We start from the raw sequence: 277,920 nt of genomic DNA on the forward strand, positions 1-277,920 counted from the left end.
GAGCCAGGGCTGGCAGTGGCATTTGCCTCCCTGCAGGCCAGCAGCTGGCAGTGCCCTAGGGACCTGGGAAAAGGAGACAGGGGCAAAATGGTGGCTGTGATAAAGCAAAAGAACGAGGAAGAGAGAAAAAAAGGGAAGAAAGCCAAGGGAAAGGAAGAGAAATGTGTGGAAGGCAGCTCCCTCCAGCTGAAATCCCCCCTAGTAATACTGATCCCACCCCAGTAATCTTAGTCTCCCACTGAAAGCTGGTGAGGGTGTGCAGAGAGATGGACGTAAAAAGAAAGGGGGGAACAATTTATGATGCCACAAGCATTTCTTGCTTAGCTAAAGTTCTATCTGCTACCCCTGAGAAACCTTTTCACCACCCAGAACCTCCTCTCCCAACACCAACAGCTGTGATCCTCCCTTCAGCTGACTCCTTTCCACCTTAAATTTCATGTACAGATTCCTGACATCCATAACTTGTTTCTGTACTGTACTGCAGCAAACAGCCCCACTCACACACATTTTAGTCAGCAGTTCCTTCAAAATTTACTTTAAATCTCTGCAGGATTACGCTCAGACCAATGGCCCTGTGGTTGCTTCTTATTTAGATATACTTCTGTACTTACATATTCTCCAAATGTATTTTCAAAGTATACCGCCCATTTAGAGAGCTGCTAAAGAGCATTGCTATTTGATGAGTAAGCAAATGTGGTATTTTCTATTGTGACTGTAGGAAAGAAACTATTGCATTTTCCTGGAATAAGTGCATTAAACGCAGAATTTGCTTCTGTCTCAATTCCTGTAGTTCTTGTTTCCATATCCTAAATCTCATTCTTGGCTCTCCTTCCACAGTCCTTTAGCCAACACATCTACTTTAAATCTCTCCCTTGTCCTCATTGCATCATTTCCCACTTATTTATACCTTGCCCTTTCTATTCAAGTGTCTGGAAAAGGTTTCTGCTGCTTTTTGACCATGATCAGCAAAGACAACTCAGCTGGACTCGTGCTGATTTTCAGTGTATTCCTACACTTTACTGGCCATCCCCGACTTATCTGGCCGACAGGTCATTTTTCCATTCCTTGTTAGCTTTTTATTTTTCTCTGTTCGTTTAACCATTACCTGGTTAGCTTGCAAGCCCTGCCTTACAAGTTTAGTTGAGATTTGAGGTCCTCATAATTCCTGCCCTTTTATCCCGTAGAGAGCCCAGGTGTTGGCTAGTCATCCCAGCTGACTTTGTGGCAACTCCCTTGTATCAGGTCCAAACCCCTTAGTTACAGGCATCCTTGCCTTTAAGATGAACTGATTCAACTCTTCAGCATGCAGTACAGCAATCCTGCAATCTCTGCTATTGCTTCTGCCAGGACTGTGAGCCTCAGCCTGCTCTTTATCACAGGTCTGCCCTCCAAAACTTTATTTCCCATGCTGTTCCCTACTCTCCTTTTATGCATGACTGCCTTCAGGTCACAGCCTGAACTCTACCATCATCTTTAAGTGCACATCTAGTCTAAGGTGAATTTTATCAGCCTAAATAGTTTCTGTCATTGCCTACCCAAAGGCAAAGTACATCATACAGCTTCTGTATCTTCTCATCTCAGCCTTGCAGCATAGAGCGCTCAGGTCTCTTCCAGCACTGCCACCACCACCTCTTCTGCTATCTACCTTGAGAAAGGAATGAAATAAATATGCCAAGCTGCTCTGCCAGCCCCAGTCCTCATTCCTTTCCTTTCTCTGGCGCCCTGGTCCATGGCTGCAGGGCTTCCTCAGTCTTTTGCCTAAACATCAGATCTGCAGCCTTGTTTAAGCTCGGCCACAGCGTCATATTCCCTTCAGAGTGCACTTTCTTCTCGTTCTAGAAAAATGCAGTTCAAGTGCAAATCTTATTAAATATGTACTGAAAACAATAAACCACCAAGTGACAGATAAACAAATTAGCTTCTCCTCAGGCAACCTCCTTGGAAGGTTACTTCTCCCTCCCCATGGAGGCAGAAGATCTCTCATTTATGTGATGTCCTGATAACACGTGCAGATCTGCACTACCGTAATGACTGTATACAAATCACATGCTTCAGGGCTTCAGCCACTTGCCTGCTGAATCCAGGAAGGGACTATTTCCCTCAGTACAAGATTTGCCAGAATTTTTTGATGACTTCTTTGCCTTCTTCTGAAGCACTGAGGATCAGCATTAGGTGGGACACAGTACAGGACAGACAGTGAAGGTCCTCCCTCTTGCAATTGATACCCACCTTGATAATTTGTTGATCAAATTTATTACCAAATTTAGCAATAAATATTATCCCAGTCTTTCACTGTCCTCTCAGACTGGTGAGGCATTCATTTTCTCTTACCTTCATGGATCTGTATCTTAGTACATCTCAGCTCTGTGACTGCAACGTACCTCTGCTTCTTCCGTTTTCTGAGGTATGGCTCCCATCTCTTTGACTAACAAGGCCAGAAATGTCTTCACTTGTCTTAAATATTATTGTCATCAATATATGTTGTAGAAATGTAATGGCATATACAGGTAATTCAACTTCCCCCCAAGCAGCACTGGTGAGACACACCTGGAATACTGTGTCCAGGTCTGGGCTCCCCAGCACAAGACAGACATGGACTTAATGGAGTGAGTTCAGCACAGGACCACGAGGGTGATAAGGGACTGGAACATCTGACCTATGAGGAGAGACGGAGAGAGCTAAGACTGCTCAACCTGGAGAAAAGGTGTATAAATACTTGATTTATAACATGAAGTCAGTCTCTTCTCAGTGAGGCCTGGTGACAGGACAAAAGGCAGTGGGCACAAACTGAAATACAGGAAATTTTTAAATGTAAAAAAAAAAAATAATCTTTTTTTACTGTAAGAGCTGCCAAGCACAGGCACAGATTGCCCAGAGAGGTTGCAGAGTTTCCATCCTTGCAGATACTCAAAACCTGACTGGACACATTCCCGAGCAACGTGTTCCAGGTGACCCTGCGTGAGCAGTTGGGTTGGAGGACCCGGTCTCAGCAGTGCCTGCTGGCCTCAGTGAGTCTCGATTCTGTAACCTAACAGGCTCCTCTGGCCTAAAATGCTGTGAAATTAGTCCAAGTCAGTGTTCAACAGCTCATTTAAAGCAAAAGAGATTAATAAACACCCAGATGGTGAGTGAAATGGGCTTGCTCGATTGCACTGTGGCTGTCTACATCAACTGACTCAGGGATGTAACAGCTAAAGTATGAAAAAAACACCTCTTGCTCAAGTCCTGCTGCTGTAAGAATCGCCTAACTGGGCACCCAGACCGAAACCTCCAGCAAACAACCATGCAAGGCTCCATCCAAAAGGGAGAGGGGGCATTGGTGAACCCCAGAGCAACTAGCGATGGTCACTAGTGGACTCCACAAGCGAGCAGACACTGTCATGTCTGCCACCATGCCTGCAGACTTCCCACTGGCAGCAAAATCAGCCCTTTAGCACATTCTTTGCCAAGTTACTTCACCTAAAACAAGCTTTTGACAGGGACGACGGAGCCAAGGCAGTCCTTCCCTTTGCAATTGAGTGCCATGGCAGAACACTGCCCAAAGCGCACGGCTATCTGTCAGCTAGATGAAATATGGTGTCACATGTAAAACTGAAACTGCCCTCAAGTTATATAAAAAATAAAAAAAAAAAAAATCAAAGCCTCCTAAAACACACATTTTATAATGTTCACCAGGCTTGATACCGCAAAATCAACTCAGCAAGACAAAAAAAAAATCTGCTACATCTAGCTCCATCAACTCCTCCTTTTTGTGACCCGCATGGAGCTGGCTGCAAGTCCTCTGTGTTTTCACATACATATGAACATCTACACATGAACGCATGTGAACTTGGATATACTTTTTCCTAAATCACTGAAGAATCAGAAAGTTCATCCTTTTGCATGCCAAAAATGGCCATATTTAGCAGAATTGAACATTCTCCCAAAAGCAACTAAGAAAGTGATCTGCAAACTATTTTCCAAATGGTTGCTTTGGTGCCTGTGGTTTTTTAACATTTGAAATAGCTGATTCTCACATCCCTCTCTTTTTGAAAGAAGTGGGAAGAATCATGGATCTGACTAATCTGAGCAACAGTACCTTGAAAAAGGAAGGGAAACTGATTTCTAAGGACTAAAATTGTAAATAGTTTGAACCTAGAAAGTGTCCCTACATTTTCATTTTTTACACTCTGAACTCCACTCTTTCACTAAAAACCAAAGCTAAAGTGAGAGGAGACAGAGATCAGGTCTGTGCTAACAAGAAGCATCTTTCGGTGCCTGCTTTCTGACCTCAATTTCACTGGCCACACTCTCAGGAGAAAGCCAACTTATAGCCAAACTCCTCTAGAGGCTCCAGACGATGCTCCTCTGGCAACAAAAAAAGGGTGTCAAGGAAAATGCTGAAAGAATTTCCATCTGAGCCTGACAGTTGGCAATTCTGGCACAAGCTTAAGCAGGATTAAACCTACCAGACTTCTGGGGGAAACCCTGGACAAAATTTGAATGTTGTCGTCTTCAGAAATGTATGCTAAGAGCTAATACGCTTCATGTTTAATAGCTGTTGAAAAGGAAAATTATGACAGTGCAGAAAATAGAATACATGTGACCCAATATAGTATCTCACATAGTGGGAATAAAGTGGTTAAAAAAAATACAGTAAATCCTGATGTAGGCATGAATGGTTATTTTTGTTATTAAAATAGCATCTTTGGTAAGAAGGAAGAAACCTGTACTGGGAGACATACTCCAGTGTATGGCATGTCACTGAGTGAGGCCACGAAATCCAAAACTCAGCCTTCAGTGGCACCAGGATTTTTCTTCAAATTCATCTACAGCTCCTTCTGCAGCAGGAAAAAGGAAGGACATCTGGAAGAGATGCGATGCCCTGGAAAGAGATAACCTTTGGAAAACTTTTTTTGTCCTTATAGGAACATTTGAGTATAGCCTAGACTATCCCTCAGAGCCAGCCCAGGAACCTGCCCCGTGGTAGGACAGCAGGACTTGCTCCAGAAAAGAGCCAGGCCATCTTACCTGGACACAAGGGACACTGCTATTTTGCATGCTCAGGACATCTTTCATTCTTCTAAGATATAAAAAGTTCAAAAATCTTCCTACTGACCAGACAGACTTTGTACATTTCCTAATGTATTACCCTGGACTACCTTGCTTACCCATAAGCTCTTTGGCAATTACAGCTGGCATTTGCCAACTCACTACTGACTTGTAGCATGGATCTTTTGGGTTAAGTCTACCAACTGAGAGGTCTATGCTACACTGTCACTGCTGAGAAGAAAAACCCCTTTCTTGCTGTTAAATTGGTTTGGGCAATTGCCAGGACCCAGGTCAAATGAAACCAGACAGCACATGTTGCACTGCCCAACAGCACCGCTCTATGTTGCACAAAGTGCCTGCTGAGCGCTAGTTCAGGCGTCTCTACGGAAAAACTTACCTGAAGTAATCTACAGTTGTTCAGCTAGCACAAACTGGCAAGAAAAGTGGTCACTCAAACTTTCACCATTACTTTTTGCAGAGACCACGCTCATTAACAGCTTCACTGATCAGATGAATAGCTTAGACTCTGCGCATCTCTCCCTTGTGCTGTATTTCTATACAATCCGAAATAAAAATTTAAATCTAAAATTGATCCATCTTCCTAGTCCCGTATATTATGAATTCTCTTTTTTTTTTGCCACCTGTCATATTTTGCGAAAATTAACAAGAGCTAAGGTGGGAAAAACACATAAGAAAGCAGGTACCAAGTCAACATTTAATAATGCTACTTGAAAGGAGCACTAAAACAATACCCAAAACATTGCACTGTGTGGCACCGTCCATCAGTTCTTCACAGGATGACAGACTGGGGAAGGATGCTGATCACAGTTAGGGAGAAAATGAGAACAAGGCAGAGCGTTGACAGTTCACCTCTGACTAAAAGAGAGAGCATTTGAAATCTGAAATTGTTGAATTTTTTTTTTCTTAAAGGAACATTGTAAATTATACTAATTGACCTTTTCAAATACTCCAGATGAGGGGGGAGAAAGCACACAGAGGGTACGTGTTTTCTTCTGCACCCTACTTGTGGGATACATCCTACTCTTTTTAGTGAAACCCCAGCTTTCTAACCAGAACCTGGGGAAAGTCTGCAGATGTTCAGTAGCCTAAAACAGCTGGGCAATAAAGGAACTTTTTTCTTGGTAAAGAACTGACCTTGAATCATGAAACAAGTAATTCTTCTCTTACACCATCGGTCTTCTCCTGTCCAAAGTAAAAGAGAGCAACAAGCGCACACACGTGTGTGCCTGCGTGCACTTCTGCAACTGAATCAGCAAGAAAGAGAAGAGTGCTTAAGTTCATGCACATTTTTATTGAGTAGTAATATAAAATGCTTCTTTCATTGTTACAAGTGCATGCTTTGATTGCCAACATTTCGAAGTCAAATTACAAAGGCAAGGCTGTAGGCTGTAGTGAATTACTTGGGCACTTATACAATTGTTAAAAAATATCAATGGACTGTTTTGTTTCTTTTTCTTTTTTAGAATGAACCAGTTGAAACCCGTAACTGATATACAAAGGGAAAAAAGTGAAAAAATTACACATTTTGTGGCACATGACAGAACAGAACAAAATGACTAAACCATTATGACATTAACAGTTATCATGCATTTAGAATTTCACATGTAACTACAAACTTATTTAAATTTCACAAGGTTTGCTAAACATGCTACCCATCTATATGTGCACTGACAAGCTTATGTTAAAAACTTTAAGAATACTCTCCCCTTAGATTTTTCAAAGCTTTTTTTTGATTACAAAATTTCAAAGGCATTAAGCATTTTTTTAGAGAATATAAAGTACGCCAGTATACATACATTTCCAGTATAAGTCAGACCACTAAGCGCATTACAGTCCCATACAGGCCTATACAGCCATTTTTTCTTAAAAAACATGCATAGGCAGATTTTTACAGAATATAGATGCTTTTCACTGCACTTAATATGGTGTCTTGTTCACTATACTTAAAAATGCACCACTCATAAATATTTAAATTCAGCAAGCCACAACCAAGACTTGATTTACCAAAAAAACCCAGAAAACCCCCCAAACCAAACCCCCCTAAATATAAACAGCAAAAAAAGATAAATGTTATAATTATTCCAGTTTTTTTTTAAAACAAAGAAAAGGATAATTGCTGCCAAATTAGTAAGATAAGTGTTATATTTAAAGAAGGGCATTGAAGCACACTAAAGAAACCTGAGGTAAGCATAATCTGTACAAAATTAAACTGTCTCTCTCTCTCTCTCTCTCTCTCACTCTCTCTTTCTCTTTTATTTTTTTTGGCATTTTAAACAAATTTCCAACATTCTTTTTTTTTTCTTTTTTTCTCTATATTTTTAAAGACTGCCTAATTTATTTCATAGCCATTGTCTGACAAGAGTAGCAAAACATTATCAATAAATAGTCCTTATTTAGTTTGTACATTTTGTTAAAAATGTTTCGATGTTGTCCATGTTTAGTGCTGCAACTGTAAACGTACAATAGTTAGTAAGAAATTAAACAAAGTTTTCATGTCCAGTAACATAATAAAAGGCCTTTCAGTAACATATCTAGACGTTCCCAAAGCAGTAGGAAAACATGTTCATTCCCCTAACTTTGCAATATATACCAGCACGAGCTTTCAATTTTCTACAAGCATTTTAAAGGCATATCCAAAGGAGGTGTCTCTCCCCCACCCCCCCTCCCACCAAATTAAAGTTGATGATCTCTTCGTAGATGATTTTTGTAAACTGAATCCAACACCTGGCCCCCAGAGCAAGTAAGCTATTATCAGAGGCAAGAACATCCCACTGCTGATGTGCAGCAACCCCATCGCGCCCTGCAGCTCAACCCCCCTCCCAGACAGTGGTCACTGAATATTGCTGCTATTACTGCCGTTGCTGTCCGTGCCATTAGTCTCTGTGGAGATTGCCTTGTTGATGGAGTTAAGGTTGGCATCGGATGGCACGTCTCTGCGCGGAGGCATTCGCTCATTAATTCGATCTAAGCCTTTGGCCTCTTCGAAGCTAGTGATCTTATGCTGGGGTGAAAATCCTTTGATAGCTAAATAAAGGATTATTAAAAAGTAAAATTAGCAAGGTAAACTCTTGGCAGCTTTTCCCCCAACTTAGCAACGAGTGAGAAAGTCCTTCTTTGCAAAGGTGGCAATGAGAAGATCTGACAACACAACTGACTCCTTACCGTTCTCAGAAAGAGCTGTGGTTAACCCACCTCTTGAAACACAAGTATTTTTTTCAACAAGATCAACTTCCAATATTTTGTTGTCCACTGGGGTTCAGCTTAAAATGCTAAGAAGCTGATGTGAAACTATAGTTTGCAATTAGGAACCATGCTTAGGGCACAGCCGTGAGCCAGCGAATTAGCATTTATCATTATCACTTACAGCCTTAAAGACATCGTGCCTCGCCGTAACATCCTTGATCAGGCAAAACTCCCATTTGACTTTCAAAGACCAGGGGGAAAAAGCACTGGCCAGTTACAGATGGTGATGACACGGTGAGGCCAGTTTGCAGGATATACATTAAAGCTATGGAAGATCTGAGGTGACCCTACGGCAGGTTGCCTTATGTTCTCAACACAAGCGAAGCTGCTTGTTGATCGCTTGGGGCAGTTACCCTCCCCGACACATCCCTGGACTTCTAGAAAGCAGCTTGAGTCAACCAGCAGTAACGCTGTGCAACATGGACCAGGGATATCATCATTTCGGCACATTTGTACAATTTAATTTTGGAAATGCACTGACAAAGGACCAAAGTTCCAACTGAACCTGAGGACTTTTGATCTGCCCTTCAGCAGTGACACTGATGAGGCCACACTGACCTCAGAAGGCAGCCACAGGCTGGGGAATGTATTTGCAGAGTGTGATTTTTCACTACTTTTTTTCTCTCTTTAATTGAAGAGTTGAAGATCTTTAGATTTAAAGCAAAAGAGAAAAAAGCACTGTAGGCAAACAGCAGGTCACAGCTCCATAGATAACTGGTCATAGCCTTCTGTGTGTTTTTCTCTTATCTGCACCAAATCAATGCACTGCAATTCCAGAACTGGCACTTTTGCTATGCCTCTATCTTAACATGCCATAGAGCAGAAATGGTGTGTTAGTACCAGGAAACTGCAAACTCCCTGGGGAGAAAATGGTAGGGGAGTTTCAAAGATCAAATTCAGTATTCCTTCCCTCCCTTTATCTTCTCTTTACCCCAGAGTACTCCTGCTCTCCTTCCAATATGCAGTCCCGATTCTGGACAAGCTGGTAACTTCTGTTAAAAAAACAAAGCGAACAAACCCCAAACACCAGAACATCCCTGGTACCAATCTACCACTCCTTGCACTTTGGGGGGAGCGAGAAAAGCGTTTTCATGCTGATATTTTTGCCAACCATTCCTGTGAAAATGGGTAGATCCTGTTTGCCTCAGGATTTTAGTTCCTTAGCCAGTTTCACAAATGTTATATTGGAACTTTGTGAAGTGCATGGGTTTTAACATGTATTATACTTCAACTCAGAAAAACAACAACAACATAATGGTGATTAGTCGAGTGAGCAGGGATGGAGCAGTGAAAACAGAACAGACCCTACGGTGAATTTTTTCAAGGTTTTTTTTTGGGGGGGGTGGTGGTGGTGTGGTGTTTTTGTTTTTTTTTTTTTTTTTTTTTTTTTACCTTATCTTCTACCACAAAAATGAAGATGTCTAACAAGCACCCAGGCCAATCCCTTAAAGCAACAGTTTAATGGATGGCCGTGTTGAAGCTGAAACACTTGCTGTGTCCTGGAGCTTGCCAGTAGCACAGCCCGGATGGTGTCATCAGGCCCTGAATCAAACTGCAGAGGGACAATTGGTAAAGAGTGAAACATTTTCTCCATTGTTACCTTTGTCTACGTAGACTAGTCGTAACGACTATGGTTATGGTGTCTAACTAGCAAGGATGGCAAATCAAGAATTAACTTGAAGGGTGCATATTGCTGGAATGGGGGCAGGTTCAATCGATTGTATTTCAAGCAGACACATTATTGTCTGTAATACTGAGGAAGGTGCTCTGCTGTAGTTGCTGGTCAGACAACGAGTATTAGCAGTTTACATTGAGAGTTTACTAAAACACAACACATAGTCACAGAAAATCACAGAAAACAGCCAAACTGTCAACGAGTATGCACACTGCAGATTAGAGATTGCCGATAGGAATAGAGAATTCCAACATAAATAGCAGCTTACTCACTGCTATTTAGAAAGCAGTTGTATTTTCTCTTACTTGTTTGTTCTGTAATTTTATTCACTGCTTAACAAAAATCAAAACCAGATTCAACTGGCCAAAAGGGCACATCTTATCAACGGACAGCAATCATCAGATATTTTTTTTTAATTAACTAAAAAAAAAAAAAATATCCACAGAAAATTTGAGAGGGGCAAGAACAAAATACAACTGAAGAATTTTGTTTTAAAGGGGAATTCTGAAAATTCTTCTTCCAAAACTTTATAATGCTGAATGAATATTGTGCATCTACATCGCAATATGTGATTACTTAGGTTTTAACCATAGTGTTAAAAATTGCTTAAGGGTTAAGTTAGAGGTCTGTCAATAAAGCACCACAGTTTTCAATACTAAACATTCAGAAATCTTCCGAGGCAGCCAGTCACTTTATATTTGTAACTAAAATGGTGCTGGTGTTAATGGTTGCTCTAATGTAAATATCCAGTGTGTAAACTGCCACTACCAGGGGAAGCAGACATCTTGCAGACAAATGTCTCATGTTGTTTTACTTTTAAAGAGAAACAGAAACATGCTGAACTGTAACAAAAGACCAAAATAAAAATTTTTTATTAGTGACCTAAAAGAAAGGAAACGAACTGAAGCAAAAAAGAAAAAGAGAAAAAAAAAAACAAACACAAAGAGAGAATACTTATAAAAAGCTGTGTGTTTTCCTCGACCAGAGATTGCTGAGGATGGTTTGAGGCAGAGACAAGACCCAGCCTCCAGCACACAGATTTTGAGCTATGTGTCACAGAACATTTACGAGCTGCTGCCGAGTTATGTCCCATGAAATCCAAGTCCCCTGATCTCCTCCTGTGGCATTACTCAATGCTTAGTTCAACATACAGCAATTCCAACGTGATTGTAACTTTCAGAAAGAAAAAAAACACAACAGCAGCAATGGAAAAAAAAACCAAAACACAACCAAAAAACATTTTCCCCTTTAAAGCAATTACATTTTGGTTAATACCGAGCCACAATTGTTAGCCCAACACCCACACAATCTGTACAAGCTACAGCAAAATGAATACACCCAGCAGAGCCCTTATCTGTTGTGGCACCAACAGAAAGGGGACTGGCCAATTTACCTTCATCAGCCTCAATAGCCTCAACAGTAGCTGAAGAGAAGAAAGGGGTAGCAAAACGAATGAGAAAAATGAGCAGAGGATTTTAACTCTAAGAACAAGTCAGTGAATAGCAAAGGAGCTACAACACTAATGTTACTGTAAGTGCTGGATTTTGGCAAAACAGACACACACAGAAATGCTTACACAAAAACAATAATTTGCAGATTGAATTAAGCTATAGTTTGTTTTGAAGCAGAAGTTTCACAAACTAAAAGTGTTTAAAGACACATTTGAGTAGTTTTCTTTTGACTCAAAAGAACTACAAAATGAAAATGTCTTCCATATTGCACATCTGACCCGAAAAGATTGTATAATTCTCCCAGCTTTGAATAAAAGCAGTTTGATTTGCCCTGTCAAAAGAGAACGAAAAATGGCATAAAGCCATCACACAGAATTTGTACCACTTATGATGTCATCTTGAAAGGTATTAGCTGCCAGTACAAGGCAGAAGAGCCACATATACAACTTCTCAGAACGATTTTTTTCTCTCTGCTGACTAGAAGAAACCTCCCCACAGCATGGGACAGAGTTTGCTCAGACAGCTTTGGCTTCGTCTGCAATCTCGCCCAGCCTGCTCCATCTGTAAGCTTCCTTTTTGTCAACCCAGTCTCTGAAAACAGCATTCTTCTAATATTTTATTTAAATCAACAGACATAGATACAAGATTGAAAGCTGTTGGACCTCCAAAATTGCAAAGCCTGGTCAGAGAGAGAAAAGTTGTAATCAGGAGGTTGCTGCAGTGTTATGAATACCACGTTACCACTGTTTTGAAACCATTCATTGTTCCTAAAGACATAATTTCATTTTAATTCTACCCATCAGCTTTGACACGAATTTGTTTCTACAGTCAGAGATTTAGAAGCTGATGCAAATCAGCAAATGCTATCCAATATAGCAATGGTATAGCTCAAATATTTAAAAAGAAATTTTGATTTTCAAGAACTTCTCTGGTTTAGAGAATAGCTCAAGAAGTCAAGTTTTTAGGAATGCCTCTCTTCTTCTTTGTCTTATTTTCTTCTATGTAAAAACTTTTTTCATCCTCCATAAAACCCAAACAATTTTTTTTTTTTGTAGTTAGGATGTTAAATATGGATTGAGATCAATACTAAAATATGTACACTATTGTCTTGCTGCATGGGGAAATGAGAGGAGCTAACCTGCATGCACCAAGGTAAGCCTATGCCTCTCAAACTACAGAGCAAGAGAGATGGCAAAAAACAAGGAATGAAACCAATACAAACTTAAATGAAAAGGAAACATAACTAGGATGAGAAATTAAAATAACCAGATCCAAACCAGCACTGACACATTAGAAAAAAAATTACAACTAAAATGTATACTTCCACAACAGAACGTACTACTCATATTTTCTGTTAATACATATGGTAATATGAATGTGTGCTTAACAGAAACTATGTAAACTTCAGATTGTTTGGTGAATGGGGTACTATGTGTTAACTAATGCAGAAGCTTGTGTATAGTAATGTTTTACTAAGCCAGAATACTGCAGTATGAGGAGATTTTCCTTTTAGCCATTGTAACAAGAACTCTAGGCAATTTTCTCAAATTCAATTCAATTGCTAATATTTTGCCAGGGCAACAGTAGCAGTTTCCTTGGACCAAATTTTCTGACAAATGTAAAGCAACTATACAGAGAAAAGCCTAGGTAAAGACCACAATCCCATTAAGAAAGGCATCCTGTGGAATCATATTGCAGCATTTTCAAAGCAGAACGTTACTATGTCTGTAACACACAAGTCATCAATAAGAAAAAGGGAAAGGAAAAAACGGGAAAAGGTTTACCACCGTATACCTGAATCTTCTAGGTAAAAGAGACAGTAAAGGGAAAAATACAGAGAAAGAAAGCTCCAGGAAGGAAACAGGAAAACAAGAGGCTGAGACCGTGTTAAGGTTATAAAGTATTTCTATTTCTTACATCTACTGCCAACAGAACCTCAATAAGCAAGAGACATTCTTGTGTGCCTACAATATACTCTACAGCAATACACACACATAAAAAGGAAAGCTTACAGTAGTAAATTAAATACTTTGCAGCACCTTATTCCAAAAGGAGTATTTCATCAAAGGCAGCCCTACTAGAGACTTACAGATTTCCTGTAACAAGAACCACTTGGTATAAAACTGAACTGACAATCTGTATTGTGTTTGTGTACAAGACAAACGTGGTGTTTGTAAGAGCCTCCCTTCACTTGGGCTTAAATCAGAGTGAAATTGTTCCTATGCTGTCACCTAGAATTGCTAGGAGAGAAAATCTAATTCCAGAGCTATTTTCCATTGGTGATTCTCTATGAGGAAGAACAAATCAGATAAAATAAGAGTTTGAGTGTTATTATCTAAAGCTGAACCTTCAGTACTCCATGTATCAAAGGCTGCTCTTAAAAAAAAACCCCAAAAAATGTTGTAAACTGTGGAAAGAGCACACTTCACATGCAATGCTGATCCACTGTTCTGAACAGTTGATTTTCAGGGACTTTCTTCCCCCCCTCTTTCTTTGAAAATCAGTGGTATGTAGTAAGCCTTGAGAAGTGGCCTTACATGAACTGCTCACAAATGCTCCAGTACAAACTACCTGATTTATTCTGTTCTTTATTTTTTTCTGAGAAGACTGGGGTTACTTTTCTTAGGTTCTGCAGTTGAAAACCAACTATTTTTTTTACACATAATGACACACACAGGTAAACATGCTTACCGCTTTGCAGTGTTTGTTTTCCTCCAGAGAGCACACCACTGGGCAGCATTCCTGTTGGAGTCAAACCCTTCAGCGTCAGCACACTTTCACTCTCTTCTCTGCAAAAGGAAAAAAACAAAACAAAAACAATTGTCTGGTTTTTAAACACGGAACACATTTTAGACACCTTAAGCTACACCTGTCCTGCAATGATTTGGTTATCTCCAATCTCCTTACCAGGATAGACTGAATCCAGTGATAACATCAGCACCAGTGCAGTTCCCCTCACTGCTGTGTGAGTGGTTCACCTTTGCACAACCTTATACACAGATTCGCACTATAGTTAACACTATAACCTGCATCTATGAAACAACATACAACATACATTTGAATATATATACACAAAACCACAAACTTGATAGGAGGAGGATCAAAGGAGCAGTTATTGCCAACAATACATTTAAGCGTCTTACACTGTGTGGTCCAAAAATCAACTTAAATTGTTGTTTTTCTTTTGTCTACACCAGCAGTTGGGTGCATTATTTATTAATGATCATCAGCCACTTAAAAAAAAGCAGCTAAAAACTCATTAAAATTAATAAGCACTTCCACCCTTACTAGCCCTGTTCTTAACAGTTTTGTATGCTAAAAATGATACTGGATTAAAGAAAAATGTTTTAGGAAACCTAAGTATGTTTTGCCAGTCTTCAAACACATACAGTTTTTAATATATGGCAAGAGGAACACAACAGCTCTATCCAGACAAGATGTTAAATGCAGCTTTCTACCAGCACTGTAAAGCTGACTGTGATGACATACTTTCTCAGCAGCAAAATTGACCCAAATTCTTTAAGAGAAACATATTTTGAAGTGCTTTACTTTGAAATATATAATGACATTAAGATAGAAGAAGCAAAGACAGAACTTAGTTCACTTGAGGATAATGTGGTTTTGTCTATCAAAACTGTCTCTCAGCAATTCTACTACTTACAATTTTCTAGACCTACGTGTCCTGAATTACTCATGTATTTTACACAACTCTTGTTTACCTACTAGATATAGTCTTCAAGTTCTATTTTTAGTTTGAAAATGATTCTCCTTGTACATGCTTTTCTTTGTGTAGTAGTCAAAATCAAATTGTGACTGTTTTCCTTGCACGTTTCCTAAGCGATTAGAACTAATGCAACAGCCAAATACTTCCAGAACTAACACAGTATTTTCATCATGAATTACACACCAAAGTTTTTGCTTTCTGTTGATTATTTGGCTCTGTAAACAAATGCATAATTGGCATTTTCAATTCAGTCCACTTCATCTCTTTTTTTTTTTTTTTTAAATTAAACTGAAATGGCACTTCTAGCTTCACCTTCATAGGTTAAGTTTATTCACTTTATCTTTAAACAGCATATTGCCAAGAAACCTCTGTATCACAAATTTTGAGATTGTTTAGCCTTCAGTGTTCCTTATTTTCTACTTGACACCCTTTAATTCCATTTTTTAAAAAGGGAAATAAACTGATTAAATATTTTATTTACCTCCCTCCTGTCTAAATATAGCCAAAGAAAAGTCAGACTTGAGAAACAAAGTTGCAGAGAGGCAATGACAAGGAATTGTGAGGTCTTCCACAGAGCTTAAGCCAATCTTTCTATGATGGCTAATCTTGACAAAGCTCATTTCTAACTTCTGAAACGCAATACAACACCATTTTGATATCTACTTTTGAGACTATTGTGGCTGAAATTATCTCAGTTTTACATTCAGGTTACATCCTCCAGGAAGGTGACCACTCCAGCTCAAAGAAGAGATGTTCAACTGAGTCCTTTGAAGTTCGTTACATCAAATACTGATCATACAGAAACTCTTTTCAAGAATTAGTGAAATAAATTTCATAAACCAGCAATGATTCAAACAGGAACTTCAAAGGTTTCTGAAATACGCTGGTTTAGGTGATGGTGCCACCGCAGCCTTTGTGGGGTTACACAGAATTATCAGACACTCATGTGTTACATGTAGATTGCACTGACAAGACAGAAAAAATAACCCAGGCTTTTCTATAGGAACAGTATTTGCAAGAATAACCCCATGTAATTTTTGCTGTCTACAAGGCTGGCACCTAGCTGAGGAGAATCAACCTTTCCCAGCAAAAGAGAAAAGGTACTCCCAGGGGGGCAATGGTGGCTGGGATGAAACATCACTCATCCCCCTCAAGACTGGTGAGCAAAACTGCCCATTGGAGGTACCTGTTTATTTGCTGACTAGACCTCTGACCACAGCAAGGATGTGATGTATTTGCTGGTTAAAGCTAAGGGAGAACAAAAATGCTCTTCATCTTCAGTCCTTCCTGCAAAGTTTTAAGGTCCATCAGTAACCAAGAACTGTAAAAGCTTCAGCAGCTTCAGTGAGTGAACCGCTGGCTTTCCCCTCTATGAGATAAAGTCCATTCTGGTCTTCTGGAAATGTTGGGATGCATGTGGTAGGGGCAAAAAAAATGTCTCATGAACAGCTCTGAGATGAACTTGACTGCTTTTCAGGGAAAGATCAAGACTGAGTCCCATCAGTGTCTTAAAATGTCGATTTTTGTGAAATAATTTAAAAGGGCTCAAAGTTTCAAATGGTGCTTAGGCCCTAAGCTATGAAACTTGTGCATATCACTTTAGACAGGACACATGAAAGAATTAACCTGTACCCTTGTTCCATCCCGGAAACCATTGAAAAGCTTCTGCCCCATAGTTCTCTTTGAAAAAGTCTTTGACATATAGGTGATATCAATCATCTGCAAGTTATCAAAACCCAAATATATCAGCTGAGCATCCAATTTCAGGCCCTTGAACATATGAAAGTCCACGTTTCTGTTGAATTCATCCTGTACTTCAAAAGAAGCTCCACAACAAAATACAGCGGATCCAGAAGCTGCAGTTCAAGGTTATGGTAGAAAGCCAGGCTTCCCAAACTTTGTTTGCTCAACTATCATCAGAGAAAAATAATCGTGCTGTTTTATGAAGGTGGTGGCAATGTCAGCTCCAGGCTCTCTGCCAGACTTGGTACAGAGGAGCAGGTGGAAACAGTTGATTGCTCCCCCATCTTGTTTAGGGAAGAGGCATGATGCCAACTTTTCATTTTTTTATGGGTACCACTTTGAAGTAGCTTGTGCATCACTAGCAATCCACATATAACACTTTGGAAACCCCAGGTACAAAGTCCTCCATCTCAGTACGCTATTTAAAGTTGTGCTGCTGCAACCTGCAACGCGTGGGCAAACTGCTGTGTCCGTGCGAAGCACCACTGACAACCTGCCCACTGCTTGCATGCTGCAGAAGAGTCTCAAATCAAGCAAATTTGAGTGTTTCATCTGAAATTATGAGTGTATTCTTCAGGTAACTATTTTTATTTTCTCTTTTTATATCAATCATACAATTGTACCAATACACTTTTAAAAAATGCCTTGATTTTGCAACTAATGGTAATAGCCACAAACTGACTACAGCAGAGCAACATACAATTTCCTGAGAAAAAAAATCCCCTTTGCTGAAAGCGAGGGAGAACTGTATTTTCTATATTTAGACGTCAGCACAGCACAGTACAGCATGTTTTCTCTTTTGCTCAGAGACATCAAATGGAGAGTTCTAAACATTGGGTTGCAATTAGTTACTTATGTTGATGTGTTTGGGGGAGTGCAGCCCAAGGTAACAAGTTGCTGTCCTCTGCACAATGATTTCCTGGATTTTTAGTTATATGACCCTAATGCTTTCATCTTTAATCACCTTTGCTCATGGCTGTAGCAACAACTGTGGGTGACAAAGCAGGACAGTTGGCTTCCTTTTTAATGAGAGATGATGTGGAACATACCCTTTTCTCCACATCTAACTCTTGCCTCACAGTGGCTGTTAATTAGTACATCTTGTGAGCAAAAGTCTTTAAAAAAAAAAAAAGGGTAACTGCAATTTTCTTTGCTGATGTCTTTTGTTTGTTTGCCTGTTTTACATTCAGCAAAAGCCCTGAGGTAGAAGAATATTCAGAGCTATAATAAACAGCAGTATTGTATAAACAAAACAATCTTTAAAGGGTTCCAGTAAAACTCAGTTGGGTGGTGTACTAAAATATAAAATTTGCTGTTTGATTAACAGTAGAGTGCTCTAAGTAATCATTCAAAGATGTCCTTTAACATTAAAAAAATATGAAACAGCACAAAACCTTACCTTAACACTGAGAAAACTCTAGCCATTTTTCCTATTGCTCTTATCTTGTTCCTTATAACCTCCTTTCGCGCAGCAGCTGTTGCTCCTATGGAAAACACATTAAAAACAGTTATAGGAATTTGTAAACAATACATCACTACTCTGAACTCTAAATAGAACAAACATCATATTAATGCCATGGTTTACCAAACTAAGCTATATCTGTAGTCAAAACTAAAAATACTATTTTTTTGTTATTTACAGCTCAAGACTGATCACTTTTGAATTATCTAGTTATTAGTACCTTTAGAGATGTGATCCTTTTCCTGCTGCACATTAGAGCTGCATGTTTTTTTATCAATGTAAGCTAATTTTCCATTTCAAAAACATTTTCAGAGACCATACTCTTTTGAAAACAAGTTTCTTAGAAAATGCCAAAAAGATAGTCAACATGAACAGTACCCAAACCATAAAAAGAATTAAAAGTTAAACAACAATGGAGGTGTTAAACTTTTAAAAGTCTGTTTCACAATCTTATCATTTTAAGTGAAAAACAATCACATTTCACTTAGTTTTCTAAAAAAAGTGATTGGGTTAAGCTTAAGGCCAAGAGGATCCACAGTTAGTCCTATTCCTAGTTAAAAACATATATAAATGGTTATAAAACCTGAAGGCAGAGTCCTGAAAACCAACATGAAATGGTAGGGATTGCATTGGCTGGCAGTGGTTAAGAGAGTTCCACAGAGAAACTTCCTTGTCATTACTGCTATGGCCTGCTCAAAATTGTAATTACTTTGAAATTTGTGAATTCATACAATAATCTACCTTTAAAAAAAAAGTATGCTGGAAGAGAGACTACAGTTCAGCTAAGTTTGCATGTGTAATTGTTACTTGGATATCATCAAAACCTAGAATATTATCTGTACATCCAAGAGAACCACCTGAATGGGAAAAGCAAATAGTCCTAAATTATCAGAATGAGGAATTTCTTTTAATAAGGACCCCCCACATCCCCAAGAAAATGCCATGTTATACTAAGTAAACCAGTTTCATTTAATTATCACAATCATAATCACATACATCATGAAGATATCTCCCAAAGGTTTCTGAATGACAGGTAACCCCAGCTCTTATAGATGCTGCCTGACAACTCCTGCCTCAGAGGTTCAAGAACGCAACCTGAAAGCCACTACACATCACAATAACACTTCTTTCTTCGCTGCTCCAGAATTCAAGGACAAAAATGAAATTTCTATTTTTCAGTTCCTAGCAAATTGATCCATTTTATAAAGTGGAGTCCATCATAGAAACTAAAATAGCAGAAAGGGCCAAAGATGAGGGAGGTGGTTATGGCAGCAGAGGGGACAGCCCCAGGGAGCCGAGGCAGCAGCAGAGACAGCTGCCTGCAGGGACCAGGCAGGGGAGCAAGGCACTGCTGAACGTGGGTGAGAAAACCTGCAGCCACGAGGCCTTGCCGTGCAGACCTTCCTTTGCTGTATTATGAGTGCAAAGTGACTTTAGCCCAACGGGCTCATAATGAAACACAGGCTCTGCTGAACTCAATGGCAAACGTCCCGTCTGCTTCGGTGGCGCCAGTGTTTCACACACTGCACCTCCGCAGTGCGGTCCCAACTGCTCTGGACAGTACTGGAGCGGTCCAACGCTGCCACAGAGGACATTTGCTGGGTGGCTTCTGTGAGTTGACTGTGCAATAATTCTCACAGTTCCAGTTTTCTCCATGCAGCTCTGCTGATGGCAGCCCCAAGGCTCTTCTATCAGGCCCTGTCACTTTTCCTACTGCAGATTTCTCAATTAGATAAACTCGTAACAGTTTGAGACTACTGCTGGAAATGCAGCATTGCTTCATGACATTTACTAGATGACTAGGTGGCCTGGCATTTTAGAAGAGGTGAAAAGGAGGTACGCTTTTTTTCCTGTGCTTGAATTTCAAAACAAATGGCCATCCCTTGCAAAAAACTTTCAAAATTGAAAATAAACTCAACTCAAATTCTAGAGCTGTTCAAAAGGAAGCCAAGTAACCACAGGAGCAAATATCACAGATAATGACATAAAAACTCAGGATGAATCTCACTGCAACTATTAACATTGTGGTCAAGATCAAGCTTAACCCCAAACAGTGCAAAAGTTTGAAAAAGTGGGAGCTTGATAGCCATGCACAGGGAATCCTGCAGAGCTGCTTGCGGGGTTGTGTGTCCCTGACCAGCCTGTGTACAAAGGGATCCACAGGAGCCACCTCATATGTCCGCACAGCTACCACAGTCTGAATGCTCAAATGTTGATAACTGTATGCTTACGTACTGGGATATGCTCATACGTCTGCTGAGGAGCGTGAACTAGATGTCGTACAATCATGCATGCTACTTTTGCATGCATCCATCTTTTGAGGCACGTATTAATGCATTATTTCCAGGTATTTCTAATTGTCCTCCTAGACTGTCAAAATCATGAGCCTGTATCTTGAAGTTCAAACTGGAAGAAACTATGCTCAGAATGACAGCTTTCAAATCTCCCACATATAAAGGTAAAAATATTAAGAAAAGATATAAAAAACATAAAGATAAAAAAGATATAAAGTCTTAGGCATAAATGTCTAATTCTAGACAATAAAGAGTGGGAGAAACAGATGTAATTCAGTTGTAACTGAATTAAATATATTTGTAACAGCTTAATGAAAAATTTAAATTAAACAGCAATGATTCAGCTGGGTTCGTCAGGAAATAGAGAGAGTACGTTCCTGCCTCAGTTATTATGATGTCACTGAATTGTACTCTCAAGATACACCAGACATGGTTTTCAGCCTTTTTTACCCTGAAAGCACTTAAACACAATTTGTCTTTTTCTTTTTTCCCCCAAGTGTCACTATCCCTACTTGTTTCATACAAACCCACACTATTCTAGTTGATCATATAATTGACCTTTTTCAGTCACTGTTTAACTTCCAGAAGACTTGAGAACTGAAAATTGGAAATGTAATTTATGACCAAAGTGAAATACAATGCCCTACATTTAAATATAAAATAAGAATGGAAAAAACACAACAGGTTCAAATGGAGTATTTTGTTTCTCATTAATACACATAAAAGATTACCAAAAAATACACTGAAAAGATTTTGATCTCCACTGAATTTCATAATTTGTAACAGATCTGTGAAAATGACTTAAAATAGTCTATGTTTACTAAATGTCAGTAATGATTTTCTTTATCCTATTTCTTTTTTAAAAAATATTATTTGCTAAATAATGCACCTGATATTCACAATGTTTTATTGCCCTATTAGTTTTAACTGAATACCACTCACCTGATACACTATTTGGACTTCCTAAATATTTATACATAAATCTTACTCACATTTCAAGTGTGAATACTACAGTTTAGTATTCTGAAATTCACTATTAATGCGAATCCTTATAAATTACTCAAGCTACATTTAAGCATACATTGATGTGAGAGTAAATGGATCATAACCTGAGAACTGGCTATGGGTAAAAGGGTTAATTTTAGCCTTTGCAAACATTGCCTGATACCTCTTAAGTTTTCACTTTTCTTCAATATCTAAACAAACCCTATTAACATGAAGGAACTTAAAAAAAAAATCATGTACACAGTCAAATTTAAAGTTGGAGTGGAAATATTATTTGGGAAGTAGAATTAAAACTCTGAATCTTACTTCAGTAATTCAACATGTTCTGTTGGATTTCATACTTTGTAGCATCCAAACAAAGCTCTTGCAAGCTGGATATGTAGGACTTACATGAAAAGTAATTTAGACCTTCAGATTAAGAAGCAGAACAATGGGGAAAAAAAGGACTATAAACTCTTATATGTAGATGTAGGATTGAACAGATAGAAAACAATACTGAGTAAAAAAGCCAGACCCAAATCTCTCACTGTTATCCTTATATTATATATTATCTAATTAAGCATTAGGAAAATTAATGAAACTTAAGCCTTCCAACTTATTGAATACCTTTCTTCTGTGCATAAATGGGATCTTCTTATGAATTCCAAAGGGGGGGGGAAAGAAAAATATCAGTGATGTTTGTAGAATGAAAATAAAAAATAATACAGAACATTTGACAACATCAATGGAAACGCAATGTTTAAGTAAAGTCTGAAAAACAGAAAAGAAACAAATTAGGCAGGGAACATCCAGAAGGAAAGAAACAGATTGAGAATGATGGGGAAAAAAAAGAAAACACCTTTCCAACTTAACGCTTTGTTAGTAGGTTTTGCAGGAAACCAACATGCAGGCAGAAGATCAGCAGCAAAACTTAGCGTCAGTGTTACCACCTCTTGAACGCATACTTTCTCCTACATCACTGCAGCCGTTTCAATAAGGCTTAATTACCCCCCAGTTTAGGTGGCGTGTGCCTGCCTGATGACACCTCTTTTCTTAGAGGAATCAAGCTAATTCTTCCAGTTTATTCACATCTGATAGCTGAAAGAATAGTTTACTATCATAGACATGGCTGCTGCTTCTGTCAAAATCTGTGCTATCTACTACACCCATGCATTTGTTCAAATGGTCCAGCAGATTACAATTATCAAACCCAAACACCACCATGGTACAAGGTATTGCATTTTAAAATCAACTATTTTTGAGAGCAAGACAAGTGCAGCACTTGGTGCCCAGGCACAGCTGCTCCATGAGACATATTTTGGGGGCACTGGTTATCTAGTGCACACTGCTAGGTTGGTCTAGAGGCAGAGGACACCAATGTGCTGTATTATAGCTCACACGAAAAACGCTTTGGTCATGGAAACAACCATACCTGGCCAAATAAATGAATGAATAAATAAAAGTTCATATTAAAATGCCTCTCTGCCACCAACTCACAGAGAGTAGGTATACATTGCAACCTTGATGGTTTAGAGGAAGAACAACATAAACCAGTGGGAAAAGCTCTCAATTTATTTCTCAGTTAAAAATGAAGTCATTGAAAAGCTAAGACTCTCTCATTTGTCCAGGTAGTATCATGAACACCCTTACCAAGGCACTGGTAAGTAACTGAGACCTGATGACAAGGACTTTGGTTTTGCTCAATCAGTCTCTGTGTAAGTTGGTGCAGAGTTTGCCCCAGGTGCAGTTTATTGCACTGAAGAGCTGTGGCAAATTTCATATGGCACTGTTCACAGCAGAACCAAGTTTTGATCGGCAAGAGACATTTAACTTTGTAATTCTCTTTAGGCTCGGACTACAGCACTGTACTGGGGAAGCTGTATTCCAACTGAGGAATAAATGCTGCAGCTAGCACTGTGACAGAGGGTTTTCTGTGAGAAGGCTGTGAGCCACAATGCTGAAGGCAATACAAAAATTAATGCGGGTAATTTAGGACTGTCTATGCCAAATCATGATAGCGATGCATACAAAGCAAGACTGTGCATTTGTGTCATCTATTACATTATTGCATCCTTTTAATTAGCAGCTTAGTTTTTTCAATCAAATGCATGAGGCCAGAGATGTTGCTACTTAAAATAAAACAGGACTCCAACTATATGCTGGCTAGGTAAGATGTATTTGCAGCTCCTATTGCTAAGCAATATGTTCGATGCACAAACCATAGAGCACACGAGCTAATGTTCACCCAAGACATTCTTTGCTGGATCAGATTATATTGCAACCACCATAGCAAATAGGACAGAAAGTTCAGCAAGAGTAAACTATCAGAGATAAGAAAACTTGACCTATCATATCCTCTCATTTTTAAAGCAAGTGAAACCGAAAGGCCAATACAGGCCAGCAGGGAGATATGGGATAAAAGGCACTATGATTGCTATTTAGGCTTTCTCTCACTAAACGTATACAGAAACTGCCTACAACAAATTGATCAGATCCCCATGATGTGTCTCCTTAAGCAAAAAAAAAAAAAAAAAAAAAGGAGAAAAAAAACAGGGAATACATGCTGTTGAGCATCCTGCTCATGGCTAGATGCAACATGCATGACTCAGAACCAAAAATAATAATAATAAAAAAAAAAAGGGCTCACAAGAACACCATGCAGTGAGGTCAGGCAATACTGATGGGGTTTTGTTTTGAAGGGGGAAGTGAGAGGGGAAGACAGGGCAAGAAAGTGTAAGAAAAGATAACAAATGAATGAAATGACTGATCAGTGCAAACCATACTGATGGATCATTCTCATTACATGTGGGAACCCAGGTCAGGGCATGTTCAAACTGCAAGGAGAGAAAGGAAATCAGCAGCGAGCCCTGAAATCTACTGATGATGTAAAAATAAGTGATGATTTTAAAGAATCATTCCATCAAACAAAATGCATCTGCTGTTGCAGATTAGCAGTATTTCCCATAGAAGGAAACGCCTGTTAAGAAAAATGTCAGTGGGTGAATAGGATTGCAGTCCTCCAAGGAAGCTGGACAGAAATTATTGAAAAAGAATAATGGAATGTTGAGCCACTACAAGACTGTCAATGCACAGCCCATACAGCAACAGTTTTATGCTGATAATCATTCCAGTCTGTTTCACCAAGAACACAAATGAAATACATTTCTCCCCAAAAATGCAAGGCTCTAAGGAAAAAAAAAAAAAAAAAAAAAAGAGAGAGAACTCAACTATCTCTGAGAGAAAGAGGATTTTTGTTTGGTGTACAGATAATAAATCAGAACCCACCAGGAAATCATTAAAGATATCAGCCTCTATTTAAATTTAAATCAACTCTCAAATTTACTTTTATGCCCTAATCCTTCAGTCTCCTCCATGTGTATGATCCCCATGAGTCCACTGCTTCCAAGCGTGCGCCCACAGCAAGCTGCAGCACCAGCACCACAGATCCCATTTTACAGCTCTAAGGGGATTATCTGGGAAAGCAGACATGAACATATGCCAGCTCTGGTTTTAGCTATACATGCTAAAGACAACAACATTTCTAATATCTTCCTTAACATAATGTTTTACACAGAGGAATCATTCATACAGAAAAAACTGAAAGCAGATTTAGACAACAGTATTAGCATTACAGTACCAGAAACAGTTTAATTATTCCTCATCTGGAAACTTTTAACGCTGTTAGATATCGTTATGCAGTACACACACATGCAAGCCCAGAGGATTTCAGCGTGTCTCCCTGCTTAGACACCTGCAATGCTGCAAACTCCACGTCTGGATGTGGTAAAACAACCAGGGAGACGGCAGGGGGGAGGTTCACCCTCCTCCCAGAAACACCGCAGTAGATGCAGAGACCTCTTGCAGCTGGAGAGTGCTGCTGTCCCCAAAGGCCCCTAACACCTCATCATTTCTGACTCTGCTTTTGAAAATGTGCTCCTGAACTGTAACTTAGGCATAGGAGTGCTGACACACTAAAATTTTAGAAAAGGACTACAGGCATTGGCCTATCTATCCTCAATGGAATGTTATAGTACAGCTTTTAAAAAAGTATCAGGCCAATGCTGAATTAATTTAAAAATCCTTCCCATAAAGCTTTTGCTTTGGCATTGCATTCAGTGGAATTTCAGCCTGAGCTTAAGTGCTTTCTTGAGCCAAGGATTTTAAGCACGTGGTTTTGTTGCTACTGTATTTAATTTGACACAGTTTTTACTCATTGTATGCCTCAATACTGTTTCACATGCTGCTTTAATTATACAGTAGCTACTTATTTAAATTTCATGAGAAAAAAATTGGGCACAATATTCAAACAGGTGTTTTCTTCTCTCCACTGATTACTGGTTTCAATACATTCAGTCTTTGTCCCAAGTCCTGCAAGATAATTGTTCACGTCCACACTCCGTGGAGGCTGCAGAACAGGGAATTCCATCTGGCTTTTCAGAGTGAAATCAAAGCACTATCATCCATACAGTTCCTCTCCATCGCAAAGGAAACATTTGTCAAAACCCGTGATCTGGCTTTCTCTTCCAAAGATTAAAAATAAAGACTGAGAGAGAGAAGTTTAATTATTAATTACAACTCATTAAATATTTGTCTTACTTGGAAGTTCTTCATTCTCCCTGTTCATTCATTCTACCTACAAACATCCTGAGAATATTTGGTAGTGCTAGATTTTTCCAGGTTATTTTTAAATTTTTTAATATTTCTGTTCTTCTCATAGATTTTTTTTTTAAAAACACTGAAAGCATTCATAGTAAGATCATTGGTGATGAATGGGATTTTTTTCAGTTTTGCTCAACTGAGAAGGGACATTCCACAGAGCTGCAATTTACTCTTACACAGCCTAACAGGAAATAATGTCTAATAAAGTAAATTGACTTATAAGAATCCCCAAATTGCAAGATATAAAGTATCATTTACAGTCAAACAGGTACAAGGCAACTTACATTCTTATGAACTCCAACCCAAATGACAACAGAAGTGACCGTTCGTTCCTCTCTTCTTAGCAGAAATATCAGGTCAGAACATTGTCTGTGTTTGCACATTTATTTTTGTTGATTCTAATGCTTCTTAAAGCCTTTTAGATACACAACTGCATTAAAAGAGGTGACGAATGAAATATTTCAAGCACAATCTTCCAAAATTGCAGTACCAATGTTTTGGAAGAAGCTCTTCAGGAAGTTTATTTCATTGTAGAAAGATAATTTCACTGACATAATTAAACTTTCTACAGGAATCCCTGGGATCTTATGCATGAAATCAACATCTGACCTCTTTGTGACAACACAACACAGACTTCAGGGAGCGAAATACATTTTTTTAAACAAAAGAGTGAGACCAAGGAAAGGGTTAAAGCAGGGCAGAAGGTCCATTAATTCTTTCCAAAGCATGCAGTACAGCAAACCCACTGGAGTCTAGCACAACAGTTACTTTCAGTGGCACAGAACTTGAACAGGGCTCAGAAAATCATCCCAGGGTTAGTAAATAAACTTCTAAAGTAGTTTCAAGGCAAACGATCTCAACCAAGGGCAGGAGGCTCTTACCATCAAACCCATCTTCCTCTGTCCCTAATTCATCATCTGAGCAGATGTTCAGCACGTTTACCAGCATCTCTGTCACTAAAATGGAAAACAAATGCAAAATTTTGATATTAAGCTTCCCATGGTCTGTCAAAAAGCAAACTCTAGCTAGTAGTGTTAATGAAAATTCAGTACAGAAATGACACCCACTTTTTAAACATGACCTTGTTTTATGTATGTAGTAATATAAGTTTGAAGTGTTTTGTGTAGTTAATAAAAAGTACATGTTCCCATAAAAATTGTTACAAATATAATGAACACCACAACAAATAGACCTTAAAAAAAAAGTGTTTACAGCCTCTCTTTTTGCAATTGCCAATGAACTAGGTAACTTTTGTTTTCTCCCCCTCAATACATTTTTGCCTTTATTCAGCTTGGACAACAGCACTGATTGCTCTCCTCTTGCTGCTACATTGCAATAGCATTTGATTTCCTCACTCAGTAAATGGAAAGCCATTCCAATTGAAAAAGTTACAGCAAGAGGGATCACAGAATATTTATTTATTTATCCAGGTTTTTGGCACTGTACTTTCAGTTCAAGAAAACATTAACCCTTGTAAGATGTCCACAAAGGGGCAGTGTCCCTTGAAATCCAGGACAAATAGACTAGATGATCATTGTAGGTCCCTTCTAGCAGGAACTACTGTATATTCAATAGAAACATCATTATCGGTGAATTCAGAATATATTCAACTCTGCAACTTGGGCACAGAAGGGTCAGCCTCAGGCTACCCCTAATCTGGTCCCAGCTCCTTCTAGAAAAGCAACAGTGAGACACTAACCAGAGAGCACACAGAGTGAGAACAACCAAAAAAAAAAAACCCAGCAAAAAATCACAACCAAGGAAATGTAATTTAGAGATCAAAAAAGCCAAAGGTACAAGGTAGAATATGAAATCATTAGCAGATTGAGAAAAACTCCACTACATCTACATGTAGTAAGCATCATTAAAAGGGTTACCAGGCATGTCTAGGCTTGCACTAGCTACACAGGTTGAAACTTTAAATTTTTTAATCAAGTGGTTATTAAAATCCTCTTCTATGACAACTATGATGGCTTGGAACATTAGAAGGGTGGGATAAAGCTATATTTTTCCTACATTAGTGAAGGATTTAATACTTCTCTTTGACAGGATTAGTGGAAAGACTTTCCACATTAAGAAGGACCAGTGAAACTAACAACTTCCTACCTTTGTTGGCCTTTGAGGAAAAAAAAAGCTATAAAAAAAAGGAAACAAATAAAAGCTGTGTAGAACATCAACTCTTACATCCATGAGTTTTGTTTTGCAGAGAAAGGGAAAACACTGATTTCACTTCTCAGGGCTCTAAGGTTTCCAAGCAACTGGTAAGAGTGACCACTGGGAAGACATGAAGGAGAAAAAAAATTCCAAGAAAAAAGAAGGAGGAGTGTCCATGGTCTCAGAACATCAACAAATCTGACCATGCATCCTGCAGCCCCACCTGAGGAGGCCACCAGTGGGAAGCCTCTGAAAAAACGACCTCACAGAACATTTTACAGGACCTGCAATATGTATGAAGAACAGGCCTATCCTAAAAACAGCCTGGCTGAGTTTATGGCTGAAGAAAATGAAAGCATTTTATCTGCTTCACAAGAGTCTGCAACACGTGTCAGTGTGGATTATGTAATGCCTCCATTAGTGGAAACAGCTGTCTATTCTTTGTTAATCCCTACTTCATTGTCTATCTGCTTTGTTCACAGAGACCTCAGGCATCTAACCAGCAGCTTTCCTTGTACAAAAGAGTAGCTGAAAACAAAGCTGGTCATGACTGCAGGTAAGAGCCACAGCTGGTAGTACTTCCAGTTGCCTATTAAGAGAGAACTGTTATTCCAAGCAGCTTTTAAGAGTTTATTACAGTTTTCTGGCAGTAATTGCTGTTGCAGCAATATACTATAATGGATGGATCAAAGCAAGCTTCATCTCAGGTCCTGAATAAAATGACTTGGGGTTTAAGCAGTTTGCATTATGTATTCATTTAATATGTTAGACCAAAGTGTTTTCATGCCTTTTGTGTGCTTGCCATTCATAGCATGAAGTTGTCTTCAGGCAACGTCAAGAGCATCATGTTTCAGTAAAACATGATTTATGTTATTTACAGTCTTCTTGACAGTGATGAGGCACTATATGCCCTGGGCAAAGAAGGGGCTGAGGAGCAGGTTTTCCTTCTTCCTGCCATCTCTCTACTCTCTCCAGGAACAGTTAACTAGACTGTGTCTTAGCATCACCAGCTCCATGTTTGCTGGTGAAAAAGCAACCCATCATCATCTTATCAGAAAGGTCAGTTGGGTAAGGATGTAACCGTAGTAGTGAAGTCTATTGTGATGTCCCTCAAGCAGTAAGCAATAGCCAAGGGAATGCCCAAGACCTTATAAAGGAACAAATAATAAGAATTTTATTCAGTGAATGCACCTCTGGCCTGCAATGCCATAAAATCTATTTCTACAGCAGAAACATAATGGCATCAGAGCTTGGCAAGAGTGGAAATTACAGGAACATATGAGAAGTGTGATTAACCATTAGTATTTGCTTGCCCCTCTAAGGCCTTTTTCTACAAATTTGTCCTCAAAAGCAAGTTATCTGTCTTCAAATTATTCTTGCCATTTCAAATAAATGAGGCCACATGCAGTGACTAAGAAACCATTTTGCAGATTCTATGAACACAGCCAATTTACATACCTTTCTCACCCACAAACGGCAAGGACCAGGTAAACACATCCATGAAGTTTGGAAGCCAGTACGGATGAGGGGAGCAGTTGAACTGTCTGATATTCATAACGTTGTTCTCATATTTCAATACTGCAGCTAGAAGGCAGAAAGGAAAGAAACAAGAGAGATGTCAGCCACACACGTGTGACTGGCTACCAGACCAGTAACGCTCACAGCATGCACAGCCTGCAGAGCTGCACCAGCTTTCAACCACTTGACCCAGTGGCAGCACCTGACTGCTATCTATAATAGGATACAGCCTCAAAGAAGTTGCAAGCCATTTCCAGTCTGAAAGTGGTGTCATCAGCTTTCCCTGGCACTAAGATGGGTTGGTAAGTGAATTAGTAACTCTGAGTAGACATGAACATCGGCTCTGGGATCTGCCACCAGCGAGGAACGATGCAGAGTATCCACAAGCATCCATTTCACACAGTTATCTGAGCTCCTCACAACCATACATTGGAGATAACAGAGAACAGATTTCATCACTCAAGAGTTTGAATGCTGCTCTGCCAATGAACATTTTCAATATATTTAATTCATAGTATTGTGCAACAGATGATACTTTCTTCTCATATTATTCAAACTCTAGGCACAAGAGACAGTATAGTATATATAGTGTGAATAAATACTAATATGATTTGTCTTGCACCATTTAAAATTTGTATCATTCTTGTCACACACACACAAGGACTACTTTTGCAGATATATATTTATGCCATAGACACTTTTTAAAGCAGTATGACAAGTTCAGTGTTAAACTTGTGTTAATGGACTTCAGGTATCTGAAACAGGATCTGATTAACTTTAACCTGGTTTTGCAATATCAACAGAACAAAGTAAATCAAAATATTACAAAGCATATTGGTAAGAAACAGCTATTTATTTCTAGAAGAGACCAGAGCTGTACCCAGGCCCAGTGCAGTCAAAAGTCAGATGAAAAAGGGAAAGGCTGAATGTGGCTTGGGTATAACTGTGAGGGCAGAGAGTGCAAGCAGGAGAGAAAGGGACAACGTCAATTTGGTTAGGGAGGAGCAAAGTAACCATGCTGAAAATGCAGCAGATGAAATAAAATGAACTCAACAATAAACCTAGGTAACTGCCCTTATCAAAACATATTGTCCAAAGCATGAAGTTTGCCCAACACTATGCTAATACTATGTTCCATGCCAAATCTAGACTTTCACGCACTTCTAAAATTTTTATAGCTATATGTGGTTATTAGGATGCTGTAGATTACTCAAACCTCAGGCCATTCATTGAGACCACCTGGAAGAACACAGAATGGGGATGGGTTGAGCAGCTGTTTGTATCGCAGGTCTGTTTGCTGGCTTTAAAAGAATGTATTGAGGGGAAGCTTTAAATAATATGGACTTTCAATGAAAATCATCCAGTGCTGGATTTCTATTGTTCACTTTATGGGCCAACTGCTTCAGCTTGGGAAACAGTAAAACTAAATCTCATCCCTTCCTTCTCCTTTTTTTCTTTTTTTTTTTTTTTCTTTCCGTCTTCTTGCAAAGACACATGTAATGTAAAATCTTAATACAGTTACTCAACCTGGTGACAGTATCTCTAACTTAATTAGGGTATATTTTAATTTACAGAATCTGTTTCCTGAAATTCAGTAATTTCTAAATTGCACAACCACAGAATGCATGTGATCTTGGATGTGAGCAGAACCATTTATGAAACAGAAGAGCAAGTATTTCTTTGCTTATGGAGAAAAAGGTAATTTTGAGATAAGCACCTAAAACCAAAGGGATTTATAACTATCCTGAACACAAAGACATAAAAGTTTTTAAACAATACAGTTACAGGAGCTGCAGGCAGGATCTTTAATCAACATGGGACTGAAACAGTCAACAGAAGCTGAAGCTTCCATCGACTGTAAAAGGTGCTGGCACCTTACATTTTTATTACTGGAAAAATAAGGGTGGGGTTTCACATTTTAAAAGACAGTTCAGTGAACTTCACATGACGTTTGCTGGTCATCTCACTACTAGCATTTACATATAGTTCTGAACGCAATCACTGCTCAGATGCTTACTCTCATGTATACAGTGCTGACTTCACTATGTCCTGCTGGTCATCATCTGATCTTGTAGCAGTTCTAGTTCTGTAGCTGTAGATGAGCTGTCATCAAATACTTTTGAGACATCAAATACACTAGAGACAATATACTGCACATACTGGAGGACATGTATGTAACTACATAAATCATCCTCAATCTGCCTTTTTAAGCCAGGAATTAAACCATCCTGATGAGATCTAGTAACCTGTGACCTTCATAATGGTACCCCTCAGCTTTAGTCAAAGAAAAATGAATCAAAGAAGCAACACAGAGTAACACCTTCATAAATGATGAAACAGCATGAATCAAAATTATGTCAGAAATACAACACACCAAAGACACATAGAGAAAGAGGTATATCATACTTTGTTCTCCCCTTTCCTCCAGCCTTCCCACCTCTGGCTCCCCAGGGAGGAACACAGTTCCAGGGGCTGGCTATCACTTAACAGCCAGCAATAAAGTTATGTGACTGCAATATGGCACAGCACTGTAGGAAATGCAGTGTATTGCAACATTGGCTGAAGGGGGTAAACAATTTCTTCTGATTATTCATCTCCTTCCATTGACTAAAGTGTGTGGCAATCACAGAAGAATTTTTTTTCATGCACTAGACTATTGCTTCCCACAAAAATTTAATAGGTTGCTAAATGTCTTCCATTTTGTGGCTGATGACAGAGTGCAGAGTCACCTGGGAGTTTCTGAAGTCTACTCACTGATAGACATACAATACGGCTCCCTAACATTTACAGGAACTTTGGCCAGGCAGACGCCCTCCATTTAAATAAACCACATTTGACTCTTGCCCATCCTAGTCTGACAGTTGGCAGCCATTCTGCTGCTCAGTAGAATAAAAATGGCTTAATACTGCTATTAGCAAAAATGAGAAAACTAGTGTCAATGCTCTTCATATTTCCATTACTTTTTGGCTGACATTACATATGGCAGATCGAAATTCATTCTCCTTCTATTACAGTGACACAATTGCATAATAAAAATAAATAGTTTGTGGCTTTACAGCAAAAATGAGTCAAAACCACACAAAAAGGGCCACTTAATGGTTGTGAAGATTCATTTAGAAGGACTAAAACTTCAAATTCATCATCTTAGAGAGCTGAGGTAGGTCCCCTTCCCATTATTTCTGCAATTTATCCATTAAGTCTATTTCTAAATTCTGTGAAAGTTGAATAAATCTTTTTTACAAGGAACTTTTAAAACTGCCCTCTAAAAAAGCTTGAACCATAAGCAAACAGTTGGAAAACATCAAATTAAATATAAATAGCTTAAGTTGGGTGTGTTTTTCTTTTAAAGGAAGGTAAGTTGTTTTGAGACTACTGTAAAAATTTTTCACACCACCTTATTAATTTATGTACTTGAAATCTTCCAAAAGCAATTTTCTATAACAGTATGTTAAAAACTATTGTCCTCTGTAAATGACATGTATAGCTCCCCAAAAATGACTTCAAAAGCCACTTGAAGAAGAACACTATACAACAGAGCCAGGTAATAACAGAGACAGAAGTCTTCTAAAATAACCCTACTCTTAAAATAAATCAGGGTAGTTACCAGTATCACAAAGATTTTTCTGAATTTTTAATTTAAAATCTTTCACTTATAAGCACAATGTAAACAAAATACTTTTATTAGGTGACTAATGAAGATAATTAACATTAAACAAAGTGGCTCTTGTCATGATTGTGCAGTTCTGACTACTGTTTAGTAGTCAGAAGACGAAAACTTCACCTTGATCAAGTAGAAAACGCTTCTCAGCTAACAGTAGGAGTTTCTCTGAGCTATTCTGGCCCCTTGCTTGCTTTCGGTCATAGCTCTTCTCTTCTTCTCTGTTGGCTCAGAAAAGGTTTGGGGGGTTTCACCTCTGCTTCATTTCTTAGTCCACGTTAACTTGATGTCTAAGTAGCTATTGGAGACCTCAGCTACGCTGAAAGAGCAGGAATCTTTTGAAGGCTATATGACTACAGACCACATGGTCGCTGATGGAGGAGAGAGAAGAAAGTGGAATGGGTTCCTTTGGTTATGAAACCTGTAACTGAGGAAAACCTGACTCTTTCCAACACTTGCTTATTATTCCAGGCTGCAACCTCTATACTTTTCTTTCCAAATGTATACTCAGACAGATGCTAGCAGACCAAGCCACCAGCCACAGTTTTATCGTGTATAATCTTATTTTATTATTCTCAACAGCCACACACATTTTAACCTAATTTTGGTACTTGCTGTTGTAAATGAGTTTTAGAAGCTAATGTTTTGTAAAGTGAAGATGTGCAGATATCCCAAATGACATTATACTTCTTTCCAATGCTAGTAAACCAAGATACGGGATGCTGAAATCACATTAGATTGAAATGAAACACTAACGCAGCAAGCAAAGGGCATTCATACTGTTTAGCTTTAAGCATTTAACATAGGTGCCTAAGGCTGGAAATACGGGTGGTGAAAAATGTGCAGGTAAGAAACCCCTTTCCTTCAGCTAGAAATGGAGACAGCTCTTCTAACCTTCTCAGGGTCAAATATAAGCACCAAATGCCATCTGAGCCCCCCTGCGACATCTCCTTGGTCTCCCTCAGTTAAAGATGAACCTGGATTGCTCCTGTCTCCTGTGTCATACCTCTCAGGTCCAAGTGGATGTGTCAGACCCCTCCGGCATCTCAAATGGCTCTATAAAAGCCTAAAGGTTGGGCAGTGGATTAAGGCCTTAAGCAACGTAAACAACATTAAACTGTCTGACCAATAGTTCAGAAACACCCAAAGACATTACACATCCTGCTTCAAGATCTGCTGAATCAATAAATTCATTTATAACGTTTCCATCAGAGGAGAAAAATAATGAGCATGGCAGAAATACTAGCTCAGAATGAACAACATGTTTATAGACAAACAACCTCAAAATAATTTTAGCAAACAAGTTAACTAATTTTCCCATAATTTTTTTCAGAAAACTCATCCTGCATTTAGAGAATAAATGCAGTGAAAGGTTTCTCAAATTCTCCATACCTAAGAAAGAATTTCAATTTCTGATTTAATGCCAAATTAACTTCAGCATCAACTGGGAACACTGCCTTCTCCTCCAGCAGAGTTGCTAAGTAACCACAGCATTTTCTGCCCAAGACGGGTCAGGGATAAGGGTTAGTAAAATTCTTAAGCAGTTTAAACATTATCAAAGGAAAAAATTATTTACTATACAAGGTAATGATGTAAATAATCTAGTAGAGAAGTGGGGCTAATTGCAGTTGGGAAAATTTTCACTTACAGAATTCTGAAGATGTTTATTTTAAATGTGCAATTGCGTCTTCCAAAGAAACAGTGCAATAACATTCAAGATTTTATCAACAGACTGCAAAAATCACTTCTGGCAACTTCTCTGTATCAGCAATGAGATGGCCTAGATACCCTGACAGCTCCTCTTTAAAAGCTTTTGTTTCCATGACAAGGCCTCATCACAACAGCAGAGATAAAGCATTAAAGAAAACTGATAGGGCAAACAGAAGGTTACACTGCTTTTCTTTCTCCCAAACTGCTATTATTTCTCAAAGACCTTCCTTGTCTTCCAGGTATATTACTCTGCCTTTTTTTAATATGAAAAAAGCTTTCCTGTTAGATATGTTTGGATTGGGTACACTTCTTACCGTGTATCTATGGTATACCACATGCTGATACTTTATACACGCTTCATTGATGTATTACTTATCTGATACGTTAGCAAGCATACTGATGTACAGCTGGTTTTGATTTTCTAATATCCCAAACTCCCCTGCATACTTTCTTTGTTTCTTTCCTTCATCATCTGCTTTTCCTTTCAGCAACACCATGTGTACATTGCAGCATGTTGGAAGAGACATCATGTTATTTTTTTTTATAGCTTTGGATACTCTGGTGGTTATCTTGCCACCACGAAACCTAATCTTTTAAGTGTTCAAAAGGTAATAGTCTGTCTTTAGACAGCTAAAGTTGTTCACTCAGCCAAAAAGCGTGCACTTACTAAAGTGACAGACAGACACTAAAGTATGAAGTATTGCCAATGATTTACAAATAAACTGCTTGCATCTGTAGAACTTCTGTAAAATGTTGCATTTTATTTTTTTTTTTTGTTGTTGGGGCATAAACAGCATTACAGCAAGCCCTAATTAAGGCATTAAGAAATATTAAATGCGGGAATGAAAGTTTAGACATGGTAGAAGGCCAGCAGGTAACACAATGCAGTAATTTTCGGCACCCTCTTATTCTGTTGCTATAGAGAATTTCTCCTGGTGATGGGCACCCTTGAATCCAGGGGTAAACCTGTACTTACACAACACAAGAGTTTCTTGATCAGTACAGCCTTCTCCAAGGCCCTGAAGTCACAGGTAACAATCACAATCCAATTAACATTTATCTTCTTGCATGAGGAGTTTTGATCCTCTCCAGAAGGAGCAGTCTTAGAAAATCATCAATGCACCAGTATTTCTTATAACAAGTTTTAATAATAATCTTAAAGTATCTTTTTCTTCATGCTTTTTAATAATATGAGAGCAGAAATGTTTGTGAAAGCTATGAAGACACTGAACAGAAGCTCAGAAGTTGCCTAAAAATGTATGTATAAATTTCTTCCCTTTGCCAGTGCTCTCCATTATAATATGGAAGGCATAAATGACAATAATGGAGAAGGATAGTCTTGGAACTTGGACACTAGGCCCCCCATATCTAGGCAGTTTCTGAATCACCCCCTGGAAGTGTATCTCTGTCTCCATCACCTACACAGGGAATCCCTGACAGGAGCCTCCTAATTGAAAAACCTAACTTGGCACCTGAAGTTGTGCATGTGTGTGGGCTGGGGTTGCAACAGGATCAGCAGACACATGACGGATGAATTACACACACAGCCTTCATGAGGCAATGGCCAGTAACCAAAAGGATACAAAAAACTCCCTTTGGTGTCAGAATCCAGCAGAGCAAAGCCAAAAGAGATTCCCATGGTGGGTCAGTACCTTGAGATAGCCCATGCAGAGGGTCTGCAGCAGCATTATTAACAGCAGATAGTCTGAACATGGTCTCGCTTGGGTAGCTTGTCTTCAGCTACTCCTGCCAAACCTCCTTTTGCTCCAGGAATGCTGCCTCCCTACTGCTCTTTGAGGACATATCTGATCCCAGGGGCTGCTCTACAGTAGGGACTGAATAAGCCCTTGGATAAAGTTGGCAACTAAGCCCACTCCTTCTGAAGTGCTTTGAAGCAAGTACAAGAAAGTACATCTGCTTTAATGGGCATGAGAACTATCAACCTGGGGTAGAAAATGAGTGCCCCTAGCCCCTTGCCGCTTTTAAAAAAAATGTATTTATTTTAGATGGAGCCTCTCAGGAAATTATTTAGGGTGACTTTATTAGCTAAGTGACAACCAGAAGCATACTAAGAACGCGTACTAAAAAGGAAGACACTTATTAGTAGGAGAGTAACTCCTTTTCCAAGGGCTGATAGTAACCAAACCCCTAAATGATTGGTAAAAATCAATCAGGTTCTGCACCAGTACACAATGAGTCAGCTAGAGCAACTGCCCTGTAACACCTCCGGATGGAAAAGCCTTCCTTCACATCCTGAAATCAGTCAGTCAGTCAGAAGCTCGGTGTTCTTAGTTAACTCATTTGCTGCAAATCAAGGAAGCCAACAAGTAGCCATGTTTTGGACTGATTGAGGATGATGGTGTTTTTCTTTCTTGAAGAGGGAAGCAAGCACCCAAACGCTATGCAGATGAAGATGCATGAGCAATGCAGCATGAAAAACTATGCATGATGTACTTTAAATGCCAAGAGCCAGTGCAATCAGTCACATGAAATAATGCGTCAAAACTTCTAATGAGAGAAAAGGAGGCAGTTAAACCCAACAGAAATTCATTACAAAGCTGCTAAAGGTCAGCCTCTAAATTTACAACAAGTCATACATTAAAGAGTGGCACACTGGTGCTGATCTTGGACCCACTGCTGATCTGTCTGCGCTCACTCAGAGCAAACATTGAGCAGACATCACCTGCACTGCACGCAAACTTCAGCTGTGACTGCAGATAACCAGCACCCCTCAGCAGCTGGCCTACAGCCCTTCACCAGAAAAGGCTTTCCACCAGTTTTAAGACCTGCCTACCACAGCACAGTATCCTGGAACAAGGGAAATGACCCTATCTTCTGAAACAGAGATAATAGAGAGGCACTTCTCTTCACCACCCAAACTGTGTTTTCAAATTCCAGATTTTGAATATTATAAATCACTGCTTTACATTTAACATTTGCCTTCATGACAAAAGACTCACATTGTTCACCCGTTGCCTTCATGTGCACAGAAATGTCACCATGCATTAAGAAACAAAAGGTGAACACTTTCTGCCACCTCGCTTCTACAGACCTGTCATCGGTTTGCCTTCTACCCAAAGCAGCCAACCCAGAGAGCAAACGCACTTTTCCCACCACCAGCAATAATGCTGCCAAGAAAATTAACACATTCCTTGTTTCATCCTGTGCTTTTTGGGTTGTTAGCAGAGTCCCTGTATTATTTACTTTTAGAGAAGTAGCTACTGACAGTTCTGCTTGCACATTTTTTGCAGAATGCTTTTATTATTTTCTCCACAAGTTAACATGCACATTGAGAACACCAAAGTGTACAAACCCCATTACCTAACAGTGAAGTGTTTCCTCCCCTTGCACACAGTTCATGGCATAACAGCTTTTAGATTATAACTTTTATAATACAAAATAATGCCTGAAGAAGCCTTCTTTTGCAAGTTTAAAAAAAAAATTAAAAGTGCTTACTTCCTTTGCAGGCAAGCATCCAAATTAAAAATATTTTTTCTCAAGAAAGATTGATCTCTTTGCAATGGAGCTACCTTTCAAGAACATCACTGAGAAAAATATTATTTTGTTTTGCTCACAGAGGAACACAAATAACTTTAGCTTTACAGGGAACAGGAGAAAGCAAACATTACTGCTCCTTTCAAGATATAGGAGGACAGGTTTATTAGAATGCTTTATTTTTAGAAACATGATTTTTTTTTCCCAGTTCATTAGAGGAGATTTCAGGGCATGTAATAAGCTAAGAAACTCAGAGAAGCTGCAAACACTTGTATTCAGTGGAATCTTTACAGAGTGACCACTGACTGCTTATTTGTGCAGAAACCTTTTTTTTTTTTTCGCTGATGATATTTCCTACTTAATGGTTTTCAAGTGATTGAAAAAACAAAAACATAGAGGAACTCGGGTCAATATCTATCCCATGCTTTATCCGCTGATGATCTGCCAAAGTTTGTTAGCTGGCTAGAGTGTTTGCATATACACTCTCCATTAATTTTATTGGAAAGGAGCAAAGGGACAAATAATTAATTATAAGGAACACTGGGCTCTGAACATCTCACCCACAGCATTTCTTAATATACTACTTTTAGTTAAATAGAGCTGTTCTCAGTTTTGCTTCCTGTGTAACACTTAATAACTTGTAGTCAAAATACAAAATATCCTAAGGCATATTAGAATCTACAGTTATGTTCACTAGCATACATCTGCCTGTAATAAATTTAATTAGATTTGTATTATGCAATAAACGGAATGGGCATGAACTAATAAATAGAGGGAAAAAATGGGCATGAACTGATATATAGAGAAAAGAGTGAAAAAAACCCAATAATATATTTGAGTAAAGAGAAGTACAGTCTACTGTATATTAACAGGAATTAAATTCTTACCTTTGTTATTGTATACATCTAGATAGTTTGGTGCTGAAAAAATTGTGATTAGTGAAGGGAAGCCTGTTGTTTGGCTTTTCCTGTACATACGATACCTAGAAGGAAAGACAAGATACTAATTGTTGTCCAGTGTTGTATGTATATTTGTCACTGACCAAATATAGCGCAAAAATACCTACTACATTACTGCACTGACTGTTTACAAATGTCAAGACAGAAAAACGTGCATATGGGCTTTTTAAAGCCATGGAAAAAAAGATCTCCTGCAAGCTTAGGCTTATTCATTATATCAATTTGGGATGGCCAGGGATCCACACCATGTTTGAAAGCTCTTTGCCTGAAATTTAGTAAGCCAGAGGTGGTTTTTATTACGAATTTGCTCAGTACCCATCCCTGGAGCCAGGTGGCCTCTATGCGTGTGCACCCCAGGACATTCCCAGACTTTCCCTCTGTGGGACTGTGGGTGAAGGTGAGCACCACCATCTGCCTTGGAGGGGCACGGTACTGCCTTCAGAAGAGGAGTGCATATCCTCCATGACCCTGCAGCTGCCTGCCCTCTCTGGGCATGCAAGTGACAGCAAGGCCAGGGGAGACGGAAAGTATACGAAGGGGATGGGAAACAAAGGGTCCAATATTTTCAGTGCTGTGTCTAATCTCATCCAGTCTATTAGCCAGTTTAATGCTTGCAAGTTTTCATTACCTTATGAAAAATAAAAGGCTTATTGGACCAACATATAATCAATCAAGCATTAAACCTGTAAGTGATTGGAAGCAAACCAGCCACACTGTACTTTTGTCTTACTAAAACATAAGTAACACCAAATACTGCTCTTCAGTCTTCAGCTACAAGAAACTGGCAATCATCCACAATGGTTGCACTGAAATAATTGTATAGTTTCAATACAATGCCTTCTACAAAATTTTATTTTTCACCGTTTATTAGAAAGCAATACTACAAAAATGAAATTTTCTTACCCTTGGGTATTGCATGCCAGTTATTTTTGGCAGAGTAATAGCTTGCTTTTAATTGCATTGACGTTTTTAAGTATGTGATAATTCAAACATGCAGAATAGCTTTTTATATGCATAGCAAATATCGACCTCATTCCTACAATCTTGCTACTTTATCTTTTATTACTATTCAGGTTGGATAAAGTTTCTACCTCCAAATAAACACATTAATAATTTATGCAAGATATGCAAAGTTATTTATTCAGATACCAATCCTTCATTAAAATCTCACAAGTATGGTACATTTCAATGAATAGATAATTTTTAATAATTTTTTGAAGTGACATAAAAAAAATTCTATCTTTACAATGGCAATAGTTTCATGAGGGAACCATCAACACCACTTGGTGCTTGGTCTGGATTGTTTTTGCACACTGTCTTAATAAACTCTTTGAATTCATTAATAATACTCCTGAATGAAATAATTTTTGGCTATTGAGTTCCATAAGTTTATTCTTCTTGATAAACGAGTAGGCCCAGAAGTTTCAGATAGGTGTGAAAGACTTAAAAGGTGACAGTTCTGGCCTTCATGAGCCAAATCACTTCCCAAGTATTATGGCAATCAGTGTGTCAGAAGTCTCAGGCACATTTGCAAAACTTCTTTTTCTGACCTGAATTTGTTTTCCAACCCAAGTTTGGCATTCAAATAACTTTTAGCCATTTTATGCCACTTAAAATCACAAAGGCTAAGTAAGTGGGATATAATGAGGATTCATTAAGTCCTGTAATTCAGTAATAATCTTGTAAAAGACTTTCTAATGCCAGTGTATGTATTTATAGCATTAATAAAAAGTGATAGCTCTTGCAACTTAATTTTCAGTTTTTCAGTTCATTTTTACCCAGTTGTTCTTTCTTTCCTTGCTCTGTTTGACAATGGTAAGCCATTATTCATTATTAGTGCCCCCTCTTCACAGATACTTACCCAGCATCCTGGGCTTCATGAGCTCGGAGTATAGATAACAAGTTATTGTGCTGTAGGAATTCACATACAGCAGGGTAACTGTTGGAAGAAAATAATAACACCTGTTATGACATTATCAGAAGCACCACATTTAGCTTTTCAAAAAATGTTTCATCCAACATGCATCATTCATGAAATCAGCCCCTGCTCTGCAGGCAGATTTCAGTAGAGACAACACTAGCAGCAGCACTTTTTTTAATCCCACCCATAACTGCGTGGAGAGGAACTCTGGAAAGTTGCAATTCATTACATAACAATCTCCCTATTGCTTGTCAGAAAGAAAGTAATTTATTTGATTATACTTTAAGATTCAATGTACTCTGAAAAAGAAAAATGGGATACAATGGTTGCTTGCAACAGAAAACCTCCTCGCCCACTAACTACAGTATGCACAGGCTGCTTATGGACACCAGATAATAAGGTGATGTGCAGAAAGAGAGGGAGAAAGACAGAACGAAGAAAGTCAAATCAATCTCCAAACTGGAGACGTTTCATCATCTGAACTTCATCTCCTTGATAAACAAGAATTATCTTTCCCCTTGGCAATTTAAAATAAGTTCTATGACTTCTGAAACCCCAAAAATGTGCCCATTGAATACATCCTTCCAAGACATGTTCTGCTGTATGAGTGAAAACAGAATCATTAGGTGAAAATGGCAATAAAGGAATCTCTATCATATTTTTCACTGCACGTGGACGATGTTGCTTTCATGGAGAATGGAGGAGCCCTTTCTTACAACCTCAGCACCATGAAAACCATGCTTGCTGTTTAAAGACACTAAACACATGGAAATCACATACAAGAAAAACAAAACAGCATAACCTGAATGCAGTTTTGACAGCACATGTGTGAAATATTAAGTTTTCAGAGAAAAGCTACTTAAAATGATACTTAAATAAGTGTTATAGAACTTAAAATTACTCCATTTTGTTTCTTTCAAAAATAACTTTTGTTTTTCCTGTAATGACTGTTTTCTTCTTGCTTTTAAACCACTGATGACTCTCCATGCCTGTACTGAAGGATAACAAGCATGATGGCCACCTATCACTTCAAGACAGGAAGCAAACCCTCTCCTCTCGTGTCATTAGTAATTTAATACAGAACCCAAGAAAGCCAAAACTTCCTGGCTTCCCCTGTCAAAGGTCAACTGTAGCAAGAGCAAAACAGAACAAAGAACATGCATGCAAGAGAGTAAAGGAGAAGTGGTGTTGGAATAAAAAAGACTTCACAGATTTGGCAAAACCTTACCAGGCCACTTAAAAATATCTAAGGGGTGGGAAAGAGTCTTTATTCAGATGACACTGAGAGCTCTCCCCTTTTCTCCCTCTTCAGGCCAGTTGTGTACAATTTGTTTTGCCTCATCCAGATTTATTTCCCACCCTTGAAACCAAGCAATCATTCAGCTGACTGCTTTGTATTTCATGACCTTTCATCAGGGTAGGAAGTGGGCGCCCCTGCAAGGTAGCAGGTGGCCTCACCCACCCCTGGAGTTCCGTGACTGTCTGAAAGGCACTTCTGAATTTAACGTTGCTCACTGGCAAGGATGCAGCATGGTATTGGCTCCGTTCTCGCTAGCAGCTTAAAGGAGGTGCATTTAAAACATTAAACCTGGGGAGAAACCAAGTGTTACTACCTCCTGTCACTATCTGAATTTAGTTGAGGTTGCCTGCACATCAGCAGCAAGACAAGCTGGCCAGGCACCCGCGTTTGAGTTGTTACTCTCCTGCGCCCCTTTGTCTGACTGAGTCTGACCAGCTCCAAAGCCGATGCGGTGGAGAGGCAGGCTGGCATGGGTGGAGATTTGGGCAACCTTCCAAGTGCAGCCTGCCCCTGAGCAACATCTGACCTGAGACCGGGACCGGGACACAGATTTTCCTGGATTTGAGGCCCAGGATGTGACATGCAGATGTTATAATTCCCTGTTCTCATTGCTGGACAAGTTGGAGAGCAACAATCAAAAAAAATCAGAACTGGTAGCAAAAGGTGTAAACCTCACATAGCAGCTCTGAAATGTCACCTGATGGCTGTAGAAAAAGAAAAATAGACCCTGCATTAACATCCATTCACCATGTTTATTTTCCACTAGCAATTCAACTCTCCCACAGTTCAAGTAATACAACAGCCAAAAAGGCTTAAAGAAGGAAATACAAGGTGTTGGGGAAGACACTAAGGCATCTCCATGATCACTTCTGTGCTGGTTCTGCAGTACGATGGGCTCGCAGTGTGCCTGTAAATAACACAAACAAGACTACAGAGTCTCTGAATCTCCAAGCATAACTCACATACAGGTATTATGTTACAGGACTGTACATATTCTCAAAGACACTGGCAAGAGCAGACTGTTCTGCAATACCTTAGGGGCAAGATGCAGTTATACAGTAACACTGTTATGCAAAATGCTTAAGTAAAAGCTGTTGCTAAACACACCGAGGCAAGTAAAAGAAAAAAAAAAAAAATCTCAATTAAACATTATACAAAAGACCTGCTGTCCCAGCCATGATTTCAGGGACCACCTTCAGGGCGCCCTTGTAATCACTTAACAGCCCCATCAGTTTCTAACTTCATGCATGAAAGAGATGAAAATTTATGAAAAAAAAATAATGCAAAAGCTAATGCATCAGCTTCCTTCAGTTTATTCAAGAGAATCACTAGTTCTGGCTTCCAACATTCCTGGATATTTTGAAGCTGAAATGTCATTTGCAGCTAGAGGCTACAAACCCAGTAGAATGGTATATTTGGATTTAACCCATCTAGCATATATTCTCAGTTGCAGGTTTGGTATTTGGAATTGTCTAAAAAGATTGCCATTATAAAATAATTTCAATTCCCAAATTACGTGGGGTATCGTTTTGGCAACTGCAGTGATCTCAAATGCTGACAGGCTGCCATTCAAACCACTGGCAAATGAGAACTAATTTGCATACATTTCTTTTCATAATTAATTGTGACTAAATGTAGACTTATGGTACATTTTGTTTAGAAATTTTTACATTAACTTCTGAAAACTGGGGTCTATAATGAAAAATCTGATAGACAGTTGATTATGTTCATTATCAGTGCAGCTGCTCAAAATGTCTAGCCTATTACTTTTTTTTTCCATAGTATTCTTTTCACCCAGTGTTAAGTACTGCTTTTAAAGAAGATATAATGAGGTGGTAAAAAATGCTCCTAAATAGACATGATAGGTGGTTCTTTCCATTTCAAAGTACAGAAGTGGGGTTTTTTTTATTCTTAATTATCTTATTCTTCATAAATCCATGGAAAATAGACTTCTACTAGCAGAATTTGGCTGATTCTACAGGGCACACACCTAGAAAGGCAGAAATGCCACATACTGCTCTGTGCACACACACACAAAATCTGGCTGACATCTTTTCTCCTAAGTGAATAGCACTGCATCTGTAACGAGCAAGCACTCATATTACCTAGACCACTACAACCCATGAGCAGGCTAACTAGATATTTTATTTCAAAAAAGGCAAAGCAACTCTCAGGCATTTTTCTTCAGCTACTTGTTGAACCGGGGGCTGGGGAGAAGCAAAGTTTTCAATGTACGCAGCTATTACATACACTATACCAGTTGTGACAATAAATACAGGGCTTTAATTCACAGCACTTTCATAACATCAGTTTGCTCCTGTCCAAATGTAGTTTCATATTAAACAATATTCTTCAACACAAAAATACATCCCCTCCAGGTAAACAGCAGTAAATCCTGCAAAATGCCAATAAAACAGAGATTATGGCAAAGGTTATCAGAAACAAGCTTTTACAGAAAAGGCCTCTGCTTGGAAATTTTTTTCTAATCTTTCTAATGAAAATTATCATCTTGTAATCAAATTCCTTACTAGCTACCCTTCCAGAAACACTCTCCTCCTTGCCCTGTTTTGCAGAACCCAGACTGTAATTCAGTGGAGCCAGAAATAAAGCAGTTGGCCAAGAGGGAAAACAAACAAACAGAAACCCCCCCACACAGCAGGCTTTTCCAGAATGACCCAGCCTTCTGCCTGCGCTTCATGTGTCATGCTGAATCACGGAAGAGCCATGACTCACGGAGAAAACAAAATACCCCACTGCTAAGCTACAGAGATGTTATTCTCCATGGAGTATGTGATATTCCCTACTTCGGCATCCTTTTTTCAATTAAAATGCCTCATGCAGTTTACCACTTCTGAGGTCTCTTTTGCCTGATCACTGATTACATCTACACAGTTCTGGAAGAGAAGCAATACTTTGCTAACATGAACCAAAATGGCAGATGTTTTCTAATTGCTCTTCCACCAATAACTGGAAAAACTGGATGGTTTAATCTAATTTTTTCATATCCTTCATCATACCATTAAAGCAGAGGCATGAATGCTTCTTTAAAAGAGGACATTTAAATTTAGCCCAACAGCATCTCTAAGATTACATGCACATATAAAAACAGATTTTCAGCAAAGCATATTGGCCTCACACAACAGTCTCCAAAGGGCAAAGGCAAATGCTTTTGCTGTTCTGCTGTCCTAGGCAGCTCCCAGCACATCTCTTTCCACCTGCTTTTTCTTGCCCTAAGCTGTGCTGTCTGCAGAGCTGCACTGCGAAGAGAAGCAGGGAACTGCATGGTATTAGAACGAATAAACACATATCTTTTTTGCAGAGTCATTCTTTTAAAATTGGATGTGTTCCCAGGTCTGATGGAGCACACAAGCAATTCTACCAGTACAGCTGGGCAGATAATGTGAGGGCAGCAAAAAAGCTTCTGGCCTGGGGGAAGGAAGAGTGGAAAAGTGGGCAAAAGAATCTGTTTAAAATGCTGCTACTGAAAAAGAAAAAAATAAAATTCATACAACTGTGCCTCACACCCTGAGGTGGAACACGCTACAGTCTTCAAAATCTTTTAGCAGACACTTCTCTAGTCCTTGCATACTCACAAACTTAACATGCATGTAAAGTAAACCACTGAAATGATGTGCTGGCAGGGCCAAAATTATTATTCTAGCCCAGAATATCTGTAAGGCCGAATCATTTCACTGCTATCCAAGGCTAGCAAATGAAGTTCTTCGAGCAGTCTGCAATGCTAGTCACTCCTGCCACTGCTAACCAATTCTGCCTTTGTTTTTTTGTTGGTTTTGAAAAATATAACAATGTAGTCAACAGCCAAACAGCTTTATAAAGCCCAACATGCCTTAAGAACTGATATTAAACTCACTAAGAAACCCCAAGAGGCTGGTGCACCATGCCTGTAGAAAACTTCCAAGTATCTGCTCTACTTCTGAGGCCATCCATTGACTTTGGCGAGGCTCATGACACACTCATGCTCTTGTTAACAGTCAGTAATTATCCAAGTCTCACAAATAAATGATCCCAGAAAGTGAGTGTTAAGCTTGCACATGTGCTTACCCCTGATAGGAAGCCCTGGATATACTTTATATAGGCTAAGACACTGCTACTTAACTCAGCGGTGGAACCAAACTCCTGATGTTATTTACCCTAGCTTTGACACAAAGGAAATGAAACTAACTGGGTGCGGATCCAAGTGCAATTTTTCACAGTTAGGACCATGCATGCTCATAGTAACTTTGTGTCAATGCGATGAAAGAACATTTTAATTCTTCACCCACCCAGTAAATCTTATGGGAATGATGACATTCCCCATCCTAGTGTGGCTTAGAAAGGAGAGAGTTTTCCCCACACCTCAACAATTGCCTAAACCTGCTTAGTATTAACTTACAGAGAGACAGCCATTATTTTCAGAGAGGAATAAAAGTCCATATGACTTTTTCGAGCTTTGCGATGACTGAAAGAAGTAATTTTCAAGATGGTAAGTAGCAGTATATCTTGCCAAGTCAGATACATTTCTTACAGAAATCTCTGAGAGTTACTGTACCACTAGTCCATGAAATAAATGCAGTAGGTCATTGGCAAGATCAGTACAACTAGCTAAGTGCAAATAAATATTCACTAAATAAATTCAAGGCAAACCCGGATAATCTGATAAAAAAAAGAGGAAAACTTCTTTACTAGCTGGATCAGCTGAAACATTGGGGGGGGGGGGGGCAGGGGGGAGATCACTCAGGGACAAATTCATTCCTCTTGTTGATAACTTTCCCTGAATATGACGTTATTTTGGGTAAGGATGAGAGAAAAGCTTCACTCAACTCATAATTAAACAACAATTTACACAACTAGTACTCCATTAATTATTTCTACTTTTTCATTAAATTGCATCAAACATGACCATGACCGCGAAGGACATACAACATTAAATTTCAGAAAGGAGAAATGAAATCTCATCACTCTTGCTCTTTGTTCACTTTAAGGTAGAGAACTTTATTAAAGTTCCAAGAATTACTTAAATTTCAGTTACTCTGCACTGTAGCATTGTACTATTGCTATTTCCAAGGATCCATAAATTTTGACAATCCACGCTGTGAAATGCTGATGAATGCAAAAGGCATACATTAAGCACTGACTCTTAGCACCCTTGAAAATTAAGCTGACTATTCTTTACATCTCTAAATGACAGGTTAGGCCTGTGGCTTCAAGATCTGACATTTTACAGTGCTAGCCATAACAGTGTCAAAAACTCTTACAAAAAAGGAATTTCTTGAAGATTTTTTATACTACTGAGCTGGAAAGTCCTGTTAACATGTTGCATGTACACAGTTAGAAAGCCACATTACTATTATTTTCCTCATAGCATTTTGTTACAGGAAATAACTTTAAATCAGAGAAAAGTGACTTGAAACTTGCCATTATAATAAACATGTCTGATAAAATGAAAGTTATTACACTTATTTTCTGCTATTAAGAGATCTTAATCACCTAGAAATCACTTTCCTGGCTCATGTGTGTGCCTGAAATGCTCCTGACCTTCCATTAAAATGCCCACTGCTACCTTTCTGGAAATGACTGAAGAAACTGAGAAGTTTTATTCACTGAAGAATAAACAAAGTCCATCCTATCAACAGACATTCTTGAAGGAGGACTGCATAATTCAGTCCTTCCTTTACCAGATGAGCTGGCTGTTTAGGGAAATTAGGACCTTTTCTCAGGCAGTAACTAGAAAAGGCAAGCAAAATTAGACATTGCACACCAATGGATACTTTTTTTGCCAGGGGTTATCATTAGGTAAGTAATTAGTGACCATACAGAGCAACTAGGTGCTTCTTTTAAGAGTAACACTTGCCCTTATGTAATCTCAGATAATGTGACTCCAACCTAGTCATCTGCTCGTGTTATTAAGCAGTTACATGTCCTTCACACGACCTGACAATTAGGTATCCTCCAAATATTTCCATTTTTCCTGAAATACACATTTTTCTGAATATGAATCAGGACACAGACTAGATCTGATATATTTTCAAGAGGAAACATATATATTTTAGGGAAATTTTATGGTAAAACAGTGACCTGGGAAAAAGAAAGCCTAAAATCTAGTTGTTCCAGTATATAATAAGCCCTGTATCTGAGTACATTGCATGTTTGCAAGGCTTTTCACTTTTATAAGAGAGGTTCATGAGGGGAAACTGCTATTACTCACTGTTTGCAGTGCCTGGGACTCCCAGGCATGCTGCAGCGTTTGGTGCTGTTGAGAGGAAGAGGAATGATTTTAGCCCTCCATCATAAGCCCATTTCTGCACAGATCAATTGTTTGCAACAGTTTGACACCTTCATTCATAATGAGACCAAACATATTTATTGAGCACCTTCCAGATGTTATCGATCTGAAGGCAGCGGTATTACTTGCCCATGAAAGGTGTGTGCCGGCAGCCCAGGCTGCAGTGCAAACCGCTTTGTCCTCAGCCCATCCCCACACTGCAGCAATTACAGCTCAAACAAAGGACTAGGAAAACTAAAGTCAAACCATCTGTTACCTTCCTGCTAATATTACCAACAAGGAGGTTGATTCTAGTGGCTGTGTCTCCTGATTACTGGTGGATTTGATTTGATTGATTTAGAATCATAGAATCATTCAGGTTGGAAAAGACCCTTGGGATCATCGAGTCCAACCATCAGCCCTACTCTACAAAGTTCTCCTCTACACCATATCCCCCAACATCTCATCTAAACAACCCTTAAACACATCCAGGGATGGTGACTCCACCACCTCCCTGGGCAGCCTATTCCACTGTCTGACCACTCTTTCTGTGAAAAATTTTTTCCTAATGTCCAGTCTGAACCTCCCCTGTTGCAGTTTAAAGCCATTCCCTCTTGTTCTGTCACTAATTACCTGTGAGAAGAGACCAGCACCAACCTCTCTACAATGTCCTTTCAGGTAGGTGTAGAGAGTGATGAGGTCTCCCCTCAGCCTTCTCCTCCTCAAACTAAACAGTCCCAGCTCCTTCAATTGCTCCTCACAGGATTTATTCTCCAGGCCCTTCACCAGCTTTGTTGCCCTCCTCTTCACTCGCTCCAGCACCTCGATATCTCTCTCATATTGAGGTGCCCAAAACTGGACACAATACTCAAGGTGTGGCCTCACCAGTGCAGAGTACAGGGGGACTATCGCCTCCCTACTTCTGCTGGTCACGCTATTTCTAATACAAGCCAGGATGCCGTTGGCTTTCTTGGCCACCTGGGCACACTGCCGGCTCATGTTCAGCTGCTGGTCGGTTAGAAACCCCAGATCCTTCTCTTCCAGACAGCTCTCCAGCCACACCTCCCCAAGCCTGTAGCGATGCATGGGGTGGTTGTGGCCCAAGTGCAGGACCTGGCACTTGGCCTTGTTGAAGCTCATCCCTTTGACGTTGGCCCACCGATCCAATCTATCCAAGTCTTTCTGTAGAGCCTCCTTATCTTCATGCAGATCGACATTCCTGCTTAACTTGGTGTCATCTGCGAACTTACTGATGATACACTCTATGTCCTTATCAAGATCATCAATAAAGATGTTGAACAGAAATGGTCCCAACACTGAGCCCTTTACTTTCGACATGTTACTGAACAGCTACAGGTCATCTATGTTCAAGGTGAGATTTTTAAGATAACTAGAAGAGCTGGATTACTCACTTTGCTGAGCTTGTTGGGAAAACTTAGACTTGTGTGTTGCTAGCATGGGCTGAAGTAGAACTGCTCCCTCCAGAAGGTTCAACAACATCTTAACATTTCAATCACACCTTCACATTCCTCTTAATTAAGATTTCACTGGATAAATTGCTCGTTTTGCCACTTAACCTCCTCCCCTGTCAGTTTTATTACTCTGGTGTCCTTGTAAGTTGTTCTTAACTACCGTAACCAAAAAAAAAAAGCAAGCCCAAATCGCCACACTGTCAGAGGAAGGTACAATGTAATCATCACTGCTGTTCATGAGGTAACACAGGCCCGTCCTATGATGAAGAGAGAATGGAAGTAGTGCTTGAGAGGTTCTTCATCACAAGCAAACCTAACAGGCTATCTTCTGCCTGGTGACCACAGGACTTGGTCTACAAACCAAGTCACCTACCACTGGAAACGGCAAAAGGCAGAACTGAGAAAAGGGAACCGTTCATTGCTTGCTTTGGTCTCCCTGTGCACTGCCAAAGAGGGGACAGTGGGTCATCCCCCAGCACCCAAGGAAATCCATTCCTTTAATGTACAAGGGAGAGAGACACAGAGAGAGAGAGAGAGAGAGAGAGAGAGAGAGAGAGAACACCCTATGGTTAAAGGACAATTACCACTTAGCAGAAAAGAAACAGAGAAGAAAGTTTTCTTTAAATAGTCACAAACCCACAGATTTGCTTTAGATGTCCTTCTATCCCCATTAATATTACTTTTTTCAGGAATACTCTCACAGTTATGTTTTACTAACAAACATCAATAGAAAGAAATAATTTCAAAGATTAATTACAACTTTATGTCTTTGCATTTAAGTCCATACATGTTTCTGCAAGCATGTTACAGGCACTTGTCTGCATTTCAGCTCTCAGCAAGTCCCATTTAACCAATGCTGTTCAAATCTTGAATTTCTTTGGAAGAACTATTCCCAAACATAAGAGTTTTATCAAACTGAGAGGAAAAAAAAGGTACCTGTGTGGGGGAAATCACAATTTTTATTTACCCTGCAGCGCAATCGGTAGTATGTTTTCCAATGCTGGCATCTTTCATTCAAAATTAAGTTCTAATTTTCAAACTAGAAATGTAGTTACCTACCCCTTTTTAAAAGTGATACATTCATTTCCTAACTTACAAGAACAGAAATAAGCAAAATACACAGGCTTTAGTGAATAAAACTAAGTCATTTAAGGGTTTCCCAGTTGTGGGTAAAAGCTAGATACAAATAAGCCAAACATGAATTTACCTGAAAACAAGGTAAGCCTGAAGAAAAAAGGGCCTAGTTATCTAAAGTAGTGCCACAAACTTCAAGCAAACATTTATACTGCAAAACGAGAACAAGATCACATACAGAAACCCATTCAAAGTAGTAAGAGTCACCTGTAGAAGTACGAGCACCCCCTGACTGTGTTGTGTGTAAAGTGTTCCTGAGTCTTCTCGTTTCCAAAGTCCTCCAATGGGTCTGACCACAGGATGTCGCACATAGGTCCATATGCAGGTGGTTCCTTGAATCGATCTAACTAAGAAAAATAGGAGACAAAGAAATACTAACTTCTTTCAACTATGTATCACAGAAACACTGAAGCAAAGTTATTATTTTTCATTCCATGGGTTGGCAAAGACCCAAAGCAATCTATTTTTCAGCTGTGGGTTGCTCTCAGCTTTAAAGCACTGGATTTTGAATAACAGTAGAACACTCCTCGCTGACACTGACAAAGAGAAGGAAGTGATATAACCAAAAATTAAGTGGATTCCCATTCTATGTGAATTTTTGTGTGCATTTTTTTTCCTTTTTCTACTGTTTTTTGAAAGCATTTCAGCTGACAAGAGATGATGGTATTTCTGTATTTCATGATTTTTCAAACATCATGGCACTTGATTTATATGAGGCACCTCAAGAAAAAAATACAATAGTTATTTCAAAGCAAGTTCCCATTTTGATTTAAATACATTTTCACAAAAAATTGTATTTAAATACCAAGACAACATCTCTGCATTACAGCATCTTGCCATGACATTCTTGTTGCTCTCTCAACCTTAACCCTAATTAAGATGCTAAAAACTTCTCTCTCTGCCTATTGGTATTAAAAAATTCAAATTATATAGAATCATACTGCAAATAAGACAAAGTACAGCAAAATAGGGAAATATAAAAAAATCAGTATTCCTCTTCAAGAATGCTTTAATATAAAAACACTCCTTGTTAAGATGGGCATATGAATCAGGCTTGCAGTCCGAAACATTCTCTAATCTGACCAGAAAGATCAAGTAATGTTTTAGTAGCATACCTAACATACCTTTTTTCGATCAAGTAATGTTTTAGTAGCATACCTAACATACCTTTTTTCGATCAAGTAATGTTTTAGTAGCATAACTAACATACCTTTTTTCCCTCCCAAAAAAAGAATTGGGTTTATATGTTTAACTGAGTGTTGGAAAAAGTTTTAATAAGAGACCTCTACAATTTTACCTTTGCGTCCTTGTCATGAAATATTCATAGCATACATACACTTCTAACTTATTGCAGCCCTCTACCAATTCTTGCTTTTGTAACTATAATTCATTTGAATTAAATAACAATTCATAAATATGCAAAGCCAATTCCTGCTGATTGCCAAAGATGAATAAACCTGCTAGTGGGAGGGGGGAAAAGTGAAGATGTTAATGACCCTAATCTAGAATCTGAGAACTAAACAGCTTTACTCTGCCATTATATTGTTGCAAAGCCAGCTAATTTTCAGGCAGAGAATATTTTTGCTTAATGAGACAGTGAACCTTTACCTTAGAAACAAAACTTTACATTCAGTGATTTTTAGAAGTGCAGTTAATATCTTAATCTAATTGCTTTTAAACCAAAACATGTAATTACTGGCTCAAGTTTGGGGTTTTTTTTTGTTTTTTTTTTTAAACCATATTAATTTCTTAGTAGGCTACAAATTAACCTCAGAATATAATTTATCTTTTAGTAACTTTAAAGCTCAGAAGTACATATCCATGTTTGCAAGTCTCAAACTGCAAGCAAGAAGAAAATCTTTTCTGCTGGATACACTAAGAATGAACAGATTAAATATCTCCTTTTAGAAATACCAACTGAGATCTCTCTTATAAAACACCCGAAAAAAAGTAATCCTTGGTAACATGCAAAAACACTGGATTACGTGAAGAAACTGTTTGACACTGTTCTCTGAACTTTCCTGAGATTTACAAGGAACTTCTCAAAACTCAAGAGTACCACACAAGCATCAATTTACTAAGCCTCGCTTAGACAATTTGCTAGGCACTCAAGTGCAGTACTATTAAAAATGTGGCAGGACCTACTGAGAATGAAGCTTTTGACTCTTTTTAAAATAATAATGTTGTTTTGACTATATTCATTGCAATCATACTACACTTTTCTATTATATGTTTTAAATATTGTGAGGTTTTTCTAGAGCTATTTTTATCCCTTCTCCAAGAAAGTGCAGAATGCCTAAGAAGGCGCAAGCAGTCATCAGATGGTGTGCTTACATTGTGCTAGTAGATAATACTTAAATCAACGCCATGGATTCATTTGCACCTAAATACTTACATACCTAACATTTTTTTAAGAACACAAAAATTATAAATTTTTTGCTATACTGGATGCAGGTGATTTTCTCACTTCAATAAAATACGACTAATTGCAGCAATTCCTTTTATGTTCTATTCAGAAAGACCTTTAAAAGGTAATAATGTCAACATGAATGTCAAAATGACATACAGGCACCTTACACAAATGAATGACAGCAAGAAAGGATTCAAGTTTTAGTTGCTGGCAATTAACTGTTCACTTATTAGACCTGAGCATTAATCAGACTTACTTTTCTGATGTCATCTAAAGTGTTGATCTCTGGAGACAAGCCACCATGTACACACAGGAATTGTTGGTTCATCAGAGCAGCCAAGGGAAGGCAGTCGAAGGCATCCATGCAGGCATCATATACGCGTTCTGAATATTTGATTTTACCTTTTAAAGATTAATATGGTATCAGAAAATGCCATCAATATTTAAGAGAAAAAAAGGAATTAGGGTGCTGCTCTCAATTTTGCTCTCACTGCTCTCTCTTGCACTGAGGACTATACCAAAGCTTGCCTCATGCGAAAAATTCTTTAGGATTATTGTTATTTGCTGCTGGAAAAATTCTTCAGATTCTGAGGTGAAACTAATAAAAGTTCTGCCAAGTTTATTATTTTTTTCTAAAAATCTGTAAACAAACAATTTAATATAGCATTTTAGTCTGCCATGAAGTCGATATAGCAAACCTCAAAAAGTCTGCTGAATGGTTATCATTTATTACGTTATGACTCAAGATACTGTCTATGAAGTAATCAGAACTTTAGCCCAGTCCCTTATAATTAATTATCTACAGAAATGCCATTATGAAATGAACGACATGATACAATGAAGCCGAAATGTTAATTTACCAATATGCATATTAAACTCAGTAAACCATGAAGCCTTTGAGCCAATTAACATTTCCTTTATCCCCGATGCTAAAAAGGGGACACAGACTTATGGCAATAGCTTCAGCTTACAGTGCCACAGAAAAAAAAAGCTTCATTGTGAAGGTGAAGGTCTACATCTAATGAGTTTTCATGTGTCATTGTATCCTTTCTTGCAACACAGAAAGGAATTCCTATAAAAAGAGCATACCAAAAAGTTTAAGCCTACTTACAAGGTAAATGTGAAAATGCTATACTTAAAGGAAAAAAACCCCAACATAAAAATTCCTTGCATTTTTCTCCTGCTGCAGATGAGACCCAGTGAGATGCCACCTCCTCCACTAGCTATCAGGGACCTGTCGCAGAGGTGCCAGAGCTGACATGCTGGCAGGTTTTCAGTGCCAGGCTGCTGCGTGGGGCAGCAAACAGGCTGCAAAAATCAGCAGCAGCATGGATTTACCAAGAGCATCCAGGCCTAGATGGCCCCACCGTAGCCCTGGGCTGCTTCCCAGGCCAGGCTGGCAAGCTGAAGTGTCTGGATACCTGCAGCACCAAGTGACAACACCCCTGGGTTTGTATGTATAGTGGGTCACTACCCACTGCAGAGGGTAACTAACCCCTTCCTTTCTCCACCACTGAGACAGCCTCTCCAGCCCCTGCAGGGCAACTGCCCTCTCAGGGAACAGTAATTACAATGTAAAATTAATGATAGCCAACATGAAAAGTACATTTAAAATTACTGATGGCAAACCAGTTCAAATACTCACAAAATAATAAATCAAGTTGTTGAAAAGGAAGTTAAGAGGAGAAAGGTTAAGGTAGACTTACATTCTTGCTTAAATGTGAAATACTCTGTTAAATGTCTACATTCATGGTTCCCACGAAGTAAAAACAGTGTTTTGGGGTAAAGGATTTTCAAGGCCCACAAGTACAGCACACACTGTGAATCAGAAATAAAAAAGAAAAATATAATTCATAATTAATGATGTAATTCAACCACTTATGTTCCCCTCCACCCAAAAAAACCTAACAGAACAAAAAGTATTCTGTGTGAAACATTTATTTTCAACAGGCTAACTTCACTCTTCATACATTACATGCAAGCATTTCTTGGCACTTCAAGCTGGACTGCCTGAAACTAGTATCAGTATATTCTGATAAAGTTTTACACTTTTGCTAAGTGGCATCTCCCTGCTCAGCCATGCATTGCCTTCAGTGGCCCCAGCTATCAAGAAGTAATTGCTGTACATCCCCAAAATTAAGCACGTACTCTCTACCCGGCAGATTATGCAGAAACCTGCTGTGGAAGCAATTTCACCAGAAGATCCACATTTCCTGGCTTAAGAAAAAGTTGCCCTAGAACAATTTAATCCACACTTCAGGAAATACCTCAGCTTCCAGTATTACACAGTTTTTACATGAACGCTTGTTCATTTTTCACTTAACATTGCTCTGTACAAACAACTGAGAAAAAAACCCCACAAAGCTCTTCCATTAAATGAAGTTACTACAAAGCTTTTTTAAAGCCTTTTATCTTTCCAGAAGATTTCTATTTGAGATTACATTTTTTCTAGACACGTTTTTAAAGATAAAAAACCAAGAGTTGGGGAGGCTAATCTCTGCTCAGATCTCTCAAAACCATCCAATTAAAATAGTTGTTTTGAAAACAAAACTGACACAGCAATGATACCAAAGCATTATGAGACTCTTGAAAAATGAGTAAACTTGCAATCTTTATGGAAGATTTGTGCAGGATGACCCTGCTCAGGTATCTGGCTGACAAACTCACAGCTCCAAGGAAGCTGATGAAAATAAGACACATTGATCCCAGGAGATGAGCCCACCATCTGCAAGAATGCTGTACAGACCACAACAGCCTCTCAAAACACATGAGCTAGAAAATGGTCTGAACAATTTCTCCTCCAACCCCTCCTTCCTTAAATATCCATGAACCGCAGAACTGTTGCACGAGAAACCAAAGGTGTCAAACCTCCCCCCACCTTCATTTGCAACTACCTCTTAACACTCCCCTTCATTCTGTTGACAAAAATTTATTTATCTTGATAATCAATAGATTGGAAATGCAGAATGTACTCCTAACCACAGTTTCTGCTTAGAGGAAAATCAGCATGTTTTCAATGTAATGTCTCTAAATTTGTACAGTATGAACTCCCTTCTACAATTAAGAATGTCATCATAAACAGAAAGATATTAATTATGGCTCAACATTTTGATTTCTGCTCATTTGCTACACAGTCCTCATCTTAAAAAAAAAAAAAAAAGGAAAAAGGATGCAACATTTTCATGTTTGTGTTAAACTTCATGCTGTCCATAGATAATTACATAGCAGCAGGGGTTTTATACTACTACTCTTTGTCTTGAATTTATTACATGTAAACATCTGATGCTCTGCCTGCACTCCATAATTTTTGTTCTTCTACTCAGAGGGTTTAGAGCCAGGTAAAAAGAGCAGAAAGTACAGGCAGCATCCTCCAGGACTTGCAAAATTAATTCTCCCCCTTGGAAACACATGGAAGGCCTCCCAGCTCACACCACCTCTTCCGCCTCCCACGTGCTATTGCCACTGCAGGAAGCCAGAAGAGATGTCAAAACACCAGGTAGATTGTGCTGACGTAATCTAGCATCCAATTACGGTGTTAGGTCACAGGAATTATCTGCTGTGGCCCAAAACAACCACAAAGGGTGTGCCTGGGGAAGGTCTTCTCCCTCTGTGCAAACTCCAGCAGACTTGGGTTTGAGGATTTCACTTCGATGGGGAAGGAAGCCTGCACTTCTCTGCATCACCAGCACTATTCTCAGTCTCTTTGATGACGGCTTCTTCATTCCTCCAAGAATTCCCAGAACCTTCCACTTCTTTGACCTTACTGGCTAACGCAAAAATTTGATGTAAATTTTCTGAGACAGGAAGTTTAAAGTGACACCTCCATCTACGCAAGAAAGGTTCCTGCTTTTAAAGTTGTATCGAAGTTACCTGAGAGCTTCTAATCTTGCCAAAGCACCTTATAATTTAGAAAAGCACAATGATTAGTGCTTAGATGAAGTGCTTTATTAAAAAAAAAATTTAAAAAATAAAAAAGAATGGTTTACATTTCCCTGATGAAGTTTTTCATTTTCATAAAGCCTTGGCAAGATTGAAATGATCACTAGGTACTTAAAATATCATCCAAGGAAGATAAGGAAAGCTGAAAGTTTTATCTTTTTGGCATTTGGTACTTGCTTACGGGTAGATCTCTCTACATTTGCTTATCACAGATTTATTTTTTCTTTTTTCTATGCTTCCTTTGAAGCACTCATGAGAACCAGACCGAGAAGATAACATAGAATCAATGCAGTCCAGAAAGTTCTGTTTCCCTGCCACCATTTAAATAATGTAAGCCCACCATTCACATTTTGTGTTTTTTCAGTGGTGCCATATCAAAGGCTTATTTTGTTCAGATAATTCCTTTAATTTTCTCCCCTTTCTGCTCAGTAGTCCAGTGATTTAAAATCATAACAGTAAACAAGAACTAATTAGCAGATTTTTTTTTCCCCATGCAAACTAAACAACAAATATGAGGGTGACAATTTTTCATGGCTTTTCAACTTACACAGTCACTTACATACAAAAACTTATGTCCAAACAACATATTATGAGCAAACATTCTGTTTTTATTTTTTTCTAACTCTTTGCATATCGTAATTCTTACTGAAGTCAAACAATTTATCATAATTTGCCCTTGTTGAAAATCTGAGTGTACAATCTTCAATCATCATTTGGTAATATTGCTTCCCAATAGCAAAATTTTAAAATCACTTTTTTTTTCCTCCAACTTTGTCATCAAGAATATACTACACATCAGCTCTGCTGTAAATCTGTGTCAAAGGTACAGCAACAACCTTGTGATCTAGACATCTCTTAATGTATTTTTGGCCTGTCTCATTTCATACTATCAAAAAAAAAAAAAAGAAGTTACATCTCCTAAATGCTAGTCCTCCAAGGGCATCCCTGCTTATTTGCTTACTGTCTTTCAGCTGTTGAAATCGCAGATACGTTAAGTTCAAAACAAAGAGGTAATCTGCCTACCTCCCAGCTCCTATAGTCAAGCTATTTTCCTACTGAGGCTCTGGCAGCCTCAGCATTAGGAAAGAAAAGGTCTGTGCAGTTAAGCCCTGTGTAAGCCAAAGGCACATATTTTCAAAATGGACTGGGGATTTAACTCCACTGTTTCATGCTGAATTTGAGCCTTTGCACAATTCGACATCTTAGCACCTCCTGAAAAGGAAAATCAAAAGCCCCAGACTTCTTGCATGCACCTCAAGTTATGTGCTCAAAACAAGGAACTTTGAAAAATCATTACTCTCTTGCCCCTAGATTGCAACCACAGCAACACCTGTAACTCAGCACACTCACTTCTGGATGTTCTTGCACTGATCATGCCAGGAAGAAAGAGATGCTGCTCGCTCTGTTGGCTGCATGGCTTTGTATGGGTAACAAAAGATGAACCTCTCCCTCTAAATGACTGATGGCATTGGGTACTCCCCCAGCAGATGAAATTAAATGTGAATAAATGCAAGGTAATTCATACTCAAACGGGTAAGTTGAGCCACGTATTGCTAATCAGTCTCCACTGATGCTCTGTGAGCTGTGGAACAGTATACTGGCATAGCTCCTTCACTTTGTAACTAACACATACCTCACTTAAATACAAAAATTGCATCGAAATAATTATAACATCATAGTATCTAGTACAGGTACAGCTTTCTGAAATGGAATAACTATCCCAATGGAAACCATGTACCTTTTTACACACATAGCTGCATTCACACTACTGATATGACTATTTATTAGGGCTCTATTTCAGAGACAAATAAAGATACATTGCATCTGTAACCAAAATACTCACAATACTCACTGCACTACCATCCCTTGAACACAGCGAAAGAAAACTCTGAACACTACTGAAAATAAAGAAAAAAATTGTATTGTCTTCACTACAACCAGGGTTTATTTCTTTTTTTTCCCAACATTCAGGGCATAAAAGATGATCTCTTCTCTTAAGGCTCTGCTGCAGAATGGGGACAACAAGGTAGAGATACTTGCATCAACCACATCTTCAGTGACAACTTACAGTCTTTGCCACAATTTTTTTTGCCAGTGTTCTCTTATTTCACCTGGGTTTTGTGTTTCTAAAAACCACTGCTCATGTACATATAGCTTGTGTATTTAAAAATTAGAAAAGCTACTGCTGTGGAAATAGACTTCTTGTGGAGTAAAAGTGAATTCATTCCTCATGGTCAGGGTCTCAGTTGTTTCTAAATGTTCAGTAATCTCATTCTGCTCATTCAACTTCTGTTTATTTTTTAAATTGAAAATCTGTTGAATATTCCCAAGCTGCTTTGGGATCTTGTTTTGACACTTGCATGGTACTTTAGCACCTCTAGACTTCAATTATTGCAAGATCCTCTTATAGCTAGACTCCCAGATGATTTTATTAAAAGTGACCACCTGCAAAATGTTGCTACTTGCCTTATACTACTCCCATTTCAGCCCTTGGAAGGACCTCAAAATGTCCAAAAAGGAAGGACCTCTTTTTCCATCAAAAAGTGACTAGACAATTCTTTTTCTTACATGTTCCTCTAATTCTTATACCTAGTACTTTCTAAACAGGTATCCAAGTGCTGGCTCCTAGCTCTTCTCATTGGACCTTGTGTCTTGGCCCCAGCTGTTTTCTGTGGAGATGTGTCCCACAGAGAGATGGAAGCAGTGCAGGGAAAATGGTACGAGCAACCTCCAGAGTACCGTCCCATGTTCTTTCCCTGCAGCCAAAAGGGTTTTTGGTATGTTGGGGACTGGCACAGGACCAGACAAGCTGTGAGGATGGCCCTGACACAAACAGCTGTTCCAGTCTGGGAATCTAATATATACAAAAATAATCTGAATTTGCTGAATTACTGAATATTCACGGCTCTGAGGAGCACTGCCCAGCAAAAATGAGATCTTACAGGATGCAAATTCCTGCTACAGAGAAACATATTTGCTACTGTTACACAGAAGAAAAAGGGAAGGAAATTTAGGATAATTAAGGTATTAGGATTTTCTTTGCTCTGAAAGAAGTGAGAAAACCAATTGATTTCACTGGTAAACTATTCCTGACCAGTCAAAACTATTTTAAATCAAGCTGTTCATTGGGAAACATTAACACAGTAGAGCAATGGAGTAAACTGAAAGGCATTTATTCTTCCAATAAAGTCCTCTCAAGACTGCGTGCACTTTCTAGACGACAAACACATCGCTTCACCAACATTCACTTCACGCACAGTTTACTAACACTAATTTATTTATATGCAATTCTTTTCTTGGAAGAGACCAGTTAATAATTTCAAACAGTTCACCGAGTTCAGAAGCATCTCAAGTGCCAGATGCTTTTTTAATCAATGCAAGGTCCGATGGTCAAATTCCAGACTCACTCCAAACACCTCACTTTGTTCTTCCAGTTCCTCCTTCTAGAATTTTAGCCTCTGTGTTCAGGAAATGAAGATGTATGAATGTTTTGAACCTTAAAACACAACTCTGGTTTTGTTCATTTTGAATGTTGATGAAATGCTCTATATCTTAACTATCTGCTCTGTCAAAAATGATCAGTTTGTACCTTATGATATTCAACTGACATTTAAGCCTGTATGTTTTATGTGGGATAGAGCAGGAAAATAATTCCAACAGTTCATTTACATAATATTATTAATGCATTATAGTTGGTATTTACTCTGATTGTAATTTTTCCAAGACTGTGATGAAAAGCAGTCTGTATGTATACTTGCCCCTACACTGCATGGCATTTATGTCTGCCTTTCAAAAGAGTTTTCAGATTCAAGTAGAGATTAGTCATTCATCCTTACAGACCATTTCTGCAGAACCACTTATGGTCTAACTATTATTTCAATTTAAAAATAGCCCTCTGTTTTGATCATTTGGGTTTCTTTTCCCCATGACCATAAACTTGTTTGAAAGTGAGAATTGAGGGGTTTTCTACTCTGGAGTCAAACCCCTGGAACAGTGCACAAGCACAACAGGGAAATGTTATTAGTTATGGAGCCGAGGAAACAAGTGCACCATATCAGATACTGCAACTTGCAGAAATTTGTTATTCTAAGTGAAGAAATGCTCAGGCTCTGCCAAGAAATCAAATGGAGAAGAGTGCATCTACAGGATAAAGATTTTGTCTGTGCCAAGAAACTTCGTCTCATCCTACCTACAATTTTGACATTTTTTGATTTACCTGTTATAATTCCTTTATTAGTCTCTCATCCTGTGACGCCTTGTTTAGAAATACTTTTAAAGACACAAACCATCCCCTGTTCAAACAGCGGAGCTAACTCTGGTAAAAATGGGAGCACACACGTGAAGGATTGAGCCCCTAGATCAAAAGCTCTGTGGGGCAAGGACTGTTATTTCTGCTGAATGCCTTATACAAATACTTTTCTCTTTTACCCTCTGCGTTATCAAATGCCTTCCACCTACCTTATGTAATTTCTTCCTCTGTTCTTAATGATAATAGCTCACATTATATAGTACCTTTCATCCAGAAGAATCCCAAATGCTTTGCAGCCCACAGACAAGGATTATCTCGCCCACTACCAGAACTCAGCTAGGTCTAGGCTCAATGGTGTCACTTTTACGCTAGATATCACAGCAATTGAAGGGATTTTTTTTAAAGCTTACATTACTTGTGATTAGTACCTTGGACCAGTTACTTAATTCTTCTGGAAAGGCCCCAGAACTGCAATAGTCTCATGCCTACATAGCAGAAATGGGAACCAACAGATCAATGGAATAAAGATCACAGTGTGACTGGCGCAGTAGGAATATGCATTGAGATCAGGCTAGGACTCTTTACCACCATGACTTCTCCCGCACAAAGTACTGGCAAGAGCTGGTGCCTGCTAAACGTGCTCAGGGCCCCTTCCAAAAGCATCCCCCCCCCCCCCCCACCCCCCCAAATGCCAAGTTGCATTCTTCACCATTTTCCTTTCCATGTCACTATTTATTGTTCTGAGTTCATGCCTGAATGCATAGCTCTACATCCAAATACACATACAAAAGAGAAACCTGACTTTCCCTTCAAAGGCATTCTTTAATCAAGGTGGCAGGTGGGGAGAATCAGTTATGTGACCAAGAAAGTAGTAATGTGAGAACCTTACATACAAAAAGGAATAGTATAAATGACATCTCAGATATTTCCTTGGCACTGGCAGAAGTCAGTACTGCTTCTAGTGAAAAAGCAGTGTTTCAGAATGGAAAAACTAAATTCAGAATATAATTTGCTAAATATGTATGTGCAGATTGCTAAATGAGTAATTTTAAGGGGCTTATTCCCCACCCGTAAGCTATTTTGCTTTGTGTTATACAGCTTGCTATTCTCTTTAATAGATAATAGCCCTGGAGTAAATTTTGGCAAACTGTCAGACAAGCACTTGAAAGCTGAAGGAAACCCACTTGTTCTATTTCTTATATTAAAAACATATATAGAAATGAAGACAAAACTCTCCTCTTCCAGATACAACTCGGCTTGGTTGAAGTCTACAGGAGATATGAACCAGGTTATCACAACTGAAAAATGGTAGTTCAGGATTGAGTTGCACAATAGTTTAAGCCTGTGAAGCCACTACCCACACTCCCAATCCTCCCCAAGTGATCCATCATGGTAAACCACACAGTGATGATTTAGCTCACAGCTCACTGTGGATTAGAGAAGGACGGAAGCAGGCACATGTGGCTCAAAAAAAATCATGATCAAAGTGTTGACTTTAGTATGAGACTAAATCCTAATTATATTGATTTTTGGCAGGTGGGTGAAAGAACCTTGCAATTCTTAAGTTTTTAGAGCATTTGCACTTGGAACAGCTTATTTCTGTTTGTAAAATGTGCCACCTCCCAAAGATTCTGTTAACATTTTAAATTAAGTTTTAAAGTGAACTAATAAAACAAAAGTAGTTTTACAGAATTTTATTTTAAAGAAACTTCTCTTCATACTATAAATATAAAACTGGCAAGATGATCCATTTTACAATCACATAAGTAACTCGGCTGTTTGGGATTACATATTTTTATATCAATATGGCAACAGTGTACTAAGATGCGGTATGTAGAATGAAACAGCAATATGTGTTCTTGCATGCTGCCATCTTATCTAGTCACAGACACACAGCCACATAATACAGGACCTGTATTGCTTCTAACAGAGAATGGGTATTCTCTCTTGATTCAGAGGGGGTTAAAGTCTAAATGTTTCAAAGAAAGGAGTCCAGTTGTAGTTCAAAAGCTGCTGCAAGGGTTTCTGACTGACCGTTCAGTGACTAGATCAACTAAGACCTGGATGAACAAATCCAGATTAGATTTTAGTTGATAATTGTGCACCTGATCTGTCAGTTTGCATAATCAAGCAGCAACACGGAAGAAAAAATCCCATTTGTTTTTTGAGCACTGGAACAAAGGATTTGTTCTTGGTATTTGACTTGCTTCTAGTCAAATGTGGGCAGTTGGATAGGATGCCGTTTCCTTTGCAAGCCAGCTAAAGATGCTATCATTTGACCTTCGCATACTACAACCTGATACTGGAGTCTGCACCATGTCTCAGCACCTTCAACAGGGAACATGTGCATCACTTCTCTGCGGATTCAAGTGCTGCATCAAAAGCCAGAGATCACGCACTCCTGCATGCCATATCTAAACAGAACTCATTCATTTTCTCCAGCACAGCATGATATCTGCTGGCTTTTTGACTCAATTACCCCCTATCTAGTCCTTCCACTTTCATGAAACTTTGCATCCAAAAGACTGAGATCAAATAAACCTAAAAGTCAAACTAAACTATGAGCTGTTAATTTAGTTTTTCTGTTATGTCTCTTTTCTAATACCTCATGTCTATTCATCCTATTTAGCTTGTGCAAGCTGCAGAGCAGACTGCCTTCGGTGCTATATTTGGATGGCCACTAGTTAGCACCAAGGTCTGTTCTCTGTCAGCTTTCCGGCACAGATGTAGTGGGGCTTGGCTGGATACCAAGCAACCTCTATGAAAACACCAACAGTGACATTAACACGGATTTCTTTTGCTCACAAGTTGTATCTGCGAAGCGTTTCAGTATTCCTGAACTGGTTAAATTACAATGCTAAATATACACAATAGGCTGCAAGCAGTTTCACAGCCAAAAACAGAAATAAGAAACTTACTTCAATGCTGAAGTACCCTCTGTCCACGTAGTCCCCCAGGAAGAGATACCGTGTGTTGGCAGGAGAACCTCCCACTTCAAACAGTTTCATCAAGTCAAAGAACTGACCATGGATGTCTCCACAAACTAGAAGAGAAAAAGAACAATATTCAGATTCACCGTGTGAAGATCATCTTAGGCACATGCGTTCTGAAGTCACTGTCCTATAAGAAATGGGTTACAACAACTTTGTACATCATCCTCTAGTTAAGCGACCAGCGGGAGCTGGCAACTGCTCAGCAGAAGTTGCTTTTCTATGACAATGTATCCATATACGTGTGTGCAAAAGGCTACCAACTAATTAATAGGAGCCATCAGGCAAATCTGATCTATAATTATTTTCATAAGTATCTGTCCATTCCTCCTACTGCCCAGCAGAGCATACAATACTGACAATAGTAGTAAGACAAACCAAAGTCGTCCTGAAAAAGAGAACATGTTCAAGCAATGTTAATCTTTCTTTTGATATCACTCCTCTGTTTCTCCTAGTCTTAAACCCAGACAAACACCAACAGGCTTTCTACAAAATGCAAAGCATGCCTGTCCTGTGTATGCCACTGGTTAAACTGACAAGTTCCTGACTTCTGCTTTCTGTATAGAAAAATGGCCTGCTTGCTTTCCCAAAGTATGTCTTTCATGAGAGGACACTGATTTTTCATGCTTTAACCTCTACCACTTTATTTAACCTCATATAATTATGATTTGTTTCACTTCATTGCAATGAAGTAAATCTAACAAGCGGCTTCTCTAAAAAGAGCAGCTCCCAAGAAACATGACAGAGCACAAGTGATGTGAAGTCGGGGCTAATAAGTAAGGATGCCTCTTTTTGTACCTTAGAGCTAAGAGATTGGCTTGGCTATGTTGTGAAATTGTAAACTCTGTGGTGGGTGATTTTAAGCACCTGCAGGAAGGCAGGCAATGCTTTACTTTTGGAGGCCTCTATGGAAGTTCAACTAACAGTGCTGTGCCAAAACCTGCTTCCCTTTGCCTGGCTTTGTTTCCTCTACCTAAGGGAGGGCGAGAAGCCCCCAGTTTAGGGCCAAACCCAGACAAAGAAAATGTTAATGGCCTTGACTGTTACTGAGGTCAGTTTAGACTGGTTCTACCTTCAGTAACCCCAAAAAAATGTGATTTGCAAACTGGAAAGGTGATTATGAAGAAACTGAATAAACTAATGGTCCAAAGTAGACCTTATCTTGCAACAGCAGCACAGCTTCTTATTTATTGCTAACACTAAATTCAGAAGACTTCAGATGCTCTCTCTGATGTAATGGTTCAAGCTTTTGTATTCAAGCAGTGCTCTCATTTGAGCTTTTATCTGGAAGTTGATTCAGAGGTCTTGTTCTATCACAGATAAACAAACCTCACATTTATCGCATGCCATGGAGAAGCTGAAGTCACATCTCCACGAGGATACAAAAGGACTATATAGAACAGCTTGTAACACCAAATCCAACAAACTCGCAGTGCAAACAGTGTTCATACATTATTGTCTTTCATCTCAGCCTAGTGTCACATTATATTTTTTACTTACATCACTTTTCTCTGAATGCATACACTAACAATAGGATCACTATAACATCGTCATTCTGTCTAAAAACAAACAAAAAAATTCCCACCCAAACCAAAACCAAACAACCCCCCCTCAGGTACAGAAAAAAACTCTGATGTCCCAGTCACTGCTTTCATGAATATTTATATGGAATTGGTGACACAATTCACTAGTGCTGGCTAGCTGAGCATTCTTCTATCATAGTAACAAGGTATTTTCCCCATAAAATAGCATATAGTACTCTTATCACTGCTGTGTTACGTTGTATAATCTCTTTTCCCTAGTTGATTTCCCCCCCAAGAGTTTTAGATGACAACCTTAATGTTGAAAGCCATCAACAGTTATCATTTCTATCTAAGAATAATATCTGCCATTAATTATGCAAAATAAATACTATTTAAATCCTCAAGTGGTATAACACCACCCCTCTTTCTCTAAAATAAAAGTACCCCAAAGGAAATTTTTTGATAGCATTTTTATTTGAACACATTAATCTACCAAACCAATACACACTGCTTGACTGTACTCCTCTGCATGGACACTGTGGGAAGATTAAGAACACGTGTCGCATATTGATGGCCAAGCAATCTGCTCTCCTAACTTCCAGCAGAAAAGCTTTTAGTTATATAACTGTACAGCTCTACCAATTATCGCCCGCCCCCATTTGCTCCAACTGCAAAAAACTGAAGTTGAACAAGACTGAAAGATTTTTAAATGGATTTAACTTTTGCTCTTTCACTAAAGCAGGAAGAAACAAGATATTTTTGTTGTTGTTGTTGTTATGCGGACATGTGTGATCAGGTAAATACAGAGGCCATTACAGAGAAACCAAGAATGTTAGAGAGCTTTCTCCAAGTAGCTATATGCCCATGAATTTGTCACAAGTCAGAAAAGCAGAGCAAACTAGTGATGAGGACAGAATAGGAAGTGCAGAGCCCTGCAATCCCATGACTTGCAAAATTCTGAACTTGAGAAATCTTGACTTGAAAAATCAATATTCAATGGATATTCCAGGCACTCTTCATGCAGCAGCCTACTCTTTTTATACTTGACAACAGATGCAGAAACGTATCCAGGAAAAAAAAGATGGAAAGCTAAAAAGCCCTCAGACCCAACCTTGCCAAGCAATTAAAGTAGTTCCAAAGGAGAAGCTTAAAATCTGCAGGTAGGAGGAAGACAAAATGCTCAAAAGTAAGAGTTAACATTGAGATTTAATTTATCATGGTCAGATCCCAGAATTCCTACTGAAAGACCACAATGTTATGTACAGTTAATCCAATTAGTATTTCACTGGAATGGCATGGAATAGTTTAAGGATCTTATACTTTTCAGGTAATCTCAAAACTGGAAGATTTCCCAGGCAGCCAGATCAATGTTTTATCTTCCAATAGGTGGGGGCAAAAGAGATCCAGCATCATATTTCCATTCATAAAGGCAGAAACATCCATCAGCCAGTAACCCTGCCATACCCTTCATGTCTTGTCTTGCAGCTTCCCATCACTAACAAAGAGCCTTGCAGCACTGTCCCACCAAGACCCCACAGGAGCGGTCCCACATCCACTCCACACTGCCTCTACAAAGCTCCTTTAAGTTCACTACCATCCCCCTTCATGTTACAGAAAAAAAATTTGAAAGCACACTAATTATTATATATTCACATTTACTTTTGTACAAGCATTACCACTGGATCTTTTAACTGTGTCAAAAATGTCCTTTTTAGACTTGTGCAGGCCCTTTTTTAGTACTAGAACACTTGCTATCGAACAACGCATTCAACAAGATATGAACATTTTCCCATCAAATAACAACAAAATAAAACCCAGCACAGTGAAGCAGGAAATTCAATTCTTAACAATGATCTCCACGTACTTATGAATTTAAAGTATGAACACAGGGAACATAAAACACAGTTTGTATGTGTATGTAATTAACATTAAAAGCAGTTGTGTTCACATAAAACAAATTTATCAAAAGGAGGAACACCAGGTGGTATGTCTTCTGTTAGAAATACACATATTTTCCTACATCACTGGTCATGACTTGATGGCACTTTTGGGAAACCATTTCCAGGGATCAGTTCAGGCACCAAACTTGTTCCCTGTGAATTTGTCTATCCAAGTCTCTCAATAGTGTCTATCTACCTAACCTCTCAGGGCAGTAAGCTCCAGAACCGCACAACACACTATGTGAAGAAGTTTTTTAAGCTGTTTTCAACTGATCTCCTACTGAATTCATTGGTGCAATCAGAAGGTTTAAGAAACACTGGCTGTTTGTGGACTCCTTAGAAATTTGTCTCTGTCAAGGAAGTTTTAAGGTAAGACACAGGCCCCCCTCCAAAAGATTCAAGTTCACAGGACTGCCCATTATATTATTATATTTTTCCTTCAGATAACTAAATGCTCTTCACGACATACAAACTCAGTCCAGAGATTATTCTGTGTGGTTTCCCACTCTCGATGGATATTAAGAACAAAATTTATATTCATAGTACATTAAACACTGTCAAGTCAAAAATCTTCTATCTGCAACAGTTTGGATATGCTGCACTTATTTTCTCATTTATCATGTATATACTTAATTGGTTTAACATTATAGTCTGATAGTAAAATACTATTAATGTTTCAAGTGAATTTACATTCCATGTATCAAAAAATTATATCTCCATCTTCAAATGTCATCAGGGATTAGGAGCAGATATGCAACACTCCATCATCAGCTTCAGAAGCAACATCTGCAAACTCATACATGTATGACAATTAACAATAATGAAGTAGACACCTTTTAAAGGAGAAACTAACACTGTGTAGGGAATATTATCCATCACTTGACAACTTGTTCTTTACATTCACTGAACTAGGGATGTCTTTGCACTGAGCTCCAAGAGGCTGTGCTTCAGCAAAGCAGCAAGCAATGCTGCAAAACCTACTGCAAAACACCCTCTTGAGTTACACTGCAGAATGCAGACTGCAAATCGCAAATGGGTTCTGCTTTGTTTAGGAAGTGTTTAGCTGCTTACCATTCCACTAGTTAGCACATGCTTCCAAGAGCTTACCGTTTTCCACAGACACCAGGTACTTGCAAAGACTTACTGAAAAAGGGACAAGTGCACCATGTAAACCTGCACGTGTCTGAGCTGACTCGTGGACGCTCATTTGTCCAGGTTCACAGGATAAGATGGTAAAGAGGCTGCATACCCCAGTGTATATAGAAGTATATCCCAACTATTTCTCCAGGGAAGCAGTTTGACACAATGAAAAGTTACCAGTGGCTGAATGAAGAAGCCAAGTGAGGAAGGAATAATTACAAGCCATAGTGGATACACAAAAGCAAAGCAAGAACAAGTAGATGAGCTTCTATAGCTGAGGAGTCAAAGACTGGGTTTCCTTAGCCAACTGATAAATATGAGGGAAGACACCTCCAAGAGCTATATGCATGAAATTCTCAGGTGCTTTGAGAAAAACTACTACATTGCTCCTGAAGGGCTCAACTATTAACCAGAAGGCTCTCGTTTTCCCTGAGATTTAAGAACAAAGTCACATATAAAAGTCAAATGTCTTTGATTACACAATCTTTGAGCTTGAACGAGCTTTGCTTCCAAGCGCACATGTTTCTGAGGAACACTATATATTGCCACAGCAGTATGAAATGTTTGAAATACCAGTTTTGTTCCATGCATTTTTATTTTATTTTAATTGTGGAAGATTGAGCAATTTTCTTCCTTACTTTTTGGAGAACAAGGAGGAAGAAGTAGTACAAAATAAAAGAAGAAACTCCAGAAGTTTTTATTCATAGCTGCCCACTAAAGCATTGCTCAAGACACAAACTCAGGGTTAAGTTACATACATTGTTTTATAGTCATGTGGTTCTGTTTCTGTTTATAAGAAAGACATTTAAAGAACTTGCAGACTTCATTACTTACTCAAATTAAAGTCAGAATCATTTAGACAGCTCACTAAGTAACTTATCGTCCTAAGAAAACATCTACTAGGCTCAACATAATGGTTTTTCTTATGAATGTTTGTTATACTAAGTGTATTGAACAACACAGCTCTGTATTTCCAAAAGAGGCATGATCTCATTCATATTCATATCTGGTTATCTAACACGATTATAATAGGCTTTCATCTATCTTCTTCCTTCGATCACTGCATGCAAATTGATGAGTTTATACTACCAGATTGGCATTAACAAAAAAACTGCAATTACGTATTTTCATAAAGAGCCTGCTTCACCAAAGATAAAACCAGAAACCATTAGCCATACAGGTATAGCAAAGAAAACCTCAAGTGGACCATCAATGTCACATTTGACAATGTTTGGTTGCCAACTTTCCTTCTTTGTAGTGAGGAAAAAAAAAGTAGTATCTTGGGAAAAAAACTGTTTTCTGTGCAACACACGAGGACACTATACTGTGTTCTGCTCTGCCAACACTTGAAAAGCTAGTGTCTGCAAAGATCAACCCACGCTCAGTCCTTGTAATAGGAGTTAGTTTTCTCCCACCATCCCCTGAAAGCTAGAACAAATTAATGACACAATTTGAAGAGGTAGAGTGAAAGAGAGAGGAAGGAAAACATCACAACAGAAAAGACCTTCAGGACAACAGTCATCAATATTCTCTGGTGAAGGAGGAAGCAAAAAAACCCTAAACCACGTGGCAGCAAGCCCTTCAAGATGTTAAGGCTACAAAAATATCTTCAGCACAAAGTTTTTAAAAATAGCTCCACAAAATTACTTTTTGTATCACAAAATTATTTGCAGTGTCTCAAAACAAAATAAAAACCATGTACATAAACCTGGCCTTTGTATATATGAGATACCAGAACCAACAGAGTCTCAGGAAACAGACTCTACCTAGTACTGTAAAGCCTACACTGGCAGAGAAAACACTTCCCTCCATGCTCCTACCCTAGCTGAGTTTTTCAGAACAGTAAGTGGGTATCACAGCAGTGGGGTGCCAAATGAAAACTTTCAATTCCTGGTCAAAGCAACATAGCAGAGTCATAGTAGAAAGCGGATGGTGATCTAATGAATATTTTGCAGAATTTTTGCAAGATCAACAGGGAAATGTGCTCTCATCCCATGCACCAGACGATGCTCAATCAGGTCACGAGGAGAGCAACAAAACAGGAGAGGAATAAAACAGCATTCACTCCCAGACACATGAAAGAAACAACCAGCTCTTCACCTGCCACCCTCCAAGGTCAGCACCACCCCTAAGCATCCTCTGCAGCAAATGGAAGAGCAAATGTGCTGTCATTACCCCCTGTTAATGCACCCTCAGTATCTGGGAGCAATGCTTATTCCACAGATAATGCCATCAGAAGGACTACTTGCAAGGAAAGTGCTTCATTGGTGTATGGGTCAGGATTTTCAGCTCATATCCTTAGATCAATGTTACTTATACCAATAGGGAAATTCTCTTATCCTCAGTTTTACAGACATAAAACACAAAGGCCTGGGGAAGTTTAATAATTTATAAGGTCACAAGTTCGGTCAGTGGGAGAGCAGGGATAGCCAGAGAGGGAACAACACATCCTCATATTGCTCCATCCAATTCAATGCACCTGAAGAAGAGAGCCCTTTCAATGAGAAAGGAACACCCTGCACAAGAAGCAGGCACAGCCTGGCTTTACACACAATGCTCCAAATTAAATTTAGGAAAGGTGAAACAAGGCAAAATGAGAAAGGGCTTTTGAAGAGAAGTTCAAACACGCTCAGCTCTGTAGAAAACAGAAGCATAAAATTCAATGTTGTTTTATTCTGGGAATAGCTTTTATTTGCATAGATTGGACCATAATATTGTCCATCCATAACATAGAATTTGTGATTAGAATTACTCAGTGTTACATCTTTCTCACTAATCTTGTTGAAGAGGCCTCCACTAGTTTTTTGCTATACAATATTTATCCAGAGTCAGCAATTTGCCGTTAGAAGTAGTTTGTAGCTGGTCCTTCGTGATTTAATGTGCTTTTTTTTTTTTTTTCCTGATTTAATTCAACTCTTAGGATCATTTTTTCTTTACAGTAAGTATTTCTCTCAGCAGCACAAATCCCAACCCCAGTAAAGTTAAAACAAAGGCACTGGTATTATATGGATACAGCGACAGTTATATAAAGCTCAAAGAAGCCCTCGGTATTTACAGGGGCTTGATGGATAAGTATCCTTGTTTGCTCTTCTTACTGTAGAATATTAGAGCAGTATTGCCCTAACAGACTGCAATCCAATTACCTTCCAAGCACCCAACAATATACAAGATTTTATGGTTAGCAGCATTAGCATGCCGAGCTTCAGTATATTAATGCCTAGAATCTAAAAACCTAACCACAAAAACTGGACGTTCATGTTGGCTTGTAATATATATTTTTCATTTTCACCAGAGGGTAACATTTGTTATCACAGTTTCCTCATTCTGTGCCATTACAGACCTGCTTTATGCACAAGCCCACCCCCACTTGGTGTTTTATTAAGAATCAGAAGCATTACTCTATGACAAAAACAATTCTCCTTCCTTCAGCACAACAATTTGTCTTATTGGCAGAAAACAAACATTTGCTCGACACAGACAAATGCATTTGTTCATTACCTTTGGATCTATTGCACTCTGCCTGTATTTCCCAGAAACAGATGTTGAAGGAAAATAAAAATGCTATTTCTCAAACTCCTGGGCTCTTAATAAGCAACTGGCAGTATCCACATGGATACCTGCATGGACCCTGAGTGGAAGGAGCCAGCATAATCAGCTTCCAACAAATTCTATGAAGTTCAGCATTTGGGCTTAATGGTCTATATTCAGAGCCATGAGCAAAAAGAACCAGCAGTGAAGACCTACTGAGCTTTAACCTCAACTTTTGCACCCATGTCTTTAATGGGCTTGAGCTATTACTCACAGGCTAGTGTATGGGTATAGGATTAAGGAAAGCAAATAACATGCAGGTTTCCCAATTCTAGCTCAAGCCACGTAAGATGACTTTTTAAAATTATAGAATCTAAATTCTATAACTAAAATCTTACACAAATCTAATTCTTGGTGAAAAATGATTAACGTTTGAGGAAAGTGCTTTTAAGAGAAAGCTCTCCATAGTTATTTAAGTCCTGGTAAAAGCTGATATGACAATTAGTTAGGGAAGCCAGTGCAAGAAGGAGTTGACCACATTAATTTCCTCTTGCTGAAAACATATACCTAAACATGATCTTGAATAGGTGGTTAAATTCATATGCTGATCCTAAGTCAACATGAATCATAGAATGGTTTGGGTTGGAAGGGACCTTAAAGACCATCTAGTTTCAGGAAAAAAACCTGCTGTCACTTAATGACAATTATGAAAATGAACACAAAGAAGTCACACTGATGAAGAGCCTTAATTATGTTTCTTTGCACAACCTTGCTACTATTAGGCACATAAGAAGTGCACACAATTTAGAGGTCTCTGGGTAGCGTTAGGGGTAGCGCCCAGGCAGATATGGGCTAACTCCTGCACCATGTTCCTCAAGCAAACTAAACAGACTCTCCCACTGTAATGAGATTTGTTTTCCCAATGGCTGGCTGAGGAGGGAAAAACCCAAAAAACAAAGTCAGAGGAGGGGAGAGACAGCCATACCACATGCAGTAAGTTGTTCTGGGAGGTAACAGAGTACTGCTGTTCAGAAACAGAGGTAAGAAGAAAAGGTCACCATCAAAAAATAGCTTGCAAAGAGAATATCAGGTGAAAAAAGTGGAAAAAAATCTATTATACCGAATTAGCATTTTATGGCCCTCTTCTAGTCTGTAGTCTATCAGTAATCTCAAATATGACATCCTTTTAGGTTTCCAATATAAACTTATCAGATACATTTTTATTAACTACAGACCACACATTCCAAGGGGAGCTAAATAAATGTTTAATATCTTACCAATCAGCCAAACAGGATTTCACTGGCATTTGATTAGGTTAAATTTGTTATGGGAATTAAATATATGTGAATTCAGTACCTCCATCCATGGATTTCTACCACCTTACTTCTTGCACTTGCAGGATAGAGGCCTCCACTATTTGAATTAGCCTCAGCTGAACAAACCATACAAATGCAAATCATGCAATCAGAATATAGACTGCCTGAAAACACCCCCAGCTACAGTTCCAGATGAGAAAAATAATCTCACAGATTTCAGTTTTTAATTAAAAGTTATATATACAGATCTAAAATAAACATCTGAGTCAGCTTTTTATATTGCAAGGACAAGATTTTCAGGAAGTTCAGAGGATCTAGCTACAGAGTTCATTAATTCTGATGGGAACTATGTCATTACTTCTTTCACAGCACTTTCCAGATTATCTGGTTTCAAAGAATATGGAATACCATAATCCTGGACATACACATAATCTAAATATGAAACAGTGTTTATGTGACCTTATGAAATTTTGTTTTAAAATATAAATGTACATCCATTTAAATGCAGCATGTATAGTAAAAGAAGTATACAATGCATTTCCTCTTAAAGCAACAACATTAATAAGGATGTGTTTTTAACAGAAAATACAAGAGGTCAGACCAGCAACTGATTCCCTCAAACACCAGATCTTTTTTGAGAGAGCAATTCCAACCCTAAACATAAAAGCAGCAAATCCCATTATCAGGAAGCAACGGTGCCACACACCAGAAGAAACAATTACCATGCAAAGTGTCTGACAAAAGAATTGCATAAAACCCCTCAAATATAGGTTTGTTCAAAATACAATACTGCAGCTGTAGGTGTGCATTACTGATGGCAGGGTAGCCATACCTGTATGGCTGTATCAAGAGACTGCCGTAACAAGTATGAAATAAAGCTTTGTACCTGATGTGACTTCAAAGATAAGGACCTGGCTTTGCATGCTACTGCTCTGCTGACTGCTGTAATACTCAAACGAGAATATGTTTGGGCCAACTTACTGCTACACAATGTCCATTTTCCTCCTGTTTACTTAGTCCTTGACTTCAAAGATCTGAAGATACACAGCTTCACTGGGTAACTACTAGCATTGACTTCAATCAGTTGCTTAGGCCAAATTTGGTTCTGCTCCACTCAGTTCACACAACCTTGTCTCCTGTTGTCACAGACCTTCTCTTATAGGGATTTCCAAACTGCTATGAAGTAGAAAAACAAGCTACTTCCTAAATTTGCATTTTGTGAAGTCATACTGACCAAGAAAAAGCTATTTGATAAGTAAATCGGTATTTCATCTGGCTTGCAAGCAAAGTTTCTTGGCTATTCTCAAAACACTGGGAAATACCTACTGAACTCTTTTTCTCCAGATTTACCTGTCTGTATTAATGCCATAGCTCATACTCTTCTCTCATCATTGGGACAGTATAAACAGTCTAATATTCAAGTCCTCCTAGTTCAGGGAGGAAATCCAATCTCACACATCTGTTAGTTTCAATAATGAGGTGGCAGAAAAATAAAAAATATGACAGACAAGAAAAAAACCATTTCTTTTTTCTTCTCTCATTTTTGAATAACTGAAGTCACTTCTGAAACAATGTCCCTTGTGCTTGCTCTTCTTGGGAGGTTGGTGTGTGAACTACTACTAGATACAAGCATAATACTCGAGCTCTGTAAGACATTATGCATTTAAGGAGCAGAATACTGCTAAATGACTATTACTTCCAGTGCAAAAAGGCAAATCTGTATTTTAGCAGGAGACGCCTATTGTTCAGAGCCTTAGTGGGCTAATATGAGCTGTACTTCCACAATGTATTGGAATAACCAGAACTGTGATCATTATTTTAGACCACAATGTACATACTCCTTCGAATATTAGAAGTAACACTATCCTGCCAGAGCATACAGCAAAACAATGTTTTAATGGGACACTAAAAGATGACCATTTCCCTGTTTCTATTCCATGCAAGTTGGGTACTAGCGATATTTTTTTCAACACAACACTATGTTCATGCGGTGACTGAAGAAGTTAAGCCCTTCTTTCAGAATTACTTTCTTCTTTAACTCTCTTGCTCTGCAGAATGACTAATTTTTCTGAAAGAAGATTGTCTGCTTTTGGCTAAGACCAAATACATTATCAGTTTAATTCACTGAAGAAAATGTTCTTTCCAACTACAACTATTACAATACTAACCCAAAATGCAGCTATCGTTTACTTTACCTTTGTCCTGCACAAAAACAAGTATAATCCTTTTCATGATATTAAAACAATTGCATTTTTCTCACCTCTCAATTTCTTTAGCATGCACTTCCTGCACTCTGAATTAATCTCGCAGCTGTAGAAAACAAGGACCACGAAAACATTTATGGTGAAAAGTTATTTGGCAAAAGGAAACATGTGGAAATGCTCACAGCTACAGAGTATTTCTTTTACTTGAAACTATCTAGAGTGTTATTAATTCGTGGGGTGTTTGTGACTCCTCATTAACGCTAAATTTCAGAGGGAAATGCCACTTTCTACCACCTCTTACAGACTGAGGTTCCATCCCATGCAGGTTAGTGACAAGCTGGCATTCACAGCACATGCTTCTGCTCAGCAAAGCTCTGCAACCTCTGGTCAAAGTCAAGCAAAAATGCAAGAAAGCACTCAAAACCACATGCCCTTATCAAGGCAACTACGGGAGTCACTCTGACCATAATCCTTCACCAGAACAATGAAATAATTGACTAAAGAGTGAATCATCAGGGGAAGCTGAACATTCATTAAAATAAAACAAAAACTAGTACTACAAAAAGAAAACCAAACCCAAAAAACAAATGCCAAATGAAGAGTCAACTTTCTCACACATTCAGGACAAATGCACTAAATCCAGCGTTGTTCTAAATTTTCTTGCAATAAAATTGCTGTCATTGTTAAGGAAAACAGTCAACACACAAGATTCCATTGTCTTTTTCAAGCAACAATGTTTTTGTATGCATCTACCCTGGGTTTATAAGCCTTTATGGGTCAAGTGATACTTCCAGATACTTAAATTTTACATTGTTGCTAATTTAAAAAAAACAAACAAACAAACATTAAGAGACATTTTCAGGAGAGTTAAAATTGGTAGGTATTGACGGAGAGCTGATGCTACCACCATTCACTTGGTGTCAAGCCAGAAAGTTTGGACCCCAGCACCTGGTAAGAAATCGTAACTCCAGCCTCAATTCAATAGACCTTCACTACAAAAAGTGGGTCCACTCAGCTTTCCTTTATTTACCATATTTACTATTTATTTCATTCATTCCTTTATTAATGTCTAATTCTGTTTATTTTCTAGAATGTGTAGGTAGCTTAACTAACTAGCTCCTCTACAAGAGAAGAATAGCTGACCTGCAATTTTCTACACTGAAGTCACATTTTCATGATGGAATTTATATTATTTCTTCTATGCATATTTCTGGCTATTCTATTCCTTGCAAACTGTAAGAAGTCTTATTCCCAAGAACATGCTGCTTTGATTTTATGAAATGAAATCTTTTGCCCTTGTTATAGATTCCTTTATGAAGCACAGATTGCTGCTGCTGCTTCTCCCTTGTATTGGTAGTACAACTGATCAGTTAAATTTGGCTCTCAGCAGTCCAGCAATTCAAGGGAAACAGTTCTCTCATGAATTTGTTACTGTCAAGTGAAAGAAAAAAAATTCACTATTTGCACTTCAGTGACTTTTCAGGCTTCTTGCTACTCCCTCTGGTTTGCAATAGCATGATTATTTGAAGTGATTGCAAGGCAGAAACCCTTCAGGAACATAAAAATAATAAAATTCTAATGTATTCATATGTTTGTTAAAGCTTGCCTTTGCTTAACTGAAACTGTAGAAATCGCTTGGCAGTCATTTTTCTAGCTTCTTGTATGTGGCCAAGTAATAAAAAAAAAAAATCATAAACCTGTATTTACTAATCCCAGAAGTTTTCATGTAGTCTAGAAGTTTTATAACCTATATTTTGATTGAAAACTTTATATTATTTTCTTGTGTATATATATATTTCAAATTAAAATATTTATGCTACTGAACTTTGTTGAGAAAATTCATTAAAGACCTCCAACCGACAACGGTCTATCTACCATGAATAGCCTGCTAGAAAGCTGAAAAGCATGTGACTAAAAGAAAAAAATCAACAGAAGCTTCTTATAAAAAAAGAAGGCACATCATGATGACAAAAAATATGAGTCAGTGCAGATAGGATCTTATCTTCAAAAAACATACAAGTAAGATAATCAGGTTTCAGAAGATCATCACCCATAAAGAAAGTAATTGTGGGTCTGTCTTTTCGGTGTCCAAGAGCAGCAGGGATATCTATACATCACAGGAAGCAGCGCTGATGAATCTGCTATGAAAAAACACAAGTCAAAAAGAATATGCTTTCAACCCATTTTTCTCCTTTTTCATGCAGTCTCGGACAACACACAATTCTAAAATACAATCCAAAAAATATTAATTTTCTTAAAAAAATGCATGTAGAGCTAGGAAATATTTGAGGTTTTCCACCAAAGAAAGTTAAAAAGCTATATAACAAAAAGCCAGTTCGGTATGAAAATACTGATGTGGAGGATAAGTACACATTCTCTGGAATAGCCTCTTATTGAGACCTCAAAAGATGAAATTAATCTCTACAACTGTTCCTAAGAAGAACAGTGTCACCTTTCATAAATGTTAGTACTTTGTTTAAGAATTATTAAAGCCTAAAAGGCTATTTTAAGACTAACTACATGAAAAAAAAAAAAGTCATCTTGGTTCATTTCAAACACCTGTTCAGCTTTGATTGAAGTCTTATTTAAAGGACTTACTGAAACTGGACCACATAAAAAAAGATATAAAATGCTGGAGCTGTTTCGACAATTTCTTATAGAGGACTGAGGATTAGAAACTCACCATGGACAAAACTACTGTCATCTATTCCATCAAGGACTGACAAACCAAGTACACAGCTACAAGGGATCCCAGGATCTGGGCAGGGTCTAGAAGATCCTCCTCCAATGTAGGGAGAATCTGAACTGTCCCTCCCAAGATGAGAAACGAGCAGCTGCCAGTCCTGAGCTTCAGCAGGGAAGGACTCAGGACTTTCTCTGAGCCCCTCTCGTTGACCTACCCTTACGAACAGCAGCAATTAGGCAATCAAAAGAACAAAGCCGCAACAGACTTCTGCAGTCTAGCAGTTTTCATTTTCTTCCCTGTAAAGATTGTTATAATAAAGTTCTACTACAGGTATTCATATCTCTGCTAAAAACAATCTAAATCGCCATTCTTAGTGAGCCATCAGTAGCATGGGTAAATGATGAGGATCAGGTGTGATTTCCATTGGATCAATGATTCTTAATATTCACTGTCCTCCTTGTCTCATCTCAAGATTGTTCCTTGGCTGGCTTGTTGGATATAACTGAATACAAATAACTACCTTATATAAAATTATCTCAACTAAAGAACATATTTTTTGCCATTTAAAGAAATTGGTGGGCAGTTTATACCCAAGAAACTTATTAGCATTCAGCAGTCCCTTCGCAATAAAATCTTTATCCACTTACAAACTGAGTCACACAGATCTCATTTACAGACTATTGTCTCTCTTCAGAAAACACACCTCCAGAAATATTTGCAAAAGAGAAAAAAATACCCAAATAAACACTTACTGCTTGTTTTCTGGGTGGGTCTGGTACTCAAAGATAGTAAATATGATTATCTTTCTTGCCTTTAATTAATTATGGTGTCCTTTCAGGCACAGATGATGATGTTGTGAAATGTCAAGAGAGTCTCACACCCCTGAAGAGGCATTACAAGATATAGTCATGAAGAACTGGACTAACCCTGTCTTCTTTCTGTAGATTATTCATATTAATGATTTGTGGGATTATTTCACAACTGAAATAGCCAACATACTTTTTCAGATTGAGGTTTTGTCTCTACCAGAGGTTTTTATTTGCCACCTACAAGAACAGTATTTCTGGGAAGTTCCTTTTTAAGTAAAAGAGTAAAGAACCATCTCTTGAGATAAATTTTCAGTGGACTGCAGGACTGCTGTGCTTTTCACGGCAGCCCTTGAACAGGGATTCGCTAATGATCTAGGCTCATTAACTAGAAAGATATAAATCATTACAGCAGGAAACAGACTGCAACATTTAAAACTCAATTAGTGACCATGCAAGCAAGTGGTAGGCTGCAAAATTTGGCTTTTCTGTTGAATCAAAAATTTAGTAGAAGAATCAGCACCAGCTTTTATTGTTACTTTAGTTTGCTGGGAAATCAGGAAATATTTCTTTGTTGTAAACTGCAACAGTAAAAGAGTTTATAACTTAAAAGGCCATTTCTAGTCTCAGCACCCTCATGTAGTTTTTCATCATTCTTATGTACAGTATTCTAATATTCATTATTGGCTGATGCAGTTCTTAAGTTGCTAAGCAGAACAAAGTAATTTTCTTAGCATTTGTAGAAAACAGAAAGCTATTTCATACAACAGTGCATCTTGGTTTTTAAAATACATTTTAATTCAGTAAACCTCTAGAAAATAAAAATTCACATTTTGGAATTGCTGAAGGATACATTCCTCAAACCAGAGAAATGGTGTAAGTGGTGGGAGAAGAAAGGTACAACAGGAGCACCTTATGACCTGGAGGATGTCACTTTACCTGTCCCCCAAACTTCTGGCACAGAGTGATCATTCTGCACACAGAATGGTAATTTTCTGCATTCAGTAGAAGAAAAAGACTATATTTTTCTTCCAGGGCCATGTGTATCCTGAGCAAAATACATATAATGCAAGCAAAAAGGTTTTCTTCTGCTACTTAGGTAATCATTACAGGAGGAAAAGGGCTGCCTGAATACAGTGAAGGGAAAATATATCTATTTAATCGCAGTTTAGTTGTCTGTTCTTGACCTGACTGTTCAGGACTGGAGACAGTGAGGGGTTCAGCATGGCAAACTTTGTGAGAAATTACAGAAAAAGCAACACCAAGGAAAAAAAATATGATCATACAAAAGTATTGATAGACTTCTGAAATTAAGTACAGACACATTGTTAAAATTGCTCTAATTACGTGCTTTACAATGTTTTAATTCCTACTTTTAGTTTGCTCTTTCCCTTGTGCTTCATTTCAACACATCAGGACAAAGATGGCAGAGCTACAGCAGGAGGGAACAAAGGGAGCATGGCTTTCAAGGCACCTGCTTGTCCTGAAACTTGAACTACATCAAAACCTGGGACACCCAGAATCAATCCTCAGTCTCAAGTCAGGAACAGGTCCATACTTAAGTGACAGGCCAAGAATAAATGAAGTACGGATGTGAAAAAAATTAATTCCTGAAGAGAATTCTGAGACAACAGCCATCATCTAATAATCCACTACTGTGCTTTCTTTTTTAAATGATGTAAGCCAGAAAAAAAATCTGCCATTCTGAAAGGAATGAGTAAACACACCCAGTGTATATTCAAAGTTAGAATCAAGTTTCACGCTTAGTTTAATGCATTTTTCACAGAAAATACATCCTCTGTAATCATCAGTCTAATGTTACCCCTAAGCATGAGTCATGCAGAGATTTTGCATCCCAGATAAAAAATTCTTCCTCATCACTTTCTTCATATTATTAGAGAGAAGTTTATTTCAACAGAAAACAAAAGAGAAGCATGTAATTGTTTCCATTGAAAACCATCAGGAAAATGAAGTGGAAAATAGCAGCTTCACAACACAAAAAAATGCATATAAGGCTGCAAAACACCATTAAAGTTTAATCATCTCTCCAAACCTTTAAACTCTGCTGGGGTCCTCCAATTTTTGTACTTATCAAGAAGAGCTGCATCAGCTCGGACTCTGATTTGGTACGAATCACGTGTCCTGTGTAAGAGTCAGCATGAAAGCCTTATCACCATGAAGGTGTCATTCCCACTTTCACTGGACTTACACTGCAGCCTGCTTCTGCAACGGTAGCATCACAGGCAACACACTGATGATGGCACTGCACCAACTGGTGTGGAGCCAAGTCATCCTGCCTTGTGTTGCTGGGCTGAGCAAGGACCAGAACAGACCATCAGTAGGTTCAGGTAGCGCTGAAGAATGGCTGAGAGCTTACAGTAGGTGGTATTCCTTCCCAGGAACTATCTGCACCTCCTTCATTTTTTGTTTTAAAAAATAAAATCTCCCTGATGTGCTGTTAGTTTCTCAATGCACAGTACTCACAACGCAGAACAGCTGTCAAACATTAGGTGGATATTCTGCAATAAAGTAAGGTAATATCTGCTGGCAGCACTTCAAATTAGTTTTTAAGGACTGTAAGGGACAGTGTCAACAGAGTGCAGGGATAGGCACCATGCTATGCCAAGTAGCCACAGTTACATTAGTCACTATTAAAGCAGTTTTACAGCCTACAATACAATATGCTCAACCCTCACCTCAAATTTATGCCGGTTCTTTCTACCTCCTTTTCAATTCAGTTTTACTTGATTTGTCCATTCAAACCTAATTCTGTTCCTCTGCACCTTTGGGGGAAACAGTTCCTGCTGTATTAGGTGTAGAGAGGGTGTGCCTGACATTAATACTAGAGGCTTGGGAACAGATCTGATAGTCAGATGCCCTATTTGAAAAGGATTTATGGCATTCCCAGTTGAAACAATGTACACCAGAAATCACAAAATCTAAACAAAACCTGTTTTCAAGCTCCCTGGGCATGAACAAGAATTAAGGAAGACATCCAGAGTATAACCTATTTTTACAACTAATTTCCAACCAGTGTCATTGGATCTTTATGCTTCACCTCACCTGTTCATCTCAAGGGTTTGTCAGGGTGACAGCAAAGGAGAACAAAACAAAGAGAAAAAAGTCCACCAAATCCAAGCCTGTAGTCACTTAAATCAACTTTTGTTTAGAGAGCAGACATTCACAGCTCAAAATAAAATCTATGGCATAGCATTATAAACTAACTTTAGAACAGCAATATTACTAAAACTCCCAGAAGGATCTGAGATGCTGTAAGAAACAACATCTATAGATCTGAAATAAAGGAAATGAAAAAACCATAAGGTAAGACTTTATTTTCATAAAGTAAAGCCTTAACACCGTCAGTGGCATAATCCACATAGGATTAAGTACTAACCAAGATGAGCTGTTACAAACCAAAGATGGACCAGGAGACTTTACGACTAAATGGAGAGTTTATAGGAAGTAACTTACTTCTCCTCCTTAAATCTCCTTTGTCTGGCCATTGTGCTTCAGACACCTAGTCCACTGATGGACATCCAAGTGATATTAGAGATTAACAGCAGTTGACCTGATGGAATAGAGAAACTCCCTGGAAAACAAGGCAAATTAGCCCACATGAAGCTCTAGGCTCTGCAGTCAAGCTAATGCAGGTGTCCATGCTAATCTGTTTAGCAAATGACTTCACTGTAACTGCAGGTAGGAAGAAAAAGGTTTCCAGGTGCGAGCTTTCACTCAACAGGTGAGGAGGTTCATGCTGACAGAGGCATCTAGCTGGAGTGTTCAGTGAGGGGGGATGTTTTGGTTTCATTCCAACCCATACTTTGGCTTTTAAAGAACAAACACAAGTTTAAGCACATGGTCCAGAGCAGACTGTCAGCAAACTGGCAAGCACCAAACAAGCATATAAGTGATGCCTGGAGAAGAATCCTTTCCCCTGTCTTATGAAATACTACACCAGTAACACCATCTTTATGGAAACCTGGACAGTGTTACTGAATGGTACATAGCCCTTTGCAGCTCACGTTGCTCTCGCACAAAAATCTCTTATCGCACATTCTGTAAAATGAAGAAGAATCACATTAGCATCTCTATTAAAAGGGTTTTGAAACTAAATCCTGGAGTTAACAAGCGTGAAACATCAACCACAAAACACATCTAAAAAGCTTTTGGTTTCCCAGGAGGGTTTTGGCTTTTTTTTTCTTCCTATTTTCCTCAACAGCAAATGAAATAATAACAAATGGTTCTGATAATTAAATGCCTCCACATGTTTCTGGAGGCATTCATTTCTTTGCCCTTACATACCAGTAAAATAACCGTTTGGTATGCTGCAGCAGAGTTTTTTCTTATGTACCTTATGTACCTCCTCAGGAAAGAAAATTATTAAGTCACCAGATGCAACAGATAATGACATTTCTCCATCATCAGGATCATGCCAAAACATAAAGACATTCACACAACAGAAATTATACTCCTACATTAAAGAAAAAGAGCTGCAAATACAAAGAGCTATTCCTCACTTGAAGGAGGAATCCCCAGAAGTGTAAAGAAATCTCAGCAATTCCTTGTTCACTTCTATGACTTAACCCATGTCTTCATGTAACAAATCACTTCTGGATTGACTTGTAAAGAGGGCTGGGTAGGCTATGATGACTTTCCAGAACAAAAGCCAGAAGATTCAACAAGAAGTCACAAGAGACAGCATGTTGCCCCATGACACCAAACAGATGACTAGGAAGGCCACCATTAAGTAACAAAAAAGGTTTAAGTACCAAAGAAAACATTTCTTCTTCACTAATATGAGTGTAAAAAAAAGTCCCTGTGACCTTATGATGCTGAGCATCACAAGAGGATAAAGTAACTTAAATCTGTTTTCATTAAGTTCCAGAGTCTAGAAACATGCATTGACTTTGGAAACCTTATAAAACTAATGAAAATGTTTCAGAAATATCAGTGTCCATCTTCTTACTACTCTTAATTAAAAGTAATTACTGTTAATTAAAAGTAAGCAATCTTATAATGGAATTTGTCCTCTATTTTCCATCTTACCAAACTCACTTAACCAAATTAGCTACCGGAACTGTAATTTACTCTGTACATATTACTTCACGGGTAGCAGAAAGCTGACTACCTTTCTAGCTATGACAACTCTGCATCTTTCTGGTTCATGACAAACATGTGGTGCTAAAAAAAAAGAGCACATCACACTTTTGCAGAAATGAATCTCTACCTCCCTCAGATCAGCTCCCTGCAATTCAGTCCTCCAACACGTAATAGCAAGGTTTATATCCTCAGCAGGAGGTTATGTTAATAGCACTGCATTTCCCACATGGGAAGAGTAGCTTTAAGAACAAGTGCATTATCAGATCCAAAACATGCAATTATTGGTTTGAATAAGATACCAAAGTGTTAAAAGATCTGAATGGGAAAAAGCAAAAATCGTTTCACACAGATGTTGAGTGACCCACAGGAAAGACATCTTTTTTCTTTTTTTTTTTTTTTATAACTCCCAAATTGACAGCATTCTCTTCTAGCACAAGTTGTTGTTATTAGTCACAGAAGCTTTTTATTTTTTTGTTTATAATTCACTCAAGTTTCTCCGGCCAAGAAATTACAGGCATGTAACCTCAGCAGCAGGGAGAACAGATGGACATTTCCAACAGAGTCTCCTGTCGCCCCAGTCCGGCCTCTTCTTCCCAGCATACTCGATATTCTTAAGTGATGGGATAGAGGTTTAGCTGCCAGCACTACCCATGTGCTCAATTTGCAGAGTGCCCACTTCAGCTATTTGGCCTGCTCAGCCATGTCACAGGTGCCAAATATCGGTGAATTACGATGTACAGGCTGCTCTCCTTTTCTGCTGACAATGCATTACTATTCCTTCACTGGATATGTATCACCAAAAGATACAACAGTAAATAAAAATAATGAAATTGACCTCATCTTTTAATATTAGCTTTTCCCCCTCCTTTTGAAGTGAAAGTGTAGAACTTAATGATTTTTTTTACCTCATTAAAATAAAAAAAAATAATCTATACTTGTCTACATGAACCCAAACAATAGTACTAAATTGTAGGCATGGTAAAAGAGTTAAATGACATTTTGCAACCTTGAAGTCCAGTATTCAGTACCAGAATTCAGCCTTCTTTCCATATGCGTTATCATCATCTTCAATTAGAGACCAAAGTATCATCATCTCCTTTCTCCCCAGGAACCTTGCCACATGCAGTGCAAAGGATGGACTGTAGAGATTTTCAAAGAGCAATGTTCTGGTTTTCTGCTGCTTCATCATATGGTTCCATGCTGAAGCCTTGCACTCTTTCTTTCTCACACCAAGATTCAAACACAGAGCCTCTTACTTTCCCTGGGGGTTCTTCCAAGGCATGCAGCACCAGGCACAGGGGGGCTTCAAGTGGGACATCATAACAATCTTTTCACAGGAGCTGGATTCCTGTTAAATACCTATCAACTCTGCATATCAATCTGAGATACACAAGGCTAATGAAAATTCTCAAGGAAAAAACCAAACAAAACAACATTCAGCATGTGATGAATTCAAGCACAGTCCCCAGCAACTTCATGTGACGATCTATGTAATCAGCAATTCATCAAAATCACAATCCAGGGGCTCAACTCAGGAGCTCATATAATGAGACAAACCTAATGAAAAGCCAGCTGTAAAATGTCTGGGTTGCACTGACAAGCAGGCTACACTGCTGGCTCTGCCAGGGGGAAAGACCTGGACAGGCAGCAAGATTTCAGGAACAGCAGAGGAACCCTAAATTCACACCTAGTTTGTGCACTTGTGTCCTTTTTTGGGGTTATCTGACTTTAAATTGCAGTTCTTACAATTACAAGCTCAGTCACAGATGTGTACCTTGTCTACACCATAATTTTAACAGCATTAATGAGGGCTTCCTAGTTCATACTACACAAGTGAAATTGGAATGAGATAATGAAGACTAAAGATGACTCTACAGCTAAAGTTACCCCAGATGCCATAAGTTAATGTCCCTGTCACTTGTACCAGTGCTGTACTGCAGAGTAAATGTAGCAGGAGATATCTGGTCTGATCTTTACAGCCTCCATACTGCAAAACCTGACAGAATTCCTTTTGGACTTGTGCTGTAACAACTCCAATGGCTTAAACTACAATTTACAATACAATAAAATTTCAAACTTCTAAGTATGCCAGCAGTGTTTTGAAAAGGAAATACTATTTAATGACATAGATAGCTCTTTGACCCTTCTGTTTTTCTTAATTCTGCTCCATGTCTAGTGAAGCCCTGTAAATCAGGCAGAAGCACCAACTCCCACCAGCACCTACAACTGGAAGCGTTTACAAGAACACTTGTGCTTCTAAATTTTCAAGATACTGAAGCAAATTTTCTTTGCTTTCAAGATTTGCTGTTGTTCTTCAATAGGTCCTTTCCTCACCCTACTCTAAAGCTATTTTAGAGCTACTTTAAAGATGGGCTTTTGAATTTATTTTTCATGATCTTCATACACTTCCATTTTTACACTGCAATATGAAATCTCAAAAGAAACCACCAACTGGAATTCTGGCTCATGCATTAATTAAACAAATCATGTGGATACTTCTGCCTTAAGATTGCTTTCTGAAGCCCTCAGAGGAAAAAAAAAACAAATGTAAAGACCTTCTAGTGATACCCTACTATGGGAAGAATTCATTCATGCACTGAGAACAACAGTTCAGTCAATGATCTATGCATCTCGTCAGAATTCAGATGCTTTTTACTACAGCAGTACCAGTTCAAGCCACAAGGACGTATACAGATTAAATGTTTTAAAACAAAAAAAATCCCCAACCTTTAGTCAGTGAAAACATCATGTTAAACACACAAACACCCAATTACGATTTCTAGAGGCACTGCAATATAGGATTGAAGGGGATCAAAGCCCACAGTCCTCAAATCTCAATAATTCTGCTCATGAATCCTTAAAAAAAACAAAAAACACAGAAAACCCCAGTCCAATTTTAAGCAAATTCATTCTTTGTCCTTACTAATTCTAGTGGAACCCTTCCAGAACATTTTTGCTCTGAAGATTATGAACTTTTTTTTTCCTAACTCTCAGGTGACTTATCTTTATTAATAGGTAACCATCCGTTCTTGTACCAACACTGACTTTTTTAAAAAATAGGTAATTTTCCCTCTAGCTTTTTCCCCTCAACCTTCTGTTTTTAGTCTGCCCTGTTCCCCCACTTGTGCACTCTTCATCCTTGGAGCATTTTCTCTATACCTTCTTCTGTTTAATTTCATCTTGAATACAAACAATCAGAAATACACCGGTTTTCCAGGCAAGTTTCACCAGGGCTTTGAACCACACACTGATGAAAAACAGCTCAACACTTCTCTGTGTTTGTTAGAAATGCCTTCTCAGACAGGACGGAACTTGTCTTTTCTACACTTAAAGACATTTTGCAATTAACTATCGAAGCCAGGACTTTCTCCTCCACAGACAAGCTGATAAGCAACCTGCTCACAACAGAAACTCCGAGGTTCACATACAAAACTAAGGATGTCATCCCATTTCTACTACTGTGACCTTTAATACATTCCAGTTTTTCCCTCATTTCCAGTCCTTCTCTATTTGACAGTCCCTCCCACAGTGCATTAGTAATATTTATTAACATATGTCCACTCTCTTATACCAAGATAATTAATGAAAATATTATACACAATTTGTCTCCTGATCAACCTCCAAGCCTTCTGGAAAGACACACTTTCTTCCTTCCGGCCACCTCATCTTAGCATTATAAGGCTGACAGTTTTGGTGAGAATTGCAAGCCCGGTGACCTCAATGATGACCAGATTACCTAGATGCCCCATCCTAAACCTAAAATCTCATGCAGCCAGTCAGCCCTAGAACAAACTGACTGCAATATTAGAAAGAGATTATCTTTATCCTAAGTTATGGTACCTTGTAATATTCTCCTGGAATTAATTGGTATCCCCAGTGTTAAGTTCCAGCTTGGAAGGATGTGACCTAGCAGCTTTTTCTATTGCTGTTGCCTTTCCTCAGAGCTTCTCCCATCTCCAGCATCTGCACACTCAGACTGGCAGCTGCACTTGCATCTGGAGAGAACGGAGTGGACGATTTTGCAAAATGTAACCTATCAGTCACTACACCTGCTCACTTTTCTTGCCTGGCTCCCCTCTTATTTCTGATCAACCTCCTTGTATATCTCCCTCACTACATGTTGAAAGGGCAATCATTTCATGTTTAGCAGGAATGCTGCAGCCAGCTTTGTAACAGACCAACCCAACAGCCAAACTCCTACTTATACACCTTTCTTCTCTAACTCTGCAATCTGTGACCACAATTCCCCTGAGCATTCTGTTCTTGGTTGAGATGCCAACTGTGTCCAAACAACAAAAGAAAAATCAGATCACACAAATGTGTTCACTGAAAGCAGACAATACAATCAAGTAGTCAGTGTAAAATTGCCAGGTTATCCTCCCCTCAATACATGCCTTAACAAGGACTTACTATTGGGATAAAGCCTGTAAGAGGTAGCATTGCATCAATTCTGAAACTCTAGGTAAGAAACCTGTAATTCACACAGCTATTTACAAGCCACGAAGGTGGTTAACCTCCAGTACCTAATGTCATCATGAAAAAACATCTATGTGCAGCAAGCTTTAATCACACTGTAGAGAACAGAAGATGGAATTGCAGATGCATAAATTGCTTTTACAGGGCATTACGAGACAGGTTTGCCTTCTCCCTCATTCCTTTTAGGTGCCAAGGCTCTCCTAGTCACACAACACAATGCAGCCAACTGTGCCCATGGCTATGTGGCTGTGCATAACTTGGCTTCATTTAGCTTTCTTCCACACACGCTATTTGGTCCCGCAGGTCAGGACTGCAGGAGTCAATATCGCACAGCCTGCAGAACTGCCAATACATTTACTAATCAAACATCATGCCTTAGGTTACAGCCTTGGATCCACAAATGTGAATAGAACCACAAAGAACAACTACATACCATGACACAAACTAAAACGACAAATAAACAGTTTCTAAAATAGTAGACGATTCAATCACTCTCACAGAGGCTGTCATAAGCAGCAACGTGCCCTTGCTGCAACAAAGGCTAATGGTTTGCTGGTCAAGGGAGGTGATCCTTCCCCTCTACTCAGCACTGGTGAGGACATACCTGGAGTCCTGTGTCCAGTTCTGGCTCCCCAGCAGAAGATAGACATGGACATACCAGAAACAGTCCAACAAAGGGCTGCAAAGGTCATTTAGGGGCTGAGCATTTCTCCTATGAGGAAAGGCTGAAAGAGCTGGGACTCTTCAGCCTGGAGAACAGAAGGCTTTTTTCAGAGGTACCCAATGACAGGACAAAGGCAATGGACACAAGCTGAAATACAGGAGGTTCCCTCTGAACTGAACATCAGGGAACACATTTTCCCTGTCAAAGTGACTGAGCACTGGCACAGGTTGCCCAGGGAGGCTGTGGAGTCTCCAGTCTTGGAGACTCAAAAGTTGTCCAGACATGGCCCTGGGCAACTGGCTCCAGGTGACCCTGCTTGAGCAGGGGGGTTGGACCAGAAAACCTTCAGAGGTCCCTTCCAACCAAGACCATTCTGACATAACATGTCCTTGGTGAGTGTCATTTAAGAGAAAGCATTTTTCACAGGATGCTCTAAACATCTTGGAAATCCCTAAAATTTTACCTCTCGAGTCCTTAGAAAAGCTCTCCTCCCATTTGCTCTAGAAACATCGTACAGCTGTAATATCTCAGGTGCATAACAACTGGCAGCCACAAGCCTTCTAATTACTGACCATCCATTCCCTTTGTCTCTGAAAACAGCATGCTACTGTCATCACAGCTTTGGCTCAATAAAAAGCTTTACTAGCTACGGTACTATAGTCTAAGTACCATACATTCAAGAAAAAAAGAAAAATAAAAAACAAAGCAAGCCCCAGGAGAACTTTAGCAGCATGTATTAATTCTGGTGAACCACAGCAGCTACACTGAAGCACAATAAAGAAGTTCCTCTTTCTTCTTATATCCCTGGCATGAATTATACGTATACATGCTCCCAGAAAATACTAACGGCTTGCTTTATTTCAGTTTCACTGTTAGAAACCACAGGCAAAATCACTGATTGTACCTTGAAGACTGGCAAGGTCTCAAAGGTACATTGACAGCACCCTCTTAGCAGTAGGGCAAAGCTCCTACCCGAAGACTCAATATGCCTGTTGGTTGCTAATGGTTCATCAGCTAATGCTTCATTAGGATGGCCAAAGCTCAGCTGGCAAAAGTCCAGATGGAAAGCAAAAGCCACATACTTCTTCCAAACACCCTGCAAGGTGGTCTCCTGTTTGCATGCTACTGCAACATCTCAGGGCAGGTTCTTTTAATATCTGCAGAGAAAAGTCCCTGGTGGTCCCAAATGTTTGTAACCCATGTGCTCCTGATCATCCCAGGTTTGATGCATACTCTGATCCTGCCAATCAGCACTTATCACAGGGGAGAGGCTTTGTTCGGGAAGATGACTAAAATTCTCGACAGCTGGTTGTCCTTTTTAACCTTACTTTCTTTTTGGTGCAACTTCAGACAAGAGACACTGCTGCAGACATTACTGTCAAAGCTGAAGATCAAGTTCCTTAGCGGCACATCAGCTGTCTGGCATGACATGGCCACCACACAGAAACAGGGCAAACATCTGCACAACAGCCAAGTACTACCCATGATTAGCCTGGCAAGGGAAAGTACCATTTGCCAGCAACGATCCCTTAGCTATTTGACAAAAGCACTAGATACACAACATGAGTCAGACACCTCCATAGGTGACTCAAGAGAGGAATTATGGGTTGGTTTGTTTTTCTTGACATCAACACCCAGGCAAGGAATTGCAGACTCCCTCTTCACCTCCACTCCACAGCAAGCATCACCCCACAGTGCACACAATCTCTCAGCAGTGGTAAGCAGCATGGGCCATCCACCCACATCGCTGAGCTTACGCCTTAAAAGAAGTTTAAGCCTTCTAGAAATAAGTTTGCTCTGAAATACAGAACTTGAGAGATGCACTTGCTCCATACCATTTAGTACAAAGGCACTGCAATATTCTTGTCAAGAAACCAGAACACTTACTGTAGGTAACACAATGCTATTTTAAACCCCATTGTTTGGTTAGACTTGCTGGGGAATGTGCAATTAGGCACAGTGGCCCTTTACCACAGGTAAAGTCGTGGACAAGGGATTCTTTTGCTAGCATTTCAGTTACTGTTTTCAGTAATTATCATGCCTGTCTCTCAAAAAACCCTCACCTACAGCTGTATCAGCTAAAGGGGCATCCTGCCCTAGCGACAAGCTACTGATAATATTCTGGGGCATCCCTGCAATCTCAACCAGACATCTAGGATCTAAATCATACTCCTCAAAGCATGTGTTAGCAATGGCCAATAAACTATCTGTATGCTCCTTAGATAGTTTTCCAAGAACAGCAGGTTTTATTGTTTCAGTTTCAAGAGACAAATCATAAATATTTGGCATACATATCCTAAGGCAGTAACAGTGTGCACTAGCAATTAGGATGAAAACACGATGTAAACCAATACTCTAAGAAGAGCAAGCCTATTTTTCCATCACATTCAGAAATCCTTCAAGTCAATTTTAAATACATGCATTTTGTTGAGATCGTTGTTAGATTTCCCACTCCCCCTTTCTTTAAAAAAAATAATTAAAAGAACACTCTTAGTTCATAACAAGAATCCCATTTTAGATAATGAAAACCTGAATTTAAAAAAACCACCATATCCTCATCCCTTTTTCTTCACATACACTTAATTTTATATTACATTACATTTTATAAGAAATAAAACTAAACTTGCTCTATTCTTTTGTTTCTCTCAACCTAATTTGCAGATGCTCATTTTCCCTACAGAAATGTAACCTATTTAGATGCAAGTAAAAACCACCATCTTCACTAACGGCCTCTAAAATGCTTGTTTGAAGATACACATTAAAACTGGGAGGCTCAAATATGCACTGTCAGTCATTCCAGTAGCTTCCTTCTACAGTATGTGTCTGGAGATAAAAAGCTGGAACTAATTTCTCCTTTAATTCCATTTTTAAGACTTCTATAATCTCCGTATGTAGCTCTTTGACCTCACTGTTCTGTCTGAACATCTGAACATTAACATCCCAACTCAGGTAGAAACTCGAAGTTCAGAGGACTCAGCTGACACATAAGGGACGCTCTTTCAGAGGGGGTGGGAGGCAGGGTCAAGGGTCTTCCTGAGACTGGACTCATTAAGTGACACATTGACTTTATGCAGCATCACCAACAGCTGTTATTTAACACAAATGAAAGAGAAAACAGGAAGGCTTGAACCCCCTTTTCTTGTCCTTTGTGACTTTCAAAGCACAATTTCTGTTGCTTCTCAAGAAATGTTGACAGACTGCGTATAAGTACATGTGCTACCTCTTCCTGTCTTCCACTCTCCTCCTCTCTCCCTCTTTTTATACCCTGAGAAAAGATGTCAAGTCATATGAAATGACACTTACTGTCCTTTGGAACGAGCAAATCCAGACCATACAACATTACTTCCCCAATGCCCACACAATCATAAGTTCAAAGCAAAGGCCAAAGTCACTTTAAAAACACATTCAAGAGCAAGAGCAACACAAAGTAAAAGAGAAGACATTATAATCCTTTATTTAGAAGGATCGAACACTGTTCGGATTAAAAAATTGGTATCTTCACTCCAGGCTGGTAACAAAACCTGCAATATATAAACACCATAATTTCCTTTTATCCAATGCACCTGCACCAAAATTTGATGGGTAATGTAGTACAAAAAGAATTTTGCCCCAAATGCTGTTTAGCTCAAATTCTTACATTAGTTATTTAGCATCAGTTATTACACATAAGCAAAAAAAAACCCACCACCACCAAAAACCTACACCAAAAAAAGGGGACAATAACTAGTGGGACAGACTGATTTGCGAAGTAAAAACTCTTTTACTAGATAACTGCAGAGAGCTTGGCGTAACAGTACTGCAACCTGATTAGCATGGCTCACTGCTTCTTTTATTAAATAATAATTTACAATAACAAACCCTCAGATGATAGAGATTAAAATAATGCAGTATTACAGTAAATTCAGGTGGTACTAAATGCATGTCCAAATTTAATTCTTAGAAGAGATTCCAGCATATATGTTAACTGATCATCAGGACTCTCCTCCAAATTAACTGCTCCGTGTCAGCTGTGTGTATACATCACATCAGGGACACTAACCCCTATCACTTCATCTCCTTTTCTGCTGTCTCACTGACATAGTGACGCATCCAAAAACATAGCAACAACCTTCCTCTGCAGTGGATATACAGATAAAATGAAGCCCACTCATCAGCCCAAGCCCTCCTCTCTTTCACATGCAGCCAGAGAGGCTGTGAAATGTGGAGCACCACTCCAGTGCAGAAGTTAAAGGTCTTTTCAAAAGGAGAAACCGGTCATCTCAGTGCATACACAAAACCTCCCAAGGAAGAGGCTTGTGTTCCAGCATTGTGTTTAGCCCCGCAACCACCTGCCTTTTGCCAGAGTCATCTACAGTCAGATGAACAGGACACCATCAGCGAAGCTTTGACGAGAGTCCCACATAACATTGACACATAGTGGAGAGAGCCCCAAGTTCAACCCTGGAAGAAAATATAAGAGTACCTGCTCTCTTAGACATTTCAGCATAGGAGCAAGGGAAAAGTCTTATTCTAAACAAGACAATAATAACTTGGATTTCTCTTTGACAGTCTCACACGTACACAAGCAAAAGGAACCATAAAAGCAAAACATGAAAAAATGCCCCAAGTAGAAGGTAACACGTGCTTACTATATACTTTCAACCATCGGCTGCTTGAAAAGGACAACTGCACATATCAAAGCACTCTGTTACACACCAGAATTTTTATTGCTGCAAACAGAATTAATTCAAAAGAAAAACCACGCCACTCAAATTTAGGATGGAACAAAAGCCATTAATCATGTAAAGAACTGATGTGATACACCCCTTCAAGAATCCTCTCCAGCCAGGGATGCTGCAAGACACATTGCTTCTTGCTTTCATTCCCAGTTGAGTTTCCATCTGCTGCTAGACTTTCAGCAAACCTAGCTACTTGCTACAGACATATTAAATTAACACTTGCCTGCCTTTGTAGCCTATTCTCTGAGATGCAAACGCATCCTTCCTCTTGGACAGGACATCGAAGCCTCCCAAGGGTAAGCAAGATGCAGATGTGCTAAAGGAGATGAAAGAAGCAGCTCATGCAAGCAAGTCCATATTTCTTATGTAGAGGCCTTGAAGTTGTGCTTGTATGTCTGCTAAAGAGACAGGAAATTTCCTTGAAGGCCAAAGAAAAAGATGCTTTCATGTTGAGAAGGGAACCACCACCATTTTGATATAAGGTACAGCTACGTTATCTGCAGGAAATTCTACAGTTTAAAGAGCACAACAGAAAAGAGAGGAAAGAAATCCCTCAAATACAAACATGTATGACTATAAAAATGACTGGATGCTGCCTTCAGAGAAGGGGACAAACTGGAGAACACCAAATTTACAGGGCTTGCTGTAAGCCAGGAACAGAAGCATTCCTTCTACATCTATTCACATGCCAGGTACTCAACAAACTACGTATTTATGGGTTTATCACAAGAAATGGGCCATGGCTTTTAAAAGTGGTTGTCTTTCCTCACTGACTGTTTAGCAACTCCATAGGTAAAAGGGAACTAAACTTCAAGCACAATTATGTATCTAAAATCTATTCTCACCTGCTGCTTGCTATTCAAGTATTTCTTTGTGTTCCCCAAGAAATAATCCAGTGAATTACATTCTGCCCCACTTTGACCTGTGACTATTTTTCATTTGTGAATTCTGGGTTGTTGCTGTTCTGCTTTTAAGGCAAGCTCAGGCAGCAGATTGTCCTGCATGGTCTGGCGCCATTAGATTGCACTCTGCAATTCTGCATTTCACTCTCCTGGAGAGAACCATCTGCTCTACAGGTTTTAGAAGCTGACCACCTGGGTGGAAGCAACTTCATTAAAAATAAAAAAAAAATAAATTTAAAAAGTGCTTTTGCAGAGTACTTCCACTTACATAGGATGTACATGTATAACAAAAATACTCTCTGTGTTTTTAAAAATACATTACATATATACTTTCTAGGTATTACTGTATCTAGCAATCAAGAAGTTCTTGGTTTTATTATTTTGTTTCAATTTAGCATATTTTTTCTGCAGTGCCTTAAACTTCTGCAGAAATCTGATGGTTCCTTTCACATGAACACCACTGACTTCTTATTGGAGCAGATACCTAGAAAATATATATGAAGGCTCTAAATTCAGTTAAAATTCATAAGGAATAGCCAATAGTGAAGTTTGAACAGGTAAACAAAATAGTTATATCAAAGAGGAGGAATTAAAAAGGGAACATGGGTTTTTTCAGTTGAAAAACATAAAGAACATATAAAAATTATGCTCTAAGCTAGGAAGTGCCTCATTAATCCAGTCAGCATGTATGAACGGGGAGCTTTTCAAAACCTTTTAACATCTGCCTGATTCTGTCCCTTGGAAATCCTTTTCCATTTCAGTAGGATGAAACAAAGACCTAGGCAGAGTACTTTCTAAAAGCCTTTGGCTACAGACAGTCCACTGCATACATCATTATACACAAATCCTCGGGAGTGGGGGGTATACAAGGAAATTAACTCAGTCTTCAAATCCTACCATTTGCTTGGGTGTTGTTTCCTGGGAGTTCATAATCCATTCCAATTTACCTTTTTAACCCCTGAAATACTCTGTTTTCTGGAACATTACCATTATTATTTGTATCACTTGTTTGACACTGTGCTCCTCTGAACAGTAAATAAGCAAACTACACGTTTCGTCCGTGTCCTGTTCCCATTACACCTTTACAGAGTACTCCATGTGAGCCAGCTACTGCCAAAACCTTTCTGACAAATATCAAATTAATATACCTTTCCAAAGAATAAAGCATCAAACTACCACATGCTCCAAGAGAATACAAAAGGCCACACCATGCAATCTTCAAGGTTTTTTAAAATACAGAGGTTTTTAAGTCTTCGGCACAAAGATTAGCCACTCTATAGAGCAAATATGTCCTGCTGTTCCCAGAAGTCTGTGTTCCTTCCAAATTCATTTCCATCGCAGGTCATTCTTTAGCTCTTCCTCAGCTCTGCTGGTAAGAAACAGCAGCCCAAACGAACAGAACTAATAAAATATATCTATCTATTTATATATATATATATATGTATCTCTTTATCTCCATACATACTATAACAAACACAATAAAAAATAGTGGTTAAATACCACTGAGGGCTCATCTGTTCTTAAGTGACTATACTGAACACAGTAAAATAGCATTTGCAATTTCTGACTGTGCTTGACCCCAATGTTAAGGAAGGATAATAGCAACACGTCAAAAAGCAATATGACTAGGCATGTTTAGACTAAAGAATAACCACATTGACTCATGGTCTTCCTAGGTCAACTGCACAAATAAAAGAATGTTTTGCTCTTCAGTTTTCCTTAAGTTTCCCAGTGATAACTATGTACCCACACTTTCACCCTTCCCCAGAAACTATTGTGTGAAGACACAGTGTCACAGGCACAACCACAACAGTGATTACCCATCATACCCCCTACAACCTCTGGAGCTCATGGCTAACAGCTGAATCAAGCTACCACAACTCAACCTAGCAGAAATAACTGTTTTCTTCACTTCCTGGAGACAATACAGTGACAAATATAATTACAAGCAAGATGTTCAGTACTACAGAACTACAGCCACCCTGAATTGTGTTATGGACCAATACAAGTGGTCACTTCCATAGTCGATATTGTTGCAAAGCAAAAAAAAAGTGGCTGTCTAAGAGCTGCTTATGCTAAGAACAGCAAACAGCTGCCAAGAGCAATAGGTCTGCCCAAGCTGTATATAATGAGCTAACAAATAAAATAAGGAATTGGAAAGGCACATTAGATTCCAGAAAAAGTTGCTATTAATGTAGGAACCAAAACAGTGTTAATGCCTAGTTCTCTGTGATATTTATTGCTACATACTGTAGCTACTTCATGGAATAAAAGATTAAACAGAACTCTGTATAACTTTGACTTCTAGAAACCAAAGCAGGAAGGCTGTACGGTAACTTGGGACAAGTAACCTAAAGAATACCTACTTCGACCTTACTTACACATACGCTGTTACGAAATTAGGAGACACCTGAAAGGTGCTTACAGGAGAAAACATCTGGAACAAAACGTTAATAAACAAATAAAAGCACAGCTGAAAGCTCTGCAAACGTGAGCAGTGACACAGAGGAGAGAAGATTACTGCTCCACTCTGTCAGAGCACACATGGGTACAGAGCCCTTAAACTGTTCCTTAGACCAGAGCTCACCATATTAAAAAGTTCCTTCAGCAAACACTCTGGCTAGTTATGAAATATTAACTACAGTGAGAATCATCACTCAGGATTAGCAGCAGTCACCCGTTAAGCAGAGAGCCAAGCTTTATGATTCCTTTGAGAACTGCAGCAAACAGTGCTCACTGCCATTCTTCTTTCAAAAGCCATCCTCAGTAAATGAATTAGAAGTTGATTCTTCCTGAGTCAGGAGCAGAGAACACACATGCCCAATTCTAGAGCAAAAGAAGGTCTTTTAATATCCAATTCCAGAGGAAAAAAAAAGGCCATTTAATATCCCTTTAAATGAGAGATTATACTAGATACTTCAGCAGTGTCATCTCCGTTACTGCAGTCTACCCTGGATGTAGTGTCTAAAATCACTACATAGCAGTATTCCAGCACTTGCTGTAGTATTACTACTAGCATTACACCAAATGCAGACAAACTGTATTTCATACTATGGGATATGAGAAGCAAAACCTAAAACTTAAGTCCAACCAGGGGCTCATGTAGTTTATCTGTTTAAATTGCAAAGCTACACAACTCATAAGAAAAGTCTAAGATGAGAACTGTAATAATTTTAAGCTCCTTTGTGAACAGGAGTATTTTTAATGATTTTTTTTAAAAAAAAGAACCAGTCACCCCCAACTCAGAGACATCTAAAGCAGACCCTGTTTTTCTTGAGGGATGAGACAGATGTTCTTCCTTACATTAGGATTTTTTCTTGTCTTTTTTTTTTTTTATTAAAGCAATGCTGCATCTTTCTCCAGAAGTTATTAAAACCTTTTAACAAACATACTTGAGACTAACTAATGCATCTTCACATTTCCTCACACCCCCAGAAGTCAGTTTAAACAGCTTGTTTCAAACTGAAACTTTGTGTTTCCTTCATGCAGATGGATGTTCAACAGGTGCTAAGGCAACTCTGTGAGATTCACTGTAAATCAGCCTATTGAAGTGACCTGGAGTAAAGACAGAACTAAAATGGGTTTTCTTCTTTCTTTTTAAAATGCAAGTAATTTCAACTCTGTTTATAATGGACCTTTGCAAAACTTAAAGAAAAAAAATAATAATTTGCACTGCTGCAGATATACCTAGCTGCCTTGCAAAAGAAGGGCCAAGTCATAGGTTGTGGCAGGAACTTTTTTCCAGCAGTCAGAAGGGTATCGTACACCTTGAGGCTTCACAAGACACTGCCTACATCCAGAGAATGGGGTTTCAGCCATCTGGTCTCCACCCTGCCTCCAAGACATTCCCCAGACTTCCAAAGGAAACTGAAGGGGAAATCTGACTTTCAGGGGATGAGCAGGGGTTACTGCCTTGATCCTGACTTTAGATTTCTGAGCTTACTCTGTAGGTGAAAGATCTCACACTTTTATACCGGGACCCTGATGTTTTAAATCTCATATATGAACCACGACAGCCAATAAAGAACTGGCACACTGGTATCAAAAATCTGCAGCTCGGTTTCACCAATCTAAAAAAAATTTCAGAGGAAGTTCTGCATTATCCATATGTCAGCCCTTAGACACAGCATTTAAAGGACAGCCAAGATAAAGCAAAAACTCACACTGATTCCATGTGTTTCTGAGGAAAGAAAGGACCAAGAGAGGAAGGGAGCTCCAGATAGATCAAAGAGAAACAACAGGAGGAGACAAGGCCAGTTGTGTTGAGAAAGAAGAGAGAGGAGTAAACAGAAGATCATGGATAGCTTTGAAAGCTGATGCGGGAGAGAGATGTGGAGGAAGATGACTGAACAAGAACTTGCACAGGGCTTTTGACAAGGCAAAGGTGCTGCTGTGCTTTCAGTATGAGGTGACTCAGCACAATACAAACTGCTCCAAAAACATTGCATGATGCTTTAAGAAACAGAAATTTCTGAGTGATTTTGATTTCTTTGTTTGAGAGTGACTGTTTTCTAATCTAAGAAGAGAACACCTGAGAGAATGTGCTAAATTCTCCCCAGAATGACTTTAACTTCCCTCCCTCCACCTTACTTTCAGCAAGAGGTTCTGGTGGTAAAAAAGGGATTTAAAAAAAAAAAAAAAAAAATTAAGCAGACTTAAGCGGTTCTCAGCCCCAGTATTCAAGCAGTCTTCTCCCAAACATGAAATAGAAACAGATGTTGGGTGCCTGTCCCAGGAAGGCTGGAAACACCACATTATCCACTTAAGATTCTGCAAAAAGAAAATGCAGAGGGAGAAGACAATCAAAAAAATCACCACTTCAGGTGTCCACAGCCTAGATACAGCTAAAAGCTTCCCGTCAGAACTAAATACAAAGTTAAATACACGCTGGCATTCCTTACATGAGGTTAGCTGGCTTCTTTAAGGATGGCATAAAGAGAATACAACCAAGAGCAAGAGAAGATCGTTTATCACCAAAAACAAACAAATTAAAAAAAAATCTATAAGCAGAGTTACTGAGTGAAAAGGAGAAAAAGTAGCAAATGCATGCTAAGGCATCAGAAAACACTTTTAAACTGATACATCCTGGAGTATAACAAAATGAAACTTGCAAAGATAGAATTCAAAACCCTGGGAAGACTGCAGCAAAACAGAGTATGGGCATCCCTCATAAAGCGATACATCTACTATACAATCGGATAGTATTCAGTATACAAGAAACGTGATTGCAAACCAAGCCATAATTTTGAGCACTGGCACAAGCAATGTTGTTACTTTGAAGAAGAATGTTAGCTCATTTACTGTAAACACCTCAAATATCTTTAAAAACCATGTCAAATGTATACCCTGTCTGATGCTTCACCAGGATAGAGTGCAGTATGTGCGCACATATACATACAAGTGCATGAAACCCAACTCAAAATAAGTGTAAACTTTATCTCATGTGTTCATACACACATACCGATTTCAGACTTTTTTTAAGTCTACAAGTGAACGGTTGACCTTCCTTACCCTGGTTCCACAGAGAATTATTTCAATGAAAACAAATACAACCTTTTCATCTTTTAAGCACATTTCACAAGTATAATTTAGGCATATTTACCAAATAGAAATCACAGTGAAGAAGCATCATGCTATACTGAATTTCTTGATGACAAAAGCATCACAGCTCATTTGACAAAGGATGACTCAAATACGGAGTCTAGGATTACTCTGCAACACTCAGAAAAATATCAGCAGATTTTCCATATAGTAGCAATATAAGGACTATAGCAGATTACCTTTCAAGAAATGTTGCATTTCTCCTATAGTTTAAGTATCATACTGTAAGAAAATGAAAAAAGCATTACATGCTTTGGCTATGCATATTAAACATGCCCAGATTACACATTTGACTTTACCAGGTACTGGTATTTATTCTTTCCCAAGCATTCAGGAAAATACTTTATTTCAAAGAAATGACAGAGTACCTTCAGCTTCCCTAATACGCAAATGTAATTTCAGCCTGAGGGTTCATGGCAGTCTCAGCTAATCATGCTCCTGGCCACTGCAGTCCCCCTCGCTGCCTTGCTCCGGCTCCTGGTCTCAGACACCCTCAAGCAAAATGAACTGCTTCAGCACATTAAACCAGCAAAAAGCCAAGCACTATATTTGATTACCCAGTTTTTGCCAGGTTAGATTTCAGTGGGCTTAGCACACTGGAACAGCTGAACACAGGTCCAGGGGAGCTCCAGAGCCCAGGGGGACAGGACAGCCAGTGGGCGGGTCAGGCTGCTGCCACTTAACAGCCCCCAGCCAGCCAAGCTGACCACAAATACAGCTCAAGAGATCAACTGGAGGAAAGGATCACTTATGCTGGGTCAGCATTTCAGGAGGTGAAAGGGAAATGGAGGACCTAGATGCCCAGCTCTGCTCACCTGAGGAAACATCTTCTGCAGGACCTGTTTGCTCTCTTCAATCAACAATATGTATAATGGTATTATTATAATAATTTGGTGATTGTGTCAGGCCAAAAAGGATTATTTCGCAGTTATGTGGCTGGCAAACTAACAGAAGTGACAGTACAAGAACATGCTCTAAATTCCTTATGTGATGAGCCAAATTCACTATTACAGCCAATTTTACAAAACTGTCTCAGCATTTTAACTTTAAACCCAAAAAAGCAATAGCTCATATTAAAAAAAAAAAATAAAATGAAGAGCAATCTCTTCATATATCTCAAAAAAGGAAGCAATTAAGATCTGTACTTTTTCCAATATCATCAAGGACACTGGAAAATTGCAGAGAAAATAAGAAGATTGTCAGGAATTACACTATTTTTGTAGATGAAAGGATGGGGAAGAAGTAGGAGGAGACTGAGTCAACTTCCATATTGTGTAGTTAATTTTCCAATTGAATTGTCATCACAATGCTTTTACTTCAAAGTTTACCACACAATTGCAGAGACATAAACCACTATCAAATCTTCCAAATGCAGCTCAGACTTTCAGTCCAGAACTACATTATCATCTTCATACTAAACTTCACAAAATATGCCATTCTGAAAACTCACAGAAAAGTGACGTTGCTCCAAACCCCAATGTAATAAGCATGGATTAATCAGTTAGTTTCTCCAACTCTCTGCTTTTTCTATCCAAAAACTGGGTTACATTAAAATTTCTTACTTTTCTGTATCTTAATTTAAGACACTCAGTATATCAGCCATAACCTTCGAAATCCTACTTGTCAGGCTGCAGATCACATGTTATTTTTGGAGGATGGAGTTCTCTCTCCTGCAAGAAGTATCAAACACTACTGAATTTGGACTCAAAGATACATTATAGAAATGGCTTCAAATGTGTATTTATGCAATGCAGAAGAAGAAAGCAAGGAGGGATAACCATGAAAGACCACCAGGCACTGGCACTGTCAAAAGCTTCCTCCACTAAACACGCTCACACAGCTTGACTGCATCTGCAGAATAAGAAACTACTGAAAAATATAAACCTGCGTGATATTTTAAAAATATAGCTGCTCCCTTTTGTTTGATCCAAGAATCTTCCTCAGACCACATCCCCCTCACAGTTTGATTAGCGTATTGAAGTAATGTATGCAGCAGATACCATGGAGACGCAGATTAAGGAGCCACTGAAATTAAAACTTTCCACACATGGAAAGCAGTGATATTAATATACTAATTATATGTTTCTTCACAACTATGTTTAAACCATTTTAAACAGCCACAGTACTTAAGGAAAGGACAGGAGACAGTATTTTTTCCTGCAGTGTAGCGTAAGTTTTTCTGCATGATTAAGCTAAAAGGAGAGCCATCATTTGTCATAATGTCTATCAAAAGATTTAAAAGTCACTGGAAGTGTATGATAACACAGAATTAGGAATTTCTCATCTCTCAATCTTTGTCACACCACCTTACCCATCATTTTATCCTCAGGAGGAGGATAAAAGCCTCCTATCCTTGACAACATTTACTAAGTAGCTTGCTGGTTTCCCTTACATAGTTCATTAATTAAGAATGCAAATATAATCTTCTTTTAAACTTCATCATAGTCCAAAAGACTATACTTTTCCTTTTTTGTGTGATTTTCACTATGTGGTTTTTCTTTTCATTTCTCATTGATACTTTCAAAACCAAACAACAGTTTTATTTGTGACATGAAACACATGGTGTTTCAGCAAATATAGTAATAAAAAACCCTATCCTTCCACGTAACTGCATCATAATGAAGGGTCATCTTCTCTTCTTTGTTTTACAAGTCCTATGCCACAGCAGTGCAGGAAAGGATGCACTCTTGGAACATCTGATGGATCAAAATGGGAAGGTGTTGGGCAGAAAGTGTCATGTATTACTTCTTCCTTAAGATAAAGGTTTTTTTAAACAAATGTATAAAACTATAAAACTTTACTCTTCAGTCAAAGTGTCAAAGCACAACATACAGTTTAACTAAAGACATCTCTAGTGCCCAAAATCTTGTGAGGAGGCTTCTCCCCACCCCGTTACACAACCTGTATTAGAAATTTCTCATTGGAGTGTAACTGAGCAATACAAAGAATCAGCTTTTGAATTCCTGTTGGTTAGTATTGCTAAACTATTCTCCTCTGCTTTCTCCTTTCTAATATTTACCTTTACACCAGGCTTTCCATGTCTGTTTCTAAATGACATAGCTATCGTGTGAGTAATCTCTTCTGGTTGAAAATGTAATTTATTTTAATTGGAACTGAAAACTTGTTTGAGGGGTGGCAGGAGGAAACTGTTCCTATTTCCTGCTACAGTTCTCTCAGCATCTAATTACACCCATAAAGAGAAACAATGGGGAGGCTGTGTTATTCAGTTTAATGTGGTTAATTACATGATTCCCTGTATGCATGCAAATACACCAGAGCCTCACAACTGATAGAGCACCCACACAGCACATTTATCAGCTGTAACAATTGTGCTTTGAGATCACATACTGTATACCCTGTGGATATAAATACTTATTTACTGGAAAACGTTTCTCGTTCACAAGAAAAAAAATGGAAAATGGAACAGAACAAGACACCAAATCAACAGTTCTAACCATCTGCATTTTCCACAAAATTCTTGTCAAGGTGAATTAATTTCTTGCAACTAAAAACATACCCGTCTTACTGAAATACCTTCCTCCATGCTTTCCCTGTAGATAGATACTTTTGGGAGGTCCTTTTTTATACTCCCATACCCCAAAACAGTAACAGGATTTGAACCAGACACTTCACTTCCAATAGCTTGAAGAGATCTGGGCCACCTCAGAATGAAATAAAGGTACCAGTCAAAATTTTTGCAAGTCAGATGCTGTGCTCAGGTACTCCTGAGGACACAAAAATCGTGTTTTATATATTATCTATTCCTGAGACCAAGGTTTCAGTTGGGACAATGACACATCAGGTGGATGGATCCTCTTCATTATTACTCTTTCTTCAAAGTCTTGCATAAGCAATATTTTGCAAGTCCAAAGGCAGAGAGGGTAGATGGTCAATGAGGGTACAGATGAGACAGATGCAGGCATTCAGTACATGCTCTCCTCCATATACTTCGGTAAGCTTAATGGGGAGCAATCATCAGTTGGGCATTGCAGAGTAATAGCTCTTAATGATAACTTAAATGTCAACACTGCCTGTCCCCAAAAGCAAATGTGAAAGGACTTGGTCTTGAGAAAAGTCAGACAACTCAGTGCTCAAAGAATAACTTTCAAGGACAGATTTTTCAAGAATAAAGTCACCAAGGGAAAAAAAAAAAAATGTGAAAAAGAACTGCATATGGTCCTGCTATGAAGAGTCAAAGAAATGTTTCAGATGCTTAGCATGAAACCGTCTAAGCTCAGATAAGTCACTGGGGTTCTTGAAGCAAAACAACGTGGATAATTGATAAAATAGAGGCAGACATTAAGAGGGACAGTCTTGACACTTGAAGAATATGATGGCTTTTGTGAGAAGTGAACCTCCCTCTCTCACTACACCACTGGAACAGTAGGAGGTCTGTTCAGAAACACGGTGTTAAGAGGGAAGGAGGAATGTGTGCAAATTGGAAGGAGAAAGATGGATTAGTTGAGAAAAAAAGTGGCAGAATTTAGCCCTGATCGATCTTTGAAGTTGGTCCTGCTTGAACAAGGGGTAGGACCATGTGACTTCCAAAGGTACTGCCCAACCTAAATTACTCTGTGGTTTTAAGGAAAGGTCTTAATGTAGGAAGAACATAACAAAAATAACATTATCGTCATTACTGAATGAAACCCTATGCTGAAAAAAGAAAGCTCTAGTTTGGAGAGTAAGTCACTGATGCCTAGGGAAAGCACATGATGAAATAAGAGCAGAAGAACCTGCAAAAGAGAAGATAGATGTCTTTTGGCAGACTAATGCTTTGCTGTTGTTTAAACTAGCTGAAGTGAGTAATTTAGCTTCAATAGCACAGTGAGTAACTGCTATTGCTACAAAGTTTTAACCTTTACCCATTCCATTAACGTTAGGCCTTAAAAGCTCTTCTCAAAGAAAAAAGCTTTACATAAAAACTAGGAAGGATGATATTCATATTCCTGATATTCTTCCAGATTAAAAAAAGAAATACAGCCATTGAGGTTCTAGAACATACACAGAATAAGGTTTGATCAACTAATGTAAAAACTTACAATTTTTGCTTACGCAATTGAAACGCATTTTGTTCTGCCATAAAAATCTGCACCAAGAAAAGTGGCAGATCTTCACCATTTCATTGCCACCTCAATCCAACACAAACCCAGTTTATTTTTCACTGCCTACCCAAGTAAGATAACCTGGTTTGTTTTTTTTCTTTCCCCCAAATGCTTATTTAGAAAATCAGACTTAAAAATGAAAGGCTGACCTGCATTAATTTCTTAGGCTTATCTTCTCTCCCACACCAGTGGTAGTCTTCCAGCCTGTGCCTATAGCAACAACTAGAGACCTCTGCATTCATTCTGGTCTTACCATAACGGTTATTCTTTCTCTCTTGCACACATTAAAGAACACAGGGCCTTGATGGCAGATACCTCAAGAGGCAGCCAGACATACCAAATGCATACCACCAGATGGCATCTTCAACTAGTTACATTTTAAACAGCTCATGCCTTCAGAAGGAGATCTTACATTTGATATAGATAGTCTTTGTATACAAAAAGCAGAAGCACTTTTGAACACCTACATTGGCACCAGTGATTGGGAAGTCGTTTTGTATTGCTGAAATAATCAGTTTACTGAGGATACATTTGTTCCCTCAACAAAGATTCAGGGAGCCACAGAAGTATTCTGTACCATGTTTGGTGTCCTCTCCTCACAGATCTCCTTAATGATTCTTCTACTAATTTTACAATAAAATCTAGGTGCAATGCCATTGGATTTCCACAGAGGGTGTACTAATTTATACAGGATTTAATTACATTCAGTGATGGCCCTCTATATTAAGAGATGGTTTTGGCTATAAATAACCTCTACATGTGTTTGGAAATTAAGTTTTTCCACTATAATGAGCCAGTCTATTTGCAGTAGCAGATCATTTATTAAAAACAAAACAAAAAACCCCCCAAACCAAACACCTCCAAACCCCAAGTAATTTTAAGAGAATCAGTAGTTACAAACCTATCTTTAATCTGCTGCAATCAATCATTAAAATAATAAGTATAGCATACAACCACCCTCAAATCCTTAGCAATGACTGCTTTATTGTACTTGGAGAGCAACCTAGTCTCACTTCAACACTGGCTTACCATGTAATCTCATTTCAAGTACAATTTTGATGAAATGGCTATCACCTGTCATAAACTCTAATAATTAACTGCAGTTTAGAGATACATATTTTCTTATTTGTTTAGAATCTAAAGATGACTTTCTTCTCAAAGGAGTTTTACCCTTTCAACTAGAGTTTTTGAGATTGTTGTGGGAAAAAATATAACCAAGTTTTAAGTATTTAGGCTGATCTCAGAAACAGCTCTTAGGTCTACTTCTCTTTACTTTTAATTGTGTATCTGAACTGAGGCTAGCTTTTACCCCTCTTGAAGTCTAATAAGAGCCAAAATAAATGAAGTAGAACAAAGAAGCAACATTAACTTTCATAATTTATTGTTCTAGACAACTCCAATTATTGCCCATCACAGAAAGCAAGTCAGGCAGAAAGAAAATGGAAGTGTTCTTGCACTGCCACTTTGTCAAAGGCTGAAGTCACAGGATTGATTTCTATGGCCACCGGCAATGCCCCCAACCCATGTTGACACCCTGCAGCTCTTGGGCTGTATGTACAGAGGGCACTGAACACAGAAAAGAACATGCATGAAAGATGAGTTGAAATGTGTTGTGGGTTGGTTTCTTTGTTTTTTAAGGTTATAGATTAAAAATGACATTTTAAAGTGTTCTGTATTAGTACAAGTTCATAAAGAATAAATCTGACATCATTCACTCAATTTTATCTCCTTGATTGTTCAGAAAAAGGTATTTTAGGTCTGGCTGGATAAACTCCTGCAGTGAACTGTAACAACAAATTCATTTTGATTTCTGAATTCAACCTATTTTGATTGAAGCGAAAATTCTGTGGTGTTTTCCACTTGTAAAGGTAGAATCTCTTGTGGAGGTACATTTGGAGCAAGAAGCAGGGAGTAAAAGTGTCAAATACTCAACATGGCAACTGTCAGAAGTAACATCTGAAAGCAATGATGCTGATACACCTAAGGAGCCAGAAGGATTCTTCACAGCGCCTTCCCTTGTCCTGAGCACTGAAAGGCTGGTTTTGATTCTTAGCCACAAGCTCTTAAATTGAAGCTTAATCCATTGCCATTGTGTCCTTGGGTTGCCTACTTGAAAGATGATGATGTCAGTGGATCCAAAAAAACACACAAAAAGGAACAACACTGACTTAAACCAAGCAATCCACAAGGTTCAACACAACTGCTGAGCTCAAGGGATTTGTTTACACAATAAAGGCAGGCAATGACAAAATGGCATAGGACTTAGATTCCTCTTGAAAATTTAATTCATGCTGAATCTTCATCAGAAGATGAGGTGCAAGATCCTCCTCACTTATCAAGAATATTTTCTGCAGGAAATAATTAGCACCCCAAGAGGCATCAATACACTAATTTCAACTAGATTTAGATGTCCAAACCTAAGAGAAGAGAGAAGCAGAAGCCAGCACAGCCATTCTGGAAACAGCACCAAGGAACAACTTGAAACTCAGCATTTACAGAATCACAGAATTGTCTAGGTTGGGAAAGACCTTGAAGATCATCCAGTCCAACCATCAACCCAACATCAACAGTTGCCAACTACACCATATTCTTCAGCGCTAAGTCGACCCTGCTCTTAAACACCTCCAGGGATGGGGACTCCACCACCCCCCTGGGCAGCCCATTCCAATGCCTAACAACCCGTTCTGTAAAGAAATGCTTCCTAATATCCAGTCTAAACCTTCCCTGGTGCAACTTGAGGCCATTCCCTCTTGTCCTATCGCTTGTTACTTGGGAAAAGAGACTCATGCCCAGTTCCCTGCAACCTCCTTTCAGGTAGATGTAGAGGGCGATGAGGTCTCCCCTCAGCCTCCTCTTCTCCAGACTAAACAACCCCAGTTCCCTCAGCCGCTCCTCGTACGACATGTACTCCAGACCCTTCACCAGCTTCGTTGCCCTTCTCTGGACACGCTCAAGTAATTCAATGTCCTTTTTGTAGTGAGGGGCCCAAAACTGAACACAGGAATCAAGGTGCGGCCTCACCAGTGCCGAGTACAGGGGTAAGATCACTTCCCTGTCCCTGCTGGCCACACTATTTCTGATGCAAATGATTTAATGATTTGATGCCCTAAAAAAGGCACATAATGAACCCTGGGTCAGAAGAAAATGTTATTGCTTGACACACTACTGGTACAAATCACATGCACTACTGCCACATTTCCCTGTGACACTGCCCAAGACTTTCCAAAATCAACTGCAGATTGAAAACATGATCCTGTTCAGCACAGTTAATCTTCACAACTGGTGCATTTATTTAGAAAGCATGGATTTTATAGAGTTTAAAGAAAATTTAAAAATACAACTTTTTAAACTAATTAAAATGTTTTGAACTGTAGCAGATTTTTTTTTTTTCATTTAAAAAGGCAGTATCTTCACAGAGGATATTATATACACTTGCAAATTATTCTATAAATGTTTTATCTAGACAAACTGCAGAAAACCAAATAGAGAAAGTATGTGTCTCAGCTCCGGTAGTATTTTTTTAGAATTATTAAAATGCTAATGAAAAAGCATCTAAAGTCAGGAAGAAGTAGAACCACCACCCATCCCAGCATAACATCCTTCTATAAGCATCATTTCCAACTTCTAATGCTCTCTGAGTTATGCTCTTCCTAAGTGATGACAGGTAATGTTTATAATATCTCTTAAGAACAAACCTGCTAGTTATCTCCTTTACACTTGCCAGTGCTTCACAGTCAGATTGTGGTGAAAGGTTAGACACACAAATGTAAAGCACAGAAGAAGGCAGGAGATGGCTGGTGTTGGCTCTGAAAGCATAAATGGACTCTAAAAGGTGCATGCGTCTGTACAGCAATTCTCAAATCAGGTGAACACTGTGGTACCTCCAAGTGGCAACGATCGTCTGACACAAAACACTGTTTGTCTTTGTCTTGCTATTAGTCTGCTCCCTTGCACTCCTCCAGTCCCTTTTCTTCTCTCCCATAGCTGTTCCCAGCTTGATCTCTACACTACAGCTGCTCTACAGCTGTTGTAGGTTTGGTGTGATTAAGACAGAATCAATCCCCCTTCCAGCCTCACGCACATATACATCACGATCCTCTATTATTTCACACACACACATAAAGTGGGGAACACCAGTTCATGCATGACTGGTAGATTTTTCTTTTGCTGGGGGAAAGGCAAACATAGGCTGGAATGCCCCCTTCTAGGTCTTACTCATTTCAGTAGCTCCTCCTTCCAAAACGGGGGAGGAACAAACATGGGCAGATGCAATTTCAGCAGTGATCCCACTGCATTCCCACACCCCTTGCCAATACAAACTACAACCTAAGATTGAGTTAAATTAACCTGAGGCGAGAATCAAAAGGAAGAATAACTAGGCAAAGCTAAGAGAACACGAAAGGCAAGAACAAAGGATCTCTTTCTTTCTAATGAGGATTATACAGTGCAAACATCATGGTTATTTTCAAAAAAAGAATCCAAATGTCAAAGACCCAGAACTACCCAGTTCTAACTCAAGTTGTGCCACTGACTACATAATTGCAACGCAAATAAAAAACCTGATTTACAAGTTTCAGAAAAATCTTTGAGAAGCTACAATACACACCACTACTAAGATGTACTATGTCTTCTTGGAATAGCCCTAGAAGAAATGCTAACATGCTATACTGTGCCATCAGTATTTACATGTTGAAGCAGCACCCAAATGCTAAATAAAAGATGTTAAGAACAAAGTCCTAAAGGCTTAGGTATTTGCAAACAGTTGTTTTTGTATTTTTGCTGGTGGCTATTTTTTAAATCAATGCAATTTCTGTTCTGACTTGAAGCCTGATATGTATTTGATCCTCCATTTCACAGCATCAAATTAAGCATCATATCTGAAAGGCATCTCAAATTCCACAATTTCACTTTGGCTTATTTGACTACGATTTTTGCACCAAAGCAAGTTAACTATAGATGGATTATTTATAAGAACAAGTGAGGCAGTTGTAAAGAATACTGTCTGTAGTATCCACTGCCTTGGCAATAATGATAGATTTAAGCAGCTGCTACTAGAAAACATCAGCTCTGCCAAAATGTCAGATGCTAATGTCTGAAGCAGCTCAATTAAGCTACAAGACACAATCACTTTGTTCTACCAGGGATGCAGGCAGGCATATTTCAATCTATATCTGGAACCGACAGAAGCATTTAGGGAAAGAACAGATCAAAAAAAAAAATTTGAATACATACAGCCTTACATCTTCACCTTCTTTCAGAAGTCCCAGTTTTTAAGCCACAAGTGATTTGATGTATTATGAGTTCTCAATAAAGCCTGCAAAATAGCTGGAGCAGTGTCAGTTTTAATCAGCAATCCAATTAAAGGATCCTATCAAGTTCACTTTAGCTGTTCAATAGTATGTTTATATAATAAATTATTTTTAACAGCAGTTTAACATGCAGGTTCTCTGTACTTTAATAACATATTCAACAGTGATATGTAAAGTGAAATCATTGTTGCAACAGCAAACTGTGCTCGCGCGTACACTGAGAAGAGTATATCTAACATATTTAAAAATGATGGCAAATATTTCTTCATAAGGTCTAATTTATTAAGTCAGAGAACACACCTGCCTTACACAGGCATGTAAAAAGAATTGGACTATCATTTGTTTTCAACAGGATGCAAGAGTAGATGGTGCTGTTGATACTTTCCCCTTCCTCCTCTTCCATGGTTTCAATCTGTTCTGTTGAAATGTCATTATTTATGCAAATGAGATCATGAATTGATACTAAGAAAGAAACAAGTCAAAGTTTATTTCAAACTAACATTTACCTCACTGCAGACAAAGTTAATTCTCCTGTGATGAAGGAGAATTAACTGCAGGCAATTTATTCTGAAAGTGAGAATAATCTGCTGAAATGTGTCCGGTTCTCAGGCGTTACTGTTCCACACAGGGAATGTATACCAGTATAATGCAGAAAAAACTGATGTAGTTATACCAGGAACACTTGGGACTCTCACACATTTTAAGGCTAGAATGAACAAAATACCAGCACGTTTTCAGAATGACTAGCAATACAATTAAAGCAGCTGAAGAAGTTACTCACAATTGAAAGATACCAGATACAGGAAAAAAAGTGTTCTGCTGTAAGCAGCACCCTGTTTGGAGGGCAGACCCCATCACTCACTCACTCTTAGCATCACAAACAATAATAAAGATGCTTTTTAAAGATAACTTTAATGAATACATTATAACAAAGAAGGGAAAAGAATAATTCTTCTGTTTAACAGTTACCCTCAGAAGCTGCAGTCATCTAGACCTCAAACCAGCAGTAAAGCTTTTATACTTGGGAATCTGAAGACACCAGCCACCCAGGATGAAGTTTTACAATTTGATCATACAAATGCTTTTTTCACAACATGTAAGTAAATATTTGTGATGGTTTAGCCCCTGCCGGGGTCTGAGACCACGCGGCCGCTGCCCCTCCCCCACAAAGGGAGTGAAATACAAAGCCCCAAGACTGAAATAAGGAAAGGTTTAATACAACAATGCAATAGCAACACAACAAACAACAGCAATAACAATAACAGTAATAGTGATAGCAATGAACAGAGCAAAATAGCTACCAAATACAGCAGTTTGAAGCACGATGTACAAAACCACGAGTGCACCGCGCTCCCGCGCCAGGAAAAATGTGACCTGCCAGGATGTGACGTCCGCATGGTATCTGAATAACCCGGCTAGAGCTCCCCCCTCTGCTGGGGAAACTTAACCCTATCCTGGTTAAACCAGGACAATATTTTAGTTATAACAGTGTCCTGGAAATTCAATAGTCTCCTCAACAGTAATCATGGTACACTGGGTTTCGAGTATAAATCAAATTACTTAAGTGTGAAATAGAGAAGTTTTAACTAAAATTGCTTTTACTGAAATGTTAGTTTCAGACAAACTTTGATGTTGTGCTAACATGGATAGATCTTACAGTAATTGTAGGCCCCTAATAAGCAACCTTGTTTACTTTCCATGCTGGAATTCTATCTTAAACTGCTTCAAAAGTAAAAATCAGAAAGAACTGTTTTAGTTCGACTCTCCTCTTGCATCAGATAATTTACATGTGTGCTACAGTTCAATGCAATTTTAAACATTAGTGCCTTTTTACTATAATGTGGACATAAATACTTTTATCAGCTTGGTTTCGCACTGATTATTTTAGCTAGAAATTCTCGATGTTTACAAAGTTTTAACTTGCACAGCACTAGCAACCTACTAATATTATTTTATGCTACCAAATGAGGGAAACTGGGCAAGGGAAAAATGTATGTGGAATATGAAGAAACGTTCAGGCGCAGGAAACCCTACCACCCCATGGGATAATGTACCCAGAGAATATCTGGAAGCCTCAAAGATCATAAAGGCACATGCTGGCAGGAAAGGGCTTTCCCTCTATAGTTTTTATGAACCTATAATGCACCAAAGGTTTCCAAAGGTCACCAGAGTTGCCACAGTTATTCCCACATAGGCTATCCCCAGATACTTACCACCTCTCCCCTCCCATCAATTTAGAGTTCAAATTGCAAAAACTCTCAGTGCTCACTACAATACAAACATTACAAGCAATTCAAGTATTTAATTTGTATTTCCATAGCACTGCAACATTCAACCAAGCCAATGGAATTTTTAACCCAAAGACACTACAATGAAACTGCAAGTGGGTGTATTCCCTCTTCACATGCACAAGGTTAGCATCTATATATGTATTGGAATACGCACCCTACCTTACATTATGCGATGCAAAGGGAATAGCAAGGAAGATTCTGCAAGCAACAGTGGTTTCCTTGCATCTATCACATCCGTAAACGCGGGAGCTGCAAAAAACACAACTAGTAGAGGAAAACAATATGGCCAAGGAAAAGACCTGCTGAGACTGAGACACTTTCTACACTGCAGCAATAAGCTTTTATTCTGTCTTCATCCAGTGCTCTGCTATCTTCACATACCAAGCTGCATGCACCGGGCGTTTCAGAAAGCTTTGAACACAGGATTGCACAAAGTCAGGGCTTTCTCAGTGAAGCATGTGAAGGTTCACAACAAGAATATACGCTTGTTTTACTTATTTTCCATTTTTTTTCTCAATGAGGGACTGACAGATGCTGCCCCTTGTGCCTGCAAATGGCCTGGCTATCGTCATCAGGCCAGAAACCATTGTCATTGCCACTGCTGGTGGTGGCACCCACACAAAAAGAATTGAGAGCCTGTACACAGGCAGCTGCGTAGGTAACGTTCATATGTTACTCGTAAGTACCATTTGCAAAAAAAGCACAGGTTTACAAAGATGCATATGACTTAAGCTTTTGTGTTCTTAGTTTACTAGAGAAAACTCTTGTTAGTAACGATTCTCAGACTAACCAAAAGGAGTACACAAAGTACACACTGAGTACACAAAAAGAGAGATGTCAAATGTTACAAGAAACAGAGCACATGTTAATTATTTTTAAAATAGACAGCAACAGGGAAGAAAGGCTTACCTTAAAAACACCAACGCACATCTCTTACAAGCTTATTCACTTGTGCAGTCATACGTTCAAGAGATATCACACTATTTTCATTCAGTATCTGTAAATCTAACAATATCCTCAAGAAAAATAATCCAAAAGGCACAAGAAAAGACACACAATGATAGCTACTAGACAAACATCCCACTTAGAGTTCTAGGTCTACCCTGTAGTTAAGTATGTCATTTAAGGAGGTATAAATTAAAATCACAGAAAAGTTAAGGTGGGACAGTCATCTAGCACAACCTGCTCCACTCAAAACAGGGCCAACTTCAAAATTAGATCTAGCTTTGAAGTTGGAACTGGCTGTTGTCATCAGCTACTTTGCTGTTGAAATCAAATTCTGCAATATGACCTTTGGGTTCTTGTATTTTAGTTCCAGACCCTCCTGATTAGTAACACTTTTTAACCTCTTGTAGCTGGAAATTTTTGCAGATGTTGGAAAACAACAATTTATCACATTCCAAAAGTGCAGGTTTGCTTGCTTTGAAAAGGACCACTGAACTGAGGCCCGTTAATGTCAATAAATCATATACCTAGTAATTAAAGTGAACACCACAGATGTTGGCAAAAATGCCCCAAACAACAGAACAAACTCCATATTTAAGATGTGACAGAATTAAGGTTTCAAGTACAACCTCTCTTGCATATGCATTACGCTACAAATTCCTTAATTATATAGTCACTTTCTGCTCTTCTCCATGCAGTGGACGGAATGAACCATACTCATGCAGCGAGCAACTTTCAAGTTGTGTTCTCTTCACTTGTGTGAAATATGCTTTAGTTACAAAACTTCTATGAACCTTACTCTGAAGACAACATGATCAGCTTGCTTACATGCTTTTAACACCATTCATATTAACAGTATCTCATCACTTCAAAAGACATGTGTGAATTGATGTCTTCGAAACCCAGGTGAGCTAAAGGGTCCGCTCTACAGACTGGGAGCCAAGCAAGGCAACATCACCATCAAAGCTTTTACCTAAATTTGTTTTTCTGACATAACACATTCAAAAACCCAAAAAAACTTATAATTGTATGGATCATTCTATAATATACAGAGGTATACATGTATATTCACGCACAAAGTTATCCATGCACTGAAGTCAAAGGGACACATGCTTGGCATGCAGTTAAGAGTGTTGAACACTTAAGAACAGCAGATTTTAGATCTGGAAGTGAGGGCCCATAAAAACAAGCAGGTAATTAATAAGTCATCATGTGAAGGGTAGTGTATATCACTTGCCCAGAATTGGTCTGTATAGTAATGAGCCTATCTACTAAGGCCACATAAAACAACTCCAGCAATTCAAAATCTGGCATTTCCAACCGTTCTTTGGAGTGTGACTTCAGTAAATATTGCCATCAGGGAGGTTCAGAGATATACTTCCTTAACCTTCTAGAAAAAAACAATTACGTATGAGTCAATTTCTCCATGTGTCATTATACTGTTATGAACATAAAACAGGACTGGAAATTCTAAGGCTGCCACAGAGACATTTTTCCTCTGAACACTGAACAGCTGTGGTCTAGTGGTAGATCAATCTCGTAAAACTCAGGCTTAAGACAAAGATCACATGCCTCCAAGAGAAGAGGGTACAGATGAAGAAGAGGGCAACAATCCATCTGTTGAAGGTGACTCCCTCTCCCCTTGCTGTCTGCTCATTCCCTGGTGAGTGAAGGTTGGCATGGACGTTCCCCATGGTGCTGCAGGGTGCCTGGCTCGCTTCTTCCCCACACTGGAAGCACAGAAAACCCCACAACCCTTGTGCCACTCCCTCGCTGCTGCCAGTCATGAGACAGGTCCGTACTGCTGTAACTGCTTCTACCACAGCTGTCACTCTGCAGCCATGCCCACTTCACCATGTGGCCCTTCACCCCCCACACCGGATACCTTGCCCAGCTAGTCCCAATACTCTGTCAATCTCTTGCTCATCTTTCTAATTTGCCTGACCAGACATCCTCTGTCAACCTCCAACTCAGCCTCTCGACCATTTCCTTGTCTCCCAAGCTTTTCACCTCTACCACATTCTTGTCTTCAAGTGGCTAGTCTCAACCACCTCCTTGTCGTCTGTCACCACTTTTCATGCCTACTTTCAGCCTTCTCCTCAATACACTCACTTTTTTTGACCCAATTCTCTCCATCCTTCCCAACTCACATTCACCAGACAAAGCTGCCTCAACACTTCCCAGGTGCAAGGAGAGTCCATATAGCAGAGAACTTGGAGTCTCATAGTTCAAGCTCTGTTCAGATTCATACCCACTGAACAGCAGCCCTGTGTAACAACTGCAGGAATAGTTCACCTTGGTTGTAACCCAAAACTGTAGCAAACTATGCATGCATGTAGGTATGTATGTAGCAAACAATGGGAATTTGAGCTAAGGTTGCAAATGAATTCATCAGCAATACTTCAAAACACTCGCTAAATTTGAAAACAAAATGTATTAACCCAAAATGACAATCACATTGGTGCTCCCAGCTAACCACAGAGTCAGTTTTATAAATAAATGCAAAATAATGGATTGTGCATTCCATATTAAGGCTCTTTGGATGCCTCTCCCCATCTTCTCCCTCAAATCCAGGTCTTGTATATAACCACTTCGTTTCACATGACTTTGCTTATAAACAGAAATCTGGTATTTTTTCTGAGGACAATTATATCACCCCTTAAAATAAAAAAAAGTGAAATTTCAAACTGAGGGATGGCTGCACAAGGCTTTCAAACTTTATGTTCTTTAACATAACATTTATCAAGTATATCACTGTACTAATCCACAGTTCTCTTACTTCAACAGTTACGCTTTTCTATCTCTTCTTTTTGAAGATCACCATCTCACTATCCAGCTACAGGGATAATTTCTAAAAGATGAATGCATCTCCCACAAAGGATCCCATATTAATGATTTATGACTGTCACTCTTCAACAAGACTGCTTGCCATGTCTAAAAATCTAAAATTTATTTTCCTCTCCACTCTATCAGTAGTTTGTTTGTTTTTCCTTATGCTTGAAAAAAGCTTTCCTCTACTCCATAGTTATTTCTTGGTTGCCTTTATACCTTGCACTTTCACCACATCATCAGTCAATTGATATTCTCTTTATCCTGCTGCCATACTACTCATATAAAGAAAATTGTCAGGCCCAGAACAACATGCTTCACAAGCTTTCCCAACCTCCCCCTCACAATTTATTTTTTTCCTTCTTTTGATGATCACTTTCATAACTCCAACTTTCATGTTTGTTCATACAGAACATTAGCACTTCTCAGCTACCCTGCTAACAAGCATTAAGAGCCCAGCTTTCCTACACTAGCTTAAAAGAGAGTAGCTACCAGTCACCCTGAAGAATGCTGCAGTATCACAATCACTGCGTGAGAATAATTTCAAAAGCAGGAACAAAGCAAGATGTAGGTTCAACTGAAAAAAGAATCAAAGACTTAAATTATACCAGTGTTATACAATGGGGTAACCTTTAGGAGATTAATCTCCAAACTATAATTCAGAACAATTCTGATACCTTCAAAAGCATTTAAGAAAAATTTTTGAGAAAAATTTAAGAGTTTAAAAGAGAGAACATTAAACATGTACTCATGGAAATCAGTTGGGACACGACACATCCTACAGTCCACATCTCTCAATAGATTAAAAAAAAAATTCACGCTCCCAAAAAAGAGAACATCCACAGAAAGGTAGAATTTCCGCATGTCTGCCCCTCAGTTATGGACAAAGGTATTGCACCTCTACAACTTCTTCCATTTACCCTGAAGTGTCAGTGAAAATGCCTGTAGAACTTTACTCTCGGTCTACTTGGGGGATCCTTTAATTTGTCCTATTTCCTTTATTCATCCATGATCTGCAACATGGTTGACATCTTTTCAATCAGAATTGTATGGCAGCATGACAAGCTAATTATTACGTAAAAGGTGATACACATTACATCTCCAGGTCAAGATACAAACCCGTATTTGGATGTCATTTTTAAAGTTACAAGCTTTAATAACTTGTGCATCATTCTAGTCCAGACACTGTGCTCTTCAGTTTCAGAGGAGGTTTCCAGAAAATGAAGGCTCTGCTACTTCTATGTAGTTTTTGGTGAATGCTACTAGTACTGATAATAAAGACTGGTAACTCTACTTCTGCAGCAGGTAAACTTCTTTCTTTTACATTTGTCAGGGCTCTCCAGAAACAAAAGTGACAGAAGGACCTGCTTTCCTAAACCAAGTTTTATAGTTTGGTTTCATAGTTTAAGATGGCTGGAATTAGTTATCTTTTGCCCCACAGCTAACTTTCTATGCCACAGATTAATTTCTGGCCAAAAATGCATTCATATTCAATAACAACAACAAAACAGGGGAGGAGGCACTTTAAAGCAAGCAAATGCATTCACACATTCAGAATGCAGTCAGAGGCAGGAGACAATTAGAGAAGGAAATTCAAATATAAGGCATTTCCTGAAGATTAATGAGTGGGTGGTAGTGTTTGATAGTCAAGGGCAGGATGGGTTCTGCAACCAGCACAATTCATTAATTCCCCAGGCAACACAAACTGGGATTCTGCTATTTTTTTTTTCCTTTTTTCTGTACTCATTATTTTCCTTAGCATTAATTAAAATTTCCATTTACTCTGACACTATTGTTCCTTCAGAGCCCAATACTGTCTGTATGTCTGAACGGCGCTACTATGGTAAATGACATCCATAAAATTATGGAATTAATACCTGGTGCAAAAGGCCAGAAAACTTTTCAAGTTTAAGAAAGTTCTTCTAATCTTCTTCTAAACACTAAAAATGTTCTCTACCTTAGAAACAGAATGGGTTCAGCAGACAAGATCCTTTCCTCTAATTTACAAGCTCTTGATGGCCTCCATTATCCTAGTGGTAACAGACAAATTGAGCATCAAGTATTGGAGAGAACAAATGATTTTCAAGCTGCCTTTCAGCTCTTTAGAAAGTCACATACACTAATGAGTTACTTAACATGTCCCAAACCAGCAACCACCACCTCCATCATCACAACTCCATACTAACCTGTGACTGGTGCGTCTATGTCCAGCAAATTTTTTTCCTGGCGGAGAATTGAAGCTCCCTCTGTTATTATTCTCAAAGCAACGCTCTCTTCCAGTCTCCCTTCTTTCATAAGGTGTGCCTTTAAGATATCCACACGAGGTTTTCCATCATTATCAAACACTTCCTTCGCTGTGAGCCGGTGACTTGGAGGAAATGGGACAGCTGAATGGAAAAAACACAAAAATATCTGGTCACTTTTTACAGCAAAGCCTCTATTACTGATAATGACACATTTCAAAAGACATCTCTGCTGGAAAACACCGTTAACGTGAATTTTCAACTGCCTCTTACAATTTGTGGTTTAAATTGCACATAGATTATCAAAGATATCATTAAAGCACATGCATCCTGCAGGCTACATTATTCACACACGCAAGAAGAACTAATTCATGCTGATAAAAAAATTGAGAGTAAGATTTAGGCCATGTTTACAGGTAGACACATTCAAACAAGCCCCCCAAAATGCATGGGAATATCAGGGAAAGAAGGGAATGGAGCTTAAACTGCTCTAGTAGTACTAGAGAACATTGATATAATGTTCCCTTCCATTAAGAGCATAAAATGCACAAACAAGTGCAATATTTTATTTCTGTGCATGGACACACATAGATACACTCCAATTAAAATGCTAAAATCCGAGACAGACACCTCTCTAATGACTCAGGGTAGGGGGTGGGCAATGTCTTCCCTGTATAAGTAATAGTTAGCTACGCGAGATACATTTAAAGCCCATCAAAGTGCGCCTGAGTGCCAAACAGACCATTCCAGGAAAGGCAGGGCAAAGGATGTATCAGACTGAAGTTGGAAATAAACGGATAAATAGGCGGGTTGCCCTAGCAACATGGCAGCGACTAGTGAGCTACGTACTGCCATCACATAAGGTCTGAGGCATACAGCAAACTTCAGATGCTCCTGCTCTCGCTCTTGTGGAGCCAGCTGGAGCGAGAAGGCTCAGAGGTGATGCTGTCAGCTGCCAGGATGAGGCTGGAGCATTATCCCAGCTTAACTCCCTTTCCCTTGCAGTTCAATCGGAGTGGCATTAGGCACCGCCTGCCTCGCCAGCCACAGGGTAATTATACTGATCCCTACCACAGCTGCGGGAGGGTCAGGTTATTCAAGAGCTCTGAGCAGGGCAAGGAGGTGGCTGCAGGGCTGGTCTCAGCTGGCCGCATCTGCAGCTCAACCCCATCACTGCCAAAGGGACTTGTCTCCTGCAGAGTGTCTTACTGGCAACTTTGCAACATGTGGTGGTTTAGCCCCTGCTGGGGTCTGAGACCACGCGGCCGCTGTCCCTCCCCCACAAAGGGAGTGAAATACAAAGCCCCAAGACTGAAATAAGGAAAGGTTTAATACAACAATGCAATAGCAACACAACCAACAACAACAATAACAATAACAGTAATAGTGATAGCAATGAACAGAGCAAAATAGCTACCAAATACAGCAGTTTGAAGCACGATGTACAAAACCACGAGTGCACCGCGCTCCGCGCCAGGAAAATGTGACCTGCCAGGATGTGACGTCGGCATGGTATCTGAATAACCCGGCTAGAGCTCCCCCCTCTGCTGGGGAAACTTAACCCTATCCTGGTTAAACCAGGACACCACATCGTGAGAAACAAAACCCTAATGCAGCGGATCAATATATCCGTTAGCTTCAATTTTCTTCTCATTTCATAATCAGTATACTTCAGGAACAGGCCACAAATCATACACATCCTTTAAAGCCCAACCCAAGAACTCTTCACTTACACTACCAGAAGTAACAGAGCAGGTAACAAACAATTTCACCTTGTGCAGTTATTTTCCACTGAGACTTTAAACACAAACATCTACAGAAAATGCTTTTTTTGGGGGCTCAATTTTGGTTTTTTTTTTTTCCTTTTTGCTGCCCCAGCTTCAGCAATCCATTCACTAAAGTAGTCTGGTGGGGACTAACAAATATCTTTGCAATACACTGACACCCAACCGCTCCCAGATCTGTCTCAGGATCTGTCTCAGATTTGTCTCAGGACAAAAAGGAGAGAAGGTGAAAGTTTATGACGTCCCTGACACCACCAGGATCCTCCTGAAGCAATGACACCTACAACCAACAGTGAAGTTAAAATACAGTCCTTGGCCCTGGAAAGCCCTGCCACAGATCTGTGATGATCTCTCTCAATCGATGAGAACTCCTCGACTGCTTTAAATCAGTTTATGTTTCGAATGGTACTTCTATGATAAGAAGTAGGCTGTTAAAGACCAAAACCTCACCCTATTTTTTGCAGCTACTGCAGTTAAGCCTATCCCATGACACTCACAAAAATGAGGTTACGTGCTTTGTCAATCTTTCATATGTATCTGCAGCAGACCATCAAAAGCAAGACGGCTACATACATGAGCTATAAACAACCTTCTTTATGCAACAGAAAAAAAATAATCATTGCAAGAAAAAAGAAGGTGAATGACAACTCAGCAGTGCTCCAAGCTTCCATTCTCCTTCTGGAAAAACAAACAAACAAACAAAACCAAAACCAACCATCCAGACAGCTAGCTAGTCCTAATGGTCCTGTATTTCCTGCATGGAGGAAGGAGGAGAGCGAAAAGTTCTTATCTCCAATCAGTTTGGCTGGAAGAACCATGTACTATTAGCTTGCATTACTTTGCAAGACAACTGCCTCTGTTCTTCCGCAAAGGTGTCATGGTGTATGCAGCATACTATTATTTTGAGGTAACTACCATATATGCATGTATGCTGAAAGGAAATTTTTACTTTTATAAAGATAGAGCAAACCAGACAAATAATCAAGAAAACAAACGCTATTAAGTGTTACCTACTGATTAAGAGAAAAATATGGTATACACTGCTGCATGGTAAAAGCTCTGCAGGCAGATTTCCAACAAACACGTACCAGTGACTAATTAAAGAAAAAAGATACTGTTCCAATAGCAGATGATTAATGATTAATTAGCAAAAACATGAGTGACTGAGTAGACCACAAACTGCATCTTCCATTATGAGAATATTAATTTTGTATGTACACATACACAGAGCTTCCACAGAAGAACAACATAAGAAATGGTCATGTTCATGTGGAGGTCAGTTAAGCATTATTTTTTACTGGTCTCACCCACAAATACCTGGATCAACCAAAATCCTTTTATAAATATAACAAACATTTAATTTCCATTGCTTTACATATATAGCAATATTACTATCTGAATACACAGGTATCCATCAGCGTCCCCATACCTGCTTCTTTTTCCACTTTTTTTAAACCCATGCTATTAGCACTTTCAGGAAGTAACTCTCTCACTGGTTTTGCCTTCATCAGAAATAAAACCAAGAGCCTCATCATCAGACAGCAACTGTGCACACAGCACACACAACACGGAATAGCATAAAGCTGGGAGAAGAGCCCACCAGGGAGAAGCAGGAGGAGGAAGGACTGGCAGGTTGAACTGCCAGCAGCAAGCTCCTCACCACTGCCCAGGCTCAGGGGATGTTTTTTTTGTTTTTTTAAAGACGTGGGAATCTGTATTAAGCAAAGGACATAAAAAAAGGGAGAGGCAATAAAATTTGCGTGTACATACCACATGTATTTTTAGGAAGTTTAGTGACAAATCCCACTACAAGACCACCACACAAGAAAGTCATGCACAGTTAACCATATTCTGTAAAACTTAAAACCTGGACTGGTCTCCACCTCCATTTACATTTATTTCTTGTACTGGCATTAAAAAAAAACCACCACAAAAAACCCCAACCAACTATTTACCATATGAAATACTACCGTGGTGGTTTGGTAATAAAACACAAAAATCAAAGAAACAAAGTTTTTAACCCTTTACCTCTGTCAGTAGCATCCTCCTGAGATCTGAAAACACAAAAAAATATTCTTTAACCACTTACTGTTGTTTTTTTTTTCTTGTGCTTTCAGGTCTCTTGAGCATGTTCCAGCAAATGGAAAAAAAGATCAACCTGCTATTTTACTGCTCTTGCAGGCTCTAGCAAAACCCATCTTGCCGTTAACACGGCCACTGCAAAGGTCAGACACATCATTACTGTTTCTCTCAAATATTAAGCAGCCTCTCTAGAACAAATAAATAAACCATAAAGAGCTGTGCTTAATTAGAGTGGACCATGCGTGCTCATATAAATAAAATACAAGCATGCAACAAAGCAAGCATTATTTTGTTTATATATTATTCATTTTAAAATGAAGCTGTACACTAAATTAATACTCTCAGAGGAAGCTACCCATAAGAAAAAAACTATCATCAACATTCAAGTTCCTTGCAAATTATCTCACTCCTAATGCTTGTCCTGTAATTTCATACAACTTCTGCTATATGTCTGTATGTAACTGTTTATAGCACACCATACTTTTATGAAAAACAAATGCTTTCCTCTTCATTTGTAGGGAAAACACACCAATAATTACCACTATCTCAATAACCCAATGCATTGCATTTGTCCAATGGCAATTTGCAATTCTGCATTTTCAGAAACATTTGCACTATAGCAGTGGTTAGAGCACAAGTTATTAAATGGGTCGACATTTACTCTATGTGTGCAAAAAAAGTCAGGTCACACTGCAGCTTTATTCTTTTACATCTACTTATTCATAACCTTCAGACTTGGTATACATAAAATTTTCTCATCATCTCAGAAACTCCAACAAAACTGTATTTTTGAAGCCAGGAACATTTTTAATAGTTAACTAACGCTTTCTGCAGGCTGACTTTGAAAATCTACCCCCATTTTACAATGTGGTTCAACACATGGCATATTCTTGGGCATTCCTTCTGAACAACATCCGTACCAGAGTATTTACTATTTAATCAGAGTTCCACATTTCTGTACCATGCCATGTCTGACCAAAGCTATGCTCCAGGCTATAAAGAAGCAGCCAGAAATCAACTTTTTCACCTAATGGCAATAGTTTAACACCTCATAATTCTGAGCATGTTCCTGTACAGTTGCCTACAAATTTCTGGCTTACAGGGTTCCTATGAATCAAAAGGGAAGGAACGATGAATTTTTTTTTCAAGAACACTACTTCCTTCAAGTGCCAGACAGGAACAAGAGTCACTGCCATCCACAGCTGCTAAGGGGAACAAAACAAAGGGAGATTAACAAGAAGAGTTTAATATCTTTATTAATGATCTAGACGAGGGGATCGAGTGCACCCTCAGTAAGTTTGCAGATGATACCAAGTTGGGTGGGAGTGTTGATCTGCTCAAGGGTAGGGAGGCTCTGCAGAGAGACCTGGACAGGCTGGAGCGATGGGCTAAGGCCAACTGTAGAAGTTTCAATAAGGCCAAATGCCGGGTGCTGCACTTGGGCCACAACAACCCCCAGCAGCGCTACAGGCTTGGGGAGGAGTGGCTGGAGAGCTGCCAGTCAGAGAGGGACCTGGGGGTGTTGATTGACAGCCGGCTGAACATGAGCCAGCAGTGTGCCCAGGTGGCCAAGAAGGCCAATGGTATCCTGGCTTTTGTCAGAAATAGCGTGGCCAGCAGGGACAGGGAAGTGATCTTACCCCTGTATTCAGCACTGGTGAGGCCACACCATATGACATCTGCTCAAGTATAAATCTGGGAAAAGGAAGAAGGGGGTGGGGTCACCCTTGGTCCTCTATTACTCCATTACTCCAATATACTACGTGTATTGGAGCCCTGCTTCCTGAGAAGGCCCAACATCGCCTGTTAATGGGAAGTAGAGAATAAATCTGTTTTCTTTTTTTGCTTCCACACGCAGACCTTTGCTTCACTTTGCTTACATTAAAACTGCTTTTGTTTTACCCACAAGGGTTGGTTTGTTTTTTTTTTTCCTATCTTATTTTCTTTCCCCTCTTTGCCCTGTTGAGAAAAAAGGGGGAAGGGGTGGGAAGTGATAGAGCGACTTGGTGGGTACCTGGCATTTAGCCAAGGTCAAACCACCACACTGTGTTCAGTTTTGGGCCCCTCACTACAAAAAGGACATTGAATTACTCGAGCGTGTCCAGAGAAGGGCAGCGAAGCTGGTGAAGGGTCTGGAGCACATGTCGTATGAGGAGCGGCTGAGGGAACTGGGGTTGTTTAGTCTGGAGAAGAGGAGGCTGAGGGGAGACCTCATCACCTTCTACATCTACCTGAAAGGAGGCTGCAGAGAACTGGGGATGAGTCTCTTTAACCAAGTATCAAGTGATAGGACAAGAGGGAATGGCCTCAAGTTGCACCAGGGAAGGTTTAGACTGGATATTAGGAAGCATTTCTTTACAGAAAGGGTTGTTAGGCATTGGAATGGGCTGCCCAGGGAGGTGGTGGAGTCCCCATCCCTGGAGTTGTTTAAGAGTAGAGTCGACATAGCGCTTACAGATGTGGTGGAGTTGAGAACTGTCAATGTTAGGTTAATGGTTGGACTGGATGATCTTCAAGGTCTTTTCCAACCTAGATGATTCTGTGATTCTGTGAGCACAGGGCTGAAAGTGGTAGGCAAGGGAAAGGGCGCTGCCAGAAACACTCAGCCACACAAGACACCAAATGCTCATGTGACAAACATCCCCCTCCACAGATTTCCTCAGGCGACACGTGGACAATGCTTTCACCTCCATGAACAAGTTTTCTGGTGACAGATTCACCACTCAAACACGTTGGATGCCTGGGATCTTTTTTTAACCTACACATTTTTTTCTTAGCAGGTATTTTTTAGGAGTAGCATACAGATGGGTGAGTTATCTAGGAAACAAAATTTCTTTTCAATATAAAAATTTGTACTATAGCATTCATAACATGTCCAAGTTCTTATTAGTTTTTTGTCTTGAATTTTAGACAGGAAAACATGTTTCTACCTGGTAAAAAAAAAAATAATCAACCCACAACTATTTATATGACAGCATAAGACTCAAACCAAAATTGTCTCAGTGGAACTGAAAGTGGAACTCACGTTCTAATGTTTTCTAACAAAAACTATCAGGTTTCATTTTATGTTAGCTACTGTCATTAGAGTAGGCACATGCGATGTAAAGCCTGCCTGGAAGCTACTCCTGACTCTAAAACATCACTAGAATTAGCAACCCCTTTCTAAAAGATCAAGCTTTCTTCTACCATTTTAAGACATGATGTATTTGAGGACTGTTTTTTACTAAATCTGCTCACCGAACAGTGAAAGTGTTGGAAAATAAAATCTGAAAAATAAATTATAACATAACAAGAAACTATGACGATTCCTATAGAAATTTAGCATTAATTTTTACCCATGGCCAAGAAGCTCTTGCAGTTTAATGAGAAGTGCTCACAGCTGTATTTGTTTAAAGACATAATTAAATCAATGTCGCTCAAGAGCAAGGTATGCTGCTTCACAGAAAGCTGAGGGTTCCACTGGGCGATCTAGTCAATACTACATAAAGAAACAGTCTATCAAAAAGGTGCTGTTGCATGAAGTCACCTTAGTGTAACAGCATGTAAACCAAATCAGGAGCAGACAAGAGGGTCAATCCTCAACGAAGCCCACATATACCAAATTTAGAGAGAAAATATAAAGGAGTTCCTCTGACAGATATCTCAGCTGACAGCATGGAAAACAGGTCACTTAAGAAGAGGCAGTAACACCTGTGATACAGAAATAACCATTATCAATAGACCTGGCAGTCACTTGTAAAAATGGTCAGTATTTACCCAAGATCACAGACATGTAACATGCGAAGGGGGCGGGGAGGGGGGCATCTTTCTCAAAGAACAGTTGGGGGCAATAAAACCCACCATAACAGAGCTGCTTAATAGCTGTTGAAGCCATTAACCAATTCTAGTCCTTGGTGTCATCATCACAAGGTACTACAGGCTGGCAAGGAAACTGCTTCACAGAAGACTGAGATGAGCCTTGCTAGTATAATTTCTTGATGTATGAAGACTCAAAATAAAAAAAAAATGAAAAAAAATAACAAAGCCATTTCATCAAATATCCCAGCTCTATTACTATTTTTAATATCTTCTGACATTTCAGTCCCAAATGGAGAACACAACAAAGGCAGAATTGCCTCAGAGAGGCTCACCTAACTTTGGACAGAAGCTATGCTAGGAAAGCGTTTGTAAAGGGAAGGGCTATGTCAATGGTGTAGCGTCCCCAACATATTGCCAAGTCATTTCCAGAAGCTAAGGCACCTGACATGGCCTTCTAATCAGTACACTTCACCCCTCCACTCCTCATGTGACATTCCCCACCCTAAGCCAATTCATTCGAGCATACTGCAAGCAGTCCTCATGTAGCATAACTCTGTCATATCTAAGGGAAGCAAATTCTTCACACAAAACACTTTTGAAGGATCTGAGCCTCAAACTTGTGAAGGGAAGATTAAGTCTCATCCCCTGTAGCACCTTGCTACTTCACAGGAGAAGGCTGCATCCAACTGGCTGCGAAGCTGGGACTGCACATTGTGCCAGAACCTATTTCATTACCTCTCAATGATGCGGTTAAGTTTTTGACAGAATGATCTTGTCTGAACTACCTCCACCATTTCAGTGAGCATACAAGGATCTTTTTGCAAACAGATGAGGCACAGCAGACAAGAATGGCACCAAAAGTCACCATTAACTTGGAACCACAGAACAGGGCTGAAATCCTGTAATTTCTGTTGAATTACCCATCTAATGTGTGGTGGGTTGACCCTGGCTGGATGCCAGGTGCCCACCAAATCTGCTCTATCACTCCCCATCCTCAGCTGGACAGGGGAGAGAAAATATAATGGAAGGCTCATGGGTGAAGATAAGGACAGGGAGATCACTCGGCGATTACTGTCACAGGCAAAACAAACTCAACTTGGAGAAATTAGTTGAATTTATTACCAATCAAAATCAAAGGAGGATAATGAGAAGTAAAACGAAATCTTAAAACACCTTCCCCCCACCCCTCCCTTCTTTCTGGGCTAAACTTTACTCCCGAATTTTCTACCTCCTCCCCTCGAGTAGCACAGGGGGATGGGGAATGGGGGTTGTGGTCAGTTCATCATGTGTTGTTTCTGCTGCTCCTTCCTCCTCGGGGGAAGGACTCCTCACACACTTCCCCTGCTCCAATGTGGGGTCCCTCCCACCAGAGACAGTCCTCCATGAAATTTTGCAACATGAGTCCTTCACAGACTGCTCCAGTGTGGGTCTCTTCCACAGGGTGCAGTCCTCCAGGAACAGATTGCTCCAGCATGGGTCCCCCACAGGGTCCACAGGTCCTGCCAGCAAACCTGCTCCAGCGTGGACTCCTCGCTCTACAGGGCCGCAGGTCCTGCCAAGAGATCCTTCCCATGGGGTCACAGCCTCCTTCAGGCACATACCCCTGCTCCTGTGTGGGGTCCTCCACAGGCTGCAGGTGGGCATCTGGTCCACCACTAACCTCCATGGACTGCAGGGGGACAGCCTGCCTCACCGTGGGCGTCACCATGGGCTGCAGGGGAATCTCTTCTCTACTAATTCAAAGAAATGGGTCTGTTTGAAATATCAAATTGTAGGGTATGTGGTTATTTACTAACAGCATTCCCAGAGGATCTTTTGGCCCACTACTGGAATAAGCAAACAAATCCTACCAGTCTTATAGAGCACAAAGCAACACATGCCCCTATAAAATATTACAAAAATATATCCCTTCCCCATGTTTGAGATCATATGCAAGTATCTTTGACATTTATTATCCCCTCCTGTCCACAGTTTATGCATAAAAAAACAACTATGAAATAAAATAGAAAGGAAAAATTCCGTTTAACAGGAAACATTCCCAGTTAGGACCAACACATACAGTTAAAACTGGAAAATGTGATCGTAGCTTCCTGGCCTCATCAGCAAAGTTTGTTTTTCTACTTTGTGTGTTACACCCACGTTTTTCCATAGGCCTCCAACTACATACTGTTGAGCTTTGTTTTTATTAGCTTTTGGAACAGAGAACAATAATTATCCAGAGTTTAAATTCCTTTATAGGAACAATTCATTTGGAGAAAACAAAGTCAGGGAAAAAACCCTGTAACAATGGAAAATACCAAAGGTCTTCCAAGGCTTAGATAAGGAATCAGGCACACTCCTCCATCCCCCAAATCACTTGAGTGATGGATAATTTCTTTTCTATGGTAAGATTTCACTATTGTTCTTAATTGAAAGCAAGTAGGAAGCGACCGCATGTGAAATTAGTTCAATCTATTGGAAAAAAATAATCTATTCTAGGACCTGAATAACCTTCAGGTGTCAATCCAGATTTATGTCACCATTTTCTTCTGACTTTCTGGTTCAACCTACTTGACACTACCAAATTTCAGTCTCTTATCCAGCAGTGTAGCTAAAGGGGGCACTGCAGACAATTCCTCACCTAGAAACTGAAGTCTTAGTTAAGACCCACTCACATCTTTTGAGCATAACGGGGTACCATTACCAAGTTTGGTCAGAAATCAGCTTAGTTTTGAGGTCTACCTTTCCTTTGCTTTCCAAAGCTGCTCCATCAGGACAAGGTTTAAATACAAGACTTAACTTCTAAAAACTGACCACTATGCAGAGTCCGGCATTAGTCACACAAATTTGTTAAAACCAGTCCTAGAAGGAGAGATGAGGAAGCACAAGTAAAGCAACCTCTATTTGCAGATACTCTGTTTTTTAACACTGCTTAAATGTTACATTACAGAAGCTGCTCTGCTTAAATGACAGCCTGCAGAAGTTGCTTCCCTGAATGAGAAGCACCAGCTCACCTCTTGCTGTTACCAGAAAGTCAGCAAGCTATTCACCAGGCAGAGAAAATTGAAATTTCTGCCAGCGTTACAAAGTAATCCTTAAAAAATAATCTTACATCTCAAATTTAGGACATTTTGGCATCTAGCGAGCCATACCTTGCCCAAAGAGCCTGCAGCCTACAGGGCAAAGACAAGGAGATAGGGACGCTAACAGAGCATTGTACTTTCACCGTATGTGTCTTCCAGGCTCTAAGCTGCTAACACTTGACCAAAGGACTTGCAAGTAGCATCTCTGAATTGTTTAATTTTTAGTTTATTTTTTTTAAAAAAGCAAACCTTGGGGAAAATAAACAAAAATTCAAACACCTTACCTAAGCCAATAAATATCAGGATGTGAAGATCATTTAAAACATTAGTTTGAACTATTCCATGTGAACTAAATCAAAAAATCACACTGATTGTAAATGTTCACATGGTTTATTATTTTGCTGATGATGAGACATGCAGTAAGTAGCAGATCTACACCAGCACTTCATAAATCAATCAGACAAGGCCAAACCTGTATAAATTAAAGCCTTACAAATATAAATATGTGTATGGACTAAGTGCATCAGGAGCCAAATTAACTTTTACATGTAGTTGGAAACAGCAGTTGATCAGGTTTTTTTGGTGTTTGGGTTTTGTTTGGGGTTTTATTTCATACTTCCAAGCAGCTTTGCTTGTTTTAGTAGAATTTTTGCCTTTGACAGAAGGTTTAAATCAGCATACTTCTGCACAAGTAAATCTATACTGACTCATACTAGGTTTATGCTGTATGACTGGCCAAGCCCCACACATACTAGTGTGAAAAACATCATTTCAGAATTATACTAAAACTGAATTCTGCTTGTTTAGCCATAACCAGTAGACAGGAAACACAGGAGAGGCATGAAAAAATGCACCTGATTATATAAGAAAACTAATTTGTGCCAAATTATACCTAATACTAATCCAGTAACAGCCCTTTCTTGTTTAGGGGTCAGGTCTGGAAAAACACCAGTATAAAAAGGTACTAGTCATTTTTTATATTTTTTTTTTATCTGCAGTTTAACAGCTAGATACCAACAGTCTTCACAGCATAGTTTGGCTTTGTCTAGATTAGGATTTAGGGACATACACATCATGTTACATAGAGTCATATTAAAAAAACCCAAACCACCAGAGTCTTTTCTAAATACCCAGTTTAAATAACTGGCTTGGAACTGAACTTTTAATCAACTCAGCACATGCTCAGCACAATTAAGTTTTGTCTTGCCTGGTATCAGAGATACTGCTTGCCTGTTCAGACTAGAACTTTTAATAGGGAAATTCAGCCCTTCATTTTCAGAAAGGTCACAAGCAGAAGGCAAAGGATATGCAAGTCCTCCATGGGCCCTGTAAGCAACAGTGCCTTTCACTCCCAATGAAAAGAATTGAAACTCTTCCAATACATTGTATGAACCAATTTCCAATAACTACTTGCTCTTCCCTCCAACAAACTCGAAGAACTAATTTTCTTGTGACATTATTACAGTTCACATAGATCAAAACTAGAGATTATGGACCACATTCACCACCACGCTATGCTGCTGTAATGCCATTAAACACATGTTCTTTCTCATCCAGCATTAACGGATCACACTGAGCTCTGAAACTGGGTTCAGCCTGCTCATGATCTCTAAATAAAACTTACCAAACCAAACCCAGTGACATTGGCATTAATCTGAAGTAATGTGGCTGTGAATCAGCCCTGGTATTTTTGTTTGGTTTTCATGGCTCAAGTCTACCAGTGAGTACACCACAGAGCATCCACATGGAAATTCTGCCTTCAACTCATCTCTAAAGCATGTTTATTTCCATCAACTAACCTGGACTGCTGCAGAAAGTTGTTTTTATTTTAAAAAAAACCACATGCAGGATCGTAAAAAAAAAGTTTTAAAAGGCAAGTTTTTGTTGCTTGCACCATTACATACTTTAATAGACTTGCCTTTTTTTTTTTTTTTAAACTGTTTTTCTGGGTTTTATCTCGGTATACGTGGCAGCAATAGAGTTTCAAAGCCCTCGGTATAAGCTTCTAGTCCTGTATTTAAAAAGATATTTAATAAATAAAAGGAGGATTTGGATTAAAGGTGCTTTTACATTTTTTGTAAACCATATCTTCTCTCAAATCTCAATTGCTGCGTAATAAACGTGTTGGATAAAAATAAATCTGTCTAAATTTACCATTTTGCTGATACTCTCTTAAAACATCCTGTTCTTAAGCAGAATATTGGAGTTTTAAAAAGCAGCTTTATGAGGCTATGAGAGAATCAAGACACTTGTGCTTTATTCCCAGATCTGTTGTGTGCAAGCAATTTAATCTTCACTTGCTGATAACTACACCCACAGAGGGAACTCAGCACTGGAGCTCTCAGTTCTATCATCCACTGGCATGTGTTGGGTATGGTGGCTCTGTGAAGGATGCCAGCGTGGAGATCAGCATGGCACAACAGGACTTCCAGCATCCTTTCCAAAAAAGCCAGCGAACACAGCTACCAGAGAGAAACCAAGAACTCTCTCATCTGCTAATTGCAAGGTGGAGGGAGGTCCTTTCGGTCACATCTCAGGTCTCAAAATCCCTTAGTACAGAACAGGTCACTTACTTCAATTCAAGATCAAGAGACTTCAATCACCCAGTGAAGTGCTGTGGCTGAAAGACCTTAGCTCAATACCACCTCCTCTTCTTGGTTAATGTCTCAGCTATAGAAATGTCCGAGCTGAGGTTTCTCCCTGACCCTGACCAAGCCTGAAACGCTTTTCCAAAGATGACTCAAAAGCCCTAGATCAAACAGGAGGAGAGGAAATGTGATGCTGCAACCTAGGTAGATGCAGGCACCACGCAGCAGGGAAACTAAACTCATGCCTTCTGCTCCAAAGACCGCTTCCACATTTGACAAATGCGACACATGACGAATTTGGCAAAACCACAAGACATGAAGGCAGAAGCCCAAGGAAGACAGAGAGCCTCAACTCGCCTCCCCCTTGAGCGGGAAGAGTGAGCTGCGAATGAGGGCAGCAGTGACTCGGAGTGGATGGAGACCGGACTAACGGCACCAAACGCCCCTCACGTACAAGAGCAGCACCCAGGGAGTGCGAGCGACCAGGGCGTGCAAACAGGGCCTGGCGCGTCAGAAGGTTGTGGCGCATCAGTTGGCGCGGACAGGGCGAGCGGACAGGGCGAGCGGACAGGGCGCAGCAGTCCATCTCCTGGGTCTAGAACTTATCTGAGCTAGTTTCATCTTACCGTCCTCCACGAGTAGACTGAGCTATAGTCTCCACTCGCATCAAAACCACCACCAGAAAGAACATGGCAACCCAGACGGAGCTGACACACAAACATACAGCTGTCCAGGTCCCAGGCTGCAGGGAGTGCCTGAGCCTGTCAATCCTGCCGGAGGGCAGCAGTAACAGCACCTGTCTGTGCTGCGATCAGCCGGATGACCTGCTCAGCTGGTGGTGGAACTCAAAGAAGAGGTCACAAGATTAAGAAGTATTAGGGAGTGTGAAAGGGAAATTGATTGGTGGAGTAGCACCTTGGCACCCATGAAGCAACAGGAGCAAATGGAGGCTGCAAACGAGGCAGGCGATCCCTCACCCTCTTGCTACCAGGCAGAAGGAGGGGACCTAAGAGATGGGGGAGGCTGGAAACAGGTCCCTGCTCATGGAGGCAGGAAAATCCTCTCCCAACCTCCCTCACCCTCCATGGTGTCCCTTCACAATAGATTCGGGGCCCTGGAACTTTTGAATGAAGAAGACAAGGAGGAAGAAAATGAGACAAACAAGGAGGAAGACCAAGGTCCACCAAGGCTGGGTCGTTCTGGACCAGGTATTAAAACCAGTTCTAAAAAGAACCCCAGAAGAGTCATTGTAGAGGGTAACTCCATTCTGAGGGGTGTCGAAGGCCCAATATGCAGACTAGACCTGCTTCATAGGGAAGTCTGCTGCCTCCCTGGGGCCCACATCAAGGACCTCATGGCAAAACTCCCTGCTCTAGTGACACCCAAGGACTACTACCCTCTCTTGGGTTTCAGGTAGGTAGCGACAACATTACCAGGAGAAGTCCTAAAGCGATGAAGAGAGATTTCAGGTCCTTGAGGATACTGGTTAAGGGGTCGGGGGCACAAATTGTGTTCTCCTCCATCCCTTAAGTTGGGCAGATGGATGAAGAAGAATACTGGAGAACTCAACAGATGAACTTGTGGCTCCAAGACTGATGCTACCGTCAGGGCTTCGGATTTTTCAATCATGGATTGGTATACAGGACACCAGACCTTTTGGCATTAGATGGGATGCACCTGTCCCAGAGGGGGAAGAGGATCTTGGGGCAGGAGTTAGCTGGGCTCATTGAGAGAGCTTTAAACTAGATTTGAAGGGGGAAGGGGGCAAAACACCAGCCCATCTGAAGTGCATCTATACCAATGCACACAGCATGGGTAACAAACAGGAGGAGCTTGAAGCCATGATGAAGCAGGAAAATTATGATCTAGTGGCTATAACAGAAACATGGTGGCATGTCTCCCATGACTGGAGTGCGCCAATTGATGGCTACAAGCTCTTTAGGAGGGATAGACAAGGAAGGAGAGGTGGTGGGGTGGTGCTGTATGTCAGGGACTGTTACGATTGCTTTGAGTACAAGTGTAGTGAAGACAGGGTGGAGTGGCTTTGTGTTAGAATCAGGGGGAAGGCCAACAGGGCAGATGTTGTAGTGGGAGTCTACTATAGGCCACCCACCCAGGACAGAGAGGTGGATGAAATATTCTATAGGCATTGAGGTGAAATCTCATGATCGCTTGCCCTTGTTCTTGTGGGAGACTTTAACTTCCCAGACATCTGCTGGAAATACAACACAGCAGAGCAGGACCAGTCCCGGAGATTCCTGGAATGTGTGGCAGATAACTTCCTGACGCAGCTGGTGAGTGAACCGACCAGAGAAGGTGCCCTGCTGGATCTCCTCTTTGTGAACAGAGGAGGACTGGTGGATGATGTGGTGGTTGGAGGCCGACTAGGGCACAGCGATCATGAAATAATAGAGTTCTCTATTCTTAGGGAGGCCAGGAGAGGGGGAAGCAGAATGGCCATCCTGGACTTCCAAAGGGCTGACTTTGTCTTGTTTGGGCACCTGCTTGACAGAATCCCTTGGGAGATGGTCCTGAAGGGTATAGGGGTCCAGGAAGGCTGGACACTCTTTAAGAAGGAAGTCTTAATGGCACAGGATCAGGCTGTCCTCAGGTGCTGTAAGAGAAGCCGGTGACAGAGAAGACCACCCTGGCTAAACAGGGAGCTTTGGCTGCAACTCAGGGAGAAAAGGAGAGTTTGCAGCTTTTGGAAGAAGGGGCTAGCCACTCACAATGATTACAAAGATGCTGTGAGGCTATGCAGGGTGGAAATCAGGAGGTCCAAAGCCCAGCTGGAAATTACTCTGGCTTCAGCAATCAAGGACAACAAGAAACGTTTCTATAAGTATGTGAGCAGCAAAAGAAAGACCAGGGAGAGCCTCCATCCCCTGCTAGACGCAGGAGGAAACATGGTAACAAGTGATGAGGAAAAGGCTGAGGTGCTTAATGCCTTCTTTGCCTCAGTCTTTAATAACAAGACTAGTTGTACTGAGGGAATCCAGCCTCCTCAGCCAGAAGACAGAGACTGGGAGAACGACCCCCCCCGCAATCCAGAAGGAGATAGTCAGTGACCTACTGCATCACATAGACACACACAAGCCTATGGGACCGGATGGGATACACCCGAGGGTGCTGAAGGAGCTGGCTGGGGTGCTCGCCAAGCTGCTTTCCATCACTTACCAGCAGTCCTGGCTGACCGGGGAGGTCCCGACAGATTGGAAATTGGCCAATGTGATGCCCATATATAAGAAGGGTTGGAAGGATGATCCGGGAAATTACAGGCCTGTCAGCTTGACTTCAGTGCCCGGGAAACTGATGGAGCAGCTCATGCTAAGTACCATCACACAACACATGTGGGACAACCAGATGATCAGGCCCAGGCAGCATGGGTTTATGAAAGGCAGGTCCTGCTTGACAAACCTGATCTCCTTCTATGACCTGCTTATTGGATGAGGGAAAGGCTGTGGATGTTGTTTACCTTGACTTCAGTAAGGCCTTTGACACCATTTCCCACAGCATTCTCCTGGTGAAACTGGTTGCTCGAGGCTTGGATGGGCACACGCTTTGCTGGGTAAAAAACTGGCTGGATGGCCGGGCCCAAAGAGTTGTGGTGAACAGAGTTAAATTCAGTTGGCGGCCGGTCATGAGTGGTGTCCCCCAGGGCTCAGTTTTGGGGCCACTCCTGTTTAACATCTTTATTGATGACCTAGACGAGGGGATAGAATGCACCCTCAGTAAATTTGCAGATGATACCAAGTTGGGTGGGAGCATTGATCTGCTCGAGGGTAGGGAGGCTCTGCAGAGAGACCTGGACAGGCTGGAGCGATGGGCTAAGGCCAACTGTAGGAGTTTCAATAAGGCCAAATGCCGGGTGCTGCACCTCGGCCGCAACATCCCCCAGCAGCGCTACAGGCTTGGGGAGGAGTGGCTGGAGAGCTGCCAGTCAGAGAGGGACCTGGGGGTGTTGATTGACAGCCGGCTGAACATGAGCCAGCAGTGTGCCCAGGTGGCCAAGAAGGCCAATGGCATCCTGGCTTGTATCAGAAATAGCATGGCCAGCAGGGACAGGGAAGTGATCTTACCCCTGTACTCGGCACTGGTGAGGCCGCACCTCGATGACTGTGTTCAGTTTTGGGCCCCTCACTACAAAAAGGACATTGAATTACTCGAGCGTGTCCAGAGAAGGGCAATGAAGCTGGTGAAGGGTCTGGAGCACATGTTGTACGAGGAGCGGCTGAGGGAACTGGGGTTGTTTAGTCTGGAGAAGAGGAGGCTGAGGGGAGACCTCATCGCCCTCTACAACTACCTGAAAGAAGGTTGCAGGGAACTGGGGATGAGTCTCTTTAACCAAGTAACAAGCGATAGGACAAGAGGGAATAGCCTCAAGTTGCACCAGGGAAGGTTTAGGCTGGATATTAGGAAGCATTTCTTTACAGAAAGGGTTGTTAGGCATTGGAATGGGCTGCCCAGGGGGGTGGTGGAGTCCCCATCCCTGGAGGTGTTTAAGAGTAGAGTCAACATAGCGCTGAGAGATATGGTGTAGTTGTCAACTGTCAGGTTAATGGTTGGACTGGATGATCTTCAAGGTCTTTCCAACCTAGATGAATCTGTGATTCTGTGACATTCGGTGGTCGCTGGGCATAAAAAAATGGCCTCATCTGTCCGAAGGTCAGGAACAACTTTGATGGTGGCAATCCACTCCTGCATGAGCAACCTTCTTCTGGTCCTTCGGAGTCTGAAAAACTTCTTTATGCTAAGCAGTTAAATTTTCAAGAGAAGATGAGGAAATTGTCTTTTCCTCCAGGAAGAAGTAATAGAGTGTCAGTGCACCTTCCCAGAGGTGAGAAATTCTACTCCTCCTTGAACTGAAAAGTTTTATTAGCCTGGGATGCAGGTATGGTTACAAAATTAAGGGTGGAGAAGAATGGAGGGACAACTGTGCAAGTTATTACTGCAGCATGGCAGGATTGCAGTGTGAATACATTTATTGAAGTTATTATTAGTAATCAATGTTAGGAAAAATAAAATCAAGATGTTTTCCACATAAGGAACAGTAAAAACCAAAAGTGGAAAAGAGGACTCGAGTGCTCTAACAAAGATCTCAAGTCAGGTTTTCTGTAAGATTTCTGCTTATATATGGAAGTAAGTACCATTAGCCAGAGAAGCCACAGATACTATTTCTCACGGAAATATAAAACCGGATCCATTTACCAATGGATTGCAAATGATAAAACTAGCCTACACATTTTCACCGGTTCTTAATCTCTCAAGACCATTCACTCACTGTATTACAAAGAGATGAGCTTATCTGTAAGGTTCACCAGAATTTTTTGATTAAATGACCTTAGCAACAAACAGGAATTTATCCATCTGAAATATCATTATACTGACATTACTGATATCACTAATATAGCTGGCCTATTACATTATTACCCTAATGAAGCAAAGCAGCATCAGCCAAAGCAGGACGTAAAGAAGCAAGCCATAACAACAACCTATACCACGAAGCCATCCAGCATATACAATCCATGAACATGCCACTCGATTTTTATCTCCAAGTGCTGCGCCGTTTGTTAAATGCATTACTTTGTTTCTGCGTATCATCTTGATTCAAGGAAAACAACTCTGACTTAAGTCGAACATGGCAGTGTTAGTGCTTTTGTTCAAATATCAAGGGGCTAGTTCCTGCTACTTGTAAATGAAAGAAGCACCTTTCCAAGGCTGAGTTGCTTCTCATACTGAACAATGGGTTTGCATTAAGCGTATAATAAAGACCCAGAGATAAAAGGCATACTTCACAACTCAAATGAGGGAGCACAAGGCGGCACGAGGCCAGAGAATTCACTGGTTCTTGCTTCATGCAGATCTTCCCAGCAATGCAAGGGAGGCAGCAGGAAGGTCAGAGAAGCTCAGGTGGAAAGGAAATTTCACAGCCTGAGCAAGCAGTGGGAAAACAAGCAGGAAAAAAAAATAAAAAAGCAGGGAAAAGAGTTTGGGTGCTCAGCACCTCCTGAAACAGATCTGTAACTACACACAGAAGAAACACCTCTTTGATTCAACTTTCACATTTGTATTTACTCCTACAGTTTTAATAAAGCCTTAGGAAACTATAATCAACAAAATTACCCCTTACACACTTTTTATTTCTCCTACACAAAACAATCTCCAAGACCTCTGGTGTAAAGCTGGCCTCTAAAATCAAATGGAGTAAAAATACGACACATAAAACCTGGTAATTCCCAAGGCATCCAAAATTTAGAAATATTTAGGTTTTGGAATTGTCCCTTCTTTCACTCTGTTTTAAAGGCAAACTTCTGATGTACCCCTGACATGGCCTCACTGCGTTGTCAGCTCAACCTGTGATTTGATAATACACGGCAACAAAATCTCTGATCAATGCTGCGTGCTAACGCCCTGATGCAACACCAACTAGGCTGGGTGAAGACATCACAGAAGAAGCAAAATATTTGCTATATCTCTCAGCTGAGACTCCAGCAGGAACCCTGCAGATGCCTGGTATTTACTCGCAAGACCAGCACTTCAAACTATCTCTGTCAAGGCTTGCTATGGTTCTCTCCTTGGTAAGAGGATGAACATCTTTGCAAAGTGGTTTGTTGTTCAAAGGAAGGGCAAAGCTCACCTAGTTTTGACCATACCTGAGAATGACATTAAAAAAGGGTACATAATATCATTAACTGGAAGAGGGAGTTGGAAATATATGCCTTGCTGACCTGAAAGGTACATGAAGATTTGCATAGCCAGTACCTCATCACCACTTCTCTGGATATGCTGTGACCAAGGTAACAGTTACTCCAGGGAGCAGTGTAACAAAAGAAAGCCCCTTTAGAATGTACACGGATATCCCAAACTGAGCAATTTGCTCTACACATTTTCAAAAACAAGATGCGTTGTGGTTTCATTTTTGGTTGTTTTTGTTTGTTTGTTTGTTTTTAAATACCTTCAGCTTTGCGCAGTTAAAAATAATTGAAAATATTACAATGATTATGCTTCTTGAAGTGATTTTTAACTTCTGTTACCCTGCACCATCTGCAGGAAATGCAGAAGTACCTGTAAGGTAGACAGAGATTGCACATGGACATGAAGTATTTATAATATCTATCTGTGCATAATTATTCTAAACAAAACACTGCAATGTATCTGGTATTTAATAGACAATCTACTGAGGAAATAAGAGACACTGTAGTGGTATCAAGACATACTGCTGACTCCCTTGTTACACACTCTTACATGTTTAATAATAAAGGAGTGAATTACAATTACAGATATTGTAATGAACTTATATATCCGTGTGCCTGTGTTTGCATGCATGTTCATGTACGTAAGTAAAACCTATACAGATTATGATTTTATCTACTAAAGCTATACAAAACTAGAAAGAAATACCAAAGGCTTGTACTGACCTCTATTTCCTTCTCTCACAAAAAACCCCCACATCACACACAGCTGAGAAATTAAAAATGTTTCTCTAGGTTTGCTGACAGGTAACGTTACATTGTACAGATGTGAACAATCGGCCACTTCTAAAGTGCCGCCCTAAGAAATCAAACCAATTTCATAAAAGTTTGGAGGAAGTATACGTCAAAGTCTCACCACCTCAAATGAGAGACTCCAGCTGAATTCAAAGGATAATGGACACTAATACACATGCTCCCAAAAGTCTCAAAGATCGTATCTAGCAAACACACCAAACAGCCGCAAGGCTTCTAAACTATACTAACTCTCGATCAATACAGATTCAAGCACAAACCTCCAAAAGCACATTACCACCAGAAATATCTATTCCATTTGAACAAGTTTTTGAGGGAATAGGTAAAAAGAAATGCATCTTGGGGCTGTAAGTAACCTCAGGCAATTTGGATCCTTCAGATCCTTCTAAAATGATGTGAGTTATACCCAAAGCGCATATCGAAAGAAACTCCTCAGTACAGGCTATCTTCATTTTGACCCAAATCATTACAGCATCCTTGCCTCTGTTCAAAGAGTGTCTTCAGCAAAGCCATTATCTCCAGAAGCAATATTGCTCTGAGAGAACACAAAAGACTCTCTCATGTTCTGTGGGCAGCCAGTGGGTAGCTCCAGGTTTGAAGTACTGAAGTACCCTCTTTTATCACCAGAAAACCCGAGGGAGAGGTGAGCCTTTCAAAAGCCCTCCCCATTTCACAAAAAGTGCCTGTACAAACAAATTAAACCCAGGCAGACATTGCAGGCAAGTGCTCAACTGAGGGACAGATGCTTGTCTCCTTCTTACCCTAAGGAGTACTTTTTGATCAGGTAGAAAATGTTTGCTCTGTTATGAAGGTCTCCAAAACACAATCAGAAAGGTACAGAACACCTTGGTTTCCAATTTAATAATCCATTTTTTTAAAATAAATTTTCCAGCACAGAACAATTAGAAAGATGATAGCAGGTCCCAGTCCTCCTATTCTGCTAACTTCCTCTGGAAAACCACTGGAGAGGTGAAACAATATTTAAACTTGCTTCCACACTTTTTTATAGTCTTTTCATATTTGTAACGCAACAGACACTAAGCAGAGTGGCATGACTGCTTTTTCTGACTTCACTACAGCCTTCTAGAATGGCCTACAGTATTCCTTGTAAATGCAGTTGAGAGTTGCATTTTTAATACATTGTATACTCATCACCAAAAAGAGAAAACATTCCAGTATAAAAAGAACATAGCTTAAAGATAAATAAATTTATAAATAGAGACAATAGAGATCAATAACCGCCTTTGCATTAGGAATAACTTTGTTTTTTCCCCTAGAACACGTTATGACTGGATAAAAAGCATTTTTCTATACTTGTTAAAACCAGCTCCTTGTAGACTACGTTGTAGATGTCAGAACAAAAAAAAGACAATTTCAGAACAGAATGCTCCCAGTCCATTAATCTGGTTCCAGTTCTGACATGGAGGAAAGCATATCTCTTATCATTCACTTGACAGTTTTCCAGCAGCATGTGTCCAAAAAGACTGCAGAATCTGCCTCTCTTACCCTGCTTTTCCCCCACTCTGTCTCATACACTAGAACATACTAAAAATATGATTAACCATCTCAATTGTACTTTACCGTAAAACAGCGCTGTATTTTTTACAATCTTATACTGTATTGCATAAGACTTCCTTCAGAGAACTAATTCTTGTCATCCAACATGTACAAAATCTCAACGGGAGCTGCAAAGGCCTAAGTGATTTTCAGCTAATTTGGTTTTGAAAACATGTCACTGTGTATCTTCTGAACACTGAAGTCTAATTTACATCTGTTTATTAGAATGCAATAAACTACTGTGGCTCAGGGAGGGGATGGGGAGTTATTACACTCCAAAATCCAGCTAGCACTGTAACTAGTTCTATGCTTTCTGACTACCATCCATTCATTGGTGGCCACCTAATCTGTTGAAGTCTATGAAAAAAAGTTGGTGGTGGGGTTTTGGTTGGGTTTTTTCCCCTGTTTGGAGAAGCATATCCAAGAATTAATCCATCTTTGAGTACATGAGTATTGTAATTCAGTTCAATGTATATTCAAGCTCCAGAGCATCAGGATTTTTGCTCTTCATTTCAGCACAGCTGATTTCCTTCTATCACAGCCTGCAGAACCAGTAAGGATGTCTCCATCGATGCAAACAAGGCACAGCACACTGTTCTTCAGCTCAAAGAAGCTCATTTAACCATGAATGCCTCACATCACACACACAGAGTCTTTGTTTATATTACCTCCCTGCTAGGAAAGGTTACTATGCTAAAAATAAGATATTTTGGTACTACAAATTGTGGCAAAAGCTTGGTCAACACTCTTCCTCCAACATAACCATGCATGTTCATTTTCCAACGTGCTTACCCTGTCACTCTCATGAAATACACTGATTTTGCTAGGTCATCTCCTGACTTGGTACATCAGGTGAAGAGAAGCTACTGTTGGAATAATTTCAGCCTTACCTGAGCCACACAATTGCTACCTGGTTTGCTCTGCCAGAGACCTGCGAAGAGCTGTGGAAATTCCTTGGCACACAAGCTCATCAGTGTATTCCATCTCAAGCTCCTGACCAGAACTGGTAGGCTTCAGCTTCTTGAACCATTTTCCAAATAATTTTATTGAATGCTTGAATTAAAAAGGGTTTATGCTGTGCACCCACAGACTTCCCTCTGTCTCTTTTCAAGGTATGAAGTGAAACCCTACAATTATCTACTATATTACTTCTTTGTTAATGCCCCCAAAAGTAACACACGGCAGCAGCAATATCGCACAGATTGTGGAAAGAGTATCTTTCACCTCGCAACTGGCAAGTTATTTTAGATTTCGTTTAAACTACAAAATAATAGATTTAATTAGAGTCATTATTTGCTTAAAAGTTTTTTCCTTCCCCTATCTCCTTCAAACTTTGTTAATCTCTTTGACTGCTCTGCTCATAAACCATATCTGATCTTTCTTTTTTAAGAGATATTTTGTTTTCCTGAATAGCTTTAAAGAACAATCTTTAACAAAATCATCACCATTTTGTTAGACAAGAAGGAGACAACTTTATTTTCTAACAAAAATGATAGTGAAAGACAGGGAGGAAATTTGCTCTGTTGAAGACAGGGTAGTATTTCTAGCATTGTCTGCTGGGGAAAAACACAGAACACCCAACACTGAATTAGAGAGACAGTAAAAAAGCACTGAGAACAAAAACAGAAGAGGGGACCATTTTCCCCTTTATTTAAAAAGAAAAACTGAGGACATGCAAGTGAGGCAGAAATGAATTTTTTACTCTTGTCACTATCAAGGTGATTGTAATGACTGGAATGACAACCAGTAAGGAACTCACCTTACAGAACCAGCACCCTGACCACCCTTCCAGTGAACTATTGTCTGTGAAATAAGCAGCAAAACTAATCCCAGACTTTCATGTGTTCCCCTCACCCTTTCCAAGTTACTTTCACAAATTAATGAAAAGATTCTTGTTAGAAAAATCTAGAACTCATTGGATATTGAATCAATCATTGGTCACCTCGTGGCCAGCAATAACTTTCTTGGATTATCAATTCAGCATTCCCACTTGTAAGGCAGAGAATAATATAACAACTACATTTTAGATGCACATTTAACTGGCTGCTCCATCAGCTCTGGACTGAGTCCATAAATGGCTTACTTTCCAGCATAATTCACATTACAAATAAGATCCATTGACCTTTAAAAGCGAGCAGGAAAAAAAAAAAAGGCAAACCAAAGTCTGGTTTAACTACAAATACAACTTTCTGAAGCACAAGTTGAGGCATTTTCAATTATCTTTTATCAAATACTCAGTGAAACAGAGGAGATTAAATTAAGTGCACTTCAACTGAATCATTTTCTGCAGAATCAAGCAGTCTCAAACTGCTCGGCAACTTGATAAAGAGTAGAAAATCCTGCCCTTCTGTCACGTAAGTGAAAGGCTAGTACAAATGTATTATATATTACATTTGTATGATACAAAGGCTTTTCTAAGATTAATATTATCTTAGCATTAAGAACATAAAGATACTAATGTTTACTAAGTAGGATTTAGCACACAAGAAACAAAATCCTTTGTGCTTAATTTCTTGAACATGTATTAACAAAGTCCAAGACTGCCCCTGGGAATTTCCCAAAGCAGCAAAGAATCCATCCTTTATCCAGATGCAGGCAAGTCAGCAAGCTCAAACTCCAGTTTCTCGAGTTTTATCATTGTTGATCATGCTGTTGTCACAGAATAACTTTCACATTTTTCTTTGTTTAAAGATTAGACTAACAATAACCTCAAAGATTGCTAGTCTAATTGCACTGTCATCCAAAAAGCAGTAATGTGGGTCTAAAAGATTTGTCCCAAATTATCCCCTGCTTCCTTAGATGCAAATAACGTTATAGTTTCCACCCTTCCTCATGCTAGTTCAGTATAGCATGCCAGAATTAAACCTTATAAGCTAAATAATCATATTAATTTTTAGTAATATTAATTTTTGACTCTTGTATTGCTGCCATTTTCTACTTGAGGCACCATCACACAACGTGCTTTGGCAAAGCCTGCATCATCATCAGGCTCCTTCAGACCCCTGCACTAATGTTATCTTTTACAGACTTAACCTTACAGAAAGCCTGTCAACCTGAAAATCAAGAGACTCAGCTGCATGAAGACAGTTATCACACTTTTAAGGCCTCTGAGTTCAAACTCAAACCTGTTTTACGGTTGTGCCCTGTGGGATGCATTAAAGAATCACAGTACATGGATATCCAGTCTTTTTTCATTATCTGAAGATCTTAAAAGCCATGTCACTGCCCTTATCATTTAAAGACACTTAAATATTAAAATGAATACTTAACAGAAAATTCAAAAGGCTAAATTCCATATTTAAAGCTTTATGGTCAAACTTAATAGCTTCTGATTTAATTCCTTTGGGGGAAAAAACCCTACTTACTAAATTCTCAGTCTTACAAAAATGGTATTTCTAAATTACTCAGGTCCTATGCTTACACTTCATATGCTGATAGTAGCACTGTCAGAATCTACCCTGCCTATAGTCAGGGGCAGATACACAGGGAGATCTCTTAAATTGAATCAAACTCTTAACCAGTAATCATCACTTGAATCAGCAACCTTGACTGACAGGACAAACAGTACTGAATTTATGGTTTTAGTATTTCCCTCTTCTGCAGGCAGCCAAAGTGAGCCAAAGTGATCTGACACATTTAGGCACATCAACTTCAGCAGCAGATGTCACGCAAGTTAAATTGTTTTGTCTATTCCCCCCCACCCCTACCCCACTATGCTTAAAACCTTCCAAATGGAATCCCAGAACATTTCCTGGCTAGAAGCTATGTATGAAGCTACTTTTTCAAGAAGGAAAAAAAAAATTGTTTGGGCTAATCCAGCAGGCAAGAAGAAAGCATTTCCCCTTACAGCAAATGCAGGGCAGAGGACAATGAACGGGCTTTCTGAGATTCACTGAGTCCCAGAGAACAGAAAGAAAACATTGCATCTCCACCTTTTCCATACAAGGGACTGTGTTTTCTTTTATAATGCCACAATATAGATAAAACATATTATGCCTTCCTCTACAAATGGAGGGCCTTGGCAGAGATCCTGCAAAACAGAACTGATCCAGTTCCAACAGCAGTCCCTCTTTCCTCAAACTTCACCCTGAAGTTGTTGGGATGCACACTGGACTGCGTCCAAATTCTCTCTTCTCTGGAATTCCCCAGTAATGAGATGAACATACTGAAATCACAACTCCAGCAGCGCTCACATACAGCAACTTCAAAATGGGTTAGATTTAATTGATTTGTGTTACAAATAGACGTTTCAGCACAAGAGCAAAAGGCCTGCTTCCCAGTGCACCGGGCCTATGGACTAGTAATAACACATTACTTCTCACAGGGTGTGAGAGTGCTGGATTGTGTAAAACACTAACAGTCTTGAGAGGTGGGGCCCATGCAAACCTCATGAAATTCAGCAAGGTCAAGTGCAAGGTCCTGCACATGGGTCAGGGTAATCCCAGGCACAAATACAGGCTGGGCGAGGAGTGGATTGAGAGGAGACCTGTGGAGAAGGACTTGGGGATATCAGTGGATGGAAAACTGACTGTGAGCCAGCAATGTGCACTCACAGCCCAGAAAGCCAACTGTGTCCTGGGCTATATCAAGAGAAGTGTGGCCAGCAGGTCGAGGGAGGGAATTCTCCCTCTACTCCACTCTTGTGAGACCCCACCTGGAATACTACGTCCAGCTCTGGGGCCCCCAACATAAGAAGGACATGGACCTGCATGAGTGGGTCCAGAGGAGGCCACAAAGATGATCAGGGGGCTGGAGCACCTCCACCATGAGGACAGGCTGAGAGAGTTAGTGTTGTTCAGCCTGGAGAAGAGAAGGCTCCAGGGGGACCTTATAGCAGCCTTCCAGTACTTCAGGGGGGGCTACAGGAAAGATGGGGAAGGACTCTTCATCAGGGAGTGTAGGGATAGGACGAGGGGTAATAGTTTTATACTACAAGAGGGTAAATTTAGATTAAATCTAAGGAAGAAATTCTTTACTGCAAGAGTGGTGAGACACTGGTACAGGTTGCCCAGAGAAGTTGTGGATGTCCCCTCCCTGGAAGTGTTCAAGGCCAGGTTGGACGGGGCTTTGAGCAACCTGGTCTAGTGGAAGGTGTCCCTGCCCACAGCACCAGGGTTAGAACTAGATGATCTTTAAGGTCCCTTCCAACTCAAACCATTCTGTGATTCACGCACTTGAACTAACTTCATACGCTCTCCAGCAAAACACAATACAGAAGCATACTTAAGATTTATTTATTGCAAAAATCTTGCCGCAGGGAAAAAAGCAAGATTTTTGCAATAAATAAATCTTAAGTATGCTTCTGTATTGTGTTTTTACTTACATACACATATGTTAATGGAGAGAGCTTAAAATCCTCTCCTCTGGAATTCAAAATGAACCAGGACATGCAATCACACTATTTTTTTTTTCCTTTCTGCAGCACTAAGAAATTAAGTCTACCATCCACACCATTTAACTCTACCTGCTTTACTTGAAAAATGACATTTCAAAAACAATACTTGAAACACATTTTCTTGCTCATCTTCCAGTGTTCAGAAGCACGTATTGAAAAAACCCTAATGGCAAACCACAAGCACAGAATAAATGCATCTATAAGGCAAGGACAGAACAGGGGCACACATGTTTTTCTGAGTAATAGGCTGCTATAGTTAATTCAGAATACAAAAAGACAAAATAAAGCTACATCCAGAAACAACAAATAACTTATCCTGCAGCAGTAACAGACAACAGTTATTTTGGTGTAAATACTGAGCAGCTCTTTAAAGTTTACATATAATGCATAGACAAGCCCTTCTTTCAAACAGGAGGCTGTATTGCCTGCCTTTGCCTCTATGCTACTCGTGTTTTCTCCTTCCCTTACTTCCATTTTGTGAAGCCTTAGGCTCAAGGACGGGCTTAGTCTTTCAGAATTGAAAATGACCCCTGAACATCTGGTAGCTTGCATTAGCTCAGCTCTCTGTTTGCCACAGAAGTCAGGCAACATTCACCCTCAGAGATTTTTTCCCCCTAATACAAGGATTTCCAATTAGAATTCTTCTCATCCTCTTAGGAACAACTATTTGCAGCATTGCATGTCAGTCTGCAGGGTTTTATCGCTGTCATGGTATGGGGGTACTTGGGGTTTGGGGTTTTTGTTTGGATTTTTTTTTTTTTTTTAATGCTACTATATCAAAACAGGTATCTAACATCTCACTATGTTTATATAAACAAGCAGCAGCTTCATAATACAACCAAGCTTTTTGCTAGATTAGGATTAACTCCTATTTATAAAAATAGAGGACTGGAAACACCCGGAGTTGAGGAACTTTGTAAGCCAGATATGTTTTTCGTACTTGCTCTCAGTGGATTTCGTCCACTCAGATTTTTAATTCACTTTTTGAATTCTTGCAAACTTTCATCATAGCTTACCACAGCATTCAGAGAACCTTGTGGTAGACAGTCCTATAGCTTAACTAGGCTTCATGGTGGTCTAGAACTGCTCCCAGCATTAAAGACCTAGGCACACCACTGTACAACAATGTCTTGCAACTTGTTCATCTTTCCCCTAGTGATACCTGCTGTTCAATTTACTGTGTGCTACTTAGCCCTGCTGAGCATCAAGCTCCTGCCTTTCCAGAGTTACCCATGGAAAGATGATCCTGGAGCAACAACTAAATGACAAGAACCAGGTCAGAGCCTAGCATGGTAGAACTGTAATTTTGTCATGTTTCCCATTCCCATGTGCGCACTCACATTTCTCTGCATCGAACTCCATTTAGAATTTTGCAGCTTAGTTAAGCAGGATTGTAAAACAGTTGCACGATTCTTTAGAGCTGGCCCTTAACTACCCTGAATAAATTAGTACTTCATTACCTCACTGTTTACCTGCTCTTCCAGATCATTTATACAGCCAACACAACAGGGAGCAGAAATCTTAATTTTCCCATACAGATTACAAGGTTTCCAGCTTTCCACAGTTGATACTGTCTATTCCAAAGGTATATATTCTTGGAAGGTACTGTTTAATTTGACATTTAGGGCTACGGAACACAGTGCTTTTCAGCAGGAGTAAAAAAAAAACCTCTGTCTTACTCATACTCTTCATTTTTGGCAATCTCTCTCAGAAACACTTTGTCTCATCACAGAGATCATTATCCTGAGATGATGCAGCCTGTGTGCAGGAATGAGCTATGTGCCATTATGTCTCTCGCTGTAACAGACCTGATTCCAGTTTCACACTATTACAACACATCACACTTTGTCCTTATTTTATTGCTCTTGACTCCATTAAGAATGACAGTTTGATCTATTACCAGGGACTTGGCTCAAAGGGAATACAAAATAAGGAACTTAAATTTCTACTCAAACTTCTACTGAGCCATGTTACTTAGAAAACTAGAGTAAGATTGTTTAAACGTCATTGCAGCACAAGAAAAAGCTTTTTCGATGCTTACAATACACATTTTGGCTTTTGCCAACAGATCTTCCATCCCATTGCATAAAATTTCAAGCCTACTAGCTACTGCAGTCCCACCGCAAGATGAACTAATAATCTGGTAGGCCTCCTGCCCTGATGACCTGTAACACACAGGGATTTATTTTGAAAAGAATTATCAAAACACAGATTGGCAGACCTGATGAGACTTCACGCATTTGAGCAAGGTAGTACGTAAGAGGAGAGACAAAAAGCAGTGAGACAGTCACGTGCTTAGACTTGAAAAGAAATCTAACTTAGCAGCTTGTGCCTAACAGAAAGACAGTGCAGGGCTTGCAATTAAATTACTGAAGATTAATAAAGTAGGAATTTCTCATAAGCTTGGAATACATGGCTGAATCTTAGATAAATGTCTAAGACCTAACAGATGGAAGATGAAATCAACAGCCATGGAAGTCAAGAATAAAACTTCCAGTCAGCATATCTTGGTTTCAGACAATACATAGCTACAGTAAAAGCCAACAATGGATTTATCTCTGCCCATCAGTTTCAGCAGCTGATACTTTTTTAACATACTAAAGAACAGGTACAAACAAAACTCTGGGTCTAATTATCAAAATATTATGTGAAATGACAAATCCACGCAGCAGTAAGGGGTCTTCCTGAAGCACAAAAGCAAAAGGTGCATATTACATGCTGTAGCAACTGAGTCGGAAGAAAAGGAGCTCTCAGGTCAACTGAGATAATGTAAATTTTGGGCACATCAGCAAGTATCTTGCTAAGTGTCTGCATAAATCTAGACCCCAGGATTATAAAACGGGGCGGGGGGGGGGCAATCAAGGGAGTGATTATTGCCCTATACAGTGAAGTATCCTAACTGTTCCTGCTGTTAGACAAGTCTCTTCACACTACACTTTATGATCATTTCAGAAGAAAATATGCAAGGCCAGTGCTGGAGAGCTGGGGTTCACCTTACCACTACTTATCACGTCCAGTAGCTAGAAACTGTCTTAAACACAGACACGTGCACTTCCATTCGTAATATCATCTCTATTGCAGTCATAGAACATCATTCATTTGCATAGATTTCCTGAAATACTTAAACAGGAAGATAACAGTAATGCAGGATAAAAGGCAGAGGCAACCAAATATGAGCAACCAGTGTGAGTTACAAGTTAGTTAATATAATTTTTTTTTTATATTTCCTGAAAAATATCTTCCTTCTGCTATTTTCTTAGTGGTTTTTCAGTTTCATCTGTCTTTTCTGTTTTTTACAGAAATTACTGCTTATAGCAGAGTGCAAGAGACAGAGTGAAAGACCCTGATTAGAAATTCAAAGACTGAATTTGGGGAAGACTTCTTTTTTCTCTTCTAACTCTGAATTGTGAGTTGCAGATTGGTTTTGGTCTGGCTTCTTCACACAGGTAATTTTTTTTCCTTTTGTCCCCTCCCTAATTACAGAAAGAGAGGAGCGGTGCCATACCTCTGCGTGCTCTTTTTCATTTGCCTAATCACTCTTTCTGTTCAGACTCCTACTCATGAGCATTTCAGAGGCCTACATAAAACATTTGGCTGCCAAAATGTTTATTTTAATGACTTTTCAACCCATTAAACCATGTTCATCATGGTATCATTAATAATCTCTTCACACACCACGCTTGTACAGTCTTTCACTGGTAGCGCATCTTCCTAGGTAATATATTTTCAGCACTTCAGTATTGGGAGGAGGTGAGAAGAAATCTGAGAACTGCAAGCACATGGCACAAAGGACACGAGCAGCACTCAGTATCTGGACCTTGGCTTGTCAGAGGTGCACTGCCTGCACAGTTCTCTCCCTGTTCGCTCTGAAAATACACGGTTTCTGACAGTCATCCAGTGATGCTGGTTTGCTTGCACAGGGACTGTGACGGCCCTAACAACACAAACCTGTCACTTCAGTCTGGCAGCAAGGGGAAGGTTGGCTAAGGGAGACTGCAGTGGAGGATGCAAGGAGGTCAAACAGAAGGAGAGACAAAACCAGAAGAGGCAGCCTGTGTTCCAGAGTCTCCTGTCACTCCAAATAAAATGTTGCAGAAAAGCTAGATCAACAGCATGTACTGATGTGACTAAACAACTCCATCTAAAGCAAAAACCTGTACTATAATAATTTTTAACCTTAGTCTCCTTACCATATTCATTAATCCTGCATTATTTCCCATTTTTATCTTTAGATTCTCACAGAAGTGTAAAGTGCTGAAGCTGAGGACTGTGTCCAGTTGGGTTTTGAGTACGTCTAAGAATGAAGACTCTACAACCTCTCTGGGCAACCTATGCCAGCATTTGACAACCCTCACAGTAAATTTCTTCTTATGTGTTTAAACAAAGTCCTCTGTATTTTAGTTTGTGCCCACTGCCTCTTGTCCTGTCAGTGGGCACCACTGAGAAGAGCCTGGCTCCGTTGTCTTTATTCTCCCTCCCCCCAAGATATTTATACACGCTGGCAAGATCCCCCTGAGCCTTCTCTTCTATGGGCTGAACATCCCCAGGTCTCTCGGACTTTCCTCATGTAAGAGATGTTCCAGTCCCTTAGTCACCTTCATGGTCCTTTACTAGGTTCACTCCAGTATGTCCATATCTCTCTTGTACTGTGGAGCCCAGAACTGGACGCAGCATTCCAGGTGTGGCCTCACCAGTGCTGTGTAGGGTTGATCCTGTAACCGGGTACTTCCTGCTTGTGCCAAGATATCCCAACACATTCTGAGGTGCTGGTGGAGAACCATCAGGGTTTCATACCACATACAAAAGACATCAATTGATATTTAATAATGAGCACAGTTCCATATTTCTGTGGATTGTCCTACGGCACAGAGTGATCTGATACACTGATAATGTAGTAATTTAGTATCACTCTTAACAGAATAATGTCATCACAAACTAAGATGACAAATGAACTAAGCCTTCAACTTGAAAGTTAGCAGAATTGGTCAAAAAGTGACAAAATCATGAAAAAAAATGAGTTACAAACATGCATTTAAATTTGTGTTAGCCATGTACTGGCTAACCAGAGCATCCATTTGCATTCTGATTCAACTGAATATCTCAACTCTTATTCTGACACATAGAAATAGTGGTATTCTGACACTGAGAACTGCTCACCAAAGGAAATCAGGCAATGAGGAACACTTATATTCCCTTAATAAAAAAGAAGAGTAGCCACAAGAAGAAAGTCAACTCTGCAAAACAGTTCCTTCCTTACTCAAAGCACGGAACTCAATGGCACAGAAACAGGAGCTAAAATTCAGAGGCAAAGGGAAAACTTATCACAAAGGACATGAGAAACCAGAAGGCCAGGGCAAATTAAAAGGAAGCTCTCAGGGGGAGACTCCATTTGTGATCACACAACCAACACGGGTACCACGATGCACACGTAAACAGCAACTGAACAAGTATTCACACTTTAGTAATGCTTGGTTTGTAAGCTCTAGTGTTTTGTACTGATTTCATGCCATCTGCTTTGTGACAAGCCCGTGTCCCACTATCCTTAGTAACAATGCAGAACCAGCAGCTGAAAGCTGCAGGAGTAGGTGCTGGATTCTTTTCTGACTCACGCATCATTGAAAGAGCTCTTTAGATTTAATTGCAGAACCTCTATGTAACAGAAATAACGTATGTACTAAAAATACATATGACATGTATATTTTTTCATTTTCATGCTCTAGGCTATGACCAAAAACCTGTCAATTACAAGCTTGGGGAGGGGGGGGGGGAATCTTATTTTTACCTGCAGACTGAGCAAGTTTGTTCTGGAGAGTCTCTTAAACAAAAGCGTAACTCAATCATGATCAATCATGCTTTAAAAATCACCCATTTGTGTACTTTTGCAAATAAAGTTCTCTGATGTTAGTGAGGGAAAAAAACCCCAACACACGTCTAAGCTCCAAAAATTCTTTTTTATCACCAAAAATATTACTTAAAATCACTAAGGGCTAAACAAAGATACAGAATCAGTCTCTCAGTTGTCATTTTCATTCAGCACAGTTAAAACATTAAACACACACACACTAACAATAAACCTAGAACTGCTTTGTCCTCACTGTACACTAGACTACAGGAAATAATCTTAAAAGAAGCAGGAAAAGCAATACCAAAACCCAAAATAAAAAGTACATACTGAAAGAAATTACCTATCCCACCATATAGTGCAACTACACAAAAGCTGTCGCACAGTCCTGATCCTATCAGGAGCTAACCAGGCAACTACTTTATGGTACAACTTGAGAAAACGTCACATTTTATTGGGATTTAACCAACACAGGGCTACTATTGCCTAAATAAACCTTACCAAGGTGTGCTCAGTTTGTGTGATTCAGTTGTGACTGTGCCATTCTTCCAGTAACTCTCAACAAAAGGAAATACCAGCAAATTTTGATTAAAGCTTACCATGCTCTCATTCCAAGGGGACCAAAAACCCTAGATTAGTATCAACAGCCAAACTAGATAGGGCACACTCAGCACGTTGATCAGTTGGTTATCAATACTTACAGTATCTTTCTATGTCTAGTATATGACGGAGAGGGAGAAATAAATTTGTAGGTTTCCCTAGAAACATGATAAACTGCCTTTGCTCTTGTAAAAAGAAACAGGTTTTGATTTAAATATACCTAGAGAAGAATGGAGTAAGGGGAGTATTATTCTTAAAATGTCTGTATTTTTAAAATAAGGAACCCACAAGCATGTTCTTGGAAATTAAAATTAGCTGATGACAGGATTCAGGTGTGATACTGCTACCTCCAGAATAAGAAGGCCAGTCAGCATTTCTCATTCTCTGTTTTAACACATCTTTGAAATCAGATGCAGCAAGAACAACAAAAAAAAAATGAATGGGACCATTTAATTGAGCTGTATTCCCTGCTGTCCTAATTTCCTAACAGTTTGATTTCAGGGAGTTACCAACAGAATAAGATGTGGTCTTCCAAAACCTCTCTCTTCAACACTGTATGCACAAAATTGAAAGACATAAATGCACGCACACACGGTGAAAGAGCTTTACTGCTTGAATACTTAGCCTTTACATACTTGGTCCCTCTGATACCCTTGTTCTTCAACAGTTACCATCACTGTCCTTCCTATTCATATTTAATATTGCTATTCATACGCTGTGAACAACTCTTTAAATGGAATAGCCAGTTGCAAGAAGCCATGAGGAACTTCATCCTTTGAGCATTGACATTACAGTCACTGGAAAAAGAAGCAAGAAGGAAGAACAAATTCCAAGTACATTGCTCATTCACAATCAGTAAAATGAATCCCTGCATGTGCCCTTTATTCCATCACCATCAGAAATGAGTGCAAGACTGAGGCATGGCATGCCCACCTACCCCTGTGGCCAGAGCAGCCAGGGAAGGGGAGAATGCGCTGCCTGGGCAACTGCCATGCAATGGCAACGGTCGCTTGGGCAGCAACTTCACATCTATGTTAAAAATCTCCTGCAAGTGCCAGCCACAAGGATTATACAGGGTTTTTATCTGCTTTACAGCAAACAAAGCAGTTGCCAATATAAAGCCATTGTGCACAACACAGCAGGGTTACAAATGCGCAAACTTAAAAAGGTAACAGGAATAGCAATAAACTACTACCCATCTCTCCTGCCACTGTAAGACTATACTGCAAAGACATTCGTGTCAGTTTGAAGGCAAGGATAAAAAGCAGTGGATAATCTCCAGCTCTTTACGTGATTCTGTCTGTTACCTCCTGCACCCTAACATCAGGGCTTGACATTGCCAGGGGCTCTCTTCCTCTCCTATGTACTCTTGTAATGCTTCCACATACAAGGGATTATGACAGCCCATTTCTCTCAGCAACTCTTGCTAAATGTTGTAATTCAAAATCAGCTTTAGATCATGTAACAAATCACAAAAGCACAAACATACGTATTTCATCTACATAGTGTTAATTCCAGATATCTTTTTTGCTGCTTTTCTTTTTCCTTGTCAGATTTTTTGGGACTGGAAGGAAAGGCAGGCTAAGAGAAAATGAGGTTTTAGCCCAAACCCCAACTACATCTGAATCCGCAACCAAGAAGTCTTCCTATCTCTTAAATCTCTTGGTATCCCCCATTAAGGACAGGGATTTATAAAGCAGAAGTTAAATGTCAGGTTTTAAAAGTTACAGTTGTACATTGGTTTCAACACGCTTTTGTCACTGTAAATCCATTTAGCTTGTTGCTGTCCCCATGATTTTCTTGCAAAAGCAGGTTTCCAGTTTTGGTTTATGTCTAACAGTTGCAAGAGTTGTCTGTTTTCTCTGTTGGGAGACAAAATATAGAACATTATTTATCTAATCTATAGATTAGCATAAGAAGCATAACCACCTTTTCACAGCACTCCGGAGAAAGCAGCTGAAATGCAGATGAATGTATCAGATATGTTCATTTCCAAGTAAAATACAAAACGTAGGAAGTCATGTTTTGGTCTGAATTCTTTTACTTAGAAAAGAGTAGGGGGGATGCTGTCAGGGTTTTTTCTCAAAATGTTGGACCTCCCTTATTTTACTCAAGACCTCTTTATATTCAAGTATACTAAAACCAGGAATAAAGAACTCCTCCTCTAGCTCTGCCTGACCCAGTTATGAAATTATAGTCAGGTCTTATTTAGACTTCCAGAGATGACCTAATATTCTGAACATCAAAAGCTAGACCAACCGATTTCTTTATGCTTTGTTAGATGAACCTAAAAGTTAGTTCAGTCCAGAGGACTGGCTCTCAGATGCTCTAAACATTCTGGCTCTGCCATGAACCTGCTCATGACTGCAAGCAAACTTCACCACTTTCCTGTACTCTTTGCTTGCCTACTCTGCATTTGTTTGAGAACCCAGACAAACCAGAATCCAGATCATGAAATCACCTTGGTGACCATTCCAGTCAGAACTACATTAAACACCTTTTCAAGTCCCCTTGAATTTTCCATTGATGTAACAAACACTGACACTGTCTTAAAGTGGAACATGGTCTCGGAGCAGAGACTTCGACTGCAAGACCATCCAGGCAAATCTCATCCCTAACATACGATTACCTACAGATGTGCATGACTAACCTAGTATCTTTAGACTTCCTTTACCAGCATTTTTGACAGCATGATTGAGCCCATTGCATGGGATGAATCTTAAATAGGCTGGATTTGTGCCTCACATGCATGTTGCTCTCCACTGCCTAGAAAAGAAGATGAAGGCAATTAGCTGAGGTGGAGACACAGAGCAAGGTGAATCCAGCCCCAAGTCTCTATACAAACCTCATAAACAGTCTCTCCTATTCAGCTAAGGCCTCTAGCTGCTACCACCACGCAATTTTAGCAATATAGTCAGTTAAAAGATTTGAGTCAGTAGAGCAAAACAAAACAAAACAACTCCCCACTGATTATACACACCGTGATAGGTGCACATGTAAACCTCTAAATATAAAAGCTGGGCTGTCCATCTATTTGGTTGGAATGCTTACATGACAGTAATCAGAAATGAGAAGCTTTTTCTCCTATCTACCACTCTTTCTCTGGATTTCTTTTGAAGAAGATGGCAACCACACTACCCACACACATAATACCTACAGCAGGAGAAACTGTCAACTTCCACCAGCCTCCCACCAACACAACTGACACCATCTGAGCTCTGAGGTTTAATCTGATTCAAATCAACCAACCTCCTGAACCACGCTCAGCAAAACATATTTTACTTTTACCCTTTCAGGAATCCCTCCCCCCCAGCACATTAGAACATTGCTCAGAGTGACTAGCTCTTTTGGAAACAGATTTCAAGTGACATGACAGACTGATTTGGGAAGAAGGCAAAATTAATGCCTTCATTTTCAACCCATGTACTCAAGATGTAGCTTTCCACATGTCTATTACTAGACAGCAAAAATAAGTATAAAACCCTGACAGTATGACAAATATCAGTTAAAGGTAATAGGTACACTCTAAATGCAAACTTAATTAGAATGGAATTGAAAAGTTAAGAAGCCATAAAAAAAACATTAATAAAATATTGCCAGAGAGTACAGATAATGGATAAAAAAACCCTACTCATTTTCTCCCCCCTCCTTCCCCCAAGTCTTTCCCTGAAGTCTGTTGCTTCTACAGACATCTTTTGCTCAGTTATGTATTTGTTAACCTGTTTGAGTGCTGTAAGGCTCTGCTCCTGGGATAAAAATCTGGGCTAATTTCTTCTTCTGGTATAAAAGGCATCTACAACTAAATAAAGGACAGCAGCAACTTCCTCCCTCACACTGCAGGTTTTCACACACACATCTCCCAGTTGCAGGACTCCAAATGACCCTCCTAAGAGGATGGTGAGGGTGAGGCCACCTTTAGAAGCAATACAGTCAAGCCCACACTGTTAAGCTTCAAATTACCGCCTTAAAAAAAAACCTGCTGATGTAACCCCACATTTGAATAACAGCAAGTGTAACATTAAAGTTGAGGATTGTACCATCTACAGACGAATGCCTTGAAAATATAATGCAAAGCCAGACTTGCATATGAAAGACCTTTAAATCAGGAGATGAGTGACTGGCCAAGCAGCAAGTTTTCTCAATATTTCAATTTTACTTTTAAATTTGTGTTTATATTTTTTCTTTGAAAGGTTAGAACAGATATTCAGCAACCAAGGAGAGCTTTTATGGATGTTGTCAGGACAAGTCTACAATTCCAGCCTCCTTCAGTGCTGACAGGAGAAATTTTGTGTATTTCTACTAGGTAAAATTAGAGTTACCATGTTCCCCCCCAGCCCCGAAAAGGGACTCTTGCATTTGAGAAGCATTTCTTCCCCTTTTAGTGTTCAACTACTACAACCCAGTCAGAATTCAGAAGCACCACTGCAAGTAAGAAAAGGCATCATTTATTAGCACCTGAAATACTTCATCTGTAGGTCACTATCCATTTAATTTGAACATCACACAGTTAAAGACCAGTTATTAATTTGGTTTAGTACAATGCAAAGTTTTGGAGTAGCTGCACATTTGCTTGTTTTCAAAACCTGATCATGAAAGTGTTCCTTTTGTGCAAATGCTTTATTTAATCTCTTTCTCACTGTTAAACTTAATTGCCAAAAGAAAAACGAACAAAACTCCCTGCTATCAGGGAATACCGTACTGAGGACTTTTGATGTATTTTCTTTATACTTATAGTCTTACAAATTATGTATGTGAGAAGCAGATGATGAGCAGCAATTTGGCAACACTTCACCATCTGCTATTTGCAGATCTAGTCAAATTCAGAGAGTTAATTAAAGATTAAAGACAGGGACCAATACTGTTGAAGCAAAGAGCCATTTTCTTTCCTGTTATGACCATAAATAAATAACTTTGGTAGCTTGTTCCCACTCACTCCAGTACAGTCATAAAACTGCAACATCGTAAGGATGACAACTTGCATTCGTAATATACCTGTACATCTTCTATTTTAATTGACAAAAAGATACTAAGAATCACATCAGCTTTATTAGAATGCCACAATCACAACAGGCTACCCACAAAGCCCTATTCAGGAAAAGTGTAACATCTACCACTATAAGGAACAGAAATTATAACTGAAAGCCTCTTGTAGAAGGGCTTACAGAAAATCCTAGCTAAAGAAAAAAAATTTTAGCCAGCTTGCAACAACTTTCACCTTCTATTTACATATTTAAGCAAGCAATATTTAATTAAGGGTGAATGAAGAATGAGATGGTCCTGACAGTTCCCTTTCGCTACTACCCTGATAGCAGTAGTCATGTAGTCATCCAGTCTACATCTCCTACACTGCTTCTGCAAGAACCAGCCCATGTCTGAATACCACTCTCCCTCCCACAGGCTCCCAGACCCTCTCCCTCTGAGCCTTATTTCAGCTGCCTTCCCCATATACTGCACCTCTTTTTTCAGGGCTGGGAAGGAACAACAAAAAGATGCAAAACTGGAATGGGTGCAACAAGTCCTCCCAAGACACTGATTCAGGTCTACGAAGAAGCAAAGGTTTCTGCTCAACTCTGAAGAGCAGCAACCTGAGTCTGCTCTTTCACAATGGGTCGGAAAGCACTGCTCTGCTTCCTCTGCTACCTGAGGCTGCATCTGTGCCGTGCCAAGTCCAAAAGCTGCACCGGGCTGCTGCACAGCAGCTCACAGTGGCTGGCTGCCAATTAGAGCAACACTGGTGGAGCTGAGCTCCCCGAGATGCCGGTTGCCAGCTGCCCCTGCCTGCTGTTCAGGGCTCCTCCGACAGCCTGAGAGTGATTGATAAAAACATCACGACTGCAAGGCTGCAGGACACACGGGTATGGAAGTTATTCAAGGATGAGAAGCCAGCTTGAAGGATGTTGTGGGAAAGAGCAGGAGAGGGCTATGAGCTTAAAAATGGCAAACTCGGTCCTCCCCCCATCAAACAGAAGCTGGCGATGGGTTGAGAGATAATTACTGAAAAGTAATTATACTAGAAACAGATTACTTCTGTAGATTGCCAACAATTTTTTTTTCTTTTTTTAATTAAATGCCATCAAACATCAGTCTTCTTGCTTTTTCCTGCTCATTTTCCCAGCAGTAAAAATTTTCAGAACTGGCTGTGACAGCATCATGGCAGCAAACAAGCTCAGGTTCACCAGCACTTCATTGAAGCTTACCTCTTATTACAACGTTACATAGGAAACAGGGCAAATAGAGATTTATGGTATCTGATTTGAGTTAACCAATATTTTGGTTAGATGAAGAAAACTTGAACCAATGGAAATTTTATGTGAAAACATTAAGTTCTCCTCAACTTTTGAAATATCATCTCTCCACAAGAGATAAACCACAGCCTAAGATCAGAATGAATCCAGAAATATTTTAGAATTGCACTTTCTGCCACAAGCACTAACTGGAAATTCTGCCCAGTTTGTATTAGGTGTTGAGCTTACAGTTCCTAGGGTGAAGAGGGAAAAGAAGGAAGTTGTCTTGACACATGTCATTGCAAGTTTAGGCAAAATCCAAGGTTTTCACTGGTCCTGTGGTAGAGAGGAACCACACCACCAGAATGACTCACTCATGATGAAAACCTGCAAGAAACTGCAAGAATCTCTCAGATTTCTTTAAAAAATATTCCCTAGATGAAGGGTATTACCTGCTGAAAGTAGACAATTACATGAGCAATTTGTGGGCTTACAGCTCCTAACTGCAAAACTGAACTGAATTTACACATACAATACCATCTTTGGTCCTGTACATTACAGTTGGCTGCTACACCAGAGAAGTTTGCATGAAGTATTCGTTGTGGGCACAATATTCTGCAGAGAATAGAACTGTCAAGCAAACTTTCTACGAGACTAACTAGAAATTACTTATTAACCCTCAGAGAAAAATCAGGAGATTTGTCACCATATATGAAATAGAACTCCTGTCACTGTCACTCCTGTCTGTGTTGAAATCACAAGGTCAATGTGGGATAACTTAGACGAACAAAAACCATTAGGTCATTTTCTAGTTTGTATACCTAAAGTGTTTCTTCAGAAATGGAGTAGGAGGGTACTATTGCATTTTACCTTTTCACCACAGAGAATTACTCAACCCTCTGAGCCACATGCCACAGATGCCAATGCACACAGTCCACACAACCAGCGTGAGAGTCTTACAAGGTTTGAGATTACCATTTCCAGTCATGTGGTTTGAAGCAGGTTTTTATAGTCCCATCCCTACACAGGCTTCTATGACAATCCATGAGCAATCCAGTGTCCCCACCCCAAGTTTCAGCATCCAGGGTTCAGCATATTCCCATGCTATGAATCCCTAATTCCCATCTGTGTAACTCTGGGCATTAATTTTGCAAACGTCTGCCTTGCTGTTAAATTTCTCCACCTTACCTCTAAGAGTTCATGCCATGTTCGAAAGATTTTTAGATGCTTAGTGCTACCATTACTGCAGAGGTCATATGGAGTTTTTGAGGTAAATAGGGTAAAAAAAAAAAAATCTTGTTTGATGTGAAAGTAAATGCATCACATGCACAGTGATAGCAATTACATAGTCTAGAGGTAACATTTCTGTAGTCTTTGTTAGGCTGGGCACTCAGCAGGTAAGAATTACCTTGAATTTCATGATTTCTTGTTCTCTCATGTCAACAGCAACTATTAAAACCGGAAAGTTTTGTTTGCTTTCCAAATACATCCCATGTCCCTCCATGAAAGGAAGGGGAAACAAAAGCTTGAGGAAAAAAAAAAAAAGGGGGGGGGGGGGGGGGGGAAGAGGTGTGTATTCCCACAGTACGAAAGGCAAGTACTCAGTCTCCAGTACTATATTCTGAACACCAAAATTGCAACGCAGCAGTTTTTGATGTGCAAAGAACCAGCTGATGATTCCCCTCAAGTTGGTTACTGCACTTAGAGACTTCATGTATCACATCCAAGACCATTTTTAGGCTGTGTTTCCACTGCAGTCTGTTTATTTCTGGCTGTCTCTGTATACGATTTCCTGAAGTGAGTATCAATGGTATATTACAGAAATATTGAGATTAAAAAAGGAAATGCTGATGGCATCACCCAGAGCATTCTCCTGACAGGGCAGGATTTTGTTCCTATTGGTAAATTCAGGATGTTTTGCACAGTCCAACTTGAGAGCAATAACTTTTTAAACTATTCCTGTCACTGATATCTATTTACCAGCAGAGGTTTGAGGGTCTTCTGTTTTCTTCCTGGAAGACTCCACTAAAATTTTTCATTTCATTAGTGTAAGTTTTATATTTCTATTTCTCAAACTTTCTACCTTCAAAACATGCCCTTGTTCTAGATCCTCACCATCAGGTCACTCCTTGCTTAAATTAGCTACACACGTTCAGTCTTTCTGTTTCTAAATACATTTAAGACAGAGGAAAGAAAGGCAGTAAACAGCACAAGTGATTTAATATAACCCTGGAACTTAAGAGGTAAGTTTAAGATGCAGTAACTGGAAAAGCTGTGGTGAGCCGTTGCCGGGAACACCATACACAGTTCTGGCCACCTGCAATCAAGAAATAAATTCATACCCTAACAGGTGCAGAGCAGGGCTCTGAAGATGATCACAGCAACCCGAAGTCTGTTTTCTGAGAAGCTAAAAGAGTTTGCCTCCTTCTGCTAGGCAAAATGAATGTGGAAGGAAGGGAGGGAGATGTTTGTCCGCTGTAGGGACTTCAGAGCGGTAAAGGGAAAAGATGGGCTGGCGAGGAACCACTGGACAGTGCTGACCAAAGAACAAGTGGGTATAAATTGGATCATAAATAAGAAACTTGCCAGGCATGAGTGCTGAAAAGGTCTCACACAGTCTTTGAATCCAGGTAGATAGAGAAACAAATCTCAGCAGTGTTAAAGTGGAGTGTGAACCACTTCTGGAAAGGGCTGCAAGAGCACTGGAGGTGACAGATGAGTGGATTCAGTGCTCCAAGAGAGGTCTGTTCTGGTCCTGTAATTCCTCCTTTTGCAATTTTAAAATAACCCCTCCAGATTCTCAATCCATTGTCATTACTGCTCTGCTCATTTTGTCACTGGTACCATGCATATGGTGCTCTGCTTTTACAGAGTTCATGTAAGCAGCTTCCCAGAGGACTAGCAACTGCTAGTTAGTTATCAAACAAGTATTTACATATGCAGAAACACAGGGAAGAGCCCCAACAGCAATAAGGCAGCACTGCTACAGCAGGGAGAGGACATCAGATGCTGTCTTGGAGACAGGAATTTCTTCGGAGATCAACATTCCCAGTTATGGTTTGGGTTTCGCCAATACTGTCCAACACAGGCAACACTTCCATAATGGTCACTATCAGCATTACTCAGTGTCCGCTATATAAAAGATATCTTTGTATTTTATATAATTTTATTTTATGTGTATTTCATATGTATGATTTTAATAATTTTATAGTGTGCATACACACACAATAGACTTTACTTATGTATTTATATATATTTTATATATATATAATGCCTATCCAAAAGTTACTTCAGATAAATATTTAGGAAAGCATTATTGCACAGTAACCTCTACTAAATATAAGGCTGAAGACTGTTCACATACTGTTTCACTTAAAAAATATATACATTTTCTAATATTAGGTATAAAAGTATGAATTATGGATAATTTTACAATGTGGTTTAAATAACATTATGCCCCGTGTAGCTTTCCACATCACTTACCTTACAGTGCTTCCTGTAAAGGAATCCAGTTTGTTGAGTGAGGCTCTTGCTATTTGAGCCAGCAGGTCTCTTCTGAATCAAAAAGCCAGAATAATTTTCCTAATAACTGTCTTCTTTTCTTTTAATTGATCATTTATTATCCTCAGAGACACTCTTGCAACTGTTTCCATTATGAAACCCTGCTATGTATTAGCCACTTTCACTTCACAAAACTCATTTGGCTTAAAAGGAGGACAATTATTACTACTTTTATTTTATCATGCATGTTATTTCTGAGATTTAACATGCAGATAACAGGGAGGCTTTATCATCCTAAAACCAGCATTTTTGTACAGATATTTATCTATAAAACTAGACTGCTTCCAACTTGTACTTAAGTCTACATTTCGGAAATTCTCTCTTCTTCCACCCATATATATTTTTGTCACATTTACACATCACCTTGGTTGATGCCCATATGTGGGATATTCTTCAGGCCTATATGAAACATAATGAACACAGACAGACATGTCTCAAATGTCGTTAAGACATCAAACGCTTCATATATAAGACTTTCTATATTATTAATTAGTTAACTTCTCCAATTCATTTGCCCAACAATTCAATTAACTAATAGACAGGTCAACAGAATTCTGAAAAGCAGCTGAATAAGAAAAATTACCATACCATTTTAGTCAACCTAATTTCTCCAAAATTAACTAATGGTAAAGGAACTAAGTACTAGTGAGAGGCTTACACATTTGCTTAGAAATGCACAATTAACTGTGAGTCTTGCTAATTCCCAGCTCAATTACTGGAAGAAATGTGATAATTTAAAACATATTAAAAAAAAAAAAAAGAAAACTTAGCTATGAAAACAAAGAACATTTTAACAGATGTGAGCTTAAAAATGTTAATAAACTAAAACCAAATCCAGTGTTCTACTGTTTGACTGGAAAGGATAAAAAGCTTTGAATTGGACAGAAAAAACAAAGCCCTGTTTCTGAGAGAGTAGTTGGTTTAGGGTTGAACGGGGGTCATTGGTGTGCTTTGGTTTGTTGCAATCTTCCTTTTTTATCACTAAGATGCATTAAAAGAGTTTGAAGCACACTGAACACCTTTGGTTTAGGAAACAGCAGTATTAAGTATTTGAAGACTATGAATGCCTACAGTTTTGTCCCATATATAAGCATTTTAAGTTCCCAAACACATCATATTTGAAAATGCAGGCATCTTAAGACTCATTTCTTTTGCTGGACTTTTCTACTGGTTATTTTTCTTAGCTATTGTAGTGTCATGATCATAAATATCAGAATTAATTCTAAGTTTTTAAATTTTAAATGGGGGCATATATTTGAATCTGCATCACTGACTTCTGATTTGAGTTCACTTTTCAAACTGAAATTTTGATGGACCTTTCAATAAAACTGAGATCAGTCCCTTAAATAAGATGGCAATAGAGAAAACAGAAATCTTTCAAAATGGAGAATTCTGGTGTTCAGAATTCACATATCCCTTTAGTGCCTTTTTTTTTCCCCCCTTCCCTTTGCAGTAGGAAAATTGCACACAGACTTTTAGTAAAAGATTTTCCATGTTTTGGGTTAAGGGTTAAAAGGTTAGTGCTTTACCAATTTAAGAAAGGAAAACGAACGATACTTCTGGAGAACTGAACAAGTTTCCTATATATTCTCATATTTAGAACAGATCTGTGCACTACAAGAAATGACAGACCAAAATGACGGCCTGCATGTAGCAGCAAACAGTAAATAAGCAGATGTAGTTTTGGAGCCTATACACTGATCAAGTCTCTTTCCTGGGAAAAGCCTTTGCAAAACATACGATAATAATTACACCCCACAAAATAGTGAAATCATCCAGGTTTGTTTTTAAATGGGTAGGGAGGAGAAGCAACCTCCCTTGTGAAATACGTTCCAGTAAAGGCAGCACTGCACTACATCTGACAAGGATTACAAAGGTCAAGCTATACAGCAGTCTGAAACTAACAGATGGCACCACACGACTTGTTTCAAGCCCAACAGGAACAAGCAAATCTAAGCTAGGAAAGCAAATACTTAAATGCTGCTAACAATTATCTGAGTAAAGAACTAACACAGACCAAAACACCTACACACACTCATGTCCTGGTACATGCACAGAATGTTACTGCAAATCTGACATTAAGAAACCAAGAGGAAAAAATTTGGTTAACTTTAGTTATGGAACATATTAGAACAAATGCTAAAAGAAAGCTAAGCACCAGAATTCAGACAATGAGATCAAGTAAAGTAAATATTTGATCCTGTAAAAGACTATTCTGAAAAAATACATTATCAGGAGATCACATGTATCTTTTTCCTTCAAGCAGAAAGAGCTATCATTTGTGAGCTGGGGAAATATTTTTAAGTTTTAATACGTATAATTTAAATTTTAATACAATATTTTTAGATTTTAATAAGTTTATCATCATGCACATTTCATAAAAAAAGAAACAGAAGAATAACTGCCTTTACTCCAGAAAAGCACTCGTTATGTTTGCACGTGTACAGACATCAATACTGGACTCCAGAAAGCCTACAGAGTTAACAGCCCTGCTACAGAGAAACCAGTACTAGATCTTGACTGTCACACAGGAACAGGAGTTATAACGCAGCCCCGAAATGCAGATGGCTCAGTACATCTTCCTTGCAAGCAACAGGTCCAAGTATTTTGACATGAAATAGAAGACTGCCAATTTGTTCTAAACGGCGTTTTTTCAGACTTTACTAATGCAAAATGCCACAGAATGTCCATACACCAAAGATCCAACATTGACTATCATTAGAAACAAATGCATACATCAAGAGAAACCAGTGATGGTACAGAGGAGACCCCATCATCCCAAAAAGGCACTTCAGTGGTTTTTTTGAAAGGTACCCATTTAGATTTCCAAGCAGTACAGAGCTTTAACGATCTTCCTTCTCTTCCACCCTAACACAACTGCAAGCAAGAGAAGAGCGCTAAATGAAAATGATCTAATTCTGCTTAGTGGAGTACACAAAGGTTCACAGCAACTCTCCGCAAGTCAAACAGGGCCAGTCTCCTCACACACTTCCACTAGATTAGGCAGCCTTGCATTCAGGCAGCACTTTGAACCTATTCAGCTGGTGAGTTTTCTCTCTGGTATCACTATGAACACAAGAGGATTTGACAGACATTCACACCCCAACTCCACATTAGTCCCAAAGTAGGATAATAAAATTGTAGAGCAACACTCCACTTATCAACGGACTCAGCTAATGTCAAGTAGACAGCACAAATGCCAAATTCAGCTTCTACCTGCAGATTTTCAAAGACAATAGCAGGAAATACATCCATTCAAGTCTTCACCACCATCCAGAAACTCAAAATACAAGCAATTGTTACTTTTACTCTGCACAACTTACATAAGAAAATTGAGGATTTAGTCCTGTTTTATAAAGAAGCAGTTTTTGCAGACCAGGTGCCAGTGCCAACATTTTCACTGCGTGCAAAAAAGCTTAATCTACGTAAAGGCACGTGCCTTCAGACTCCAGTTTCCAAAGTTTTTAAAGAACTTATATATATATCAAGCCAAAAAGAAAGAAAAAAAGGGGAAAAAAAATCACTCTCTTTTTCAAGAGCATTTATTTGTTTATCTGTTTTAACATTATCAACACAGGCTCCCCCACTCCCCCCCCAAAAAAATCAAACACATTCTGAAACAGCGCAGCTAGTTTACATTCTTACTGTCAACTTTACCACTGACCTCTGAAGAAAGGTAAATATCTACTTTATTCCTCCTTTCCTCAAAGTATTCCTAGGAAGCATGATAAATGTTAAAAATAAATTTTAACCTTTTACAGTTTGAAGCAATAGCACATTAACTGCATATTTTAAAGTACACAAAATAATAGAAGTTAGCCAATGGTATCAGAATGCTTTCTTCCATTTTTTCCAGAATGTTTTGAAGCCAGATACTATTAAAAAGTGTAAACCATAAAAGGAATAGGCTCATCTTCTGCAGCCTTGCAGTGACTTTTATTGATAATATCTGGCTTGACATTAAAGAAGTGCTGAATAATAATAAAAACCATCCTTTTTAGTTTCAGACCACAACCACACTGGTAAGTCTTTTTCTTTTAAATACACATTAATCTTTTATCTCTTCTAATCTCCATTTACAGTTTTGAATACAAATATTTTGTTTGTGGAAAATGGTCTGATTTGTCTGTATTACCTGCCGAAAAAAATGCGATAACTCCTGGTACGGTCTTAAAATGCTAAGCCTGCCCATGCAGAGCCCAGGCACCTTTCCACCCCTCCAGGTGGCTTTCAGATCTTAAAAATTACAATTCTGCCTAATTCCAACTCTGGACTCAGCACTTGCAAGCTGAACTTCAACTTTCTAGATTTTGCTGTTCTCCAACATCATATCTGGGAAGACACAGCAGAAGACAGAGAAGGACTGATGCCAGTTAAAGATGAAATTATACAGTCTTTCTCATAACACTTCAAAAATCATGTGGTTTTTTTTTAATGAAAGATAAAGTGTGGTTGCAAGAGTCTGATTTATAGTTTAGATCAATAAGAAATACTTAGTGGTGATGTGATTCAAGAGCCCGGTTGTGCTCAACTGCTGCCATGTATTTGGCCACTGAACCCAGTCTCAAAATTATTGTGTTCTTAGTACATATGGACTAGAAATGTGCAGAGCTAGACCAAGCTATTACCACACTTACAGCAACAGGACTGCACCGACAGTTTAATACTACTGTATATGAACGGCTCATACTGAACTAAATGCATTTTGTAGACTCCAAGAATCACCTCTCCTGAGACCTAGCTACAAAGCTTAATCCCATATGTGTGCTCTTAAATAAGATGCCCCCCTCAAACTGGCAGATATATTTTCTCAACATGGAGCTTTATTCCCTCCTTTCAAAAATGCAACTCATAGAAGACAGCTTAAAAGCACAAGCAAAACTGATCCTGCGTGTGTGTCTTCGTGCTTCATGACCACGGGGCTTGGATGCCCCCGTCGTGTCCCCCTTCCCACCGGCACAGAGCGCCTTGCTCTCCCGTGCTGTTATGGCAGATATCACTGGGTGGCACTGTTAGACAATGTTCGTGTCCTTGTCAAGGTAAGCAATATCCTTTCTCTTCCCCTCACCTCTGCCAATTTTTAACTGCCGGGAGTTCAGTTGTGGGGGTTTTTCAGGGACTCTGTTGCAAGCAGCAGCAGCGTTGCCCTCTTAAATCCCCTTTCCCACTACACTGCACTCTGAAACAGCGCTCGCTCCTCGGGGAAACGAAGCCTCCTCCTTTGCAAAAATTCCAGAGTGTTTTTTTTCCTTGATTGTTGTAGATGTACAGTGTTATATTTGCAAATCCTCAAATATAAAATAGTTGCTCTAAAATTCCACCACCAGTCCCTGTTGTTGTTTTTACTGTCAATTAAGTCAGTGTCCTAAAGATACCAAAATCTGATCTCAGAAGGGCCACACGCACTCATACTGCTACAGAGGTGCTCCCAACCTTGCCCTGTCTGCACTCAGAAGTCCAATTTTGCCCAACTAGAGAGAAAATACTTAACTTATATTGCTCTGCTCTTTAAGACACTGTCAACTGCTATTGAATTTGAAAAGATACTAAAACCAACACTCGTTATAGGATAGTAATAATAAACTTCTAAAATAGAGGCAGCTTAGTTGCAATTAGAATACCTTTTTTTTTTTTTTAATTCTTTATTAGAATAATATCTTTACAGATTAGTATACGCTCAGCAATATGCTCAAAACTGCAGTAAGATACTTCGTGAAAGCAGGGACGGCTACTCCTGATGGCCCAAAATGTGTGGGTTGATAATTACCAGAAATTTCATGTAGGTTCTTCACCTTCCAGCACAAATTACAAGGTTGATGTAATATTACAGGATGTGGAAAATTAGAAGCCAGTGCCTTGACAATGACTACATGACTTCAAATATAGCTATTATTTGACTAAAAGCAGGCTTGACTCACATACACCAAAAAAAGTCCAACTCTACAAATATGTCTGAGGGTCAGAAGTTAGATACTGTACTTTAATATCGCAGATGGTACAGTGACATTTTGGAATAATTATTTAAAATCTTAGTACTATTAACTATTTGTGTCCACATTATACAATTTGGTAATCATAATCAACAGCTCTGCAGAAAAAACATCCCTTATTTTCAGAGAAATAGGATGGGAAGAAGGAGGTTGAAAAATGATGTTAAGATAAAACTTTTACAGCTCATGGGTTTTCAATGCTGCACTGCGTACAAGGAATTTGGAGTAGTCAGACCCTGAATCCAGCGCCATACAGGCCTCATGACATGATGTCACCGTGAAGAGGAATATTAGAGAAGCGGACCATGCGGGTTCAACAGCTTGGGTCACCCAAGGATTCCCCCACACCTCCCACAAATGTATATACTGGATATTGCACATGGCATTCAGCTTTCACAGAAGAAAATGGCAGCTTCTGGGTGACTGAATGAGATAGGACTGGTTAGGACTTTGTTCTTCACCTCTTAAACCTCACAGGCTCAATTACTTTCTATTCCTGTATTATGCTCTTGGGATTGAGACAAGTTAGAGCTGCTGGGAATAAAAACCTAGATGTGACCACTGATTCACCATCTCTAACTGATCTTGAACCAGGAGTACACAGCCTGTCACACCTACCACAATGCTGCTGGCTCCTGACACCAGGAGGGCTCGAGGCCATAGGGTGTGACCCACTGGGATCCCATTTGCAAACAAATTGATCCTCAAAAATTCTTCTGTAGCTGGCCACCTTCTGATGCTTAAAAGCAAATTCTACTGCAGCTTTGTCTACACCAAGTTGGATGTTTGAGCATCTCAGCATTCAGGACACCCAACGCACTTACTGGGAACCAGAGGGCTGCCAGCATTAAGTTAACCCACGGCATGAACATTTCTCAGTTTGTTCCCATGTTGTCAGAGCCTGGCAGCTAAACAGGAAAGTCAACCAAAATAAAGGAAGCAGTACTACCAAACAAGTATCACATATAAGCTACTGCCTGTGATGTACTTCTCATCCACAAAATATCATCCTGAAGTCCTGATACAACATGCAGATGTGTGTTTTAAAATAAAAGCAAAATATGAACTTTCACACCAAAACTAATATGGCAATGAAGAAGTAACCTTAATTCTCAGCTAAACTGACCATTACTATCTGTTTTATTCTGTTCTTCCCATCATCAATCCCCAACATCATGCTAAAAAAAAGCAAACAAGAAAACCCCACACCATTACTTTAATAACTGGGAAATTTAAATCCTCCTGTGTACTATCTCCAAACTTGGGATCTACCCTTTGAACAGGCAGAAATTAATACGCCATATCAGGACCGAATTTGGACAAGTCTAGACCAGCAGCCTGCACCTGGACAACAACATGAGCTGCTATACATGACACAATGTCTTCATTAATTCAAGCAACTACAGTGAAGAGCTGCATTAATGGGTGCTGAAAATATTTAGCCCTCTTTCTTTTCCCTTTTCTAATTGACAAATACATTTCTCTCCTGCCTTATGTTAATACCGTTTTCAAGTTGGTCAAACCCACAGAATTTTGACTTCACAAATTTGCCATCAAGGACAAAAGGGCCCCTAGCAGAAATTTTTAACGCAGCAAAGATTTCAGATCTATCAGCATATACACATTGGGGTCTATTTTAAAAATAAATAGAGAGATGCATAGGGAGACATCTTTGTTTTACCAAGAAGCAATATTACCTGGTTCCCATACATTTGCACGCCTTGGCTAGGGAATGCTGGCCTTCGCACCAGCAAAAGCTGTGCTTTCGGCAGTTCTATTTGTGTCTTCTCTCTTTGCTTCTTTACCTCTTCTCACAGAAACAGGATAAAAGCCTAACCAAAAAAACCTCTAAGCTGCACTGTACGCAGCCATTATTCCCTTTATTTTAAGGTTCATAAAAACAGCAGTTCTTCACAGAGAAAATGACTAGGCTGCACGGTATGACTAATGGCCCCAGCCGAAGAAAGCACTCCAGCGTGCACTCAGCCCCAAGCACACACTCACGGCCCAGTGATATGAAGAGGAACTAATTGTTTTCCTTCCTCAGGATGGCTGCCAGAGAGAGTGCAAGGCATGCAATACATTTCCAATTTCACTTGACTTAAATGACCAGCATACAAGTAGCAATAACAAAACTCCTACTGATGTGCTTTCTTGGTCCTTCTCCCTCCCTCCCACTGCAATTCTGAAAACAAGTAAATTAGGATCCCAGAGTGATATGTCTCTGCTAACATTTGATGGGAATTAATACATTCTTTGAAGCAATTAGCAAGGTAAGAGGGGAGAGTTAATCATGACTGGTAGTACAAGAAAGCCTGAACACACACTTTACCTTAAGCAACTGAATCTTATTTTGAAGAGCTTAAAAAGGGATGAAGCAAACTAAGTTTTTTAAAAGACATATATATTTCAAAGGATATGCAAGTCACTGTGTTAAATGGTATAGTCTACACAGTCAGCTTTCCTTCCTTCTACCACCTCTCAGCCACCAGACACCTTCCTTTTACACAAGCTTAAACCACACAGGCATTTTGCAAACCGTGTCCCTTTTATCTCTCCTCCCTTGGGTATGGGCTTTTATTAAAAGCACCAAACTGTTCTCAGTGTGCTGGTTTAACCACTGCCACTAATTACATGGAGGAGACAGAAGATTTCTTGTAGGGCAGGCAGCCAGGGCAGGGTCCCCGCGGGGCGGCCGCACGTCCCCGTCCCTCACGGGCACCAGGGCTGGCCACTGCTCTTCAGCCAGGCTTGAGTAAGTAGGTCAGCTGTCACCTGCAACAGGGTTCAAGCTTCTCACAGAGGAGCATGTTATCAGCAGTATCTCAGGATCAGTTGTCGACAGCTGAGGCTGAAATCTTTTTGCCTTTAGAAAACCCCAGTATGTTTTTCGGCCAAGAAATCAGTTTCTTCCCCCTCCTTGATTTCGTAAGGCAAAAACAGGAGCAGGAGGAGCCCCCCAGCTGCTGTTTTGACCACCTCTTCCCCTACGCACTTTTAGCTGTCTGGAGACTTGCACAAGAATCAAAACACAAGAATCGGTCATTTTGAAGTAAACAAAAACTAACATACCCGGTGTTTTCAAGTTTGGAAACACATCCTGAATACCAACTTTTTTTTTTTGCCTAGCTAAGCATATCACTTTGTGCCTCAAAATGGAACTAAACTGGGGAGGGAACCAGGGAGTCATACTTACCATTTTCAGCAATTTCCTAAATACCTCCTTTTGATATGTATCTATACTCTGCTGGTCCTGCCAGCAACAATAACTGTCATAATATCAATCATATCAATGAACTGTTTGTTTTTAAAAAGCACCTCTCCCAAACTACTTCCTTCCCACACAAACATTTCTGAAATGCACAGGTCACTGTAGATATATTATTTTAAAAAGGACTTGTTTCCTCTCTATTTTAGCTACAACTTTATCCCTAATCTGATTCACCATGACTAAAATCTCTAGAGCAAGCACTACCTTAAACTTGACGTTGCTGGACCACTGGGGGACAAAGAAGGGGAAGTAGTTCAAATGTTCTGGCACTCAGGCAAGTGAAGTGGGGATACAGTTGCTCAAGTTTCAACAGCCCATCAGCTGCTGCTCCAGTTCTGCCATGCTGCAAATCAAAAATCATTCTGGGGAGCCCAACTGCTGCTTTTGCTACATGATCACTGTCTCTCTGCTTAACTCCATTACCTGGGCTCAGGCCTGCAGTGAAGGCAAACCTGAAATGCAGAAAGCTGGATCCCATGCCGTTTGGGGTTTTAGAATTATTCTTTTTTCAAAAAAGAAAAAAAAAAAAAAGCAGTCCATGACCACTCCAAATCCTTATCTACAAGATGGGACAAGGTTTATCCTCCCTCCTCAGGTACTTGGACTTTCCCAGATAAGGTCCATACATACCTCTTGTCAAAAAAATACTTTATTGCTTAACATGAATAGGAGTAAATGCTGATTTCAGTTTTTCTCCCATAGAAGTCTTTTTCTTCCTCAGATAAAAAAAAAAAAATATATAGGTGGCAAATAAGCTACATATATGCCTCATGTACATTGACTTTTCCTAATGATACTGTCCAATCCTTGGATATGTAAAAGAAGGAATGCTGAGGGTTCAAGAGGACAAAGAGACAATAAAACATGTTTCCCAGTAGCCCCACCTGCCACAAAAGGTACCTTTATTGTCAGAACGAGGCTCCTCAAGTTTCATACAATTTGTGTTCCACCACTTGGAAGACAAGGAAATTAAAATATCTTCTCTGTTTGCTTCAAAAAGTTCCACTTTTAAGTTCCACTTGAAAAGAAATACAAAGCAGTCTTCAGGATGGAAAAAAGTGGGTGGACAGTTTAAAAATTCAAGACCAAGCCTGCAACAGGAGTTTTGAGCCATTATTTCTTCAGGGAGTAACAAGCGGGTAAGATACTATGTCTTTGCACATACTCTCTATAAAAGGCATTTTGCAAGCTCTCTTATCTCATCTGTACTAAAGGGTTGTTCCCTCCTTGCCATGCCAGCAGGAGGCTGCTGTGCAGACGAGATGATGTCACCTCCAGGAATCCCCCCCAATCCCTGCCAGATGAGTCCTCCCAGTAACAGAGATACTGGCTATAAATAGTTATCTGAGGAAAACAAGGATAGTTAAGGAATTCTGAGGAAAACAAGAAATGAGGAACAATCTTAAAAAATATTTTAAAAGATACTATTTCATCATCTTTGGACATTAATAGTTAAGATTCTTAGAAAAAGGACAGGACCACTGGGAGAACACTTTTGCCATGCAGTAACTCTACAAAGCCCATTATCCAAATTTGCCACTGTTCCTAAAATTAACTGAGAAGTGGAAAAGAACATGAACGTATACACGGTTATATTCATATAAACATACTTCTGGCATACAAATCTGCTATTCAGAACACTCTCTGGCAAATACAGTTATTGCATGCTGAGTAACATCACTCCATGCTTCACAACCTCGCAACACAGAAAGCTGTAGACTGCGAAAGCCTTGTTTTGGGGAGCACTGTACTGTTTTCCCAGCACTGCATGTATTTCAAACACTAGCTCTGTGTGCCATAAAAAGTATTTTGAAAGTTCTATAGAATTGTAAACATAGGGAAATTTCTCACTAAATATGAAAATTATTAGGAATACAGAAAGTCTAGAATACATGCTGCAGAGTTATTTAGCCTACCTAGAACTACAGGTTTAAAAGCCCTCCTATGCAACCGCTTTGCTGACTACAAATTGTCATTAAGTACATGATGTTCAAAGCAGGACTGACAGTAAATACCACTCAAAGAAGTTCAGAAAACCTCTACCACGAGGTGCCTCAGATTTCTGTGATTCTAGGATGCGCAAAGATGTGCCAGCTGAAAACACAAAGTGTGTCTCAAGTAAGTACTAAGTTTAAATCAGTATATTAAAGCATGTGGTGTATTTAAGTAGTATATTTACATCCTGCAAAAGTAGCAGGTACTGCTGGTACATAAAATCCTATCAGATGATAAATAATAAATGCCTTTCAACTAATGTGGAAAGCGCTCAGAGCTTTTCGGGGGGGATTTTCAGAAGTGCTGGTGTGTGGAAACCGATGCCGAGCACTGCCTGGGCTGGTAAGAGAACACTAGTCTCATTTTAGCACAACAAGACTATGTTGGATATGTATAAAATATTCATGAAGCCTGAATTTACCACACTGAAAACTACTTCAGGTTTTCAGGGAAGTCGAGTCCTATCCCAGATACCATTCAATATTACACATGCAAAATCCCTTGATAAAATACCTGCTGGGCCTCATACAGTGAGAGCAGAAAGTGCCGCAGAGAAATAAGAGAACAGACTATCATAAACCAATTGTCTTAGCAGAGAGAAGGCAAAACAACAAGCCAAATGAATTAATGAGTTAGTTTAAGAGCACAGTGTCAGGGTAGTAAAAATATCCTCTTTAGTGGTGTATTGAATAAAGGAAACAGCTGTCTAAATATTTGAGTTTTTCTGAAAAAACATTACTATACTATGGCAAACAGCAAAGCTAATGCTTTCACACAATGAAGAAAAAAGAACTAACCAGAAGCAAAGGGAACCCTAACAGTGATGTTAGCCAATTAACAAAGCTATTTTCACTTGAAAAAAAACTGCATGAGAAACTTTTGTAGGTATCCTCTCAAGGAAGGAAATTAAATTAAAACAGACTAGGCTAAAGCAAGCTGCTAAATGAAGGAGTCCAAGTGAAACCAGCCTTGCTCCTGACAGGGCACTGAAAGAGCTAGTTACAAGACGACTGTCACTTTATCACTGAATCTGCATCTCAATGACTGCCACAAAACTGATCAAGGACTATCTGTGAAAACCTTTACACTATTAGTTTTACTTTGAGCAATAAGAGGGACTTCCAGCATAAACCTTGAATCAGCTGAGGAGGCAACTGCATCAAGTGTTGTATCGTTTCTACAGCTGAGATACAGAGACCCCAATAAAGAGAAAATGTAGGGATTAACACTAGTCTTCATTTCATGCCAGAAGACAGAAAGTCTGAATACCACCAGGTGTGGTTGGCCAAAGAACAAGGTTTTCCAAATTAAACGCTCCCTTCGTCTCAAGCAGCACCCGAGTGAGGAATTAACAGCAGCAGCCTGGAAGTTACACTGTGCTAAATTATAATAGTCATCTCCTGTAAATCATCTGGAACACGTGTTCCTTCTGTAGGCGACATTTTAACTCGACTTCCCTGAGACTGATATAAATGGTCAATGGCCTCAGTGCTGAATGCCAGTGTTTTGGTTTTGTAAGCTTTCACTTGACCAAATAATATCAAAATGCACAATTTTCATGTTTGTAGCACTTTGAAAATCAGGCCCTTAGAAAGTGATGAACTTACATGAATGGTGAAGTTTCAAAATTTTAGCCTCTGCAAATTACGTAGAGTTAAAAAGCCAACTTGTTGTGAGTATAAATACATTGATTTCACTTCTGCGCACTTTTCTCCACTCTCAAGAAGAAAATAATTTCACAGAAGGCTCAGATTAATCTTCACCCCTTAACAAAATATGCATCCTCTCTTTGCAGTAGCACCTAAGTTAAAAGTGACTTCACTGAGCTCAAAAGTCAGTGTCCAGTAAACCCCCTGAACTAGAGCTCTATAACTTCTATAAAAACTGTTAATTTCCTTTTCCCTGAAATTGACTCATCCCCCCTTTTGTGTGCAAGAGTTAAGACATGAATTTCAAAAATAGCAAGCATATTTAAAAAGAAAAAAAGTCATTAGGATCTGTAATCAGGATTTTCTTTTCCCCCATGATGTTCAAGCATAACAAATTCTTCAATATACCACTCTATTGTTTAAGGCCAGTGGGGAGTGGAAAAAAAAAGAAAGAAAAAAATCACCTCTTATTCATCAATGCAAGCAGCTCCTACTACAAGTCACAGCAAAAGGCAAGTAAACAATTTATCTGAGTCCAGTTCTCTGTGCAGCTGGATAGATCTGGACAGGAAAAGAAAAACCTTTTGACTTTAGCTACCACCTAATAATTCTCTAAACACAGTAGTTAACATAGGCTGACTCAAAATCAGTAGTCCTGCCAAATACAGAGCAGAGGAAAGACCGCTTTTCCCTGTACCACAGCTATGGGGCTGATGAACATGCCCCAGGGTCAGGTAGCTCAGTGCTGCAGAGGCTCCCAAGCCACTTCTCAACACGTTAGCTCAGGTACAAGAACCAATTTAGCCCTTGTAGCACAGAGTCTCTTGTAGGCAAATTTACCCAACTGAGAAGCTAACCCTGCATTGACTCAGATGTGTACACTACAGCCAGCTCTGTTATTTTACCTGCTTCTGAGCCTGCTAAACTACAGGCTTCTTATGAATCTGAGACTTGGTTTAAAGTCGCAAGCTAATCCTCATACATTCGTTTTCCCAACTTTGAAATGCACCTTTAGATAAAACTGAAAAAAATCCAAGAAATAATCACTTGGTACTATTTAGAGAACATGAAAACTATCCAATTAAAGTATTCACACACACACAGAGGGAATCCAGAAGTACATGCTGTACTTTTCAGAAATAAAAAGGGAAGCAATAAAACTACCACTTGCTGCAGAACGTCAATTCATTGCATAGTTGCATGCAGTTTTACCAAAGCTACAAAGGCGACACAAATCCCAACAACCTGAAATCCCAAGACTAAAGCACCTGGATAATTAGAAAGAAATAAAAAAGCGTATTTTTTCCTGGGTAACTTCAACACAAAATTGACCTCAATGAGTATAGAGCTAAGCATGCATCACATTAGCTTATCAAACTCAGTTCAGATGGTACTGGAAAGAAAAGTGAACATAGTCTTTGTATACAAGAGTATAAGTAAATGTTAACAACATCTTAAAAGCAATATTGCTAGTGTTAATATTCTGTAGATGAAAGATGCTGTCCTGAAAGAAGCTAGTTTACAGAGAAAAGAAATTGAACAAGGTAGATATAAGGTTTCAGGCTCAATCAGTTGCAGTCTTGAATTACACAAAGAGCTGATCATTTTAACGGTGAATGACAGAAAAACAGAACTCAGAAAATAGCCCCTGGCAATCACCTATGCCTGTTCTTCCCCACTTGCGAGGTGTAACTCACTGTTGAAACACTGCAGAAAACAAGTGGGGCATGAAGACCCTTCCCCACTCCAAGAACCACATAATGTAATGAGACAAGAATTTTTAAAAGGAAAAACTGGATATGGACTGGAAAAGCTGAGAAGCCTTGACTAATACCAGTCCCTGCCTCCAGGACAGACTCTGGCATCTTCAGGCCATCTCTTACCACACGCAGCAAAATTTCTCTGCAGAAGCATCCCAGGCAGCTACATGAACAGAACCAGATATCCCTGGCTACGTCAGTGCAGCTTTAAGGCTGAGCTGACAGGCTCTCAACAGGGTTAACTCAATGCTCTGTTGCTTTCAGAGTCCAGCTATGATTTCCTTTCCTATGCTGTATACCACAGCTAGGGGACTGAGGGGGTTACCCACCTAGGCCAGCTTTTATCGGTGCATCTTTGCAATGGTGTCAATGTTTCATCTCTCTAAGTCTCTGGATAATTTCTTTCAGCCCTTGAAAACATGTTCAGTACTGGAAAATGTCCATCCTGTGTAATCTAAAGCTCCACCACTGCAAATTAAAATAAATTATTTTAGCCTCAGTAAAAATGAAGAATTGTTGTTCTCTATCTTCCTTACACCACCTTTTCATATAACTGAAGATTTGGGTACTCCCCAATCTTCGTGTTTTCCAGGCTAAAGAAACTCAAAGGCTTAAGATTTTCCCAAAACACTGGAGTTTTTCAAACCTCTCATCCTAGCCTTGTTGGTGCCATTGAGACCCTGCCCACTTTATCTACCACATCATTCTTTAATAACAAGTCTAAAACAGAGGCTAAAAGCACAGTGCTAAGCACAGAAGAGTAATTACCTCCTCCGCTATTTATCTGACATATTTCATCACCTATACAATGAAATGTCAGCATTATGCACACCACCCCTGACAAATTTAGTTTGCAATCCACTGCGATTCCTGGGTCCTTCCTGGCCAGCATGCTGACGAGCCCATTCATATTTGTGCATTTGATTTTTCCTAAGCGTAACACTTTACAGTTGTCTTTATTAAATTTCACCTCATCGATTTCAGACCATTTTTCCAATTCATCATCTGAAATTCTAAATCTGTCCTCCTAACTGTTTATAATCTCTTCCCACTTTGTCTTCCAAAAATGCTCAAATTATCCTCTTTGACAGTAACAAATGGATGATGAATACTGAGCATATCGACTAGTAAACAACTTAAGCCAGCCTCCTCCAGGAATTAACTTAATAGTCTGACAGCAAACAACCGAGTCTAGCTCAACATTTCAGCCTAATTTCTCAGTGGACTGCAACATTGCCTGTTATTATCCAGGCAATGGAAAGAAATCACTTCTTCAGCACATGCTTTAACCAAGCTAATCCCACCTCATCACTATGAATGCTTCTTTCCTCACGGAGTTTCCTGATAGACTTTTAAACACTAACATTTAGCTTGGTAGTCAGAGTTTGAGCAGGGCCTATTTTTATACGCATATACCCATTTACTGTCCTAAAAAACATTCATCACCAAAAGTATGTAATTAAGCAGAAACCAAGAAGATATCTGGAAAAGAAGTCACTAGGAATGGAAGTAACTATATGAGCTGCAGACTCATCACAAAGTTTTCAGATATAAGGAAACTCTCCCGAAACCATGTGCTCCCCTAAATGGGGAAAAAGAAACCAAATCAAAACAAAATCCACCCACCCTTCCCAAGCACACAGAAGACACAGGTAATAAAACTATAGTAAATGATCCATGTACTTCAACTAAAGTAGGAACACATCTCTGTAGATTAGAAGACTATTCACTTGACCGTGAAGCTATTTCATGTTTGCAAAGTTATACAAAAAAATAACTTGCTACTTAAGTCCCAAAATAGCAACTACTCTTCAGCCTGAACATCATGTCAGCTTTGTAAACAGAGCTGAAAATAATTTTATTTAATTAAAGACTTACATCTTCAATTGGAATTACTGAACCTTAGAGAACAATCTATATAAACAAACTGCGGTTTAATCTATCAAAATTCTGTAGTGTCAGCAGCCTACTGTAACATTATACAGATCACTTCAGTAGGACAAGTGCCAGCCTCTTCAGGAGCTACACATATCTTCCTGTTGCTCCATTCTGCACACGAATGCTCAGCTCTTCTTTGCAACGCCCATTATTGGTACCATTTCTTAACTCTACAACCCCCTAGATTTGCTCCTGGGTTTAAAACAAGATGATGAATAATATCCCTTCAGTTAGTTCAGCACATTACCTGAAAACCCCCTCACACCCTTAATTTCCTGCATGGGACACACTTGGGCAGCTCTTCTTGTATGAGGAGAGCTCATGAGGAAGCCCAGCTATAGGTGTCTTCTGCAAAAGCCCACCCACGGTCCAGCACCCCAAGCCAGGGCAAGGCTGCACAGCACCCAGGCATCCTGTCAAACACCACTCAAGCTTCATTGTGCTTGGAAAATACAGCAGAAGAGAGCCTGGGAAAGGGAAAAAGATGTTAGACATCATCTTTCATCCTGAGATAGAGTCATGGTGTAACTGGGACATGTAGATGGGCCCGGGAAGCTGCCTTGATCCCACTGCTTTGGAGTCCCAGCACAATTCATCTCCTTCTACCTCATCACTAGACCTTCTCTGTAGTTTTGGAGACTGCTCACTGAAAACGTTCTCAACAGGAAACATCAACTTACAAGTCACATTGGTGCTTCTGACAGCTTTTATACAGTGTAGCTATTTTGTAGTTTGAAGGAAAGCTTTGCATCTCTTTTCCTGTTTCATGCAAGAGTGACCAAGGGAGAATAGTAATATATCTGTTACATTCTAAAAGGAGGGATACATTTATGAATTAAATCCTACTCCTTAGGGTAGCAATTAAAACCTTGTTTATTCATACAAAAAGAGAAATGTACACTTACCACACTCAGTTCATACATGTTTTTTCTACAAATTAAATACCAAGAAGTACAAGGACTACCTACTACTAGCTAAATAACTTAAGATCATCTATAGTTCATTTCCTGTAGGTGAAATAAAATAAAGCAGTATTTGATAATTCACAATATGTTGTATCATAATGAAAGTAAGCTTCTTCATGAACGCACTCAGGATTTCTTCAAAATGCAGAACTAATAAACACAGTCATACAAGTTGGCAAATTTGCTTCAAAAGGATGTTTTAGGTCATGTGAACCTTGCCACTAACAAATTAAGTTAAACACAAAATAATGATAAAACAGGAAACACATGAATACCGCCTTCCTTTTCAGTAGTTTCTATTTCTTATCGCTATGCTTCTGTTTAACAAGGTTTGCAAGTCCATAGTATGCTTCCAGTTGAAACAATTTTTCTACTCTCAGTTTTTAGAACTTCATCATAATTCTTAACAAGTAGCCATCTCAGCAATCACAAAAATTGCAAGAGCACTGCTGCTTCCTCTTCTTCTTGTCAAGCACTAGTCTGAGTTGCATGAATTATTCAAGTTTTATTGAGCATAGTAAAGGTGAGATCTGATATTTATGCAGACTGAACAACAAAAGAGTCATCCCAAAAGAAATGCAAACCCCACCTTATGGATCAAGCCAAGTTTTTAATTCATTACATGCTTTGAGCCAAGGCTCCTTCAGGCTATCACTACTGGAACCTGGCCTTTACACCCCAGTTGTGAAAGGCACATACTGAAAATCTATCGAGCAGAAGGGTTTCACAAATCTGAAACTAATAACACCCAAAACTGCTCTGAGAGCAGGTTAGCATCTGCATTAATCTGAGAGGCTGAAAGAAAAATCATTCAGCAGATCAGGTAACTGAAAATATCCTCAAGAGTAGTAAGAGCCTTCTGCTGTGCTGCTAGCAGAGCCATACACCACTGTCACTGTCCTGGTCCCTCCTCTGGGGGGGTACAGCTTTCAGCTTGACACCTCTTGGCATAAATATCAAGGCAAAATGCACCCACCTTACTGGCACTGCTTGATGATCAGTATGTTATGTTACACTGCACATGAGCAACAACTCTTCCTGCCTCTTGCTTCCATACCATAATTAAAGCCACAGAGTCACAGCTCGAGAAGACACGGGGCCATGTACCAAGAGACATGGTCTAGTTTCAACTCTGTGACCTGGGCAGATATCTCCACATTTAAAAGAAAAATGAGCAAGGAAATCTGAGGCACCAACCACACCCAGATGCGGGAAAAGCCTCTGCATCTTCTGACTTCATGAGCACAAAATTAGTATCTGGCCAGGCACCAGAGCACACCCTGGTCTCCAGAGAAGGGTAGGAGATGCCCCGGAGCAGTTCAGCAGTGCTCAACTGCCAATGTGCCGTCCCTGAAGGAGCTTCCCACCCCACTGTGGGACTGGCAGGGAGCACCAGGATGCAGAGGAATGTGGCCGCCATCCCACGCCTGACATGTCTCCTCCAGCCTTTCAGGAGTTTTGCACTTTCCATGTTAGTTTGGAAGTTTACAATATATTGTATATTTAGCTGATGCTACATTTGCCTGGGATACGTTTATATTTGGTTTTGCTGTTAGCACACCCCAATGGATACTTAAACAATTAGATACAGATGTAAGTAGTAAGACAGGTATTTTATCCATCAAATTCACATCTTCCAAGCTTTAGTGATCAACTCTCTAATTGTCTTTATATACAGTGTCAAAAAAAACCACCTAACGTTACCACAGGAAGCCTAGCAGATTTTAAAATACTACCTGAAACATATTCATATTGCACCTGTAGATATATAAGTACTGTCATTATTTTTTCTGGACTTCAAAGTCCGTGACTAAAAACAGAGACTATGTGAAGTTTTCCCAGCATTGTAATTCCAGTAGAAAATAGTGTTGGTCAGCTGTTTTGTAACATATGAATTACATATACACTCTATATTTTAAAAATGACAATTCTGATGAGGCACAGATCATTAGGCCTAATGTAACAGCCTGTACTATTTGGGTCCCAAAGAAGAGGTATGGATGCAAAAAAAGTTCAACCTGGAAGCCTAGGTCTATGTTCTTCCACACTAATCTCTAAGTCAGGATGTTCAGGATTCAGAAAATTCCTACAAAGGGACCAAATCCTTCACCCCTCAACAACCAGGAGAGCCTTTCCCAGGAAAGGTAGAAATCACCACAGAAGGTCAACAGGCAATGGTCTGGCCAGCAGCTCAGCTTTCTCTGCCACAAACAGAGAACAGCACTTGGATTTCCAACTAGGTGAAATTCAGCTGACCATGGACAGTGGCAGGGTTGCCATTGGTTTCTAATTATCAGTAAAAGCAGCATGTCTGGTTAATTCAATTTTGCAGCCCTTTGAGCGATGCTAGAGGCACTGCAGCTGCTTGTCTCAAGATATCAGTTTTAAAAAAACCCATAAAAACTCACACGGTCCCACCCACAAATATGGATCTGGATCTATTTCCAGAAGCCCCATTCTCTCTCACCACTGCATTCATAAACAGTAAGGATTGTTTTTAAAAGTCACAAGAGCCTATGCTCTGCACACAGCTAGCGAAAAGTTCTGCTAGAACAACACCGATAAGGAGATTTGAAAGGAAGCTTCCCTGCATCACTTCAGCACATTCCAGCATAGGGGAGAGATTTCTGTATGAATACAAAAAATACAGAATGTTGGATTTGAAAGGCAACTCTACATTATAGCAAGTCTACTTACTCCTTCATGATTTTAGAAGATGCTTATGACTCTTTCTTATACTTCAACTTTGGAGAACATCATAGTTCATATACTGTGTTTGGTCCTTTAAAAAGCTGCAACATTCAACTCAAAGAAACCTTTTAAAGAAATTAAGGGACAAGCACATCCATAGCTACACTTTATTACATCCAGACGTGATCTCAGATGTTCTACAAAATGGTCTTATGATTCTTCATTTTAACAGTGACTTCAGTTAGTTAGTTAGTTAGTTAGTTATTGTGATTTTTGCCTTCATCACAGATGAAACTGCTGTAAGTTTTAGCAATCAGCTAATGATCTTTTTCATGTTGGAAAGAAAAAAAGAGGATCTGAACACTCCCAGCCTCTCTTTTCTTTCCTCCTCCTGCATAAAGAAAAACATTTTAAACTGGCACAGAAGCTTTGAAGAATCCTACACCATACAGAAGATCACAGGCCCTCCTCACCCATAAGCGAGAAGTCCCCTGACCTGCATTATGTTACAGGGATCATGGCAACAGCACCAGAAATGCTGAAGTTGCTCTGTCTGGATGGTGGTGGAAGAAAGCAGGCCACCAGCAGCATCTCATCCTCTCACATGGATGGCAACAGCAACCAAGACATCTTCAGCAAGCAGAGGTGACTGGTATTGAGTAATTTAGAAACCCTGGGCAGTCACCCTCCATGCCCTCCAGAAGGATAGGTGGCAGCAGAATCTGTTTTAAACATACTTTTTTACAAATTATAAAATCAAAAGGATTTCACAGGTCAAGCAAAGCAAGAGAAAATAAATTTCAGAGATGTTCCTAACATTTTATACCACAAGGTAAAGCAAGAGGATGACAAAGTTTAAAACAAACCGTAACTTTTATATTAATCGGTAAGACATCATGAGCTGAACAGGACCTGGCAACACTATCAAAAATACATCATTAAGTTACTGAACAAGTGTTCCATACTTGGCTTTAGGCAAGACTCTGAGAAAACAGGTCATCTAGCCTTTGCAAGAAAATGTCAAGGGTTGTATCTCCCTCACAGCCAAGACACCGTGCCTCTTCATTATCCTTTCAGCTGACCATGGAGCAGTAAATGAGATGTCAGCAGGAAAAAACCTTTTGATCCATCCCTGCTTCTACAAAATGACAAAGTAACAAACTCCAGCCTCTTGCTGATGTTTGCAAAAGCACTACACTGAAATAGTTTTTCTAATCATTCTGAGGGGATGCTGAAACTTTTACAATTTCTGGCAACCACTTCCATAAGACAACAGATTACATAATTCTGGAAAAAGTAACTAACCTTTTAAGAACAAAAAACGATGGAAGAGAAATCTTGGTATTTCAATTTGAGTTTAAGATTCCTAATATATTTCATTAGCCTGTCTCAAGACCACCCATACACGATTTTATGATTTATTTGAAAATTTACCATCACAGACAAGTAAACTCTGGCTGGTCTCTTGAACTAATTTAAAATGAAATAATTTATTTTCATATAACTTAGCCAAGACCACTTACCACCAGCCATTTAGAGAAACTGTTTAGGTTAATAGAGATAAGGCAAACAGTATTTACCAGTCCTTAAGTGAATTTCCTCAGTCTTGTATAAACTGTTATGCTTATCTGATACATTAAGACAGGACTGACTGCCGATACAGGGAGCCGACTCACATGCCATGCATTATAAGGAACTGGCTCTTCAGCCATACTGCAAAACCAGTGTTAGTGAATAACCAAAAAAAACCACCACCAGAAAAAAGGCTGTATTTGCCACTTTAATAAGCTGGCTTGATAACAAGCCTGCGAACTGAGAAGATTGTCGCCCTTCCCTGAAGAGGTTTTCTTGCAAGGAGCATGGGTGAGGCGCTGGGGCTGTGCTAAGCCATCCTACCTAGCAACTGCACACTCAGCAGCCAGGATCACAGCTTTCATTGGCTGTGTGTGCAAGAGGCAATCAGGTGGATGGATATTACATTAGTTGAATTAAAGGCAAAACATAGTCTCCATACAGCTAAAGCAAATACTTGATTAGACAAGACTGAAGTGAGTAGTCTGCTTCCACTCATGGCCAGTCCAGTAATGTGGAGGCTCAGGAATACAGCCCAGTATGAATACTGAGAAACTTCTATATGACTAGAAGTGATTTAGACAAATATCCACAAATATCCCCTTCAGCTTACTTTCCGCTAATTGCGAGTTTAGATGGAAAGTCAGTTTATGTATAAAAATAACCGTAATTTACAAGAATCCTATCCTAAAACTAGGCAACCTGCTTTTTTCACTTTTGTAAACAAATGTCCCCAGAAGGGCGATACTCCTGACAGCCCACCTGAGCTAGAACACTTGTAACAATATATTTTGTTCCTCTTTTGTAGTGACCAAAATGAAAAGCAGTCTCACATTTAATGTTTGATCTGACTTTCTGTACATGTTAGAATTAGGTATTTTTCCAAAAGCCTTCTGGCACCAGATCTCAAAGAATGTCAATCTGTCACCACACTTTGTTTTCATTGTTTTTTGGATCACGTCACAAATCTACACAGTTCAGCTACAAAGAAAAAGACACACACCAAAAAAAAAAAAAAAAAAAAAAAGGAGGCAAGATGCAAAAGTGGAAGGCAAGATAAAATGGGACAGAATTTCTTTCCCGGACAACATCACCTCCCCTGCAAGTCAGCACCTCTAACGCACGGAATGAGCTGTTCTGCAGACAGGACAAATCTTCATGGTCCTTCTTTTCATTAAATGCACAAGTCACATGCCATTATGAATAGCAATGTCAGGTTTTGGTTGAATTGAAAAACCACTTTAATTGTTGCCACTCAAGGTTAAAAACATGAAAAATTATTTCGTAGTTGCCCTCCTTAATGCTGTAAATGTATTATCTTTTCAATTTGTAACAACATTTTCTCCCTCTGAGAAGCTGAGAGCAATAAATTTTCTATACACAGTTCTTTACGAAGTTCACATAGGTTTTCCTGGGGGAGAAAAATCACCACAGAAGATACAGATTTTATAGAATAATCCCTTTGCCTTAAGAAAATGTGTATTAAAGAAAATAAGACCTTTTCTTCCTAAAATTTTAAGAGGCTTTTCAGAGGATGTCTTAATTAGTCATTGCTATATAAAAACAAATTACTGCAAACTCCCAGTATAGTTTTCAAGGGTTGTGATAATCTGTATCTGGCTGAGTGTCCAAGAACATCCTCAAGGTCTGAGGATATACTAAAGTGATGCACACACTGTTTTAAGATACAATAAAGCCTCTGGAAAGTTAAGTGACTACACACCTAAGTCATCATCTGAATGAGATTATTTTGGCCTTTCACATTTACTTTCCAGTGCCAGAGAGACTCTGGGTTTTGATGAAGTAAGACAGGAGAGAGGAATCAAAAACAAAAGGTGCTGTGAAAGCAACAGACTCTTAGTACATACTGCAAACCTTTAAATATTGTGCTGTGAGCAGCTCAACTACTTTCCATCCATAACAATTCAAGTAAAGTTTTTAAAAGGTAGCAGATATTCCAGTTAAAAAATAAAACAAGATAGAGAAAAGATTTGCTACTGAAAACACAAGGACAACAGTCTGTATTTCAAGTCCAGGCTTCACAGTAACAATTCATATTCTCATTTAAAGATCAATCCTTGCTTATGTTCTGGAATCCCAGTTGTGGACAGAAGGATCATGTACATGGTAGGGAAAAATATACATGCTCTAATTTAAGCAAAAGGCAAAGCAGTACAAGGAGAACACAGCTCTGTATGACAGACCAAATGTTTTCATCACACAGGTAGCACCAGGTGGCACTATTTTGAGAGCAATATTGATACAACAGATTGGGGCACTGGATTCCAAATTAGGAGACTAAAATGCCATTCCTGACTCTGCTATTGACTTCCTGCAAGACCATGGGAAAGTCACTGAGCAGCTGTGGACTCAGACAGGCAAGTTCTTCTGTCTCTCAAAGAACGGAAAAAACACACAGCTTGCATGTTAAAAAAGAGTACCAGCACAGCAAAATACCATTTTTATTGTTATTTACTTTGATGTGCAACGTTATGGAATGAACTCCAGTAACTCACAGCATATTTTCAGAGAGAAAATTTGCTGTGGGTCTCACCACATGTATTAAGTCCCACTGGGGCCACCTGAACCATTTCTCCTTTCAGTAACTCACACTGAGACCAGAAGGAGGATGCTAACATATCAGTAACCAGAAGAAAAAAAAAAAAACCCACAAAACAACAACAACAACAAAAACACAAAAAACCAAACCCAAACCAAACAAAAAGCAACACAAAACCAAAATCCGTAACATTCCCCTTTCTTGGCCTGGGCTCAAGTGAAAACTATCAGGAAAGAAAATAAGTTGGTAGAGAACAAAACATTGTATTGCCCCTGCTTTCCACTCTTCCCCCTTTCTGCAGATTATCCCTTCCTGAAGCACTTCTGCTAATGTCATGTCATCACCCCCCCCAGTAAACATCTGAAAACCTGAATAATAGTCCACAGACAGATGTGAAGAAAGATGTTCATAAGTCATTTAAATTTAAATTTATAATATAGTTTTTTTTAAACACAAGTCAAAATAACCAAAGGCTATACAGGCAAGGTGAACCTTAGTCATGCATCCCATGAGTCAATAACCATTAACTACACAGGGATCAAACAAATGAGAGACCAATAATGAAATGGCCTGAGTGAAGTTATGCCCAAGACATGTTTGTAACACCCAGGTGGGTTTTTGGGGTTTTTTTTGGTTTTGTGTTTTAAGGTTTTTAAAAAAACGAAACAATTCCTGGTAGATTTACTATAAGAAAAATAAAAGTCCATATTGGATCATATTCTGCACAAGAGGAAATTAAGTGATTCATAACAAATCTTCCTAGCTGTTTTACAAGGTATAAGAGTGAACAAAACCAAAAGGGAAGCCAAAGGAATACCACTGACCTCACTGCACTTTCCTCCTGGGAGGACTAGTGGGCTTGCTTCCACTATTCTTCAAGAAAATCTTGAGGTAGTTTATGTACATCAACATACAAGAGATGACCTTTGGGGGAGGGGACTGGACTCCAAAAAAAAAAAAAACACCCTGCAAAATGGAAAATTCTCAAGACAGGTGAAAAAAAACCTGTTAAAACCTGTTCAGGAAGACAGACTGCACAGCCTGGCAGTGCAGGCCAGGTGAGTCAGTCAGGCACGAACTGAGAAGTCCTCGTCTCTGAAGGAAGACAAAAGCTACACGGCCACTTATATGGGCATGATTTGTTTCTATCGCTACTTGTTTTCACTTCTTGTTCTTACATCGTCCTTCTTGCTGGAGAACCTGAACCGAACTAAACAACAATCAGCATGTGCAACATGAGGTCTGAACTCTTTGCTGTTCCACAGAGAGATGGGCAAGCAAAAAAAAAAAAAAAAAAAAAGAAAAGAAAAAAAGCTTTAATGCTTTATTTTGGTGGGAGTTACATCAAACCACCCAGATTTTAAACAGATAATAGATTGCACAAGAAAAGGAAAGATAAACACATCTTACACAGGTGTACAGAGCATAAGATCTAGGACCACCCTTCATCCCAGTGGAAAGAGAGACTGGATTCCACAACTTCAGCCTAGCAATAAAGCAAAATCCATATCCTCTTGCTGTGGGTACTCCCCTTGTGCCAGAGGAGCAAAACCACTTACAAAAGCCTCATTTTGGAGCCCTAAGCTCCAGCATAAAAGATTCTACAAGATCCTCAGCAAGAAGCAATCTAAGAGGGAAGTTTCTTCACCTATTGCTGAGTAGGCACGTTCTTTCATGCTGCCTCCTCCTGGGCAGACAACAGATGCCTGGCAATCCAGTTACAGGAGAACATCTTCTATTAGTGCCACCAAATCCTCTCCAGTTTCATGCCCTGGACTCAATCCAAGATATGCCCAGTTTAAAGTATGGGATTCAATTAAATGAGTCTGTAGTCAGGGTTTAGAAGGTTTTCTGTAAACTCTGGCCATCAGACAGGAAACATTACAGCTGTAATAGTTTGGGGCTACCTTATTATTTCCCATTGGACTATCAGGGTCTGAAACATGAAGTAGAAATTGCTTTCAAAAAGGATGGGCACCAACTGTTCACAGCTCTTCTACACAATAAAAGTGTATTGGACTGCTGAGCCTTGCCCTGAAACTCCTCCACATCTCATACCTACTAAGTAACATGGGTGGGCAGTTAGTTATTCATAGGCTGATCCTGGGCATCTGAGGTGTCCTTAAAAACACAGGGGCCTTTCCAGAAAATCCTTTCCAGGATTTTTACCCCTGCTGCTCAATTCCATTTGCTGAATCCATGGAAAGGTTTGAGTCTCTTGACAGACAAACCCCTGACAACAGAATTTGGCAGGTTCAGTACACATTTGAAGGTTTGGTTTTCACCTGTGAAAAGCTTCAAACATTGCATGATTGCTCCCTCCTGCTTATCTCACTAGGATATTTTATAAGTGTCTACATGGCAAACCTCAGACAGGAGATAAAGAAGATTGCATTTTATTCATTTTTGCCAAACACCTTATGTTAAAAATCAAAAAACAAGAATAGGAGCCTAACCAGGACATAAACTTGAAAGGTAAAAATATGTAAGACAGCTACACTGTGTGTGCATGTATATGTATATAAGAAGTTTTACAATAACCACAGTATTGTAAATATTTCAAGTACCTTGATTACAGAAGTTGACAACATGCATTCCAGTCATCACCAGTTTCTTGGTATGACATTAGACAGGCCATATGAACAGGTTTCATAGCAGCGAGGTCACCAAAGCAAGAAAACATCCTCCTTTTCAAGAATAGTCCATATATTGCACATAAAGAAAAAAAAAATACATGTACAGATGCATACATTTTTCTAAAATGTTTGGTTGGTTTTGGTTTTGGTTTTTTTTTTAAAGAATCAAAAGGCATTCATTTGGGTTAACTCAGGAACAAATTTATTAATTTTCACTAAGACTTAGCAATCTGGGACCCAAGATTTTTCTCCGGTAAAAAACCCGAAGTTTTCTAAAGCATCAAAACCTAGACAGTACATAGCACAAAATATTAATTAATGCTACTGCCTCTGCAAGACCTACCTGGCCACACAAGTACCCACAGTTATTTCACCATCTAAACTAGAAGTTAAAGGCTGAAGAGGGAATTGGTGGGGTTTCAAGCAAAGAGATTTTAACACTTACCTTTCCTTTATACACCAGTTCAGGTTCGAATATTGTCTCTTCTGCTGCAATGCCAGTGAACCAGAAACGGGTACACATACACAGACTGGGGATGCTGTTCTATCAGAAACAAACTTGTAGCATGCCCAGTATTTACCATTCAACAGAAAACATCCAACATTTTTCTATTTCCAGTTCTGACGTAAAGGTTGAACGTACCCGTTGATCTCAGTAAGAGGTTTGCGGGATGTTACAGTCCTGCCATGTACAAACACATCACCCATGTGGACCTGTTTTCTTCTAGTGGCTTCCTTCAAGAGAAACCAGCCCCTTGATGGAGACTTCTACAGTGCAGCAGATACATAATCATGAATAAATAACTAACTATCCTCTTTGGTCTATTTATCATACTCAGCACTCATCACTAGCGAAGGTTAATACCAAATGAGATTTGTCCTTTGAATTACTTAAATGTAAAGTTTACACTAAATAGCACAATACCCAAATAGAGTGTTCCAAGGCGAGCTAGTACAAAATCACTTTCTTTAACTCAAAAATGCAAAAGCATGGCCTGCTAGGTTTGTAGAAAATATTTACACTGTTAGTAGCATGGTAACAAAGCAGACAGAAGGCATAAGGATAAGCCTCATACAAATGCTGATGCAGAAAAGGAAAGGTAATTCAAACTCCACTTGTGTTTTTCCCTAGCTCTGAGCAGCATCCTTTCTAACTGCTGCTGTGTACTGCACCAGTAGCAAATTCAGCCTGTTACTTTCTCAGCCTCCTACAGCATGGAAAGTTTGAGCTAACTCATCCTGCTCCTCCTTAGGTCCCTAGTACCCTGAAACTTTCAGAAGACTCAACTGACATAAAATAAATCTGACAAATCTTGGCAGATACTCATAAAGAAATACAATTTCACATGTCTAGAAGTTGAAGAAAAAAAACAAGCAAACATTGCTTTCAACAAGGACTCCACCAATGAAATTGTTGCCATGTATTATTCCCATGTTTATAGACGACTGTTTGTAAATGCTGTTATGCTTTTTTAAAAAAAAAGGTATCTTTTCTAAAAGACTGATGCTCAGGAGGGAAGAGGAACACTTTGAAAGGAATGATTTTCACCAAAATAATCCATGGTACTGGATTAACATAAACTCAGGCAAAGGTAATGCACTCTGTAGTTAAAATACAGTTGTGAAAGGATTTTATAGCATTCTCTGGCTAGACAGGCCATCTGATCTCACTGACTCTTCCAAGTTCGTTCAGCTGCTCTGCACATTAGAAAAAGTGTTATTACTGCCACCAGTTATCTTTGAACAAAGATAAAACCTGCATTTTTGAAGTAAAAAATGTTTCTGCTAAACCTTTAGGGACGCAGTTAAAATTCTGTCCCTGCATCAAGGTGTGGGAAGAATCCACTGCGCTCATACAGTCCTTTATTTTCTGAGAATCATGATAGAACCAGTGTTCAGTTTTGCCGATTTTGTTATATTAAGACTGTAGGCAAAAATTTTAAAAGCCTTATGAAACCATGGTTTTGTGTTAATAGTTGCTGATAAAATTATTTATTAGAAGCAGCTTACATCATTGGTTCAGATAAAACATGGCACAAACTGAAGTCAGCTTTTAATCTTGCCCAATATATCAGAGCATCAGGATACAGTAGGTTGTTAACAACAAATCCCAACATCATACGTTTTCCTTCATAAAAACATATTTTAATAGCTATACAGTAACTTTTCCTCCACAGTCACTCTCAAGAAGTTTTTCACTAATATAACCCATAGAAACATTTTCCTCTGGTGATTTATTTGTGGCTATGACAGGTGCTCACTGTGCTAAAAAAACCTTCTCTTTGCATGGCCTGTACCTGAGCAGGAGATGAAGGTGTAACCATCAGAGCGCCCTTTTGGAAGAAACGCCCTGCAGCACAGCTTGAAGAGATATTCCTGGAATAGCCATTCACACTTCGGGTAGGTGAACATATGCTATTACCAGCACCTGTGGGTTGTTGGGGTTTCTCATTTGCTCTTCATTTCCATCTATTCAAAGCACCTCTTCAGCTCCTTTGGTGTATTCAGTTGCCAGGAACATCCTTCCAGGTCATGATATCTATGTTCAACTTGTCTTTTCGTTTCCTTTCTTTAAGTATCTTTAAGGCAACTCTTCGACATTCTACTTGCCTTTTTGCAACCAGAAGTTCTCCAGAACAAGGGATCTTTTGACATAACTTTTCTAATTACAAATAATTAGGCCAAAGATTTATTAGCTGCACTAGTATGTCCACTTCCCAGTTGTTGTCCAGTATGTTGTAAAGACAGTAAACACATTTAAACTTCTTTCATAAGGATGCATGCTGCCCCAAGTTTTTATTATACAGTATGATCTATATGAGCACTGAGGTAATTCACAGTTTCTGTCTATCATTTTCCTCAAATGTATCTAGTCACCGAGCAACCCTGGAAGCTGCATTTTTACTACAAAAAAAAATATCTCCATTATCCAGATTAATTATCCACGAAGGTCATTCCACCTAGAAAACTTGTTCAAAACTTCTAGTGTGGTAGCTCTACTAAGTTTTCTAAAGCTGTCAGCATACTTTTGTCACACTCACACTCTTCTAAAATGCTTATTTTCATTCCCTGTCACCCACATCAAGAGATTACCTTATCACAGGTTTGATTTTACTTTTATACTTGCAATATTCAGGTATTTCCTAGTCTGCTTTACAGGGCAATGTGCATCCTCAGAGGGGAATAAAAAAGCATGAGAAAGAAGTGAAGAAAAAGAGAGAGTATTAGAGCTGAAAGACAATTGCCATCACCCTCAGTTTTAATCATCATGCCACTACGGAAATATCAGATGAACCAAGGACTAGTAAAAGATAACAACTCCTTTCAGTAATTAGAAAATGGACCTTTCTGATGGTCACAACAGAAGCGTTGGTAATAAATATGAAAAATTTATATAAAAGCTTTCTTCCATTTCTCTTACAATTGCCCAAAGCAAAGTACAGTGGGCATACTATCTGTCCCTGCTTTCAAGGTACACCAAACCTTTACTGTTGTTTACCTTGACTTTACGTTGTTTATCTTGACTTTAGTGAGACCTTTGACACCATTTCCCACAGCATTCTCCTGGCAAAACTGGCTGCTCGCGGCTTGGATGGGCACACGCTTTGCTGGGTAAAAAACTGTCTGGATGGCCGGGCCCAAAGAGTTGTGGTGAACGAGTTAAAACCAGTTGGCGGCCGGTCATGAGTGGTGTCCCCCAGGGCTCGGTTTTGGGGCCACTCCTGTTTAACATCTTTATTGATGACCTAGATGAGGGGATTGAGTGCACGCTCAGTAAATTTGCAGATGACACCAAGTTGGGTGGGAGTGTTGGTCTGCTCGAGGGTAGGGAGGCTCTGCAGAGAGACCTGGACAGGCTGGAGCGATGGGCTAAGGCCAACTGTAGGAGCTTCAATAAGGCCAAATGCCGGGTGCTGCACTTGGGCCACAACAACCCCCAGCAGTGCTACAGGCTTGGGGAGGAGTGGCTGGAGAGCTGCCAGTCAGAGAGGGACCTGGGGGTGTTGACTGACAGCCGGCTGAACATGAGCCCGCAGTGTGCCCAGGTGGCCAAGAAGGCCAATGGTATCCTGGCTTGCATCAGAAATAGCGTGGCCAGCAGGGACAGGGAAGTGATCTTACCCCTGTACTCGGCACTGGTGAGGCCGCACCTCGATGACTGTGTTCAGTTTTGGGCCCCTCACTACAAAAAGGACATTGAATTACTCAAGTGTGTCCAGAGAAGGGCAATGAAGCTGGTGAAGGGTCTGGAGCACATGTCGTATGAGGAGCGGCTGAGGGAACTGGGGTTGTTTAGTCTGGAGAAGAGGAGGCTGAGGGGAGACCTCATCACCTTCTACAACTACCTGAAAGGAGGTTGCAGAGAGCAGGGGACGAGTCTCTTTTCCCAAGTAATAAGCAATAGGACAAGAGGGAATGGCCTCAAGTTGCACCAGGGAAGGTTTACACTGGATATTAGGAAGCATTTCTTTACAGAACGGGTTGTTAGGTGTTGGAATGGGCTGCCCAGGGATGTGGTGGAGTCCCCATCCCTGGAGGTGTTTAAGAGTAGAGTCGACGTAGCGCTGAGGGATATGGTGTAGCTGGGAACTGTCAATGCTAGGTTAATGGTTGGACTGGATGATCTTCAAGGTCTTCTCCAACCTAGAAGATTCTGTGATTCTGTGAACTCCAGAGCTACACGTGCTCAGGAGATTCTGCAACTTGTCAAGAGTGATTTGTGCAAATGTTTTGCCAGCAACACTACCAGCTACATATGGATGCGTCAACTAAAAAAAAACCAATATAATTTCCCAATGCAACATGTCTTGTGCTATTTCAAAGTATGTATGTATGGTGGATCCTCATAATCATACAAAGCATTCTTTTTGTAGAATACCTCATTAGCAGAGATAGCCTTTCATTTTTAAAGGGAGATTTCTGTATTCCATGTTTGGTCAAAAGGTCTGGGAATTGATAAACAGCATTTTAATTATCCATTTAAAAGTGTTCAGTAAAACATGATCACAGAATGGTTGAGGTTGGAAGGGACCTCTAGAGGTCATCTCATCCAACACCCCTGCTCAACAAGGCCACCTAGAGCCAGCTTCCCACAGCCACATCCAGATGGCTTTTGAATGTCTTCAGGGACGGAGACTCCACAACCTCCCTGGGCAACCTGTGCCAGTGTTTGAAAATCAGAAAATTCACTTACTGTGAGAGATGCCAATTTGTGCCCGTTACCTCTTGCCCTGTCACTGGGCACTACTGAGAAAAGCCTGACTCCTGCTTCTTCGTTTCCTCCCACCAGGTATTTATACACAAGGATGAGATCCCCCTGAGCCTTGTCTTCTCCCAGCTGAACAGCCTCTCCTCTTATGAAAGATGCTCCAGTCCCACAGGCATCTCTGTCGCCCTGCACTGGACTTGTTCTAGTATGTCCATGTCTTTCCCATACTGTGGAGCCCAGAACTGGATCGAGCACTCCAGGTGTGGCCTCACCAGTGCTGAGAAGAGGGGAAGGATCACCTCCCTCGACCTGCTGGCAACACTCCTCCTAACGCAGTCCAGGAGGCTGCTGGCAAATTCTCTAAAATGACCTATAATAACCTTTGTCTCCTTCAACTCCCATAAATCTGAGGGGGTGGGAGAGGGGAAAAAAAAAAAAAGGTCTAATATATGTTCAGACACCATAGCAACCAGATTATAACCTAAAAGATATCTGCAGAGTAACTTTCTGACTAGTAGTACTTCTAAGATTAGCCTAGGTTATACAAACCATATCCGACAGTGAAGTATTGTCTGTGACAATAGGATACAAGATGTGAGGTTAATACTGTACAAAAAGTTCACACAGAGTTAAGACTTTTGTTAATGACAGCAATATCCCTTATCTTCTATGTGGTAAACAGACAGTATTTACATGTGATGTAGCTGTCACCTGAGATTCAATGCTCCAGGGAAGCAGCAGTACCTTGTTAAAAAGAGTAAGAGTGTGCTACTCCCTAATATGCAAGTTCTTTATATGTATAAATTAACATTTATTTACTTTTAGATTTCACACAGAAACTGTGAGATACAGTGCAACTGCAGAAAGTCCAGCAAAGGGCCACTAAGATTATTTAAGGGACTGAGGTATCTCTCCTATGATGAAAGGCTGAGAGAGCTGGGACTGGATCAGATGACCTCCAGAGGTCCCTTCCACCTCAACCAATCTGTGCTTCTGTGAAGTTGTCAGAGCTCATACTTTTTAGTTGTGAGTGATTGAGAAAGCATTTCTGACATCATTTATAAAAATTAAGGATACTCTGTTTCTCCAGTGGAGTGGCGAGCAGAAAGTTAAATAATAAAGAAAACAACCCATACCTGTTAAGGTAGTCAACAGCCCGGAAGCTAAAACTAATCTCTCAACTGAAATGAATGCAGGTTCATCCTCTTTTGTAGTACAAATATGTTTTTTTGAGTTCACTCCTCCGTCCCTCACTCTACCAAAAGTAATCTCATCTCAGTATGCTCAGAAGATAGCATCTCAAAGTCATTTTCCCCTCCTTATTACTGATAACATAAGGACAAACAGCTTAAAAGTTGTTACAGTTAACAGAAACTATAAGCACTTTATCTCAGGAAACTCTTCTTAAAGATGCAGAAAGATCATTCACTGTTAATCCAAGCTAAACTTAGGGTTATACACACAGAGTATATGAGTAACTAAAAATTTCACCAACTGCCTTTGCCAGTTCTCTGCTTGCTGATAGTCAAGCTCCTTAGTAGCTACCACATAGCTTCTCGCCCTGCTGCACAGACACCACTAAGATATTCACCTGAGCCAATATAACTCATTAGGCAAAGCACTCCTAAAACAGCTCTCTGCTTCTGATTTCCAAACTAGATACGATTCTCTAAGTAACGCTTCACTGCACCGAAAACACACACCCTTGCCCACTGTGCTCTTCGTTTCTTCTTTCCAAACTCCTCAGCTTTACGCCCAATGTACCTTGATTATGCCATTAGGCTCCTCTCTAGTAATCACAGACTGATATCACCACTTGTGACACAGAACAGCACATCTCTCAGGGAAGAAAACAATGCGCTGATGGAGATCTGGTATGTACATCTTTAGTACTACCAGTGTGATTTTAATATTAAGACTTACTCTATACCAGAAAAATAAGTCAAACAGATTTTACTTAAGGCAACCCAGATGTGTTCATTACTGAAGAAAATTTATTTGTAAGGGGACACAAAAAAAATTATACATGAGAAAGGCTCCTACTTGTTTTTGCAACGATAAACATGGAAAATGTTTTAGACTACACTTGGGAAGACACAGCAACAAAACAGCAAACTATTTCTTGGGAAACCAGCCACCTACAAAGAGACAAGTGCCTTTCCACTTGCTAAATGAGAGCACTGCAAAGTAGAAGTGTACTTTGCTCAGTGTTAAGAGCTAATGCTGTCCTGCCCTAAGCTGTGCAAGATCAGATATATCAAAGCAGTTTAAACCAAAGAGAAATCATGGACTGAAAAGTAAGGCCAAAATTATAAGTGTCCTTGGATGATGACTTGATTCACAGTTTACTCAAGTTAATGACAAGACTCCAACTCCTGCAGATTTCAGTGGGTTATGAAACCGGTCCTGCAGAGGGAAATGTTCCAAGTCACAAACAGCATGGCATATTTTGATACCTAATTGCCACCACTGCCTATGAAGAAATCCCTGGTGTAAAATAGAGAACAAATACAATAATCTTGCTTTCTCATTTTAAAAATGGCATGAAAGGAACAATAAAAGAAAGTTATTGAAGAGAACTAGATTGTTCCCAGCTGTTATCATAAAATACTACAGCTGTTCGTGTCATTGCAGCTAATGACCAGTTGCACTTTTTCAAAGATTGTAACACAGTATGACCATTGTAATCTACATCAAACCAACACTTGGCAAGCATGATGGAAAAGAGACTAAAAAATTATTTAAATTCTGTTTTTTTTTTTTTTAAACTTTCTGTTCATGGGTTGCTTTTTGTGTTTGGGGGGATAGGAAGGGATTTTGTATGAATGGTTCTGCATTCAAATTGCCAATTATGTTAAACTGCTTAAAAAATGATGGTAAATAAATGGTATTAAGTTATTAAAATTGTCTTTTCCAGTAATAAAAGCAGAATTCAGCCAAGAAATCCTGAATTTGTTACAGAAGTGTGCTGAGTAAAACTATCTCAAGGCCAAAGTGGCTGATAAAACATCTTTTCTCTGAAGCCAACAACAGAGTGAGCTTCCCTATCTAGAAGATTTTAATTGTTTTGTTTACTGTACTATATGTGAACCAAATCAGATTTTTTATAAGAATTCAAATACAAAAGCAAAGAAAAGGTTAAAATAGAAAAAAAACCCACATATATAAACACAAAGAATTTTCAGATACAACTCTCTCTACTGGAGCATTACTCCTTAACAGATGAAGAAAAAGCCAAGGCAAAGTATGTATTCCTACATCAAGTCTCCACAGTACCTGGAACATACTATTTCAGTTAATTTCATGTCACTTCTAGAGAAAATAGATATATGTTCCCCTCCAGCCATGTGCCTTCCCCTCAAAACTCACCCATACAGAACTATAGACCAGAACGAAGTCACCAGCTCCTGCACGTTTTGTTGGGGTTTTTTTTTCCCCTAGTTACCAAGGAAATCACTAATTTATTAAGAAAACTAGCATTCATGTTACCAGTTTCTCCACTTCAGGACAGAAGAGCACTTCCAGAAGAATTCCAGACACTTCAGAAAGACTACCACCTAATCATACACAGCATACACCCATTTTCATAGGAACCAATCTGGGACTCAATAACAAGTAACAAATACAGTCACAGCAAAAGAACAATAGAAACGAAGCATCCCTATCCAAAGAAAGAGAGAAATAATTGTTAAACACGTGCTCATAACCAAACACAGCAACGGAAAACATGTCAGAAGCCAGGCCTCCTTTTCTCGCTTTGGGCCATCTATCTAGACTGCAAAGGATTTCTTTCCAAATGATGGTTACTTCAAAACATGAACAACTCAGGAACTTTGCTTTATGCAGCCACACAATTACTGAGCTGTCACTATCAGCAAGTTAAGAAAAAAAAAAAATTAAAAAGTCACACAAGCTACCTTCAAAGACACTCACAAAAGCTTAAAATTAAAAATTAAAATCTAATCACACACTAAATTAGGCCAAAAACCTGTAGTTTGGATTCTATTAATTAAGCCTATTGAACAATGCCCAGAATGAGTGTTAAAGACTGTCTGCAGCATCACATCTGCGTAACCCATTATTAACATATGTTATTTCCACCATTCCAATCAGAAGTTCAAAGTGCACTTCCTTTCTTGTGGCAACACTGTGCAGGCTTGATATTTCTGTATAATTAGCAAGTATCACAGCCAACATTATAGCAGAATTTGCTCCATAGCAGGTTAGTTATACTTTTTCGCTCCATCTGATCTATATTGTGCAACAGTCAGGACGACTCAAGGAAAGTATTTTTTGGCCAACGCAAATCCAATGCAATAAAATGCCTAAGCTGCATGCCTCTAAAAGATGGGATGAAGAAAAATAATATGGTGTAGAATACCCATATTGTTATACCAATACCTGTCTCCATCAGTACATGTTTAATCCCATTACAGCACTTCTCAATTTTGAAAGTCCTGTAATGCAGCAGACTTCAATTATTTTATTAAGTCATATGTGCCTACCTGAAAGATGAGAAAATAGCTATTACTATTGGAAGACTTAATGCAACCATATTTTAGCATAGTTCTTTCTTTACCACAAAGATTTTGCAGAATCTCTACACAGACTAGGTTCTGCACCTTTTATGCTTAGAGTTTAAGCTGGCGGTTTTAAAGCTCACTCATCTGTGGTGAACTTCAGGGTATTACCAACTTCACCAAATACTGCCTTCCTAACTTCTGTGTCTGATTGCAAAGACACCAAAGCATGAGTGCTTATACTGTCTCTCCAAGTTCATGAAAACACACCACTGTCTATGCTAGCCCTCAGAGATTTTTGCAAACTACAGAAGTTAAAACTAACAGTCACGCTGTGAGTTTTCCACATTACTGCTAAGCAACCTGCAAGCTGCAGCTGAACTGCAAAACAGAGACATCCTTCTGTGACAAGTTGGGTAGAGCTTGAGCAGCACACCGATAGTGGAGCTATTCACTGAAACGAAAGCTAGAGTCAGCAGCTGGCTGCAGAATTACAACAGAAGCCTGAGGAAGGGGCAGAATATACTTCCCCTGTTCTCACATGCTTCCCCAGGCACCTACAGATGCCTATAGATGCACCAAAGGAAAGACACCATGTTCAGTGAACTTCTTGCATTAGGTACACGCACCCAAATCACAACTACAAGGCAGCACTTACACTGCTCAACATACTCAGCAGTAAGTATGAGAACAGTAAGGAGAAAAAAGTTTGTAGGAAAGGAATAGGCAGGAAAAGAAAGGACATATTGAAACACGAAGACAACTCACCAAAAACAAAAGGAAGCTGCAACAGAAGTTGAGTACAGCACAGCTTTATTTCTAAGTAGAAAGAAGTTTGAGTGGTAGACAATCCTCAGACTAAATTTTTTTCAAAAAATTCATGAAGTACACCCTAAAAGGACATAATAGCATTCATCTACACGTTAAGCACATGCAACCCCCAGACACCCAGAAATTAACTTCTAACTAAAACCACCATTTTTGAACTCTGGTGCCCTTCCACTCTGCTCCTTCCCTCTCCAGCTCCAAACATAAATGGTATTAGTTGGAAATTAGTTGGAGATTGTGTTGGCATCATAATTCAATCTTAGATAAGACAGTCATGTTCTCCTCATACAGCAGCGTTGCCATATCAACGTTAACATGACTAACTTCGCTTATAAATATAGATATCATAGTCAGTTTAAAATGCACGTAAATTACTGTCAAGGAGGTACTACTCTGGAGGTGTTATTTCAACAGTAGTGGCTTTCTGGTAGAGGAGTAAGTAGGGTAGGAATAAGTAGTTCAGATTTTTATCTTTAAAAGAAAAATTTACCATCATAGCACTTATTGTCTCCCTGTTTCTCCACACACGCTCTTCTATCTCTTCCTTCATTCAATAATTGAAGGAAAACAACAAGAATGTACCTGGGGTACAACCTTCAGCAATAACACATCTGAATCTACAACCTGAGTGACAGATCGCTCAATGAGCCACGCACTTACATGAACCAGGCTGCACATAAGCTATAATATTTTTCAGAACTGGGATGATACTTTCCACCATTATTGACTGAGTAGCCATAAAATGATATTTTATGGGAGAAAGTCAAGGTAAATGACTGATAATCAGAACAGGAAGTTATTTTAAGTGTTCAGCTGAAGAACCATTATGCAATAGTAACTTGCATTTGACTTGTGAAACCACATACAAAAGAATATAAGAAGGCACCTTTTCATGAAGATGATTTGAAGTGGCTTTTACTTCAGAAACTTGTGGCTTCTTTTATGGCACGCTTGAGAAGTGTTAAGCAGTATCTTTGTATCTTAAAATACTCTTAAGGAAGTACTTTTCTCCACATTCTTTAAAGGTCCAAAGAGGGAACTACGCCACTACATGCTGCTTCAACATTACTGGGAAGCCTTGGACACATTAACATTCATATTTAAAATGAAGTACTGAATTTAAATTATAGTCCTGCTTTTGTCCTTTAAGTAGGAGCCACTCAGCAAAATAGAATGAACTGAAAAACAGGATGAGTTTGGAGTATCCAAGCTACAGGTACTTATTTATTGACATTACCCAAGATGACTTTTGACAGAAAATCCCTTCAGAATACCAGATGGGAAAGAATGTGACGAGTTCTGGAAGTCATGGAGCTACAAAAAAATAATTTAAAATATCAAGTTATGTAATCAAAGGCAAATATATTTTGCATTTGATCTTCCTGCCACAACCTGCATAGAAAAGCAAGAATAACCATGCAATATCTATCATCTCTAAGTGGGATGCATGCAATGGAAGTAGATACCATTCAATTTGGGAATGGATAGCAGAGAGGAAACAACTGTTCCGTACAACATCCCCCTATGGAAAATGACCTCAACTGTCTCATATTTTCCAATTAAGTTAAATGCTGATAACATCCAGCATGAACTTCTCTTTCAAGTTTCTCACCACCACCGGTGGTATCAAAAGCACCAGCTCTCTTGATAGGCTCGGCCAAAAAGAACAGGTAACAGAAGACTGCTTTAGCCACAGAAACAAAAGCAATTTCATCCCTCACCTCATATCAGTCCTGAGACAGCACACTCAGCAAACCACTCTCATAATATAGACCATGAGAAAAGCCTCCCACCTATGCAGTACAGCAAGAACTACACAAGAAAGGCACCCTTCAGTGTGAGCACGATTCTTCCCCTACGCCTATAGAGCAAAAGACTTGTTTTGCTAAAGGGCTTATTTACAAAATGATCTTAATGACTAAGAGGCTCAGTGAGTTCACAAATCAAAATAAATCATCAGCTTTATTACACAAGCATAACTGTCAAGCACAGTACTTTGGTTTTGTTTCAGTTTCTCATTACTACATTCACAATCCTTTAGAAGTGTTATACACCCATCACACATATATACAGGTTTACACAGCGTAAAATACACAAAGACTGCAATACCCAAGCAACATCCAACTGACAGAACCCACTGGTCTTACAAGTATTAACTTAGTTTTGACCATGAGATAAGAACAAAGTAGCTACATATAAGAAAATAACAAGCCAACCTAATTTTTTTTTCTAAGTAACCATAAGCCTACGCAAGTATATTCAGTTGTTTTCCGCTCTCAGCTGCACCCCATATTGCTTGCTCACCAAGGTACCAGAGGATCTGCAATTACAGAGTTACCAAAACTGAGGTGGAGGAACACCCATTCCTTCAAATGAAGGTAAAACTGGATGGAGAAGATCAGATAATCCCCAGCTGTACCAGTGCCACCGTTCTGACAGAGCTGAAGGTGGATTCTCTAGTTAATAACACTCCTTAAACCCAGATGCAGGCTTCCTCAGAGCAAGCAAGCGCATTCCAGAAAAAACAGAGTCAGCTTTCCTATGCCAGAGCAACTCCTTCCTTTCCCTTATGAGAATCAGGCAGATTCTGAATCTTCAGCACCCTCAGAATAGGGGCACATAGCCATTTACTCTACTGTCATTAGACAGCTATAACTATCCCAGTAACACTGATCCTTATAATACATTTCCTAACACTCAAATTTACACCAAAATATATATCAATTTCACCAATGCTACTGACATTCAGGTCATCACACAATTACTCAAAAAAATCACAGAAGGGCAGCCCAGCACTTGCAGGATACATCTATGCTGGAAAAACTCCGCTTGATTCAGAGCAAGACAGAGACAGGCTTCTGCAATACACCAATACTGGATTTCAGCCTGGAGCAAAAGCCTTTGGCAAGTACACACAAGTCTCCCTGGACTAATGGAAACTCTAAACTTCATTGCTAATTCCCATTATTGATAGCACTTCACCTTTCACAAATCTGAAATTAACACTGATGGCTAACATATTGATCGTGAGCTGGCATTCATATTATATTACAAACAACCAACAGCCTGAACATTAGAAGACCATTAACAATGACACAGTTTAAAATCCAGAGACAGCAGAGACCAGTGTCTAGTTTTTTTGGGTGTTGTCAATTGTTGATATAACTGTGTACACCTCCGCATGCAACGCACAGAGGAAAAGGAGATTGCCAACACCAAGGTTCACAAGCCATGGCAGGAGCCCATCTAAACAGCCAAGATGGAAGGATTTCCTTAAAACTCCACTTTCCTTCAAAGAAAAAAAAAAAAAAAAGAAAGAAAAGAAAAGAAAACAGGAAAAAAACAACCAGAAAACCAAACCACTCAAAAAGCGCATAACCATCTGACGGGCCCAGAAGAATCAAAACAATCGTTGCATCTAGCTAACAGCAAGATTTCCAAGAAATACTGACTTCACTTCTTTGTATGATCACTCCAGTTCACTTTCAGTTTTTGTTTAGGATGACTCTGCTTTAGATCAGTATTTCTAGAAGGCAGTAATGCAACACTGAATATTCTGAAGAGGTCAAGTAACACGATACACAGCTTTTCCCTCCAGGTCAGTGGGGTTCAAATCTTACTAATGTCAGTAGTGACCAAAAGCTGTTGACATCAGACAGCTGGTATGTGACCCATGAGGAATGAGCTAGTATCCTCAATCCAGTTTTTCCTGGACAGGTATTCCTACCTTCACAAGAACAACCAAGCCCAGACTGGCTGTCAAGTCTCAGGAGTTAAAAGCAGCGTGTATAAGGAGTAGCTTTCTCAGTCCTGAAGGAGAACAAGAACTTAAAGACAGCTCTGACCAGATGAAGACTGCATCATACCTCTAACAAAAAAGCAAGAAATTTCAATTAATACATATGTCAAGTCAGCATCTGCTGCAACAGTATGTTGTCCTGAGCTTGATCCTACAAGATTCTAAATGTACAGGTTATTGTATTTGCAGCCAACAGACCAAAGTATTGCTCCTCCACAGGATCACAAAATCCAGAGAGCAATGGTGAATTATCTAATTTGCATCATAACATATGTACCATCTCAAGGAGAACACAAGAGTAAATCAAAAAAAGTACTTCTCAAACCGTAACTGCATCCTCTGCATTCACATACTTTTCCTTTAGTTCCGCAGAACAGAGTTTTGCCAACTTCAACACGAGTTAGTCTGCTTCTGAAAACTTAACAATACACAGACTTGAATTTCTTCTATACGCTGCTCATTGCACGACAGTGTCAGAGCCAAAAATTTCACTCCAACCACCAAATGTAATTGTGCATTAGCTGCATAAGAGAGGTGGGAGAAGACCAGGACCTTACAAGCATTAGGGGCTCCTAAGGCTTTTTCCCCTTCTCCCAAAAGCATGTTTCATTTTTGATTTAAATCACTCTAAGCACAGTTCAGGCAATTCAACACAAAGCAAAATGAGTGCGAGATGAAGTCCTCAGCTATGCAAATACCCCACTTCCCAGAGTATTTGAGTTTTTTAAGCTGAGAAAACAAAACAAAAATCCCAGAGCAACTCCCTGAAGAGGCAGCCCTCAGCCACAAGCAATCTGCATGAAGTTGCCGGAACCGTAACCTCCCCAAACCCACCTGGCCATTACATAACAGTGCCCAGCCAGGATTTTCACCAGTCAGCCCAGAACTGTTGTTAGAAGGAGACATCTCCTGTCACACACCAGCAAACCAAAAAGGTTTAAAAAAAAAAAAAAAAGCCAAACTCAATAAAAACAAGCAAAAAACCCCACACAAGCAAACAGAAGAGAGAGTTTAATCCAGAGCCTTCATCCATATACTAAAGACATTTCCTTTCCAAGTAATGTTTCATATGATATTCTAACTTCAAAAAATAAGAAGTTGTTTTCACAGGTTATATCTCACCAACATCAGATTATCTGTTTTTCCTCTCTAAAATACCAAGGTTCTCCAACTACTTGCATAGGTGCTTACAAGATGCCTTTTTATTTTTTCAGTTATTCCTTATCCATTGAACACTGCAAGCCTATTTCAGTTGTTCATCTCCAGAAGGTACAAATCATGTCCTATAGGAAAGAAACAACAACATAATCTTTTCCTATCTCTATTATTGCCACCAATTATTTTCTTACTCGATTTCCTTACAGTGTATACGAAGGCAGTGTGAAGTGCCTATGATACAGCAAAGAATAATCCTATTAAGATTCAGTTTACTGTGTACTACTCTCTTTGGATGCTATTTTAAGACCTTAAAGAGATTTCAATATTTAATAAAGGACTGAACCAGTTAAATCTTCACATCTCCAATGAAGCACTGACACTGTGAGACAACAGTTACCAGGTGAGATGGACACCTAAGCAGCATGTATGTTCTTTTCATTCAATAGTTTAACTCAGTTAAACAAAGCTGATTTCTCTTTTAGTCGCACTATAAAAATATGTAACGATACATACTGCTAAGTTTTCTTAGAAATGGTAATTTCAGATGTTTGAGATGCTACATGTGTGAAAAACGCAAAAGGCGATTACTGACAAAATAGATTGAGATGTACTGAAACCATTTAGGGGTTTCTAAATACAGACGTAATTCCTATTCATGATGAACATCAACTTAAGCCAAAGGAAGTTCTGCCACAGCAAAGATCAGGACATTTGGTCATGTGCTATGACCAAGGCAGATTTTTTTTTAAAAAAAAAAAAGTTATGCATCCCATAATCACGAAGAAGTCTTCCCAATGGGATGGTCATTTGTTGTTTCTACAGAAGACAAGCATCAGCTAAACATAGCTGTTCCAGGCTTCTAAAGCCTACTCTTAGTGTGATATAACAGACTGACTACTTAAACAAGCAGTAAATATTCCAGATATTAGAAGATAAAGGTGAATCCAAGTAATTTTTAAAAAAATATTTATCCTGCTTGTAATTACATTTCTTGCAACATCTGAAGATCTACAATTTCATTTGGAGGGAAAAAAAATTAAGAGGGGGGAAAAGGCATAAGAAGGTTAGTGTAAATATAAACACAAAAACATAAATAATATGCCTTTCCAAATAATATTTACATTGAGTGTTTAGTTTCGGTGTACACTCATGTAAATACAAAAGTGTATATATTCCAAGGCCATTTCAGTTTCCAGCCTCCTGGGTTCTGGAAGGATGGATACTGCATCTAGGACCTGTGCTCTCCACCACAACCTGTACTGGTATGGGGGTTAGAACCTAACCGGATGGAATACACTGTATCCAAGTGCACCCAGCTATGTGGCCGGGGGTGGGAAGGGGAACACGAAACCAAACCGAAAAAACAAACCCCTAAATACACACGCACTCCGCACGTACCGAGAAACGCACGTGTGCAATTTATATCAGGCACTGCCCCGGTAAATAAGATCTTGGTCTGTACTGCAGGGCACAATGTGTCGTTCATCCAAACCCTCGTTTGTTTACACGGCCGAGGCTCGCAGCACACGGATACCTTCGAAACCGAGCAAAAATCATGGAGCCGATACGTGTTTGCGCCGAGCACCCCCACGCACATCTGCACGCACACGCGGGTGCACGGTCACGGTACGCCTGCTGGATAACTTCACATCCACGCAGGCCGGGCCCTCAGTAAGAGACGGCGATGGAGGAGCAGGAGGAGGAGGAGGAGGAGGAAGCTGCCTTCGCCGCCTCCCACAGCACCCGCGGCCCATCGCCCCCCTGCGCCCACGGCCCCTCACCCCCCGCCCGGCATCCCCGCCGCGGGGGCGGCCCTGCAGGGAGCGGGGGGGGTTGGTTTGGGGAGAGCGGAGCTCCGGCTGTCCGCGCGGGGAGGTTTCCAGACATCCTTGCTGCATGCGGGGAGCCGAACGGCAGTGACAAGCGGCGGCGCAGCCTACGGGGGGGCTCCGGGGAGCGCAGTCCGGAGAAGGAGGAGGAGGAGGAGGAAAGGGGGGATGCCCGGAGGAGCGGGCGGGCTGGGGGAGGGGGCCGAGCCCTGCCCCCCTCTCCCCCAGGCACTGGGGCGGGCGAGGAAGCTGGGGCTCCCCCTCTCTCCAACGCCAGCCCTGTGCAGCGCCTTCAAGGCGGAGAGGGGGAGGCGGCGGGGGGGAGGAAGGGGGGGAAATGCTGCAATGTAGCGCCGGGCGGGCAGGCGAGGGAAAACGCAAACCCTCCACCGGGGCCCGGCGCAAGTCCCCGGGCCGAGCCTGACGCTTCCAGCGGCGGTGCCGCCGGCAGCCCCGCGGTACCTGCCCGGGGCGGGGAAGGGGCGGACGGACGCGACCCCAGCCGGGGCCACGGCGGGACGACCCGGCCGAAAGGGCGGCGGGGGGGGGGGGGGGGGGGGGGGGGGGGAAGGGCGGGGGGCGCAGCACCCACCTTTCACCACCCTGTCCGTCGTCGATAACTTGGGATCAACGGCCTTATGCTCCGACATGTCCGGCGGCCGGGGAGGCGGCGGGGCTCTCCCCCCTCGGGCAGGGCAGGCGCGGGCTGAGGCGGCGGCCGCCGCTGCGGTCAGGGCTCCGGCTTCTCCGCTGCGGCCGAAGTTGCCGCGTCCCGCCGCCGCTCGCTGGCTCGGCTGGGCTCTGCCGCGCGGTGCCTTCCTCCTTCGTCTTCCTCCACCCCCGTCCTCCTCCTCCTCCTCTTCCTCCTCCAGTTAATTATTGCTCGCTTTCAATCACGCCTCCGGGTCGGTTAGGACGGCTGGCTCTTCCCCCCCCCCCCGCCAAAGCCCCCGGCGACAACACCCGCGGCGGGCGGCTGTCAGGCAGCGCCGGCAGGAAAAGCCGCGAGTGGACGCGGGCAGCAGCAACAGCCAGGTTGCACACGCAGCGGCCAGCCCTGCGCTTCCTTCCTCCGCGGCGCGCCGCCGGCTGCTCCGGCTCCTCCCGCCGCCACCGGCCGCCGCACCGGATCGGGATCCGGATCCGTCTCTCCCCCCCGCCCCCCGCAGGGTCTCTCCCCTCACTCGCACCGACACCGGCCGCGGCCCCGCGGCGCTGCACACGCTCCGCGGCGCAGCTCCCCCCTCCCCCCCCCCCCCCGCTCCGCGCCGCCCGGCCCCGCCCTCCCGGCTCCCGCTTCCCCGCGCCGCCATTGGCTGCCGCCGAGCTGCCAATCACTGTCAGGTAGCCCCGCCCAGGTGCGCCGCCTGCGCCCACCCGCGCCGTGGGGACCGGCGGGGCCATAGCGCGCCGCGCTTCCCCACGGGGCCGCGGCTCGGCGGGCGCGGAGGGACCGCGGGGCCGCAGGCGGGGCGGGGCGGGGGAGTCCGCGTGTGGCCGCGGGGGCCGCTGCCACTTGTCACTCGCTCACGGCGGCGGCCGCACGCCGGGGAACCGCGCCCGGGGGCCGCGCCTGCGTGCCGAGCCCGCCCGCGCTGGTGCGAGGGGGCGCGGGCAGCCGCCGAGCACCGGCGGCTCCAGCCGCCCACCCCCAGGGGGTGCCTGCCCCAAGGGGGTGCCGGCCCCTGGGGAGGCGTCCCCGGCGCGGTCACACGCAGGCACAGGCACCGCCGGGGCCGGCCTGCGCGAAAGGGAAACTGCTTGAGTGACGTCCTTCAGTGGGGGGGTTTGCTAATCCATCCCCCCGGGACGAGACTCTCCGTTACAGATAAAACTAAAAATGCGTCCATCTCCCCAAGCGTGCCCCTTGCCCGGCGCACCGGGCGCAGGTCAACTTGCCGAACGGGCTGGCGCGGGTTGCAGGGCTCGGCCTTGCTGCTGGGGCCCGTCCAGCCTTGCCATCTCCTCAAACTGCCCAGCGAGGACAAACGCAATGGTCAAACACAGGGTGTAAAGTGTTCGTTGTCCCCAGTTGGAAGACCACAACTCTTTATGTTTTTGGGGGACTGGAAAGTAATTTACTCTTGTGACAGTGTCCCCCATGGCTCCAGACAACATAAATGTTGTTTACGGCTTGTTTATACATGTAGATGTTCAGGAGGAGGTATTCCTGACTAATTTCATGACTAATTTCCAGAATAAGGCTGAGCTGTTCCGGTTTAGTTTAACACTGTGAGTTTTAATTAAAGAGGAAAATAGGGCACACCTATTCTGGAAGAGGGATGTTTACAGAGTTGTTGAATAACTTATGTGTAGATGAGCCAAGAATCAACAGACACCTAACCCAGCTTCCAATTTCCCTCCAGGGTGATCTACAAGTTGCTTGCTTAGCAGATACTATTGCTTAGAAAGCCACAAAGAAAAGAAGATGGCAGTTATGACACATGTTCTCTGCCTTGATTTGCCTGACATTTTTAGGGGACATTTTGTTGGCTGTCCTTGTGGTATTTTCACTGAACACGGGAAGACATTGTATGTAACTGACATTCAGTACAACAGCATGAGTTCTCAGCTTGTTCCGACAACCGTGGTGAGCTCCATGTGGTGGGACCATCCTTTTGTCCCACGAGCACAAACTCGCTGAGTAATGAAGTTGCCATCTGAGATTCCTAGCCTGATGGTAACACAAGAAAAAGAAACAGAGCTAGTGCTCTAGCAAGGGTATTTTATATATGCCCAAACAAATCCTGAAGCCCATGACAAGTATGCAGAAGGCTCCCCATATGTTAGGTATACTTCATGAAGCACCAAATGCATGGAAGAATCTGGGCAGAAGAAACCCTACATCTTCATTCCCGCTGCTGGGAAGCGCTGCTTAGCGGCACTCGGTGCTTGGACACAGAAGGAGAAGCAGCATGTTAGGAATGCAGTACGGCCAGTCAATTCAGGTATTGCCTACACCTTGTGGGCCACAACTTCATGAGACGCGGAGGACCAGTTTGGATCCGTTCTTCTGTGACTGCGGGCTGTTTGCATGAGTCACCTGGATTCTTCTTGATAGGCTGCCGTAACAGAGACTCTGGGTCTCTCCAGCTTACACTTGCTCCCCCATTAGTCATGGGACAAGACTTCAGCTCTGATTTTTTAACAAGAAAGTATGATTATTGTTGCTGCTATATAAGGACATTTAGTGTCACAACTCCTGTATGTTTATATTAATTCTGAAAGCTATCAACAACTTTTTTTTTAACAGTTTTCCTTTGCTTCTAAGTTTTCAATTATGCCATCCAGGCTAGGTAAAGTTCCTTCATTTTATCTTGTGGAGGGTCTTGATTATCCATCTGTTGAATGCATTTAGTCTTCCTTTCCAAGGTAGAATTCCCATTTCAGGTAATTTCTTCTAAAGAAGAGTTTTCAAACAAGCTGTCGTAAGACAAAGGTGAGTACCACTGCCAAATATCACGTATCATACCACTTCTGCAAGGTATGATACAGCCAAGATTCAGATCACAAGTATAAGACCTCATGACTACTCTGTCATGGTGTGGTGCAATCCTAACCCCATGACTTGTTTCAGGAGCATTTGCAAAAGCCTCATCTTTTCTGTGAGGGAGGGAAAGGAAGACAGAGAAATCACCGAACATCGTTTTTGTTCTCCCATAATGTTAACAGAGTAGAAAAATTCTGTATTTCAGATCTATGTTAGTAGTAAAGGTTGTATAACTATTCCTTATTACTGAAATCTGTCCTTTTTCCCCCATCTACACAGGTGGTCCTTTAGTTTTTTCTCACAAAGATCTTTACCATAGATGGATTTCTTTTTCATGGGATCAGAGTCCTACTAGATTCCTTTTTCTCATTCAACAGTAGGAGGAGACCATGAAGATCACATCTTTGAATGGAAAGAACACAGTCCGTGGATTCTGGGAAAATTCTACCACCACTTGACCTCTTGCATCACCAATCCCTAGTAGCATCATTAGTCATTTCATCCCTTAGTAGACTAGAAGCCCAGCATGATACATTGGAGGCTCTGATCTTCTGAAGAGCAGTCACTTCTGATCACAGATTTTGGAGACAACATCTGTGAGAGCTGGGGGAGAGAGAATTTTTTCAAGTCTGAGATAAGTCAGTCCCCACCTCTTTGCCTCAGATGAGTGATTCTTTTCCATTTTAGCTGAGACATGACAATTCTTTTAAGCACACAGCAGCTTCAGAAAGCAGCAGCATCCAGCTAAAGTAGACGGAGGAATAAATGCCCATACAATGAGAAGGCAGTAATTTTAAGCCAGAGTTTCATAAAGACATACAGACTAACGGATTCCAAAATTTGTCATAGGTCCCATGAAAAATTAGCAATCGAGTTGCCTGGACTTTATTTCAGCAGCAAGATGAAGATTATCTTCTACAAATGTAACCATATGTTGCACACTGACTCAACCAATTAAGATACTGTTTTACACTATTGATTGTAAGAGATAGCATTTAAAATTTTAATCATTATTATTAGAGAAAAACTGTTCTAGCTACAGGGAGTCTGTCCTTCACGCATTAGCTTTTAGCCCCTGGAAGTTCTGCCTTCACATGTAATAAATGCAAGTTTGACAGTATCTTGGAAGTAAAGGGGAGTTAGAGAGTGTTCTTGAGTATAATGAAGGCTGTATGGAAAATATGTGCAACAAGGTTAGTCTGGATATTGGTGCTGCCTTAACTGATTATTTTCCTGTTTTTTCTTTTAAGACAGATTTGTAATTGTTTGTTTACTTCCTTTCAATATAAAAATTAATGGGGATTCTTAACATCTGTGTATCTAAGGCTATTGCCTAGGCCATAATCTCTATAACACAGTTGTCTACAAAACCACTATGTACTAGTCTATGTGGCCAGTGCATCTTCAGGAGATGCTCCACAGTGGAATCAATGTTCTGTTACAGCCCATGCACACAGCACTGACTACAAGCACCTAAAACTTCCGAAAGAACTACGTTTGTCTACATCTGACCAAAATAAATTTCATAGTAAGTGCTGTATACTAGCCTTCGAAAGAAGATACAATTTATCAGTACTCCACATGCCATTTGGTTCCATCATATCCAAGAGAGGAAATTCACCTCAGTGTAGAGCACCTATACAATTAGATCTCCATCAAGGGGCATTGCCTGAGCATTCTCTTGACAACTGGTTTCCCACTCTTCTTCCACCTCAGTACACAAGAGGGAGCTAGATAAAGGGCCTGTAGCAGGTAACAATTCTTTGTATCATCCAAATGCTTTCTGGCTATGTTTGCAAAGGGATGGGAAGTTCAGACGGCAAAACATAGCCACATAATCCATCACCAAATGTATCTTCTCTTTTCCCCACACGTGGTCTTCATGCATCCACTGTGGGCACTTAACCTGTTGCATTGTCAGCCGCTCTGGAGCTTTGCATGTTTTCCCCTTCCATACATCTGTCAGGCTTTTGGCTCAGATGTTTATACAGGTTCTGGATTTAGTCTTGAAGCTTTTAGCAGAATTTATACACACTGTTAGTGATACTGTGCCTGGTTTAGAAAGCAAAGCAAAATAGATAATTCTACACAGAGTCATGGAATGGATGATATCAAAATGAATTGTGTTGGAATAAAATGCAAGCAATGGCATCCAGAATACTGGAGAGGAAAAGCAGGTTAGCTCCAAATTGCAAGATGCTGAATCAACATGGAACACAGTAACAAATGGTGCCATGAGCAATTATACAGAGCTTGACTGACATTTGAAAAGTCAACAGATAGTAAAAGAAAAGAACACAAGTGAAAGAAAATAACCTTGAACCCTGGAAATAGTTATACCCCCTGCCAAAACTGGCCTGCTTACAACAGGTTTCAATACAAAAGAAGCATAACTGGTCTTCTAAGGCTGCGAATGAATATTTGCATTCAGATTAAGCCTCTGGTGCAAAACTGATCCACAAGTCATGCCTGTAATCCCTAACAGCATGCAGACTCAAAAGAAATCATGCAAGGGACTCCCACATCTGTCCTTTTCCAATACTGCCGAGAAGCAAGCTAACACAAGTTTCCTCTGCTGCAGTTTCAGATTTCTTAAGAGGCACGTACTTTCATTAGACTACTCTAGTAAGCCCAAAGGTGAAGACCAGGTTAGAATTAAGTTTGGAGACAAGTACTGAAGCCAGCATAAGAATAAATCAAGACACCAGAGATGCAAAGAGTCATGCCAAACTGAAGAGCACAGTCAGAATGTCATAGAGTCAGAAGTTTGAAAACCAAAGAGTCCCTATTATAAGTCAGGGCTGGAACAAGGTGAGGTATAGGAGCACAACACAAAGGAGACAGTAACCAGGGATCAAGACTAAGCAAACAAGAATGAAAAGCAAGAGAGTCAGAAGCAAAGCTACAGCCAAATGGCACTGCAGACTGCCAAGAGCAACTGGTGGAGTTGCCTGACACATCTGCTATTAGAGGAAATTGGCCAAGCCTTAGCTCCTGCACAGCTGGGCCACAGTCCCAGTTGCCCTATTGCATCCAGCTGCAGGGCCAGTAGCCCAGGCAGAGCCCAACAGTGGATAAATGTGCATTGACCTACAGGAGTAGCTTGATCCTATGAATTTACTGGTGCAAGCAGCAGATTTAATTCAACTTATGTATCCAGTAGAGCACTGCACCGATTTGCCTAAATGTGCTTAAAATTATAGCTTTAATTAAGCACTGCAAGTTTGTGCAGTGGAAATGCCGTAGTGTAGAAGAAATAGACGTATCTGAAGGCAGGCAACAGTGCCAAGGTTTCCAGAAGTGGAAAGACATCCCCTCATCTCCCCCTGCTGGTGTGCACATCCCCGAGCCTCTCCGCAGACTGACAGGAGCATCTACCTCCTCTGCTTCGTCTATGCCAGGACTTCGTGAAAACTGAAAGAAAGGACCTTTGGGAGCAGCTTCCAGCATCGAACTGTTCTCAAGATGCTGGCAACAGCTTGAAACCACAGTCCTGCTATCAAGAATTAGTCATTTGCTCCCAGAGAGTTCATCCTGCAGGCTTTGGTTCTTAATTAGACATTGCTTTTAATGGGAGACTACAGAATAGAGATTTCGCAACGGGCTTTAGGATGTTATCCCAGTGAATATAAAAATCTTCCAGAAAATATAAATTAAGAAAGGAATGGAAGGAAAGCTTTTTTAAGATGTTCTTGCAGTAGAAAATGTCATGACAGACCAATGCCTGTTTAGAAAGAAAGGAACAGTATTTGAAGGAAATGGAAACAGCAGAATAACGAGATACACGTTCATTTTGTATTATAAGTATCTAACATATAGCTAATTTAACTCTGGTGTGTTATTAAAAACTACTAATGGCAGGAGCAGCTGAAGAGATCCTGAAGTAAGACGTGATACTCAGTATGTTTAATACCCAGGATGCTTTTCTGTCTCCTTTTTCAGGAGCAATGCTGTTGTCAGAGACATAAGAACAAACAGGAACGTGCATAATTGTTTTTGCAAGAGTAGAGCCTTATTTGTTTTCATAAAGATGCCATGATTTATTATTTATTTTTGCTGCCTTTATGGCCAGAAAACAGTATAGATTAAATCCCTGCTACTTTAAAGGTAACATGCATGGAACACATCCTGGAGTAAATGATTTATTCAAATGCCATCAGTGCCAACTGAGGGCTCAGTGGTAACAAACAGACCATAAGTAGTGTTAGGGGTGATATAATTAATCACAATAAGTTAATACCCAAGGAACAAACACTGAAAACTTTAATTCAGTTGCCAAAAATTCTCAGAATATAAAGTGTCTTGTGATGTATTATTTAAAGAAACATAGTGAACATGAAAAGGAACAATGGACTAGAATGTGTTTTCCATACTGACCTCCTCTGCTATGTCTTTTCCTAGGAACTTTGGAATGAAAAAAAAAAGGACAGAACAACCTGATCTCTGAATGTGTGTCTGTAAAATTCCCAAATATTTACAAAGCAAAACATGGAAACCTGGAGATTACCATACAGTTTAAGGAGCTCTAATGAATACAATTGTTATATTGAATTAAATGTAACTAACTTATTCAAGTTGGTTTAGTGGTAGCATTACAAAACATAAAAATCTTCAATTAATTTTCAGTCGGACTGGCCATAATTTATACATTGGGAATCCAGATTCTCACTTATCCCAAGGCTTTAAACTGCTGTAAGATGCAAAGCTGCTTTATAATGGTTATAAGTTACACTTACACTCACTTAAAATCCATTTTATATTCCCGGGGTGATGAAAAGCAGCCCTAATGTAAGGCAGAACCAGGTTTCTAATTGACTACAAACATTCTCAACCAAGGATGCAAATTCAGGGCTGCCATTTTAACCAACTGCTGCAAAGGGACTCCTTCACTGTAGCAGTGCCCTACTAGTCCCACAGGGCTTTCCTGCAGGACAGCTTGCAAGATTAGGTATTAATATCCTTAAAAATACAACAGAAATATCAACAACCAAACTCCCTCCTTCTCCCCCATGCACCTATGTCATTTAAAACCATCAGCCTCAGGCATGCCACAGAACATCCTTTCAATCATATTTTAATCAAATTGCTTTTCAGCTTCTCAAGTTTTATGTAAGAAGCACATGAGCTGCTTTAATCTTTCCTCCTCCTCCCTCACTCCTCAAAAAAAAGTTTCAGTGCTCTGTGCTTACTCAAAGAATGGCATTCAGCACAGCAACAGACACATAAATCTTCTGAATTGCTAAAAAAGTGCTACCCAGAGGCTGGTATGGCTCTAGATGATGACAATCAAGTGCACAGGACTGGAGAATGCAGTTGAAAAGCACTCAGATAATATATTTTCCTTTTAAAAGATCCTTATTGGTACAGGGCACATCCATTCTATAAATAGATGTGCTCTAGATGTGCTCTACAGGATGGGGCAATTTCATCATCTTGACTTTAATGGTTTGTGAAAATAATTTAAACCATAAGCAAGGAACAGACATTAACATTATTCAAAACTATGAAGATGTTGTTTATTGAGTGTAAGTAAATATTTTTCAGTTACTCTTGCTATCTTAGCATTGCCAATAAGCCCAGCACTTGTGCTAGTTGCTTTATATGACACTGCTTTCTGCCTAAGAAGGAAATATTTCTCTAACTCTCCTGGAGTTCACAGCTATCCCAAGAGTAATGACTTCTTCCTGGTTGTCTTCCAAAGGATGTTGTCAGCCCCTCAGTAGTTCATTTCGGGTGAAAATAGCCCTTGTGATGAGGCCAGGCCAAGATCATATACCAAATAAGTCCCATTAAAATCTTCAGATAAGGCTTAAGTGATATTTAAGTACTACAGTGCTGGCCTTCTGCTCAGTAGTGAATTCATCTGCAAAAACAGGTTTGCTCTGAGTTAAAAATTAACAAGGGGGATATGGTGAGACTTCCAAAACTGAGTAGCTCAGGAAATGCATGATCTGCCAGATTCTCAGGAGTTTTCCACTTAAATACATCAGCTGGCAGAGGGCTGATCACAAGTATACCAGTGGACGATCTGGATGCTGTTGCAATACATTGGTCCCTGGAGACCTGACGGCCAGGACCAGCCCTGACACTGTGATTGGTGCCAAACACAAGAGTCACAGAGAGTGCTAGCACCATGTGCTTGCGCCATGTTCCCTCAAGCTGGGAAATACGGTGCTAGAGGATGTAGTCATGTCACCTCATCTATGTATCCACTTATTTTAGTAATGAAGCTTTCATCAAAGAGAAAACAGCAGGAGATAAGACATAAGAAAGTGATTGTTGCTATGCAAATACACAATTAAACGTGGTCTACCAAGATCCTACCAGATGGCAGATGACCTGACCTCCATCATTTCACTAAAATGCTTTCCTTTTGCCTCTGTCTTGTCCAGACCTAGCTTGAGCTGACACCTTTTATTCTTGCTCCAATTTCTTTTAGATGTTGGGTCAGCCGGAAAAAAGGTCTTGTTCATACTAGAAGGAAACAAGACAAATGGATGTTTCCAGCACTATATAATTAGTGCAAAGCATGGCCACAGATAAAATATAGATGCATGTAAAATATGGGAACCAGACCTTCTGCTTTACTAATGCAATTATTCATATGCATGGCAACACAAATATGCTGTGGAAGGGAATCTGTGTCAGGGATAATGTTTGCTCAGATATTCACTTGCATATTCATGGGCTCAGACGGAGAATATGCAGTGGGGAATGACTGGTTCACCTCCTTCCATATCTGTGTCCTCAAAATTTTCCTTCTTTGTTTTCCTTTCTTCTTTTCTCTCTTTTTAGTCTGAATTTTTTATTCCCTATCCCCTCATTTCAGAAGTATCTGCAACAATATTTCAGAAAAGTTTTATAACAGCATGTTTCCTCTTAATGATGTAGATTGCACCTTCCAGTACCATACATATTCCCTTTCTCTTAGAAGAACCTTTGTAATACCCACTGAGAGCTACTGGCCCTTCTCTCTCACTCTCACTCCCCTCCCCGCCCCCCCCCCATCCCCTTTTTCTTCTTTCCCCTCATCTACTTAGCTCTGTTGTAGCCAACGGTGGGCAGTGATAGGCAGGGATGGATAAATCCCTGCTGTGACATTTTCCAGTGATGCTTTCCCAGGAAGGAGCCATTTCACAGCATTCCCAGAATATACTCTCATAGTGTCCAGAAACACCTTCCAAAGTATTCTGGAGATTCTTAAACTCTATTATTGCAAGCGGTCTCCAATTTTTCCCTATCAGAGCGTCTACTTTGAATGACTGCAAGCTTTCTCTGGCCACTCTCTTTGAAGTATCTACCACTTAAATACATTAGGGTAAAATCTGACTATGTTACTCACAAACAGAGGTAAGCTTAGTAAATCTATTGTTTTCCCATTAAAAAAAAATAAATTGCTAATACTGCTCTAAATACATAGTCACTGCCAACAGTAACACACATAGCAGCCAGCTTCCATCTGCACTGAGATTTCCCAGACAAGCTGCACAATATCACTCCAGAAACTGCTACGCCTTGGCAATAATCAAAAGATTGGTGGGGAGACACTGCAGAGACATTGGATAAAGTTAATCAGGCAGGCCAATGAAATAAATATTAGCACAAAACTGAGGAAGAAGAAGCTGCTGACCCACTCGGGACAGACACCAGCCTTTTACTCTGATGTTCTGCGTATTTTGCATATCATTCATATATAATGTTCACATTATATGAAGATCGTATATGAAAACTTGTATGAATTAATGCTAAAAAAATTACATTGACTTTCTCTTAAGAGTATGCTGAATTCCCAAATGAGGGAGGAAGACAAGAGAAGGTTTATAATTTCTTGGTATTTAGCAGTAAACAGATGCCTTCTAGCCTTTCACTTACTTTCTGTTAGACTAAAAGCATATATTTATTTTAATTCAAGGCCTCTCCTATTGCTCCTGCCACTACCTGCTAAGGCTTATCCTTTTAGGGCAAAAGCCACCACTTGGCATCTTTCATAATTGCTTATGCAGAAGGGCAGGAATGCTAACACCCTTCTGTCCACCCTACTCACCAACTGCAGAGAATCGTTTCCTTTCCTTGTGCAGATAAGCTGTGTAAGTAATCAACAACAAGAGGGTTTCACATTTCACATTCAAAGATGCAGAGCCTGGAAGCTGAACTCAGCAAAATTCAAACTGGAGACAAGACACACATTTTTAACAGTGTGGGTAATTAACCATTGGAATTGCTTGCCCTGGAATATGCTGTGACACTTGGAGTTTTTAAATCAAGTCTGGATGTCTATAAAAAGATGCTGTCTGCTTCAGTTGCAAGATGCTGAACTCAGTGTAGAAACCATTGGCCTTGCTATGCAGAAAGTTAGACTAAGTAAGGTCCTAAGGGCTTTAGTGGCTCGGAAATATACTCAAAACACAGTCGAGTGTAAAACAACTTGCACAAATACAGGTAATGCACACTATTTATGAATTCACTTTTGCTGAGAAGATCAAGCACTTGAACTTAAAATTAGCTTTCTGTGGGTGCACTAGTCATACTGGAATATACAACATAGACAACAGAATGTGTACAAGTGGAAGAGAGTGTGGCTTCAAGTGCAACCAAACCAAAATTCCCATAAAATGTGAACCCTGTGTTTGCACATTTTTGTTCCTGTATGTATTTTTTTCAGCAGTTCTTTTTAATAGCCTGAAAATGAAGAACTGTATTCCTGTAAAAATAACAGAGTGACTGGCTACAGGTAGAGAACAAAAGGGTAGCAGTTCGGCAAAGTCATACTGCTTAACCCTGCATTGACCAAGACCAAGCTGCTGAGACTCCCAAGGCACTGCAGTCTAGATTTCTTCTTATACACCTATATATCTTCATCATCCCAGTAAAACTGAGCATAATTACAGATCTGTCAAACAGTTTTAGTCCCCTGCAAAGCAAAATACTTGTTGGAGAGAGCAAAGAGAAAAACTCTGCTCTCACCAGCCATTGTCACAAAGAAACTTCAGTCCCCACTGATGAAGCTTTCCCTTCGAGCACTGGTCACGCAGACCAGGCAGCAAGAAAGAAGTGAAGCAGTTTCCACAGCTCATGCCTTTCTGGTTTGCATAAAAATTTGGCTTCTATCCAAAGAGCTAGAATCCATGGCAGCTTCTCATTCTTAGGAATCACATATTTGAATGCTGGATGCCCTGTGTCATCCTGCCACCTCCAATTAATTCAAAAAGTTCTTTATGGTATTTTATGCCAGCAAATTTATCAATCCAGCCTGCTGACTATGTGGGTCTTTTTCCTAAATACTCCACACTGAGTACCTGTAGGCAAGTAAAATATGCCATGCATGAAAACACAGAACTGTTTGTCTTAGAAGCTCAGTGACAAAGCCTCTTACCTGGCTGCCTCATGGCACTGACCCAATGGGACATCTTTCTAGTGATACTAGTACAAGTTACTCCTCATAGTCCATCATTACTTTGCGCAACTTCATCCAATTATGCATTTGCTTGCCAGATTAATTTCACCACTCAGACTACTTAGATGGAATATTTTAGCCAGAACTGTGCCCTAAAATGCACCTTGTTTATGATTTTATATAAAAAAAAAAAAGAACACAACACTCAGTCCATTCAGTATGTGCATGAAAACCACTAAAGCCAGTGGTTTTACCTTACTCCTTAATTAGTCCATCTATTTCAGTGAAGCTCCACAAGCTTCCACAAGAGCTAAATATGTCTCCTAGGATATTTTTACTGCCCAGAATAGTCCTTGTGCAATTCAGAGCCTCCTGAGCCAGCATCAAAGCGAGGGAACATGGTGGTCTCAAAGAAACCAGGCCTCTTAAGTGAGATGTCAAACTGAGGTCCTCGGGACTGCATTTCCAGCCAGTAAGACTAAACTGAACCATCTGGGGACATCACAGTCCTGCCTGCATAGACCTCCTGTAGCCACAAATGAGCTAGTTGTTTGTCATTTTGCAACATAAACTCTCCTACAGTGTTTCTGCATTTTTGATTTCAAGAATTGACAAGGAAAGCGTGGAGCTTAATGCTTTTTCAAAATGCAATACATGCCAGACACGTATTTGTCCACCACACAGTTATGTAAGAGTGGATCAACAAGTCTCTCTGCCTCTCCTTTCCCATGGCACAGCAGACATAATTTAAATCCTAGTCTGCAATGTTTGCTGTGTGCTGATGTCTTTTCATGTGAAAGGTTTGAGATGTCACAGGCCACAGGACCACAGGTAGGCAGCTAGCTATCAGTGCTGTAAGTTTTTCCTAGTCTGTGGCTAGATATTAAATAGCTATAACAAACAAGAAAGCCCACATAGTCTTTCCTTAAAGCAGAACTCTTCAGGCCTGAAAATTACACAGTAGGATTCTGTCAGAATTGATACCCCCCAAAAAATTCAACAGAATTTTAGGACATTTTGACCTACGAATAAACAAAAGTTACAGAGTAAGAAGAGACATACATGCTTTGATTCTTCTCTTCTTTCTCTTTTCTCCCTCTTCCCCCTATTTATACGAGTTTTTAAATCTAGACGATCAAAGCAGAACCTATTGTAGCAGTACAAGAAAAAGAACTCTTCACTCTAGGTGGTTCAGGCCCACACACTAATGCTGAGGTACCATTTTGATGTCCTGTTCTGGCAACTGTGTAATTATATCTCAAGTAGCACAATTAGATTCACTGTGCACACTCAGTGAAAGGGATAAACAACTGCAGTGGCTTTCAAGATAAGATTTTTATACTGATGCTCTTTCTGCCGCTGTACCAAAATTGTTGTGGTGAAGTCAGTGAATCACAGTAATATATGTGTTGACAGCTATTTATGTTAGGTCCTTTTGAATTTGTAAACAGAATATGACAGAACTAAAGCAAACGCCAAGAGGTTATTTTACACTCTGCTGAACTATGTGAAGTGATATAAAGCCATTTCAGAGAAGTTTTACAGAGCTGGGGGAAAACGCAGCACTGTAGGACAAAAATTCAGAATTGTGTTGGAGAAAAAACCCTAACATGGTTCCCACAATGAAAGTTCATCCTTGTAACATCACACTAGTTCACATTAGCTTCCTAACTGTGTAAAGGAGATAATTAACAAACCAGGCGTGCAGAGTATTAAGGATGTGGTGCCAAGGCACAGTCTCTCTTTTTATATCAGATACATAAGCCATTGTGGCAGGCATCGTCTAAGGACCTAGCGCACACACAAAAAACAAAAAAAAAAAAACAGGGTGTGCAAGTTCTGGCCTCGCCACAGGCAGGATGTAGACCACAGAGCCTTTCAGCAGCCAGCCACATCCTCCTCCACTGCTTCTTTTTTAGATTTTATGGGAGTCCCCAGGATCTGCATGTGAGCAACACTCATTTATTCTTCATTCTGCTCTTTCCCTCAAACTTCCACTCTCAACCCACTAGAAATCACATAGGAAAGAAAAATAAATGAGGACCTGGGTATAAGAATGTGAAGAACTTGCTTGGTGAAGCCATAGACAAAATAGATTTGGAGTTAAAATTCACAAGAAATTTCTACTCTGCATCCTAGCTCTAGTTTTCAAACAGCTGGCCATGACATATTCACACTTTTGGGGTCCTTTCGGGGGGGGGGGGGGCATATTTCTATTTCTGAACACACTTCAAGGCAAAGGAAGAGAGTACTTTCATGCAATCAAGCCCAATTCCCATTTGATAATGCAATGACTTCCAGCGAGGCTCAGGCTGACCCAAGGTATGGTCAGACTGATCTGGTGATATCGTAGAGGGATAGGGATGATAGGCATAAACAAATTAACATAAGAACTAACCAGCCTGGCAGCATGGATGCCTTCACTGCTTCAGTTCTCTATTTAATTGCACAGCATGCCCTTCCATCTTCAAGAGCTTTTGTTTACTTGATTCTTAAAAAGAAATAATATGGAACCCGTAGGGAGGGGCAGTGATCCTCTAAGTTCTAACAGGTGAAAAAATACATCATTTTTGTTGCACACAGTCATTTATAAGTTATTTATGCAGCATTCTCATTTACTTATGCTAGTATAAATCAGGAGTAACTCAGTCACTCAGCATGAAGCAGTTCTCAAAAGTGAGAGATCTGATGTTTTCTTAGCTCAGAGGGGGTCACAATATTTTGTGTGAATATCTGCCGTCACTTCTGCCCTCCACACAAGAAAGCCCATTTCCTGCTAGCTACAGGAAAATGCTTGAAAGTGCAAGCACTTTGGGTTAAGAACTTCTAAATGTATTATTGCTTAAAGCGTTATCTCTTTCAAGCCTATTTCATGATTTTGAACACTTGGGGTTGGCAACTAAGCAAGTTGGAACAAATGAGGTGGAATGCTAAGTGAGGCCAACAAAATATACACTGCACGAAGAGCATCATTGTCCCCAGTTGTCCACTGTTCTGTTGGCTGACCTCTAGATAGTATGTGGAATGCTACTTACTGAATATTGCTTCAGTAACCTCTGTCCTACTGCCAAAATCAATACTCCTGTTTGTGGTAACATGGCCTGTTATGATACATGTTATTTAGACATGAACTGATCATAAAGAACCTGATGAAAACTGGAAAGATTGAGGAAATAGACAATGTTTTCAGGAAAAAATTATAAGACATGGAAAATTTTACTTATTTGGGCAGCTGAGCACAGCAGATGGCAAGATCTTCAGGGAAATAAACACAAAGTTTGGGAAAGCAAGGGTTTGTTCTAGCAGTTGCCAGTGATCTCATGCAGCAGGAAAATCAGTCAAAAATCAAATAGACACTCAGTAGCACCAGTGTTTTGTCAACATTTTGTAAAGAACAGGGACTTGGCAGCCAGAGAGGATAGGACAGAGAAGGCTGACTGGCTTCGGGGGCCAGTGTTTGCAAAAAATAACTGTCAGGATCATATGGTATTATAACTTTAGCAATCAGGAGTTTTTAATGGAGATTCATCAATTGTATATCAAAGAGTGTGCAGCTATAAAACTAAACTAAATGTGCATCTGCTACAGTCCACTCCCAGGCTAGTGACTGTCAACTGATCAAACAAACCATGAGCAGGAACTGAACATATTACATGATGGAGCAAACAATATTGTCCCAAGGAAACATTTTTATCAATTGATATGGTTCATAACTATGCTTATTAATTAATATGGTTTATACACATATGAATACGTTTATAAATCCATGTTATTCCATAGAAGGCCCATAACCGTCTCTTTCACTGAAATACTGCACAATATCTCACCTAGTACTTATCCTTTCTCCAGTCACTGCTACTCAGATTTCACATTTCGTATCTTTGGGATAAATAAGGAAGGTAAGATTGGCCTATTATGTCAAACTGAATTAGCAAGTGATTTCATTTTAAAATAAGAAATTATAGATGGCCAGAAATATCCATCATTCTGCTTGTGTTTCAGATTTAAATCTCTACTCAAGGTCTCTTTGTACATGAGACTCCTTCTTAGGCCTCATTTTAAATTACTACCAGCTACCCAGCTGCCAAAACTTAGAAAAAGGATATCTATGGATGCAAGGAAAAGTGATTGTGGAGAGAAATTATACATGGTTTCTGTACATAGGCCCTAGAAGTGTAATCATTGTGGAACTGAGATGAGTTGGTCATCATTTACAACCATACAACTTCCGTAATATCTGCCTCATGACCAAATATCAATTAAAAGAGAAAAGGCTGGGTATATAAACAAATTAGAGAAAGCCTTTTGCATGCATCTCTGCCTACATGTGAAACTTATGTCTGCATGTATATATCTGAGATTGGAAGGGAGCAGGCAATAACTCTGGCAATAACACTGGAGAAGACCACAGCATCGATACAGTTCCTTAACCCCAGAATTTTATCTGGGTACCAATTTCTTCCTTCTACCCTCAGGAAGCACCTTTCTGCCCATGAAGTTGATAGTCCCTGGTTTAAGTTTTCAGATGAGATGAATTAAGTGTGCTCCATGGTAAAGTTAAGTTAGTTACTTTTTTTTAAATAGAACTTACACACCCAATAACAATCCTGCACTAATGAACTGGGTAAATTCCTTACTGGTGTCAGAGGTTTTCCCTTCAGAAAGAGGAAAGGATTTCAGGTAGCATATTTAAAGGGCTGAATCAAGTAAAATGATGCATGATATTTGTATGGATGTGGATATCTTAGGCTTAAATCTAGATACAATAGGACCATGACCATTACCAATAATAACTTATGAACTCTATCAGGAATCATGACCAATTTATAGTATTTTGGTAATTTACATCACCTTTGAATCTGGTTTTAGGTATTCCCAGATGCCTAACATTAAGACTTGCAGAAAACAATCCCTTTCATTTTTGTTGATTTTGATATTAATTGGATGTTCCAGCAGTTTAAAAATCTCACTAGAGTCTTAGACTCCCAAGTACTTAAAAACATTAAGGCACACATCTACTTCAAAACACTGGGCCATGAGAAATCAAGATTTGATTTCAAGAATGATCTAGTCCAGTATTTTGCTATTAATACAGGCAAAAAATTACACAGTGGACAATTTCTGAGACATGTCTCCAGAAAAAATTTTCTTCCAAAATTTATTAATTTGAAATTCATTGGTCCTCTGAAACTTGACAGCTGATTATGTACTTTCTGTGCATTTAATATTATAATTCTGAATATATTTGTTTTCTAGGTATTTTAAAAGATTCTTTTTTGTACCCAGATAAAGAAGCTGACTCCAAATGTAACTTCCACTACTGAATCCAATAGTCTATTTTCCATTTACATGGAAAGAACAGTCTTTCCATCATTTCTGCATTTACAATTGTTGAGTTACAATGAACCCAGCTCACCCCTTGGCCAGACAAATTGAAGTTTTTTTATCTGCCTTCTGTAGACCTTTTTTTTTTTTTTTTAAATTATACATGCATGCACTTGTTTTCTCTTTAGTATGAGTGTTTCAAGTCTAAACATTCTGTCTCTCCACTGGTTCTAGCAATGACAAGGCAAAGGCAGTACAAATGTCTTATCTGAAAGCAACCAACATTTTCTTCTTTGCTTTTTGTTTTTTCAATAAAAGGACATTTCTAACTCTCCCCCAAAATTATGTATAATATGCAGAATGTTCTCTCAAAAAATTTCTGTACCCAGTTGTCACCCAGCAGACTGAAATCTCCTTCAAAAATTATTTGTAATAATCCAGTCAACCACCTACCTTGTCTCACTGATGTCTATCACCAGACAAATGAAAAACAACCTGTGCAAAGGTTTATTCCTCAGCCAGTGTGTCTACAGACTTAATATACCTGTGGAATTCAATGGATCTTAATGTCTTTCCTATTAGGATCTGTAACATCCTGAGCAAATTCCAAGATGAGAAAAAAAAAAATTCCCTCCCACTGATTCAGTGGGAGGGACTTTAAGACACTCCTCATCTCTTCTGCACCTTCAAAACCTCACAGGATAAAACCTATGAGTCACTGAGCAGGGATCTCATCTTTATTTATGTACATCTTAGTGGCAATAAATAGCTTTCATTGTTTATAAACAGGTAAGTACATACCTATAAACATACACACATGCATGATTCTGGCATATAAAATAGGAGACAAATAAATAACCTGTGCTGTCAAATGTATGGAAAGTAAGTCTGAAGTGTTACAGGCTACAGGTATTTCTATCTTCTTAGCTTGGTGACAATTTTCTTCACATTTAGCAATGATTTTAGTCTTTCACCATGTCACAAACATCTTTAAGATACACACCTTATTTACATGCTGAAGGAAATCACTTTTACAGCTGGATGTGTTCCTGGTCAAATATAATGGTTCAGTCAGGACAGACAGAGCATATGCAGTGTGGAGAGGCTACCTCATCTTAATGATTAAGACTGTATTACCTAACATCTAAACTTCTATCTGTTTTCTGGTTTGCAATCCAACAACACTCAAAACAAGCACACACATGACTAAGTTTGTAGCCTTCTCCTCCTACCCCCTTTAAACTTTTGATTAAACATCCTTGTAATGTTTTTGATGAAACACCCATCAAAATATAAAATTTTAACAAAGAAGTTCTACATCATTTCCTGTCCTAAATCCACATAAAGGCCCAAATTCATGGGTCTAATGAGAAGGAGGTTTGGAGCAGAAAGTCTGCACTGCACCTTGCCTCCTGAGGGAAAATGCAGTACATGTTGATGGCAGCGTAAGCCAACCATAGCAGGAAGCGAATGTAGCTTTTCAATGTGAAATGTCAAAATGACTTTTCATTGTCAGACCAGAATGTCAAACATAAGTTCTGACAATAAATCAATTTACAATTTGGGTAGTTGTACTTTCATTCTCTGTCACAAAAAGTACTGCATTTGTTTACACTTAGATTTCATCTCAAGTTTATTTGTGGGTGTACCAAGAAGGTGGGGTTTTTTCACATCTGCAACCCATTTGAACTTGTAATAACAACAGCTTAAACTTTTCAAATAGATCCAGGAGTCCTGTCTGACTAAAGATGGTTGAAATCAATACTGCTGGCAGATGATACTCCTGGCAACCATAAGAGCACGGTTATGAAAGATTCAACTTTTCATTTGTAAACCTATCTTACAAGTTATTCATTTTTCTCTGGATCATACTTTGCAACACAAATTCATAGCTATGTTTCTCAACTCAAAGGTAGTGTAGAAAAAAAACAAAATTGGATTCTGAGAAATCATCATTATTACTAAAAAAAATTAAAGAATTTTCTAACTATTTCAGTGGATATGTTAACCTGCCTTTAACTGTAAAACACTTTGTAACCTGGCAGGCTCTTTCCCGAAGTAGGGAAGTAAACACCTTGACTGTGTCCTTTAAAGGTCCTTGCTTCACAGGACAATTTATCATTTGAATACAGAGACATAATACAAACCCAAAACTACTCAACTGATAAGTATTAGCTTTAAGTGGTTTCCTCTCTTGCCTTCATGTAGAAAACAGACAAACCCTGGCTTGCTTTGCTTCATGGGTTAGCTCAGACAGATAGCCACAAACCTCTCTGGACTGTTCCTTCACTCTTTCATATGCCTGGGTTCAGCTACCTGGTTCAGGCAGAAACTGTATCAAATCCAAATACCATACGTGCAATCATGTCGTGGACAACCAGTTTTATCTTTTGAGCAGTAAAGAACAATTTTCAGTGGCAAGACTGAAGCTAAACTGTTAGATCAATATAACAGGTATTCTTTTGCAGTGTCTATTCATAAATACATCTGTATCATAGCAAAGCTGTTATGCACTTTCTAATTCTCTAATATATTTTCACACGCTGGTGATTATTTAATGAAAGTAGAATGGTAAAAGGAATTATCGCCCACTGATTGCTTCTAGTTTAAGCCTAGGAGGAGGGTGGATAAGCCTTCACATTTACATTCTGTTTCTTCATTTAAACATACAGGGCTTGGTCTGTAGATCTGTATCATGTTAAATACATATGTAGCTTGTGAGGTGGTCATAGTGCTGGGATGAGCAAATCCAGCTTTGAAGTCTACAACTCTTCCTGTTAATAAATAGAGTCCTGAATGTTAAATATTACATTGAAGCAGATGGTACCTGCCAAAGGAAGCCATTAAATAGCTTTAATTTTACTGTATCCATTGTTGTACATGCAAGTAGAAAATGCATGCACATTTATGTGGACAAACATGCAAATTGAGTCTCATCCTCACACTTCTGACAAGTCTCTAATGTTGCAAAATCTGTGTTTTTCATAGCATAAAAGGGCCCTTCACCCTATTAGGAACAGCACATGCCCTTTAAGCCTTACACAGAGATAGTCAGGTGCACACACGCACTGGTTACTGTGGCTGGGAATAGACCCAGGAGAAAGCTGTGCTCCCTGGCCGCAAAGGCCGCACCACCCCACCTGGGCACAGGCTCTGCAGCCTGCTGTCCTGATGCAGTCCTGAGCTGCCCTGCACCATCTGCATCGCCCAGCATCAGGACTTCACAATTAAGACTTAAAACAAACCAACAAAAGCTATTGAGACTTAGTCAGCAAGTATCTGAAGTGATCCTTCTACACCAACTGCAAACAGACTCAGTACAAACATTACAAGTCTGATAAAATAACTGTGTTTAATGGGGCATGGCAAAATTAATTCTGAAGTCCAGAGGCTCCTTAATGGCTGGAGACTGGAAAGGCAAAGCGGCAGAGAGGTGGAGAGGCTCTTGGAGCCACAGCCCGACAAAACTGCAAAAGTAACAGCAAAGTGTATATAACCAAATTGACAGACACAAGCTCCAGGAATCAAACTACAGAGAAATGTTAATGGTGCTTGATCTCCAGTGAGCTATTGTAAATGAAGATGACTACTGCCAAGCGTGTTGTGCAATTAAAAGAGACAGAGCGCGAGAGACAGGTATTTCTAGATCAGTCAGACTGGATCCTAAGAAGCTAGAGAGTTGCTTCACTTGTGAAGAGAGCTGGGTAAAACAATGTACTGTAATAAAAGTTTAACACTATATACTGGAACAATCTTGGGAAGCTAAATTCCCTTTCTTTTCCTGGGAGATTCCACAGTATGATTGTTTCTTTCTCTTTCAAAGTCTGTTTGATGTATTCCACTTTCTCCCTCAGGAAATAACATTTTATTTATGCTGCTCCTTTCCCGTATATTCAAGAATTTCTGGTTTTATGCACTCAGTTACGCTGAGGTTTCTGGCACCTTCTGTGCTGCAGGTACAATTTGTTCAGTACTCTCTGTGTTGTCCTCAGGCATCACTGGGCAACACAGTAATGTTGTGATATCAGTGTCTGTCACAGGTCTGGCTGACAATCCTAACCTCTCCCTAAAAGTACAAATCTAATCCTCAATTTGCTAATGCATTTTTAACAAAAGAAGGTATTTTGTTTGGAGTAAGCCATGCAATAATTACTTATTTTGAAGCATTCAAGCTACTTCTGGATGCTAATTAAGTGCTTGTGACTATTAGACTCCCTGTAGTTACAGTAGCGTAATTATATCCCCATCTTTCACAGCAGAGCTCATTTGTGAAACCCTTGCATAAAAAGTGTCAACTACCTAATCAGAAAATAAAAATGATCCCATGACATTTAGGTGACTAGCTATGATAACAAATAAAAAAGCACAGTGAAGGTGAGTGATTCCCAAACATACCATAGTTTTTAGTGGGACTACCTGGGTAAGCATTACGGATAGTGAAAAAAATCAGAGGGAACTGAAACTAGGTCATGAATAATTGTTTAACCAAAACAGAGCTAATTAATTATTTAAAAAGAACTGTTTGACCTGGAAAGCACTGTACAAAGAATAATTGTTAAAGAAGCTCTGTAAATTGGGAGATATTTTGAAACTACAGTAGGTGTGGGATGTGTAAAGATAGAAGTACTTCTACGTTATATGGAGGATGAGCAATGCACTCAAGTTGCCCATGGATGTGTTGATAAAGAAAGTCCTTCAAATCAGAGATCTTGGTTCCACGCTTATGGAAAACCTTCAGCAGAGAACACAGTTCTGGAAATCTGCATTTCAAGAATTAGGGATCTGAATTTGCTTTGAGATGCATCATTTTCAGTGAGACATTGAATATGTTACATATACAGAGGACCAAAGAGGAGTTGCTCCTAATTGTGTTGGGACTATAACAATATATGATTTTATGCACTTTAATTTGCCATAACAATCATTAACTAGATTTGTAGCAGTTGGCGTTTTCCATGAAATTAAGATGATCGGGTCAGTAATGAAGGGTTTGTCATGTCTTTGCAGCTGGGATTTTACTTGCTTTATCAGAATTTCCATGTTTCCACCATACGTGTTTTTCTCTACTCTAGTGAATCTGGCTGCTTTGCCAACTGAGCATTGCTTCAAAGAGACTGAAATTGGGAAAAGTCTTCAACTCTTTTTTGGTTTTAATTTTTAAAAAAAAGCTTCTAACCTCAAAAGTTTGCTACATTAACTAAAAATATTACTGATAATTGGCTACATGCTGCAAGTAGTTTTTCCATATCTGAGCAACAAAATGAGAGTAGGACATTCCATGTACGGTACAGAAGGAGGCATTATGTTGATTACAGTCCAAGGCAGAACCAAATCAATCTCTATCACTTTTGGTACTACCTAATTAGCAGGATTCTTCTAATTATCATAGGAAGTCATACAGAAAAGTAATAATGTAGAACTTACTCCAGCAGGCAAAAGTTCCCTCATAAGGAATCTGTGCATTGATAGCAATGATTTATCATGATATAAATCTAGGGGGGGGAAAAAATCTAAAATGTATTTGCCAATCTGGAGAAAATAACCAAACAAATGACATGCCATTCCACATCACAGCAGCACAGGAAACATGGAAGGTTTCATTCACAGTGTCACCAATACCTTGTTACATATGAGACTGAGAGAAATTTGAGTCCTCTCTGAAATTCTAGGGGAAAAAAAGCCTTGCCAATGCCATACAACATGACCTTCAACTTTGAGCACTCAGAGAAGTTTGCTTACAACTGTGTTTGCAATCAAACTGCATAAAGGATTGTGCTGGGCTTAATCCCTTGCCTCTGGCCTTAATTAATCTACAGTGTATAGTTACCGATCATAGCATTGATTTTCCTCCATCGCTTTCAAATATAATGTGCCTTCAGACTCTCAGGCACAATATCAAATAGAATTCCACTCTGCTCTGTTCTATTGGCATGTTGTTGAAATCAGTGAAATATAAGCATAAGCTTGGAGAAATACAGTGGTGACAGAAATGCAGTAAATGACTTTGTATACAGGGTGTATAAATTGGGCAGCAAATGAGTTATAGTCACTTGTATCCATTTAATGCTTAATAGCCATGCAAAATTGATGCAACTACATAGATTTATCATTTGCTGGGTTCACATTAAACCCTGAAGCTGGAGGAACATGTACCTAATAAAGCTACCCAGAGCTGCTTTTGGAGCTTTGAGGAAGGTCAGTCACGCCTTAAAGCATGTGATGTTGAGGAATTAACTTTCATATTTAAGCATGCATACTCACTAAAAATCGACCTGCCAGGAACCTATAAGTACTTAACGTATCTTCTGTCCAGCCTGCACCCAATATTTAGCTTGTACCATATATTTTCATGGTCAGTCAACATTTAATTTTCTGTACCTAAACTAAGGAGCAGGGACCAGAGGCCCTATAGGTGAAAACAAGTTTTGCTTCAGTTTTTCTGCCATTGCTCATTCTAAAAACTACTACCTACTACTACCTACTGCCAAACGATTATTAACTACCAAGTGATTCAGTTCATTTTGAAAGAGTTCTTTAAGCTGCAAATGGAGCTGTCCTTAGAAGTGGGGAAAAATATTCCATCCACTCTAGCAACACAGTTATAGCATTAGAAAATGTATCCATCACTAGCAGTTCACCATCACAGGAAGGAACGTTGAAGTCTTTCCTGGATTAGAAGTGATGATGAAATGACTCCAGTTAATAGCACAAATTTAAAAATCATGGTGTCTGCAGAAAGTCTGGTATTTATGAAGTGGGCTTTTTCAATCCGAGTCAGTGTTTTCTGCTACTAAACGCAGCTCTAACTCTATAAGAAGACTTACTCTAGAACTGCAAGTATTCAACAGTTGATCAAGGTAAGAGTGACTTTGACAGGACAGTCTCTCTACCTCATCACAAACGCCAGTGCATAGGCAAAATGAGAACCCATGTGCTGGTCTAAATGAGAATCCCATCAGATGGTAAAAGCCAAGAAAAGGACATAAAAATTAATAGTTTTTCAGTGTTATGAACAGCTTGTGTTATGGAAAATCACAAAGTTCAGGAAAAAGGGACATAAAGACAGCTTCATTCGGGTGCAAATCCCTCCAGTTTGACTATCCACTCTTTGCCAGTGGCCATTAGCACTTATGTAGGGAAGAAATGCAGGAAGAACAATTAAGAGATCTATTCTTTTAAATACTTCTTAACCAGTCATTTAAGAACTTCTCAAGCTGAAAACTGCACCTGAAAAAAACTTTTAATAGCCACTGACTGACCTGTCTCCCATAGGAATGTCTAGACCTTTCTTTGTCACTCAGTACTTTGTCTTCACACTGTCATGAGTTAACAAGCTGCACCAATTCACTCTGCCTTGCCTGCACAACTACCTCCATTTGTATGTTTGAAGTCACTTGATAGTGCAGGTGTAGAAGCCTTTTACTGTAAAAAACAGTGAGTAATCACTGCCTACCTGCTTCCTCTGAACAATCTATCACTTTAGGGACCCTTAGACACTTCCTTTTCATAATGAAGGCAGCCATGCTACAACTGTTAATGGGGTCAGTTTTCCCTTTTTTTCCTTATCACATCAATTTATTTCCAACCGAAAGAAAACTTCCAACAGAATAAAGATACTATTTGTAACTGTAAGCCAGGCTCCTGCCCTACCCTGTTCCTTGCAAAATAAGGTGATACTTCTATCCTACTTTTCCAGATCAATCATAACTTGCATAACACTTACTAAATAACTTCATTAATCCTTTAGATATGGTAACTGTAGCAGTATGTGTCTTGTTTTTCATGGAGGCCTAGAAAAGTCAAAGAAGATTGTGTGTGGTTCATGTGTCAGATAGGTGTGCACAGTCTCATTTTACAGCAGGGCAGTAATAACAGAAGTATCTGTGGTCAAGGAATTCTTCATGCAAAGTATCTGAGTGCATTGGACAGTCTGATCGTCTGTAGGCATCAAAGAGCAGTTGATCACATTGCATTTGGGAGAAGAGTGACTGCTAAATTTTAACACTAAAATTATATAACAAGAGCAAGATTTCTGTAGTATATGTTTCTATACATATTCCAAGAGAGACTGTAAAATATCGCTTCAAAGAGCTCCACACCCCAGAGTTGCCTAAGAGTCAGTAAGATCTATGCAGCAAAATCACCACCACACCAAGGAAAGATGTCTGCAAACATTTTTTTTTAAATCTTTGTCTTCAGACCATTATAATCTCTCAGTAGCAGGAGGTAATAATTGTCATCTTTTCTTAATTGCTTTTTGGTAATTAATTCAGTCCTTGATCCTTAGTATCTCTGCATCCCTCTCCTTCCTAATTTGATGCTACTTTGTCCTAAAAATGTCAGCCTTTGTATAAATGGACTAAAACCTCCCTCTCTTCAACTGAAACTAGGGTATTTCCCAGCTACCAGGTCTGCAAGGGCAAACAGTGTGCTGACCCAATATGATGTTCAAACTCACACCCTCTTCCTGGCCTTTTGCACCCAGACTGCCTGCGGAGGAAACCCAGGTGCAAGCAGCAGGCAGTAGCCAAAAGGAGCTTGGTGACTGAGGCAGGACTGCAGGGTATGTCACGGAACCAGCCTGCTCCAACCCAGCCAAAGGCAGGTAGCGCTAGTAGAACTGAAAGTATGTGGTCAAATCTTAAGAGATACTAAGGGTGGATTTTGCCATCACCCTCTCCAAATTGTGAATATTTTCCTTGTTTCTTGGAAGATGCACAAATACTAAAAACAAGCACAGAATAACAGTGTCATATCAAATATCTTGGTTTTTTTCTTTTCCCTTCTCTTATAAACAGTGTTAAACCTTTGGGACAATTTTGTGTGCCAATTCAAACTCAAAGGATGTGAATTCCATGATCAGCTGAGAAAAACAAATTGGTAAAAACTTACATGATTCTGTGCTTTGTCAACAAGTTATTTCATAATAAACAAACGTATGGTTTATTTGTATATTATTTTGAATTTAAGTTCAAAACATTGAGTAACTGTACGAGCGTTACTAATGGCATTTACATGCCTCACCAGTGTTCCAGAGTACACTGAAATTCCTGTTCTACTGCCCAAAACCAATCTAAGAACTTGATGTGAACATTTTTTTGAAAAAATAATTAGTAAACCAAACATTGGCCTGACAAGAGCTGAAGTTTGGTTCTGCAGATCAAACTTACAGTGGTACATTTTCAATTAGGCATAATCAAAATATGACTACTGGAAGTGTTTTACTTTGGTTTCTAATATTTTATGTGTAGATGCTTAGCTATGGATAGGAAGAGCTCAGGGAAGAGCTTCAGGGACCAGAGTCCCACGTATTTTTTCATGATGACTTTAGCACCTAAACACTTTGGAGAGTCTGAGTCTATTCCACAGAAAAGATGCACAAGGGAGTTGTTTGAGAGCAATGAGAGGAAAGACACTGGAAATTTTATTTCAAGATTTAAACTAATGAATTGCTTTATTTTGTCAATGTTTTGTGCTCAATCAATACATTGTGTTGCCAGGCTGGGCATCAGAATAGACTTGAGTGTAGTATTGATCCATATTCTACTGGTGTTTTACACTTATAATCCAGATGGGCAACTAAGGGAGTAATTATTCAGTCAAATCTGTGTTGAATCTGGTTCTGTGCCAGAGTAAATCAAGCTAAACTTTTAAATAGCCAGTGGAGTTAATTACAAGGAAAAATAATTGTGCCAGGGAGATCAAAATGAAAGCATTTTGACGTGCACAACATTGTAAGCATTGGAATAAGAAGTGTTGTGCCTGTGCTGCATGGCCACTCACTGCTTTCTGTTTTGCCAGGGGCAAGTATATTTCATTAGGTTTCTGAATCTTAGTAGCTTGTGAAGTACCTTACAGTTCGCTGGGATATGTGACACTGTACGGAAGTACTGGCAGCTTAATGCGCTACCATGTTACAGGCCTCTGCTAACTATACTATAAACAGGTTGTGCCCATGTAAAAATTGAATCATCCTAACTAAGATTTCTTATATAGATTTAATTTGCATTTATACCTACTTTACAACTTCATTCCCATATATTTTAATTGAAATAAAAATGTTTCACTATTTCATATGATAGACCCGAAGTCTGTCATTAGATTTTTCCTTCACACATGGGAGGCCCATTTTATACTGAAAATCTGTGTTTCCTGTGAATGTTACTGAAAGATGAAATCATGCATGGTTTGGACAATGAAGCAGAAAAACTGTGTGGCTGTTCTAGGGAGATTTCAACATAAATAGGCAATATACAATAGCAGTGTAAGTGAGGTTATTTATAGATGCATATTATGCCATGCAGATAGGCTGTGATGAGACAGTAATAAAACAATTTCTCAGTTATACATATTTGATAAAGTTGTTCATACTTTCTATTTTCAATGGAAAACTTTCTGCTCCCTTTTTAGAGCACATATTTACCGGATTTTCTTTTGTGTTAGTATGTAGTGATCCACATCTTTGGTAGCTTTTAAATTTACCAAAGATAAATTGTTGTATTAAACTAGAAAACAATTTTTTCTGTGTAGAGTGCCTTCTGTTCCTACACCCGTTTTTTCTGGAGTATGGAAATTCCCAAACAGAAATTGGGGAGGAAGGGGGGGAAGAAACCCCTTTCCAGGTCCCAGGGTTGATATAAGCCTAGCTATATGTTTCTGCATTCCATTTTTTTAACATTTACTCATAGAGCTGCTCCTCTGATAAACTTTAATTCTTCTGAGTGCAGTACCACTAATTATGAACATTCAAAACATGACCAAAGGGTGCGTAACATACAAGGCTGGTTTAAAAACATGAGAATTCTTGAACTTTGGAATTTTGTTTTTTAATATTCTTTTTGGACCCAAAGCTTTGGGTTTTATATTCTTAAGATGACTTTGACAACAATAATGGGCAGAAACATTATCTTGTTTTCATAAATGAAAAAGGAGACTTCCAGCTAATTATACAGATACATGGATCCAGGAGACTTGTAGTAGAAATGCTGGTTTGGGAAAAAAAAAAAGGTGCATGTTTGATGACTGGATCATTTCTGAGAGCTGCAAAGCAGAGTGGAAAAGAACAAAAAAAACTTCAAGAAAGGAAAAATACATAATAGAGTATAGAAGACTGATGATCAGAAATGTATAAAATGAGTCTTTTAATATTCTGAATTGTTGATTCGTATCAGTGATGACAGAGTTATTGATGGCATTTCCAGATTTTTGGCATTATAGGCAGAGTGTTTTCATAAATTTTTATCCTATTTTGCTAGATATTCTTCTTGTTATTCAAGGGAGCAAGTCCAGCCTTTTTTAAATGTAAACTGGATAAAGGATCCACTTGGGTTTTTTGTGAATCTCTGCGAGAAGCGGCTGTACTTAGCTACTCAGGGATATTTTAATATCATCCAGGCAAGATGGCACATTAGTTCTAGTAGTGTTAGATGTTCCTTGCTAAGAAAAGTTCCATATGACAAATAAAAATGAAAGCATGAACTTTTTTTAACAACATGACACAATTCTTCAAGTTGTAGAAATAGTTCTGTTCTGTGGTTTGGGGGTTTTTTTTCCCCTTACTGTTTGTTTAGTCCTAGATTATTTTTATGCTAAGAAACCACAGAAGGCTACGTAGAATCTGTTGTATTCATGGTGTCTGGTCTAAAAGCATTTCTCTAAAAATATCAGAGGATTATGGGTTACAGTAGGCAAGTTTCAGAGCTGCTTGCAGTTAAATAAACATTTTTGCATTTGTTTTCTAAAATAACATGACAAACCAAACCATATCAACTTTCTTGAAGTTATAGCCAATTAAAATCAAACTTTATATACATCTGGAATGTTTTGGGTTATAACTGTGAGAGCATGTATTTTGCACAGTGCTGAAATTTGGTTGTATTTAATTCCATGTAATTTTTAGACCTAAACATAGTGCTTTTCACAGAGGTTGGTTTCAAAGTATTGGAGAATGCTGTTCATCGGGTGGGTACAACACAAACTGCACAGACAACATATGCGGAAGAACCATGGTCAGACTGAGACTGCAACTTTGCTGTTAGACCCTCTCCCTGAGGCTGCCAATAAGGCACTTACATTAGCAGTGCTAATGGGTTTTATGCATGCAGGTAGTTTTCTGCGGAAGTTCAATCATTTTTCAAAAGCCAAAAACAATTCTAAAAAAAGTGACAACAGCTTCTCTGTGATTTGAACTGGAACAAATACAAAATTAACATGTTGAAGGTATTTCAGGACTTTTGTTCCCAGTCTCCTCATCCTTACTCCCACTGTCTGCATTTTTGCTTAATAGGACCTTTTTTTAAAAGTTGAGTGCAGTATCCTCAATGGTAAGTCCATCAAGATTTCCACATGGCAAGAGAGTCAAAGGAGCTCTCCTCCACAGACAAGGAATGGGGTGAACTGAGGGCCCTTTCATGATGGACTGAATCCAATCACACACATTTCTGCAGCAGCAGTAGCTGCTTTGGCTTTTCCCCATGCTGACCTTTGCAGAGCCTGCTTCTGCTCTGTGCAGGCAGAACTTACCTCATGAAACTCCTCCTGAACTCACACTCATGCTGTCTTTACAATGTAAAAGTTAAAGACCTCTCTTTCTTTACAGCAAGAGCTCCCAAAGGTCAGGCATTTGTTCAGTAATACTCATTCAGGCACATTCAGCACACATATGCAAGCAAAAGAATGTAAACACATTGTTTTTTCTGTGGATATGGAAAGGGGAAATTTAGATTTATTCTTAATGAGCATATTTCTTAAAAGACATCTAACATCGGAATAACAAATTGAACATACAGAAGAAGGGTGGTTGCCTCACATGCTTCCTCTCTCTGCATGTGCCTCTCATATCACAATTTCTTTCATTTACTGCAGTCAGACACCTACATTGACTTTTAAAAACTATTTCTTCAAACACCACCTTTGCAAAATTCAAGAGAAAACTCATTATTAAAATCTCCTTCTCCAACATGGTAAGAATGTCATCACAGGGAAATCAGAAACCAAAGCGCTTATGGGATGACCAAGAACTGAAAGGATGAAAGGAAATTCTAAAATCCATAAGTCCATGAGAAAAGCAATCTACTCTGGAGCTTACAATGTTATTTACAATGACACTTTCCCAGACTTTTTGCCAATTTCTGTGATAAAGGCTGAAGAATGATTTTTGTATCTCTCTCCCTTTCCAAATGGCTTCATTCAAGCAATTCTCTTGGCAGTTTCATCCATTCCCTCCCTATTAGAAAGAGAAATAGAAACTTCTGAATTGTTTATACAGCCATAACACTTCATAAGTATGATCTATATCTCTTTCACTTTTTAATTAATTCCCACCTGATCAGTTTATTTGAATTAATTTCAACTCCTGAGTACTATCCTCTTAGGAGACTGAACCTATCCTCTTGATTTTCATTTCAGCCTCATTCCTCAAACTTAGTGTTAGTCACTTTTATGCAGGGATTAGATGTCCTATTATACCTCCATAGGGTTTTTAAACTCTTTTTCTTAGACCATCACCTCAGCCCAGTTTAACTGCAGAGGAGTACTGGACTTCTATTTGTGCTCTAGATGCATCACATTATTTTTGTGGCTTCTTCCCAAATAATACATTAACATTTCCCAGATATTGCTAAAACAATCATGCTTCTACAGAAAACAATAGAAGGAAACTTAAAAGTAAGATTCTGGAAATTGTTTAAAACCACACACACACACACACTTACTTATATCCCTTGTTGATCTATGTGTATATATGCTACAAGATGAGTAATTCCAGTGTTTTTAATTTCTATGTCTTGTCTGATATCTGAACTGCCACATAATTTTGCTGTGTTATCCTTCACAATTTCTCTTATGTTTGTGAAGATGCCACATTGTAGGAGATATAAAAAAGTAACTAAGACGAAAGGACTGAAAAAAAAAAAAAGGGTAAATCAACCAACAAACAAAAATGAACCAGCCAACTGAACCAAAAATCTTCTTTATTCCAACTTTTGTTTAGTTTCCCACTGCCTCCTTTCAAACCACAGGCTCTGCTCCAGCTTCAAGAATGTTTCCAAAAGCTCTGAATTCGCAAAGCATCAGCACAATTTGAAACAGCCCGGTATATAGGCAGCTCCAGGATAATAGTACAGCCCATCTCCAAGGCTGATTACCAGAACATAGCGGTGCACAGTATGGGTTTGCTATCCTTGTTTCTAAATGTGTGAGGTTTATCAGTTAACAGCTGCTGACTTCTCGTTAGTATTACTGGCCTGCAAGGTTGTGCATGTGAGACGCTTGTCTAGGAATCTACGTTTGACATAGCCTTGAGAGACATACACCCAGTTGGGGCTGAAAGGCACCCCAGCCAACCCCACAATGCATCTCGCGACAAGATCCCTACACGGCAGGCACGCTGGATGTTTGTGTCTGTCATGTCTGGCCAGTTGCCTCCCTGCATGGGCGGGTGGGTGAACTGAGGCTGGCTCCAGTGTTTGTTCCTCACTGTCTGCTTTCAAGCTCAACCCTTCACATTATTGCAATTCATTGCTTGGTGTGAGACTGTATCAAAGCTCCATCAGATCCTTGGGTGCTTAATACCTATTTGTCATCAGGCTTTTTAACAGGCAAAGAAAAAGATGAATCGTCAGTCCCTAAACCAATTGTTTCTTTAAAACACACCAGGACTGAGCCCTTCTGTATTGGTGGCTACCATTTGCAAAAGCCCATGACTCCCTGCCTCATTTTATGAGAAAAGTACACAGCACTGTGTAGCAGTGGTTCAGGCACACTGAACTTTCAGTATACATGGAAGAGGGACATCTTCCAGACAGAAACACAGAACTCCATATTTCTAAATTCCCATTGTCAAAAAGCATCACCAGATGCAAAATAATGGACACATAACAAGGAGAACCTAGTAGGAGCAGAAACCTTGCACAATGCCTTCATTTGGCATTCCTGCCACAGTTACAGGCTGATTATCTCCAATTCCGGTATTGACAATTCAAGAAGGATAATGAAAATGATGCAGAAAATGTAGAGAAGAGCCATGAGAATGCTTAAAGGATTACAAAATGTCCTGCATCAGTGAAAAACTAAAAACTTAGTCTATTTAATTTACAATGGAAAAGGTTAAGAAGCAACTTAACCCCTCTCTTGAGTAATACCATGAGGAGTAAAAAGCCATTTGGATTAGCAGACATGAGTGTAACTGGCTAAAAGGTGCAGATGAACTGGCCTAGATGGGCAATAAAGAGCTTTTTCTGTAAGTGATGATAGTTAAGCACTGGAACAACTTGTCAAGGGCCATGGTGAATTCTCCAAGGCTGGTAGTTTTTGAAAAAGGAGCTGAGGTTTTCATAGAAATTATGCTTTGGTTCTAATGGCAATTATTTTGGGGAAATTCTAAGACCAGTGTTATGGAGGGAAGACAAGCTAGAGTCTCTGTGACCACTTCTGATGTTGTAATCTATAGATCATTGTATTTACTTTAAAGAATCAACAAGACCTTTCTATGACTCTTTGTTTAGATGTCTTCTGTGGGTTAGGTACTAATCACTTACAGGTTTCCTGTCTTTAGATGGTACCGCAACAGTCAAAAAGGGGAGCATTTCTGTAGACTTGTCTGGAGATTCTTCATGGTAGTTATTTAGGTCCATAAAGAGAACATATTTGGGGTTTTGATCATAGGTCCCATTTTTATTGAAGCGTTTCACAATGACTAGATATACACACACAGCATTAGCATGTGCAAGTCTAGTTTATTAATTAAAAAAAATGTTGTATTTTAAGAAGTGCTTCTGCAAGCATCTGTATTTCAGCATACACTTTATAGATAAGACAATTATCAGTATCTTGTCTGAACAAAGGCCAAAAAATCAATGCAGCAGGATAGCAGACCCCCAAAGTAAAAGAGCACCACTCTTGTTCGCTTTCAGTTTGCACTTTTCATAAGGAAGAAATTTAATAATTTCCACACTGCTATGTAGGATGGTTATCCTAGCATTGCTAAGGGTTTTTATTATGTGGTCAGTTCCTAGAAGTATTCAATAACTGATAAAATTATTTTTTTGTAGCTTTTAGGTCCATGATTTCTACATCAAGCCATTTGCTGATAGAAGGCTCTCAAACTGAGTCTTATAGTCCAATTTGGCAATTTTATATCTGAATATATATTTGAATCAAAGGTAGCATTTTAGTTAGTCCTATTAATTTCTTTTCTAAGGACACTGGACATCTGAAGATTCAAGAAGAGTTTCTTGTGGTCAGAAATGTCTACAAGAGAAAGGTTGTTCAGAAATATCTCAGCTTAAAAAGTATAACTGAGGGGAAGGAGGGCCTCTTCCACTCAACCCCTTCTTTCTCCAAAAGCGTAAGTGAGGATACAGCAGAGGGAACACAGTCCCCTGAAAATGATTTAATGGGCCCACAAGTAGAACAGTAACAGCATTACCGCAGAGTAGCCTCTGAATGTATTGGCCATTGTTGTCCTCATTATGACATGAGACACCAAACATTTGAAGTCTCTTCCTTACTTAAAGACATTTGAATTTTTTTATGTGCACTGCCATAGTCTTTTTATTAAAAAGAAAACTCTTGATAAAAGGCTTTAAAGCCCAAAAGAAAGCAGCAGCAGCAAGCACTGGCTTCATTCAGTCACAGGAAACAGCTGGTAGCTAGCTTTAACTGAGAGCTGCCAAGAAAAGGTTGATTGTCATATCTGGCAGTGAGGATCCTGTGCCTGACCTTGCCAGGCAGAGAGCAATGGGGCAGGGGGATTTCCAATAGGATGGGGCTGAAACTCAGCTGTAAAGCAGTGATGCAAACATACAAAGCAGCTCTGCTTTGAGTGTTTCAGTTTAAGTTCAAAGGCAGATTTGAGCCCTGCTGGAGCCCAGTCTGACCTTCCAAAAAGTTGAAAGGCATTTCAGCGTGGTATTCGTTTTCTTTTCAATAAAGATCTAGCTATTAATCTTCACTGTTACCTTACAAATTGTGTCTACTTCCACTCAAAAGGAAATGGTGGAGGATCATGTTACCCCTTATGGCTAGCTGGTACAAAAGAATCTACTGGACACCTGCAGGTATTAAAAAGGTCTTACTTACTGGAAAGCAAGCTGTAATTAACTCTTTTATGCTAGTCAGCAACTACTTAGTTTGCAGAGGGGTTATTTAAGCACTTTAAACCTTTTCTCCTCTGTACACATTAGAATTTTCATGCTATTTTCAAATAATACCTGGTTTTCTGTATTTAGTGTTCCCTCATATTTCATGAGACAAAGCATTTTGACACACTTTGCTCTGCTGAATTGAGAATATTACAGAATCACAGAATCGTCTAGGTTGGAAAAGACCTTGAAGATCATACAGTCCAACCATCAACCCAACATTAACAGTTCCCAACTACACCATATCCCCAAGCACTATGTCGACTCTACTCTTAAACACCTCCAGGGATGGGGACTCCACCACCCCCCTGGGCAGCCCATTCCAATGCCTAACAACCCATTCGGTAAAGAAATACTTCCTAATATCCAGTCTAAACCTTCCCTGGTGCAACTTGAGGCCATTCCCTCCTGTCCTATCGCTTATTACTTGGTTAAAGAGACTCATCCCCAGCTCTCTGCAACCTCCTTTCAGGTAGTTGTAGAAGGTGATGAGGTCTCCCCTCAGCCTCCTCTTCTCCAGACTAAACAACCCCAGTTCCCTCAGCCGCTCCTCGTACGACATGTGCTCCAGACCCTTCACCAGCTTTGTGGCCCTTCTCTGGACATGCTCGAGTAATTCAATGTCCTTTTTGTAGTGAGGGGCCCAAAACTGAACACAGTCATCGAGGTGCGGCCTCACCAGTGCCGAGTACAGGGGTAAGATCTCTTCCCTGTCCCTGCTGGCCACGCTATTTCTGATACAAGCCAGGATACCATTGGCCTTCTTGGCCACCTGGGCACACTGCGGGCTCACTTTCAGCCAGCTGTCAATCAGCACCCCCAGGTCCCTCTCTGACTGGCAGCTCTCCAGCCACTCCTCCCCAAGCCTGTAGCCCTGCTGGGGGTTGTTGTGGCCAAAGTGCAGTACCCAGCATTTGGCCGTATTGAAACTTCTACAGCTGGCCTTAGCCCATCGCTCCAGCCTGTCCAGGTCTCTCTGCAGAGCCTCCCTACCCTCGAGCAGATCAACACTCCCACCCAACTTGCTGTCAGCTGCAAACTTACTGAGGGTGCACTCGATCCCCTCATCTAGATCATCAATAAAGATGTTAAACAGGAGTGGCCCCAAAACCGAGCCCTGGGGGACACCACTCATGACTGGCCGCCAACCGGATTTAACTCCATTCACCACAACTCTTTGGGCCCGGCCATCCAGCCAGTTTTTTACCCAGCAAAGTGTGTGCCCATCCAAGCCGCGAGTAGTCAGTTTCGCCAGGAGAATGCTGTGGGAAACGGTGTCAAAGGCCTTACTGAAGTCAAGGTAAACAACATCCACAGCCTTTCCCTCATCCAGTAAGGGTCGCCCTGTCGTAGAAGGAGATCAGGTTTGTCAAGCAGGACCTGCCTTTCATAAACCCATGCTGACTGGGCCTGATCATCTGGTTGTCCCGCATGTGTTGTATGATGGTACTCAGCATGAGCTGCTCCATCAGTTTCCCGGGCACTGAAGTCAAGCTGACAGGCCTGTAATTTCCCAGATCATCCTTCCAACCCTTCTTATATATGGGCGTCACATTGGCCAATTTCCAATCTGTCGGGACCTCCCCGGTCAGCCAGGACTGCTGGTAAATGATGGAAAGCATCTTGGTGATCACCCCAGCCAGCTCCTTCAGCACCCTCGGGTGTATCCCATCCGGTCCCATAGACTTGTGTGTGTCTATGTGATGCAGTAGGTCACTGACTATCTCCTTCTGGATTGCGGGGGGGGTCGTTCTCCCAGTCTCTGTCTTCTGGCTGAGGAGGCTGGATTCCCTCAGTACAACTAGTCTTGTTATTAAAGACTGAGGCAAAGAAGGCATTAAGCACCTCAGCCTTTTCCTCATCACTTGTTACCATATTTCCTCCTGCATCTAGCAGGGGATGAATGCTCTCCCTGGTCTTTCTTTTGCTGCTCACATACTTATAGAAACGTTTCTTGTTGTCCTTGATTGCTGAAGCCAGAGTAATTTCCAGCTGGGCTTTGGACCTCCTGATTTCCACCCTGCATAGCCTCACAGCATCTATCTTTGTAATCATTGTGAGTGGCTAGCCCCTTCTTCCAAAAGCTGCAAACTCTCCTTTTCTCCCTGAGTTGCAGCCAAAGCTCCCTGTTTAGCCAGGGTGGTCTCCTTTGTCGCTGGCTTCTCCTACAGCACTTGGGGACTGCCTGCTCCTGAGCCATTAACACTTCCTTCTTAAAGAGTGTCCAGCCTTCCTGGACCCCTTATACCCTTCAGGAGATCCTGTCAAGCAGGTGCCCAAACAAGACAAAGTCAGCCCTTTGGAAGTCCAGGATGTCAGTTCTGCTTCCCCCTCTCCTGGCCTCCCTAAGAATAGAGAACTCTATTATTTCATGATCGCTGTGCCCTAGTCAGCCTCCAACCACCACATCATCCACCAGTCCTTCTCTGTTCACAAAGAGGAGATCCAGCAGGGCACCTTCTCTGGTCGGTTCACTCACCAGCTGTGTCAGGAAGTTATCTGCCACACATTCCAGGAATCTCCGGGACTGGTCCTGCTCTGCTGTGTTGTATTTCCAGCAGATGTCTGGGAAGTTAAAGTCTCCCACAAGAACAAGGGCAAGCGATCATGAGATTTCTCCTAAGTACCTATAGAATATTTCATCCACCTCTCTGTCCTGGGTGGGTGGCCTATAGTAGACTCCCACTACAACATCTGCCCTGTTGGCCTTCCCCCTGATTCTAACACAAAGCCACTCCACCCTGTCTTCACTACACTTGTACTCAAAGCAATCGTAACAGTCCCTGACATACAGCACCACCCTACCACCTCTCCTTCCTTGTCTATCCCTCCTAAAGAGCTTGTAGCCATCAATTGGCGCACTCCAGTCATGGGAGACATCCCACCATGTTTCTGTTATAGCCACTAGATCATAATTTTCCTGTTTCATCATGGCTTCAAGCTCCTCCTGTTTGTTACCCATGCTGTGTGCATTGGTATAGATGCACTTCAGATGGGCTGGTGTTTTGCCCCCTTCCCCCTTCAAATCTAGTTTAAAGCTCTGTCAATGAGCCCAGCTAACTCCTGCCCCAAGATCCTCTCCCCCTCTGGGACAGGTGCATCCCATCTAATGCCAAAAGGTCTGGTGTCCTGTATACCAATCCATGATTGAAAAATCCGAAGCCCTGACGGTAGCATCAGTCTTGGAGCCACAAGTTCATCTGTTGAGTTCTCCAGTATTCTTCTTCATCCATCTGCCCAACTTAAGGGATGGAGGAGAACACAATTTGTGCCCCCGACCCCTTAACCAGTATCCTCAAGGACCTGAAATCTCTCTTCATCGCTTTAGGACTTCTCCTGGTAATGTTGTCGCTACCTACCTGAAACCCAAGAGAGGGTAGTAGTCCTTGGGTGTCACTAGAGCAGGGAGTTTTGCCATGAGGTCCTTGATGTGGGCCCCAGGGAGGCAGCAGACTTCCCTATGAAGCAGGTCTGGTCTGCATATTGGGCCTTCGACACCCCTCAGAATGGAGTTACCCTCTACAATGACTCTTCTGGGGTTCTTTTTAGAACTGGTTTTAATACCTGGTCCAGAATGACCCAGCCTTGGTGGACCTTGGTCTTCCTCCTTGTTTGTCTCATTTTCTTCCTCCTTCTCTTCTTCATTCAAAAGTTCCAGGGCCCCGAATCTATTGTGAAGGGACACCATGGAGGGTGAGGGAGGTTGGGAGAGGATTTTCCTGCCTCCGTGAGCAGGGACCTGTTTCCAGCCTCCCCCATCTCTTAGGTCCCCTCCTTCTGCCTGGTAGCAAGAGGGTGAGGGATTGCCTGCCTCGTTTGCAGCCTCCATTTGCTCGTGTTGCCACATAAGGTAATTTTACACTACCCCAACCTTGTGTTGGGGACACAGAACATAACAGAATCCTAGTGGAACAGAACAAGTTATATTCCTTAAAAAGGGCAAATAACTCAGTACCAAATTATCACTTTTTTCTTGCTCTCTTGTTGACCAAATTTTCCACAGATGCTTCTGTCCATCTGTATATGTATTGCAGTATAAATGACCTTTGCAACAGGCTCAGCTCATGTTCACATGTCCATGAATCATCTCAGAGCGACATCAGCCTGTCACTAGGGCCATGTCAGGAAGCATTGTACACCTACATTGCTTGTGTTGAGTATCAGGCTTAATGGAATTTTGTCCAAGGTTTGGGCACATGTACAAAAACATCCGTTTGTGTCACCATGTCAGTCCACACAAGCTCTTCTTTTCAGGTGGATCTAATCCCACATAATATATATTCGTACTAAATCACACAGATCCCAACAACTATGCAGAATAAGTTGTATATACAGTCATGGGCAGGAATTTCATAAAATTGCAGCATGTACTGCCATCTGTTAAGATTTACCCATGGTTTCTACTGACAGTCAACCTTTATTTTCAGAAATATAACTTTCTAGGCAGAAATTGCAGTTTCTAAGGTCAGGACTGAGTAAATTTGAACTCGCTGAACGTAAAATTTCTTTGCTAATGAAAAAAACCACCTCAATCAGATGCTGAAAAAATGAAAAAAGGGTTTAAAAGTAACCAAAGTAGGTTAGTTTTATTTAAAGAATAAATCACTGTGTTTATATGAGGAGATGAATGTCAAATTTTCATTTCTCTAGTAATCTTGTCTCTGCATGCAAATCAGTAGCAACTGAAATTACTAAAACCTTCACGTCCAAAATACGACACTCTTCTCATCTCTAAACAGGATTTCTCAGTGCCGGTCCAATTCTGAACCAGGCAATGACAACGACGCAAAAAACCCCAACTTGGTTAACATCACATAGGGCAAAGTAAGAGAGGATGTGAGCCATTAAGCTGAATACTAGTTCTAGACAACATTAACTTCATACAAAGTGTCTAAAAAGAAAACATTATCTTTATATGTATATGTACACATATATAAAACAATGTTCTTTTCATTTTATGACTGCCAGCTTTGCCTCAGCTCTACCTGAAATAACATATGAAAAATACAAGTCATAAAGAGTTTCTTCCATAGAATATGCAGGCAGAAGAATGCAAAAAGAAGCAGTAGCTGGCATAAAAGAGGAGAAGGCAGTGGCACTGCAAGTATTGTGTAAGAGGCCAGGGTGTCACTGACTTAGGAAATGACTGTATCATCAAACTTGGTGTGATGGCTTAAAGGTCTTTTTCATGGGAAGCTCTACCAAATCTGCACTCCCAAGAAGCCTTCCAACTCTTTGGTACTTGCTAATGCTAAGAGGCTGCCACTGTTCTGCTAATTTGGGGTGGATGTGAGTCTGTACTATAGCCGTCTTTTACTGAGAATCGCTTCTTCACACAGTAGCTGCTAATATAACCCTTGATGGCTATTAGAATGATATAATAGGCTTCAGAAATCTGAAAGCTCTTCACTAATGCTTCTGTCTAGCCATGGAAATATACTCTTTAAAGCAGGGTTGGGAAATATTTTCCGTAATGGAAACCAACCAGACAGGAATCTCAAGTAGCTTTCTGCAGACCAACCATAAGGCTACATCTTGGTCTTATGTCCCCATTCCCTGCAGCTCTCCATGTTACACTGTGGTCCTGCATGGCCCACAGCCCTGCTGTGCCCTGGCCTTCCAGCCTCCTGTCTCCAGAACCCAGCCAGCACACAGCACTAGCTCAGAGTCCCCACCAGCAAGCTGCCTGGGGTTTTGCCACTGCACCAGAATCCTTCCACACCCCGTGTCAAGCAGCCCCATACCACCACCACTGAACACACCAACACTGTTGTGCTCACCCCGTACTCAGGCTTCCCTAAGGACTGCCCACAGCATCTCTCAAACATTGCTCAAGTCCTGCACAGAACATGCAGGACTGGTTTGGAAGGTCATCATCACAAATGGACCAAAAAAAATTAGAGACTCATGAGCAGTGTGGCTATATGGCATGCTAGCAATAAAAGCTTTGACTGACTCACAAACCAATTTCATCAGTAAATACCTGCTGGGATTTGTTTCCCCAGATAAGTACTAGTATCTTTTTCATGCACATACACAGTACAGTATTCCAGCCCATTTTTTCTTATTTAACTCATTTACCTTTTCCCAGCATATTGTACAGTTTTTTGCCATTTTCTATCCATGAACTTCACGGCAGAATGGAGAATCAGGCCAGACATATCTGATGCGTGAAACTTGTATGTCTTCCAAAATGGCTGAACAAACTTTATCCGTAACAATGCCAAAGAGCAGAAGGTATCATTAAACTATATATTAGTATTTGCAGATGTTAACAACACCTGGAATTATGTACTCTGAATTGTGAGATAATTTCTAATGAACAAACACTGATTTCAGTTGTGATGTATTGTCCCTCTAAGCCTCTTTATAAGAAAATGGACATCTGTTTGAATAAATCTCACTTTCCTGCTGACCTTTTTTCTACTGCTAGAGAAGTTAAGCTTGTTGTTTTTTAATTTGTCTCTCAAACATGAACTCAGTTTATTAGAGACAGAAGTAAATTTGGTGTTAGAGATTATGTTTAGCTTTGCAATTCTGGTATTAACTCATTCTTACAACTAATCACAAGGTGACATAGTTTTACTTTCTGAAGAAGCTTGATCTCTTATTAGCATATACAGTTACTTTAAGAGTTGTTGCCTGAAGGTGAACTGCTGCCTTGGTAGCAAAAAATGAAGTACAGATGCCCTCTAGGCCAGAAGAACTAAAACACTTAATAGAGCTGCATCCTGTACGCTTAAGTTTTGCTGTTAAACGTTAACACATACAGTCCAAAGCAGAGAATAACAAATGCTGACCTCTGCACTCAGGCATTTGATTTTAACATTTACACCTCAAGAAGATTCAAACAGCTAGCAGAAACCTTAACATGAAAAACATAATATATGAAAGACATGAAAGATGAGAATAAATACAAACATGAAATAGAAGTGCAACATACATCCTGGTGCAAGTTCTGAGTATTTATAGTTCGAAGGATACTAAAACATACAGCTTCTGTACCTGTGGCAAAGGATGGTTTCTGTTACTGATCTCTGCTGTGAACACTAATTTGTGCTGTGCCATATGCCTGTATGGTGATGTACAGCCCCACCCTTCGTTGTCTTGATTAATGCACAGTATTCAAAGACAGTAGTTACTGTTATGTTAAATACCTTGTCTCATGTATCTGTCTTGACTCTGATCCTGGATGCAGAAGTCTTTTCAAAGTTTTCCTCTGTGGCCTAATGAGGTCACTCTTTGGCTTAAGAGGTTAGGGTGTCTCTGGGATGTTGTCACTTTCCGCATTACCAACATATAATGTATCACATACACTGGCCCTTGGCATCAGTGTGACATTCAAATCAGCACGTGGCACAGCTCATAACCCTTTTGTATTTCTGGACACTAGCCCTCGATATTTTGCTGTGCCATGTCACCAAAGAGCCAAACTTTGTGCAGTAGTGACAGGATTTCCTAGTGTGTGCCCTGTATATTGAAGGTGTTGCTGAACTGCAAAGAGTAAAAGCATATACACATAAACTATCATAGCTATCTTGTTCATAACAGTTGTGCTTCAACTATTTTGTTCCTATTTTTTTTATTTCAGTGAATTAGAATAGCTGTCTATGTATGTTTAGAGAAGTGTATTCATTTATGCTCAGCTCATCTTTGCATCTTACACCAAATACACAGTGACCAAAATATAAAAATTTACACAAGATTTTATAGAGATCATAGTATGATGCACAATCCTGAAAGCATTCATTCAATACGTAAGAAAGATTTTCATTTAATCTACTTTGGCAGGGGAGGCAGGGGGGGAGAGACACAATGTGCCTCTTCCATAAACTAAATTAAATTGCTTTTCATTGACTCAGGTTACCCTGGGCACTGCTCATTCTAATGCAGCCTTATTAAACTCAGGGAAAGCTGCTACAGTGAAGTCTGGGTTAAACTAAACAGTGTTCAGATGCTACACTTTAGATACATATTTCAGATGCTGTCTTTGAAGAATGACATGTAATGGAAACAGTGCTTAACTTGCACCAGGAATGCATCTTTAAAAAGTCTTCTGCTGTCTAATTACAGCAACTCAAAGACATTTAAGCTAGAAAGGTCATTAACATTTTAAACATACACTACGCCATGACTACTGCATATTTCCTGACATTCCTATAAAACCTAGTGCTCTTGGGAAACTGATGGCTCACAGGGTTGTTAATGAGTGAGAGACCCTTTGCCTCTTGATCACTGGTCCGAATTTTGTTTAATCTGGAAGCAGCAAAGAAGTGTCAGTGGCTGATGATGTTTATGAATTAATCTGATAACTACTTTTGGTTTAGACTGTAGCAGGGAAATGTCCCAATTTAAAAACCTTTTCTTACCTTCCTTGCCCCCTTATTCATTAAATCATCTCTGAGGTGTCTGGATCAGCATGGCACAGAGAACTACAGACTCCTACAAAAGACTGCGCAGACACGATGTCAGTGGCCATACAGCTTCAGCGCAACTTGCTGAGGTGACTGTATAGCTCACTGGATACACAAAAGGTGCAGTATAGACCTACTGACTCCAGGTCAGATTAAAAACTCTTCTTTCTTCCCAAGGATACTACTGTGTTCTGGGAAGAAAGATTCTCCTTTATGAATGAGTAAGATCAAGTTACGGGATTTGTTTTAAGGATTGTGCTGAGTGCTTCTGGAAAACATGAGGGCATTTTCCCCTTACTACCTCATTTGCTTGTAATGAAGGTTTCCTCTAAAACATGTTTTTGGTAGAGATGGTTATAAAATCCCTTTTCTTGCAACTTGCCAGACACACAACCCAGACATGGCCCCAACAGCGGTATGTTTCCCTGGCATATGGGACTTTAAAATGCATTAGGGAAGAAACATCCTGGAGGGGTAAGTAACAGAGGTGGCACTCCTCTTACCTGGCAGACCGAGGCAAAGACTCTCCTCCCTTTCCGCTTCCGCTTCTCTTTCCTCTCTTTTTGTGCCAGACCTGTGAAAAAATAGTATGAATTACAAAGGAAGAATGGTCTGAATCAGACAAGGTATCACCAGATGGTTCCCACTATCTTTCTACTGCACATCATTCTACTATTTACTTTTCAGCCTGGTTAAAGCACCTTCCTAATGTGTTGAATTAATACCTTCCTATGACATCTAAAACAATGAGCATTATTAGACCATCTATGAAACAGCAGTATCTCCAGGTAAAAAGACTGATCCGTTATATACGATATATGTTATATTCATTATATAACTATATAGGCTTCTCCATGTATTGGTACCCACCCTTCATTCTGAAGACAGAGATTCTCTTAGGCTGCGTCTAAAGTGATATGTGGATATGTGCCATGATGTTGTCAGGTGTCCTGTGATCATCCAGACTACAGACAAGCTCAGAGCAGACCAGGATTTCTATCCATTCCATATGCCAAGATTCCCACTCAGTAGAAATCAAGGCACCAAGGAGTGGAGAACCTAATGAATGCTTGAGTTTTACCCAATATGCAGCTGGGATGTGGCTAAGTGGGACACACCAACTATATATATCTAGTCTCCAAAAATGTACAGCAAGTGATTTTTTGAGTCTTTTTCTGTTAACCTGGTAGAGTTTTAAGTACTAAGAAGGAAATTCTGACTCCACTAGAGACTATGATGAACCTCCCATTGACTTAAGCAAGGATAGCACATTAATTTGGTAACAGCATTGCTTAGCTTCTCACTCTTCTAAAAGTTCTTCCTGGTTCGTCTCTGATCTACAAGGAGGCCACAGTTTACACCACCCACAGCTCTGCAGTCCCCAGATCAAAATATTTTGCTTCTGTTTTCTGACATTATCTTACTGTAGTTAAGTCTAGCAGCTGCCTGCTCAGAGAGACAGAATGGGAATAAGTGTGATAGAATGTAAAACATTGCTAAGTCTATATTGCTTCTCACCTTTTCTTAATTACAGGATCAGTAGAGAGAATCATTCCTCACCTAATTTTCCTGCCCCTTCATCTGTCGTATGCAACTGGCTACAAAAATCAGCTCACTAAGTAACTATATGGGGCCCAGCATCAACGCTGATTCCACAGTGATCTGAGATTAATATTAATGACTATTTTTAATTAATTTGGTATAGGATGGAGATTGTTGAGAACAAACTCAAGATGCTATAAACTGGGAAGGGATGACAAATTATTTAAGGATAAGATTAAAGTGCATCACAGTGAATGAATGAGAGAACCAGACACAATCAGTGGGGCAAAATATGGGTAGTAGCTGAGATCCCAGTAGAAGATGGAGTATGCCAGCCTTCTCGGTGGCTCCTATTCCTCAGGTACAGTTTGTGAGAAACCAGAGAAAGTCAAGTGTGTTAGGGAGGCTTCTTGGTCATTACCTGCTGTCTAAAAATGGTTCTGAATTAGCTCGAAGCTGTCGTTATGTCTGCATAAGTTTGCCATGTGTCTAAACAGGGCATGAATTTCAGCACTAGATCATGACCATTTATATTGTCTAATTGTTCGCATGCTGCTTTGCATGAATTTGGTCCATACCAATTAGTGCTCCGCCAGACAATGCTAAAGCATGGCTCAGCAGAAGGACAAGGTCCATCTTCTGTAAGTAGCAAGGACAGATTATTCCAGAAGACCTTAGTCATATAGTTATAAGCTCTGACATGACTCTGCCAGAGACCAGGCCATGGCATTATAATGTTTATTAGCATAAAGAGATGCAGCCCACATGTTTGCACTGTGGCATGCCTCTGGAGGAAAACCGCATATGCAACAAAGCTATCCATTTCCCCCCTTTTTAAAATAAAGTTGTTATTGTCTTTGAAGGAGGACCAGATATTGTACAGAAATACTGAAAAAGGAGATGGCTTATGTTACTTCAGACTATACAGACAATAGCCTCACTGTATGTGTCATAAGAGCTGTAGAAACTAGCTCTGCAGAAACTAACTAGTGCGCGAAGCAGTATGGGTGTTCCCCCAGCCATGAGACATTATCCCAAACATAAATGTCTTTTTATAGTTAATGATTCCTTGTGAACATGTATTTGTAGCTGCAACAATAATGATAGAGCTGTGTCTGCTGGATCTTGAAACAATACATTTCTAAAGTCTCAACCAAAAGGACCGTATTGCTAAGGTGTGTCATTCCCAGTCATCACTGGGCGTATGCGAAGCACCACAGTGAAAAATGTGGGCAATCCCTTGTTCAACTATAACATGGCCAGAGTCTGGCACCCATTGTTATCCTCAGCTGAGGAACAAGCCTCCTGCCTTCTTGCCTCACGTCCACAAAGCCAGACTGTTGACCTTCTTGTCCAAGTTGTTAACCTTTGGGTCTTTCTTCAGGCTGGGTTGTTTTTCCTGATCTCTGGGGGAGAGATGCAGTTTATGATGAGTTTATGAGGTTTTGGGGAGATTCTGGTTGTAAGATGTGCATTATTTTGGTGACAGAGTTACTTTTGTAATGCATAGTATGTCTAGAACATGCAACGGGCAGGGTTTTTACATTTCTTTTTATGCTGGTATGTTTAAAAGGTTTATTTTTCCTGTCAAATTTAGCTATGCTTTCAAAAGCGCAAACATTTCTTGATAGGACAGCAGACATACTTGCAAGAAACTCCAATTTGTTTCCATCGCCCACTCCCCATTTTAGATCATCTTTCACATGGGAACAGCTTCCCTCCTCCTCACGCACCTCCTCCTCCAAAAAATTTCTGACATCTGTTCCTTTACCTCTCTAGCAGCCACCCTCCCCTCATCATTTGCCTTTTATTTTATGGTACCCACTTGTGCACTTCAACTCTATGCTCTTCGGGGTACTAAGCTGTTATGTGTGTTGCACTTCTAACCCTTTGTAAAGCATCTTAAATATTGTAGACATTTACAGCACAATGTAAATGATAATGTAGTTAGACTGGAAAGGCAATTCCCTAGTTAACACCTCCCACATGTGGTGATTAAGTACTAGGCTCAAAAGCGTACAGCAAACCCAGTGCAGATACATCTCTAGAAAGAGACTGCAAATTCCTAACTCCAGATGGTCTGCAGTTGGTGAATTATTACATGGATTGTTTGGTGCTTCACTAATCAATCATGACAGCAACAAGGAGAAAAAGCATGTCTGGTAAAGGAAAATGTCCTTTGGATAAACCCCAAGTTATCATTTTGTGCATTTGATCTGCTCATCAAACATAATTTTTTTTTCCCCTCTTCTGGTCTTACGCTGTTCTTAATTGTTTAAAAATAAATCAAGAAAAAGCAGTTGGTTTTTTTTCCTATAAAATACACAAGAGGGGAGGCTGAACAGCATCAGCATGACTGCAAAGCTCCATTGTATTTCACAGACTGCAAAAATTATAAATGGGAGAGGAAGAGGAAGAAAATTCATCTCCTGCATTAGGTTCTAGAGACTTCTCCAACTATTTCTGTAATATCAGCACAAAACCTGCAATTTAGGATGTAGAAAACAAGGATTGAAAGGGAGAATGCCAATCTCCAAATTTCTTCCTCACAGCATGAGAAGAGTTTGATTTTAAACAAATAAAAGTAATTATCTAAATCAGATCATAAGCGATGAATATAGGGCCAGCTTTAATTGAAACATATAAAACAAAGTCCAACATTATCTTGGTTACATAGTGTCCAGTTTAATTTGATTGCTCTGTGCATCAAAAGGAGGGACACAATATAATTAAATACATAAAAGATAGAAAGGGTGGATGGAGATACTGCAGGAGTCAGAAGTAGATTAGGTGGTCTGGGGGTTTTATTTGGGGGGGGAAGGGAAAAAAGTACTAAAAAGTCCAGTTACCCCACTGAATCTGTTGTTCTGAGTGCAGATATCTTTGTGGTTCCTTGCACTTGTGTACAGTATTTTGCAACCTAGTATGTGCAAATGGCCCCAGATAACTTAGAAAACCTCTATTTTCTTCCAAAGTAGTAAGTCTTGAAGAAATGAACTGCATGGCAGTAGACACAATAAATTGTAATAAGCATGATAAACTGTGTGGCTGTTGTTCAAAGTTTGGACATAAGAGCAGCAGAGAGCAGAGACACAATGTGCTGTATTTCAATCTGTCTGGATTTTCCATCAAATAAGCAAAACTGGTTTTCAGTTACTGTAGGCATGACTCAGAAAAATATAAGTGGGCAATATAGAAAGTCTGTGAAAGCAGTGAGGTAAAAAGGGCAGAATAACTGGATTTCCAAGATCTAAAATTACAGAAAATTTATCCATATTAAGGCTAACTACTGTTTGTCTCTCTGTACTACTTCATTAGAGTCCTGTAGCATATACCTAACCTGATCTTCTTAGGGAGGACAGTTGCCAGAAGGTGTATATAGTGCACACTGATGACATTAATACTTCCTTCTAGTACCAGCCTAAGTAATTTGGAATGAGATCTATATAAATTATGTGCAGATATTGCTGGTGGCAGTGCTTTAGCAACACAGGCTAAGCTAACAAAGTACTTATCCATGTACAACGGGAAGAAAATTAGGTGAATAAGCTTTTATCTGCTTTTCTTTTCTTCATTACCTTGGACTTACAATGTGTTGAAAAAAGTCTAAAATAGAACAGTTACTCATAGAATCATAGAATGGTTTGGCTTGGAAAGGACCTGGGGGCCCCAGAGCTGGACACAGTACTGCAGGTGGGGTCTCACAAGAGTGAAGGGGGAGAATCCCCTCTCTTGACCTGCTGGCCACACTTCTCTTGATGCAGCCCAGGACACAGTTGGCTTTCTGGGCTGTGAGCACACATTGCTGGCTCACAGTCAGTTTTCCATCCACTAATACCCCAAGTCCTTCTCCACCGGGCTGCTCTCAATCCACTCTTCGCCCAGCCTGTATTTGTGCTTGGGATTGCCCCGACCCACATGCAGGACCTTGCACTTGGCCTTGTTGAACTTCATGAGGTTTGCACAGACCCACCTCTCAAGCCTGTCCAGGTCCCTCTGGATGGCATCCCTTCCCTCCAGCGTGTCGATCACGCTACACAGCTTGGTGTTGTTGGCAAACTTGCTGAGGATGCACTCAATCCCACTGTCCATGTCACCAACAAAGATGTTAAACAGCGCCAGTCCCAATATCAACCCCTGAGGAACGCCACTTGTCACTGCCCTCTACTTGGACATTTTGCTGTTGACCGCAACTCTGAGTGCAACCATCCAGCCAATTCCTTATACAACAAGTGGTTCATCCATCAAATCCATGTCTCTCTAGTTTAGAGACAAGGATGTCATGCAGGACAGTATCAGAAGCTTTGCACAAGTCCACGTAGATGACATCAGTTGCTCTTCGCTTATCCACCAACTCTGTAAACCCATCGTAGAAGGCCACCAGATTTGTCAGGCATGATTTGCCCTTAGTGAAGCCATGTCGGCTGTCACCAATCACCTCCTTATTTTCCATGTGCCTTAGCATAGTTTCCAGGAAGATCCACTCCATGATCTTGCCAGGCACAGAGATGAAACTGACTGGCCTGTAGTTCCCTGGGTCTTCCTTTCTTCCCTTTTTAAAAATGGGGGTTATGTTTCCCTTTTCCAGTCATCAGGAACTTCACTGGACTACCACAACTTCCCAAATATGACGGATAGTGGCTTAGCCACTTCATCTGCCAGTTCCCTCAGGACCCGTGGATGCATCTCATCAGATCCCATGGACTTGTGCACCTTCAGGTTCCTTAGATGGTCTCTAACCTGATCTTCTCCTACAGTGGGCGGTTCTTCATTCTCCCAGTCCCCACCTTTACCTTCTGTGAATTGGGTGGTGTGGCTGGAGCACTTGCTGGTGAAGACTGAGGCAAAAAAGACATTGAATACCTCAGCTTTCTCCAGACCCTGGGTAACCAGGTCTCCTGTTTCCTTCCAGAGAGGGCCCACATTTTCCCTAGTCTTCCTTTCATCACTGACGTACCTATAGAAGGTTTTCTTGTTGCCCTTGATGTCCCTGGTCAGATGTAACTCTGTCAGGGCTTTCTCCTTCCTAATCTGATCCCTGGCTCCTCAGACAGTTTCTCTGTATTCCTTCCAGGCTACCTGTCCTTGCTTCTACCCTCAGTAGGCTTCCTTTTTGTGTTTGAACTTGTCCAGGAGCTCCTTGTTCATCCACGCAGACCTCCTGGAGGTCTTACTTGACCTCCTCTTTGTTGGGATGCATCACTCCTGAGCTTGGAGGAGGTAACCCTTGAATATTAACCAGCTTTCTTGGGCCCCTCTTCCCTCCAGGGCTTTATCCCATGGTACTCTGTCAAGCAGATCCCTGAAGAGGCTGAAGTCTGCTCCCCTCAAGTCCAGGACAGCGAGCTTGCTGTGCGCCCTCCTTGCTGCCCTAAGGTTCTTGAACTCCACCATTTCATGGTCACTGCAGCCAAGGCTGCCCTTGAGCTTCCCATTCTCCACCAGCCCCTCCTTGTTGGTGAGAACAAGGTCCAGCATAGCACCTCTCCTTGTTGGCTCCTCTATCCCTTGGAGAAGTGATAATCTTTTATTGTTCCAAAAGACCAAAGTTGCAATAAGTTGCTTTTCTTACATTCATTTGCTTACAGACCACTATATGATCTATTTCACTATGTGTCTTGCTCAAAGAGGACTCATCTGTAAACAATGGTTTTTAAGGTGGCATCTAAAGCAAGCCACTGAGAGGCTAACAAGAAATGCAAGAGAGTTCAGGACTGGTCAACTCTGAACAGTAAAAGAAAAAGCAATGGATTTAGCTGGGAACATTTCTGACAGAATTTTTAGAAGGCTTCTTGAAAGAATGCATTGTTGAGATGCAGAATACAATACAGTACATGCCACCTTTCTGTATCATTCTAGTTGTTCCCATCTGGTACAAAGCACAGTCATTCCCTCCTTTGTAAATCTCTCATTCTCTCTTCTTTATGTCTTAAGCACTGATACCCAAGTTCATAGAATCACAGAATCGTTTGGGTTGGAAGGGACCTTAAAAATCATCTAGTTCCAACCCCCCTGCCATGGGCAGGGGCACCTTCCACTAGACCAGGTTGCTCAAAGCCCCATCCAACCTGGCCTTGAACACTGCCAGGGAGGGGGCAGCCACAACTTCTCTGGGCAAACTGTTCCAGTGTCTCACCACCTTCACACTGAAGAATTTCTTTCTTAGATCTAATCTAAATCTACTCATTTTCAGTTTAAAACCATTACCCCTTGTCCTGTCCCTACACTCCCTGATAGAGAGTCCCTCCCCATCTTTCCTGCAGGCCCCCTTGAAGTACTGGAAGGCTGCTATAAGATGTCCCTAGAGCCTTCTCTTCTCCAGGTTGAACAGCCCCAACTCTCTCAGCCTGTCCTCGCAGGGGAGGTGCTCCAGCCCCCCGATCATCTTCGTGGCCTCCTCTGGACCCACTCAAGCAGGTCCATGTCCTTCTTATGTTGGGGCCCCAGAGCTGGACACAGCACTGCAGGTGGGGTCTCACAAGAGTGGAGTAGAGGGGGAGAATCTCTCCCTTGGTCTGCTGGCCACACTTCTCTTGATGCAGCCCAGGATATGGTTGGCTTTTTGGGTTGTGAGTGCACATTGACAGCTCACAGTGAGTTCTCCATCCAGTTGCTCCTGCTTCTCTCTTACAGAAGATCATTCCTATCTTTCAATATTTCACAGAATCTCAGAATCACAGAATTGTCTAGGTTGGAAAAGACCTTGAAGATCATCCAGTCCAACCATTGACCTAGCACTGACAGTTTCCAACTACACCATATCCCTAAGCGCTAAGTCAACTTTACTCTTAAACACCTCCAGGGATGGGGACTCCACCACCTCCCTGGGCAGCCCATTCCAATGCCTAACAACCCGTTCCATAAAGAAATGTTTTCTATTATCCAGTATAAACCTTCCCTGGCGCAACTTGAGGCCATTCCCTCTTGTCCTATCACTTGATACTTGGTTAAAGAGACTCGTCCCCAGCTCTCTGCAACCTCCTTTCAGGTAGCTGTAGAGGGCGATGAGGTCTCCCCTCAGCCTCCTCTTCTCCAGACTAAACAACCCAGTTCCCTCAGCCGCTCCTCCTATGACATGTGCTCCAGACCCTGCACCAGCTTCGTGGCTCTTCTCTGGACATGCTCAAGTGATTCAATGTCCTTTTTGTAGTGAGGGGCCCAAAACTGAACACAGTCATCGAGGTGCGGCCTCACCAGTGCCGAGTACAGGGGTAAGACCACTTCCCTCTCCCTGCTGGCCACGCTATTTCTGATACAAGCCAGGATGCCATTGGCCTTCTTGGCCACCTGGGCACACTGCTGGCTCATGTTGAACTGGCTGTCAATCAACACCCCCAGGTCCCTCTCTGACTGGCAGCTCTCCAGCCACTCCTCCCCAAGCCTGTAGCGCTGCTGGGGGTTGTTGTGGCTGAAGTGCAGTACTCGGCATTTGGCCGTATTGAAACTTCTACAGCTGGCCTTAGCCCATCGCTCCAGCCTGTCCAAAACCCTCTGCAGAGCCTCCCCACCCTCGAGCAGATCAACACTCCCACCCAACTTGGTGTCATCTGCAAACTTACTGAGGATGCACTTGATCCCCTTATCTAGATCATCAATAAAGATGTTAAACAGGAGTAGCCCCAAAACCGAGCCCTGGGGGACACCACTCATGACTGGCCGCCAACCGGATTTAACTCCATTCACCACAACTCTTTGGGCCCGGCCATCCAGACAGTTTTTTACCCAGCAAAGCGTGTGCCCATCCAAGCCGCGAGTAGTCAGTTTCGCCAGGAGAATGCTGTGGGAAACGGTGTCAAAGGCCTTACTAATGTCAATGTAGACAACATCCACAGCCTTTCCCTCATCCAATAAGCGGGTTGCCCTGTCGTAGAAGGAGATCAGGTTTGTCAGGCAGGACCTGCCTTTCATAAACCCATGCTGACTAGGCCTGATCCCCTGGTTGTCCATTATATGACTTTTAATGGCACCCGAGATGACCTGCTCCATGACCTTCCCTGGCACCGAGGTCAGACTGACAGGTCTATAGTTACCTGGATCCTCCTTCCTGCCTTTCTTGTAGATGGGTGTCACATTTGCTACCCTCCAGTCCAATGGGACCTCCCCAGTTAGCCATGACTTCAGGTAGATCATGGACAGCGGCTTGGCGAGCACATCTGCCAACTCCCTCAGCACCCTTGGGTGTAACCCATCCAGTCCCACAGACTTGTGTGCATCCAAGTGGTGTAGCAGGTCTCTGACCACCTCCTCTTCAACTGTGCTGACGTCAGTCTGCTTCCCCTCCCCATTTCCCAGCTCATGAGGCTGGGTGTCCAGGGAACAGCCAGTTCCACTGCTAAAGACTGAGGCAAAGTAGGCGTTGAGCACCTCAGACTTTTCCTCATCCTTAGTTACCATGTTCCCCTCTGCATCCAGTAGGGGAGGGAGATTTTCTCTAATCCTCCTCTTGCTGTTGACGAATTTATAGAAAGATTTTTTGTTATCCTTAACAGCTGCAGCCAAGTTGAGCTCTAGCTGCGCTTTGGCTCTCCTAATGTTCTCCCTGCATAACTTCACTACATCTTTATAGTCTTCATGAGAGGCTTGGCCCCTCTTCCAAAGGTGATAGATTCTCCTTTTGTTCTTGAGATCCAGCCAAAGGTCCCTGTTTAGCCAGGCCAGTCTCCTTCCCCTCCTGCTTGTTCTTCGGCAGACGGGAACAGCCTGCTCCTGTGCCTTTAAGACTTCGCTCTTGAAGTCTGTCCAGCCTTCCTGGACTCCCATTTCCTTCAAGGCAGCCTCCCAAGGGATTTTGTTAACCAGTCTCAGGTCGAAGTTAGCCCTCCGGAAGTCTAACGTGGCAGTTTTACTAACCCTTCTCTTTGTTTCTTGAAGGATCAAAAATTCGATCATCTCATGATCACTGCACCCTAGACAGCCTCCAACCTTTACCTCCCCCGCAAGCTCTTCCCTGTTCACAAGAAGCAGGTCCAGGAGGGCACCTTCCCTGGTCGGTTCACTCACCAGCTGTATGAGGAAGTTATCCTCCATACATTCCAGGAACCTCCTGGATTGTTCCTTCTCCGCTGTGTTGTGATCCCAGCAGATATCCGGGAGGTTAAAGTCCCCCACAAGAACAATGGCAAGTGACCGCGAGATTTCTCCCAACTGTTTGCAGAAAGCTTCATCCACCTCACTGCTTTGGTTGGGAGGTCTATAGAAGACTCCCACAGCAAGATCTGCTTTGTTGGCCCTTAACCTGATCCACACACTCTCAACCCCATTATCACTATACTTGATTTCTGAGCTATCATAGCATTCTCTTACATAGAGGGCCACTCCACCACCTCTCCTTCCCTGTCTATCCCTCCTGAAGAGCTTGTAGCCATCAATTGCTGCACTCCAGTCGTGTGAGGCATCCCACCACGTTTCTGTTATAGCTACTATGTCATAGTTCTCATGCTGCATTATGGCTTCAAGCTCACCCTGTTTGTTGCTCGTACTGCATGCGTTGGTATAGATGCACTTGAGATGAGCTAATGAATCCAACACCCTCTTGTGAGCATGGGCCCCATTCCCTACCAGACCCTTCTCAGGTGCTTCCACGGTTCCTGAACATCTTTCCCTTCTCTCACATGAAGTGGCAGAGGGAGAGCCCTCACCAGTCCACCATCCTTCAAGCTTTGGCACGTTTCCCTTAAGCTTGTTCCTAACATGCCCAGTTATCTCCTCGTCCCCCCTCATATCTAGTTTAAAGCCCTGTCAATAAGCCCTGCTAACTCCTGCCCCAGAATCCTTTTCCCCCTCGGGGACAGTTGCATCCCACCTTTCTCATTTGTCGCCAGCAGACCAGGGGCCTTATAAACCTCGCCATGGTCAAAGAACCCAAAATTCCAACGGTGGCACCAGTCTCTGAGCCACGTGTTAATCAGATACATTGTCCACCCTCTATCAGTGGTTTTCCCTTCCACCTGAGGGATTGACAAAAACACGACCTGAGCTCCCGAGCCTTCAATTAGCCACCCCAGTGCTTTGAAGTCTTTTTTGAGTGACTTAAGACTTCTTTCTACCACCTCATTGTTACCTGCCTGGATAACCAATAAGGGGTAGTAATCAGAGGGCCGTACCAGACTAGTGATTTTCCTTTTAATATCTCTGACCCGAGCCCCAGGGAGGCAGCAGACCTCTCTATGGTATGGGTCTGGTTGACATATTTCTACCAAGCATTTTTATTTTTTTCTATCTACAATATGCATACAGGTTACACATCTCAGATGTCTTTCTGTGATCAGGCTCAGTTTCCTACAATTTGCTTCTCCAAGCCAGTGTTGAAAAAAATTAAGCTTTTCACCTGTTGAACCTTCGTACTTTTCTAAATGCTTCTAGGGTTTCTCATGCTTTTCTCTGTGAGAAGATAGAGCTGAATCAGATATCTGCCTCCACTTCCCTTTTAATATCTTTGTGGTTGAATGTAAAAATTTCCAGATAACGGAACTTATCTATTGCTTCTGCAGTTGATCACTAGGTAATGTTTGCTTGCATACTATCTGTGATAACTGAGTCAGGATACAGGCGTTTCATTCCCTCCCACATTAAGGTCCTTAATGTACTTTTTGTGGTTTTCACCAAGTCCAGCATTTGCTGCCTGTTATCTAGGACTGCAGTATGCCTTGTTATCTCATCAGCACATCTGACTTGTTCCCCAGTTGGGGGGGGGGGGGGGGGGATGGGATGGGACGGGACATTCTATTCCTTTTTAGTTTGCAAAGCCTTTCAGAGATTCTCTCAAAGCAGTTTCTCTATACACATTGAAAAATTCTGGGCAGCATATGTTACTGTTTCACACACCATCTAATCAAATGGTTGCTTGCTGCTCTTCACAGATGCTCAGAGTCCAGTACTGACTTATCAGGAGGTGTTTATTGGTACCTTGCACTTGGCAGTTTTATTCCATAGCCCATTTGGGTTAACTGACTACTCCCCCATGGCAATACCACCAACCTCCTCTGGATAGACATCACATAGATTTTTCTGCCTCTGGACAAGAGGGAATGGGCTCCTGAATATCGATCTTTTGACATTCTAAAATCCAACAATTGATCTTCCAACTCAGAGTGTTCTTTGCTTGCTACATGTTCATCTTTCAGCATCACTTGGCTCTTAGCTACGATACCATACTCATCTGTACAAATATCTTGGACATTCAATTTAGGTGTTAAATGAAGAATGAATGAACATGAAAGCAACAAAGTTCAACCAGATGCCTCTTTCATTCAGTAAACCAAGATGAGTAGTCATTTCCCATTACTTCTATTGGAGGGCTTATACATCTGACAGCCAAACTTTCACAGTTAGGTCCCCAGTTGCAAGGGTGATAGCTTTTCTTCATTTTTAATGAATGTCTCTTCAAGCTGTTGATAGAACTCATCAACTGCGTCTTTGTCATCTGCTATCGTAGGAGTGTTAATCTGTATGATCGACATATTGACTGGATTTGCTAGAAAAAGAACTGTAATGATTTTATAGCTGATTGGATTATATCCAAGCATATACTTTGATCTCCTCTTGGATATGACAAACACAGTGCAAGTTTCTTCTAATTTTTCTGAGCTAAAGCAGCACCCTGAGTAGCTGTTCATCATCGTAGAATGACACCTATTATTCCACTGTAGCACTGATTCTATATTTATCTACTTCAGATTTTTCCCATTCTTTTGTCACAATAATGCACTTTTTTCCCCACACATTTCATGTTCTTACATTAATACTTGATCTGCAAAAGACTGGTGGTATAACCATCAGGAATTATCTCCCTAAAGGCTTGGTAGAGCCACAAATACTCTGTATGACCAAGGACTCTATATGACCAGATACTCTATATGAACTTCTTCTGAGCTGTAGTGTCTTGCATTCCATCATGGGAGAAAGATAAGAGGATGGGTCTGTTGACCATTGCTCTGCCATGCTCTTTTCCTAACACAGCAACCTCTCCAGTTGTCATCTACCCAGTCTTTCACATCCTGAAGTTTTTCAATTTACCTGTATCATGATCAGCATTTGGAGTTCGCATACTCTACTGATCCTACAAGTAATGAACTGCTTATCCAACAAGAGCCAGGTGACTTGGTGAATATTTGATCCAGAAAAAAGACTGATGAAAGTGGAAGTAGAAAAGGGATGGATTTGGTAACTGATGGAGTGGGTCACAGAAGTTGGAGGAAGTACAGAGCATTTGAAAACCAAATGGAGAGTATGAATATTGAACAAGTTACTTTAAGTAATGCATATATAAGTGTTGTTTAGCTGTAAGTGCAAGTTGGGTGAGCACTGTGAAACCTCCAAAATGTAGTAGATGTAGTTGACACACCTATGCTCAATCTTGTTCTGCATCTCATAACATTTTGTATTTATATTTGATCTGGAAACACAGCAAATGCCAAATTACTTTAAATCAGAACACTATTACAACTAAAGCTATGGCTCAAGTTCATTTTTAAACTCATTTCATGCTTTTTAGAGCATGTTTCTCTTTTGAAGGTACTCCTTTGCTACAGAGCACAAAATGGTAGCTTAAGGAAAAACTAAAAACAACCAGAACAACTTCCTAGTCTTTCTTGAATGCTTACGTAATATTTTAAATGTGTTTTTCTGAACTGAAATAAATTTTACTTCTAGGGAGAAACCACCCACTGACGTTCCACTAAACCATTTTACTTTTCTGGGGTGCAAGTCAAAGCAGAATTTGGGGTATTTCTGGGTTATCTTTGTAATTTCGCATTATATTCCTCAGTGGCTTTTCTGGCTTCATCTTCAGGACTTCTCTCATATTCATTTTTTTAATTAACCTTTTTCTTCCTTCAGATACCTGTGGATATGACCTTGCAGAAAAAACAGTGGTGTCAATATTTTCAGTTCAGTCTGTAATTTCTTCCATCAATCCCTCTTCATGAGTAAAAGAGACAAGCGAATGGCAGGGTCGGAGACTGCCTTTTATTGATCATTATGAGATGTCATTAGGACAGATTGCTTGCTTTTTTTTTTTTTTTCTGTTTACCTGAACATACTAGAATTTCTCTTAAGGATTTGTTGACTCTAAGCTGTGATGCAGATATTTGAGGAAACTATATAAATCACCAGAAAAAATTATTCTGATTGAGTCTACCCACTGGTCTAACCCTCTGTCACACATCTCAGGTTCAGTAGCTGCCTAGAGGCTCTCCATATGACCACAGAAACCTTTAGATGATGACAAAACCATTGCAATGTGAATTTGGACCTGGAGCTGGCAATCAAAGTAGAATCCGTTTAGTCTGTTCTTCTCAGGTTCTTCATGTACTTCCCTCCAGAGCAAACCTGTAATGCAAGAAGTCCCATTGATTTAAGTAGACTCTTTTGCTTGGAAAGGCTGCACATGAGATTTGAAAAGTAAAAAATTGTTACATCTAATCTTCTGTCAGAAGAATTTCATAGATTTATGTAGCCACTTGTTTAAACTGCTTAGAATTATATCCTGGTACTCTGAAAAAATGTTTTCAATACGTATAACATAAATCCATAACCTTTACCTCAGATTTCTGAAATGCAGAAAAGAACTATTTTTTTCTTCACATTTTTGCATTATAGTAAGAAATCATGATCTTTTATAGACAGATACTCACTCACAGTCAACAAATCATTATCATTTTCATTACCACCAATTAAAATACAACAATCATTTCAGATACACTTCATTCTTCTCAGAGTCTACATCCTTGTAGCTGCAGTATCATAAAAATCAATAGGAAGTAAACAAAAATGCAAAAATATGAATGAGGATCAGTAAAGAACTCAGAGAAACCACCTGGCTGGATCCTATCTCAGGAGAGTTTGAGTGTAGCTGCAGTGTTGTCAAATCTTACAGAACTCATTTTGTATAGCCATGTTATCATGCGCTTTATTATTTTTGTTAAATTGTGGGTTTGGGTTTTTTTAATTACTCATGAGAATATGGAGAAGAGTCAGTTAGCAAAAAGAAGTCAGGTTAACCATTTTATTTAGAATTTAAAGATTTTTTTAAGTTGGCCTGATGACATCCCATGCATTGTCAATGTTTGGGAAGCCTGTATAAAAGACACAGTGACCAAATCCATACTGCCAGCATGAAGTATGGTACTGACCTACAAAGCCCCTTGGCCGTTATTTAATTTCTGGCGTGGACAACTGACTACGATCCATCCTAGTATGAAATATTAGGTCTGCTGTATCTGCAGAAGCAGAGATGACAACTTTCTCTTTTCCTGTTGCTATTGCAGCTCATAACTGGTATGTTCTGGTGCACCAGTAAGGAAACATCTTTGTCTACCTTTACCCATGCAGATGTACTATTCCTGACTTCAGCTGCACAGACCCTATGCAGGATATGTGTCACATTATGTTGGAGGATAAACTTTTAGAACAATGTAGCAATATTATGCTTAGGTCAAGAAAGTGTTCTTTGTATATGTTAAAGCCAAAGGCATCCCTAATCAGAAGAACAAGTAGATAGCCTTCTTTGAGCAAGGACATCCGGGAGCCATTAGACCCTGAAGAGGATACACTGCCAACTTGGCAAGCAAACTCAAGGTCCATGTATATACAGCCCAAAAAGTCCCATTGGTGTGCTTGATTTGTTGGAAACCACCGAGCACCTAGGCTTGCACAACACTAAAATAAATAAGCAATGTCTCTCCTGAGTGTGTGATTATTGACCAGGCAATAAATCCACTTTTCGGACAACAATTATGCTGGCCTCTTGACTAAAAGTCACTTTCTGCCCAGGGGAAATGCCAGCACTAGGAAAGTAAGCAATAACACAGTATTTTGATCAAAGTCAATATGCACATTAGGGCTTTTCAAGCCACACCTAAGAAAGCAAGGATGATTTAGCTGCAATGGTAGCAGGAGTTGGTGCAGAAAGTGTTCATTCCCTGTTTTGCCCCACAGTTCTGGTGTGACTTTGAGCAGTGATGGAATTACAGAGCTTAGGCTAGGAAAGAGCTCATGAGGTTATTAAGTCCATCTATCTGCCCTGAGGCAGGATCAGCTGCATCTCTGCCAAGTTTTGTCTAACTGCTCTTAAAAAACACTCAGTGACCGGGGCTCTAAAACCTCTATGCAGTCTATTTCTGTGATTAATTAATCCTTACCTTTAGGAAGATTTTTTTTTCTCCTAATGTCTAGCTTAAACCTCCTTTACTACAATTTAAGCCTGTTACTTTTGTCTTATCCAGCATAGACTGAGAAATATTTTCCTTCTTTTTCAGCGAGTTATTAAGCATTTGAAGAATGTCAGTGAATTTCCACTCTTCTCACCTCAAGTCTAAACAGTATGTAAACAGTTTAGGTGTGTAAACCCATGCTTCAGAAATTACTTAGCTGGGTGGCACACCACACATATCCCTTCCCCAAAGGGTGTTCAGACCCGCAAAGCCATTGTTAATATCAGATACTGTACTTCTAGGAACAGGACTGTTGCAGTTGCCAACTTCCACCAACAGTCTTTTCAGTAGTCTTTTCATTAACAGCTTCAGCTAGAACACAATGTTTTTGTATTTAAAAGTCAGCCAACTCAGCTGTTTACCACTGATATGCAACAGGGACAAATGGACAAGTGCCAAAAGGACTATTTAAAAGTGAGATTATGATTGTAAGATTTACCTAAGCAATAAAGTTCCAGAAAAAACATCCAGAGACTCCTAAGTACAGTTTGTGGAAGCCCTTCAGGAAATCTGCATATTGAAGTATTTTAAGAAACATGAAGAGCTTGTGGGGGTAGCAAGTTCAGAACAAGGCTTCCTTGTGTTCAAGTGGGCTGGAGAACAAGAAAACTGAAACATGCTAACTGCTTTCTAAATACTGACAAAAGAGATTTGTTCTAATGGATTTTCCAATGAACAATCTTGAAGTTCTTACCCAGAATTTACATTTACCCAGTTTCCAAATTTCAGTGAGATCTCTACAGAAGGAATAAGGATTTTCATGTACAATTTATGCTTGTACGCACGAAACATACCTCATATCAGGAGGGCACAAACTGTTAAGAGGAAAGTACGGTGCAATGTAAAACAGTAAATAGAGGCACTGATAACCAGAAGGCTGCCTGATAAACCAGAAGGCTGCCTGATAACTCAGCAGAGTTGTGTTCCTCTGTGCTTTGTACGAGTAAGGATCCTTCCCCTCTCCACCTCCAGGGACAACTGTTCTTTCAAGAAGAGAATTTTGAATAGTAAGAAAGGTTTTCAAGTAGAATTGAAGGGAGGAGCGCAAGAGGGAAGTGATTCATTACCATAACTGAAGTAGAAGAATAACCCATTCATATGCAAGGTCATCTGTTGTTCTATGTCATTGTGATAATGAATCACCGTTTGTTTATACACTGGGAGTAGTACCTTGCCAGTACAGAGAGGAAACAGAGACTATTTGCAGCAGGGATTATGCCAGTAATTTTAGTGAAAACTTCTGATTTCAAAACACCTGGCCGAAGAAAGGGCTGTATTCATACCTAAACCTGCAGAGACTTCCCCACTTCTTTGGGCTGTGTGAGATTTCAACATATTTGTCCTAGTGCCAGATCTGTGGCCATCTGATCTGAAGCAGAATCTGACAGTGCAGACACTGATCTACTATGAAATGCCAAAAGTACAAACTAGGGAGCACAATGTTTGTGCTTCTTCTACAACTAAAGTGTTCATTAGTGGTTTAGAGGAGACGAAAAATGGAAAGGCTGTGACAAGGAATAATTTTACTGGCAATATGACTAATTTATGCTTTAATTTTCCATCTAAAGGTCTTATGAAATAAGTTACATCAACTATGAGCCATTTATTCCAATAACTCTTAATCTGGATATTTAGGAATTTTTCAGTATGTTCAAATGTTGCCAAAGAATCTAAACAGAGAGAATCTCTTAGCTAAATTCCCAAGAGGTGATCTCTTGATTTGACTAGACCAGTTCAAGGGGCTGCTCTCTGAAGAGGACTGTTTTCTGAATTGGTTTTTGGATATGAAAACCTATGATTTGTTGAATTCCAGCCAAAGCCTAAGTGACAAAAGACATATCAATGAAGTTTAGGAATATTTTTCTGATAAAACTATTTTTCTTCCTCAAATTAGTAGATTTCTCAGTATAAATAACCATTTTTTTTCCTTGATTCACATGATTTGACGATTCCTCAGGGCCAAATTCTGAGGCCAGAATGCAGTTCTTTGAACTGAGCACATTCTTGAGAATCACTGTGGGATCAGGACGCTACCTGTCTTGGATGAGCTGGTTGCAATGTTCAATCATAATCATCACAGGCCAGATTTTGTCAGCCATCCTCAATGGAGAACTCTTGCATTAAATGCCCAACCGGGTTGGAACTACATAGGTAAAGTCAACCTTTGCTTTAGGAACCTGTTTTCAATCATGGTCAGTGTATTTGGGAACCCCTCACCTAAAAGGATACAATGGCATCCTTTAGGGGCTTGACATTTCTGAGATTCTCAGACACTTGCAGCATTTAAAGAAAAAAAAAAAAAAAGTATGATTTAAATATATTTTTTAAGGTTTGGAAGGAAAAGCCTTGTTTACTAGCCTGATATATAAAGCACAAAGTAATCCCACCCCCAGACATAAATTGTAGAAACTCCAAATGTTGGAAAGATTAATAATTACATATTTACAGGAGAATTACAATTAATGGTATTGCAAAATGCCTTTTTTATCCCACTCTGTCATAGGAGCCCACTACATGGATGCTTATCCTAACTTTATCTGAAAGTCTATAAAACAGAACTGGCAAAAAACAGGAGTCTGGATTAATTCGAGGACTTTCATGTACTTCTCCTTCGTTACTGTTTAAATACCATGTGATGGGTGAGGAGTATGTGTGGAGCACAGTTTGTATTTTTTAACAATTGTTCTGAAACCTGAAGGGGGTCACTTACATGCTTTGTGAGGCACAACCATGGGCCTCCCACTGTATTTCACTTCCTGACATGGAAAAGTAATGCAAGATTCAACAATACATTCCTTCAGACCTCTACTGATTTTCAGAGAGAAAAAAAAGCACCCAGGAAACAACTTCTGTACAGATTCTCACACCCTTGTGAAAACTGAACAACACAGGTGGTACTGCAGTACTTCAGCTTTCAGTGCCAGATCTATGAGCAATGGACAAATAACTACCCTAGCAGGAACAGAGTAGAGACAGGAATGAGACAGATAGGTACTTCATTTGCTACTCCGTAGAGCCATGTACCTCTGAAAAGAGCCCGGCACTACCCATCTGTCTGTACCCGATGAATGCTCCACAGCCCTTCAGACCTCCTAGTTCTTACAAGGGATCAAGCTTATGTTATTGTCCAGCTTTCCATGTGAGCTGTAAGCCCTAGATTTGCTTCATTACTCCTTCCTCTAAATCTCTGGGAAATGAAAATGCAGAGAACTCCCAGGCTCCTGGTGATCAAGTCAGACATCCTCTTACAAGAAAAAGCATGGAAGATACTGTATCCAATTAAAGACACAAAAAAGCCACACAGCAACAACCAAAAATGGCACCTTGGATTGATACCCAGGGAAAGTTTCAGATATATCAGTACATCCATAAAACTGTAGTTCTTGTTATGAATTAAAAAAACAGAAAGAGTATGGTTTAGGGAATGGTAGGAATAGAGATTATGAGGGAGTTAGAACAGATGAAAAACATTTTAACGTTACCTTCAGGGGAGAAACTGAACGGAATTTTTAATAGTTTCATAGTAGGCAAATGGTAAAATTATTACTAATAGACCCCTTCTCTAGTTGTAAATTTATTCAAAGAGAATAACAACATTTTCTTTTTTTTTTTCCCCCTAACATTGCAGGGGAAGTTATTTGGTATGCACTTCGCAAACAAACAGAAGACAAGTAGTTGTGCTTGTTGCTTAAGTTTTTGATGCTTAGATATAATAACTACTTCACAATTTTATAAACTTAGTTATAGTTTCACCTAAGTTTAAACACCTGCCTTACTTTGTTACAGCTGTGGACTAATAACGTTTATAAATAGCTCAAAGAAGCTTTGCCTTCCTTTTCTTTTGTTTGCTTGTTTCTCTGTTAGACTGTCTATCCTATAAGATGTTTGCAAAAATCAATTCAGAATGTAAAGGAAGAAACCCACTATAATATCTTCATCTTCCGATTCATGGGAAGATGGGGAAGAAAACAGAAAAGACAAATGACACAAATGACCTTATCTGGATAAAAACTATCTGAGTTGTTGATAAAGATTTGGAATAACCTGGCTAAACTCTATGGGCTTGATATGTCAGCTCTGCACAATACCATCAGAAAGTTCAAGAGGAAGAACAGGTCATGCTCAAACATTACAGGGCAGAAGGAGTCTTTACCTCTTTGAAGAAATTCCAAGAGACTACTCAAAACCTCAAGTATTTAGCCTTCTGCTTCTCTCCAGGATCTACTTAATCATAAATATACTATCATCAGCATGGCTTGGGTTAACCACAAAAAATAAGCCCTAATTTATGTCTTGAATACTAGAAGATATTGCTAACTCATGTAACTGTAGTTGAACCTTATCTTTTCACATTAACTAGCCACTATACTGCATATGTTACACACAATAAAGTAGTTCATTAAATAAGTCAGTCAAACGAGGTAATCAAAAAAGGTAAAGAAGAATGAGAAAAATATGGGGGCCGTCTTCCCCCTACGCTCTGAACCCACTCATAAACTGTGGAGAAGACTGGATTTCTTTTGGGGTAGAATAATTCCATACTCTTCCTGTCAGGTCAATGAGAAAGTTACAAAACTAAGTCTATACTAATAAATTAAGCAGTACCAGAGTATGTTTTCAAGCTTGGCACTCTCTCATCTCTACAGCTGAATTACTAAAACTGTCCCTGGCACAGGTTTGTCCTGTACCAACTTGTGCTCTTCTAAGCATTTCCAGGGATGTTTAAGGTGTGAACACAGACCCAAAGCCACTTCCAGTAGCAATTTAGACAGAATGACAAATATAGATATGGCCTATATAGGGCATGCATACCAGTATGCACCTTATGGATCTCTTCAGACTACAGGCACAAGCAGCTAGAAAAGCACATGAAAAGGTTAGGGCATCTGCATAGACATAAAATGTCTATCCCATCATGTATTGGGCCACAGACACCTAAGTATTAATTACAGACGTATTAATTTCTCTTGGCCATTCTTGCAGAATGGGCATACATAATATCCATTTCAGGCAACAGTGTTCCACCTTTTTTTGATATGTGTGACGTAAGGCAGTTATTAGGACATGTATGCAAGTTTTATAAAGGACTGTGCCAGAGTTCACAGAACAAAACTCTACCATTAAGTGTCTCAGAGTAACACACATTTGAAAATCACTGAACTGCAAGATAATAATGCTTAGTAGGCCAGCAAAGCATAAACACATGCATTGCTAAAACCAGTTTCTTTTAATTGGCACAAATAACTATGCAGTTCTTATAAAGAACTCACCTACCGATTTGGAGAAAAAGACCTGTTCAGATGTAGCTTGATTGAAAGGGATTATCTTCAATTTCAGTGTGTTACAGAGTAATTATTTAAAGAGCTGGATTCCTCATTTTTCCCCTACTAGGGATGTTAATCAGTTTCTTGATGTGATATTAGTTGCATTTAACCTGAAAGGAGATGGATTCACTCATGCTTACATGACTAACTCTGTTAAAACATCAACAGAACAGATGATCTACCACCTAGATTTTAACTGGACTATACAACTAACAAAGGCCACACTTTAAGATTCAGGGCCCTAAAATGTCAATCATCACATTAAGTCTGTGACAAACAAAAACCAGTAAGTGCAAAGGATGACACTCTTAATGTGTACTTAACTGAAAAGGTAAAAAAGAATATACACCATACCCTTTATTACAATTTAGCCCATATTGTAAATGTTTTCAGAGACACAGCTGCCTATTCCAAGCAAATCAAGTGGCATTTAAGCAACCTGAACTTTATATAGTCAGAGCCCTGAACATTCCACAAATTAACAGATGTTAATTTTACCAGGTACTTCACTCCTTGGTACAGACTTACACTTTGGACTTAGACCTCTATCTTGACAAAGCCTTTGATTTGTTTTGACACAAGGGAGACTATTAGAAGGGGTTAACTGTACCCTGATGTGTAAGAAGATTCAGAGGACAACTCTGACTTCACTGATGGAATACAGTTGATACCATTGGGGACTATTGAACTCAATCCCACCATTTCTTTCCACCCTGGTGTCTTCCTGATTATGCAGGGCAGAAAATGTTTTTCAAAGGAAGCAGAGCAGAATACATTTCTCATAGAGGTCCAGTATTTCCCAAACCTCTGGTTTATATGCACTAGGTGGAAAGAGGTTCAGGAATTATCATCTGCAGAGAGTGATAAACTATCTTTGAGAAGAAAGACCTTGCCACCTCTCATTCTAACAATAAGTCAAGGAATGGAAAGGCCATCAGCACTTCCAAACAGTTTTCCCTGGCAGCTCTGCTAATACAATTTGTTGCTGCTAACTCTAAAACAAACAAACAAACAAACCACCCCAAAAACCATATTTGGGCATGGGAGGGTACCAGAAAAAGATATTATCCAAAATAAGAGACAAACAATTCTGTGTTCATTTATTTGGTTGATTTAGTCAAGTTTTCTAATCACTAGAGTGAGGTTTAAGGATCAATATAAAGACATCTTTTGCCATGTTAGATGCTTTAGGATATCTATTCCCCACTAGCCTCTAGCTGTCGTTCCAGAAGGGTATAAAGCTCTTGTAGGGTTTGTGACATAACTCATCCATCTAAATGTATAAAACGGCACTAGATGCCTTGGTTTAAGCATCTGCACAGAGGTGAATTACCTAAACTCTGAAGTATTTGAAGTGGTTTTCTGTGGTGGCAAACTGGATTTGTTACAATTCAGATCAAATTAGGTGCACCACACAGGCACTCTTCCCTTTTTCACTGATGAATAGGTGGCTGAACTAGAATTTTCCTCAGGAATTCTTCTTTTTCCTCTCTCTTCATTACAGCTCATTATTACAAGAAGGTTGTTACAGAGGCCAAACATGTGTCCTGAAGGCATTAGAGAAGGCTATCATATCTTTTGCAGAAAACACCCTGATACACACACACCCCCACTTCACTCCATCAGTGAGTTTTGTCCTTCTTAACCATGGCTAGAGGCAGCTTAGGACACCCTGGACAAAAGTCAGGGTTTGGTTTGGTTTGGTTTGGTTTGGTTTGGTTTGGTTTGGTTTGGTGGGGTTTTTTTAAAAAGATCAATAGTAGGAGTTTAGATTTCATTGTCTTCAGGCACACTGGAAACCAGAACCCCAAATCAACACGCTGGACAACCTGCTTGGTGATAAATAATCCATCTTCTGGATGTGGCATGAGTTACTGAGGTTTCACAGTTTAATTGTTAAGATAGTATAATCATGTAACTAGAAATCAATGTCCCAGCCTAGTAATTAAAAATATATTGATCGTAACTGTGTTTGAAAGAACTCACTTAACAGATTGAAGATAGTTTTATTTGCTATTACTAATAGGTCCCTACCAATTCTATGTATCCAAAGTCACAACCTTTGAAAACACAGCCCCTCACCTGACTAGTCAAGCACCACAACAGACCTGCAATCTGTTTGCAATAGCCTGCCTCCAGTCAATTTACAATTACAGAGTGTGCAGTTTGTTTCATTCTAGTTTAACATTTTAATCTAGAAATAGACCAAATCTTTAAAATCAGAGAATTCTGCCTGGGTTATTAAATCAGTAGTCTAGATGAATAAAACTAAGAGTGGGTAATACATTCCTTATTTAAATAATCCCAAATTCTCTCTCTCTTTGGCTGAATAGATAGTCAATATTTCAGTGGACAGTCATGGGTGCCCCAAATACTTAACTCAAAACACAGATACTTTAGGATTTCTACCTCCTAGACTGTATCACAGTGCTACTGTGAGACAGTTTTCCTTAATTACAACAAACTACTAAGACTGACTTACACTGCTATGGAAAAAACAATGCATTCGTGCTTGCATTTCCTTCCCCTTAAACTCCAACCATGGTTCTTGGCAGGCAACACTGGGCCCTTCTAAGCACCAAGGGCTGTGGTCTCTGAGGTTTAAAGGAAATAGAAAATTGGTACTCCTGGATCACACTCTTTGGCTCAGGCAGTCAGCTTGCACCAACCTGAGCTGAGCTGGAATCACTGCTTCCAACAGGACTCTTGGTTTTGCCTTCTGAACTCCCACAGTTGCTAATGCCAACAGGACCCACACTGGAGTTCACTAGGCTAGATATCTGTTTCCTACCAGTGATATCGTTTGGTTACATGCTGTAAAACACACAAGCAAGAGAACAAGCCAAAACCTTTTTCTGGAGGCACAGTTGCTGAGGAAACCATCTTCTCTCTGTATTCAGTACTTCAATAACACTTTAGCTCCAAT

General features: G+C 40.0%; 1 protein-coding gene across 2 annotated transcripts; it reads right to left on the reverse strand.

Annotated features, from left to right (window-relative positions):
• Positions 1-6,323: 6,323 nt before the first annotated feature.
• On the reverse strand, positions 6,324-210,326 carry PPP3CA (protein phosphatase 3 catalytic subunit alpha). 2 transcript variants are annotated; one of them, XM_074866824.1, is made up of 14 exons: positions 209,745-210,326; positions 120,728-120,928; positions 65,387-65,511; positions 55,987-56,098; positions 54,537-54,682; positions 52,078-52,217; positions 41,643-41,720; positions 39,710-39,804; positions 29,900-30,025; positions 27,169-27,243; positions 18,288-18,372; positions 14,113-14,210; positions 11,364-11,393; positions 6,324-8,076 (listed from the first exon to the last, which is right to left on the reverse strand). In XM_074866824.1, exons 1-14 carry the CDS (start codon positions 209,800-209,802, stop codon positions 7,883-7,885), a joined length of 1,563 nt encoding a protein of 520 aa, XP_074722925.1. In that variant the 5' UTR covers positions 209,803-210,326; the 3' UTR covers positions 6,324-7,882. The 2 variants fall into 2 exon arrangements, with proteins under 2 accessions (XP_074722925.1, XP_074722926.1); XM_074866825.1 differs by lacking the exon at positions 11,364-11,393 and having other exon boundaries at positions 209,745-210,325.
• Between the last annotated feature and the right edge of the window lie 67,594 nt (positions 210,327-277,920).

The sequence above is a fragment of the Strix uralensis genome, chromosome 4, assembly GCF_047716275.1.
Source record: "Strix uralensis isolate ZFMK-TIS-50842 chromosome 4, bStrUra1, whole genome shotgun sequence".
Taxonomy (NCBI): Eukaryota; Metazoa; Chordata; class Aves; order Strigiformes; family Strigidae; genus Strix; species Strix uralensis.

Bases quoted from the DNA above. Each gene is read 5' to 3' on its own strand.
- PPP3CA (XM_074866824.1), bottom strand. From the start codon at position 209,802: ATGTCGGAGCATAAGGCCGTTGATCCCAAGTTATCGACGACGGACAGG. The intron at 65,512-120,727 runs GTTAGTATGGAG...TTTCTCTTCTAG, and splicing joins CATAGACGCACCAGTCACAG to TTTGTGGAGACATCCATGGT. The intron at 30,026-39,709 runs GTAAGAATTTAA...TCTGCCTTCTAG, and splicing joins AGATGTATACAATAACAAAG to CTGCAGTATTGAAATATGAG.